The sequence below is a fragment of the Microtus oregoni genome, unplaced genomic scaffold, assembly GCF_018167655.1.
Source record: "Microtus oregoni isolate MIOR12 unplaced genomic scaffold, Mior012 000028F_ref0000031, whole genome shotgun sequence".
Taxonomy (NCBI): Eukaryota; Metazoa; Chordata; class Mammalia; order Rodentia; family Cricetidae; genus Microtus; species Microtus oregoni.
Genome location: NW_024543087.1, coordinates 1,145,001 through 1,422,993, shown reverse-complemented (window position 1 = coordinate 1,422,993; position 277,993 = coordinate 1,145,001). Strand labels below are relative to the sequence as shown.

General features: G+C 46.4%; 10 protein-coding genes across 16 annotated transcripts in view; 7 read left to right on the top strand and 3 right to left on the bottom strand.

Annotated features, from left to right (window-relative positions):
* The first annotated feature begins 3,125 nt into the window (after positions 1-3,125).
* Positions 3,126-22,521, top strand: LOC121464574 (zinc finger protein with KRAB and SCAN domains 7-like). The gene is given in 8 exon segments (XM_041677619.1): positions 3,126-3,244; positions 4,513-5,049; positions 8,554-8,719; positions 11,277-11,368; positions 11,627-11,741; positions 14,168-15,507; positions 21,295-21,492; positions 21,494-22,521. Coding segments are annotated over 7 exon segments (3,084 nt in total). The 5' UTR covers positions 3,126-3,244; positions 4,513-4,626; the 3' UTR covers positions 22,244-22,521.
* Positions 22,522-37,092: 14,571 nt separating this feature from the next.
* Znf35 (zinc finger protein 35) lies at positions 37,093-45,707 on the top strand. Its single transcript, XM_041677223.1, has 4 exons — positions 37,093-37,233; positions 39,369-39,658; positions 40,764-40,905; positions 43,917-45,707. Exons 2-4 carry the CDS (start codon positions 39,473-39,475, stop codon positions 45,158-45,160), a joined length of 1,572 nt encoding a protein of 523 aa, XP_041533157.1. The 5' UTR covers positions 37,093-37,233; positions 39,369-39,472; the 3' UTR covers positions 45,161-45,707.
* Positions 45,708-49,915: 4,208 nt separating this feature from the next.
* Positions 49,916-53,016, bottom strand: Kiaa1143 (KIAA1143 ortholog). Its single transcript, XM_041677270.1, has 3 exons — positions 52,839-53,016; positions 51,148-51,292; positions 49,916-50,404 (listed from the first exon to the last, which is right to left on the bottom strand). Exons 1-3 carry the CDS (start codon positions 52,944-52,946, stop codon positions 50,190-50,192), a joined length of 468 nt encoding a protein of 155 aa, XP_041533204.1. The 5' UTR covers positions 52,947-53,016; the 3' UTR covers positions 49,916-50,189.
* An 85-nt stretch (positions 53,017-53,101) lies between these two features.
* Positions 53,102-107,437, top strand: Kif15 (kinesin family member 15). Of its 3 annotated transcripts, none has more exons than XM_041677149.1 (35): positions 53,102-53,172; positions 57,884-57,926; positions 58,394-58,577; positions 60,301-60,377; positions 62,896-62,933; positions 67,459-67,556; positions 69,794-69,973; positions 71,303-71,512; positions 72,716-72,841; positions 72,982-73,104; positions 75,705-75,828; positions 77,275-77,351; positions 77,554-77,763; positions 78,563-78,740; positions 80,274-80,415; positions 81,296-81,437; positions 82,148-82,345; positions 84,035-84,142; positions 84,564-84,669; positions 85,917-86,082; positions 87,380-87,530; positions 87,689-87,774; positions 88,882-88,951; positions 90,170-90,256; positions 91,840-91,944; positions 92,765-92,887; positions 93,611-93,757; positions 96,088-96,189; positions 96,513-96,677; positions 97,900-98,009; positions 101,688-101,760; positions 102,247-102,284; positions 106,215-106,380; positions 106,551-106,682; positions 106,923-107,437. In XM_041677149.1, exons 1-35 carry the CDS (start codon positions 53,154-53,156, stop codon positions 106,983-106,985), a joined length of 4,167 nt encoding a protein of 1,388 aa, XP_041533083.1. In that variant the 5' UTR covers positions 53,102-53,153; the 3' UTR covers positions 106,986-107,437. The 3 variants fall into 3 exon arrangements, with proteins under 3 accessions (XP_041533083.1, XP_041533082.1, XP_041533084.1); XM_041677148.1 differs by having other exon boundaries at positions 101,685-101,760; XM_041677150.1 differs by lacking the exon at positions 72,982-73,104 and having other exon boundaries at positions 101,685-101,760.
* A 2,246-nt stretch (positions 107,438-109,683) lies between these two features.
* On the top strand, positions 109,684-112,803 carry Tmem42 (transmembrane protein 42). 2 transcript variants are annotated; one of them, XM_041676740.1, is made up of 3 exons: positions 109,684-109,946; positions 110,618-110,764; positions 112,102-112,803. In XM_041676740.1, exons 1-3 carry the CDS (start codon positions 109,755-109,757, stop codon positions 112,210-112,212), a joined length of 450 nt encoding a protein of 149 aa, XP_041532674.1. In that variant the 5' UTR covers positions 109,684-109,754; the 3' UTR covers positions 112,213-112,803. The 2 variants fall into 2 exon arrangements, with proteins under 2 accessions (XP_041532674.1, XP_041532673.1); XM_041676739.1 differs by lacking the exon at positions 112,102-112,803 and adding an exon at positions 111,343-111,915 and having other exon boundaries at positions 109,687-109,946.
* A 9,109-nt stretch (positions 112,804-121,912) lies between these two features.
* On the top strand, positions 121,913-152,012 carry Tgm4 (transglutaminase 4). The gene is made up of 14 exons (XM_041677512.1): positions 121,913-121,997; positions 126,262-126,435; positions 127,349-127,443; positions 129,687-129,798; positions 130,801-130,919; positions 133,727-133,828; positions 135,469-135,640; positions 135,712-135,850; positions 136,791-136,894; positions 138,839-139,090; positions 146,417-146,695; positions 147,354-147,523; positions 149,756-149,892; positions 151,862-152,012. Exons 1-14 carry the CDS (start codon positions 121,982-121,984, stop codon positions 152,001-152,003), a joined length of 2,013 nt encoding a protein of 670 aa, XP_041533446.1. The 5' UTR covers positions 121,913-121,981; the 3' UTR covers positions 152,004-152,012.
* Positions 151,912-204,104, bottom strand: Zdhhc3 (zinc finger DHHC-type palmitoyltransferase 3). Of its 3 annotated transcripts, none has more exons than XM_041677515.1 (7): positions 203,925-204,104; positions 186,871-187,200; positions 173,153-173,277; positions 168,747-168,843; positions 168,092-168,173; positions 165,790-165,920; positions 151,912-156,409 (listed from the first exon to the last, which is right to left on the bottom strand). In XM_041677515.1, exons 2-7 carry the CDS (start codon positions 187,174-187,176, stop codon positions 156,152-156,154), a joined length of 999 nt encoding a protein of 332 aa, XP_041533449.1. In that variant the 5' UTR covers positions 187,177-187,200; positions 203,925-204,104; the 3' UTR covers positions 151,912-156,151. The 3 variants fall into 3 exon arrangements, with proteins under 3 accessions (XP_041533449.1, XP_041533447.1, XP_041533448.1); XM_041677513.1 differs by lacking the exon at positions 151,912-156,409 and adding an exon at positions 162,688-164,245 and having other exon boundaries at positions 203,925-204,093; XM_041677514.1 differs by lacking the exons at positions 151,912-156,409; positions 203,925-204,104 and adding an exon at positions 162,688-164,245 and having other exon boundaries at positions 186,867-186,975.
* Positions 204,105-204,114: 10 nt separating this feature from the next.
* Exosc7 (exosome component 7) lies at positions 204,115-231,503 on the top strand. Its single transcript, XM_041677516.1, has 8 exons — positions 204,115-204,257; positions 210,706-210,807; positions 211,051-211,145; positions 219,786-219,951; positions 222,078-222,148; positions 224,098-224,221; positions 225,536-225,691; positions 231,268-231,503. Exons 1-8 carry the CDS (start codon positions 204,201-204,203, stop codon positions 231,370-231,372), a joined length of 876 nt encoding a protein of 291 aa, XP_041533450.1. The 5' UTR covers positions 204,115-204,200; the 3' UTR covers positions 231,373-231,503.
* An 8,911-nt stretch (positions 231,504-240,414) lies between these two features.
* Clec3b (C-type lectin domain family 3 member B) lies at positions 240,415-246,893 on the top strand. Its single transcript, XM_041677414.1, has 3 exons — positions 240,415-240,643; positions 243,643-243,741; positions 246,178-246,893. The coding sequence occupies exons 1-3, from the start codon at positions 240,535-240,537 to the stop codon at positions 246,576-246,578; spliced, it is 609 nt and encodes a 202-aa protein (XP_041533348.1). The 5' UTR covers positions 240,415-240,534; the 3' UTR covers positions 246,579-246,893.
* Positions 246,894-268,662: 21,769 nt separating this feature from the next.
* Cdcp1 (CUB domain containing protein 1) overlaps positions 268,663-277,993 on the bottom strand; it is a 41,454-nt gene continuing 32,123 nt past the window's right edge. For both annotated transcript variants that reach the window (XM_041676736.1, XM_041676737.1), the window contains exons 6-9: positions 277,942-277,993; positions 276,845-277,210; positions 274,049-274,133; positions 268,663-271,023 (exon numbers count right to left, since the gene is read on the bottom strand). The exon at positions 277,942-277,993 is cut by the window's right edge and continues 329 nt beyond it. In XM_041676736.1, coding sequence (XP_041532670.1) covers positions 270,600-271,023; positions 274,049-274,133; positions 276,845-277,210; positions 277,942-277,993 — 927 coding nt within the window. In that variant the 3' untranslated portion in view covers positions 268,663-270,599. The remainder of the gene's footprint in view (positions 271,024-274,048; positions 274,134-276,844; positions 277,211-277,941) is intronic.

Below are 277,993 nucleotides of genomic sequence, written 5' to 3'. Positions count from 1 at the left end.
TGAGAGACTGTCCTTGCTGTAATCACACGAGGTTTATTGACAGGAACCAGTGCGCTGGGGCTGAGACTCATATCCCACGCAGGGGTAGAGGAGTTCGACCCGAGTAGCTGGGAGAAGGGTTATTTAAGGGAAGAAACCACAACCCAAAGGGGGTAAGGAGGGCATCATTGGAAAATTCCAAAAACACCAGCAATAATCACAAAGGGGATAACTTCCCGTTTCTCAAGATTGTTCTTCAAGATTATAATCTAACTTTGTGGTCAGCCAGTTCCTGGAATAAAGTCACTGAACCAACCAACCTAGATTTTTGGCTCTACTCTTCCTGCTAGGGGAGAGGGTCTGGATTTATCCTGGTCTTTCAGTGGTTTACTCTGGGCCCAGGGGCATTCACTTATAGTAATCACCACTTGGAAGGTTGCCATGAGGCAGGACAATTAATTAGTGAGTAGAGGAGCCTGAAGCACGATCTAGTAAAACCCAGAGAAAAAAATTGGGGTTCAGTCTGAAGATCTGAAAAGCAAAGCGGCCAGCCACTGGCTGTTACCTCTACCTCGGTCCAAAACGGCGATCCTGCCTCCATGAATCTCATAATGAGACTGTGTCTGAGGGCTGCTTCCTCCCATCTTATATTCCTCTCTAGGACTGAGATTAAAGGTGTGCACCACTGGGATTAAAGTCATGCACTGCCCGGTTTCTACTGCAACTAGTGTGGCTTCTGGGATAAAAGGTGCGTGTCATTGCTGGCTGGCCGGTGTGGCTATTTTACTTTCCTGATTTCCAGGCAAGCTTTATTTATTAAAATACAGGTGGAATGCCTCTATAGGAGTCATGAGAAGGGAAAGGGTTCTTTCATTCTCCTACTTCTAAGACCCAGAACCTTTGACAGAACTGTTAAGAGTGGCTAATGAAGGGATGACGAGAGGATCACTCAGCAGGTCAGTGTGTCTATGTGGGGACATGCACATTTAATCTCAGCACTCAGCAGGTCAGTGTGTCTGTGTGGGGACATGCACCTTTAATCTCAGTACTCAGCAGGTCAGTGTGTCTGTGTGGGGACATGCACCTTTAATCTCAGTACTCAGCAGGTCAGTGTGTCTGTGTGGGGACATGCACCTTTAATCTCAGTACTCAGCAGGTCAGTATGTCTATGTGGGGACATGCACATTTAATCTCAGTACTCAGGAGGCTCTTTGCTTGAGTCCAAGGCCAGTCTGGTCTACATAGTGGGTTCTAGGCTAGCTATTTACACAGTGAGATCCTGTCTCAAAACAACTGGAAGAAGAGGAGGAGGAATTACTATAACACCAATGACTACTTAGGCTGGCCCCAAATATAGCTATTCCCTGCCGAGACTGTGAGGGGACTCCTCAGGCTGCACTGCAGGGACAGCAGAGTAAGCTTTCCCACGGTAATTTAGGTCATATACTTATCACGCAGAACTCTATTCTGGGCCCCTGGCTGGAAGGAGTGACTTTTCAAGTGCACTGTATCTAATCTCAGTGCTGTTCACTGAAGAGTTCCAGCTACTCAGGAGCCCAAGACATGAGACTCATCCAAGCCCAGGAGTTCAAGCCAGTTTGGGCAACCATCTTAGGCAGGGTTCTTTAGAGGGACAGAATGGCTAGAAGGGATATATATTACTAAGGGGATTTATATGCATTGTTTGGGTTGGCTACTCCAACAACAGCCACTTGCATGTTGGAAAACGGAAAACCCAGAACCTGCTCATTCCACATAGCTGGATGCCTCTGCAGTCCTGGTCTAAATATGAAGGCCTGCGAAATTCCTGGAGAGCCTCAGGTCTTCAGTGCCTTAGTTGGAAGGCTGAAAACAGTGTTCCAATGTGGGCAAGTTCCAACGGCAGCAGTGCCAGCGGCCAGAGTAGTCATTCACTAGGAAGCGCAAAGGCAGGCAAATACAAAACCTTTTTATTTTTTTATTTAATTAAATTAATTAATTAATTTATTTATTTATTTTTTGGTTTTTCGAGACAGGGTTTCTCTGTGGTTTTGGAGCCTGTCCTGGAACTAGCTCTTGTAGACCAGGCTGGTCTCGAACTCACAGAGATCTGCCTGCCTCTGCCTCCCAAGTGCTGGGATTAAAGGCGTGTGCCACCACCGCCCGGCTCAAAACCTTTTTAAAGCCCCCTGTAGCTCTGGGCTTCTGCCTGAAGGTGCCATTCACTCTATCCCAGAAGGGCATCTCAGTTGATTCTGGCAGTAATCACGTTGGGCATGCACTCACTCTACAGCTCTGCGGTACATCTTAATCGGTTTTCCATCTGAAAAATGCAAACTGCAGAACTGATGGGTCTGTGAGCTATGACTGTTAACATAGACACTACTAAGTTAAGACCTGGTGCATTACATCATGTGTAATGACCAGCCTGTGAGTCAGAAAAGCAAGCAGGAGGCAGCCCACCTGCCCGAGTACAAAAAAAGCGACCCACGAATGGCGGTATTTGGACCCGTAACTGTGGATTTGATAAACCCAAAGCACGGGAGCAAAACTGTTACGCAAGCTATAATAGTTAAAGGATTTCAATAAAGACTGTATGCTGTGGGGCTGATAGAATCGCAACAATTTGAGTTCTAGGACGGCCGCCCTTTGGGAGGGACCCAGAGGGACCCACCCTTTTCCCACCCTTTTATAGTAGATGAGGTTCGCCCTCTTGCTAATTAGTCAACTTTGTAACACCATTTATACTTCCTGAGACTAGCAGTCCGAGGCGAGGCGCCAGGGATAATTAGGAAGTGGGTTCTAACTGTATAGGGCCGCATCGGGTCAGGCTCCAAGCTGTCAAAGTCTGATTGTTGGAAAGTATGGATTTAGTCTTGTATGGATTTTGCATTTTTTTTTATTTGGCCTTTTTGTGTCCATAGTGTGAGGTCCCTGGATGCTGAATGGCCTGATGTCAATCGTGATGCCCGCTTGCACCGCAGATGTGCCCTGGACAAAGTCCTAGCGTCCAACAGCTTGCTCACCTTGGCAACCGACACTTCCGGAATCCAGAAGATACCGGAAATGACGCCCTTAACACTTCCGCTGCCGACATCGCAGCCCTTTTTTAGGGTCCTGTCGGTGTGGGGCCCGGTGAACCGTCACGTATGCAGGTCGCGGCGGGGAGGGAGGTGCGGCCGGCACTCGGGGCGCGACACCGGCGGGTCTCGGGGTGCCTTGCCCAAGGCGGAGTCGGCTCGGGTTGGCGCCTGTGCGTCAGTGCTGCGCGGGCCAGACCCGCCAGGTGAGCGGCGCCACCAGAGTTCGCACCGCGGACGCGCAGCGAGGTCTCCTGCTGAGCATTCGGGACAGTAAGGACACTAGGAGAGTGTCCTGCGTTTCCCGCGCGCTCTCAGAGAGTTCACAGATTAGTCTTTAAAAAACAAAACAGGTTTAGCCGGGCAGTGGCGGCTAACTCCTTTAATCCCAGCACTCGGGAGTCAGAGGCAGGACAGCCTAGGCTACACACAGAAACCCCGTCTTGCAAAAACAAAAACAAACAAACAAGGCTCAGAGGAAAATGTCGAACCCTGGTCTCCAGTGCCTGGTATCTGGAACCACAGCACACATCCTAGGTACTCCTGAGTAGCTGGTTTTCAAATGGCATGCATAAATGGGAAAAGGTTCCCCCCAAACTTTGTCAGCCAAGTTAGCCACATTGGCTTACCGTATCTCTCTGTCCCTGTGTGACATATATATACCCGTGCACTTCTGACAGTCAGTCCTGCCATTTGAGTCTGTGTACACTGCAGAGTTGGAAGAGTAAGAGAAGTGATCCAGAAGAGGTTTGGGTAGGAAATGGTCCGTGAGATTACTGAAGCGATACCACTGGTATGCCTGGAGAGACCAGAAAGGCTTAAGTAGAAAAGATCTCCAGGGTTTTTATTCCGTCTAGTGCCTCCCTTTTGGGAGCAGTTTGGAGACCACGACTAGTGAGCTCTGCATAAACCAGCTCAAGTACACGGTCCCAGAATGAGATGCAGCAAGCAAAACAAGCCTGCCATTTTCCATCCGGGGCAACCAGGAAGACTGTCTTCGGAAGAAGTGACAGAGATGCAGAAAAAGGAGGGGAAAAGTTCAAACAGGGAAAGTGTGTGTGTGTTCATATCATGTAGCGTGTTAGTCCCAAACTTGTACATCTTTTCTAGTTTATTCAAGAATTAATGATACATACTATTTGGTTTCAGTACACAGTACAGAGCATATGAAATAGAAGTTAAGTAATTCTGTGTTTTCTTTAATGTTCTATTTTCTTGCATACCCTGCATTGGAGGCCGTTGCTATTCTTTTAATTTGGGTACTTGGGAGACCGGTTGGAGGTGTGTAAAAAGCTGTCAAGGCTAAGCGTGGACAGTTAATTTTACCCTGGAGCCACTGTAAGTTTGAGAAGGGAAGTCACTTGGAGCGATTTCTCTGTTTGTACTCCTCTTTCCCCTAAAGATTTGTTTTTAGCTGCCAGTATCGCACCAGCTGAGTACTCCAGGACCATGATTGTTCTTTCTGTTTCTGTAGGTAACACTTCTGCTCTTCCTTTTTGACTCTGAAAAACAGCTCCTGCCATTTGAAGCAGAGACTCATTTTCAGTGTACCTGCTGTAGGTGGAACCAGCTTCTCTTTGGGATCGCAATGACCATGGAAGGCAGGGGAACATTAGGTCTCATCCCCAGGACGTCTGTGCATCAGCAGCAGGAGGGGAGATTGACTGTGAAGCAGGAACCAGGAAGCCAGACATGGGGACAGAGCTGCGGTCTCCAGAAGAACTACCCCCCTGTCTGTGAAATCTTCCGGCTGCACTTCAGGCAGCTGTGTTACCACGAGACGTCTGGGCCCCAGGAGGCCCTGAGCCGGCTCAGGGAGCTCTGCCACTGGTGGCTGATGCCAGAGGTCCACACCAAGGAGCAGATCCTGGAGCTGCTGGTGCTGGAGCAGTTCCTGAGCATCCTGCCCAGGGAGCTCCAGACCTGGGTGCAGCTCCGTCGTCCTGAAACTGGCGAGGAGGCTGTGGCTGTGGTAGAGGATTTCCAGAGACACCTTAGTGGGTCAGAGGAGGTAAGCAGTCAAGTTTCCAGTGTTACTGTAGATGTTCCAGATGCTTCTAGAACCATTCCCTAGGCTTGGACTAGCCTGGGAAGAAGTGTTCTTCATTCCCCACACTTTAGGATTCCCAAATCTGCGCCACTGATAAATGGGAAATAGTTCCGTGCTGCAGGCTATAAGCGGAAACATAAATTCCAACTGTCTTAGTTGCTGTTCTGTTGCACTGAAGAGACACCATGACCAAAGCAATTCTTATAAAGGCATTTAATTGTGGGCTTGCTTATAGTTTCAGAGATTCGTCCATTAGCATGTCGGGGAACATGGCAGCACACGGGCCTATATCATGGTGGAGAAGTAGCTGAGAGCTCTACAGTCTGAGCTTGGAGAGGCAGAGGGAAATTGGGAAACCTCAAAGCCCATCCCCGGTGGTATTTTCTCTAACAAGGCCACACCTTCTAATCCTTTTAATAGTACCACTCTGATGACTAAACAAAATCTCTTAACCTGTGGGGGCCATTCTTACTCAGACCACCATGTTCCACTCCTTGCCCCCAATGGGCTTGTAGCCATATCATAGTGCAAAATGCATTTAGTCCAACTTTGAAAGTCCCCATAGCCTATCACAGTCTCAACAATGTTAAAAGTTCAAAATCTCTTCTGAGATTCATGGCAATCTCTTAACTATAACCCAAAACCCCCTGTATAATCAAAATCAAAAAGCAGATCACACTTCCAACATATGTCAGGGGATATGCACTGCAATTCCAAAAGGAGGGAAGGGAGCATAGTGAGGAAATACTGAACTAAAGACCAAAACCAGCTGGGCAAATGCCAAATTCTGCATCTCCTCGTCTAATGTCAAAGATCTCCACTTCTTTCAGCTTTGCTGGCTGAAACACACTTGTTTCTGAAATTTCTTGGGTGGGGCCCTGCAGTTAAAATTGCCCTCAGCACTGTCTTCCATGCTCCTACTAGGATGGCCCAGTAAGCCCTGTGTATGCAGAGACTGCTCATTCATTTCCTGGCCACCAGACCCAAATAATCACACAAAAGCTATATTAATTACAACACTGGCCTGATAGCTCTTAAATTAACCCGTTTCTATTAATCTGTGTATCAGCATGAGGCTGTGGCCTATCAGTAAAGGGCCCAGCATCTGTGTGTTTCGGAGGTTACATGGTGTCTCCTTGACTCCACCTACTCCCTCTCTAGATCTCCTCCAGCCTGGCTATGTTCTGCCCTGCCATAGGCCAAAGTAGCTTTATTCATTAGCCAATAAAAGCAGCACATATACAGGAGAACATCCCACATCAGCCTCCATTAAAGCATCCAATTGCTTTTCTAGTTCAGAGTCATAAAATCTTCATATTCCTCCCACAGACAGCATGGTCAGGTCTCTGAGAGCAATACCCGAGTCACTGGTACCAACTCTGTCTTAGACACTGTTCTGTTGCCATGAAGAGACACCATGATGAAGACAACATCTGAATCTATAGCAGAGAGAGACATAGACAGGGCCTGGCATGGTCTTTTGAAATCTCAAAGCCCATTTCCTATGACACACTTTCTCTAAAAAGGTGGTACCTCCTAATTCTTCTCATCCTTTCAAATGGTGCCACTCCCTCGTGACTAGGCTTTCAAATCTATGAGCCTGTGTGGTCCATTTTTATTCAAACCACCATGCCAGCCAAGCTCTGAATCAGGTTTGTGTATGTGTGTTTATGTGGATGGGAGGTGCATGTGAGGTTATGTACATACACACCTGTGTTTATGTGGAGAAGAGGTGCATGTGAGGTTATGTACATACACACCTGTGTTTATGTGGAGGGGAGGTGCAGGTTTGTGTGTGTGTGTGTGTGTGTGTGTGTGTGTAGCCTTAGGTGTTGTTCTTCAGTACTGGTCACCTTGGTTTTTGAGGTAGGATCTCCCTGACCTGGGACTCAATGGTTAGCCTAAGTTCCTGGCCTATGGGGTGAGACTGTATATGCCTCTCCCGGGCTGGGGTTAAAGCATGTCCTATCATGTCTGTTTTTTATACACCGTTTTCAGGAAATCCCAGCCTAGGCTGTCATGAGTGCGTGGAAAGCCCTGTGTTGACTGAACCATCTCCCCAGGCCTGGGTGGTTCTGTTTTGTTTTTTTTCTGAGACAGGGTTTCTCTATGTTTTTTTTGGAGCCTGTCCTGGAACTAGCTCTTGTAGACCAGGCTGGTCTCGAACTCACAGAGATCCGCCTGCCTCTATCTCCCGAGTGCTGGGATTAAAGGTGTGCACCACCACCGCCCAGCATGAATGGTTCTTTTAAGTGCAGATGAAGACTCTTCAGTACAGTAGTTGTGGGTAGGGGCAGAAGATGTAGTTTAATATACTGTAATAGCCCAACTGTGATTCACTGGCGGTAAATCCTGCAATCTAGTACTTTACCCAGATCTCGGGATACATGGGTCTCCTCTCCTTCAGACACCACATTGACTATTTGCAGGCAGTAAACCTCATCAGAGACACATGTAATCTCCTGCTGCTTCTGCGTTCCTGCCTGAACATGGAAGTGTATGGCCATATTGGCTTTTGAGACAGGATTTCCCTGACCTGGAAATCAGTGGCCAGGCTAGGTGTCTTAGGGTTTCTAGTGCTGTGAAGAGACACCATGACCTTGTCAACTCTTATAAAAGAAAATATTTAATTGTAGTGACTTGCTTACAGTTTTAGACGTTTAGTCTATTGTCATCATGGTGGAAAGCAAGGCAGCATGCAGGCAGACATGGTGCTGGAGAAGGAACTGAGGGTCCTTACATCTTCACTCTCAGGCAACAGGAAGTGGTCTGAGCATATATGAGACTTCACAGTCTGCCTCCACAGTGACACACTTCCTCCAACAAGGCCACACCCACTCCCACAAAGCTACACCTTCTAATAGTGCCACTCCCTTTGAGGGCCATTTCCTTTCAAACCTCCACACTAGTTTCCTGGTCTATGAGCCCATGGGAGTCTGAAGTAGGCCTAAGAAGGTCTAAGTGGGCCACTTAGCTCTATGATTCTTAGAAGGCAGGTTTTACAACGTGTCATAATTCTTATACATGAACATGTGCACACACATACGTAAAAGTGGGTGGTGCTTGAGCAGAAGAGGCAGCTGAAGCCATTTAGTTTCTGTACATGTGCACATGTACCCGCACACACAGTGCACACCCACATGAAGACACAAAGGTCTGTCTAGTGGACAGATTGGAAACTGGTCTTCTCTCAGACCCTCAGGCTTAGCAGTACTTACCAGCTCTGACAACTGTGGAACTGGCTGTAGAATCTGTTCTTCAAGCTCCTGCCAGGAGGGATAAGACAGGGATGGCAGGGAAGATCACAAGCTTTGTGGTTAGCCAGCCGACTTTATTGGTAGCGCTGGAAAGATAGCCTAGCCCTTCATTTCTTTGGCTTTTTTCCTGTGTGGGGTGTCTTAGAGGTTTGGGTTCTCTACCTTCAAGAATGCACTTCTGAATCCAGTTCTGCTTCCTTATTTCTAGGTTTTGTCTCCAGTACAAGAGCAGGATGTGCATTTAAAGAAGACGATATCTCTGGATGGAATAGAACAATCTCCTACCTCAGCCTCCAGTCAAGGCTCAGCTCCTGAAGCCCACCTGGACCCTCCTTGTGACCCAAGAGCCCACCAACTCCCTCACAGATGCTGCGGTACTTATCCCCCAGTTCTGTTCTCAAGTCCTTCTTCCTTCTGTCCCCCTGGAGTCAGTTTCTTTCATCAGCTCAACTTGTATCCCACGGAATCCCCACACTGCCCTGACAGCTGCCCTCCTTCCTCGGTGGCTTTATCTGACCCTTTGTCTGTTCTTCTATCACACATGTATTTATTAGGTTTTCCTCAAACATGTCATTAGAAACACCACTGGATACCAGAGACATACAATATACTCTGATTTTTTTTTTTAAGAGTTCTTATCTAGGTGGCAGGGAGCTGGTCACATAGATAAAAAGAAGCATCCTCCTAAGATGCATTTGGGTAAAGCTGAGCATGGTGGATCATGCCTGTCATTCCATAAAAGAGAATTTCTAAGCACTTAAGGCCAGCCTGGACTACTGAGTAAGTTTTGGGCTAGCCTGTTCTTCAGATTAATACCCTGGGTCAAACAAAACCCCGAAAACCAACTACCACAAACAAAAGATACACATGGGTGGCATCTGTTCCCAGGCATGAGACTGGCATTGTAAAGGGGATTATGGGATAAAGTGCGTTAGGAGGCAGAGTAGGTGTGGGCACTGGAGGGACTCGCAAGGATGGAGGATGGGTACAGTGGTGCAAGCCTTTAATCCCAGCACTTGGGAGGCAGAAACAGGGAGATCTCTGTCAGTTTGAAGCCAACCTGGTTTGCATAGTAAGCTCCAGGCTGACCAGGGCTACATAGTGAAATTCTGTCTTAAAAAAACAAGTGAAACATGGGGCTGGAGAGATGGCTGTTCTTCTAGATGACTTGGGTTCAGTTCCCAGGATCCACACGGCAGCTCGCACCTGTCTGTAGCTCCAGTTCTAGGGATTCTGACAATATCACACAGACATACATGTGGGCAAACACCAATGCACATAAGATAAATTATTAAAAGAGAAAACGAAGGAAACTGAACTTGCTATTTCAAGGAACCCTGTCCAGCATGTGGCTGTGTGGTGGGTCTGAGAAGGCAGCAAAGACTCCAAGCATGGTTAAAGCCATGAATGTAGACGGAGCACTGAAGGAGGGAGGAGGAGCACTGACAGAGGAAAGAGGATCACTGACTGATGTGGGAGTGTCATATATCAATCTGTTGATTTCATTGGTTAAGTAATAAAGAAACTGATTGGCCCTGATAGGTTAAAACATAGGTGGGAGGAGTAAACCGAACAGAATGCTGGGAGGAAGAGGAAGTGAGCTCAGAGGCTATGCTCCCCTCTCCCGGGCAGATGCGATGAAGTAAGCCGCCAGGTCAGTCATGCTGAATCTTTCCTAGTAAGACTGGTGTTACACAGATTACTAAAAATGGGTTAGGCAAAATATGAGAATTAGCCCGTAAGAGGCTAGAGCTAGTGGGCCAAGCAGTGTTTAAAAGAATACAGTTTCCGTGTAATTATTTTGGGTAGAGCTAGCCATGCGGAGCCAGGTGGAGGGAAGCGGCCTGCCACTTCTTATTACTACAGAATGGCGCCCCATGTTGGGCGCCAGATGAAGGCGTAAGTCATAAACAATCCCACACCAGTTTGGAATTATGATTAATAGGGTGGTATTTATTTAAAGAGGAAAAAACTTACAGATCACTGTCCCAGACAACAGTCCTCTGCGCAATCAGGAAGAAGTCTTGTTGTCGGAACCGGAGCAGGAAGTAAAGAGAGAGAGAAGGGAAGTAGCCGCTTTTTTAAAGGGAGAGAGACCACGCCCCAATGGGCTGGTATCTCAGTGGCTATTGGCTGGAGGAGCGGAAGGACCTCCCGCAACAACTGACAGAGGGAGAGGAGCACTGACGGAGGGAGAAGGATCACTGACAGAGGCAGAAGGAAGGATCACTGTCGGAGGGGGAAGGAAGGATCACTGTCGGAGGGGGAAGGAAGGATCACTGTCGGAGGGAGAAGGAAGGATCACTGACAGAGGGAGAAGGAAGGATCACTGACAGAGGGAGAAGGAAGGATCACTGACAGAGGGAGAAGGATCACTGATGGAGGCAGAAGGCTCACTAACGGAAGGAGCACTGACGGAGGGAGAAGGAAGGAGCATTGACAGAGGGAGAAGGAGCATTGATTTGGGAAGAAGGAAATAATTCCAGATGGCAGAGGCTGCCTGGAAACTTCCATTTCCAACCTCAATCTCCAGCACATACACGGTGGATCATCACCACTTCTAACTCCTGTTCCATGGGATCCAACACCTCTGGTCTCCACATCAAGCACACAGGTGGGGCACAGACAAAACACCCGTACATATAGATTAAATAAGATTTTTTTTAAGCAGGAGGGTAAATCAATCTTGGGAGTGGAAATTGAGGCAGAGAGAATAATCAGAGTTTCAGACAGATGTGAGAGGGAACTGAAAGGAACCTGGCTGTGCCCTCTGAAGAACATTCCCAGCACACTTGGGATAAGGTCTCTGGAAGAAGCTAAGAATCAGTGTATGTGGGGCTTCCTGGACACCCACAAATCCACTTCTCTGGCACATGGACCTTAGGGAGCTGAGAGCAGGGCTTGACCCACTGTGTTCACCTTTCACCCCAGGTCCTGCTTGTCTTGAAGTGGGGAGTGCCAGAGCCCAGGCTACTGTGGGGAACTCCACAGCGGCTACTGAGCTTAGGATGGTCAGGCCTCAGGTGAGTGTGGCTCTCTCTCTCTTTTGATTCCATGTCTGGGGTGTGGGGGAGTGGGTGGAACTCACTTCCTGCCCGGTGCTTCCCCTGGAACTAGGTCCCTGCCCCTGGCTGTAATGGGTCCATTCAGCCCAGTTTTGTTCTTTTTGATTGTCGACCCGGCTCTTTCCACTGCCATTTTGTTCTTTGTGATGTCTGTACTTCTGAGAACTCTGCTCTTCTGGCTGAGACTTTATGAACAATAGAAGCTTGTCATTCCAGGAGATTACAGTGAATAAGGACTCGATGCAGAGAAGGTGGAAAAGCCTGGCACTCAATCAGAACGCCCTGAGCCGGAACATGAAGGAGGAAAACGAGCACAGCGTGGCCGCTCTGGGTAATGATTCCCATGTCTGTAACTGTAGCCCGTCCTCTGGGTTCTTTTGATTTGTTTTAACTTTTATTATGAATATCTGCAAACATAAATTGGATGTATATAATGGGTCTCTCTGCACCCATCGCCCAGTTTAACAGTGGTCATTTTCTTTATTTAATGACTGATCAACAGTAGAGAGCTAACTTGGATTTTCTTAGCCATAAGTAAGAGTTCTGTGGGTTTTGGAAGTAAATGTCTTTGTGTTTGAGGGATTACAAGAATGGGGACCCAGAACAAAGCAGTCAGAATAGACAGTGGGAAGCGGAGGTCTGAGGGTGTCCCATGTGACTAGTGCAGCTGCTCTCGGGGTTGTGCCTGCTGCGCGTTCCTTCCACTGATCTCAGATCTTTCAGCCCTCTCATTCTTCCTGCTCTCTGTGACTTCTCCTGGCTCTGTGGACCGTCCAGCTTTAGACTGTACTCATAATTCTGCCTGGTGATGAGCTACAGATAAGCTAGACCTGGGTCTTTCTGGTCCCTGGCCAGCTCTAATCACCTGTCATCCTTGGGGCTTGTTCAGGGTCACTTGACCTGAGACCCATCTGTAATTAGCAACCCAGGACAATAGACAACTTAACAGAGAGTGCACATGAAAGTTACTGGCCTAAATATTTTAAAATTTCATTTGCTAAAGATTTGCTGACCTGGGCCTCATGGCAAAGTGGTTTAAAGGAACCAGCATTTTGGTATTTGTTGATAACCATGAATTTTTCTCCAGATTTTACATCTGAATCTCCAAAACTGCAGACCAATATTTAACTATTTAATTTCCTTATTACTTTAGAGACAAGATCACAAGGGCATGCATTAATTTATATTTTAAACCACTGGTGCTTCTTTTAATTTTTATAGGAATATAGAACTAGCTTTGCCCAGTCCCTAGGCCTGCCATCTCCTTCAACACTGTTCTGAGTGCGTGCGTGTTCCCATAGACACGTTGCACAGGAGATGAATTTGAACTCTTGTCACAATGTCACAGTGGAGATTCTCATCAGCTCACTGCCATCTTTTCTTTCTTTCTTGTCAAGGTTCCCTCCCTCCCTAAACCAACTGCTACCACTCTCTCCATAGGTCTTACTGTAGCTCTGTCTGGCTTCAACTCTATGTAGACCAAGCTGACCTTGATCTCACAGAGATCTACCTGCCTCTACCTCCTAAGAGGTGAGGTTAAAGGAACCACCAACACATGGCCCAGCATATTTTTGGAGACATGTGGAATTGTAAACAGAGGCTGCTCTTTTGTTTTCTGGCCACCCAGACCCAAAATAATCACACAGAAACTGTATTACTACAACATTGCTTGGCCTATTAGCTCACACTTCATATTGGCTAGCTCTTATATCTTAAATTAGCCCATTTCTATTATTTTATATTTTACCACAGGCTCATGGTTTACTGGTAAGGTTCCAGCGCATCTGTCCCCTGCGTAAACTACATGGCTTCTCTCTGACTCCGCCTACTCTCTCTATATCTATGTTCAGATTTTCCAACTGGCTTTGCTCTGCTAAGCCATTGACCCAAAGCAGCTTCTTTGTTAACCAATAAAACATATTCACAGTATACAGAGGGGAATCCCACCTCATAGAGCTGTACAATGTCAGGGTGGAGAGGAACCTACTTTAGCCACAACCCAGCGCTTACTTTCCAGGCTTCCTCCTGCACAGGCTGTGCTAGCTCAGGTTCCTCCATCCTTGCCCTTCTCCTCTCTGGACTATTGTTTCTCTTTTCTCTCTACTTCTCAATATGTGGTTGTTGTTATAAGAGCAGCGGGGCTGTGTCCCCGGCACCCGGCCGCCCGCACGGCTAGCTTTACCCTAAATAATTACACGGAAACTGTATTCTTTTAAACACCCCTTGGCCCATTATATCTAGCCTTTTCTCAGCTAACTCTCACACCTGGACTAGCCCATTTCTTATAATCTGTGTAGCCCACATTACCAGGAATGATCTTAACCTGCGTGTGCCTGGAGTGGGAGAATCATGGCAACTCTCTGACTCAGCTTCTTTCTCCCAGCCTTCCGTTCTGTTTACTCCTCCCACCTATGTTTTAACCTATGAGGGCCAAGCAGTTTCTCTATTGCTTAACCAATGAAATCAACAGATTGATATATGACACTCCCACATCATGTGGTCTCATTCCTTTTTTTTTCTTAAAAGATTTATTTATTTATTATATATACTGTATTCTGTAACAGATCTCATTACAGATGGTTATGAGCCACCATGTGGTTGCTGGGAATTGAACTCAGGACCTTCTGAAGAACAGGCAGTGCTCATAACCTCTGAGCCATCTCTCCAGCCCCTGTTGTCTCATTCCTTAATGATAATATTATTTTTTTCGGTTACAAAGCAAAAAAAAAGTAAAAATTGTCTTTTTCTTTCTTTTAGCAACAGGTAAGAACAGGATGGAAAGTTCTGAGTGCACTCCAAAGCACGACGTTTCTGAAGGATCCGATTCACTTGACATATCCTCAGCGGGACTCTCTGGAATGGCATTGGTAGAACCAGAGTCTGGAGATATCTGTGAAGATCCTGTAGCACAGGCAGAAGGGCAGCCCCCAGATGATGAAGAGAGTGAACGAGAAAGTGACTTCTTGGAAAAGAAAGCTAAGAAAAATTCCACAGAACACAGAAATGAGGAGTGTAAAGATGGAGGGGAACATGCAGATCTTCCCTCTAGTTCTGCTGAGTTCCAGCGAGAAGCAAAGAGACAGAAGCTCTATCAGTGTGAGGAGTGTGACAGAGTTTGTAACCGGAGCTCCCACCTCCTTGGACACCAGAGAACCCAGACTAGAGAGAAACCCTGTGAGTGTAGTGAGTGCGGGAAGACCTTCCGACAGACATCTCAGCCAACTGTTCACCTCAGAACACACGCAGCGGGGAGGCCTTATGGATGTAGTGAGTGCGGGAAGACGTACCAGCTCTGTTCCCATCTTAGTCAGCACCAGAGACTCCACGATGGGGAGACACTGTCTAAATGCCATGAGTGTGCCAAAGCCTTCACTCAGAGTTCCCAGCTCCTGGACCACAGGAGAACCCACACTGGGGAGAAGCCTCATGAGTGCAGTGAGTGTGGAAAAACCTTCTGCTCCAACAGAAATCTTATGGACCACCAGAGAACCCACACGGGGGAGAAGCCTTACGAATGTAGTGTGTGTGGCAAGGCCTTTAGTCGGAGTAAGTGTCTTATTCGACATCAAAGTCTCCACAGTGGGGAGAAACCGTACAAATGTAGTGACTGTGGGAAAGCCTTCAACCAGAACTCTCAGCTCATTGACCACGAACGGATTCATACCGGGGAAAAGCCTTTTGAATGTAGTGAGTGTGGCAAGAAATTCAGTTTAAGTAAATGCCTTATTCGGCACCAGAGACTTCACACTGGAGAAAAGCCCTATAAGTGCAGCGAGTGTGGGAAATGTTTCAGTCAGAACTCTCACCTCATCATCCACCAGAGGATCCACACTGGGGAGAAACCGTACGCGTGCAATGAGTGCGGGAAGGTCTTCAGCTACAGCTCTAGCCTCATGGTTCACCAGAGAACCCACACTGGGGAGAAGCCCTACAAATGTAAAGATTGCGTGAAAGCCTTCAGTGACAGCTCACAGCTGATTGTGCACCAGAGAGTTCACACTGGCGAGAAGCCTTACGAGTGTATCGACTGTGGGAAAGCCTTCAGTCAGCGCTCCACATTTAACCACCACCAGCGGACGCACAGTGTGGAGAAGCCCGCAAGCCTGCTTCGGACAGACAACGTGGAATTCTGAGTCAGCTTTGTTTATAAGGAGGGTATTTACCATACTCTCTTGGAAGCATTATTCAAATGACCATTGCTTAGTGCTCTTTCCTTTGGGCCACTCAGGTAGGGGAGCAGTAATAACTTAGTGCAGTCTTTTCTCCTCACTGTTGGAAAAGTAAGAGCCATGTCTTCTGTTTACTTATAGCTTTTTATTTTTTAAACTATTTTAAAATATACCTCATTTTTTAGTTTTCCATCCCAGGATTTGTGACCTTCAACACAGAGATACTATCTCTACTTCATCCTAACTTCTTTGACCGCTGACTGACTCGGAGGCGCACGACGCGACTCTCATCGCTCCATTTTGTGGCTGTAGCTCTTCGTTTACTTTGCCCCTCACATTTTTTTACATATATGGGTGTTCTGCCTGCATATATGTCTGTGTACCACTCAGTACACATACATGTCTGGTGCCTACAGAGGCCAGAATAGGCCATCAGACCCCCTGGAACTGGAGTTAGAGATACTTGTCAGCCATCATGTGGATGGTGGGGATCAAACCTGAGTCCTTTGGCCGAGCAGCCCATGCTCTTAACCACTGGATCATTGCTCCAGCCTTCACACCTGTTCTTAAAGTTAGTTCAATGTGTAGCTTTTGTCATTTAAGCTCCCTAGAAATTTTTTCCTTTACTTGTTAATTTAGTATATGTATGTATGGTTGTTAGTTTATGCATATTTATGTGCGATTGTACAGTGAGTGCAGTGCTTTTAGAGAACAGAGGAGGGCGGAGCCTTTAGAACTGGTGGTTGTCAGGCTCTGGGAGCTGAACTTGCATCCTCTGCAAGAACAGTATATACTCCTAACCACTGGGCCATCTCTCCAGCCCCTGAGGTTTGTTTTATTTATTTTTTTACATGTTTTCCCTCTTAAACCTCTGTTGATCTGATCTCAACTTGCTTTGAGTTAGTTGATGCTATATGGTACAACTGTTAATTTCTCTTGTATTTATATACTTTCATACCAACATGAGGGCTCTTTGTGGGTATATATTTTTCATATATAGATAATTATATTAATTGATAAATAAATAATTTTTAAAATCTCCCTCGATCCTTAAATTATGTCCCCTCTCCCCAAAGTCTTTAAGGTGTGAGTGCACCTCCAGTGTCACATACACTATATTAATTACAGTATCGTAACTACTAGGGTATTGTTCTTAGAAAGCTAATTATATGTGAGACAGAGGGAGACGGACAGCACATTTTATTGCGTATTCAGTTGTGCAGGCAGGCCCCACCTCATGTGCACTGTATACAAGGACTCCATTCTGGCTCTTGTGTGAGCAGGCTGAGAAAGATAGAAAACTAGAAAGGCTTGTTGATGACTCCAGTGGCTGCACTAGGTGACGGACAGATTCACAATATGCAGAGTTATCCTGCATATTGAAACCACTGAATTTATATCAGACGACACAGAGTTGACTTCATTGTTTATCCAGGTACAAGACATAATCAGGAACAGGCTTTGTCCGATGTACATAACACACATCCGGTCCAATACAGGTCTGCCTGGTCCTCTAGCCCAAGGCAATGCTGAGATTGATCAATTATTGATTGGAAGTGTGTTGCAGGCCTCAGAATTTCATAAGAAGCATCATGTCAATAGTAAAAGCCTAAAGAAAGAATTTTCCATTACTTGGTAACAAGCTAAGGACATTATAAAGAGATGTCCTACTTGTTCTTTCTATAATCAAACACCATTGCCTGCAGGGAGTAACCCAAAGGGTACTAAGAGAAATGAAATCTGGCAGATGGATGTGTTCCACTTTATGGAATTTGGTAAATTAAAATATGTACACCACACCATAGACACATATTCAGGTTTTCAATGGGCTACTGGCCTGAGCTCAGAAAAGGCTGATTCAGTAATCACACATTTATTGGAAGTTATGGCCATCATGGGTATACCTGCACAAATAAAGACAGATAATGGTCTAGCATATGTATCTAAGAAAATGAAACAATTTTTTGATTATTATAATATAAAACACATTACAGGTATACCAAATAATCCTACAGGTCAGGCAGTTATAGAAAGATCAAATCATACTATAAAGGATATGCTGAACAAACAGAAAGGGACCGAAAATACCCCCAGAAATAGATTACATAATGCTTTATTAACCTTGAATTTTCTTAAGGCTAATGAGAAAGGAACGACAGCAGCAGAAAGACATTGGGTAATGGAAAAGTCTGCTGAACTAAATCAACCGATTTATTTCAAAGATGTGCTGACCTCTCAATGGAAGCCAGGAGATGTGCTACGTTGGGGAAGGGGTTTTGCTCTTGTTTCCACAGGAGAAGAAAAATTGTGGATACCATCAAAATTAATAAAGTTTCGATTTGAAGAGGAGAAACCTCTTGGAAAGGAGAAATGACAACTCATCCACAATGATGATATTCATACAGGTGGTAAGAAAAACATATAGAATGGGGGCAGGGTTCTGTTCTTATCTCCACAGGAAAACACTCATCTTTGAGAAATTCAAGGGACCCTGGATGTTTGGATACTGACAGATGGAAAAATACCTGCCCAATAGGAAATATCAAGAAAACTGAAAGGGTTGTGTAAGTAATATTAAACCATATTTCTAAATTTATAAAGCTGGTTTTGAAGTTGGACTCTGGCTCAGTCCCTCTCCAATTCCAAGCCTGTTAGTAAGAGAAAAACCCAGAGTTTCTGGAGTTTCTGTCTCATGTCAAGAGCCATGATATGGGACAGAAAGAAATATGAGTTTAGAAAACATCTTTGCTTTTCTTCATAGCTATCATACTTTTCATTGAATATATCTATCATGCCTTTCATTGAATATATATATATATATATATATATATATATATGATTAATGTTTAAGTTTTTCACAATGAACAATGAGTTTTTCCTGAAGTGACATTTGAAGTTTCCAGGAAGAAGATGGGGCTCCATAACAACAACTCCAACTGGTTGATATGACGTCATGATACTGATAGCGCTACTACAAGACCTGCTTTGGGTACCAGCTGCACAAGACAGTTCCAACTTGGTTAGCTGAAATGGTGCACATCTTATACAACATTTTGGCCAGACCTGCACAAAATACTCAGAGACTATTTGCAATTTTAAAAGACATTGATCTTGAAATTTAACCATCATTTTACTTTCACAGGATCCCCCAGAAAGAACGTCGCCCCCATGACAGCTGGAAGTAATTCTAGAGGATGACGTCCCCTCTCCCAGTAAAGTTTGCCCTTGGGTTTAGGGACATCATTTAGGGGTTGATTATAATTAGTATATGATTGAGGGTTGGGGGAGGAATTTTATAAGGTCAGGGATCATTTTGAAAAAAAAAAGAGGGATGATGGGATAATAGATTTATAATTGTGAGTTACTGTTTTTAGACAAATATATTGGTATTGATTCTTGTATATTGATACAAAGTTAAATTATATTGACTATTGTATCCATGCATGTTTCTACCTCTGTTTAAAACATTTTTTATGTATTGACATATATTGTATTGATATATATCGTATATATTTACCATATTGCTGTGTACATTTCTACCTCTGATTAAGATACTTATATAATGTTTGTGTATTGATATATATTTACCTACTGCAATGTATATTTGTACATTGTTTATATTTGGAGGTCATTGTCCTCATTTGTTTCACAGTCGTTTATTTTCTTAGTCTTTAAGTTAGATAGATATTGAGAATTATATAGATTAATAGTCATCTAAGTTTGTCATTTATAATTAGACTAATCAGGTTCTTTAGATATATAGAGATTATACTCAGTATAGATAGATAATCTTCAACTTCTTCAAAGAGCTGTAGAAAATGGCCTTTAATCTAACTCAGAGTTTTGTGGTAGTGAGACACAATTGCTCCTGGCAACACCGCTCTATTCCCGAGAGAATGTTGAGCACCAAAGACACTCCACCTGGAGCCTTTCTTTTTGGCAGAACTAGCCTTTGGGCAAAGAAATGCCCATACCTCAACCACTGACACAGACACAGAGCGTGCATCAATGGATAAAATAGGACTGTCATATCCTGCCGAGACAGGGTAAGATAGTTTTGAAAAGTTGATTGCCTTTGAAAATGGTATGTCAGTTATGTTAGGCCTTAGCCAAAGTTGGTTGCTTCAACGCTGCTAACGTGACTTTGGGTGATTGTCCAGGTAGCTAGTTGTCTCTGTGATTTGTTGCATGTTTTGGAAGTTGTTTTACTGAACTTCCTAATTACCCAGGTAACATTATTTCCCTTCTCAGATCTTCGATGGGGTTGAAGACTATATGAATGTAGTTACTTTCTCTCATGACTTGGCCAAGTTATTTATTATATAAGACCTAAGCTAGTTAGAATAGGATATTTGTCCTTATTGTATATAATTTCATAGTAGGTTTAGAACTCTCTTATTTAAACAAAAGGGGGAGGTGTTGCAGGAGGTCCTCCCACTCCTCCAGCCTATAGCTGCTGAGATACCAGGCCATTGGGGTGTGGTCTCTCTCCCTTTAAAAAAGCGGCCACTTCCCTCTCCTCTTTCTCTTCACTTCCTGCTCTGCCGGTGACTAGACTCCCTTCCTGGTTGTGTAGAGGGCTGTTGCCTGGGACAGTGATCTGTAAGTTTTTTTCCCCTTTAAATAAATACCACCCTATTAATCATAATTCCAAACTGGTGTGGCATTGTTTGTGACTTACGCCTTCAGGTGGTGGTGTGACCAGTCACCGAGCACTTTAGATACAGAGGTGATAGTACCAGTCATCGAGGGCCTTAGGTACAGAGATGGTGGTGTGACCAGTGACTGAGCAGCTTAGATACAGAGGTGGGGGTGTGACCAGTCACTGAGGACCTTAGGTACAGAGGTGATGGTGTGACCAGTCACCGAGCAGCTTAGAGATACAGAGATGTGGACTGAGGCCTGGGGCCCAGATCTCAAGAAAAAGAGGAAACCTTAGTCATACCCTGAAACCATCTTAGTTGCTGTCTGTGGTTCTGCGTGTTGCTGTGTGCCAGCTGCTGTGTCTCTGTTACACAGGAAGCAGCTCAGCAAGAACAGCTGACTGAGCCAGGGGACCTTCCATATCCCTGTTCTCAGTGCTAGATTACACCTGATCCTGCCTTTGGGTTACTCTGCTCCCATTTTAGAAAGTTGAGCAAGAAGAGAGCAGGGTGGGTTTTATGAGGTTCTTTGCATGTTCTGAGACTGGACCTGCTGTGTTCCACTTCACCTCTATCTGTCTCTATCTTTTTATTGTCTGTTTCCTAACTTCACTTTTCTCATCGTTTTGAACAGCTCTCTGCCTTTGAACACTTGCCCTCCTATGTGAGACATATGATCTACTACATCTTGTCTTCCTTGAGTAATTCTTACTCTAGTACAGAGAAACTGTGACATGTACACTTTCTCTTCCTCCTGTCAGATGGTGAAATAGACTGAGGAGAGATTGATTCTAAAGCGTCGTTTCTTGAAAAATCAGAATCACATTTTACCCTGGAGAATTCCACATAAGTGTTGCCAAGGAAGTAAAGAATTTAAAAGGAAAAGATAAGATCGGAACAGCCACTAGAATGCCCCTAGAAGAAGATGAAGCAAAAGACGAGAAAGTTCAAACACAAGGTGTTTGAAGGTAGTAAATCACCCACAGAAGGGAGTGACCAGGAGTGTGAAAATGGTGGTAGTCAGCCCTGTGACTCTCCATCACACGAGCGAGGTTGTGGTGGAAAGAGACAGTACATGTGCCCTGAGTGTGGAAAAGCCTTTAGTCAGAGGGCCAACCTCACGGTGCTTGAGCGAACCCACGCAGGAGAGAAGCCGTATAAGTGTAAGGAATGTGGCAAAGCTTTTAGTCATAGATCCAACCTTGTGGTCCATCAGAGAATCCACACCGGAGTGAAGCTGTACTTGTGTAGTGGGTGTTGGAAATCTTTTGGGGGGTAAGTCTCATCTCATCCGGCACCAGGGAATCCACAGTGGAGAGAAAACATACGCTTGTAAAGAGTGTGGGAAAGCCTTCAGTTGGAGCTCGGGACTTATTTTCCATCACAGAGTTCACACTGGCGAGAAGCCCTACACTTGTGTGTGTGGGAAAACATTTGGCAGGAGTTCAAAACTTACTCAGCATCAGAGGACGCACAGAGGAAAAAAGATTTACAAATGTAGAGAGTGTGGGAAAATACGTGGTTCCAATACAAAGATTATGGACCATCAGAGAATTCACAGCAGAGAGAAGCCCTACCAGTGCTCCAAGTGTGGGAAAGCCTTCACCTTAAGGAAGGCTCTTAGTGAGCACCAGAGACTCCATCGTAGAGAGAAGCCTTATAAATGCAACGAGTGTGGCAAAGCTTTCACTTCTAACGGAAACCTTGCTGATCATCAGAGAGTTCACACTGGAGAGAAGTCTTACGAACGTAACGAGTGTGGGAAGACCTTCAGGCAGACATCTCAAGTGATTCTGCATTTGAGAACCCACACTAAAGAGAAACCCTACAAATGCAGCGTGTGTGGGAAAGCCTACCGTTATAGCTCACAGCTTATTCAACATCGAAGAAAACATAACAAGGAGGAAGAAACCTTATTTTTGTGGGCCAGGTGTGATGGCTCATGCTGTTTATTCCAGCATTTAGGAGGCAGAGACAGGGAGATCTCTGTGAGTTCTAGACCATCTAGAGCCATACGGTGAGACCCTGACTTAGAAAAAAAGAAAAATTGGCTATTAGGCTGATTGCTACTTTTCTGAAAACTAGATTTTTATTAGTAACATTTGACTAAATTCTGCTTCTAAGAATCCACACAGGGAAAATAGTAAATGGCTAAAGTAAAACAAAAGGCATATTCACGCCAGCATTATATATAACTGAAAGGGGAAAACACACCATAGATGTTTGCATGTGCAGGCAGAAACAATGATAGAATATTCAGATTATGCTTCTGAAGACAGTCTGTTTTTAAAAGATTTTTAATGTGTGTGCCACGGAGAAAATTTTGAATAAAATGGAAAATAAAAGAATTTTCCTTTTTTATTTTTTTTTAAATTTTACTTTTTTATGCTTTCTAGATTTTCTACAACGAGAGTGTTACTTTTATATTTAAGAAAAAGTATATTTTAAATATGGTGATTATGTCATCATTTTTATTCAGTGGTGGTAGGAAAAGGACCTGGTGTGTAGTCTTAAAAAGCTCGGATTCACCCTCATACTGGCACCCCACTTTCTACCAGTAAACCAGTGTTGCCTTTTGTTCTTTGTAGTTTTAAGATGAGTTGACTTGCAGAGGAGATTAGTGCACCTTCTCTTCCTCTGTAGTAGAATCTGAATCATTCATGATAGACAGCTACCCGAGCTCCCTCCTTCCAGGGAATGTCTAGACAATAAGGGAAAAAATGTCTCTTAATGAGCTGGAGAAATTGCAGGCTCAAAAACTAGAACGCAGAGAAGTTCACCTTCATCGCGTTATTTGAGGCTGAGTGGGTGAAACGCAGTTAGGCTGAGAGACCTGTGTCCTGATCCTCTTGCTGAGACTTCCGGTTTACGTCAGGGTTGCTGTGAGGATTGAGATCTTGCTAGCAACGCCAAGACTGGCACATGGCAGAGACAAACAGGCCCACTGAAGGTTATCGGGCCATGTTTCTAAACACTTCAGAAAATAACAAGAGATCAGGTGTGATGAACAGGATTCCAAGTAATGACAGCATAAATCTTTAAAATGTTGTTTCTGAAGAGGTAGTCTAGAGTCAAGCAGCTCATACTTGGTTTTGTAACTCAGCAGTTCATCAGACTTGCAATAATTCCCTAATATTGCCTTTATTTTTTTATTGTCTCGCGGTTGCAAGTCACTGGCCACAGCTGCATGCTTCTTCACACAGTTCCTCCTAAGATAGAACAGGAGGAAAGGAACAGAACATTCTATAGTTTATCATTATTGAAAAAAATGTTTCCTCAAAGTGGGGACAGAATGCTGAATAATTCATGTGACAAATGCGTCTGGATTCCCAGCCTCTGGGAGTGGACCTGGGACCTCACATGCTGGCCAAACACTGTTGTGCTTGTTTATGGAGATCTTCGCAGCAAGCTTTTAGGAGGGTATTGGCCTATCTTTAGACACAATCAAAACTTTTAATCCCTTAGTTCAAAATCCATCTAACTGTATGTAGACTCTCTCCATTACTTATTCCTCTTGTATACAATAAATGCCTTATGTTAATGTAGGAAGAAGGCTGCTAGTTAGTTCCCGGCCACTTGGCCCCGAAATAATCACACAGAAACTGTATTAATTAAAGAAATTAAATTCTGATTGGTTGACCTAGAGCCTGTCCAAATTATAGAACCCCCATAGGCTGAAAGTGTGTCACCATGGAAACTCCCCAACAGTTTCTCCCCGTATTACATAGTGATTCGATGGGACTCGGGAGCTATCTCTTTGTGGTTTTCCCTAATATATCAGTTTTTCCTAAATAAATTCTTGGCTTGCTCGAACTCGATCTTTTGTGGATTATTCCCGGATTCTCGGATCCTAGCAGCGTGACTTGTCCAAGGCCTGTTTGCTGATAAGCCTTCGCAACAGGAAGAGAAGATCTCCTCTGATCAGGTCCTGTCCCCACCAGCCCTCTTTCTCCCGGAGTCTGACCTGAGTCCTAAGTGATCTGCTTCTGCGAGGATAAAAGCTGATGTAGACAAAAGCTCACTTGCCTTGGATTTCAAAGCCTTGCTAGTTAGTTAGAAAAAGTCCTCAAGTTTATTAATCCTTAGTCTCCAGTATTAGGACAATATCGTCTGTCTTAGAGGACTCTTGTAAGGAGCAAAGTAAGCATGTGAAAAAGGCAGACATGGAATGAGTGGTTTTATATTCTAGTTTTTGTTTGTTTTGATGCCCTAGATGTTCTGGTTTGAAAGATAGCTTTATCTAAATATGCAGTTCCCAGCCTGGGAACAGCATTGTCTCTGAGCCCGCTAGTCATGGAGATGCAGCTTCCTAGAGAGTCAGGATTGGTGAGGTATGTGTATGGGGGAGTAGAGGTAGGGGGGAGGGGAAGGGGAAGCCCCCCTCCCCTTATGAGCAACCGGAAGTCGCAGGAACTGGCTGAGCCATTATTCCAGGCCTTGTCATCTACTTCCTGCGTTGTCTGCTGGCTGCCAGACTCAGGCTGGACACCGCCCCCCACCACACACACACACACACACACACACACCCGGGTCGGAGAGAGCAGGAAGTGAACACCGAGGACTAGGAGAGGGGGAGAGGCCTCCAGCTGCCGTCACGCTACTTTGGGCTTGTGCTCTGAGAACCCCTGTCATCTCAGCACTAGGGATGCTGAGGCAGGAGGATCAAGAGTTCCAGATCGGACTTGGCCGCTTGTGTCAGGGTGGCGGGGAGAAAGCAAGAGTGAGCGCCGTAGTCGGGTTGTCCGCATCAGTCCAATCTCCGCCTTTCCGGTGTTCTTGAGGCTGGCAATGCTTTAAATGTTTGACATGTCCCTAGGATAGTGGTTCCCAGTCTTCTGGAGATGGATTTGTTTCTATGTTTAGGGATGGGTCAGTTGTCCTCCAAATGTATAACTTAATGGAACTGAAAAAAGCAAACCATTGTCTCTACAGAGAAATCATTTTATCTCCTAAGTAGCAAGACTGGAAACTCAGAAAAATGTCAATTCTTTGCCAGTCTGGCGATGACGGTAGTCATTTCTCTTTTTTAGCCTAGCAGATGAAAGCTTTTATCTCGGCCTGGTTATTGGAAACAGGTGTCATGTGTCTCATCTTAAATGGCAGTATTTTGAACTCTTGGGCATAGGATCCTTGGATTCGTAGTTTGCTCCCATGCAGTAGCCAGGATGCTCATCTGTGAATTACGCAGCCTCCGGACCTTTTACTTTTGATTGCTGCCTCATAAACCGTTTTTGAAAAGCAAGAAAAGTGTGGGGTTTGTTCTGATCTGTGACGTATGGAACTCCAGGAAACAGATGAGATGGCTCAGGGTGTAAAGGCACCTGCCTAACCAACCTGAGTTCCATTCCAGAACCCACACAGAGGCGGGAGGAGAGGACCCCACAAAGACGTCTGCTGACCTCCCCACGCGTGCCACGGCGTGTGAGTGCCGCACACTCTCACACACCTGCACACATCTGGCACACACAATAACAGAAAAAAACTAAGTATGGAACTTAGAGAATTATTTTAAACACCTTCTTAAAAGTCCCATACCATCAAGCCAGGCATGGTGGCTCACTGGGGAGGAGGCAAAGGCAGGTGCATCTCTGAGTTTCAGGCCAACCTGGTCTACAGAGGGAGGGAGTTCCAGGACAGCCAGGACTACCCAGTGAAACATTGTCTTGAAAAACAAAACAAGCAAACAAACTAAAATTCCTTTCCATCACTTGTAAATGAGTTACCCAGAATGCCAGGTTGTCTTGTATGCACTACCTCTTTACTTAGAATATGATCATTTGATTAGACTGTTGGAAAGACGGAGCTGATCTCCTTGATACTGATTCATTATCCTTCCCTTATCTGTTCTTCAGCAATTCTAGACTTCCATCATGTTCAGAGTCTGAAATTTCTCTCTAGTCAAAGCCCCAAGCCCAGAAGCCATGAAGGAAAGGTTTATTACATGTCACCAACCGTGGAAACCACAAAGTCGCACATGTATAACAGACTGGGGTGCATATCTTTAATCCAAGCACTCAGGAAGCAGGTCTCTCTGAGTTAGAAGCAAGCCTGGTCTGCTTAGCCAGTTCCAGGCCCTGACTCAAACAACCCAACAAGGGAATAATTGCAGCTCCCATTGTCAGCAAAGTATTGACTTTCTTTTGATATGAGGATCAGATATGAGTTAGCATATCTGGCTGTTACCCTCTTCCTTTGAAAATACAATGTCTTCTTGAAATAGTGTTCCTGAGTGGACTTTGTATGTCTTGCCTTTAAGCACACTCCAAAGTCATCTCTCATGAATCCCTGTGCTTGTGTGTTTACGTGTTGTTAGGTGTGACCACATGTATTGAAATCTTTTAGATTTCTGTCTCCCCTGATTGGTTATTGTTAAAACAAGCCCAGGACAAATATCGGCAAGCTTGTATTCGACTGAATGAATTGATGAGGATGCCCATAAATCAGTGCTATAACTGGTAAACCTGACAACTTGTAAGATTTGTACCCTTTGCCCCGCAGTTTTTCTCCTAGAAATGTATCCTGGAGAAATGTGTAAGAGATAACCAAATTTTCTGGGTTTTTTTCAAGACAAGGTTCTTCTGTGTAGTTTTTGGCGCCTGTCCTGAAATGCACTCTGTAGACCAGGCTGACCTTGAACTCACAGAGATCCACCCGCCTCTGCCTTCCAAGTACTGGGATTAAAGGCATGCACCACCACCTGGTGATAACCACACATTTTTAACAATAACAATTAGTTTCTGGTTTGTGTGTGTTTAAAAATCTTACAAATTTTTTGTTTTGTACCCAAACAATGCTGTTTCTGTTGGTTGCTTGACTTCTGAGAACAGTCACAGCCTAAGATCTGCTTAGCAAAACTTTGTTCAAAGTTATCCAGATATTTCAGTTAACATAATGAACACATCTCAGAGAATATTGTGTAGGTCCTACGAAACCACATGATTTAACCTAGCCTTCCTTTGTTAACGGAGCACTGGGATCACCCCTTGCATGTTTCAGGATTAAGCTGAACTCGGAGAGGAGTGCAGTGACCCAAGAATAGGTAGCATTGGATCTGAGCTCCAGGCACTATACAGAAACTTGGATGGGAGTTTAGGGGTACAGTTCAGAGGCTGCACATTTATCTGGCATGTGCGCTCAGTGCCACAAAACAAACCACGATGGAAACCTTCAAGTATAGTTACACATCACAGTTTCACAGCCTTGTATGAATTGCTGTGGTCTCTGTCACAAGCTAAGAAACCAAGTCATAAGTGAGGTAGGCTGCTCTGGCTACAGCAGTATCCAGGAGGCCTCTTGGTCAGAGTGTTGGCTACGGTTTATTGTAAGCAAGTGGAAAACTTCTGAGAATAAAGCCTAATTCCTAAACCATGTGTATGGTTCCATTGTCTGCAGGGCAAGGGACTTTTGCCAAAGGAAGTAGTCTACAGAGCCTTGCATTCCAGAAGATTCTGTTTGTTACTGAAGCTGGCTGGGCTCTATAAATCTTGGCTTTGGGGGCTGGAGAGACAGCTCAGAGGTTAAGAACATTTACTGCTCTCCCAGAGGTCCTGAGTTCAATTCCCAGCAACCACATGGTGGCTTACAACTGTCTATAATGAGATCTGATGCTCTCTTCTGGCCTGCAAGCAAACATGCAGACAGACCACTGTATACATAATATTAAAATAAATCTTTAAAAAATCAGTTTTGGCTTTTCTTTACTCTCAATTGAAGAGTTGTCTTGATCAGAGGGGCTTATGGCCACATCTGAGAGAGACTGTCTTAATTGATAATTATGGGGGAGGGCCCAAAACCAATTCCTAGGCCGGTGTGTCTGGGTTGTATGAAAAGCTACCTCAGTGTGGGCCTGAGAGCCAGCCAGCAGCATTCTTCTGAGCTCTGGCCCTGACTCTGAACAATTGGCTGTTGCCTAGAAGTATAAGCCAAGTGAACCCTTTTGTAAGAGACTGGTATTGGCTCAGGATCCCCAAGACCAAGTTCTCAGCACAAAGGAGATTTATTTGCCCCATGGGGACAAAGGGCAGGGAACGGGAGACAAAGACAGGAGACAGAGGACTAGGAAGAAGGAGAAGGGAGCAAGGGTGAGGGGTCGGTAGTGTTTGTCCCAGTGGGGACCACAGGACTGCCTCTGGTTAGAGAGGAGTCATATGGATAGAGAGGAAAATGGCGGTTTATAAACAAAAGGGTTTAATTTGAATTTATAATTTAGTTATGTTACAAGCTGGGGGACTTCAGCTTCAGGTTCTATTCGAGTAATATCTATGAGGACTCTGTGCCCTTCTCCCCAGAGAGTGATGAGTAACCAGACCAAGCAAGAGAATTGTTTTTATGTTGATTCTTTACTAGCAACTTCAATATCCAGTGCATCAATGGGGGTTACAATCTCAAAAGGCATGGGGGATTGATAATGGGCAACACACAGGCAATTCAATATCACAGTTATTAATCCTACTAAACCTAATACATAAAACCAATTCATAACCTTAATCTAACTTATCACTTATTCATAAAACACTTCTTAACCTTACTACAACTTATCCATTACTTATCTATAACCTTACTACAACTTATCCATTGCTTATCTATAACCTTAATACAACTTATCCATTAATTATCTATAAAACACTCCTTAACCTTAGCTTATCCATTAATTATCTATAAAACGCTTCTTAACCTTAAGTTATCCATTAATATTTCCTAATCTTATCAATTATCCATAAAATATCTCTTAACATTTCACACACTAAACTTATATATTAACATGTCTATGCTTTTCTCTTAACCCCTCATACACACATGAAATAGCATCATACGACCTGGTATTCCCTGGCTTAAAAAGGGCTTTTTGAATTTCTTCAGGCTGGGCTCTTGTCCGCACTGGGGGCTGGGTAGCGACTCTTGACCCCGTAGTTTGTGCTCGGGAGATAAGATCCTGATGTTCCAGGCTAGTATCTGGTAGGGCCTTGGACTCGGCTTTCGGATGACCCACTCTCGGGAAACAAGGCTTTTAGTTCTCTACTCTCGAAGATGAGGCTTTGCTCTCGGGATGGCAAAGCGTTCTGTCTGCTCAAAAGACGAAGCTTTGCTTTCGGGATGGCAAAGCATTCTGAAAGGCAGAGTATCTAGTCTGTTCTCGGGAGACAGACCTTCAATGTCCACTCTCAGGGAATGAGGATTTGCATTCAGGATGCGAGGCGTTAAATGTCTGTTTCCGGGAGACAGGCTAGGAGGATCTCTCTTTCCACGGAGGCCTGGTGCCAGAGCCATTGTGAGAAGTGAGATAACCGTCCTGCTTCAGCCACCTCTTTTAAGTCAGTTCAAAATTGTCCCTCGTTTGATCCTTCTGATAACCAGATGTCCTAGGTTATCAGTATCTACTGGCCACAGAAGGGTGGGGGTCCCTCTTGTGTGGCAAGATTATTTCGTTACCTCGGTTGCTGGGTGCAGCCCCCACATCTGGCAGGGCCAGATGGGTGTGGCAGCCTTCAAGAGGGCAAATGTTCTCTTAATATTTCACCTTAGTAATTTTCCATACCACACACAAGAAGAAATGCTTTTACATTACACCAAGTTACATTCATTTTTATTCTATAAATTTCCTGCTCTATCTACACTACAGATTCCCCTTTATTTATTCATTCAGAGGAATCTGCTTCCATGCTCATTACAAGTTACAAATAAGAGGTGTTTCATTTTAATTGGGCATGTTATTAGGTGAGCCAAAGGGAGCTTTTGATTGTTGGACTTCAATACTTGGATAGTTGGATGATGGAGGAAGGTCATTGGCTAATAAAGGAACTGCCTTGGCCCATTTTATTGGTTAGAAGATAGGTGGGAGGTGTAGACAGGACAGAACGCCGGGAGGAAGAGGAAGTGAGGTCAGACTCCACAGCTCTGCTCTCCGGAGCAGATGCCTCAGCAGAGACGCCATGCCCTGCTCCCTGGCAGACACACGCGATGAAGGTCCGACCCAGGATGGACATAGGCTAGAATCTTCCTGGTAAGTGCACCTTGGGGTGCCATACACAGATGATTAGAAATGGGCTAAATTAATATGTGAGAATTAGCCTAGAAGAGAATGGGCCAAGCAGTGATTAAAAGAATACAGTGTCCGTGTAATTATTTTGGGGCATAAGCTAGCCGGGCAGGCGGCTGGGGTGTTGGGGCGCCGCCCTTTTTACTACAGTTGGACCTTGGTAGTCAGCCTCAGGAGGAGAAAGTGGCCAAATAAGGAAAAAGACGTTGGTGGCTAGCTTTAGGAATGTAATCTAATGGTTTTCAACAAGGCAGAGGGAATGGGTGAGAAGGGCAAGGCCTGCCAGAGCCATGCTTTTCATGCTTGAGCTGGCCAGAGTCTCTTTACCTTTTCTCCCAAAAGTCACTTTTGGTTGTGGTGTTTATCACAGTAACAGAAAACAAACAAGGATGCTAACTTTAATGTTTTCTTGAGGTCTTACAGGTGGTGTTCTTCATGCTCTAAGGAAGATTCAAGCCCAGATCAAGGGGAGTGGAAAGGGGCCTTTCTTAACAAACAATAATAAGAGAAAGTTGGTCCCACAATGTTCTAAGACAAGAGAATCTTGTGAAAGGGAAGGATGATGCCTGGAAACAGGGAAGCTGCTTCCAGGGAGGCAGCTCTTCTATTTTGGAAACCTCCCATCTGCATTTTAGACAGCTACACTACCATGAGACATCTGGACCCCAGGCGGCACTGAGCCGGCTCAGGGAACTCTGCCACAGGTGGCTGTGGCTGGAGCACACACCAAGGATCAGATGTGGAGCTGCTGGTGCTGGGGCAATTCCTGGGCATCCTGCCTTGTGAGCTCTAAGCCTGAGTGCAGCTCCATTGCCCTGGGAATGGCAAGGAGGCTGTGGCTCTGGTAAAAGAGCTGCAGAAAGATCCAGATGGACCACACCCCCAAAGGAAGTGAGGTGGCCAGGTAGTGGGGGAAGGGATGAATTAAGATCAGACTGGTTGGTGATCCTGTGATTTTCCTTAATCTTGGCACACTGGCAGCCTGATGAAAATTAAAGCAGGTTTGTGTTCAGAACAGAGTGTATGCGCTAGTTTAGGGGTTGATGGTTAAGGTCTTTGAGGCCAGTTGAGAATCCTCACACAAGCACAGATTCCTCTCTGTCCTCCAGGATGAGGATGGCCATGCTGAGTGTGGTTCCATACCTTGGAGGTGATGGTTACAAGCATTCCCGTAAGCCAGCGGTTCTCAATCTGTGGGTCTTGGCCCCAACAGGGGTTGCATATCAGATATTTACATTACAATTCCTAACAGTAGCAAAATTACGGTTATGAAGTAGCAATGGAATAATTTTATGGTTGGAGGTTACCACAGCATGAGGAACTGTACTAAAGGTCACAGCAGTAGGAAGGCTGAGAACCACTGCCCTAAGCAAAGCATATCTGTTGTTTCTGTGAGTCTGGTTGGAGCAGTGATGTGGGACTGGGGTGCAAAAGGGAGTGGCACAGAAAGAATGATGCTTTCCAAACCAAGTGTGGTGTCTCAAGATTGTTGGGCGGTGGTGGTGCAGGCCTTTAATTCCAGCACTCGGGAGGCAAAGGCAGGCAGATCTCTGTGAGTTCGAGGCCAGCCTGGTCTTCAGAGACGGTTTCAGAACAGCCATAGCTGTTACTCAGAGAAACCCTGTCTGGAAAAAAAATCACTTAGGATACTGAGGAAGGAAGCTCACTGAAAGGTTTGAACTATTGTGGAATACTTAAGGGGTTCCTGAGCTCCTGTCCAAAACGGAAGGATGGAAGGAAAGGGAGAAGGTGAGGGAGGGATGGATGGAGGGAGGGAGAGAGAGAGAGAGAGGAGAGAGAGAGTAAAGAAAAGAGAATGCCATTTTCCAGATCCAGTGGGAGCTCCGCTGTGCTCCTCACTGGGGATTTGTAACACAAGTGTATAGTTGAGATATGTGCTTCTGGTAAAACTTTGAATCCTTGGCCTGTAGGCTGGAACCTTGGCATTGTTTCTTATATTTTTTATTAGATTCATTTTTTCCTAAATGTGTGTATATGTGTGTCTGTGTGAATATATACCACATGTGTTCAGGTGCCAATGGAGGCCAGAAGGGGCCATTGGATCCTTTGAAGCTGTAGATGCAGGCATCTGTAAGCCATCCGATGTGGGTGTTGAGAACCAAACTTATGTCCTCTAGAAGAGCACTGAGCCATCCCTACGGGTTTCTTTTAAAGATCAGCCTATTTATTATGTAAAAAATTCATTATGACATTCTCTTGCATATGTATCTTGTACTTCAACCTTACTCTGATTATTTTCCTTCAATCTGTCACTCATGAAAAAATACTTGTATGCAGGCAGTCTGAACCATAACTCAGTCTGGGCAATGGTATCAGGTATCAAGGATGGACTTGTTATTTTTATTTATTTATTTTTTTATTTTTTTATTGAGAAAATGAGAAAAAAAAAACAAGTTTCCACCTCCTCCCAGCCTCCCATTTCCCTCCCCCTCCTCCCACCCTTCTCCCCCTCCTCCCACTCTTCTCCCCCTCCCCCCACTCCTTTCTCCCTCCCTCTCCAGTCCAAAGAGCAGTCAGGGTTCCCTGCCCTGTGGTAAGTCCTAGGTCCTCGCCCCTCCGTCCATATCTAGGAAGGTGAATATCCGACTTGTTATTTTATTAAAAGCAAACAATTAGCCGAGCATTGGTGGTGCACACCTTTAATCCCAGCACTTGGGAGGCAGAGTCAGGCATGTGGTGCACAGACATGCATGCAGGCAAAACACCCATTCACATAAAATAAATAAGAACAGTTTTAAAGTATATTCTTCCAGAAGCCAAAAATAAAAATAGCTCACTGATAGGTCACTGGCCTAGCATGTGCAAAACCCTGGATTCCACCCCTGCACTGCAAAAATGAGTAAGTTAACACATGTTGCGTGTATCCTTGTGGCATGTTTTTAAGTCATTTAATGATTTTGTTCTCAAACGAGGTGTCATAGCACACACCTATAATATTTGCCTTTGGGAAGCCAAAGCCGGAAAACTGGGCATTCAGCACCAAGCTGGGCTACATAACAAGATGGAAGAGGGAAACCGAGAGACAGACAGACTGTCATGGTGGTGCTACCCTGTTGTTCCAGTGCTTATGAGACAGACGGACGGGGAACTCATGACTTTGAGGCTATCCTGACCTACACAGTAAGTTCAAGGCCATTTAAGCTACATAGTGAGACCCTGTCTCAAAGGAAGTATGGACTGAGGCCATGCCTCAGTTGTAGAATACTTGCTTAGCTAATGCAAAACCCTGGGTTCCATCTCTAGCACCAGAATAACCAAGAAAAAATTGATAACAATTTGATAGCTTTGTATTTAGTTCATTTTACCAGAATGGGATACTATTGCCAAGAATGAGGAGGTGATGTCAAAATGGAGCATTTTCTGAAGAGCAGACTATATAAAAGGAACATCAAAAAGATTCTAAGAACATATTTCTTTGATTTTGAAGAAGAGTATGAATGGCAAGTTTTGACAAGTCAGTCAGAAAACGAACAGGGAAAGAGTATATATAGTAAAGAAGAGGTCCCTTTGCGGATGTGAACAGAGGAAGAAGAAAAGGACTCTACCAGAAAAACGAGGCCAGACACGGTGGGAATTTGAAGAAAGCTTGACCTTGGATTCAACTACTTGTGAACGTTTCATAGGTACTGAAGGAAAGAAGTTTTATAACGTGATATATGTTGTAAACATTTTAGTAAAATGCCCCATCTTATGAACCATCAGAGAATCCATACTGATAGAAATCTCATACATGTAAGGAGGGAGTGTGGACAAGACTCTGTTGGGCGCTCAAGCCTTCTAATGCTCTCAGAACCATCCTGGGGAGAGACTTTCCAAAGGCCAGGACTGTGGGAGAGCATTCTCTCAGAGTGCTTATCTTCTTTTTTTTTTAATTTTTTTTTAAAGATTTTATTTATTATGTATACAACATTCTGCCTCCATGTATGCCTGCAGGCCAGAAGAGGGCACCAGACTTCATTACAGATGGTTGTGAGCCACCATGTGGTTGCTGGGAATTGAGCTCAGGACCTCTGGAAGAGCAGGCAATGCTCTTAACCTCTGAGCCATCTCTCCAGCCCCAGAGTGCTTATCTTCTAAACCACCAGGGAATCCACACGGGGAGAAATCTTACAAATGTGAGGAGTGTCTGAGACACCATTCTGGGGAGAGACAGTATAAATGTGATAATGTGGCAAGGTGTTTTCCAAGAATGCTTAACTTACTGACGTTCCAATGCAACGATTATGGCAAAGCCTTTCCTCAGAGTGCTTATCCCTTGGACCATCAGAGACTCCACGATGGAGAAAAGCCCTATGGCTGTAGTGAATGTGGGGAGTGCTCATTCTGAAGAAGAGCCTTATTTTGCTCTCCACACTGGAGAGAGTCTCCATGAAGGCAAAGACTGTGGTAAAGTCTTTGGTTCCAACAGAAACCTTCTTGAATGTGAGAGACTCCACAATGGAAGAAGCCATATGAACGTGGAGAGCATGGGCAAACCCTTATGATGAGCAAAACTTTTATGGCCCATCAGAAACTCCATACCCACAAGAGTGAAGACTATGGGAAGGATTTCAGTTATAATTCAGGAATGTTTGTTCACCAGAGAATCCACACTGGAGAAAAGCCCTTTGAATGTAGTTCAGTCTGGGAACGCTTTTAGTTCAAACAGGAACCTCATCAAACATAAGAGAACCCACAGCTGTGAAAAGCCCTATGCGGGTAATGAGTGTGGAAATTGCTTCTTTCTGAAGAAAAGCCTCATTGGGCATCAGAGGATTCGCATGGGCAGAATCCTACAAGGGCAATGGCTGTGGGAATCTTCAGTTACCGCTCAAACCTGATAGCCCATTAGAGGATCCACACTGGGGAGAAGCCCTGTGAGTGGAATGAGTGTGGTAAAGGCTCTGCCTACAACAGAAATTAACAGAATTAACAATGGGTAAAGAACACTTACGAATGTTATATATGCAGAAAAGTCTTTACCGCTAGTAGAAAGCTTATGGTACATCAAAGAAATCACAGTGGAGACAAACTTCACAAATGTGGGGAGCGTGGGAAAGATTTTAGTCAGAATAAAAACCTCGTGGTGCATCGGAGAATGCACACTGGGGACAAACCTTATGAGTGGGAGAAATACTGGAAATCCTTGAGCTCTGAGAGGAATTTAATTGGTCACCAGAGAATCCACACAGGGGAGAAACCCTAAGGCTGTAATGATTATAGCAAAGCTTTTAGACAAAGGAAAAATACTTGCTGTACACCAGAAAGTTAACACAGATGAAAAACACCGTTAATGTGTGGGGTCCACAAAGGAATTCTTGCCACTTCAAGACGTCACCTATAACAAAAAGAAATCACACTATGGAAGAATTTCTTTTTGCTGTAAATATGAGTCACCGAGAGATCAGAAAATCTAGGTAGTGCTGGGCATATGCCTTGGTGTAAAGGTGTTTACCAGAACCCCAGAACAGTAAAAAGGAAAAATGCAGTCATTTGTAAAATAAAATACAATCACACTGAAGTGACTGCTGCAGTTTGAAGGAAAATGGCCCCAAAGGGACTGATACTGTTAGGTGTGACTTGTTGGAGGAAGTGGGTTGCTGCAGAGTAGGCTCTGAGGTCTCTCTTGCTCAAGCTTCCCTCCGTGTAACAGTTGACTTCCTGCTGCCTTCTGATGAGATGTAGCCAGCATCATGTCTCCCTTAACAGAGCTATGCTTCCCACCATGGTGATAATGGACTGGACCTCTGAAACTGTAAGCCACCACCTCAATTAAATGTTTTGTTAGTATTGCCTGGGGCCCAGCCTTCAGCAGAGGGGTGCATACTACGACTATTTATCTGAGGGAGTTAAGGGAGAAAACACTCATACACTCTCTTGATGGTTTCCTTCAGACCTTTTCTTTATTCTTCTTCATATTATATATTCTTTATTTTCCTGGTGATTTCTTTCTCTGATTCTTGATGTTTTCCTTCTAACTCTATCTTTACTCTTGATGTTTTTTTTTTCCTTCTAATTCCCTCATTCTTGATGCTTCCCTTCTAACTCATTTTGATTCTATCTTTATTCTTGCCCTTACAGTTTATATACCCCAGCAAAATCTTTCAGGCAGTATAAAAATTATAATGTGGTTACATTCTGTTTTTCAAGTGAATGATCACAATGACTATAAGTAAAAAACCAGCATGTTCTCTGTATCCCTTACAAGATTAAACATTTTACATATTACAGGTGAAAAACGAATTATTCCAGGAACCCACGGACATTCATGTCCAAACAATTTGCTATAGATTAACAGTGAGTAAGCAAGTAAGGTATTCTTTTACTGGCAGGCTGCCTTTTACAGTTGCAAAGAAAGGACCAAATACTCCATTAATTTAAATCTTTACGGTATATACCCACTCATAAATAGTTGTTTTTGTTTTGTTTAAGCAGGAGATTGAAAGCAAAAATGGGCACAAGGAATTAATCATCACCTTTGGTCATTATCAAAATCCTAGAAAGAAAAGTGCAGACTGCTTTGGTCTTGTCCAGATGAAGGATAGTGGTATTCACGGCATCATTTCTTCAATTTTTCTGTACTGTTTGATAATTTGAAAATAATTTTTTTTTCCTGCAATCTATCAGGATTTTCTACAGTTTGGCAGCTCTGGGTAGGTGCGCGCCTTGCAAAAATTGCTCCTGCCCTGCCCGCCAATACCCGGCTCTCCCTAATCTCAGGACTCTTAGGAAATGCACAGAGGAGGACGACTTCCTAAATTCCTAGAGAGGTCGGCCTGTGACTGTGGAGCCGGAAGCCCTTCCCGAGGCACTTCCTGTCCGGTCATTGTTCTTCCAGTTAATGCAGAGAGGCTCTGTAGTCTCAGTCCTGAAATTGGCGCTGGCGGGCTGGGCCTCCGTGGTGAGCGGGTGTCGCCGGGCGGGAGAGGAGCAGGATCGCCCTGCACCGACCCATCCTTCTTGCGGAGCCACGAGGTAGTGGGACGGGCCGGGGCCGGGCGGCGAGGGGCTGCGGGCTCTGGAGGACGGAGGCCTGTGCTGTGGCTCCGGGCCTGCGGGGGCGCGAAGCCCACGGAGTCTTCGGAAGACTCAGAGTAGAGAGCTTAGCGTGTGCACATAGGGGAACGAGTCTCAAAGGCTTTCCTGCCAGGGGGACTCAGCCCCACACCACGGGGAGGATAACCCTCCAGAATTGTGATTTGGTTCAGTGGGGAAAAGCGTGGTATTCCTTGAAAATTCAGTGTGTACAATAAAGTTAACGTTGGAAAAATGAGAATGATTACTCCAAAAGCTGCAAAGGTGGATTTGGTAAAAATTGGCAGAGTTTTTATTAACAGAACCAAAGAGGAATAGAAACAAACAAACAAAAAAAAAAAACAACCCAATATTCTTATATCCAGCTAAAATAATAGTCAGATTATTTGACTTAGTTAAAATAAAAAAAAACACCTGTCGGCTTATCCGAGATAAAAAGGTTTTTAATTAGTAGTTGTGCGCCTGACTTTATGTGGTGTTTTAGGAAGCAATTTGAAACATATAAGCTTTTAAGCTAGTGACCTCACAGTTCTTTCTAAAGGAATAACGCCATAGGACTAAAGGGTGATTTGTACTGAAACAACTGTTACCAAACTGAGGAGTGAAGTCCACGTTTGTTAAAGAAAAGGTTGTAAACAGTACGGTGAAGTGAGTGTAGAATCCTCCGCCAGAGTGAGGTGTGTATGCGTTATTTACTTTACATAGTGGAAGACCGCTATGGCTGTTGTGGAACAGAAGTGGCTGTGGCTGAGGGTGTACCTCAGCGGTAGAGTGTCTGTCTAATAGCATCAGGCCTTTGGATGGCTTCCCAGCAAAACCACAGCAAACCCCACCACACTGTAGTGGCATTTCATTTGTATTTTAGTAAATAAAACTTGCCTGAAGGTCAGAAAAGCAAAACAGCCAGTCACTAACTCTTACCTCGACCTCAGTACAAAATGGCGATCCTGCCTCCAGGAATCCCAGAATGAGACTGTGTATTATATTCCTCTCTAGAGCTGGGATTAAAGGTGTGTATCACCACTGCCTGGTCTGTAAGGCTGACCAGTGGGGCTGTTTTACTTTTCTGACCCTCAGGCAAATTTTATTTATTAAAATACAAATGAAACACTATTACACAGTACAGAGTGGTGAACTATGTCCAAGTGTGGTCCAGAAGTACACACACAGGGGATTAGCGACATCCAGTCTAGTCACTAATTACTCTGTTTATATAAGTATATGTATAGAATACATTTGATTTTATGTGTTTATATAACCTCTTCAGAAAGACTGAGAATTATAGGTTATTGTGCAACAATTAAAAAATAAAGATAGGCCGGGCAGTGGTGATGCTCGGGAGGCAGAGGCAGGTGGATCTCTGAGTTTGAGGCCAGCCTGGTCTACAAGAGCTAGTTCCAGGACAGGCTCCAAAGCTACAGAGAAACCCTGTCTTGAAAAAAAAAAAAGGATAAACAATGATGTTTACATGAATACTTTTTAAGACCAAAAAAAGAAAGACCCTCAAAAATGCTTGTAATTATAACCTTTGAGATAATCATTCTTTTCTCTTTAGAAAACCTTTGTAATGTTCCCTCTTTAAAGCTTTAGTCTAGGGGTTGGGGATATAGTTCAGTGGTAGACTATTTGAGGCCTTGGGTTTGGTCCTCATTTCTGAAAGAAAAAAAAATTAGTCTAATTCTGAAAATAAGTGTCCCCATAGTAAAAAAATTAAGCTACTAAGTAAAATTGTTATTATCACTGGATTGGAGATTTTCCCTAATATTTTTCTATATTCTTAAAGTTTTTACAGTTAAAATACTAATACTTCCTCCTTTTTTTCCTTTTCTTTCTTTTTTTTAATTTGAGATACCATCTCACTATGCAGCCTGGGATGGCCTATGTAGACAAGGCCTCTGCTTCCCCAAGTGCTGGGATTAAAGGTGTGTACACGAGTGTACCCCTGAAATTTGAAGGAGAACAGACTGCTATTGTCCTACCATGCCACTAGCCAGAGCAGGAAGCACCAACCAATGGGCACAGTGCTATCCAAACAAAGCTACATTTGGTGTTAACTGTGTTTTCTGGTTTTGCAGGGAACAGTACTCCTCTTGGCACTGGGAAGAGACTCAGAGCTCTGGTGACTTGGAGATTAGATGGGGCATGACCAGTGCTGGGCATCCCCCGCTGAACAGAGAGGATGGCTGCAGAATTGAAGAGGACCATGGCCCGAGCCTCCTGGGGCCCAGTGAAGGTGGAAAAGGATGGGGAAGATGGTGAAAGTGTGAGCACATCCAGTCGACAAGTGTACTCTGAGAACTTCAAGGTCTGGGCCCCAGGGGAAGGTCCTTATTTAAGCGTTGATGTATCTGAAGAGGAGGGAAAGGTAAGTGGTGATCTGGAGGGGAAGAAGAGAATGCGGAGCTCAGATAGTTTCAGGGGCACTCCACTGCCAAACCCAGGCTTTTTCTCTCCTGGTGAGGGTTCTTTTTATTCCTGTGGAGCACAGTGAGATGGTCCCATTGATTGATCTGTAATTCTGTTGTTCACAACCATTGCTGCATAGAACCTGGGGGGCTTTACAACATCTTGTTACCCACGTTATATTCTGTTCTAACCAGAACAGACTCTGGGGAATAATACCTAGGTTTTTGGGTTTGTTTTTGGTTGTCGTTGTTGGTTTTTGTTTTTCGGAGCAGGGTTTCTCTGTGTAACAGCCCTGGCTATCCTGGAACTAGCACTTGTAGATCAGGCTGGCTCCGAACTCACAGAGATTTGCCTGCCTCTGCCTCCCGAGTAGTGGGAATGAAATGCGTGCACCACCACCGCCAGCTCACCCTGGCTTCTTAAAGCCATGCTCTCTACTTGTCTAAGCTAGGGCTCATTAACAGATGAGAATGTATATTATAGAATTCTGTGAGTTAAAAATCCAAGTGGTAGACCGGGATGTGTGTGTGTGTCACCCACCTTTAATCCCAGCACTCGAGGCAGAGGCGGGTGGATCTCTCTGAGTTCCAGGACAGCCAGGGCTACACAGAGAAACACTGTCTTGAAAAACTTAAAATAAAATAAAATAAAATAATCAAAGTGGTAGCCTAACTTCTCCACGCAGGTGTCCCGGGGAGGTAGGGGGACTCCACCCAGTGTTGGTGACTCCAGGAGTGTGTTCCGTCTGCAAAGCTGTATCACACGCAGGTGTCCCGGGGAGGTAGGGGGACTCCTGCCCAGTGTTGGTGACTCCAGGAGTGTGTTCCATCTGCAAAGCTGTATCACACGCAGGTGTCCCGGGGAGGTAGGGGGACTCCGCCCAGTGTTGGTGACTCCAGGAGTGTGTTCCGTCTGCAAAGCTGTATCATACGCAGGTGTCCCGGGGAGGTAGGGGGACTCCTGCCCAGTGTTGGTGACTCCAGGAGTGTGTTCCATCTGCAAAGCTGTATCACAATGCTTCAGTCTTCATTTCCCTCAAACAAACTATGCCCACTTGTTTCTAGGGTCAGAAAATGTTCTGGGACATGGCACTGGTCCTAAAAGCAACACAGGAGGCTGCTGCTGCACCCCTTGAGGGCTACTCATTACCAGGGACTCTGGCCAAGAGTGAGGTCCTGCAGCCTCATGGGATCCCAACCCCGCCAGGTAAAGTTCAGCTCCCTGATCTTAGTCACATTAAAATGCGTGGGTGGGTGTCTGGTTTTCCTTCTTAAATACACAGTGTGGAGAGAGCAGCCCGTATGGTTGCCACAGTGAGTGATGGGTTTTGTTTTTGTTTTTTTAATATAAACTAAAGAGCAAACAGATAAATTCTAAATTTCACTGTTTAATCATGCTCATTCCTCAGGACTTTTAACATCTCTGCGCACGTGTAAACCTGAGTCATCATGGATATTTATATGTTGCAAGTAAAAGACAGTAGACTCTGCTTTTTTGTTTTCTTTTTTTTTTCTTTTCTTTTTTCTTTTTGACATGGTCTCATACCCCTGCCTGACCCTAAACTCACTATTCAGCCATGACTGACCTTGAATTTTTAATTTCTAATCCTCCCGCTTTCATTTCCCAAGTGCTGTGATTACAGGATGTGCCTGGTGCATGTGTGCTGGAAGTTAACCCAAGGCTTTGTACATGCTAGGCAAGCAGTTTACAAATTGAATTATATCCTCAGTCTTAAATGTCTGGGTTTTTTTTTTTTTTTGTTGTTGTTGTTGTTTTAATATTTAAAGGAAAAAAAAATACCTTGGGCTGGAGAGATGGTTCAGCAGTTAATAACACTGGTTACTCTTCCAGGAGACCAGGGTTCAATTCCCAGCACCCACACGGCAGCGCACAACTATGTGCAAGTCCAGTTTCAGTGTATCAGATATACGTGCAGGCAAAACACCAATGCACATAAAATAAAAAGAAGTAAATTATTAAAAAAATACCTTTAGGGCTAGTGATACAGCACAAAAGGTAAACATGCCCGATGACCTCATTCCATCCCTCAGACCCACGTATTGGAAAAGAAAAACACTATTTTGACTCCCAAAAGTTGATCTCTGACCTCCACACGTGCACTTTGGCATGCTACTTCCCTCTCCCAATAAATGTAATTTAAAAATTCTTAAAAGATACCTTTATCTTTGTATCATGGCCTTTAATCCCAGCACTCTGGAGGCAGAGGCAGTTGGATCTGTTTGAGGCCAGCCTGGTCTACATAGCTGGTCTGGACTAGCCAGGGCTATACAGTATTTGAGGTGTTACTACAGATCATTAATATGATAAGTGATTTAAAGGCTTAAAAAGTTAATTCACGGCTACCAGATAGCTTACTGGTAAAGGCAGTTGTTGCCAGGCTTGTTGACCTGAGTTCACTCCCAAGGGATCACATGGTAGCAGGGGAGAACCAGCTCTTAACGTTGTCCTCCGACCTCCACATGCACACTGTGGTGTGTGTGCTCATACACACAAACAGAAGTGGTTGTAAGGGGGTAAGTCAAAGGTACAGAAATAAAAGAAAAAAATCCAAGAAGCAGATGAGGTGTTGAGCCTTGCTGATTGTAAGAGCATCACAGACTGAAAACAGTAGGATGTTAACCTTACTTAATTAAATCATTTAGTATTTTTGCTCATTTGTTTTGGTTTTTGTTGTTTTGAGACAGGGTCTCTCTACATAGCCCTGGCTGTCCTGGAACTCATTCTGTAGACCAGGCTGGCCTTGAACTCACAGAGATCTACTTGCCTCTGCCTCCTAAGTGCTGAGACTAAAGGTTTGTGCCACTACACCTTGGCCTGTGAAATCAGTCCTGATTGTCTATGGCAGAATCCGGTTTGTGCAGGAATAACCCATAAGTGAGGGTCAGGAATGTGTTTAGATCTTTGTTCGGTAGGATTATATGCTTCATAGCTAAAGAGTACAAAACCCAGTTTAGAGGCCCAACAACATAGATTTCAAATCTTTTTTTATTTGTTGGTTTGAGTATTTTTTTTTTTTTTCAGCCAGTGTCTCATGTAGGCCAGACTGGCTTGAATTTAGGAACTTCATGTTTCTACGTCCTAGATGTTGGGATCACAGGTATATACTGTCATGCCCACGTGAGGTTTTTTTCTGATTAAATTTTATTTACTCTGTGTGCATGTGTGTTCACACCCACACCACAGAGGTTAGAGGAAGATTTGTGGAGTCAGTCCTGCCCTTCCACTTTCTCATGGGTACAGGGTTGGGTAGCAAGGACTTTGAAATGGTTACATTTACAGTTCAAAATGTAGGTTTACAAATGTGAGGATTTACATTTAATCCTCTGCACCAAGAAGAAAAAAGTAAAATAAAGAAAGATATTGTTATAAAAACTTTGTGGGGTCTGATTGTAGTTTGGTGATAGAATGTTTGCTTGGCATTGTAAGTCCTAAGACCTTTGGAAACGTAGTGTTCTTAACTTCTGAGCCAGTCTCTCTGTTTAACCCTGACTGTCCTTCAACTTGCTGTGGTCGAGGCTGGGCTCAGACTCAATCAATAGCAACCTTCCTTCCTCTGTTACCCAAGTGCTGGGATTACAGGTGTATGTTACCATGCCCAGATTTTATCCTTCCTTTGCTGTCTGTCTAGCATTTGCACACACAAAAAAGCCTAAATTTGTGGCCTTTTGTTTATGGATAGGGATTTTCCATAATTAACTGGTCAGTTTGCTAATCCATGCTAGCAGGTCAAGAAAAAAAGTTGAGGCAGAGCTGGTATCCTTCATAACTGGTCTTCAGGTTACCAGGAGTCTTGTCTAGAGCTTGGGCCTGTTACTCTGGGCTAAGAGTCCGTTGTTGCCGACTGATGTAAGGAGGGAAAGTTTCTTTTAGCTTACAATAACAGATAACAATAGAAGATGAGTTTGTTTACTTTATGATAAGCAGGGACCAGGGCCTCAAGTGTTCATAACTTCCTGAAAAACACCACTAGCTAGGGGCTAGTCATTCAGCCCCTGACCTTTTAGGTGACACTCATACTGGAACGTAACAGAATCTGGGGAAGGTAAGTGCATAGAAGGGCACAGAGGGTGTGGTATTTATTCCCTTCTTTCATGAGGTCAGTTTGCAAAGGTGGAGTTCTTTATTCTGATCTTGATACCTGTTCTTTTTCTAGGCCAGAGGAATCTTAACATTTTCATTTCTGTTTCCTGGTACAGGTATTGAAGCCAAGAACCTACAGCTATTGGTTCCTAAAACAGAGGTTTGTGGTGAAGCAGAAGAACCCCCTGTGGTTTTAGGAAGAATCCAGAAAGGTGACCTTCAAGGACCTGAGCTAGGAGAATCTTACGAAAAGGGAAATGTGTTAAAAAGACAGAAAATAAAGAGGGAAAAACAAGATATAAGAAAAGTAACAGTGAAAGACTCTCCATTGTCTGAGAGCTTCCAAGAGGATGAAGACCAGAAATCTAAGTCCAGGAGGAAATACTGCCTTAGCTCTGACTCAGCCAAAAGTCAGAAAATACAGCCTGGGCCGAAGCCTTTTACATGTAGTGAGTGTGGGAAAGGCTTTAGTCAGAGTGCAAATCTTGTTGTGCACCAGCGAATCCACACTGGGGAGAAACCCTTTGAGTGCCACGAGTGTGGGAAGGCCTTCATCCAGAGTGCAAACCTTGTTGTGCACCAGAGGATCCACACTGGGCAGAAACCTTATGTTTGTGCAAAATGTGGGAAGGCTTTCACTCAGAGCTCAAATCTGACTGTACATCAGAAAATCCACTCCTTAGAAAAAACCTTTAAGTGTGGTGAATGTGAGAAAGCCTTCAGTTACAGCTCGCAGCTTGCTCGGCACCAGAAGGTCCATATAACCGAGAAATGCTACGAATGCAACGAATGTGGGAAGACATTCACTAGAAGCTCCAACCTGATTGTCCATCAGAGGATCCACACTGGGGAGAAGCCTTTCGCCTGTAACGAGTGTGGCAAAGCCTTTACCCAGAGTGCAAACCTTATTGTGCATCAGCGAAGCCATACTGGGGAGAAGCCATATGAGTGTAAAGACTGTGGGAAAGCCTTCAGTTGTTTCTCTCACCTCATTGTCCATCAGAGAATCCACACTGCAGAGAAACCGTACGACTGCAGTGAATGTGGAAAGGCCTTCAGTCAACTCTCTTGCCTTATTGTCCACCAGAGAATTCACAGTGGAGACCTCCCTTATGTGTGTAATGAGTGTGGCAAGGCCTTCACTTGTAGCTCATACCTGCTTATTCATCAGAGAATCCACAATGGGGAGAAACCTTACACATGTAACGAATGTGGGAAGGCCTTCAGACAGAGGTCGAGCCTCACTGTCCACCAGCGAACCCACACGGGGGAAAAGCCCTATGAATGCGCCAAGTGTGGCGCAGCTTTCATTTCTAACTCGCACCTCATGCGACACCACAGAACCCATCTTGTGGAGTAGCGAGGAGGAGGATGTTTCTCTGCTGTTGGTCATAGCCTACTGCTCCTAATAGTAGGCACCTCTGTTCAGCTTTATTCTTCCTTTGTTAAAACAAAGCCTATACCCTTTAAAGTTATTTTTCTGGAAGGGAAAGTAAACACAAGCATTTCAGAGGCTAATTTAAAGAAAATAAAACTTAAACATCTAAGAGCCAAGGACTTCGTTTTAACTGTACCCTAAGCAGTTATGCTTCCTGAAATGGAATGTGGGTCTGTTTTTTTCTCTGTGCCTGTGCTCACTGGTCCCAATCCTGCTAAGCTGAGGTCAGATGAAATCAAGCGTTGTGGGTGGGTATGGGAACAGATGGGTGTGGCTTTATAGAGATGGGTCCTGATGGGTCCTGATGAGCATACATAGGATGAGATTGTTCAGGGAAAAGTTGTTGCTCAGTACTCCTTTTTTAAAATTATGAATCAATTGAGCAATAAGCAAGTTGTCCTGACTGAATTCTGAAGCTTTGAACTTTATGTCTGTCTAGTATTGAGTGAAGCAACAAGTTATCACCTGACATAGCACTCGGCAACTCCACTGTAAACATTTATACACTTTCCCATTCCTGAAGTTTTAAAAAAAAAGAAAGAAAAGAAACCAAGCCCAAGCCCTTAACAACCTGTTCCTTTGAAGTGACAGGAAGTAGAAAACAGCCTTTTCCCTTACTGTCATTACCTCCCAGACCTAACATTGCAAAGCTCTGGGCACCTCTGACATGTCTGTCCTAAATAGCCAGGTGGTCAGGGGCTGATGGAGACAGCGAATTCCAGCTACTTTGATTTACTAAGATTGAGGACTGTCCCTAAAATTCCTATAATACTCATTTGGGTGAGGTGCTGCTAACATTCCCCAGTAAGGAGTCAGTACTGCTTGTTGAGAGACATGCCCAGGTTGTCTCTGATCTCCTCCCCAGGCTGAGCAAGTTTCAATGGGTTTCATTCTCACATTCTGGATGGTATTTAGAAAAAGTAGAAAATTCCAGTTTCGAGAACTACAAAACAGAGGAGGCACAGTGGAATTCCTATGATTTTAATTTAGTCTTTGAGGACTTCAAAGATTATTTGAAAGGGAAGACTCAGATGAAGAAACTGGCTGGAACTAGAGCTCATGGATGGAGCACTTGCCTAGCATGTGTGCAGACCTTGGTTGTGTTCCACAGCACTGAGAAAAGAAAGTGTTCTGAAATGAGGTGACAGCTGGTATTTGTAAATATTCCAACTTTTTTGTTTTTTTGAGACAGGGTTTCTTCTCTGTAGCTTTGGTTCCTGTCTTGGAACTAGCCCCTGTAGAGGCTGGCCTTGAACTCACAGAGATCCGCCTGCCTCTGCCTCTTGAGTGCTGGGATTAAAGGTGTGCACCACCACCGCCTGGCAACTATTAAGACCCTTAGTGCCTTGACTTCATAACATGTACTTATGTTGGTTTGTTATGCATGATTGTGTTGTGGCTGTTCAAATCCCTATGTTAAGAAAAGATACAGAGATAATTCTAATACATAGTTACCTAGACTAAAAGTAAAGTCAAGGGGTTATGATAATCTAGGTTACTTTCAAATTTTCTATTGTCAGGACCTCAGAATTTTTTTATACTCTGGAAGAAATTAAAATGTACAGTCAAAATTATAAGATTGTAGTCAGATAAAGCCTGTACGTCAAAGTGGATGTCATTAGAGGTGACAGATGACAAGTGCTCAGTAAAATGACTTTCATCGGCCGCACTAGATGACCTAATTTACTTTACCAAGTTTTACATAATAACATTTTTATGTTTGTAGTGTGACTTTATATTTCAGCTTGTATTTTAATTCCAAATCTGAGTTTTTTAGAAACTCCAGGTTCAGGACCTTTCTTTGATCCTGACCAAATCACATGAGCTAGTGAATTCCTATGTGTTCACTGTGCAGCTAATAACAACTCTTCCCAGTTCAGTTACTGCCCTCAAGTCATAGTCTGTTTTCCTTAGTGTTTAGTAGGGAAGAAGGGCTGGCCTTGTCAAAGCTGGCATGGGTATTCCTGTTCCATTGGGTCATGGCCCTCTCCCTTGGCTAGTTCTGGGGAAAGTGGTTGAAAACGCCAAGATCAGCACTTGGGAGGCAGAGGCAGGCGGATTCCTGTGAATTCAAGGCCAGCCTGGTCTCCAAGAGCTAGTTCCAGGACAGGATCCAAAGCTACAGAGAGACCCTGTCTCAAAACAAAACAACAACAAAAAAACCGCCAAGATCCCATTTCCACAGTTGCTGGGATATGAAAGAACTTTCTGCCAGGCCTGGCGATTAGCTTAGCTTTAAGAGTAAAGCCAGGTGGAGGCTGCAGAGAGAGATGGCTTAGTTGGTAAAGTGCTGTCTGCAAGCCTGGGAACCTTAGATTCAATTACAAGTGGGGCTGGAGTCCGGAGGTGCTGGTGCATACCTTTAATCTCAGCAGAGGCAGACGAATCTCTGAGTTCGAGGCCAGCATAGTCTACAGGGTGAGTTCCAGGACAGCCAGGGCTACACAGAGAACCCTGTCTTGGGGGAGGAAAAGAAAGTGGAGCTAGAGAAACCACTCAATGCTGTTGTGCAGGACCTAGGTTTAGCTCCCAGCACCTACATTTGGCTCAGTCACCTTTATCTCCAGCTTCAGAAAAGAAACTTAAGAAATGTAAAAGAAAATGTTTTGAGGTCCAAAAACAAAATCAGTTTTGGGTTGGTAATACAAGTTAGGATAGAAAGTGAACTAGGTACCCCAAGATAGGGTAAGTTAATACCTTTCCTGTCTATGTAGACAGTACCTGATAACTGTTCTCATTGTTCACAGCTTTACTGTGTTAGAGTTAAAAACCTTGCCTTTTTCTTTGGACAAAAAGGGAAATGTTTTGGAACACTCTGAAGATGTGTCACTCGGATTGGTTTAATAAAAAGCTGAATGGCCAATACCTAGGCAGGATTTTCGGGGCAGAGAGGATGCTGGAAAGAAGGGTGAAGTCAGAAGACATCCAGGAGATGAGGTAACAAGCCACGAGCCATGTGGCAGCACATACATAGGAATGGGTTGATTTAAATTCTAAGAGCTAGTTAGAAACAAGACTAAGCTATTGGCCATTCAGCCTCTTATTAACTAGTTTGAATGACTCATCTTCAGACTGTACAAAAAGATTACAACATTTTAACACTAAGATTTCCACCCTAGCATCTCAAGATTATTATAAAGTGGGTTTTATGTGCTAGTTTGCTTGTTTGTCTTATGATGGGATATTCCTGTGTAGTTTAGGGTGATCTGGTAATCCCTGTGTCAGTCTAGCCTTCAACTGCGATAAATCTCCCTACTCAGCCACCGGAGTCCCTGGCGTCCAGGCATATATCATCCCATCCAGCTAAGAATGGAAATTTAGTCTGACCTTTCCTTCCTGTAATAAGGTGGATCCCTTGACTAGGCCAACACCCATCTTAGTTGTGTTCAGTGTTCTTTGGCTCCCCATTCTACCACTAATTTTCTGCCACACTGAAAGAAATTCATCCTGAGCTGGGAATGGTGGGCCACACTTTTGATCCCAGCATTTAGGATTTACAGATCTCTGAGCTCAAGGTCAGCCTAGTCTACAGGGTGAGTTCCAGGACTACACAGAGAAACCCAGTCTTGAAAAAAGCCAACCCCTCAAAAGATACCACAAAATGCAGACTGTTATTCCCTTTAGTAGCACTTCTTTATATAAGGCTTGTGTCTCACTGTGTTACCCTGGCTTGCCTGGAACTCACTAGACCAGGTGGGCCTTGAAATTCCTCATGTGCATGTTGGACCATTTCTGGAGCTGGGACACCTGACTTGGGAAGGTATTTTCAGCCAGGCACATATCCATGCCTTCATCTGAAGTAGGGTTTTACTAATGAAAAAAATCACAAAAAAGGCTCATATATTTGAGTTCTCAATCACCAGGAAATAACTTGAAAGGATCACAAAGATTAGGAGATACGGCTTTATTGGAGGAAGTGTGTCACTGGGGGGTGGGTTTTAAGGTTTCAAAAGCCCATGCCAGTGGGCCATGGTGTAGCACACCTTTAATCCCAGCGTTTGGGAGGCAGAGGCAGACAGATCTCTGAGTCTGAGACCAGCTTGGTCTACAAAGTTCCAGGACAGTCAGAGCTACTCAGACAAACCCTGTTTCAAAAAACAAAAAAAGCCCATGCCAGTCTGTCTCTCTCAGTGTTGTCCCACCCCTCCCCCATAACCCCTTGTGGTTCAGGATGGACCTTCAGGACTTCTTCAGCCTCATGTCTCCCGCATAACCCCCTGTGGTTCAGGATGTACCTTCAGGACTTCAGCCTCATGTCTGTCCTGCCACCATGCTTCCTGCCAGGATGACTAAGCTCAAACTACAAGCAAGCCCTCAATTAAATGCTTTCTTTTATAATAGTTGCCTTGGGTATGGTGTCTCTTTATATCAACAGCACACTGATTAAGACATCTATTTATTATAACATTCTTTTTTTTTTTTTTTTGGTTTTTTTCGAGACAGGGTTTCACTGCAGCTTTGGTGCCTGTCCTGGAACTAGCTCTTGTAGACCAGGCTGGCCTCGAACTCCCAGAGATCCGCCTGCCTCTGCCTCCCGAGTGCTGGGATTAAAGGCATGCGCCACCACCGCCCGGCTAGTATAACATTCTTTATGAGCTATTAATGTTAGATTTTTAAGATATGCAACAAAATTCTAATGCTGTAATTATAAGTAAGAAGCAGGACACAACATATACGACGACAATCTCAGTTTTATTTAGAAATATAATTTACATATATACATACCCACAGGTGGGAGGTAATAAAATGTTAACAGTGGTGAATGTCTAACATTTCCAGTAAAGGGGCATTACTGGATGGGTTTTATTTCAAGTTTGTCTTCTGTGTTTTTGAGGCTTTCTGCAATGAACCTGAAGTACTTGGGGAAAATGTCATTTTAAGACATAGGAAAATTAATGTTTTAAAAAATACCTCATTGCTTTCAAAGGAAACCAAGTCCACATGTTTATACTTACTCATTTTCATCTTCATTGTCAAAAGAAAGGAGACTACTATTTCTTATTTGCTTCTGTGAGTTCTTTCTAACTGGGCCCTGCCTATCCACGCCATCTTCATTTGTTTTCTTTCTCTTGGAGCTTGCTGTCAAACCTGAACACTTTTCATCCGAGGAACGCTTAACCGGTTTTCGATACACGATTCTCCCATCAGCTGGAGGTGGATCTTCCTCTGTGACAAAAAAGAAAAGAAAAGCTGGAGAAGTTTCTTCTCATTATTTAGCTGCTAACCAAGAGTCAACTGGCAAGAAAGCCGTACAGTGTACTTAAGGAGAAAGCCGTACAGTGTACTTAAGAAAGCCATGCAGTGTACTTAAGAAGAAAGCCACAGTGTACTTAAGGACGCCCTTGACTAAATTCAGTCTGCTCTACTGCTTCTGGTTATACCGTACCCAACATAAGCCACCACTCAGTAAAACGTCACTAACATGTCCCATAATATTATTAGTCCCCAGCTGATGACAGAAAAGATTAGTGTGACACCCGAACTTAGGGTCTTGTATGCTAAGAAGGCAATCTACCACCGAGCTGTTTTCCAGGTCCTCAGGGTGTATTCTGAAATGTGTTTGGAACAATATTTCTCCCTAAAACAATGTGACACCTGTTTAGGAACAATATAAGTGTACTATATAACAACTACACTTCAGCACTAATGAATTACACAAATCTTGCTGACTGGTTGACCTATGTTGTTAAATGGCTACTTTAAACAGTACACTAAGGCAGGACCATTGTCTCTATTTCACTGATGGGGAACTTGCCCAAGGTTACACATCTGGCACCATAGCCAATGCTTGAAACAAAGGCCACATTCTTCAAACATCATCCTATTCAATTGAAATAAAAAAAAAAAAACCAACCTATTTTATGTCATTAAAGTGCCAAAAAAAAAATCAGATAACTTTTGGATATTACCTGCTTTGGCAGCCTTTATTTCTGCTTTAATTTTCATGACTTCTTCAGCTGTTAGGTCTCCCTTTTTTAAAACCACTACTTGAGGCTGCTCATCTTCTTTGTCACTGCGGTCCTCATCATCATCTGGGAGCTGTGGCTGGATTTTCTACAGAAAATCAAGTGTAATGTGTAGGTTGCTGACCTTTAACATAACCACTGCCACTGTGACAATAATTATTAAAGTGAAATGGGTATCCATGAAATGAATATAAAGTGGATTAACTCCAAAGAGCCTAACTTACCACACAGAACACAGGTCTACCTACCAGTCACCCTGGCATGCCCAGTGGCACTCACTTCTATCTAGCCCACTCAAGGGAGTGCCGAACTATTCTGGTTCTTTGTTTATAATCAATATTTTTCACTTCCGTCTTGTCTGAATTGGACAAAAAACAAAACTGCAGACAAACATAACTCAGCCTCACCAGATAAGCCATCAAAGGAAGGAAAACAACAGGCACAACTTACTTTCTCCTACCTCTGCTCATCTAATATCCTAACCGCTTCAGTTTAGTAGATACCTTACAACTGCTCTTCAAAGACACACAAATCATATGAGATTTTCTTTTTTCCGATGTCATGTTGACATTTTTTTAAATTAAAAATTTCCACCTCCACCCCTTTCCACTTCCCTCCCCTCCCCCTGTAAAAAGTTTTATACATAAACAATGCTATACGTATTGTTTAAGTTCTGAAATTTCTCAAGCAGTACCCTGTCTCATTGTACACGTGTAACAAATGTAGCATTTTGTCAGCTAAATCATATTTTTCAAAAGCTAGGCACCATATATATTTAAACTAAAAAAGTTTTTGTATAATACACTGAGATAAATATAGAATCATCTTTTTTTTCTTTTCTTTTTTTTTTTTTTTGAGACAGGGTGCCTGTCCTGGAACTCGCTCTTGTAGACCAGACTAGCCTTGAACTCACAGAGATATACCTGCCTCTGCCTCCCGAGTGCTGGGATTAAAGGTGTGCGCCACCACCGCCCTCCTCATTTTTCAAATTACTGCCCAGTACTTCATTTTGTAATGTGAACACCCTGCGTGAGTTTGCCTTAGACCATTCCACCCTTCGGACTCCAAACTTGAGTACTTAACAGTCCGTGACCATCTCCACTCCTCTGCCTCCTTTGTCTCTCACATTGTGTCTAGGACACGCCGCTGTTCCACGCCAACCCTTACTTATGTTGCTTTCAAGACTAAAGAGCCTCTAGAAGACACACAGGTGATGTGTGCATCGCTTCTAGGCAACAGGAACGACACTGTGTTTACGGTCTTTTTTGGACAGACTCCTTTGATGAGTACTGTTTCATCGCCCTATCCTGAGACACGCAGCCTGGACGACAGCAGAGATTCTGCTTCTAATCCTGGATGGTTCCCCCAAAGACTTCAGATTCGAATCATTTAAACAAGTGGCCTCCGTTTCCTTCTCTGAAAAAGGGAACGGTGCTGTCATCATCTTGCTCACGTAAAGTGAGATCCGGAAGTGAGAAAGAAAAGGACGGGGAAGCCGTCTTAAGTTACTGAGGGGTCATCTCCAGGGGTCCGAGGCCCGGCCGGCTTGGTCCGGTCGCGAGTGGGGGGGACCCGAGGAGCCGGAAGTGGCGTGGGCACGCGGGTCCGACGCGGCGCGACTCCGGCTGGCTCACCTTGGTCTCGACGGTGGGCCCCTCCTGGTAGCCGACTCGTTCCTTGAAGCGGGACAGGAAGGCGGGCTCGGCGGGCCGCACGTACGACACCAGGTTCCGCTTGCTCATGGCGGCTCCGACGGGAAGCGCCCACCGCACCCGGCAGGGCAGAGGCGCCGTCGCCCGCGCGCACTTCTGACGTCTGCGCACGCTGGCGTCACCCAACCACGCCCTCGGGGGGCGTGGCGCGTGGGCGGCGCCAAATTCAAATCCGTGGCCATCTTGGCGGGAGGATCCTAGCGGCCACGGCGGTCGCGAATCCGCGCGGAGGTCGCCATGGCCCCTGGCTGCAAAGGTAAGTCGTGAGCTCATGGCCGCTGGCCAACCCCGGTGTCAGCGGACGGCAGCTCCTAGGGCGCCCCGCTGGAGTGACGGCGGCGCGCACGGGGGGAACCCGAGTTCCACGCAGAGCGCAGGCGCCCGGGTTCAGCCCCTGCTCACTTGCGCGCCCTTCCCAGCGCTGCTCACTCTGCTGTGTCCCTGCTGGCTTCTTCTTGTGTCAGTGTCCCGAGGGCGGACCCTCGCGCTCTCCACCTGCTGCATGCTCCCACGTTTCCGACTTTCTCGAAGGGAAGAGAATCCCGCCCTCAGAGGAGGGATTTTTAAAGCGAATTGCAACCCATCTGTTTCCAATAGTTCCCACTTCATCCGGCAAGACTTCCTGAATTCATGAGGCCAGAATTGCATCCTAGCACAGAACCCTATAGGCAGATAACTGTGTTCTGTAAATCTAGTATACTCAGAGATAAGCTGATAATAAAATACAGCAGCTGTGGTAATATACAATAGTAAGTTATGTGAAAGGGTTTCTTAGAGCCATCTTTCCTTTTGTCATGAGGCGCTATGGTGAGAGAATTGCTTGTGTGACAGAGTTTCCAAAAGTCACTTGCACGCAAGCATTGTCAGTTAGCTAGTTGCTCCCTTAACAGAATATTAGGAGAGCGGTATATAGCTTGGCCAAGACCCTGGCTAAACAGAGTTGTGTAGCAGGACGAGCTACTGAGAATAGGCTGTTTCAGGCCAGCCTTCATATTGAGAGCTTGTCTCAAGATAATAAATAAAAGACTTATGATTTGTTTAGTTCTGAATTTTCTAGTTAGTGGTTTTGGATTCTAGATGGTGGCTGGGATAAAAACCATGGAGAAGGGACCTGCAGTTTATGGTTAGACTGATCCACATTCTCAATCTCTTTTCGTTTGGAAGAGACTGATTTAATCCCCCAACTCCACTGTATGTAAGTGCCACCTCTTGTGTTGCGGAATTCTGTAGGCTGTCTTTCTTAAATTCTTTATTTTTAATTTTGGTGTATGTGTCGAGGTGCCTGCCCTTGGGAGGGTGGTTGGAGACCACGAGCTGGCATTCTGAGTGGTCATGAACTGCTGTGTACGGGTGCTGTCATCTGTTTTTTTAAGGCTGATTTTAAGATTTGAGAGTGGAATGAGGAGAGGCTTGAGAAAATTGTGAAATTGTAGTTTGAATTTTACAGTAGTGTTCATGTTTGTACCTCTTTGTCAAATTGTAATTGTTTCCTGATTAGTTGCTTGATTAGCTCTAAGTCTATTACACCATTATCTGAACAAGTCAGTGTGATCTTTTTCTTAGTTTAAAGCAGTCTTTTTCCTCTGCCACTTTTAGTGTTACGGGAATTTAAGCATACGAATGGGTACGTTGTGGATCTTAAATGCTCATCCTATTTTCTGTATCATCACAGTATTTATTATAATCCTTTTTAAAAGCAGATATCACATAAACCAGACTGGTCTTAAGATTTGTGTGAAGCCGGAGATGGTCTTGGGCTTCTGATCCTCCTGCCTCCGCTCCCATAGAATAGAATAGAGCTGTCCCTGTAGTCCGTAACCCCTCACCCTCGCCAGTATTCTGCTTCTTATCACCACTCAGCAGTCCTATCTGTTCTTGAAGCTCATGTGGTTGGTACATATGTTCTTTCTTCTCGTAATGGCTTTTGTGAAATTTTGTGTCTGTTGGCATTCGTGGTAGGCAGCGGCAGCTAAGTCTTTTTCATTGCTCTCTGGTGTTCTGTTAGGTGAGCATATTACAATTTGTTCTGTTTTTGAGGGGCTTTCTCTCTCTTTGAATTTGGGTTTCTAGGTTGAATTAACATGAATAAATTATCTGTGAATAGTCTTTAGCATGTTTTTAGGCAGCCACATCAATGACCTCAAAATTGAAAAAAATTTACAGTAAATGTATCCAGAGAATGGTGACCTGGTAAGGCTATATACTTCCGCTAACCTTGAGTCAAGAGGGAGCACAACGAAGTGGCTGAGAACATGAAAGATGAACTCAGAACATCCCGTCAGGCTTCAGTTGGGAATCGTGCATAGCTGCCTACTTCTCTGCAGTTTGTTTGTCGAGATGGGATCTCTCCGCATTGTTCTAGCTGTTTGGTGCTTGATGTAGAAACCGGACTGGCCTGTAGCTCAGAGCTCCTCCTGCATCTGGAGCGACGGGATTTAAGTTGTGCACCCCTGGCCTCCTCTCTGAAATTCTTCATTTTATCTCATTGTTCAGGTAGCTTTGCTTTTGGGGGTGAGCTGGGAATGGGTAAAAATTTTCTTTTGGGATACACTTGACTTACTGAAAACTTGCACATACATGCCTGTTGATGTCTGGGTACTTAGGAGATCTCTGGAGAGCCAGAGCTTGCTCTCTATGTGAACTTCTGTCCCACAGAGTCCATCTGCATTTACTTTCCCAAGCCAAACCATTTCTCCTCAGCTCAGCCAGATCAGCGAGCTCTGCTTGGATTCTCCCGCTGCCTTTGTTTCCTCCTCTCAGGATGGCTTTTCTATGCTGCCTGTTGTCCAGTGTCTCAGAACTTGCTGCAGATTTTTTTTGTTCAGTTTCCTAGTCACTTAACACAAGTACATTGCGTCCTTGCTACTCTGTCATGGCTGACAGATTGAAAAGCTGTGTTCTGTTCATAAGGATAAGCCAAAGTGTGGTCTCAGAGTTCAGCTTTTGAAACATGAAAGCCTTCTTTTTGTATCCTGGTCTGTCTTTCTTTTCACTTTTGCTCCAGGTACAGAAATGCTGTTTCTTTGTCACCAGCGTTTGAGAGAACTGTGAACAGAGGTGTGGTGGGTTGGTCGGTCGCCTTGTCTGTTTCCTGCTTCACAGGTGTCGATTTGAGGGATAATCTCCAGAAATAAAGTTCTGTGATAACGTTTTGCTTTCAGTTCTTGTATGTGTAGAACTTATTATTGTTCTGGTCTCATTCATTCAGAGATACTGTGTGTTACTGTGGATCAGGCACTCCTTTGAAGTATGCTTTATAAGGTGGAAGAATAATATGTGTTACGATAGTAATAATAACAACAGGTTCTTTGAAGCTGAACAGAGCCAAGAAAGGTATGGGAATTTTGTCTGTGTTGTGCTCTGACATTCAGTGGAGTCAAATGTTGGTCCGACAGGTGGTGGGAGAAGTGGCGTTCACATTCAGCTGGTTGGAATGGATCATAGAGTGTGTGTGTCCACACGCTCCTCCCACCCCCATGGGCTCTAGAAAGGCTCCTGAGAAGAGTAGGCTGGCTGGAAGGTTGTGTGCTTTTTTTGAGTGGGGGAAGTAAATGGTAGTGGTGTGTTTCGCGGTCTCTTGTGATTGTCTTAGATTGTATTCTTCAATATTTGTCTGTGAGTTTCATTCTTTAATAGCCAGTAAAAGAAATTGCAATATCTGGCACCCATGTAGGGGGCCATTTATAGGCCGAGTTTATCATCGGGACCACCGGTCACCTCTGTCCCACCAGCCTGCTCCCAAATGACCACACAGAGACTCATTATTAGTTATAAATGCTTGGCTGATAGCTTATTCTTGTTACTAACAGTCCCTGTCTCTAATTAATTATTAATTTGAAAATCATCAATATATACCTAGCATTTAAACTCATGAGACTGGATGTGGTTACCAGTATAATGGACCAGGATAGCATGGGGAGGAGAAATGAGGCCAGGATTTGGTTGTGGATATAAGGGATCTGAGAAAGTCGAGGAATATCAATTTCTGAAGAAAATATTTCCATAATTAATTTTTTGTCCTTTGTTGGTCACCCAGCCTAGGCTTTGCAGTTAGTATATAAATGCAATTATAATTACCTTTAATGGTTTTGTTATATGAAATGACATATAACCATTTATATGCCATGAAAAATGATGATTCAGATGGTAAAGAATTTACCCAGTTCACAAAAGCATGCAGAGAAGTTCTTTAGATACGCTGTAAGAAGACAACAGACTGGGGGCTGGAGAGATGGCTCAGCAGTTAAGAGCATTGCCTGCTCTTCCAGAGGTCCTGAGTTCAATTCCCAGCAACCACATGGTGGCTCACAACCATCTGTAATGGGGTCTGGTACCCTCTTCTGGCCTGTAGGCATACACACAGACAGAACATTGTATACATAATAAATAAATAAATATTTAAAAAAAAAAAGAAGACAACAGACTGGAGAGATGGCTCAGAGGTTAAGAGCACTGGCTGTTCTTCCAGAGGACCCAGGTTCAATTCCCAGCACCCACATGGCACCTAACGACTGTCTCTAACTCCAAGATCTGACACCCTCACACAGACATACATGCAGGCAAAATACCAATGCAAATGAAATAAAAGTAAATAAATTATTAAAAAACAAAAAAAGAAGACAGCATGTCAGTTCCCTAGGCCAGCTTTGGAGGGGAGACCAGGGCAGAGAGAGGGTAGAAGTTTTATAGTAGTTGAGGAGAAAGTTACTTAGTCTCATGAGCCATTTGTGTGGGGTCCAGACTGGGATAGATAGGCAGGGATGCAGGCTTCTCACTGTCTTGTTAGCTAGGAAAGTTTAAAGTGTGGATCATTTTTTTATTAGGACTTAAGTACCATGATGTCTACATAAGACATGTTAAGTTACTGAGGTCAGTCTCCAAGGAGTTGTGGCCTAATTCCTGAGGTAAGAGTTTTAGTTTTATTTTTGTGCTTTTATCCTTACAGATCTCTTATCTTCTTTTTCTAGCTGAGTTACGAAATGGGACGAATTCTCATTCCACCCAGCCAAGGTAAGAAATAGTCTTGATGATAAGGAAAATGAAGGGTATAGTAGATCACTGTTTAGTATACTCAGAGATGCTTAGTTCAAAATTTAGCTCGTCTTCAACCAGCTGGAAGTAGAGGACAATCGCGTGCTTCCCAATGCCTTCCTGGTTCCCCACAAAAATATGGAGTGAATGATGTGCTGATTCCTTGGGAAGGAATAATTTATTAATAGGTACTAGTAGGTGGGCAATAGCAGAAAAGTGATGCTGAGCTCCTTGAAGCAGCTGCCTTTGATTTTATTTTCAGTAACGGTGTGTGAGGGTATCTGCTGGGAAATAAATCTGGGTATGAGTTATGTGAGAATTTAAAAGGAGTAAATTTTAGTGGCGTAGGCCTAAGACTTGGACTCATTGCAGTGATGTGACAGTTCTTTATTTATAGCCTCCTTTCCCCAGCAAACTCACCTGTTCCCTTCTGTTTGGGTCCTCAGTAATGAAGGTGATGCCATCAAAGTTTTTGTGAGAATCCGTCCTCCTGCGGAGGGCCCAGGACCTTCGGATGGAGAGCACAGCTTGTGCTTGTCTGTGCTCTCCCCGACGACGCTCCGGCTGCAGTCCAACCCAGACCCCAAGACCTTTGTGTTTGATTATGTTGCAGGCATGGACACCACTCAGGTAGTGGCCATTGGAAACTTACCCTTTTGTTAGGAAGATATGAGGCTTTGATTGTTGGAATTCAATTCCTGGTTGCTTTTTAGCTGTGTAGATTTCAGATAAGAAAGCTAAAACTTCCATAAATGTTTTAATCTAATTTTATTAAGCAGTTGTCTTCTTTAGTCTTCAAGCTTTGTCCAAGAATCACACAAAGCTGCTTTATGTTTCTTTTTATACATACTGATGAGGATAAATGAAGATTTCAGAGCTACTTAAACAATCCCTCGATACAGTTCATTTTCTAGCTTCAGGGTTTAAGATGACTGTGAGCTTGTGAAAATGACTCCGTAGGTAAAATCGCTGCCTCAAAGGTCTCGCTAGCTGAGTTCAAACCCCAGAACCCCAAAGAAGGGTACTGTTGTGTGAGCAACTGCTTTGCTTTGCTTTCTTTCCTTCCATCCCTTTTTTTGTTTTCCTTCTCCCCTTTGAGACAGGGCTTCTCAGTGTAGTCCTGGCTGTCCTGGAACTCACTCAGTAGACCAGACTGGCCTTGAACTTACAGAGATCTGCCACCTCTGCCCCTAGAGTACTGGTGTTAAAGGCCTGTGCCACTACTGCAGTTTGATAGCTGCTTTTCTAATTAAATCCAATTTAATTAAAACCTAATACCACTGTCTAACCGAACTTTCTGCAGTGGTGGAAATGTTTGATATTTGACCTGCTACAGTAACTTCTGGCCATGTAGTGAATTAAATTTAATTAAAACTAAATAAAATTTAAAATTTGATTACTTGTGTGCATTAGCCATACATGACTCTTAACACTTGAAATATGGCTAGTATGTTAGATAATTCAAGTTAGTCACTTGTAACTAATGGTTACTGTATCAGACATCACAGGTCTTTATTTTTTTGTTTTGTCCTGAGATCCCATGCATGAGCAAAGGCAGAACTGGTGGTCTACACTTGTAATCCACGTGGTGGCAGAAACATGGATCCCTGGGACTCACTGGTCAGAACTGGTGGTCTACACTTGTAATCCACATGGTGGCAGAAACATGGATCCCTGGGACTCACTGGTCAGAACTGGTGGTCTACACTTGTAATCCACGTGGTGGCAGAAACATGGATCCCTGGGACTCACTGGTCGGCCTGCCTAGTCAACTTGTTGAGTTGACTTTGTCTCAAAATTAAACAAAAAACTACAGTGGGTAGCACACGAGGAACAACAGCCACAGTGTCATTTGCACCCCAACGTATGCATACACACATCTGTACATAAATATGTGTGTAAACCCAAAGAATTGAAATGCATTTGTAAACAATATCAACACTTTAAAAATAGTAAAACAGTGTTTCAGAAATTGATAAGGCTGAAACCATAAAGTTGACACTGTTAGGTTTCTCAGAACCTTTCCCTGGTCGTGTTGACACTGTTAGGTTTCTCAGAACCTTTCCCTGGTCGTGTTGACACTGTTAGGTTTCTCAGAACCTTTCCCTGGTCGTGTTGCTCCAAAGCCTTAGATGCACTTTCAGTGTATCACGCTGTATTGTAGGTAAACGGACCTAACAATATCTGTAGTTGTACCTTTTATCATCTTTTATGGTTTACCCAGTTTTTCCTAAGTAGATGCAACCTTCAAGTAATCATAGGTCTTAAAGTCCAAGCTCTCAGTTTTTATTATATCATGAGATGTAGATTAGAAGTATTTTTATTTAACATGTTTGGTGCTTATTGTTTGTAGGAGTCTGTGTTCTCAACAGTGGCTAAAAGCATTGTGGCGTCTTGCATGAGCGGTTATAACGGGACCATCTTTGCATAGTAAGTTGTTGTCTGTCTACATACAAAGGTATGATAGTGCTTGTAGTAGTTCCTACTTGTTGCTGCATTAATAAGTCACCCCAAACTTTAGTGGCATAAAATAACCGATTTATTTTACTTAAGTCAAAAGTTCAACATGGATCTTACTGGACTATGATTAAGCTGTTACTGGAGCTTCCTTCCTCCGGGCAGCTGTACAGAATATTTTCTCCTTTCCCAGTTTAGAGACCATTCACCTTATGTGGCTCAGAGCCACCAGCAGTGCAGTGTCCCTTTCTGACTTTTACTCTGTCCCTGACAAAGGCTCTGGGTTTGTAGAGATGTCTGTTGTAGGTCAGCCTGACCTGGGCAATAAGGTGAGTGGGTTGAGCTCTGTCACTTGGAGAGAAGAGTGATATTTGAAATTTTTCTGAAAGGTTTGTCTGTTTTGTTTATTCGTCCATTTATGTGATCTATAGTCATGTATATTTATATTATACTTTGGGTTGTAATTATGTGTCTTATGTTGCTCGTCTTGTTCCATCCTTGGTCACTGGGAGCGTTTTGAAGTTTCTGTACCCCCTTGACATATTCTGTCCCTTGATTTTTGAGTACTTTTCTTGCTTTATCTCGCTACCTGACTTTCCATGCTCTTATATTTTCCCTAAACTCATTCCAGAACCATTCAAACCCTGGTTCCTTTTGTTGGAAAATAGTAATGAGAAACCAAGATCTGGCCCCTGAGATGTATTTATTGCTATTGGGCAGAGACTTCTTTGTGGCTTTCTCAGCAGACAAGGCTAGAAAATCTATGTACGTACCCTTGTGTCAGCAGAGAGATCTGGAATTGTTTCTGTATCATCTGCTCGTGTAGATACCATGCTAAACATGGGTTTATACTGATGTCTGGCTCTGACCCAGTAAGCACAGGGTTTATTCTAGCCTTTCTTGTTTACTACCCTTGCCGTCGGTGATAAACCTTTTCCTGTCATCCCTTTACTAACCTATTCAGCCTTAGGATACATGTAAAATAGTTTCAGAATTAATAGGTATCACTGTGAGAAACAAATTAGCTGTAAAGTGTTAATGTACAGTTCCCTTTCTGTGTGCCCTCCAGCACCATGAGAACCCATCTGCAAGGAGGAGATCTCTGGGCCTGTTCTCAAGTGCATGGTGTCTTCAGCAATAGGGAATGACCTTCCATCTCTAGGAGGGTAACCAAGGGCAACAGCAATAGGTTGTATGTTCTGGGGGGTCTCTTGGACACTCCTGCCCAACAACTCAAAAGAGGGCTTCTCATGTCTAGTATTGGGGTTTTTGGTTTTTGTTAGGTAATCTAATTATACATACGTACATATATAATATATTATATAAAATTATATATATGGCATTTCATGTATTCTAGTCTTTTTTAAGTAGATAATTAATAGTATGATTCCTTATGGCTTTTTCAGAATCCATATTGTTATTTTACTGTCCTCCCTCCTTCTATCTTTACCTCCACCCTGCTCCCCAAAGAGCCTGCCCTTTTTCCATTTCCCGGGTCAGACCATTTGTAACCTGCTGTTCCCCTCTTGCTCCCTAACCCCTCTGTCCTGGCAGTGGTTCTGTTTTATTTTCCTGGTTTCTGTAGACTGTGCACTCACTCCCATCTGGAGATTTGGAGCTAGGATCCTTTCAATGTTTCTCTTTAAGACACGAGATAGAAAGCTAGTCTCTCGTGCCTTCCCATAGCAGCGAGGATTTTTCCACAGATTATTTTGAATGATCAAATTCAAAATGACTTTGAGATAGCCACAGTTGCAACAGATTGCCTGTCTTCAGAACTGTTTTGGTTGGAGACTCTGGAGGCTGGCTTGCTTGCTTGTTTATTTATGTGTTTATTTATTTAGAGGAAGGGTTTCTCTGTGCAGCTCTGGCTATCCTGGAACTTAACATATAGACCTTGAACTCAGAAAGCTCTGCTTGCCTCTGCCTCCTGAGTACTGGGATTAAAGGCGTGCACCATTATGTCCAGCTCTGTGGGAATATTTATGCTAAGATTCACTCATTAATATATTCAAATTCTTTTTTATATTTGTGGGTAGAACTTGGAGATAAACAAGTGATTTATTGGTTGGGTGATCATACAGATCTCAGAGATCTGCCTGCCTCTGCCTCATACTGGGATTAAACGCATTTTCACCAGGTGCAGTCCTTAAACTTAAATTAAAATAGATATCTAAATGTCTTTTCAAGGTAGAGAACTTCAAAATGCTACATTATTTAGCGAAAATTAGAAACAGAAGTCTACTTGGTTCTGATTGAATAACTTATGCTAGAAGATTCTGTCTCCATAACATACTCTTATAGCTATTTATAAAAAATGAGGGAGGCATCTGTTTTCTGGCTGAGATATCTGAGGTACAGTTAATTAAGGGAAAAGAAGGTTGCAGAGCAGTTTGGAAAGGATCATCCCATTCCACCTTAATAGACCATTCTAAATAGGAGGATAGTCGGAATTTTATGTGTGAAAATAACACAAAATTTTATCTTTCAGCGGACAGACTGGCTCAGGAAAGACATTTACTATGATGGGTGAGTAACGACCACTGTTTGCTGCCAATACACTTCCTGTGGTGACTACTTGGGGCATGTTTTAGGAGAAGGCATTATTTCTTTGTGTGATGTTGCTTTTGTAAAAATATGGATGTTTCCCATATTCCCATATGTCTACCAGGTTGTGGATTCCTAGATAATTTATTTGTTAATCCTGATTATAGCTATGTTTCTTAGCTCAATGCTTGGCATAGACTAGGTATAGATTGGGTGCTAGACACAATTTTATGTTTGTGTGTCTATTCATATATATACATACATATGTGTGTGTGTGTGTAAAATCATATACATATGTGTATGTGTTTATCTGCTTTCTAAACATCGCTTCATTAGCATCATGCAATTTTGAGTGGATTTGTTGTAATAGTCTTTCTCCTTCGTTGCTCTAAACTGTCCTGTGGCTGCTTCAGGAGTAAGGGACACAGGCAGAAGTTCTTGAGAAAAGGATATGCTTATCAACCTACTCACTTAGGAATAACAAGGGATACAGAACTTGTCAGCTAGGAGCTGTTGAGGTACATCAGAGTATAAATACCACATCACAAACTTAAGTTAGTATTCCTTACAACTCTTACACATCTGTCCTTCCCCAGTTGTAACAAAACAGAAAAAACACTCTGCATTAATGTCTGTTAGTAACTGGGGAACTTGTCATTAGTGTGAACCTTCCTACTAGAGTTTTTTTTTTTTTTAACTGCCCAATTTAAAAAAAATGATAGCAAATCCTAATTTTTAGCATTTAATGTGCTCGATGCCCAAGTGTAATTTATTTGCAAACTTGCAAACCTTTCAACAGCTCTTTGGTTATTGACATCATTACCCCTATTTTGTAGTTGAAAATTATGATGCTTAGGACACAGTGTGGGTTCGTGGCTTAGAGGACAGACCAGTCTGCGTCTTGGTTTCTTTTCTCTGGCTGTGGCAGAACATCGTGACCAAGGCAACTTACAGAAAAAGCGTTTATCACAACTTACAGTTTAAGAGGGTGGGCCCATGACTATCATGGCAAGGAACATGTCAGCAGGCAGACAGTAGCTGAGAGCTTATGTCTGATCCACAAGCAGGAGGCCTAGAGAGTTAACTAAGAATGGTGGTCGCCTTTGGAACTTCAAAGCCCATCACCAGTGACACACCTCCTCCAATAAGGCCACACCTCCTAACCCTTTCCAAACAGATCTACTAACTGCAAATCCAGCATGCAAATATAGGTGCCTATGGGGACTATTACCATTCAAGCCATCAATCTGTCTGTCAACACACAGGTCACCTGTGTAAATAGAGTACAGTCACTCAGCCCTGACACTTGGAAGTCACCTGTGTAAATAGAGTACAGTCACTCAGTCCCTGACACTGGAAGTCACCTGTGTAAATAGAGTACAGTCACTCAGTCCCTGACACTGGAAGTCACCTGCGGAAATAGAGTACAGTCACTCAGTCCCTGACACTTGGAGGATGTGAAGCTTAGCATGGGGATAGATCATACACTTTTTAGAATTGGTTGGTTGAAGGCGTAAGTCACAAACAATGCCACACCAATTCGGGGTTATGATTATTAGGGTGGTATTTATTTAAAGGGGAAAAAACTTACAGATCACTGTCCCAGGCAACAGCCCTCTTCGCAACCAGGAAAGGAGTCTAGTCGCAGGCGGAGCAGGAAGTGAAGAGAGAGAGGAGAGGGAAGTGGCTGCTTTTTTAAAGGGAGAGAAACCACGCCCCAATGAGCTGGTACCTCAGCGGTGATAGGCTGGAGGAGTGGGAGGACCTCCCGCAACACCTCCCCCTTTTGTTTAAATAAGAGAGTTCTAAACCTACTATGAAATTATATACAATAAGTACAAATATCCTATTCTAACTAGCTTAGGTCTTGTATAATAAATAACTTGGCCAAGTCATGAGAGAAAGTAACTATATTTATATAGTCTTCAACCCCATCGAAGATCTGAGAAGGGAAATAATGTTACCTGGGTAATTAGGAAGTTCAGTAAAACAACTTCCAAAACATGCAACAAATTACAGAGACAACTAGCTACCTGGGCAATCACCCAAAGTCACATTAGCAGCGTTGAAGCAACCAACTTTGGCTAAGGCCTAACATAACTGACATACCATTTTCTAAGGCAAGCAACTTTTCAAAACTATCTTACCCTGTCTTGGCAGGATATGACAGTCCTGTTTTATCCATTGATGCATGCTCTGTATCTTTGTCAGTTGTTGAGGTATGGGCATTTCTTTGCCCAAACGCCAGTTCTGCCAAAAAGAAAGGCTCCAGGTGGAGTGTCTTTGGTGCTCAACATTCTCTCGGGAATAGAGTGGTGTTGCCAGGAGCAATTGTGTCTCACTACCATAAAACTCTGAGTTAGATTAAAGGCCATTTTCTACAGCTCTTTGAAGAAGTTGAAGATTATCTATCTATACTGAGTATAATCTCTATATATCTAAAGAACCTGATTAGTCTATTATAAATGACAAACTTAGATGACTATTAGTCTATATAATTCTCAATATCTATATAACTTAAAGACTAAGACAATAAACGACTGTGAAACAAATGAGGACAATGACCTCCAAATATAAACAATGTACAAATATACATTGTAGTAGGCAAATATATATCAATACACAATCATTATATAAGTATCTTAATCAGAGGTAGAAATGTACACTGCAATATGGTAAATATATATATATATATATCAATACAATATATGTCAATACATAAAAAATGTTTTAAACAGAGGTAGAAACATGCATGCGTACAATAGTCAATATAATTTAACTTTGTATCAATATACAAGAATCTATACCAATGTATTTGTCTAAAAACAGTAACTCACAATTACAAATCTATTATCCCATCATCCCTCTTTTTTTTTTTTTTAAAATGATCCCTGAGCGTATAAAATTCCTCCCCCAACTCTCAATCGTATACTAATTATAATCAACCCCTAAATGATGTCCCTAAAGCCAAGGGCAAAATTTACTGGGAGAGGGGACGTCGTCCTCTAGAATTATTTCCAGCTGTCATGGGGGCGACGTTCTTTCTGGGGGATCCTGTGAAAGTAAAATGATGGTTAAATTTCAAGATCAATGTCTTTTAAAATTGCCAATAGTCTCTGAGTATTTTGTGCAGGTCTGGCCAAAATGTTGTATAAGATGTGTACCATTTCAGCTAACCAAGTTGGAACTGTCTTGTGCAGCTGGTACCAAAAGCAGGTCTTGTAGTAGCGCTATCAGTATCATGACGTCATATCAACCAGGTGGAGTTGTTGTTATGGGGCCCCATCTTCTTCCTGGAAACTTCAAATGTCACTTCAGGAAAAACTCATTGTTCATTATGAAAAACTTAAACATTAATCATATAGACATATATAGACATATATATATATATATATTCAATGAAAGACATGATAGATATATTTAATGAAAAGTATGATAGATATGAAGAAAAGCAAAGATGTTTTTTAAACTCATATTTCTTTCTGTCCCATATCATGGCTCTTGACATGAGACAGAAATTCCAGAAACTCTGGGTTTTTCTCTTACTAACAGGCTTGGAATTGGAGAGGGACTGAGCCAGAGTCCAACTTCAAAACCAGCTTTATAAATTTAGAAATATGGTTTAATATTTCTAAATTTGTTCCGTCAGCTGAGACGGAACAAAATATTTCTAAATTTGTTCCGTCAGCTGAGACGGAACAAGTCACCCTGAGGGGTTGTAGCTTTCAGCAACCACGTGCTCTGGTTCGTGCCACTTAAGAGCTGTATTTGCAAGGGAGATTTAAAAATGACTCAGAAAAGAGCAAACCACGCGGCCAGAGACTACGCGGGCCTGTGGAGTTTAAATCCACGTGGGGAGTCCAAGGCCGCTGGCGGCTGAGGAAGGGGAGGGCTCCCGCCAAGCCGAACTAGAGCCCGCCAAGCCCGCGGCCGCCAAGCTGAACTTGCGCCCGCCAAGCCCGCAGCCGCCAAGCCGAACTTGGGGCCGCCAAGCCGAAATCGCGGCTGCGAGTGGGGAAAGGAGAGGTTCTAAAACCAAATGTTGGGCGCCAAAATGAAGGCGTAAGTCACAAACAATGCCACACCAATTCGGGGTTATGATTATTAGGGTGGTATTTATTTAAAGGGGAAAAAACTTACAGATCACTGTCCCAGGCAACAGCCCTCTACGCAACCAGGAAAGGAGTCTAGTCGCAGGCGGAGCAGGAAGTGAAGAGAGAGAGGAGAGGGAAGTGGCCGCTTTTTTAAAGGGAGAGAAACCACGCCCCAATGAGCTGGTACCTCAGCGGTGATAGGCTGGAGGAGTGGGAGGACCTCCCGCAACAGTTGGTGGCTACTGTGGGCCTTCCCTTCAGTCTCACCAAGGGGCAGTTTTATTATTTAGTCTGTCACAGATGTAAATGTAACTTGCTTGAACCAGAACTAGGAAATTGGTTATACTGAGTATCATTTTATTTCTGTATAAACCGCCTTCTGATATTGCCATTGTTTTATTCTTTTTTCTCAGGACCATCAGACTCCGATAATTTTTCTCATAATCTGAGAGGAGTAATCCCACGAAGTTTTGAATATTTGTTTTCCTTAATTGATCGTGAAAAAGAAAAGGTAAAGCTTACTGTAAAGATTAAATGTTGGGAGGCTGGAGAGATAACTCAGCCATAAAGAGCCACTGGCTGCTCTCCTAGAGGACCCGCATTCAATTCCCAGCACCCACATGGCAGTTCACACCTCTGTAACGCCAGGGGATCTGATGCCTTCTTCTAGCCTCTGTGGGTACCGGGCATACACATGGTGCACAGACATACCAATAATTTTAAAACAAAAAAATTGAAATGAAAAAATAAAATGCGGATAGAGAGCTTGCCTAGAATGCAGTAGGCCCTGGGTTTGATTCCCAATACTGAAAAAGCTGAGTGCGTTGGTGGACACCTGTAATCCCATCCTTCTGGAGGTAGAAACAGGAGGATCAGAATTTCAGGGTCATCAGAAGTTCAAAGCCATCCTAATCGATATAGAGTGTTCAAGGCTAGCCTGACTGACAGCACACACAAAAGAGCTGATTGCTTCTGGCGCTCTCAAGGCTTCTATGGGAGAAAAGTATATAGAAGATCTCAGTTGAGGAAAATAAAGTGCAGTGATTTAAATGAGAAACACCCCCCATAGTCTCAAGCATTTAAATTCTTGGTCTCTACTTGGTTGGGCTTTTTATGGAGTCCAGGGAAGTATGGCCTTGTTAAGGAGTATGTCATTGGAGCTGGGATTTGAAGAAAGTCTCGACACCATTTTAAGTTCACTCTCTCTGCTTCTTGCTTGTGTTTTGAGATTTGAGTCCTTAGCTTCTGGTTCCTCTGCCAGTTGTTCCTCACAGCTGCTCCCTTCTTTCTGCCGTCAAGGACTCTGTCCCCGTGGAAGCTCTAATTTCTGTAAGCTGTCTCATGGTATACATTAATGGTGGACACGTCCTGTAAGTCCTCATGGTGTACATTAATGGTGAACCCCTCCTGTAAGTCCTCATGATGTACATTAATGGTGGACCCCTCCTTTAAGTCCTCATGATGTACATTAATGGTGGACCCATCCTCCTTTATTGGCAGTTCTTGCTTGCACCTCACTGTCGTCTTGTTCTTTGTGGATTAGAACCCCATCATCTGAGAATATCGTCTTTTCCCCCTTATTGGTTCCTCGGTCGGACCATTCTCATGGTTGCAAGTACTTAGCTTGGTAGATTCCAGAGTTAAGAATCCTTGGTATTGAGTACTTTAAATATTTGTGTACCAAGGAAATTGGTAAGTAGCATTGGTTTACTATTTATTCCTTTGCAAAAATATCCCTAACATTGCAATTAAACATATAAATTGCATGACAGTAAAATAATTGAATTTAACACCATGTGTTTCTGTGGTTACATTTAAAAAAACTTATTTATTTTTATGAATATCGCATGTCTTGTTGGTATGTGTGTCTTGTGTACCACAGGCAAGCCTGGTGCCTGAGACCAGAAGAGCAGGTTGGGTCCCCTGGAACTGGAGTTACTGATAATTGTGAGCCTCCGTGTGTGCTGAGAATCTAGTGGGGGTCTTCTGGAAAAGCAGCCAAGTGCTCTTAACCAATAAGCGATCTCTGCAGCCCCTAGTTGGTATTTGTTTTCTGTTTTAAGTATATAGAGTATTTACCAGCACGTACGTGCACCACATGTATAAAGTGCTTGTAGAGGCCAGAAGGCAACAGATACGGAATTGATGTTGTGCAAAAATACCTGTGGGTGCTGGAACTCTAGCCCAAGTCTTGTATAAGAGCTGCAAGTGCTTTTAACCAGTTACTGAGCCATCTCTCCAACCCCAAAATTTTTCAGGATGAATTAATTTCAATCTTTTAAAGAACATAAATCTTACTTCAAGTAAAGCTTTATCTGGGGCTGATGATACGGTCCAGTAAAAGGCAGTTGTCACCAATACTGATGGCTCAGGTTTGGTCCCCGGGACCAGAAGTTATCCTCTGATCTACACGTACATGCCTACACATACAAACACAATAAATACATGTTAATAGACAAAACTAGGAGGAAGTTCACTATGGAAGACAGTGGAACCCATTTGAGAGGCTCAGTTCCCGTGTCCACGAGCAGGCTCCATGCTACCTTTCCAAACTGGACCTCTGGGACAGCAGTGATGATGCTTAAAGTTAACTAATGTTTTGAAATTAGTTTTCCAGATTATTTTCACACAGCTCTCAATGCTTTACTTTATATATTAAAGGACAATAGGAGAGCATACCTGCGGTAGCTCATGGAAACTGAGGGTGAATGTGTGAAGCGTGTGCTGATTGAGCTTTGATTTTTACAGGCTGGCGCTGGGAAGACGTTCCTGTGTAAGTGCTCCTTTATTGAGGTCTACAATGAGCAGATCTATGACCTGCTGGACTCGGCGTCAGCCGGACTGTACTTGAGGGAGCACATAAAGAAGGGCGTCTTTGTGGTTGGTGCCGTGGAGCAGGTGGTGACCTCAGCTGCTGAGGCCTATCAGGTACCCTGCCCTGAGGAGGACGTGCTTGATGCCCTGAAAGTGCCTTCATCTTCAAAGAATCAAGAATTGAATTTCCTAAGGGCATGGCACAAACTCTTCTGAGAAGTAAAGAGAAAAGAATGTGTAGTCAGAGACTGTTCTTTTGTTTCCCGGCCGCCCAGACCCAAATAATCACACAGAAACTATATTAATTACAGTACTGTTTGGCTGGCCTATTAGCTCAAGCTTCTTATTAACTAACTCGTATATCTCAAATTAACCCACTTCGATTAATCTGTGTATTACCACTCTTCCTGGATGTGTTGTGGAGATCCTGTAGCCCTGGCCCATAGGGCCGCCCCACCACCCCCACCTGGCCCACCACCTGTGCTCCAGCAGATCACAGGTGGGGTGGATGTTGAGATGGTCCCACACTTAACCCTGGTTCTGGGCCTGTATGTCTAATTTTTAAAATTAACATAAAAAAGTCAACATATAGTACATTAGGTACTATAATTTTTTTTTAAAGTTAAGTATTCAAGCAAATGTGCTTCTGTTGCTTTTGGGATCTGTCCCGTGTTTAAGAGATGTCTTTTTTGTTTGTTTGTTTTGCTTTGGTTTTTTTGTTGTTGTTGTTGTTGTTGTTGTTGTTTTTTTGAGACAATTCTGTGTAATTGCCCTGACTGTCCTTCCTCACTCTATAGGCTGGCCTCTTAACTCAAAGAGATCCATCTGCCTCTGCTTCCTGAGTACTAGGATTAAAGGCAAAGCATCTTTTTTTAAAGCTCTGCAAATATATAGTTGACCTATTATTAAATATATTTATTTAATTCTATGAGAAGGGAGCATAAAGTACTGAAGAATTATGAAAGCTACAAATAATTTCAGTTTTGTACTGTGTTTTGTTAATAGTTTTTTAATAACTAGCATTTATTGTATTTTATGCCAAGTACTGTGTTAATCTTTATATATATAGTGTTTATATATATATATAAATAAACATGTATTATATAAATACACATATATAGAGTCGTGTGTATGTGTGTGTATATAATATATAATGTATAACGGTGATGGGCAGTAGTCTTCTCGCCATTCCTACAGCTCTCCTACCGATCTTCGTGTTAAGTATATGCTACTTAGAACTTGTGATAATATGAATTCTGACAAAACTAGATAACCGTGCAAAGTCTGTGAGTGCTCCCACTCCTGTTCCAAAGGGAAATTACTATGTTGTGAATGAGGAAAATTACTTATGTGTTATGATTTTTTCATATTACAATGAGATTATTAAGTGCTTATTTTGTATTTTGAGTTCGTCTTGGGTCGTATATTTTCCTTCTTCCCTAGGTCTTATCTAGAGGATGGAGGAACAGGCGTGTAGCGTCGACATCCATGAACAGAGAATCCTCTAGGTCTCATGCAGTCTTTACAATCACAATAGAATCAATGGAGAAAAGCAATGAAACTGTGAACATTCGAACCTCCCTCCTCAACCTGGTGGATCTAGCAGGATCTGAGAGACAGAAAGAGACCCATGCAGAAGGGATGAGGTTGAAGGTGGGAATGAAATTACAGCCTTCATATTTAACTGTGAATTCTTACTAAAAAGCAGTGCTACACAAAGTATAGTGAAGACCTCAGAAGAAATAAGAATTGTCCCCGTTCACAGGAGCAACGGTTTTATGAGGTCATGACAGTAAACTAAAATGAGATTGGGCAGGTCTGTCAGGACAAGAGTGACTGCTTCTGGCCAGAGGGGGACAGGGGAAGGATGGTGGGAGTGACTACTGGGAGGACATCTGGAAAAGAAGTGGCTTCTGGGTAGCTGTCTCATAGAAACCAGGGTTCAGTTTGGGAAGGAGGAGCAGGGAACACCTGCCCTGCAGAGTGATGTCTCGAGGTTTGCTGGGCCTTGCAGAGTAAATGTGCATTGGGTATTTCAGTGTGTATCGGTGAACAGATCAATTATGGAGCAGGAAAGCCCAGGTCCGTTAGGACCGGGAGTACCAGGCCAAGTGTATACTCCTCCTTCTAAACCCTGGAAAACATTTTAACAGTTTAGAGCGAATGCATAGGTAGCTTTATGTAGAAAGCCTGCTTTATAACCACTTAGATCCATTTTTAAGTCTTTACTGCCGGAATCAAGGGGAGAGCAGTCATCTATAATCTTTGAGGTGGGAACGTACCTAGCCTGAGCTGTTTGGCAGTGGGACAGAAATTTAGTATGACATGTATTGTGAGTGTGATGTAGTTTAGGAATGGGATCTAAGAAATCTGAGCCTACTGAGCTTGCAGTGAGCAAAAGGCTTATGTTTCTGTCAAGAAAGGAACATGTTTGTAGAGGTACTTCTAGACTTATAGTGATATTACCTCCAAAGAAACTTGGTTAAGATGAAATATCCTAAATGAGAAGTATATTCAACAAATCTAACCTGCTAAACATCCCAACTCAGCAATGTCTCACGTGGTCTGGAGCTGCAGCTCGCTGCTGCAGAAAAGTAATGAGAGAATGTTTTATCACATTTGATTCGCTGGAAGAAATAAAAATCAAATCCCAAGTCTAGTGCATTTATAAATTGTAGCCTTCTGCAGTTACGGTGTGCATGAAATAGGAAATGGGGATAGCTGAGTATATTGTTTTAGTTTAGAACTTGTTTTTCTTTTGTCCCTCTTTTTTGTCGCCTTGCTCCTTAGATATTAGCTCAGAGCGCTGAAGAGTGACATTGCACCTGTATTTTTGCTTTTCCCCTACTTCCTCAGGAAGCAAGTAACATAAACCGATCGCTGAGCTGCCTGGGCCAGGTCATCACTGCACTTGTTGACGTGGGCAATGGAAAACAGAGGCATGTCTGCTACAGAGACTCCAAACTTACCTTCTTACTTCGGGTAAAGCCGATCACTGGCTCCTGCCACCAGCATTATGCCTAGTGGGACTGATAGGGGAGATTTTCTTAGCCTTTATTATTTTTTGAAAAAGACCTTAGGATTTACAATCTAAAACATACACCATTGATGTCATTAAACAGGATTCGCTTGGTGGTAATGCCAAAACATTCATAATTGCAAATGTTCATCCAGGATCCAGGTGTTTTGGGGAAACACTGTCAACACTTAATTTTGCTCAAAGGGCCAAGCTGATTAAAAACAAGGTAAATTACTGGAGTATTTAATATATCAAGTAAATTGGAAAAATATTTGCATATACTTTTTTTTGTGCTTATCCTAATGTTACCACTAATCCTACTTCTGTAGAAGTTCATCTTGGTTGTACAAGTTTGCTCTTCTTCCTTCCCTCCCTTCTTTTCCTTTTTTCTTGATGCAGTTTTCCTTTTGTTGTTGGGATGGAGAGTAATTACGCTAGCAGAGTTGGTGCATGTGATGGTGCATGCACACGGGTTTGCATCCATGTGCCTGCCCTGTGCCCACGTGTGATGTATATGGTAGCTAGCAAAGAGTAATGTATGATAATAATGACATTTGCCTCTTACGTTGTGTACATCTCCACATATGCTTGTACACACACACACACACACACACACACGAGTGTCTTTAGTGATGGCTCATTGGTTAAGAATGCTGGCTGTTCTTATAAAGAGGAACCGGACCCGGGTTCAATTCCCAGCACCCACATGGCAGCTCAAAACTGTCTTAACTCCAAGATCTGACACTCTCACCCAGACATACATGCAGACAAAACAACAAGGCACATAAAACTATATATATAAAAAAGGCCTTTTAATATTGGTATATTCCTCAGTCAGAAAGCTTATCTTGTAAACTACTAGGTGATAAACTTCTCACGCTTCTTGTACCAACTACTCAGCTCTGCCTTTGCAGTGAGAAAGCAGCCACAGACAGTACGTAAACACAGCAGTTGCTGTGTCCCACCACAGCTTGGCACACAAAGACGCAACAGTCCATATCTTGCCTGTGGATAGCACTTTACCAATACTTAGTCCAAACTGTCAAAAGACCAATAGGACACCTAATTATTTTGGAGAGTTGAACACTCCTTTGGTTTCAGACAAAACAACTGTGCCATGAATTGGTACGTTTAATTCCTTCCTTTTCCAAGGAGATAACTGGGCATCATATCCCCAGGTCATCTAGCAGAGTGAAGTAGACCATGTTGCTCCTTCCCCTGGGTAAGAGAGAAGAGCACAGGTCTTGTCTTTTACTTTATTTCTTTGAGCATCATCCCGTTTAATGTGAATGTTAGCAATATGAAGAGAAAACATCAGCAGAACTTCCTGACTCTGTCTTGGCTTACCAGAAGTCTTATAAGAGTAGAACTGTGTTGATTAAATTTATATCAATAAAGCAAAAAAAAAAAAGAGTAGAATCGTGTTAATGATTGTAGTTATGATGTCACTGATACAATAGTGATGTCATAATGCCTCATAATGAGGCTGGCTATATGAATCAGAAGCATTTGGAAATGACTTTTAAGCATGAACACCAAGACCAGCAGCTTTCTAGTAGTTGCTCCCAATGGTGAGTCCTTCAGCCTGTCAGTGGGAAGTGCTAAGGTGGCTGGAGCTTGTTTAATGATGAAATGTTTCCATCTTTCCAGGTGGGCAGGGTGAACTTAAGACAAGAACACGGGTGATCTGGGCTGTTACAAGGTGGTTTTCCTTGCTGACATAGTTGGCTGTTTCATAGCTAGGGCTCTGCTCTGTCTGGCAGTTAGCTGATGGCATTTGTTATTACCCTTCAGTTTTATAAATCTTTTTTAAAAATTTATCTAATTAATAAGATTTACTATGTTTGTACTATGTTTGTTTGCTTGGTTTTTAAGACAGAGTTTCTCTGTGTAACAGCCACGTCTGTCCTGGAACTCACTTTGTAGTGAGTTTGTAGTTTGGCTAGCCTCAAACTCAGGGATCCATCCGCCTTACCTCCTGAGTGCTGGGACAAACTTGTGCGCCACAACTGCCTGGCTCTACACTTTACTTTTGACGAAGCTTTAGGTTTACAGCAGAACTGAACAGAAAGCACAGAACAATGCTGTCTTTTTCCCCATCCCCACACATGTGACCTCCCCACGACTGACATCCCACACCAGAGTGATGCATTTGCTGGAAGCTTTTTTTTTTAATTTATTTTTTCTGTAACTTTTTTAGAGGTTGTCATAAGCAAGACTTCTTTAAGAAGTTGAAGATGCCATTTAGTCACCACGGTGATAACATTGGATTATAACTGTTTTTGACCTTTCAGAGGCCATTTAAAACAGGACATTACTGTACGAAAGTGAAAGTGACATTGGAATGAACTGTGAAACCAGTCCTTGTTCCTACCCATGCCAGCTTTAGAAACAAAGTAGCTCGCTCTGGAGAGGGCAGTTTCTACTCAAGTTAGTCCTGTTGGTGATCATGCCCTTGTAGGCCAGACTCTCACCAAAGGCTTCCGGAGAGATTTTTGATTCTGTTGTTTAAAAGGGAAGGCAGGGTTCTTAAGTCAGGGCAATACAATCAAATCCGAAGGTGACCTGCCTAAGATGGCCGAGGACTGCTGAGACTGACAGGATCATTGGGAGCCTGGAGAGGAAGAGGGCCCAGCTGTGCTCCTTGGGCTACACAGAGAGAACTTCCCATTTTAACATACTATTTTGGTGGCCTTTTGACTGTTGGCAAGACAGATGTGCAGTTTTGTTTGGTCTTCCTAACTCCAACTCATACTAAACAAACACACAAACAGGATTGTACAACTTGGAACATGGTCTTTCAATGCTTTGCTAATTTTTTTCCAGGCTGTGGTGAATGAAGACACCCAAGGAAATGTCAGCCAGCTGCAAGCTGAAGTGAAGAGGCTCAAGGAACAGCTATCTCAATTTACTTCTGGGCAGATCATGCCAGAAAGCTTACTGACCAGAGGTAGGATGAGCTCATTGCCTTTTACCCTGGGAAGGACTTGATGGGAATGTTAGGTCAAGAACTTGTGCTGTTGGACAGGTGGTCAGAGTATAGTGAGGCTTTCCTGATTTTTTCACATACTCTCCTCCGTATTTTACCCATGTAGGATGGTTCTTTGAATTAGATGTTTTGTGAGGTCCAGTAAGAAGGGGAATCAATGATTTTGAGTAATTCATCCCTAATAAGTACTGGAAAGAGATGCGCTTAGATTATGAGAATTTAGGAAAACTGAATTATTTTTCCTGTTTAACTGATTTCATTCGATTACTCCCAAGATTCTGTCTGAGTATATACAACATACGTATATTGATTGGGACAGGAAATGTTTCTTTAAAGAATAGCTAGTAGTGGCCAGGTGGTTGTGGTGGTGCACGCCTTTAATCCCAGCACTCAGGAGGCAGAGGCAGGAGGATCTCTGTGAGTTCCAGCACAGCCAAAGCTGCACACAGACCCTGTCTTGAAAAAACAGAAGACATAACAACCAAAAATAATAGCTAGTAGAATTAACTTGAGATCTATAAAACTGTAAGAAAAAATATCTGGGACTGGGAATATGTTTTGATAGTAGAACACTTGCTAGGCATGTGTGAGGCCTAGGCTTGATTTCCAGTACTTTATAAGACGAAACCAGCAAGCAAAAAATAAAGAGCATGCATTCTTATAATAATATAGAGTATGCGTTGGTATAATAATATGGAGTACGCGTTGGTATAATAATATAGAGTACGCATTGGTATAATAATATAGAGTACGCATTGGTAAAATAATATAGAGTACGCGTTGATATAATAATATAGAGTACGTGTTGGTATAATAATATAGAGTATGCGTTGGTATAATAATATAGAGTACGCGTTGCTATAATAATATAGGGTGTGCGTTGGTATAATATAGAGTATACGTTGGTATAATAATATAGAGTACGCATTGGAATAATAATATAAGCATAGTCTGTGTACCTGATTCCCAGAACTCAGGGAGCTGAGGCAAGGTGGTTAGATTTAGACTAGCCTAGGCTACAGAATGAGTTTTTTAGGCCAGCCCCTACTACAGAGCTATAGACAAAGACAATAAATAAATAAGAGTTTGCATTAGGCTGGAGGGACTGTGTTCTCCTCCAGGTGCTGTACGAGCTCCGGTGGCTCATGCCTCTAAGTCCAGCATTTGAGAGGCTAAGGCAGGATTGCCAGGCGTTCAAGACCAACCTGGGCTACAGTTTTTAAAACAACGCACTTCCAATTCTTTCAGCACATGTATTTATGCTAAGTAAATAATGAGAAACGTGTTTTCTTTGTAGAACAGCCTGTTTGCTGAGAGAGTTAGCATGAAATTGGTCACCAGTGAGAGTTGGCAGAAATAAAGTCTTAGTTTTGACAAATGGACATGTTTCTTATTTTCCCTTTTTAGACAAAGAGAAGACTAACTACATAGAACATTTCCTGGAAGCAATGCTATTCTTTAAGAAATCTGAGCAGGAAAAGAAGGTAGGAGACAGAAAGAGATCCGGGACATTTTGGACTTTGCTGTCGTGTTGGTTTTCATCATTTCAGGGAGTGACACAAAGCACCAGATGTGAAGGAAAGGGCTTCGTGCCTTTGAGTTTGGAGTTGGTGCTCCCTGCCGGGTTCATGAGAATAGGAAAGCTAAATTAATTTTCATATTTAACTGAATCATTATTTTTTTAAGTCTCTGGCAGAAAAAATTACCCAACTAGAAGACCTCACGCTCAAAAAGGAAAAGTTTATTCAGTCTAATAAAATGATCGTGAAATTCCGCGAGGACCAGATAATGCGTCTAGAGAGGCTGCAGAAGGAGGCCCGGGGACTCTTCCTGCCTGAGGAGCAGGACCGTCTGTTGTCGGAGCTGAGGGACGAGATCCAGACTCTGCGAGAACAAGTGAGTGCAAGCTGCTGCTGCATCCCTAGGGAGGAGCTCTAGGGCATGTGTGCAGTCTTCTCCAGCAGCTTGTTCTGTTGTACCGTGAGCTTAACTGGCAGTGTGAGCTGCATGATTTCCTCTCCCTTTTCCAAGTCTGCAGCTGAAGACAGAAGGAAAGGCAGTGCCTTGGGCTCTGCAGCAGCGGTCCTTACCCCAGCCTCCGCAGAGCTGAGCTTTTCAGGGGGCTCCTTTTCTCTAGATAGGATGAGTTTCACGAGGCACCCAATTTGAAAACCAAAATAAATTTTTTGTGTCCAATATATTTAATACATGTCCAATCAATGGATAAATATTTTTACTTCCATTTTTTTATATGCTTTTCTGCACTTTGCTAGTTAATGTATTTTGGAGGGCAAATTTAATCTTAATAGACATGAATTTTCCTTATTCTCCCACCTCTTTTTAAAGATTTATTTATTGTATTTTCTGTGTATGGGTGTTTTGCTTGCATATATGTCTATGTACCATGTGCTTCCGTGGTACCTGAGGAAGCCAGCAGAGGGTGTTGCCTATCCTGGAACTGGAATTACAGCCGTGTGGGTGCTGCAAGTTAAACCCAGGTTCTCTGAAAAAGCAGTCAGTGTTTTTAACTGCTGAGACATCTCTCTACCCCCTTACTCCTTTTATTTATTTATTTTTCTGTGCTGGAGATCAACCCAGAGCCTTTCGCATGCTAGGCTCTGAATGGCTTTTAGAGAGACCAGTTCCTTAGGACATTTTGTGAACACACGATGTGTGTGATTTCTCAATGTCACAGGTGGAGCACCACCCCAGAGTTGCAAAGTATGCTATGGAAAATCATTCCCTCCGGGAAGAGAACAGAAGACTGAAGTTATTAGAGCCTGTGAGAAGAGCCCACGAAATGGATGCCCAGTCTATTGCGAGACTAGAACAGGCTTTCTCTGAAGTGTCTAGCAAAGAGAACAACGACAGAGGTAAGAAGCGATGTGAGAAGGGGCTGTGGAGCACTGGCTGCTCCTCCAGAGGACCCAAGTTCAATTCCAAGTACCCATGTGGGAGCTTAGACTGTCTATATCTTCATTCTTACAGAGAATGATGCTCTCTTCTGGCTTCCATGGGCACCAGGCATACATGTGGTGCACAGACACACATAAAGAAAAACACACATGCACATAGGATAAAAAAAAAAAACCTGAAGAATCTATGGGATTGGAAAGATAATGTCAGTAAGGTGTTTGCTGTATTAACACGAGGAGAGAACTGGGATTCTCTGGTTAGCCAGCCTAGCCTATTAGGAAAACTGTTAAGCCATTTAGAGACCTCTTTTTTGGTGAATGGCTCCTGAGGGAAAAGACTTGAGGCTGCTTTCTGGTCTGCACATGGCTCACACACACAGACAGAGAAAGAGGAAAGAACATTTATAGCAGGATGTGCAGGTGATACACACCTGGAATCCAAGCACTCAGGAGGCTGAGGCTGGGGGATAGGAAGTTCTAGGCTAACCTGGGCTATGAAGTAAGACCTACTCCCACCACAGAAAACAAAAAATGCCGCTGACGGAGCTCTATCCCTAGTCGCTTCTCTTGTTTTTCATTTTATCTATCATCTGTCTCTTTATCTACTTTAGACTTACTGAGACAGGGTTTCTCTGTGTGTCTGTAGCTGTCCTGGAACTCACTCTATAGATCAGGCTAGCCTTGAACTCAGAGATCTGCCTTCCTCTGCGTCTGAGTGCTGGGTGTAAATGTGTGTGCTCCCGCTGCCCAGCTCTTTTGCTTGTTTGGTTTTTTTCTTCTTGCTTTTTCCATTTCCCTTGTCTAAGTCTTTTGTTACTCAGTTATGACTTAGTCAAAGAATATTCACAATTATTTGCCTGTGGAGAAACTCAAGATTTTATATGCAAAATAAGGATTATCCTTGTTATCATTTTCTCTTCTAAATAATTGATTGCCTGGGGGCTGGAGAGATGGCTCAGTGATTAAGAGCATTGCCTGCTCTTCCAAAGGTCCTGAGTTCAATTCCCGGCAACCACATGGTGGCTCACAACCATCTGTAATGAGGCCTGGTGCCCTCTTCTGACCTGCAAACATACACACAGACAGAGTATTGTATAAATAATAAATAAACAAATTTTAATAACAAAAAAATAATTGATTGCCTGTTCACAGTGGCCAATAGCACCGATTTTTACAAGTTCAGCTGTGCTAGTGTTTCTCTGTCTAGCACAAACATGTTTTTCTTTAGTCTCCTAGGGAATAGCTTGTCGCCTTCATTACACTTCTCCATCCTGTGGTTTCTGAATCTCGCACATAACTTGTAGTGCCCTTGTGGTACACTGCCGCATCCTGTGCCTCCTGCTGACATCTGTGTTCTCACATTTCTAGGACACACCTTCCGATCCATTTCTTATTTATCCTCGTGCCTCAAAACAAACCTGGAAGAGAGCGTAGAAAAATGTTTTCTCATTTTTTGTCTTTCAAAGATTGAAGTGGTTTCCTTCTTAACAGGTCTGCAAGGATTTTCTCCCAAAGCACTGAAAGAACCAAATTTCTTCGTAAACACTGAGAAGTTAAAAGCACAGCTCCTGCAAATTCAGACAGAGCTAAATAACTCAAAGCAAGAATATGAAGAGTTCAAAGAGCTAACTCGGTAAAGTGCAAGCACACATGCTCATCCCCCATTTTCTTAATACTTTCTATTAATAACCAATAATTTGGCATGTTACTTTACATATGAGACTTTTAGCAACTAATTTGAAGAAGCGCTTTTTCTTGTAGCTCTTTGCTATGTGTTGATAGTCGGTCATGCAAGTGTTTTGAGCAGTGCTCACCTGGAATGTCAGTTGAACTTTAGAGTAAGTTCATCTCATTACCAAATTTAAATCACAGCTACACACTAAATTGAGATTCCTTTTAGAAATTATAGATTTAGGGGCTGGAGAGATGGCTCAGAGGTTAAGAGCACTGGCTGCTCTTCCAGAGGATCCAGGTTCAATTCCCAGCACCCACATGGCAGCTCACAACTGTCTGTAATTCCAGTTGCAGGGAATCTGACATTCTCACAGACGTGTATGCAGGCAAAACACCAATGAACATAAAATAAAAATAAGTTTTAAAAAAAGAAAAAGAAATTATAGATTTATTAATACTCTTATTTGATTCACATTGTATAAAAGGATAAACTATGTTGATATTATAATCAAAGTTAATACTAGCCTAAAATATAGAAAAGTGTTAATTTTGAAAGTAACAGTATCCTGACATGAACGTGAGATCTACGAGAGCATAAACTGCAATGTACTTAAGAATGTCTGTCACTGGGCAGGGGTGGCGCACGCCTTTAACCCCAGCACTCGGGAGGCAAGAGGCAGGTCGATCTCAGTGAGTTGGAGGCCAGCCTGGTCTACAGAGTAGTTCCAGGACAGCCAGGACTGTTACATAGAGAAACCCTGTCTCAAAAAATCATTAAAAAAGAAATGTTTGACATTATTGATTATCTGAAGCAACTAAGTCTTAACAACTTCTATTAGGAAAAAGCAGGTAGAACTGGAATCTGAGCTTCAGTCTTTGCAAAAAGCAAACCTCAATCTTGAAAACCTTTTGGAAGCAACGAAAGCCTGCAAGCGCCAGGAAGTTTCCCAGCTGAATAGAATTCATGCCGAAACACTTAAGGTGAGTCATTGGTGCTTCTGTTTACACTAGACACGTCTCTTTTATTAATAAGGGTTATTTCTAAACACAGATTGCAGAACACCCTAGTGTTAGACTCCAGTGACAAGGTCAAGGAGGAAGAATAAAACATTTGAGATCAAATTCGACTTTAGACTTGTTTCCTGACATCTGCACACACACCTCTCTCTTTCTGTGTCTTTCTTTCTTTCTGTCTGTCTGTCTTTCTTCCTATTTTTGTTCTTTTTGAGGCAGGATCTCATGATAGCTTAGACTGTCTTCAAACTCACTCTGTAACCTGGGTTGGCCTTGAACTTTTGATTTTCCTGTCTCTACCCCTATGAGTAATTGTCTTACAGGCATGTGCCATCATGTCCACTTTGCAATTTAATTTGCTTTTTGTAAAAAGATGTGTCTTAGGCCAGGCGTGGCAGCGCAGGCCTTTAGTAGGATGCAGAGGCAACCATCACAAATCCTGATATTACAGTCATACATAACCATGCCCAGCTTCAAGTTCCATTTTTTAAACTTTATTTACATGCAACTATATTGACTGATGGGTTTATTTCCAGTTGGTCATTTCTACCCAGTGCTTCAAGAACGCATCTTTTTTTGATTAATTGATTAATAAAACTTGAATTTTTTTCTAGTCGTAAAGTCTCTAGATATTTTCCTTCATATTAGTGATTCTTTCCATAATGATTGTTCTGTAGACAATTACCACTCCAACAAAAGCTTATTTACACTGTTCAAAACTGGCCACAAAGTCAAGCCCTGAGGTGGGGAACTTCGGCTTCCTGTACACACAGAATTCCAGCAGTTCAGACAACGATATATTAAATGAGCCAGTGCCACCTGAAATGAGTGAACAAGCTTTGGAGGCGCTCTCTGAAGAGCTTCGAACTGTGCAGGTAATACTTTAATTTTAGGAAAAATTAACTGAATGTTCATTTAAATAAACTCCCTATAATTTTTTCGATTAGCTTTTCGAGACAGGTTTCCATGTATAGCACTCCTGGCTGTCCTCAAACTCGCTCTGTAGGCCAGGCTGTCCTCAAACACACAGAGCTCCTCCTGCCTCTGCCTTCCGAGTGCTGGGATTGAAGGTGTGCACACCACTGCTCAGCTGTTCCTTTTCATTTTTATGTTTGCATATAGAAAAGTTTCTGTTCTGATTTCTTTTTAAGTTCTATTTTATTTATTTATTTTTTCCTTCTTCTTTTTCTTTTTGGTTTTTCAAGACAGGATTTATCTGTAGCTTTGGAGCCTGTCCTGGAACTTGCTCTTTAGACCAGGTTGGCCTCAAACTCACAGAGATCCTCCTGCCTCTGCCTCTTGAGTGCTGGGATTAAAGGTGTGCTCCACCACGGCTCGGCTTATTTCTTATTCTTGAGCAAATTGTTATATAGATCAAATTTTAGGGAGGTTTTAATGTACTTTTTAATGTACTTGAAATAATGTGAGATTTGATTACATTGGGATCCTACTAATTTGTTAATTAAATTATACCCCTTTGTCCAGGAAAACTTGAAATAGATATCCCAAATCTGAATTTTTTTTTTTCCTGTTGCAGGCCAGAGAGGCCTTTGTGATGAAATAAGCCCGAGGAAGCATCTTAAAAGACTCTAGAGGGGGGCTGGAGAGATGGCTCAGTGGGTAAGAGCACTGACTTCTCTTCCAGCCTACCTGGACTCTGTTCCCAGCACCCACATGACAGGTCACTGTTATTTCAGTTCTGGGAACCCTATGCCCTTTCTTAGACAAACATGTAAGCAAAACACCAATTCACATAAAATTAAAATAAATTGGTTTTCATAAAAGAATTATTAAAAAGTCTCTAGAGGGTTCATTGATTATGTCTGAAGTTTAAAAAGTTATGTAGAGGCCTTTATAATTTATTTCATACATTTTTATATACATATATGTGTGTATATAGAATACATATATAATTACCAACCAAGCCATCTATCCAACGCTTTTATTTATTTGTTTATTTATATATTTTCGGGGGGGAGTGTTTCCAGACATGGTTTCCCTGTTCAGACTGGCCTTGAACTCAGAGATCTGACTGCCTCTGCCTCCCTAGTACTGCGATTAAATACATACTCTGCCATACTAGCTAGGGCTCTGTAATTTAATTCTGGGTTGAATATTAGCCACTTTTCTTTGTGTTTGAATTTATCCATTTTGATCATTCACAGACATAACTTTGAACATGTGTATAATCAGAACAGCCTTGAAGTTTCCTGCCTCCAGCAGTCCTTTGCTATGTTTGCTTCTGCAAGGGTTTGAGTTTATTTTGCTTTGGTTTTTTTGTCTCTTTAATCAAAAAGAAATCAGGCAGGAGAGTTCTCTCAGCAGTTAGGCTGCTTTTTAGAGTACCTAGGTTCAATTCCCAGCACCCACCCAGTGGCTTACAACTTCCTGATATTCGAGCTGCAGATGCTCCAGCCCCCTCTTCTGCACCTGTGGGCACTGGGCATGCACTTGGTACTCAGATGTGCATTCACGCAAAACCCCCGTCCCTAAAACTTTTATAAAATTAATAGTTTTGAAGTTCTATGAAAGGCCTTTTTGATGACTGCAGTGTATTGATGCAGGAACAACTGAGCGCTCTTCAAGTCAAGCTGGACGAAGAAGAGCACAAAAACCTGAAACTTCAGCAGACTGTTGACAAATTGGAGCACCACTCTACACAGATGCAGGAGGTGAGGGTCTGAGCGCAGCCACAGGAGGCTGAGAGAGTGCTGTGAGATGGGGCATCCCATCCCTACCTTAGGAGTTCTTTTCATTTTTCCTTAGTAAATTTATAGTCAGACCCATTGCCCTCCAAAACACTGCCAGATAAAAATTCCCTTACCGAGCACTAGTGAACATTCTGAACCCTCTGCTAGTGAGACAGACATTCATTGTCTTTGAATCACTTAGTACACAAGTGGACGGTTTGTTTAAAGACATCAGAATGGGTCTGTCCACATCTTACGCTGATCTTGGATTGTGTCGGTCATTTCATTATCGTTCGTCTTGTTTTGTCTTGTCATTGCCTTTAAAGCTAGACATTAAATACAGAAACGCATGACTTGCATTGCTTTAGCATACTTTTCTAGGATGTTCACTTTTTTCCCAAAGCTTTTTTCATCAGAAAGAAGTGATTGGACCAAACAGCAACAAGACTATCTTGCACAGTTGAATGACCTTGAAAAACAGCTTCAGGATACTCACACTAAGAACGACTGTAAGTCTGGACAGTGAGGACACTAGCTCAGTATTTTTTTTTGATCATTTAAATGAACTTTTTTTTCTATTATAAGGGGTTGCTTATTTTGTTGTTAGATAATTGATATTGAATTTTCATGGTAAAGGTATAATAAATAAAATAGGTTATAAGACAATTTTCTTCAAGATTACTTACAAATAAACATTACGAGTGTTTACTAAAGTTTATCTAAGAGCTGGGAGATGGCTCCATTGCCTCATGAGTTTGAGGACCTGAAATCAGAACCTAGAACCCACATGAAAAGCTGGGCATCTGTTATCCCAGTGATGTCAAGATGGAGGGCAAGACGAGCAGATCTCAGCTCTCTGGGCAGCTAACCTGGCCCACGTCGGGAAGCTCTAGGCCAGTGAAAGACTCTGTCCAACAAAAGGGGGAAAGTGCCCGAGCACTGATGTCCACATCTGTGAAGTGTCTCCTTTGAAAGCTGGGTTGCGCTAATGTTGACAAAGTAAAGCAGAAATTATTTATATACATTTCTAGGTGTGGGTGTCACTCCTACTTTTTTCAGTTTATTTTTCTCTTTATCAAAACATTTTCAGATAAGCCAGAAAATCCAGGACTTAGGTGAATTCAGGAGATTCAGAAGTTCAAAGTCATCCTTGGCTGCACAGCAAATTGGAGATTGGCCTGGGATGCATGAGACCCTGTCTCCAAAATATTTTCGGTAGTTTGCAGTAGCTCTAGTTTTAAGTTGGAGTTTCCCTTTGAGACTAGAAGTGTCTAACCCATGTTGAAAAACTCTGGTATATTACTAAGCATTTTCAACAGCTAAGAGTACATTGGTTCAGATAGTTAAATATCATGAGTTTTTCTTACACTAATAGTATTGTTGCATGTTCTACAAGAAAAAAGTTCTTAAAATGTCAAGTGACCTAAAAACGAGGAACAGATGTTAAGCTTTTCTGTTTGAGCAGCAGTGTCGGAACAGCTGGGTGGTATCCCATGCCTGTAATTCCAGCACTCAGGAAGTAGAAGCAGGAAGGCGAGGAGCTCAGGGCTATCCTTGCTACACAGTAAAAGTAAGGCCAGCTTGGGGCAAAAGAAATGGAGGTGCAGCCATGAACTAAGGTGAGGAGGAAAGTGAGATCTTAGTGTTTAGTGCTCATTTGTCGATGCTTGTCTTGGCGATGGTGAGGTCATATTTATTTGCCTGCTTTATACAAGGTAAAGGAACCTGTTGAGAGCTTGATTTCTTTGATTTCCAGTTTTGAAATGTGAGGTCCATGACCTACGAATCGTTCTTCACTCCGCTGACAAAGAACTTTCTGTAGTGAAACTGGAGTACAGCGCGCTCAAAGAGAGCCAAGAAAAAGAACTAAACCAGCTTTCTGAAAGACACGTGCAGGCTCAGCTTCAGCTGGACAACACCAGGTAGACCTGTTCTCTTTGTTGTTATCAACACTACTTGAAGTATTAGAAGCCCAACACACACTGCATAAGCCAGTAGCATTGTAATTTATTAATAATTTATTACAAGTTCACTGTGTTTTTTATATCCAGTTGACTTCATTATAAACTGGCTTTGAGATTTTTTTTTTAATTTAGTTGGGGGGTGGTGCAGGGGCGGGTTGTTCAAGACAGGGTTTCTCTGCGTAACAGCCCTGGCTGTCCTGAAACTCACTCTGTAGACCAGGCTGTCCTTGTTTTTCCGAGACAAGCTCTCACTATGTAGCTTTGGCTAGTCTGGAACTCATTCTGCTTCCTGAGTGCTGGTATTAAAGGCATATGCCACCACGTCTGACCTAACCTCATTAAATCTTAATTTCCTTTGTTTATTTGAGGCTAGAACTAGATCAGAAATGTAAAGGATCTACCGAGCTATGTATGCATTTTGTGCTAAATTAAAAGCAGTGATTATCCCAGTGATACTGGTCAAAATGTAGTTGTTCTGAGTGTCTGTTTCTACAGTGAGCCAAACCAGGCTGCTTATTCCCCGACACTCAGTGACTGCTCGTGCTTCTGGATGGTAGAGCACAGCACTGCCTCCTTGTCAGCATTGTCTGTACCGTGAAATACATGCACAGGTCCTCTCTCAGCCTACTTCTTCATTCTCTTTGTAAGGTGCTGCTTCTGCCCTCCTTCATTGCACAGGAGAGGGTTCTGCATCTGGATAGCTCTGTGTCGGCCAGGACATCTATCTTGCATAGTTCAGAGATGAGATTATTGGTTCTCTTTTGGATGACTGCTGGATGCTGCATAAGAAGCAGTGTGTTGGGAAAGGAGCAAGGGGGTGTAACTGAACAAGCAACAAGTAGTTCTTCTCTGGGGTTATAATCTCTCTTGGTTAGGAAGAAGCCACAGATTCTATTATAACATCTTCCTAGACTTTGTCATAAATGGCTGGGGTTGAATTTTTGACAAATCATGAAAATTAATAAGTGGCTAGTGCATAACTAGAAGCACTCAAGTGAACCTCGATTGTCAGCTAACTAATAAATCTCCAGCCAGTTAGCCACATGAGCAAGGATGTGGAGGAGATGCTTCAGGGTGACACTCCCTTTCCATCATGTCTTCTGCTAGTGGTGCTCACATGAGTACCGAGGGCATTCCACACCAGACCGACAGCTCTCTGTTAAATGCCAATGGTTCTGATAGACAAACCTGAACTTGAGAAAATCTGACTCTTAGAAGCAGATGTTCATACTTTCCGTTTATCTTGCTGGTAAAGATTAGAAAATGAAAAGCTGCTCAAGAGCCAAGCCTGCCTGCAGGATTCCTACGATAACTTACAAGAAGTAATGAAATTTGAAATTGACCAACTTTCAAAAAAACTCCAGAGCTGCAAACAAGAAAATGAAACTTTGAAGTCTGATCTTCATGTAAGTGATGGGCATTGTTGTAACTGGTGGCTGTCTCCTGCATCTGTGGTTCCTGTCCATGTCCTCTAACTTCCTGTACCAATCGCAGTGCTTGATGTTTGATAGCCGCCTGATGCTCATAGCTGCCGCTTCAAGCCTAATCTACAATTGTCTTTTAGAATTTGATGGAACTTTTGGATGCAGAAAAAGAACGCAACAACAAATTATCATTACAGTTTGAAGAAGATAAAGAGAATAGCTCCAAGTGAGTGCTGTTGATTCTTCCCATTGATGAGAAGATTGTTCAATACTGCATTCTTTATCTCGCTTTGGGGGACTTTAGGGTCTCACTGTTAGCGTAGGCTGGCCTTAAACCTGCAGTCCTCCTGCCTGGGTCTCCCGTGTGCTGGAAATACAGACTTGCACCACTGTGCACAGCTTTCAACTTGTGGTTTTCTCATTACCACCCTATGGAGAGTTATTTTCAGTTGGGGCTGTAGCTAACTGGGGGTGATGCTTCTACGCTAGTAGCTGATGGTGATCGGAGTCAGGCCATCTGTAAGTAAGTCACAGTATGAGCTAAATGACTAATTATCCTTTTGTTTGTTTTGTTGTTTTGGGGTGAGTTGGTTGGTTAGTTGCTTTTTTTGTTTTGGATTTTTGAGACAGGGTCTCCCTATGTAGTCATGCATTACCTGGAACTCATAGAGATTCACCTGCCTGCCTCTGCTTCCTGAGTGCTGGGATTAATATACACCACACCAGGCTTCTGACTATCCTTTTATTTCTGGGGGGTAGGGGGTGACTTTTACTTTTTTCCCCCAGACTCTCATTAGGTCTCTCCCTCTCTCCAAGTTCTTTTTCTTTCTATTTCAGTGAGTCTGTCAGTAATCTCATGATCACACTAGGGAGAATAGCTATTTTTCAATTTCTATTTATAGTGTTAGTTATGACTATTCTTGGTCCTGATACACAGTGAAGGCAGAACATGCCACCTAGCAGGGATATAGTAGGGATATGCTAGCATTTAGACAGAGCCAGTAAACCAGGTCTGTGCCGTAGGTGCTCGAATGCACAGAGTGAACCAGTAAAGGAGACATCCCCTGTGGTCATGGACCTCACGTTCTCTCTCAGAGAGGTGGCAGTAAATACTGTGTGCTGTGTTTGGGTTATCACACTGAAGAGAAGTAAAGAACTGTGGTACAAAAATAATTCCTTATTAAACATTGTTACCAAATACATTCGGCTTTCTGCCCTCCTTGGGGATATGCTCTCTAACCCAGGATTTGCTGGTAAACTTCATTTGCGTGGTATTTATCTCTTCTGGGCATGCACACTCAGTTCATGTTTCCTTAATTTTTTTTTTCTCTAGAGAAATCTTAAAAGTTCTAGAGGCTGTGCGTCAGGAGAAACAGAAAGAGATGGCCAAATGTGAGCAGCAGGTGAGATTTTATTCTTACTTAATTATCCTAGAATTTGGAATTTGTAAATTTTATTTCTGAACTCTAAAGAAGAAAGTGTTTCTGCTTTCAGTGTTAGAAATCACTAATAAAAATTTTGACTAGGGTGTTTTGTTTTGTTTTTTGTTAAGATTTAGACTTAGGGGGCTGGAGAGATGGCTCAGCGGTTAAGAGCATTGCCTGCTCTTCCAAAGGTCCTGAGTTCAATTCCCGGCAACCACATGGTGGCTCACAACTCACCTGTAATGAGGTCTGGTGCCCTCTTCTGGCCTGCAGGCATATACGCGGACAGACTATTGTATACATAATAAATAAATAAATAAATATTAAAAATAATAATTAAAATAATATTATTTTTAAAAAAAAAAAAAAAAAAAGATTTAGACTTAGACTTCTGCCACTGAGGTGCATCCCTAGACCTTATTTGTTTCGTTTGTTGTTTGTTCCTGAGACAGGGCATCTCTGTAACCCTGGCTGGCCTGGAACTAGCTATGTGGATCACACTGGTCTTCAGCGCAGAGTGCTGCAATTAAAGGCACGTGTCGCCACACTTGGCCACCCTTGGTTTTTGAGACAGGGTCACACTGTGGCTACCCTGAAATGCATGTTACAACCCACGTTTTCCCTGAACTCAGACCCTCCTAGCCCTGCCTTCCAAGCACTTGGATTTGTGCATGCAGTAGGAATCTGTTTCTGTTAGTATTTTTAATTTTCCTTTATTATTGCTGTGCACCCCGTCGTGTGTGTGTGTGTGTGTGTGTGTGTGTGTGTGTCTATCTGTCTGTCTGTGTAGCTCAGAGGACAACTACTCCCAATCTCACCAACTCTTTCTGACTCTCAGGTGGCTATAATGAGAGCTGCTGGGCTCACTTAGTAGAAACCACAAAACCACTCCAGGCCTTGTTAGTGCAGACTCTGTAATGTGCAAAGTAATTATCAGCCTGTTTTGTTGTTTTTAAATGTGTGTGATTGAATTATTTTCTTTTTTTTTTTTTCTTTTTTTTTTTTTTTTTTGGTTTTTCGAGACAGGGTTTCTCTGTGGTTTTGGAGCCTGTCCTGGAACTAGCTCTTGTAGACCAGGCTGGTCTCGAACTCACAGAGATTTGCCTGCCTCTGCCTCCCAAGTGCTGGGATTAAAGGCGTGCGCCACCACCGCCCGGCAATTGAATTATTTTCTAAGACTGTTTGTTTTCCCCACAGATGGCAAAAGTACAGAAATTAGAAGAAAGCTTGCTTGCTACTGAAAACGTGATCAGTTCTCTGGAAAAGTCTAGAGATTCGGACAAGGTAGATAAAGTTTGAGTTTTATACTTCTACATTTTGTTTATTTTGGGTGTTGTATGTTTAGTTTTAGAGCCCTGATCTCTCTGTGTAGCCCTTCCTGACTTTGAAATCACAATCCTTTTACCTGAGTATCTGGGATACAGGTGCATCATTCCTGTCTCCTGAACTATTTCTTACCTCAGGATGACTTACAGACTGGTCCATGTACATTTGAGGCACTTTTTTTTTCGTTAAAACAAAGTCTCACTGTATAATCCTGAATGGCTTGGAACTTACGATATAGACCAGACTGGCCTCAGACTCACAGAGATCCCCCTGTCTTTGCCTCCTTCGCACTGAGACTGCGTGTACACCAGCATGTCAGCGTACACTGTTCCTCTACACACGCCAGCATGTCAGCGTACACTGTTCCTCTACACACGCCGGCATGTCAGCGTACACTGTTCCTCTACACACGCCGGCATGTCAGCGTACACTGTCCCTCTACACACGCCGGCATGTCAGCGTACACTGTCCCTCTACACACGCCAGCATGTCAGCGTACACTGTCCCTCTACACACGCCGGCATGTCAGCGTACACTGTTCCTCTACACACGCCGGCATGTCAGCGTACACTGTTCCTCTACACACGCCGGCATGTCAGCGTACACTGTTTCTCTACACACGCCAGCATGTCAGCGTACACTGTTCCTCTACACACGCCGGCATGTCAGTGTACACTGTTCCTCTACACACGCCGGCATGTCAGCGTACACTGTTCCTCTACACACGCCAGCATGTCAGCGTACACTGTTCCTCTAGAGGCTTATGAAACACCTCGTTCTTTCAGCTAGAATTCCGCTTTGACGCTGACACATTTTTACTGACAATAAGCTCATGACACACAGTCTCAGTCCTATTGTTGGCTTCATCAGAATAATAAAAGTGGTATGTCTGTCCAAATATAAAAATGAACATAACAGTCTACACCTAGCATATCAGGTCTTAGGAGATAGAGGCAAGAAGGGTAGTAGTTAAGAGGCCAGCCTGAGCTACATAAAGATTTGGAAGCTAACCTGAGCTACATGGTGAAACCCTGCCTTAAAAAGAAATAAATAAAAATTTAAAAGAAAAAAAGGTTGTGGAAGGTAGAGTATTAATTATATAATATTTTGCTAAAGTAAATTGGCTTTCTTGCCATTAGGAAACAGAAATGGTTTGTGTGTTAGCTACTTTTCTTATTTATTTTTTTCTTTTTCTTTTTTTTTGGTTTTTCGAGACAGGGTTTCTCTGTAGCTTACTTTTCTTATTTATGTGACCAAACAATTCCCCAAAAAACTTTATAGTAGGAAAGATTTATACTTACTCATAGGAGCTCCTTGTAGCTGCTGATTGCATGGCACCTGATAGGGAGAACAGAGGCCGTGGGCAGGAATTAGGGCTGTAACCCTAGTACCCACTTCCTCCAGCTCAGCCTTACCTCTGTGAGCTCCCAGAACAGCGCCACCAGCTGGCAGTCAGGTGCTCAGACAAGACTGCAATAGTTCATCGTTTAAAATGATCTCCATGTCACTGGTTTTGAAGATAATGTTTTTGTCCTTCTCAGGAACTTGTCACTAATCTCATGAACCAAATCCAGGAGTTAAGAACATCAGTTGGTGAAAAATCAGAAACCATAGACACCCTGAGACAAGAACTGCAAGACATCAATGTAAGTTAAGTCACAGTCTGTGGTACAGTAAGCTCGATTGCAGAAGTGAACACCCAGAGGACTTGTGAGATTGCAGTGGACACACTTCGGGATAGCACATTTGTGTGCCGGGAACCACTGATTAGAAACAAACGGTATTGCCGGTAACAGTTAAGGCTAAGGTGGGGCTCCTTATTCGCCTCAAGAAAGGAAGTTACGTTTTAGTTAAATTTGCAGTGCTTGTCATATGGAACTATGTCCCTGATCTGAGACCCAATAATACCGTTTCCTGAAGTAGCTTCTCCCTTTGCTTGGCTCAGGGTGAAGGTTTTCATCTGCATCTGTTCTGCTCCAAAGGAACTTGCTTAGCTCCACATTTATCTTCACAAGCAGTCTCTGATGAGCTGGCAAAGCCGGCTGGTTTTCTTTAACACCTTTAGAACTGTCCTGTTTCTCCTTGCCATGTACACTAGTTCTTATTCAATTAACATGGTTTGTCTGGCTGGAAAGACGGCTTAGTGGTAAGAGCAACTGCTGCTCTTCCAGAAGATCTAGCCTGTCCTCCACATTGGGCATCTCACAACCTCCTGTCACTGCAGCCGCGTGGATTTGATACCCTCTGTGGGCACCTGCACATACCTGGCATGCAAGTGCACTTGCATACACACACATAAAAATAATGAAACCCAAAACAATAACAAAAACAGCCGCCAGGAGTTGTTGGCTTAGCTTGTTAGTCTGGTCCTCACCTCGGAACTAGGATCACTTCTCAGTTGCTGTGATGTATAGATGAGCAGACGTCCTGCTCAAAGCTCTTGTGCCCTGACTTTATTTTCTGCAGTGTAAGTACAATGTTGCTGTGGCTGAGAAAGAAGAGAGCAAAGAGTTGATCAGGAGACAGGAAGTGGATATTCTGGAACTAAAAGAAACTCTCAGGCTGAGAATCCTCTCAGAGGACATTGAGGTGGGTATTATTATCGTGGCACTTCCCTTTTTTCTTTTTCCATCCATTTACCTTCTAGAATATGAAGCCCAGAATCAGGCTAAGGATATGGCTCTGTGGATAAGGTGCTTGCGGCATAAGCATAAAGACCCATGTTTGGATCCTCAGCCAATGTAAAAACTGGGCTTAGCAGCTAAATTTGTAACCATAGAATATAGCGCTAGTGGGCAGAGTCAGACAGATCCAGGGTGCTTGCTGGCCAACCAGTCTAGCCAAGTGAGAGATCTTGTCACACACAAGATAAGGTGTAGAATAATAAAGGTGCCTGACATGACCTCTGACACCTGTACACGTCATATACACATTTACACACCCAAGTGCATGCATTGTGCAAATATACACATATAAGCCCATAAAACTCAATTAATGGGATATTAAGTAAGCTTTGCATCTTGAGAGTTCTCCATGAAAAGATCAACTCTAAATCTCTGAGTAGAAAGAGCCTACTACCTAGCCTTACACAGAAGCCTGAATCTGCTGAAATCACGCCTAGGCCTGTTCATTTATGTATCAACTGCCTGGGTTGTCCTGGAATAGTTTAGCCCATAAACTGGAGGGGGGCTGGATTTTAAAGATTTTTATATGCAACTTTTCAAACTTTAAAAAATTTATAAGAATGCAATGATTTATGAAACAAACACGATAGATATGAACTATTTCCTTTGGGACATTGTTTCCTAACAGAAGGACATGCTGTGTGAAGATCTGGCCCATGTCACTGAGCAGCTGAACACGCTCACAGAGGCCTCAAAAAAGCACTCTGGGCTCCTGCAGTCTGCCCAGGAAGAGCTGACCAAGAAGGAGGCGCTGATCCAGGAGCTTCAGCACAAGGTGAGGGGCACACTGAGACACCAGGGTGTCCTGACTGTCCTGCTGTGGCTGAGTTCTCTGTGCACAGAAAGTCGGCAAATGGGTTGATTAGACAGAGGCTGTCATTCCACCACGGACTTCCCTCCCTGCCCTGGGTCTTTGACACATGACAGCAATATCTGCGATAAGGTTGTGGTTATGAACAGTAAGATATTAAAACTTTAGCCTTCAAAGTAATGAATTGAACATACGTATAACACTTAAGAAACATCTGTTTTTGCTGTTGTTTGAGACTGGGTCTCACTGTTTATCCTAGGTTGGCTTTGAGCTCATCATTTTCTTGCCTCCACCTCTGTTGTGGGGAGCCACTTGTTGGTTCCCAGCTGCTCAGTCCCGAAATAATCACACAGAAACTGTATTAATTAAAACACTGCTTGACCCATTAGCTCTAGCTTTGGCTAACTCTTATATCTTAAATTTAACCCATTTCTTGTAATCTGTGTATTGCCACATGGCTGTGGCTTACCAGGTGAAGTGCAGGTGTCTGTGTCCAGTAGAAGCTGCATGGCTTCTCCTTGACTCCGCCTTCCTCCTCCTAGCATTCTCAGTCGTGCCCCCCCCCCCCCCGCCCCACAACTAAGTTCTGCCTTGCTATAGGTCCAAAGCAGTTTCTTTATTCATTAATGGTAATCACAGCATTCAGAGGGGAATCCCACATAATACCTCCCAGAGGGCTGAGAGTACAGGCACACGCTACTACACCCAGAATAAAATATCTTTTTTGCGTAATAAATAATTAGATATATTTGTGAGGTTCATATTAATAGGTTTTGCTGGACTTTGTTGAAACAGGCTTTCTTTGTAGCTCTGACTTGCCTGATATTCTATAATTCAGGCTGTCCTCAAACTCATGATAATCTTCCTAATCTCCACCCTCTGAATTCTGGGATTACAGGTGCCAGGCATCTCACTTGCCACACTGTGTTGCCTTGATATGTGTATGCATTATACTATGATTAAATCAGATAGGTTAATATATCCATTACCTTCATATGTGTATACATTATATTATGATTAAATAAGATTGGTTGGTATATCCATTACCTTCATATGTGTATGTATTATACTATGATTAAATCAGATTGGTTAATATATCCATTACCTTCATATGCGTATACATTATACTATGATTAAATCAGATTGGTTAGTATATCCATTACCTTCATATGCGTATACATTATATTATGATTAAATCAGATTGGTTAATATATCCATTACCTTCATATGCATATACATTATATTATGATTAAATCAGATTGGTTAGTATATCCATTACCTCACTTATTGTTTTGTTTGTGATACAGTTTTAAAACTACTTTTTCCTGTTTTGAACTATACGTTATGCATTATTTTTGCCTGTGCTCAAGATATATTAGGTCTCAAAAACTCTCCTGTCTGAACTTGATAGACTTTGATGGACACCTCCCATCCAGGGCTCTTTAACTACCCAATCTCTCATAACTACTATTCCTCTCAACTCTTCTGAGTGACGCTGTTGTGGGTTCCACATAGAAGCTAGTTTATTGTGTTTCTGCCCTGGCTTCTGACAGTTTTGTGGTATCTTCTAGGTTCATGCATTTTATTGCGGATGACAGAGTTTGCCTTGTCCTACAGGCTGGCTAGTGCTCTTTTGTATCTAGGTACTCCTTGTTTTCTTTCCATCTGCCCGTGGATAATCAGATTTACTGTGTGCTTTGGCTGTTGTGAACAAGGGTGTGGTTAACACAGGGATGCAGCCGTCTCCTCAAGTATCATAAACTGGGGAGGATGGTTCAGTAGATAGAGCAGTTACCAGGCAAACATACGTCCTGCAGTGTAGATGTGCAAAACTCACAATAGCTAGGTAGACGTGGTGGCCCACTGATGATCTAGTGTGCAGGGAGCAGAGCCAGGGAGTCCCCTGAGCACACTGACTAGCGGTTGGGCCTCCACAGGTCACAACCATGCTTCTGCATGTGATCCCACACATATGTAAGCACACACATACACCATGTCATTTCCTGCAAATAAAGACCCAGAACTGAGATTGCTGACCACGTGGGAGTTCTAGTTTGTTTTAGGGGTGACCTTCCCCCTTTCCCATGGGTTTGTACTAATTGGCATACCAATAGCAATACAGACTGTCTCCAGGTCCTCAACTAGTACAGCTCTCACCTTGACAGGGACAGGACACTGACTGTGATGTGCTTTTCTCTGGTGGTTGGCACTGGGGAAACTTGTCTTTTCTAATTGGACTGTGTGTCCTGAATTATTTTCTAAACTGTAACCTGTTATCTGTTCAATTTGCCCAGTTAAACCAAGAGAAAGAGGAAGTAGAGCAGAAGAAGAATGAATATAACTTCAAAATGAGACAGCTGGGGCATGTGATGGATTTTGCTACCGAGTATCCACAGGTACTTTTCCAAAAAAGTGCATTTCAGAATAATCAGTTTTTCAAATGAGAAAAATGTGTAAATCGTTATTCCTTATAATTTTTGAGAAAAAAAAATCTCTTCATTAACACCCCGTCTGCTTTCTACCTGGTAAATTCTTTTGTTTTGCTTGGATGGGAATTAAAATAATAAGCTAAGTGGCCTTTCTCAGCGTGCCCTGTGTTCTAGGGGCGAGGCATACGCATGAAAACACGCATGTTATCCGTGCTGTGTGTGGACTGCAACCGAACTCTTCATGGTATTGTGTAAGCGAGCATTTGGATGCAGTATGATTTTCGTTTCAGAGTCCCAAAACACCACCTCCTCTTCAGCCTCATTTGGCAAAACTCTTGGAAACACAAGAACAAGAGATAGAAGATGGACGGGCCTCTCAGAATTTTTTGCAGCACCTTGTTACGAAACTAAATGAAGAAAGAGAAGTCAGAAACGCTGAAATCCTCAGGATGAAGGTGCATGGCGTTTCCTTCTGCAGCTTCCTTCCAGCTGCTGCTGTTCCACGTTCAGAGTCTTCCTCCCACTCTTGACCCCTGGTCATCTACTTTGTTGTCCTGGGAAGCTGCCTCTTTCTTTTTCTTCCTTTTTAAAACTGTTCAGTACAGGGGGCTGGAGAGACGGCTCAGTGGTTAAGAGCATTGCCTGCTCTTCCAAAGGTCCTGAGTTCAATTCCCAGCAACCACATGGTGGCTCACAACCATCTGTAAAGAGGTCTGGCGCCCTCTTCTGGCCTTCAGGCATACACACAGACAGAATATTGTATACATAATAAATAAATATTTAAAAAAAAAAAGAAAAGAAAAAAAAAACTGTTCAGTACATACTCACTAAGTCTGTAAGCTCCCTCTCCCTGCCATGTGGGGTTTTTAGTATCATAGTCTCTACCAACCAAAGTTACGAGCAGTGAATAAGAGGCCTGATTCCTTGAACTTCACCTCAGTGCTGTCCAACTTCTGAATCTTTGCCAAATTAATAGCATATTACCTCAGCTCAGATTTAAATGTGGCATGCATGTCTTAGGTGCATGTGCTCATGGAGGCCAGCAGTCAACATCACATGGGTTTCTCTATCACTTTTCACCTTAGTTTTTGAGGCAAGGTCTCAGAGCAGGCACTATATTGACTGCACCATCTTCCCAGCCCCTCGGTGTAGTTTCCTTTTCTCTCCTCTCTTAGACTTTTTAAGACACTGAACATGTTCATGAGTCACAGTTCTAAGTCTCCAAGAACCCATCACCAACTGTTTAATCCAATAACACTCAGTGCTGTACTTTAAGAATAATATCGCCAGGCAGTGGTGGCGCATGCCTTTAATCCCAGCACTTGGGAAGCAGAGGCAGGATCTCTGTGAGTTCAAGGCCAGCCTGGTCTACAGAATGAGTTCCAGAGTAGCCAGGGCTGCACAGTTAAACACTGTCTCGAAAAACAAAAAAAAGAAAGGAGTTCCTGTCTCAGTCCCAACCTTTACTTTGGGGACGTGGAGGGTGACACACAGTGTCACCTCACAGACCTTGCTGTCCTTATGTCTAGCAAACTCAGAGTGTTGCCCACCTCTGCCTCTCAAGTTTTGGAATTAAAGGTGTGTGCCACCACACCCAGCTTCAGTCACAACCTTGGGAAGAAAATAGCACCCAGTCTGATATTTCTTCTGAAAAGAAGCTATTTGGTGTGTTCTCAGGATCAGCTGTGTGAAATGGAGAATCTGCGCCTGGAGTCTCAGCAATTAAGAGAGAAAAACTGGCTCCTGCAAAGTCAGCTGGATGATGTTAAAAGGCAGAAGGACAGTGGGTGAGTAAGAGCAGAAGTCCTCTCTCTGGATTTGGTCTGCCTGTTCGTCCTTATGTAGATGAGGTCAGTGCACGCTTCCCCTGACCCGGGCAGTGCTTGTTTGGCTTGAGTTCTGTGGAGGGTGTGGCTCTTTCTAGCATCTGCCTACCAGCTCTGTGGACTAAACATTTGGAATATATTCAGAAGATGTGGAATATTTGAACCAAATCAGAAGCGTTATATCAATAAAAACCTAGAGTCAGAGATTGAGTAAAACCTGAAGGATCAGAGAAGCAGTGGACAGCGGAGTGGCCACTAGTGACTTCTTGCTTCCCCGGTTCCTCCAACCAAATGAGCTTAGATCCTCTCTCGCCCTACCTTAGCACTTCCTGTCCCCTCTCTGTACAGACCTCCAGACCTCTATGGTTGACTAGTGGCTGGCTTCACCCTCTGACTCCAAGCAAGCTTTATTTGTCAGAACACAAACAGAATGTCACACAGCACAAACTGCTTCCGTTTAAAAGGGTTTTTGTTTTTGATTTTTGGGGTTTTTTTGGGGGGGGGTTGTTTTTGTTTTTATTAGGGTGGGGGTTTTTGAGACTATGTCTCACTATTGCTCTGGCTGTCCCAGAATTCACTAGACCAGGCTGGCCATGAATGAATTCACAGAAATCCTCCTGCCTTTGCCTCCTGAGTGCTTGCATTAAAGGTGTGCACCACTAGACCTTGCTTTTTGGTTTTTGTTTTGATTTTCCGAGACAGGGTTTCTCTGGGTAGCCTTGGCTTTGTAGACCAGGCTGGCCTGGAACTCACAGAGCCACCTGCCTCTGCTAGGCACTTACATACTAGCCATGTGCTCCACCGCTGAGCCACAGTCTGAAACCTAGCATCTGTATTTGTTAAGTAGCTGTCGTAGGGTTTCTATTGCTGGGAAGAGACAGCATGGCGACTCTTACTAGGGAAGATATTTAGTTGGGTGGCTACGTTTTCAGAGATTTGGTCTGTTACTATCATGATGGGACACGGAGGCATGCAGGCAGACAGGTGCTGGGGAAGGGTCGGAGAGTTCTAGCTACAGTTTGCAGGCAACAGGAAGTGAACTGAGATGTGGCTTGAGCATTCATGAGTCCTCAAAGTCTGCCTCTATGGTGACACACTTCCTCCAACAAGATCACACCCACTCAGCAAAGCCACACCTCCTGATAGTATCATTCCCTCTGGGGGGTCATTTTCTTTTAAACACCACATTCTACTCCCTGGATCCCAAAGTCTTATCACCATATAATAAATGCAATCAATCCAACTTCAAAATCCTCACAACCTATCACAGTCTATGCAGTGGTTAAAAGTCTAAAGTTCAAAGTCTCTTCTGAGATTCAAGCAGTCTCTTAATTGTAATATCCTATAAAACCAAACTTAAAAAAAAAATCACATACTCCCATCATATAATGGCTCAGGATATACATTGTCATTCCCAAGCATAGGCAAGGGATCATAGCAAGGAAATACTGGACCAAAGCCAGACCAAAGACATCTGGTCATCTCCAGACTCTGCATTTCCGTGCAATAGTTTGACCTGCATTCAGATCTCCAGCTTCTATCAGCTCCGTTGACTGCAGCACACTTCTTTCTCTTGGGCTGGTTCCGCTCCCTGTCAGCAGCTCTTCTTGGCTGTTGTCACACAACTCTGGCCTCCCTGTCAGCAGCTCTTCTTGGCAGGTATCCCACAACTCTGGCATCTCCGACATCTTGGAGTCTCCAAGACAATCCAGGCTTCAGCTTCAACAGCTTCACATAATGTCCTCTCTAGACCCTCAACAGGGACACCCCTGCCATATGCCAGGCCTCAACTGGCTTTCCTTAGTCACAGAGGGAGATTCCATAACCCATTTCTTCTAGTCTAACTCTAAACTCAACCATGTGGCCGAAGCTGCCAAGTTGTGCTGCTTGCTGGGGCTGGAACACGGGCCCCTCATTCAATTACATCTTCACCAGCTTTCTGTTTTCAATTGTTTCCTTGCTCTGTAGACCAGACTGGCCTCAAACTCAGATCCGTCAGCTTCTGCCTTCCGAGTGCTGGGATTAAAGGTGTGTGCCACTACATCTAGCTCTAAGCTTTTTTTAAATTTCTTTTCACAAGATGGAAATTTAGCTGGGTAGAATCTTACCCTGAGGTCACCACTCCCTTTATCCCATTTTAAAAATGTATCTATCTCCTTGAACACAGGATTTTGCTCCATTCTACTTCCTAGTGCCCCCTTTCTCCTCAAGTTTTACGTTTTGTAATTTATCCTGCTCAGCTTGCTCCTTTTCATTATAAATCTTCACTAGAGTTACCACTAATAACTAAACAGCAGAATCTATACTAGGCTGTTTTGAGATTTCTTCTGCTGGCAAAATTAATCCAAAACTCTTCCCTTTAGCCTTAGACACCCCTTTTGGACAAGGGCAAAAGGCTAATCTACAGTTCCAGCCTGTCTCCACTCTGGGTCTGCACTTGCCTGTGAACCACATTCTTCACCAAAATATTTCAAGAATGGTCTCGAGGCTATATATTAATATTCTTCTCCTATTTTGAATCCTCTTGAGCCCGGGTTCACAGCACCACTGTCTTCCATGTTCCAACTGGTACGGCACATTAAGCAATGCTTAAAGCATTCCACTGCTTTCCTACCCCAAAGTAACACAGTCCAAATCTCTCCTAACAAAAACATCATCAGGCTGTCACAGCAATACCTCACTCCTCGCACTAAGTTTTGTCTTAATTAGGGTTTCTGTTGTTTTGAAGAGACACTATGACCATGGTAATATTTAATTGGGTGGCTTACATTTTCAGAGGTTCAGTCCATTATCATCATGGTGGACATGACAGCATGCAGGCGGACGTGGTGCTGGAGGAGCTGAGAGTCTACCTCTTGCAGGAAACAGGAAGTGAACTGAAACACTGAGTGTGCCCAAAGCCCACCCCCACAATGACACACCTCCTCCAACAAGACCATGCCCACTCTAACAAGACCATGTCTAATAGTGCCCACTCCCTTTGGGAGCCATTTTCTTTACCACCACACTTTCTAGGTAAATAAGGGACAAGATGCAGAAAAGGGGAGCGTTTCCCACCAATCAACTCTGCTTTTCAATATGGTTCAGGCAGACAAAGGCATCTTCAGCATCCTGCTAAGCATGCCCAAGGTCCTAGGTTTGATATCCAATACCACAAACAAAACCAAACTAGATGTCAAGTGTATGGGGCAGAATTGTTGCCTATTAACTTTCTACAAGAGGACTAGCAATAGGAGGGCTACTTATAAACCTGGTGTCGTCATCCATGCCTGCCTGTAGCCCTACTCAAAATGTGCAGGCAAGGGGAGAAGTTCACGGTCATCTTCAGCTACACATCAAACTCATGCCCGCTTTAATTCAGAGTTGATCTTCATGTTGCTACTTTTAGCAAAATTTCTGCACTAACTTTTCCTTTAAGCCTTGGTTCAATTTCTGCACTCTGATGGTCTTGCTTTTATAGTGATAAAGTTCATTCCTGAATTCTGGGGCCCTCTTTATCCCATCTGTGATCACACTGGTTAACTGTACTAACTTAATCAGCACAGGTAGCTTTACTATAGTTAGATATAATAAACGGTAAATTAATCCTTGAATGTACCTGACAGTGTTTCCCTGTCCGTTCCCTCATCTGTGCAGCAGTCAGAGTCACCCAGACGGTCAACCGCTGAAGAAGGAACATGAAGAGGAGATTGTCAAAGAAAGACTTGCTAAAGTATGGCTTTGTTTACACAGTTTCTTCTGTGAGAACTGCTTTTATACATAACATTCACAGTTATTTATTTTAGAAACCATTTTGCTTTTGAAATTATTGCCTTTGCTGTGTTCCCACTGATGATCGGGATATTTACCATAAGTATTAATATGTAACCGAGAAGTAAAGGTGTCTGTCAGCCAGGCACGATGCTGCACAGCCGGTGCAGTTCCAGTACTTGGGAGACTGGAAGACGGTGTCTGCCCTTGTGTTTCTACACAAGCACTACATTTCCCACGCACGGTTATCTGCGTAGAACCGAGTGTGACGTCTTTAGTGCACAGTGCAGGAATGCTGGGAACCAGTGTCCTTTGCATAGCCATATGGGATTGTGGGAGTGGACATTGGCTTGATTTTATTAGCACAAAGGAAAACGGACTTGTTCCTCTAAATCTTTTTAGTAAAGGTATTAAAGAACCTAACCATCTTTACTTTTTTTAATTATAGAATAAACTTATTGAAGAAATGCTGAAGATGAGAACAGAGTAAGTGTGCTCTTTTGTAATTCAAATCTTTCTTATGGGGGAGTGCATACACGCTGTGCCATGTGTGTGGAGGTTTGAGGACAAATGTTGGTTCTTTTCTTCCACATAGGTCATCAGGCCTGTACACAAAGTGTTCTACCTGCTGAGCCGTCCTGCCAGGCCTAGTTCTTTGTTGTTGTTTTTAATTTCGTATGTATGGATTTTTTTTGCTGTTGTAATAGGCGGCGGGCTGTGTCCCGCCACCCGGCTAGCTTTACACCCGAAATAATTACACGGAAACTGTATTCTTTTAAACACTGCCTGGCCCATTAGTTCCAGTTTCTTATTGGCTAGCTCTTACATATCCATCTAACCCATTTCTAATAATCTGTGTAGCTCCACTAGCTGGCTTACCAGGAAAGATCTTAACCTGCATCTGTCTGGAGTGGGAGAATCATGGTGACTCCTTGAGTCAGCTTCTTTCTCCCAGCATTCTGTTCTGTTTGCTCCGCCTACCTAATTTTATGTCCTATTAAAGGGCCAAGGCAGTCTCTTTATTTAACCAATGAAATTAACACAATTTCATCTCCCCCATCATTTTGCTTTGCCTTGTGTATGATGTGTGTGTGTGTGTGCGTGTGTGCCTGGTACCTGCAGAGGCCAGAAGGGGGCAGCAGATCCCTTAGAACTGGGATTACAGGGTTGTAAACTGTCCTGTGGGTGAAATTCTTCTCTAAAGGGAAAGATACATACATAAGATAACTTATTCCCTTCTGTGGTATATGTGAATATAATTGGTGTTTATCAGTCTTTTTTTTTCCCCCTGAGACAGGGTTTCTCTGTGTAGCTATGGAGCTTGTCCTAGAACTTGCTCTGTAGACCAGGCTGGTCCTGAACTCACAGAGATCCTCCTGCCTCTGCCTCCCAAGTGCTGGGATTAAAGGCATGCACCACCACTGCCCTGCTCAAAGTCTTTTTTTTAATAAGATTTTATTTTACATGCATGTGTTTGTGTATGTGTATGCACACATGCATGCAGACGCCTGCAGAGACCAGAAGAGAATATCGGATTCCCTACAGCTAGTTAGAGGCAGATGTGACCTGCCCTTTATGGTGTTTGGAGCTGAACTGCAGGTCTCTTCCAGAATGAGTGCTCTTAACTGCTAGCTGTGTCTCTAACCTCAGTATTTGCTCAATAGGCTTTTCATGTAAAGCCACTTTTAACAGCAACAGTCTTTAGTTTTCTTGAGTTTTTCATGGACAGTTAAGAGCAGTTTAACAGGTTTCCAGCTAGTAGTGGTTAACCTGGCATACAGGATAGTGAATATTCTAGGTAAGTTTATGAGGGAAGAGAACACTGGCCCATCCGTTTCCCAGCAGAGGACGATGCTGACCTAAGCTGAACATAGTGAACTCTGTCTTCTTGTTGGACACTGGTTTGTTTTCAAACCCCTGAGGATGTCTGGCCTACAAAATGAATTCCAGGACAGCAAGGGCTAAAAGATGAGACCTCGCTAAAAAAGAAAAAAAAGAAGCAGCAGCCGCCAAGTAAGAACTACAGCCAATTTAAATATATCCTTTGGGACCTTGTCACTGTGTGGCATGTATTTCTTGCGGTGACAGCAGTCCTCAGGGATATGGCCTTTGAAGCACACAGAGCACACACTGTAGTGTGGGCATCCACACAACACATTCTCTTAAGATCTCAAACTGTGGTGGCATGAGCAGGAAATATGTGATTTCATGTGGTTGGGACTTGGTGATACCATCAGGAACTGAGACTTGGTACTACTGGCTACAATATACCCTACTGCAGTTCCAACATCCTGTCTTCATAGGGTGGTGGCGGCTGCTGCTTCTTTTTTTTTTTTCTTTTTAGCGAGGTCTCATCTTTTAGCCCTTGCTGTCCTGGAATTGATTTTGTAGGCCAGGCATCCTCAGGGGTTTGAAAACAAACCAGTGTCCAACAAGAAGACAGAGTTCACTATGCTCAGCTTAGGCCAGCATCGTCCTCTGCTGGGAAACGGATGGGCCAGTGTTCTCTTCCCTCATAAACAAGCCAGATGTCTCCATGTATTTCGATACATTACTGACAAAGGGAAGAAACAAGGCTTTATTTTGATTTATGGTTCCAGAGGGATCCAGACCATCTTGGTGGGGAATGGCATGGAGGCAAGGGTAGGAAGCCAGTGTCACACCGCGTAGTCAGGAGTCGGGAAAAACGGGAAAGAGTAGGAAGCCAACGTCATACCACATCGGTAGTCAGGAGTCGGGGGAAAACAGGAAAGAGTAGGAAGCCAGCGTCATACCGCATTGGTAGTCAGGAATCAGGGGGAAAACAGGAAGTATGGCTGGGCGGTAAAACCTGATGGTGCACACCTTTAATCCTGGCACTCAAGGCAGAGGCAGGTAGGTCTCAAGTTCAAGACATCATAAGTTCCATGACAACCAGGGCTACATAGAGAGGCCCTGTCTCAAACAAAACAAAAACCCTCAAGACATGGGCCTTAGAGGGATGTACTTCCTCCAGAAAGTCTCCACTGCCTTCCAAAATAGCGCCAATCCGCTAGGAACCCGGTATTAAAATAGCGCCAGTCCGCCAGGAACCCGGTATTAAAATAGCGCCAGTCCGCCAGGAACCCGGTATTAAAATAGCGCCAGTCCGCCAGGAACCCGGTATTAAAATAGCGCCAGTCCGCTAGGAACCCGGTATTAAAATAGCGCCAGTCCGCCAGGAACCCGGTATTAAAATAGCGCCAGTCCGCTAGGAACCCGGTATTAAAATAGCGCCAGTCCGCCAGGAACCCGGTATTAAAATAGCGCCAGTCCGCCAGGAACCCGGTATTAAAATAGCGCCAGTCCGCTATTAAAAATGCATGGGCCCTAGGGAACTTTTCGCATTCAAGCCACAAAACCTGACTGACAGAAAGGTGGGCGGGAGCAGCATCTGAGCTTTTCATTCAACCAGAGCAGAGGCGGAGCTCTTCCTGCATGGTCTCTGAGGGTACGGCTGAACATGCTCTGCAAACACATTGCCTAGATTGAGCCGGCCTATGGAGAGGTTTGGATCCTGTGTATCACCTCATCCATCAGTCCGTATTACATTCCACATGCATTGTAGCAAACAGTGTTTCCAACAGAAAGTTTACAAGACTGAAATGCTCTTATAAAGTGGGTGAAATCCTATCCTTTTTCACTGAAATGGGTAAGGTACACACCCCTGATGCCAGAACTAATGTTCCATTGTCTGGGGCTTGGTTTTTAAATCAGAGATCATTATTCTGAGATTGGAGACACTTAAAGCCTACGGACAGTAATGATACCTCATTTCCATCTCCATGTGGTCAAGCAAAGTTTCACACTAAATTTTTATGATTAAAAATGTGAAGCCTGTCATTGTGGAATATGCCTATAATCCCAGCACTTGGCTAAGGGAAGTAGGTCATCCTCAGCTACATAGTGACTTTGAGGACAACCTGGGCTACACAACAGTGTGACTCCAAATAATAAATAACATGGTTTGAAGAGTTTTTCTCAGGATTAAAACATTGACCTAACAAAGCAATCACATCTCCCTACTGTGTTGAGGAAGGTGGAGCCTTGGGCCTGAGCCGTTGTCAGCAAAGCCTTCACCACCTAAGTCCACCCCAGTTCTAGCCTTTTTGTTTGTTTGTTTGTTTCAAGAGAGGGTTTTCTCTGTGTAATCTTGGCTGTCCTGGAACTTGCTCTGTAGACCAGGCTGGCCTTGTATTCAGGGGTCTACTTTCTGCCTCTGGAGTGCTCGGATTTAAAGATGTGCACCACCATCCAGCAAGCCTGTCTTCTTTTGCCAGCTCTACAGGAGTCCTGAAGAAATCAAATTCTGAACTTAGAAGGAAAAACCTAGTTTGAGTCCTGTTTTATAACTATATTTTCTTGCAGTACTGTTAGTAATGCTATTTATTCTTTCAGGCTAGAAGAAGTCCAAAGTGCTCTTCAGAGTAAGGAAAAGGTCTGCCACAGAATGGGTGAGGAGATTGAGCGAACCAGAATTTTGGAGTCCAGAGCATTTCAGGAGAAGGAGCAGCTGCGGTCAAAACTGGAAGAAATGTATGAAGAAAGAGAGAGAACTTTCCAGGTGTGTCGGGTTGTCTACGCTACGTAGAATACTTGAGTAAATAGAATTAACAAAACACATCCGTGATTCAGTTTCTGTGGTGTGCAGAAGGCCCACAGAAGCTTGGCCAGCGCTCCGTTGGTGCTGGTGAGGGTGTGCATAGAGTGATCTTCCCGTCCTTGGGTTGACAGGAAATGGAGATGCTGAGAAAGCAGCTCGAGTACCTTGCTGAGGAAAACGGAAAATTGATAGGTCATCGAAACCTCCATCAGAAGATCCAGTACGTAGTGCGTCTCAAGAAGGAAAACGTCAGGCTTGCTGAGGTAAGCTGGAAACTGCTCTAAGTAAATTTATGGTGGTTTAAAAGTGATTATTTTAGTAAAATAAATTGGTCATTGCTATTTTACTTTTTTGTGTTTTGAGACAGGGTCACACTCTAATCTCACAGGTGCCAGATTTTTACTTAATATTCACAAACTAAATATTGTAGCTTTAATTTGAATATATAGAAAATAGCTTCTATAACAATTAGAAACTTAATTTTTCTTTTTTTTTAATTACAGGAGACAGAAAAGTTGCGTGCTGAAAATGTGTTTTTGAAAGAAAAGAAAAAGAATGAGTTCTAAAGCTCCTAGCCAGCTCCCTAAACATCACGTTGTTTACATTGGTTCTTTAAAAGTGAGATTGCCCAAGCCCAATTAATAGAGCCAAACTAAAAGACCTTAATCATTAACCATGGTGTGCAGTGACCCTCAGTATTCTGATGGAATTCTGCATGCAAACAGCAGACTGTCAAGTGGGTAACAATGCACTTCCAGGTTTCCAGTCACTTGTAAGTTCTGGAAGACCCTTTAAAATAACCTACAGCTGAGGCCTCTGGTGAATGTTGACCAAGCCCTTTTCTCCTTAGATTCACCATTGATAAACTTGGTGTGAATTTGATGGCTGGCTGATTTTGTAGCAAACTTGTTCCTATACGTTTGTTTCTTTCTTTCTTTGTTTGTTTGTTTTTTATAACTATTGTCATGAGCATTTTATACATGTCTAATTTTTTCTACAGTCAAATAAATTTTTTCAAAAACAAGTTTTAAAAAATTGTGTATAAATATTTTGCCTACGTGTATGTACCTGTACCACATGTGTGGTATCCTTGGAGGTCAGAAGAAGGTACTGTTATTCCCCAGAAGGCCCCTGAGAGTAGCTCGCCTGGGGAACTACATTTCCTAGGAGCCCCTAGCGGGCCACGCAAAGGCTGCGCAGGCGCAGAACGTGGCGTTTGACGCACGTGTGTGGGGAACCCTTTAAAAGGCTGGAAAGCCGTCTGTTCTCTCTCTTTCCCCCTTGATAACTGTGAGCCACCTGTGGGTGCTGGGAACTAAACCCAGGCTCTCTGCAAGAGCAAGTGCTCTTAACCTCTGGGCTAACTCTCAAGCCCTAGTTGTGAGTCTTTTGACCAGGATCATAGGGTCTCGTGTAATCCAGGTTTACCTTGATCTCACTCTGTAGGCAAAGATGCCCGTGAATTCCTGATCCTCCTGCTTCTACTCCAAAGTTTGAGGATTTTAGGTGTGCACCATCACACCCAGATTGTTAGTTAGGTTTTGACACTGGATACACAAATAATAACCAAGTCACCCCACTAGCTTTACCTGGGCTTAGTTTGCTCTGAAATCACTGATTCTGTTGGCCACACGGCTAGACAACACACTGCTTCCCACTATATCTCTACACCTCGTACATCAGATGCCAACAGCTGTCTGCATTACTCTGCTAAAACAGGAAGACCATTTCTGCTAAAAGCACAGTGTTACTTTACTAATCTTGGGATGAAAACCATGACAGAAGCAGCTTAGATCGGTTTTAGCTTCGCTTGCCCGTTGCCACAGCGTTAAGATCTCTCCACTGTCAAGAGAAGCAGTACGACGAGGCCTCTGCGTGTCAACTTCCTTCACTGCACATGAAATCATTTATACCACATACAACTACCTGGGATAATCGGTGCTTTTTATTTAAGATTTGTTTTTATATGTGTATCTGTGTTCAGGTATGTGCACACGAGTTCAGGTATGTGCCCGTGGAGGCCAGGAAGAGGTACTGGATCTCCTGGAGCTCTGACGTTGTGGGGAGCTGTGAGGTCGTGAGCTGCCTAGACTGGTGGCTGGGATCCGAACTGCTAAGCCATTTCTCCAGCCCCCAAAACTCCATCCCCTTATTTCCGCACAAAACTACCTGCATGTGGAACAATGGGACATGTTAAGAATGTCCACGGAAATAGTGTGCTGAACAAGAAATGAAATGTGTAGCCCAGGCTGCTCTCTCTCACAGAGATCCATTCGCCCCTGCCCCTAGCCTGGCCGCACCACTTTATACCCTTCTAAAGCACTTTGGGGTTTTGTTTGTTTTAATTTTTTTTAAGGAAATGTACTCACAATATACACTGTCATGGATTGAACTCAGGATTATCCATGTGTTCGGGAAACACTAACTTAGGTCTCCAACCTCCCCCCCCCCCTTTAAAAAAAAACAAACCTCTTTTTGAGATAGTCTCAAAAAGTCTTTGGCTAGCCTAGTACTTGCTATGTTGTCCAGGCTGGCCTCAAGCTCACGATAATCCTGCCTCGGCCTCTGTAGTGTTGGATTTCAGGCCTGTGCCACCAACCATGCCAGGCTGCCCCATCCCTCTTATGTGAGATGTGTTGTCCAGGATTGCCATTAACTTGTAATATTGCTGACAGTAGGTGATGCGTTTTAGTTTTTTGGATAACTTTACATGAATTTTGAAGTGATTGTGGTTCTGGTGGTTAACAAACCAATGCGATTAACAAACGACACTTTTCTTGGCACTTGCCCCAAACTCTTGTCCCAAGCTGCGCGCCTCCAGATCTGTCCCCTGCATCCACGAGGGGGCAAGAGCTGGAAACATTTTGTTTGGTTTGGTTTTGGTTTTGCTCTGTGTATCCTGTCCTGGAACTCATTCTGTAGACCAGGCTGGCCTCGAACTCACAGAGATCCGCCTGCCTCTGCCTCCCGAGTTCTGGGATTAAATAAAGGCGTGCACCACCAAACATCTTTAGGGTGCACATTGACTTCAGGACCTGCGGAGCCCCGAATCAGCATTTTGAGGTGCTCATCCATGCCAAGAAGAAGGTATGGAACTGCAAATCACCCCGTCCTTCCCCTGGGCTGCAGGGTTTTTTCAGGATCTAGGTCACTTCAGCACTGTGACAGATTCGCCTCCACAGCAGATTCGTCTCACAGCAGCAGGTTCCCCTTTGTGGCGCACGGTGCTCACTGGCAGATTCGCCTCGCTCCGCCTCCTCCATGCTCGGCCTTGGCTCCGCCCTCGCCGGGCTCACGGAGGCTCGGCTGTGGCTGTGGCGGCTACTGCGGGCCTCATGGCGGCCGGGCCGGCGACCTCAGGTTTCGCCGTGTCGGCAGCCGCCTACCCCGACAACCCCGTGGAGTTCCCCGCTCGCCTTCGGGCCGGCGCCATGCGGAGCCGCTTCTGGGGCGTGCTCAACTGTCTGTGCGCCGGCGCGTTCGGGGCCCTGGCGGCCGCTGCCGCCAAGCTGGCCTTCGGCGGGCAGGTGTGGGCCGGGGCTCGGACGGCGGTCGGGGCCGGGGAGGAGGGCGAGGAGGGGATGGGCGGGGGAGGACGTCCGCACCACCTCTCCCTGCAAGCCCCGTGCACCCCTGTGCCCAGCCCGACCCGGCACGGGACTCCTAGGGTGAGGTAGCCGGTTGCCCACCTCGTCCAGCCTCTGGCCGGAGCCCTGACGGGGCCCCTAGCGGGGTGGGCGTCTCCTCTGTCCCGACCTCAATAGGGGACCGCTTGTTTTAAGATTCCTGGCGATTTAAAACCAACCGAGTTGCAGTTGCCAGGCTTGAAACGCACCTCCCTTTGGGTGTGCAGATGTGCCCAAGTGGTCCAGAGTGCAGTGAAGGGCTCTAGACTGTGGAAGTTCTTCTTACTCTTTTCCAGTAGCGATCAGACTTTGGTTACCCACTGTGCAAGCAGGTTGCCCTTGGCTCTGACGATGATGCACTTTTGTAAGTCATCTCTTTCCAAGAGACTACTAGGCTGCCAGAAATTTGAGGTCCACAGGAAAGAAAACGATGCCCCTTTCCTAGAGACAGGTACCTCTCACTCTCTGTCCACAAGGTCTACATATCCTTTGCAGGAGACATCTAAAGATCCCCCGGGCCTTTAAGATTCTGCCCTTGGTGGTTGTAGCTGCAGTGACCCTCTCTCCTGCAGGTGAATATTGGCTTGTGTGTCTTAGGCATTATTGCCATGGCAAGCACCAATTCTCTGATGTGGACCTTCTTCAGCCGGGGCCTCAGTTTCTCTATGTCTTCAGCCATTGCATCTGTCACAGTGACGTGTTCAAACATACTCAGCTCGGTGAGTAGCCTGCTGACCTTGTTCTCACTCATATTCTGGCTGAGTTGTCCTTGGGGAAACCCCCTGCTTGCTCGGGCTCAAGAAAGGACAGGAAGTCAAGCAGAGGTTGGGCTCGCCAGTCGAGGAACAGCTAAACCTGGAGAGCTTAGGTAGGGATGAAATCTGAGTGTCATTCTGGGATCGCACCCGGCATGTGAAGTCCCTTGGCGTGTCTCTCGTAAGTATGGAATGAAAACATTAGCTGTGGGCATAGAGGAGACTGGTCAAGGTTCCCTGTAGAAGCCCAAGGCAAACAAGGTAGAGCAGACACGTTAGTCCTGAAGTGGAAGGAACGTGGCCTAGCTGGCTTTTATGATTATTGGCCCCACCTGCTGGCCTGTTGGGCCCCGTTGCTCAGTTGGGGTAGCCCCTGCCTTCCACAGAGGAGACAGAAGAACATGGATTGATGTGGTGAAGGTGGTAGTTGGATGTGAAGCAGCAGACTTTGGTGTCTGGCCTCCTCAGGAAGAAGTCAGCCGCTGAGGAATGGTAGAGCCCACCGGAGGAGGCCAGGTCCCTTACACCTGTCTCTCCCACAGGCCATCTTAGGCTACGTGCTGTACGGAGAGTGCCAGGAGGTCTTGTGGTGGGGAGGGGTGTTCCTCATCCTCTGTGGGCTCACCCTGATCCACAGGACACTCCCACCCACCTGGGAGGCAAGCAAGCAGCAGTGATAGACCCACTGTAAAGGTGACCGTGATGCCCAGCCATGGGTTGGCAAATAGGACTGCTTCCAGGGTGGCCTGGGAGTGCAGCCTTTGGCTATCGGCCGCAAGGAGATGCCCGACCAACCTCAGGTCTCTGGCCAGCTCACAGCCTGGAGTGTTGAAGCATTAGCTCCTGTCAGATGACGATAACCACCACAGCATGAGGCCCAAGCCCTTCAGTGTTGGTACAGGGCTTGCCCTGATGCGCCCTGGAAGAGTCTGTTGGTTATGATCCTCCTACCTGACCATGACCCTTCATAGACCCCCGGAGTCGGCAGCTGGCGGGACGTCCTGATGGGAAAAAAGCAAACAAACTTACAATGTGTCAGGTAGTCTGTCAACGCCTGTGAATCCACAGCAAAGAAAGGAAACTTTCTGCTAATAAATCCTACTTTGTACGATAAAGGTCCTGGGTGTGGAATCTTAATTCTTTCCAATTGTAGCCAGGTAGCGGAGTTCTCAGAATTGGAGTCGTGGAGTAGTACTCATGGAGATTGTGTGCCCCTGCCTCCATGTCCAGCTCCACCCTTGTGGTTCCTCCCTAAGCCAGGACCCAGCAAATGAGGTTCTCTCCCCTGCTTGTGTGCGCAGGTGACAAAAACTTGGTCTGCCAGCGGGGACCCGGCCTCAGCGCTCACACAACGGTTTCTCTCAGCTTCTGTTCTGTCCTTCACACTGGACTCCCCAGTGGCTGGACTCTAATATAGAAAGGTTTGCAAGTCCACGACGTCCAGTTTCGGTTTGTGCTTCTGTGTCTGCTCACTTGCCGCACTCCTGGCAACAACCTCTGCCAAACCCAGTTCCAGACTCCTTTAAACCCTCCCGGGAGCCAAGGCAAAGCTGTTGGTTACTTAGCTCACTTTGACATAGTAAAACCACCTGACCACTCCATGAGGAACACAGGAGCCCGTGGAGAGACTCGTCCAACATCACACAGCTAATGAGGACTAGAAAGACTGTCAGCCCCGTCTTTCTCTAAGTCTAAGGAGGCTTAATCCTCAGCACAATCTTGTCTCCTCAGTAAATCAAGAGCAGAGAGACCGGTGGCAAACTGTACCGAGTCTCAGAACCTTGTCACTAACCACTTCCTTGTTTATGAGGGTTTCATGACGGTCATTCTACCAGTGAGAAAGCCATTCAAGGTCCCCTTAGGTGTGTTCCTGTTGGGGGGCCGTGGACCCCCAGACCCTGAATTTCTTGTAAACAACTTGTTTTCCTGTGTTTGCAGCTGCTCTGAGCACGAGGCCCTCAGGAGTTCCTGATGGCAGGGGAGTGGTTTCTGATGGGTTTGGCTGGGGCTTGGCTCTCAGTTAAGGATCCCTATATAAGCTGCCCCTGAACACAATAAAGGGGGCATTCTTGGCATTCTCGTATCTCCGTGTCTCTGTGTGTGTTTTTAAATCTCCAGCCTAGTTCCCAGCTTGCATACCGTCCTGTAGTGCAGGCACCAATCAAGAGCAAGCATGAGGGCTGGAGAAATTGCTGTTTTTGCAGAGGTCCTGGATTTCTGTCCCCCACGTGATGGCTTACATAGTTCTTGCACATTTGCCCTCTTCTGACCTCTGCTGGCAACAGGCACACATATGTCATGCAAGCATGTGCAGACCAAACAGTTACACACATAAGTATTTAAAAAACAAACAAGTATTGAAGGTTGCTGAGAGCCACTGGTAGGGTCCCTCTGGGCGACGTCCATCTTGTCCCAGGCACTGCTAAAGGAACTCTGCCTCCAATCTAGACAGCCCCCGAATGCACAGAGATGCTTGATGCTGGCTAGTCCACAGATACTTTTTTCTACAGGGAGGATGAATTGTTCTCCGGGAAGCAGACATGTTTGCCTCTGGAATCACCTGAGCAGACTGGCAGCATTCACGTCTTTGTTGCACTGGTTCTTTTGCAAGAAGAATAAACCACAAGACAATATTTGTGTTTCTGATGTGTGTCCTGGATTGTGGCTTGTTTTGTTTGCTTCCGGGCTGGAGATTTGGCATCAGGTTCTGTGTAGCCTGTGGCCTTGATAGGACAGTTACCATTTTCTGTTCTTGCTTTTTATTTATAGTTATCTCAGCAGTTTTTATATCCTCAGGATTTTCAACCATCATTAATTCCAGGAAATCTTTCACTAGCAGTGAAAGTCCTACCCATCAGTCATTGCTCTGTCCCAACCTCATTGCACTCCCTGCTATCATAGGTACTTCTGTTTCTATGAATCTCCTAATCTGGATATTTCATATAGTGGGTCTTTTCCCAAGAAAAGTGTGTCTGGATTTTTTTTTTCAGTTAAAATAGTGTTTCTCAGGCTCGTTATTAATGTAACACATTTTAATACTTCATTCCTTTTTTTTTTTTTTTTTTTTTTTGGTTTTTCGAGACAGGGTTTCTCTGTAGCTTTGGTATCTGTCCCAGAATTAGCTCTTGTAGACCAGGCTGGCCTCAAACTCCCAGAGATTCGCCTGCCTCTGCCTCCTGAGTGCTGGGATTAAAGGCATGCGCCAGCACCGCCTGGCTACTTCATTCCTTTCTATGGTGCAGTCTCCTTCTACCTTGCAGGGAGACCATTTGACCTTTTGTTAGATAGGTTGTTTCCACGTTGGGGTTATCATAATACTGTTATTAGTATTCAGGATGTCTTGTGGAAATGTGATTTCAACTCTACTGAATACATGCCCAGAAATGGAATTACTGGGACACATCATAAACCACTTTAACTTGGTCTTTGTGTTTTGTTGCTATTTTTGAGATAGGGTTTCCATATGTAGTTCATGCTTGCTTGGAACTTACTCTATAGACCTGGGTGACCTCAGACTCACAGGGATCCACCTGTCCCTTCCTCCTGAACAACCACACCACTTTATAGTTTAGCCATCCGAGTATGAGTTTCCAGTCTCACCACTTAATAACAAAGGTGATTATTAACCATCCTTTTCAGTTTTTATGTTAATTGTACATTGTATTAGCATGTGTTAATAGTACATTAGTCATAACGTTTTATACATATAAAATACTTGGTTTATACTCAGCCCCCACCTTTGTTCATCTTTTATTATAGCTGTTGTTTTAGTTTCTTTTCCTGTCATTAAAATACTGACAAAGTCAACTTGAGAAAGGGTTGACCCCGGCTCACGTTTCAAGGACACAGCCCATCACTCTGGGGAAGTCACAGCCACGCGGGAGCAGTTGGTCACATTGCATCCACAGCTAGGAAGAAAGTGGCAAATGCTTGCTGTTCATCACCTATAATGAATAACCGTGCCAAGCATCTTTTCTGTGCTTAAGAGTCATTTGTGTATCTTCTTTGGGAAAAATGGCTTTTGGGGGACTTTGGACAGTTTAAAAGATCAGACTTGCAGGGGTCTTGCTTTTGGTTTTGATTTTTATGATGAATTTATTATGTAGGTCAGACTGATCTCAAAGTCACACAGTCCTGCCTCAGCCTTCCAAGGGCTGGGGTTACGGGAATGAGCCTCCACGCTTGCCTGTGCTTGATCTATAATAAATGATGCTTTAATATCAGTCTCTGCAAGGGACTGGGGTTAGGAACAACCCCGACTCTTGCCCAGTTTTCCCAGATGCTGTCTTAGAAGAAAAACTGGCAGCTTGGCACTTAAAAGGCGGACACTGCAGTGGGGTGAGAGAGAGGACAGCAGAACTGAGGTCCTCAAATCCAACCTATGACAGTTTCTGCCTGAGCGGAGTGGCTCAGGCAGTCCTGGCCAGAGCCTCCCACACTTAGCCCAGCCTGGTAACCGTTCACTGCCGAGACCTATTTATGATCTCACTGTCACGTCCAAAACTCAGCCCACACCTAGACCCCACCCTGTTCTGGATAGTTTAAGTCAACCTGACACAAGCGGGAGTCATCAGAGAGGATGGAGCCTCATCTGAGATTATCTCCTTGCCTAGAGGTGGTGGCACAAACCTTTAATCCCAACACTCGGCAAGGCAGAGACCAGCAGATCTCTGTGAGTTCGAGGCCGCCCTGGTCTACAAAGGGAGTTCCAGGACAGGCTCCAAAGAAACAGAGAAACCCTGCCTCGGTGGGGGGCCGAGGGGGAGGTTGAAAAATGTCTTCTTGAGAGGAACCAGGCAGTGGCACACACCTTTACTACAGAGCAAGTTCCGGGAAGGGTCTGCAAAGAGAAACCCTGTCTTGAAAAACAAACAAGCAAAACAAAGAAAAAGCTCAGTGGAAAGAACAGGCTGGAAGCGGAAGCAAGCCTGCAGGACATTTTCTTAGTGATTGGTGGGGGAGAGCCCAGCCCATTGTGGGTGGGGCCATCTCTGGGCGGCCAGCCTAGCAAGCCAGTAAGCAATGCCCTTCCGTGACCCCTGTATCAGCTCCGTTCTCCAGTTCCTGCCTTGTTTGAGTTTCTGTCCTGACTTCCTTGATGATGATAGTGATACTGAAGTGTAAACCAGCTAAACCCTGTCCTCTCCAAAGTGCTTTGGTTATGGTGTTTCACTGCAGCAACAGCAGCCCTGACTGGAAAAGCCCTTAATCCTAGTTAGACAAAAGGAAGGACCAGGGCCCCCTGCCTGAGCACCTTCCCAAGACCTTCTTCATTCTATTGAAAGCTAGTCTCTCTTTAGCCCTCCCTAAAGGGTAAGGGAGGGTCACCTCAGTTTATACCCCAAGTTCTTTTACCAGAACCCCCCACCCTGTGCAAGCTCAGCAACCAAGAGCTTTGATTGGGTGTTTCTCTCTCTCTCTCTCTCTCTCTCTCTCTCTCTCTCTCTCTCTCTCTCTCTGTGTGTGTGTGTGTGTGTCTGTGTGTTTGTGTCTGTCTGTCTGTCTGTCTTGGCCTCCCCTCTCACTGTAGGAGCACTGGGATTACAGATGTTTGTCATTCTCAACTTTACATGGGTTCTGGGATTGGTGTTAATAACTAAAAAATTCTGAGGTAATAATATCATTGGGAGAAAATAGGAGAGAGAGACTGGACCCTAGACAGCCGTGAAAACAAGGCATGGGTCGTGTGGGTGAATAAATCTCAAAACTCTAATGTAGGTGCTGAGGAGATGACTCGGGGGGGGGGGGGGGGTAAAGTATTTGCTGTCCAAATATGAGGGCCTGAGTTCAGATCCCCAGAACACATAGAAGCCAGGCATGCCAGTACATCTGTAATTCCAGCAATTCTATGGCAAGGGGGGAAACAGAGGCAGGAGAATGCCTGGAGGTTTGCAACCCAGCTACCCTGTCACATGTAGCACTGTGCCAAACACTACTTCAGACATGGTGGAAGATGAGGACCCATACCCAAGACTATCGTCTGACTCTGACACACACACACAGTGGCATGAGTGTACCCACACACATCATACATACATGCATCATGCACACACCATAATATGGAGAAAAAAGACAAGGACACTTTCAATATACTAAAACAGAAGGAGGAGGAAGAAGAAGAGGAGGAGGAGGAAGAGGAGGAGGAGGAGGAGGAGGAAGAGGAGGAAGAGAAGGAGGAGGAAAAGGAGGAGGAAGAGAAGGAGGAGGAAGAGGAGGAAGAAGAGGAGGAGGAGGACGAGAAAGAGGAGGAAAAAGGAGGAGGAAGAAGAGGAGGAAGAAGAGGAGGAGGAGGAGGAGGAAGAAGAAGAAGAAGAAGAAGAAGAAGAAGAAGAAGAAGAAGAAAGCCCTAAATAGTGCCACTTTTTAAAAATATTCACATGAATGGTGTTTTTAAACCAGTAAGGGGGCTGAGGATGTAGCTCAGTAGTAGAGTGATTGACTGCTGGCCTGAGGGTTTGCATTCAATTTCCAGCTCTTAGACAGATGATAGACAAATAGATAGGTAGATGAGTAGATAAATGATGGATTAGATAGATGATAAATAGATAGACAGACAGGCAGGCGGGCAGACAGATAGGCAGATATAGATAAATTATGGGCGGGTGGGTGATACGTGAAAGAAGCCCTAACTCAGAGTAGTGTTTAATTTTGACAAGACAGTGGTGCAGGAGGGGACACAGGCTGGGGCAACACTGGGTAACCACAGTGTTTTAGTTCCTGACCTTGAGAAGGAGGTAGAGATTTTTATTCCTTTTTCTTTTTATAGGTCTTATGAGTCTTTAAGGACAATGGCTTGTTGCTATATTGGAATGATGATTTTTAAGATTATAAAACATGAAGTTACAGTTGCTGTGGTGGTCAGCTAGGAAATAAACATTATTCCTACTAGCCTAGCTGTGTCCTGGGTTCTCTGGACCTAGACAAGGAAAACGCGTTTGGAGGCACACAACGGACGCCACTGGAATTGGCTCCAGGAATAGGCTAGACAGAGAATGGTCCCTCACAATCCTCTTCTCATGTTACTGACTTTTTTAAAAAAAATATCTATTTATTATTATGTATACAATATTCTATCTGTGTGTATGCCTGCAGGCCAGAAGAGGGCACCAGACCTCATTACAGATGGTTGTGAGCCACCATGTGGTTGCTAGGAATTGAACTCATGACCTTTGGAAGAGCAGACAATGCTCTTAACCTCTGAGCCATCTCTCTAGCCCTGTTACTGACTTTTTGAGATAGAGCCATGTAACTCAGGCTAGTCTCAAACTCACTGTATAGCTGAGGATGACTCCTGGTCTTTCTGCCCCTACCTTCTTCTAATTGCTGGGGTTATGGGTGTGCTTCACAATGGCTGTGCAGATCCTACATCCTAGGACACAGGCTCAGAGAGCTCATGTTTCCCTGCATCTGCTCCCTGGACATAGAGGGGCCAGGAGCCATCAGCTGCACTTCCTTGTCCCCTAACTGACCTCCCACAGCATCCGGAAGGGTCTTTCTACTTGGTCCAGATCACCCTTTGCACGGTTTACCCCAGATGACAGATCTTAAGTCAAGAAGTCAAGCCTTGAACCCACAGCAGGCACAGCAGAGGAAAGCACAGTTCATCACTGCATGGCGGTGACCCCCAGCAGGGCTGATGGTGAACCAACCTGGGCTGTGAGCTGAGGTAACTGAATCAGCATGGCCCCGGCACTGGGTGGCTTGGTGAGTAGCGATTTCCTGGGTTATTGGAATCTTTCATTTTATCTTGTAAAGTTGTTTATATACATATGAATCAGAACAGAGATAAGCAGAGGTTCAGATACCAGAAGAAAAGATGTTCCTAGAGGTCTCTGGGTGCTGTTTACCAACCCCTCCCTGTCTCCACAGGCAGCGAGGCCAGAGGCCAGACGTACAAGAGGACATCTTTATGCTTCAGAGCCAGTGTGTGGCGCCAGGGCAGCTCCTGTGGCACCGGGATGGCTGCCAGGCCTAGGATTGCTCCTTTCTCAGAACTGGGACAGGAGTGTAGAGGTTGGATAGCAGAGCTGGCATGAAAACCCGCAAGCATCCCTTCCCAGGCTTTCCTTCTGGGAGGAGAGAACCTGGCTTAGAAGCTGTCACTCAGGTGTCCCCAGGATCCCTCCCCTGCAACCATCTGGTGGCTCTGAGACACATCTTCACACATTATCTAAGTTGGCTCTGTCTCCTCACATACTCAGCCCTGAGCAAGATCTTTCAACATGAGCCCAGCCATGGGGCAGAGGCAAAAGGTAGACAAATCCAATCCTGGCTGGCAGTTTCATGTCTAAGTGTGTTTCCATCTCCAGTGTCTCACCTGCAAGTTTCTAGTACTTTCCTGCCAGTTCTCTCTGTCTCTCTCTCTCTTCCTCGCTCCTCTCTCCCCGCTCTCCTCCAAGACCCTACCATCTCTGGATTGAGGTCAGTGGTACCTGTTTCCCAGGTAGTTGCCTTCAAAGCCTTTGTCCCCTGGTGGGACAAGTGCCTGATCACCTGATCACCCCTATGAGAAGAACAAAGAGTGTGGGATAGGCTGACAGCTCCAAGCTCTACCAGCAGGCCCTGGTACAGCTGGAACAGCAGTTCTGGAAGGTGACAGCTTCTGTGCATAACCAGCCGCTGTTCCCTGTGGAACAGACCGGGAAGATGAGAACAGGTGGCACCTAGCACCACCTAATAGAGAAAACAAAACAAAAGCCAGCGCAGTGGAGGCGAGGGAGGGAAGCTGGCGGGGCTCCTTAGATAACACCTGTAAAACTAAGGCAGCATCCTATCTGGAGCCTGCCTTCTAGTTTAGGTACCAGGAGCCTGTGGGACAACATAACCTTGAAGGCCTCCTCACAACCTGGAGCGCGGGGATTCATCACCTCCCAGTTCTAGAGTTTGAGGACAAAAGCACAAAGAGGTGAAGCGGCTTGGTCAAGGCACACAGTCTGTTCTCTGTGGTAATGGCTGCTCTAGCCCTGGTGCCCTGGAGACAGCTTGTGCTTTTCAGGTGACCCCCGTGATCCCTGGGCCGGGACTCTGCAGAGGCTTCGCTCCTTTCCACTTCATAGGATGAGCAGCTTTAGTTTTACATAATCCATGCACACGGTCCTAATTCTGATGCTACGAGAAGAAATAGAAAAATAAGTCTCTCGCTAGTATACTTGACTTGAAAGCGGGGTGTAGAACCCTGCAGAGCTGCAGAGCGAGCCTGCCCGGGCTGTAGAGGCCCGGAAGGAATTCAGTCCCTCAGACAACTTCCCAAGGACACAGTTACTGAATGCTGGGACTCGGGCCATACTCCTGCTCTGGGGCTTTTGTTGTCTCAAACTAGCTCTTTCACAAGAATCAGCCTCGCTGAAAAGGTTCCAGGTATGGGATTAAGAAGATAGTTCAGGGGGCTGGAGAGATGGCTCAGAGGTTAAGAGCATTGCCTGCTCTTCCAAAGGTCCTGAGTTCAATTCCCAGCAACCACATGGTGGCTCACAACCATCTGTAATGAGATCTGGCACCCTCTTCTGATGTGTGGGTATACATGGAGGCAGAATGTTGTATACTTAATAAATAAATCTTTAAAAAAAAAAAAGAAGATAGTTCAGTGGATAGCGTGCTCAGCAGACGAGAGGACCTGCGTTCAGATCTCTAGAAACCATCTGAAAGCTGGCACGGCAGAGCATGTCCGCATCCCAGTGCGGGGGAGAACGGAGACATTAGACCGCTGACATTTGCTGGTCAGCTAGCCTCGGTGAAACAGTGAGCCCCAGGTCAGCGAGGAGCCTTGTCTCCAAACAGTAGCTGCTCAGCAGTTAATAACACGTGCTGTTCTTGCAGAGGATCTGAGTTCGGTTCCTCCCACCCACTGGCAGCTCACAACCACCTATAATTCCAGCTCCACAGAATCCAGCACCCTTTTTTGACCTCCATGGTCACCTGCACACATGTGTACATGCACATACACGTATATTCACATAAAATAAAAAATTTAAAAGATATATAATTTTATAAGGCAACACCTGATGTTAACCCCTGGTCTCCAGACATATGTGCACAAACAGCTGTAACCTGCACATAACATGTACAGGTAAGTGTACCTACATACATGAACACACATAAATACACCCCCGTCAAGCAAAAGACCTTATAGGTACCCCTAATGGAAGCAGAGAACGGATGTCCACAAGACACGCATCTGGGCATGCATGGGCCAGTGTTTCCACAAGGCTGTGGTTCTTCCTATAGACACAGCGTAAGGAGGAGTGACCTGTGTGAAGTCCTTTCCCTGCAGCACTGAAAGGGAGGAACTGCTGCTTATCCGTGGGAAGAACTGTGGGATGTAGCCACATGTGACAGCAAAGTCTCCAACACCCCCAAGGTCTCGCTGCGGATTCAGAACACAGTGGTACGTATGTTTCGCGTAATGTGTGCGCATGCTCTTCTCGGTGGACAGCGTGTCTGCTGGGGTCTAAAAGAGAGGAGGAATTGGTGGCTGGGGACACTGGAAAAATCCTGAATCGTGTGTGCATTACATGTTAGAAATATAAACAAAAATAAAGGGGGCTGGAGAGATGGCTCAGTGGTTAAGAACATTGCCTGCTCTTCCACAGGTCCTGAGTTCAATTCCCAGCAACCACATGGTGGCTCACAACCATCTGTAATGAAGTCTGGTGCCCTCTTCTGGCCTGCAGGCATACATGTAGGCAGAATATTGTATACATAATAAATAAATAAATAAATATTTAAAAAGAAAATTAAAAAAATTATTAGGCATCCCTTATTTAAAAACAATAAAGCTATGTACTAAGATTTTCCCAGTGTCCCTGGAGATCACAGGACCCTGACTTTTGGGGACTTGTTCCTGGGGTCACAGGACCCTGGTTTTGGGGACTTGTTCCTGGGGTCACAGGACGCTGGCCTTCGGGGACTTGTTCCTGGGGTCACAGAAGACACAGGGCGCCGTTCTCTGTGCCCCCTCCTTTGAAGCCAGCTCATCTTGTCTCCTGACTTCCTCCTGGGGCTGATATGGAAGATGGTTAAAGTTTTATTGTTTCTGATCGATATGGTCCTAAGCCTTGCCCCTTGGCAGCCACTACAAAGCCACATCTACCCCAGGGCCACATAAAAAGGGACCACACCTGCTCTGAGACTCACTCTGGCAGTGCCGTTGGCGGCAGGGCTGCAGAGAGAGGCTGCGGGACCATGGACAGCAGGAGTGGTGAGTGGGTACAATCTGCACTCTGGCAGCTTGGCTTTCTGGGCACCTGCTGCTGTCCAGCCCTCTGAGCCAACCACTTGCCTCAAGGCGGGGTGCCTGGGCCACTGTCCTCCTACCTCATCCATGGCTTGCTGTCTTATTCATGGAAGAAAGCCAAATTTTCAGATACACAGAAATTTCAGATTCCCCAAACAATGACCGCATTAGTTTTCCATGCAAGTCTCTCAGGGCCTCTGTGAGCTGGCATTGAGCATTGTGCAGCCTCTTTCTGGATGCAGAGCCATGGGCCAGGCAAGGAATGAGTACTTTGGAGCTCTGCGAAGGGATGTGATTTGAGTGACATTGGATGACAACATGATTCTCCTTAGCCCCCAGGCCACCTCGATTCTTCAGATGGCCGAATGCTCATCCACATTCAGAGGAGGAGGACAGCAGGGCCAGGGGCTTGGTAAAGGCCATGTATGCTGGGAGGGCCTGCTGGTCAGAGAGATGGTTCAGGCTGAAGTCTGCTATACACTGGTTAGCAATGTGGCTTTGGTTTTTCTCAGCCACAATAAAGGACAAGTCTGTGAAAGTGTTTGTGAATGGCTAGGGACAACCGTGGAGCCTTGTTGATGTTACTTTGACACAGACTGGAGATACTAGGACAGCCGTACAGGCTGATAAAATGTTTGCATCAAATCAGGCTGTAGTCAGGCCTGTAAGGCATTTTCTGAATTGATGATTGATAGGGGAGGGCCCAACCTATTGTGCACGGTGCCTCCCCTGGTCAGGTGGTCTTGGGTTCTATAAGAAGGTGGGTTGAACAAGCCATGAGGAGCAAGCCAGTAAATAGCACTTCTGCATGGCCTCTGCATCAGCTTCTACCTACACCGGTTCCCCGGTTTAAGTTCCTGCCTTGGCTTCCCTCAATGGACTATGACTGGGGATACATAAGCCAAAGAAACCCTTTCCTCCCCAAGTTGCTTTGGTCATGGTCTTTCATTACAGCAACAGAAACCCACTAAGGGGCTGGAGAGATGATTCAGTGGTTGAGAGCATTGGTCACTCTTCTGGATGACCTGGGTTCAATCCCCACCACCCACACGGCAGCTCAAATTGTTTATAACCCAAGTTCCAGGGGATCCAATACCCTCACACGCAGGCAAAACACCAATGCACATAAAATAAAAACAAGTAAACCATTTTTTAAAAAAAAAGAAAGAAAAGAGAAATCCTAGCTAAGACCACAGCTTGAAAAAAAGATGTAGTTTCCTGACCCAGCCAGTGTGTTGAGGGGAGAAGCACTCAGGAAACTGGCCAAGGACTGCAAGTCCAGGGTCCCCAATGACAGAGCATCGTGAGGGGGGCCTAATGCACTTGAGAGGTCCTCTCTGATGACGGCGGACTTTTCAGAATGGGTGAGAGAATGAATCGTTTCTTCAGGAACAAAAAAATCACAAACAAAACAAGTAATAACTGGTCATTGCAAAACTTAAACCAGACCCCCCCCCCCCGCCACCCCCGCCCCCGCCCATGACTCCAGTTCCCTCGCCAGAGGTGGTCACAGTGTCTGCCGCAGCTTTTGTTTCTGCTTTGATGGATGCTTGTTTGGTACAGGAGCAGGTTTCTCAGGGGGTATTTTTAATCTCAAAGCTGACACCCACTTTCTCACCACCCCAGTAGTCTTGTCTTGGTGGGTGGTACACTCCCTGCTGTTGGCAGCTCTCTTCCTAGAGCTCTTGCATCTAGGGCCCCGTCAAACCCACTTCCATGTTCCCAGTGTGCTCCCTAGGTCACAGTTCTCCTAGTTATGATTTTTAAATTTGTTTGCTGGATTTTTAAAGGAGAGAGAAAGAGGGAGGGAGAGAGAGAGAGAGAAGGAGAGGGCTATTACACACATGTGGAAGTCAGAGGCAACTGTCTGTAAGTCTGTAAGTCTTTCCATCATGGGGGTTCTGAGGTGGGAAGTCAGGTTATCAGGCTTGGAAGCAGCACCTTTACGCACAGAGCCACCTTGGGAGCCTTTCAATATTTTTTGAAAATTATATTAATTTGTGTGTGTGTGCCTGGTGCCCATGGAAGGCAGAAGAGTATGTTGAATCCCCTGGAACTGGAGTTATAGACAGTTGTGAGTATTGGGAATTGAGCTGTGGTCTTCTGCAAGAGCAGTCAGAACTCTTAGCTGCTGAGCCATCTCTCCAGCTCACCCTCCCACAACCGTTCTGAATTCCTTGTGTCCCAACTGTTTTTTACATATTTATTTTATAGTACAAAGCATCTAATTTGTTTTCTTTGGGGGTAGAAGTCGGGATGAGACAGACTTGAGAAACTCACTCTGGCAGCCCAGGCTGGCCTCACTCTTGTGAGATTACTGGAGGAGCTGCTGCCTGTTGTAAGCTTTTGTTTCTTTGGGAAGAATATTTGTATAGTTTTTGTACAGTGCCATTTTTAAATCTGTGACTTCATTTGTGGAAATCCTGTAAAACCCCGACTGCAAATGAGTTCCTTTGATGAGGATTGCCGTGTGTTCTCTAAATCAGCGACAACTCTTTGGCATATGTGCCTAGGGCAACCATTTACACTCCCAATTCGGAGGGGCCCCAGCCCTCTGCAGGAAGAGGTAAGGTTCCAGCAAGCTTCTGCAGCCATCTTTCTACTTCGGCAGCTACATGGCATCTCTTCGACTCCACCTACTTTCTCTCTACATCTCTGTTCGGAATTCCTGCCTTGCTCTATTCTACCCTGTCTGTAGGCCCGAAGTAGATTCTTTCTTAACCAACGGCAATAAAACATTCACAACATACAGGTGGGTATCCCACAACACCAACTTAGGAAGAAAGTATTTCAGCCAACAGCTCTTGGGTCACCCTCTTGTCACTGAGGGAAGTCAGGGCAGAAACTGAGACAAGAGCTAACACAGGCATGGAGGTGTGCTACTTGCTGGCTTGCCTCATGGCTTGCTTATCCGGCCTTCTTATAGCAACCCAAGACTACCAGCCTAGAGGCGCCACTGCCCACAGTCAGCTGGGACCTCCCACATCAAACATCAATCAAGAAAATGCAGGCTTGTCCACAGGCCAGTCTAGTGGGAGCATTTCTTATTGAGGTTCAGTCTTCCAAAATGACTTTAACGTCTGCCAAATTGGCATAAAACCAGCCAGCACACACAGATTGACATGTAGTATTCTCATGGCTGTGCCTTCTTGTGGCACAAGGTGCAGCAGTCACCAAAGGGAGAGACTTGGTCAGTGGGGTCACACAGTGTGTGCCCCTTGACTCCCTTAACAAGTGATAAGTTATCTGCTAGAACAAGGGACTCGGTGCCGTAAGGGTTTACTGTAGTCAGCCATGTAGCCCAAATCTTAGACCTCTAGGAAGAAGTCATCTGTGTTTGTACAAACTAGGTAGTGTGCACCCTGGGGCACTCTAGAGGAACAGGACCGATACTATGAATGTGTTTTAAAAGGGTATTTATTATATTAGCTTACGTAGATAGTTCAACAATAGCAATTTTCACAGTGGAGAGGTTGAAAGGCCAATGTATTTATTATATTGGCTTATGCAGATAGTTCAACAACAACAATTTTCACATTGGAGAGGTTGAAAGCCAATAGCTGCTCAGGCCGGGACTAGGTGTCTCAGCATCCAGGCTAGCGTTCGAGGCCTGGAGGATTCATCTTCAGTCCATGTCAGAAAGCCAAAGAAGCTGTGTTCTCTTGTCAGCCCAGAGGGGTGGCGGCAGCAGCTTGAAAAATGCCAACAGAGCAGATAAGTTTGCCAGCAAGACCTGAGAGTAAGCAGTTTCCCTCAGACCTGCTTCTATCAGGCTGGCGCTGGGAGGTGCCATCCACCTCAAACAATATGATTAAAAACAAACAAACAAACATCAACAAAACAAAAACAAAAAAACAATGTCAGGCAGCAGTGGCACACGCCTTTAATCTCAGCACTTGGGAGGCAGAGACAAGCAGATCTCTGTGAGTTGGAGGCCAGCCTGGTCTACATGGGCTGGCAGGAATGGGGAGCAGTTGAGGACTGCCCCCCAGAATCCATGTACCAGTTTACAAAGCTGGGAGGATGGGCAGTGGGGGTGACCTCACAGCTACTAGTAGAAGTGTTGGTCAAGGCTTTCTATGACTTGTATCTGGGCTCTACCCCCTGAATCCTGTGTGGCCAGTGTGCACACACCCATTTTATAGGCAGGAAACCAAATCTCAGATTATCATGGCCTGTCAGAGTCAAGAGTCAGCCCTGTGTCCTCCCACATCCTGTGTGCTAACAGCGCTGGTGGTTTACTCTGTGAACTTGGAGAAAAAGGAGAATGCCGCTGCCCACCACACGTCGGAGTTCCAGACCCAGAAGCTGGTGCTCAGACGCGGACAGATTTTCAACATAAAGGTGGTGCTAAACAGACCTCTCCAACCTCAGGACGAACTGAAGCTGGTATTTTCTACTGGTGAGGCCTCAGCCCCGGGAGTGGGATGAAGGGTGGGGACACAAGGCTGATGAGTGTGCAATGGCCAAGGGTGACTTTACCCCCTAAGCCTTAGCTTCCCCATGCTGACAGTGGACTGGGAACTGGGTTAATCACTCTGGCACAGTTGATGTGGCGATGGCCAGGGAAGGGGCAGAGCAAACAGAGGCCAGTCAGTGAGGCAGCTGTTCTAAAGGGATCAGAAACACCTTCTAGAGATACGTCACGAAACTGCTGACACTGTAGTTCTGTTATCAAAAGTCCCACACTTGGGGGCCCAAGGAGATAGTCCAGTCAGTGAAGTGTCTGTCACACGAGCAGGAGGACCCGAGTTAAGTCCCCAGCACCTATATAAAGCCAAGCAGTAGGTGAATATTTGGTGGAGCTTACACAGGCTGATCCCTGAAACTTACTGATTGGCCAGTTTAGACAAATTGGTGAGCTCCAGATTGAGGAAGGCATTCAGTGTTGACCTATGGCATACACACACATACACGCATACATATACACACACACATACAAATACACACACACACACACACACTGCATTTTTGGCAGGAAGATCATTAGTTTAATGCATGTTGTAGTGACTGTATTGGCCAGGACTAAACAATTTAACAAAGCAGAGAGAGACATGGAAGAGAGGACTGGGCTCTGGAGTTATAGGCGAGGGTATAGAAAGAGATGGGGTAGCCTTGCCTAATTTGAGCAGACAGGGCAACCTAGCTAGCCAAGGTGGAGGAAGACCATGAGCCCTGTCAGGCAGAGGGACCAACTATCATCAATTGAGGGCTGCACTCCAGGAACTAGGAAGGAGCAGTGGGGCTTGGTGAGTGGACAAAGATGGCCGTCCTGGGGTTGACGTCCAGACTCACTTCCCTGTCGATGTTTCCAGGAGAGAGAATATCGCACTTCGTGGAGCTTGATCCAATGACATCCTTCCGTTCTAAGGGTTGGCAGGTGAAAATTACCAAACAGTCCGGCGGCGAGGTGAGGGCCATAGTGTCGGGTTACTGGGTGGTGGCTTCTGTCCCCACTGAGCAGTTCCCATTCATCCCTTCCTTGCTTCCCAGTGTACAATGCTGCTAACCACTGTAGCCTTGACTCTGGGTACCGCAGCGTCTTGCTTACCCATAGCGCACAGTAGCTCTGACTAGCCAGATGTTACGTAACTCTTGTTCCGTATTTATGTTCGCTGGAGGAAATGAACAGAGGAAAATGAGTAAGAATAACCCATCAGGGCCAGGTGTGGTGGTGCACGCCTTTATTCCCAGCACTCTTGGGAGACAGAGGCAGGTGATCGTCCTGCCAGCCTGGGCTATATAGTGAGTTCCAGGACAGCCAAGGCTATGGAGAGAGACCCTGACTCAGAGAGAGGGAGGGAGGGAGACGGGATGGGGGAGGAGAGAAGATCATAACAACCCTTCTTCCTGCAGATGCTGTGTCCACTCCTCCCTCCAGGCCTTTTGTTTAAATTCAAAAGCAGTTGAAGGAGCTTTTTGCTTCTCACCCCCCTTCTCTTAGCAGAATGTGACATCATCATCAGTGTCCTTTTGTTTAGGTTGCCAGCACAGCAGCCTCCACAGGTGGGAGGGCTTAGGTGGCTTCTCTGGCGTCTTTTGTGACTTTCTATCCTCCCGGTGTTGGACAGTCACCACCAGCTGTCCCCCCCTCCTAGCTGGACCCCTGAACTAGTCTACGACTTCTTCCTCAGGCACAGCCTACAGATTCCACTGCTAAGTTAATGCCAAGATTTAGAGGGCCCTGGTCTTCAGCACCACCACCCCCCCCCCCCCCCACCAGCCTCTTTTCCTTCCTTCCCTTCAGGCCGGAACCAGGGCTTCAGTTTCCTCTCTGCAGCAGCATTTTGTGCTTTTCAGGAACTCATGATGGCCTCTCTAGGGGAGGTCTAAGCTTAGTCTCCTTCGCTAGGAACCGCAGTCTGGGTCATGGAGCTGGTGGGAATGGGAGGGGGATGAGCTAAGTTTCTTCACTCAAAAGATATTGTTTAATATTTTTTCTTTAAAATTGCTTATTTTTATAGCACCCATGAAGGAAGTAAATTTTTTTAAAAAATGGGATTTAAAAAAAAAAGTATATATATTTTCTTTATTTTTAATCAAGTGTGTGTGTGTGTGTGTGTGTGCCTGTGATATTTATATGTGAGTCAGTCACCCAAGGCACTGAATACCCTAGAGTTGGAGTTAAAGGCAGTGTGAGCTGCCTGACATGGGTCCTGGGAATTGAACTTGGGTCCTCTGCAAGAGCAGTACAAGTCTTTAACCGATGAGCCATCTCTCCAGCCTTTCTTTAAAATTTTAAACATGTGAACATGTATGTAAGACCCTGTATAGATCAGGGTGTCTGACATTACTGGTACCATGGAAGGCTGGGCTTCCTGTGTTGCTTGGTAAGGAACGATGGTGAGGGTTCCAGTCTGTGCTGGGATCCAACAGGAAAGACTTTCCTCAGGAGCTGAGAGCTCTGTCCGCTGAGGACCTTGTCCCACCTGTGCTGCTGGTGCTCAGGAACACTTTCTCACAGAACGGCCCCTAATCAAGGCAGCCATATGCCACTGGGGGTTGAGAGAGAGGACATCCTACCTTCCAGAAGGCTCACTCTCCTTCTTACTGCCTTGGTTTGTGTTGCTTGTTTAAGTCCCACAACCACCTCCAGGAGAGGGAGGAGTCAGCAAACTTTCAAGCAAGGAAACTTATGCACAGGAGAAATTGAGCAAGTAGTCAATGCCATTCAGCTAGTGGAAGACAGGGCCTTTGCTCCTAGAAGGTACCTCTCATAGGTTTAGAAGCCCCTGGGTTGTGTGTAGTGATGGTTAATAAAATTCTTAGTGCAGCTGTAGGTACAGTGATGTCTATGTCTTAGTTCTCTACCCAGTCACTACCTACCCTAAAGCACTGGAAGGCAGTCTGGGTGCCCTTGAAGATGCGTCAGGCCCTGCAGGGTTGAATGTGACCTAGGGCTTCCAGCATGCTAGGCAAGTGTTCTACTGCTGAGCAGCACCCATGCCCCGCAGAGAGCAGGAGCTGACATTTGCTTTGCCTCTTGGAGGCCTGGGTGCTAGATCAGACTCCTGACGTCACAGCCACAGGATCTGCCTTATGATCTGGGAGGTGGCCCTGTCTGCATGCAGGAGCGAAAGGGGTGGGGGGGGCTCCCAGGATTCAGAGCTGAGTCGGGGAAGAACGCGTCTGCACGTCTCACGTTCCATGCAGGTCACACTGGCTGTCATCAGCGCTGCCGACGCCATGGTGGGGAAGTATTACCTGAAGGTGAATGAGAGTAAAGGTGGAATATTCTTCCTTCTCTTCAATCCATGGTGTGCAGGTAACTCAGGAGTTCGGCTGTGCTGTGGAGTGTGTGCCCCCCCCTCACAGACCTCACGTGACACAACCAGGAGTACCCGTGCTCGCACCCGGTGCCGAGCCCCCAAGCTGTTGTTTGCTCTCGGGGCCCTCTCAGACTCGCTGACCGGCATGAGCCAGGCACAGTTGCTGCTTGCCTAGAAGATTCTCTGGTGGCCAAGCTCACGAACGCATGTTTTTTCTGCCATTTCAGCTCATCCTAACTGCTTTGCCAAACCCAGCCAGCTCCTGCTACAGCCCTGCCCAGAGGCTGCTGGGAGCCACAGGGACTCCTCTGTCTTCACACCTGGCTCTTCTCAGATCATCTCTTCCTGGCTACCCTTGAGCCTTTATACAAATGTTACTCATTTTTATTTTAAATTTTTATTTTTTAATTTTAACTTTATCTTTCTCTCTCTTTGGTTTTTTGTTTTTGTTTTTCAAGACAGAATTTCTCTGTGTAACAGCCCTGGCTCTCCTGGAACTAGCTCTGTAGACCAGGCTGGTCTCGAACTCACAGATATCTGCCTGCCTCTGCCTCCCGAGTGCTGGGATTAAAGGCGTGCGCCACCACCCGGTTTATGAATTATACTTCATCATAATTTCCTTATGTTCAAATTTACTCACATTTTTCCATTGAAAGAGCCGTGCACCTGGCTCAGGATGTCCTTTTGGAAGTTCTTCACTTTTTAAATTTTGCTTTTGTTTTTGCTTTGAGACAGAGTCTCCCTATGTAGCTCTGGCTGTCTTAGGACTCTCAGTGTAGCCTAGTCTGGCCTCAAATTCATAGAGACCCCCTGCCTCCCAAGTGCTTATGTCAAAGGCCACTACGCCTGGCTGTTTGTATTTCCAGTGCACAGTGCATCGCTTGACCCTTCCTGCTTCCTGTACCCACTCCCACAATAGTTGTTGTCTCAGCCCTATGGGAAACCTGCCCCTATCTCACGGGTGGTCAGTAACCCACATGTGTGTTGTCTTGCTTCAGATGATAACGTTTACATGCCTAGTGAGGCGGAGCGGGCAGAGTACATCCTTAATGATACCGGCTATATTTACATGGGTTTCGCCAAACAAATCAAAGAGAAGCCCTGGACCTTTGGTCAGGTAATGGATTGTCTTCTTCTGGCGGCACCATGCATGTTTTTCTTGGGTGATATCAAACAAAGGCTGTGGAGCAAAGTGGATTCCCTTCAGCTGAAAAACTGGCCCCCCAAGTGTGAAACTTGCCTGAGAGGACTAAGATCCACAGACCCCACAGGAGAAGTGGTTTGAGCCAGAGGCCCCTTGTTCAGAGCCCACCAGGGCCTTTCTTATCCTTGGCTCTTTCCGACCTCCTATATTCCAGGGAATTTATCCAGGAACCATTCAGCAAGTCCTTATATCGGTGCCAGGTGACAGTGTGACAAGAAGCTCAAACCAGGAGGCATTTGGAAGACTTGGGTGCAGAAGGTTCTGCTGCATAGATGGATGGGTGTCTTGGCGCAGCTGTAGGAAGAGTGGCAACATGGGTGGACAGAGGTTTGGTGGCTAACAGGTCCACTGTGTCAGCTTCATGGCATCAGAAGATGCCAGTCTTCCACATTTCACAGAGCAAAACACTCTGGAAAATGCCAGCCCTTCAAACCTGCCTCCTGTCCCTGGTCTCTGCACAGAGGATAGGACAGAGGACAGTGGAGGAGGGACTACCAGTCAGTAGGGAGTCTGCTTTGTGGGCAGCATGGTGTCAGGTTGTCCTGTGGCTGGAAGGCCAAGAGAGCGGTAGAAAAGGGGTAGGAATCGCTTGACAGAAAAGGGGAACTTCCTGGGAGACTTTGCTGGAATCCTAGGTGAGTCGCTCCTGTCAGGAACTCGCTCAACTCTGCTGCTTTCTGAACCACAGCTGTTGCCTGCTCCTTCTGCTTTGCTGTGTTTCCCATTGGACTGCAGCATAACCAGCACATATTACATTCACGGACAGACTCTGACCACGCTACCTATGGGATGTTCTTTGTATCCTAGTAAAACTGCTTAAACAGGATTTAAAAAGTAACTTAGGCCTGCACTGAGCTGGGCACTGCTTGTGTGAGGCCCTGGTTCTATCCCTAGTAGTGCTTATCACAAAAGACTTAGAAATACACGGGGCAGGTTTGGTCGCACATGCCTGTGATATAAACACAAGAGAGGGTGACTCTGAAGCCGGTGTAGGGTAAGTAGGAAGCTACCGTCTCAGTACACCAGTGTGAACCAGGCATAGTAGCCAAAGCCTGTAATCCCAGCACTCAGGAAGCAGAGGCAGGCGGATCTCCATGAGAATGGAGCTAGTCTGTTCTATATAGCAGGTTTCAGAAGAGCCAAGGCTACGCAGACCCTGGCACAATAAAACAACAGAAACAAAAAGACCTTCAACAATAGGCAGGTGGGGAGGAGGAAGAACAAAGAAGAAACTACAGTACATAAAACAAAATGTCAGCCTTCCGTGGTGACGGTGCTGCAGTTTAGAGCACTTTATTCTCTTAAACACTTGTTTACATTTATTGTGTGTGAGGCACTCTAAGTGTTGCAGTTCGGGGGGGAAAGGCTTCCCCAGCGCAGGTGTTGCAGCTCTGTGTGTGTGTGTGTGTGCGTGTATGTGTGCGGGGTTCCAATGCAAGTGTGTGTGTATGTGTGCGCGGGTTCCAATGCAAGTGTGTGTGTGTGTGTGTGTGTGTGTGTGTGCGTGTATGTGTGCGGGGTTCCAATGCAAGTGTGTGTGTATGTGTGCGCGGGTTCCAATGCAAGTGTGTGTGTGTGTGTGTGTGTGTGTGCGCGCGCGGGTTCCAATGCAAGTGTGTGTGTGTGTGTGTGTGTGTGTGTTCCAATGCAAGTGTTGCAGCTCTGAAGGGAAAGGCATCCTGGCGGTCGGGAGCCAGGAAATATCACAAAGTCACAGTGCACAACAAACTTCACACAGGAGATTTATCGGGCGAGACACAAGCAGGTGACTGCGTTTGCTTGGGCGAGAAGCAGCAGGACACCAAGGACACAGACTTATATGGGGTTTCCTGGGGTTGGAGTTTTCCAAGGTGGGGATTTCCAGGGTGAAGATTTGTGAGATTTCAAGCCAAGCCCAGGGACTGGTGGGTTTTGAGGCTCAGGCATTGGTGGGATTTGGTAGGTTTTCAAGCCTGGAAGTGGGCTTGGACCCGTGACCCTACATGCACACATGCAGCCCCGTGTGTGGAGGTCAGGACCTACTCTCAAGAGTCGGCTCTCTCCATGGGTAGATCTTGAGGATCAAACACAGGTGCTTTTCCCACGAAATCAAACTGCCTACCCTAGTCTATTTTTAAGATATTTATTTATCTTATGTTATTTTGCCTGTGTATGTCTGTGCGCTGTGTACTTGCCTGGTGCCCGTGGAGGCCAGAAGAGGACATTGGCTCTCCTGGAACTGGCTATGAGCCACCATGTGGGTGCAGGAATTAAACCCAGGTCCTCTGCAAGAGCAACGAGTGCTCTCAGCCACGGAATCATGTCCATCACCACCCTCGTCCACTTTTTATGACCAATGCTAACCAAGTTGAGATGACATTTCTCGTGCACAGTTTGGCAACTTGTTTCATGATTTAACTAGATTACCAAAGGATTTCCCTCGGTTCTAAAACCTCTTTGTGTCCTTTATATATGTGTGCACTTACCCAATGTGCCATCTTCCCAGCCCCGTGTTCGTCTTTTCAATAGTTGTGCCCTGTGAGCTTTTGGATGTACTAACTGTTGTCATGTGTCTGACTGCTTAGTGGCTTCTACTGCAGAGTGTGGAGGATCTTTGGGAGACCGTGGGCAATTTCCCTTACTTTGGAGATGAGTTATCCTGCAAAGAAATACAAGTCAGATGGGGTTGGTTAGTGTCTGCCACAGGACAGAATCCTGACGCCTCTCTCTCTCCACGACAGTTTGAGAAGCACATCCTGAAATGCTGCTTCTCCCTGCTGACCCATCTGGAGCCCAGTGAACTGCAGAGCCCGGTGATTGTGTCCAGGACCATCTGCACCATGGTATGTGGAGAAGCCAGACTCCACCTCCAGGCTCCCAGAAGTCTACACAGTAAATGCTGTTGTGGTCCGTCAACACCCGCTCAGCCAAGTTGGGTTTTCCTGCAGACACTAAGCTGCTCTCCATGAAGCTCATAGGGAGCTGTGGCTGAGCAGTTAAAACTGTCAAGGGATATGTTGTCTGCCATTGTCCTTCTGAGGACAGGTTCTCAAATTTGAGTTCAGAAGGCCAACTTTGCTACTTCTAAGTTGATCGTAGGAAATAGCTTTTCCAGTCTACAAGATGGTGTAAATATTCGAGGGTCTCGCCCTCCCTGTAAACCTGGGTGCAGCTGGGATGAACACATGCTATGTTGTGTTGCTATGCTTTGCTAACTTTCTTAGCAGCAGTGTACCGAGTAATCCTGATTTGTCAGCAGAGGCAAACATAGGTTCTTTTATTTCAGTCTTACTAATATTCACTCTTGGATAACACATCACATAGTAAATATACCTACATGTGTGTATGCATGTGTGAATGAATGTATGTATGTACAGATGTAAGTTATAGAATGGTCACAAAAGGATCACAGAAACTGCAGCAGAATCCAAGGAGTTCAAAGAGGCAGAGAAGCTGATAGGGATGCAAGAAGCATCTCTGCTCTGTGTGTGTATGTGTGTGTGTGTGTGTGTGTGAGAGAGAGAGAGAGAGACAGAGACAGAGAGAGAGACAGAGAGAGAGAGAGAGAGGTGTGCTTGAGAGAGAGAGAGCTGTGTGTGTGTGTGAGAGAGAGAGAGGTGTGTGTGTGCGTGAGAGAGAGGTGTGTGCTTGAGAGAGAGAGGTGTGTGTGTGTGTGCGTGAGAGAGAGGTGTGTGCTTGAGAGAGAGAGGTGTGTGTGTGTGTGTGTGTGTGTGTGAGAGAGAGAGAGAGAGAGAGAGAGGAAGGGAGAGAGAGAGAGAGCGAGCTGTGGGATTACAGGACTGAGCCAAGCCTCAGGGTCAAGCGAGGCTGCAGAAATGAGGTGTGGGACACTGGAAGCAGCCAGGGAAAAGCAGGACAGGGTCCAGACTGACAGCGATTTAAGTAGACCATATTGGCAGTAGGAGCAGAGCTGAGCAGAGATGCCTGGGACAGGCAATTCCCTTGTCCGTACCAGATGCTCAGGTGACAGATCACCACTACGACATTAGCTGTCCTTCACCTCGGGGTCCAGATGAAGGTGTGTGGTACGGTGCTGGGCCTGATTGTCCCGTTAGGATTTAAGATGCCCGTGTGCCCTTATGTTTCTAATTACCTTGCTACATTTACAGCCTGATTTCCTTTTGCCGTTAGATATGTCATGTGTCAGTCTGTACTCACAGGTGTCCTGACAAGCAGAGTCTATGTGCCGGAAAGTCACCCTGCCTCTGCATTTGCACCCTGAAGTCTCACGTGGGCATCACGGCCTTTCCATGTTATGAGAGATGCTCTTCTCTGACTTTTTACCCTTGCTCAGTGAGGGATGGTTTCTCTGAAGGAGTACAGAAGGAGAGACTAAGTCTCCCTATGTAGTCAAGGCTAGTCTTAAACGTGTCCCTTGTTCCTCCTGTGTGCTCTGCTTGTCCTGACAGACTCTGGGGTGTGGGGAAGGCACACATGTTAACACCGCTCTGTCCCGTGTCAGATGTGTGCCGTGAATAATGGCGTGCTGGTGGGGAACTGGTCGGGAGACTACAGCAAAGGCACCGCCCCCTACGTGTGGACCAGCAGCGTGCCCATCCTGCAGCAGCACTTCATCACCAAGGAGCCTGTGTGCTTTGGCCAGTGCTGGGTTTTCTCTGGGATCCTGACCACAGGTAGGCGGCAGCAGGGGCAGGGGCCGCTCAGCCCCCGCAGAAGCTGACCATTCTGTCTGGGCTCGTTTCAGCACTGAGAGCAGTGGGCATCCCGGCTCGCAGCGTGACTAATTTTGAGTCAGCCCACGATACGGGGAAGAACCTCATAGTAGACATCTACCTGGATGAATCGGGCAAGACAATTACACATCTCACCAAAGACTCTGTCTGGTAGGCTCCCTCCTGGCTGGCTGGGTTCCTCCTCTGTTCTCCTGTGGGCTTTCAGCCTCCTCTGTCGACTGGTTCAGGTTGGGAGCAGTGTCAACTCCAGACCCACTTTGTAGAGTCAACCTCATTGTGTGAAGATCCCTGGGCTGCAGCCTCTGCCCCCATGGAGGCAAAGACTGAGAACTGGTCTTTACTTCTGGCCTCCAGCCCTGGAGACTGAGACAGGTGCTGTCTGCTACACTGATGTAACTGGCACTTCTAGTCAACCAGGGGCACTGTCTCCTCTGCTCTCTGACCCAGTGCGCAGCACCTTGCAGGCTAAAAGCACAGGGATTTTAAGGGAGGTAGGATGTCTGGAGGCCTGGGTGGGGTCATGTCTCCTACAGCTGGATGTGCCAAGTCTTTCACTTTGGCACAAGTGTTGGAGGCACCAAGCTCTATTAATCCATATGGTGTAACTGTCTTAAAAATAGCAAGAATAGCTGGACAGTGGAGGCTCACACCTTTAATCCCAGCACTGGGGAGTCAGAGGCAGGTGGATCTCTGAGTTCAAGACCAGTCTGGTCTACAGAATATGAGTTCCAGAACAGCCAGGGCTACACAGAGAAACCATGTCTCAAAAACAAATAAACAAAAAGGCAAGAATATGGAATACTGTCCAGCTACAAAGCTATAAAATTATTCATCAATAAAATCAGAATCCCTTTGAGTGGAGAAAAGGTTTACAGTTGTTTGCCCATTCATTCAGCAGAGGCTAGTGATTGGGGGGTCTTTGTGTCTCAGGGGCTTCTCCTCCACTGCCTGTCTGCCCTAAGCTCCGCTCTCCATACGGCTCTCCCCACTGTCCTAGCCTTTGTTGACAAAGGTCCCCCTCTCCAGAACCTTAGAGGGCTGTGGTGACAGTTTCTCTAACTGCATGGCTGGCTCATTTCCACTGCCACAGGAATTTCCACGTGTGGACAGACGCCTGGATGAAAAGACAGGATCTACCCCAGGGCCATGATGGCTGGCAGGTCCTGGATGCTACACCACAGGAGATCAGCGAGGGTGAGTTTGTATGGGGCTCAGGAGGAGCTGGGGATGGAGGCCGTGTCTGGGGTCTTGGGTGGCGACACTCACACTGAACAAGGCCTTATAAAGAGGACACAAGTGACAGTCACATGATATAACAGTAAGTGCAGGCGCTTCCTGGGTGTACAGCCCATAACTTACCTTTTCATGTGTTTGTGTGTGCACACACATGCATCATGGTACACACGTGAAGGCCAGAGGACAGGTTGTGAGAGTCGGTTCTCTCCTTCCATCACATGGGTACGAGGGGTTGGATTAAGGCTGCCAGGCTTAGCAAGTGCTGTTGGCTACTTCGTATCTCACTAGCCCACAGCTCATCTTTAAAGTGAGTTTGGTCACTGTCTGCGTTTGGCAAACCCAGGCTCAGGAAGGTACGGTGAATGGGACTCTTAGCAGCTGACCACAAAGTCCCAGATGGAGTGGGAGCGTCCCAGCTGGCTGGTTACCTGTATCTGGTCCTGGGTGGGAAGGAGCTCGGGGAGTGTCTGGGCAGATGAAGTCTGGTCTGAGGTTACACGGGAAATCTTGTGGATTTGTTACAGGGTTAATATGCCTTACCAGTGAGAAACTGACCTGCACGCTTAAAAGATTAATAAAGGAGAAAGCCCTTTAAGAGTGTGCGACTGTTTCTGGCTAATGCTCAAAGGGAACCAGCCTCCAACAGAAGACATTTCCAGCTTGTTTTATGCAGCCTTAGGCTTATACATTTCATCTACACTGTCATCCTTAAATCTCTTTCATATCCCAGTGGGACCCTGACCTCCACAGGACATAGGCCCTTGCAGGGGACTTCTTTAGCCGTTCCAGGAGCAAGGTCATCACCCAGATGGAGGGAATAGTGTGGATAGAGGAGGGGTACCCAGAGGCAGAGGCTCAGTCCCCAAAGGCATTCAGATTACAATGTAAAGTATTTTGGTGCCTGTATTATTCCAACCAGCGTGTCCCAAAGGCTCCCTAAGGCAGGGTCACAGCCTCACAGCTCCTGATGGCACCAGCCAGGGGCCTCCAGAGTTCTGCTGTTCCTCACCTCCCCACACCGCCTGTGCTGAAAGGTGCTCAGCAAGGGGTCCTTTCTCTGGGGTCCCAGTTGTCTCTGCCAGGGTGGGGACGGTAGCCTTGCAACTGGGCTGTGTGCAGGTTATAGTCGCCTGCAACTGAGCTGCGAGCAGCCCACAGTCGCCACCTACCTGGGAGGTAGCAGAAGCCTTGTGCCCAGGTGGAAAGGGCTTTAGAAGACCACCTATCCATTCCCACTGTAGATAAGGTGATGGCAGAGTGTGAATGCCCTCTGCATATTAGAAGCAAGAGTGTTAGATAGAAGCGCTGTTCTGAGTCTTAGCTCACTACACTGAATTGCAGGGTTGGCTGCTTTTGAGAGGCTAGGGGAGGAGTCGTGTGCATTGAAGGTTTAAATAAAACAAGGAAACGGCAAGACCAGTGTTGAGAGTAACAGTGCAAAATCAAACCAATCTGTACAATGAAAAGCTGAAAGACTAATGCTTCCTAAGTTGTTAGTGATGGTCAAGGAGACTTCTCTGCTCCTATGTCAGAGCTAGAAGGCAGCATTATCAGTTCAGGTCAGTAGTGACGGCTGGTGAGGGGAAGTGCCTTTGTATACTGCTTTGTTTGATTTTTGATGTTTGATGACTTTATGAGGTCAGTACTACCTTTATACCCAATATCCAGGAAATGAAGGTACAGGGGCCATACAGAAACAGGCAATGTTCTGGGATGAATGGAAATAGAGACATGGCTCCCTCCCTCTGGACCTGGGAATTCCTGGACATTCTTAGTGGTAGATAGCAGTCAGGCTGCCTGGGAAGCCCCTGTCTCCTCCCTGAGTGGGTGGGATTTCTTACTCTTGCTGTGATGGACTTAGGGGACAGACCCCAGCAACCACCCTCTCTTCCTTCCCCTCAGGAGGCTTCCGCACTGGGCCATCTCCGCTGAGCGCCATCCGCCAGGGGAAGGTCGAAATCCAGTACGACACCAAGTTTGTCTTCACCGAGGTCAACGGTGACAAGTTCATCTGGCTGGTGAAGCAGCACCAAGGCAGGGAGAAGAACGTCCTTATCGCCGTGGAGACTGCGAGCATCGGCAAGAACATCAGCACCAAGATGGTGGGCGAGAACAAGCGCGAAGATATCACCTTGCAGTACAAGTTCCCGGAAGGTAGCTGCGCAGGGACTTGAGGGGAGAAATCTAGGGCATCGTTGGCCATAGGGTTCCTGTCACAACAGCCCGACCATGTGCGCTTTGGCAAGAATGTGACGGTACCCCAAGCTGGGTGAGATGAGGGTGACTGTGTCCTGGGGCAGGCTTGGCATGACACACAGTTTGTCCAGTCCAGGGCAGGATATAGCCCGGTATGGTGGCACACACCTGGAGGTTCGGGTAAGGGAACTGTACTGCTGTCTGGGGGGTCAGCCTCCAGCAGCACAGGACTTTGAAAGGAATCCAACCAGTCAGCCTAAGCTAAGCTTGTCTGTCTGAGGGGTCTTAGTGAAGGAAACACTCTTACACAATCTCGATGGCTTTCTTCCTTGTTCTCTTGTGTTCTTTCTATGTTCTTTCTGCTGTATACTTTTTCTACAGCTTATATATCCCAACAAAGTCTTTCAGGCAATGTAGGAATTACAATGTGGTTTTCTGCCTTTCAAGTGAATGATTACAATGAATACAAAACACACAGGAAAAAAACAGCATGTTTTCCATATCCCTCACACTACAGATGAGAAATAAACTATCCCAAGAACCCATGCACATTTATTTGTTGCAGATTTGTTTTTAGCACTTTGTTATAGATTAACTGTGTGGGCAGGCAAGCTAATCATGTCAGGGCTTTTACTGGCCGGCTGCATTTGCCATTACAAAGAAAGGGCCAATTACTTTATTACTTATCTTGAAAGGTAATCTTATAAGGAGTCTTTTTTGGTGGTGATGGGGGAGTTCAAGACAGGGTTTCTCTGTAGCTTTGGAGCCTGTCCTGGAACTTGCTCTGTAGACCAGGCTGACCTCGAACTCACAGAGATCTGCCTGCCTCTGCCTCCTGAGTGCTGGTATTAAAAGGCCTGTGCCACCACCACACAGTTTATAAGGAATCTTAAAGGAATCACAATCCTAAACTTTTATTATTGAAAAGGAATCAGTCAGTTCTACTTTAAATCTTTAGGGTACATACCCACTCATCAATAATTTTTCGTGTCAGGAGAGTGAGGGCAAAAACGAGTATAAGGAATTCACCCTCACCTTTGGTCATCACCCAGACTGAGCAAGAGGAGCTAGTAGCAATCGATCTACCCCTGCCTAATGAGTCAGGCAGCTCACTATGTGTCCTTGTGAGCTCCGGCTTGTTTTCTGGGTTATTTATCTTAAAACTATTAGCAAGGCATCTGGTCTACCCTGATGATGGAGGAAGGTCATTGGTTAATTAATAAAGAAACTGCTTGGCCTGATAGGTTAGAACATAGGTGGGTGGAGTAAACAGAATAGAATTCTGGGAGGAAGAGGAAGTGAGCTCAGATGTCAGGCCGATCCTCTCCAGGGCCGACCCAGGATGGACGTAGGCTAGAATCTTCCTGGTAAGTGCACCTCGTGGTGCTACACACATTTATAGAAATGGGCCAAGCAGTGTTAAAAGAATACAATTTGTGTGTTGTTATTTTGGGGCATAAGCTAGCCAGGCGGCCGGGAGCTGGGTGGCAGGAACGCAGCCCGCAGTCCCTTCAACACCCTGAAGCTTTGTTTTAGCTAGAGGCACGTGACTGCCTCTTTTCAGCATTAAGAGAATTAGAGCCAGCCTGGCTCCTGGACTCAGGTGCTTTCCTTTTACCCGTTAGCCTGAGCAGCTCCTCAGGTGGAGCTCCTTGGTTAGCTGTGAAGCACATCCTTGTATTTGTTTTTATTCATCAAAACTATGTATAGGCTATCATTATTACTATCAAATTAGACAGTACAGCTTAGAGAGGGGCCATCTTCTTGACAATCCACGGGTAAAAATGCCCAGGACATGGAATTCAGAGATGTTCTCATATTCTTATTGGCTTCGATTCACCTATCTTCAAAGCGCTGAGTCAGGACTTTGTTTTCCTTTGGAGACAGTCACACTATGTAGCTCTGGCTGGTCTGGAACCTACTGTGAGAACCAGACTGGCCTTGAACTCACAGAGAGCCACCTGCCTCTGCCTCTTGAGTGCTGGATTAAAGGTGTGGGCCATCATCCCTGGTCCAGGGCTTTGTTTTTTAGAGTAGTAGAGCCGGAAACCAGGGTTTTATGTACACTAGGCAAGCACTCTGCCAGAACTGTACCCCAGGCTCAAGTCAGTCTCGGCCTCCTGTGTCTGGATCTATCCCACGGTGCAGTAGATCTACCCAGATTCCACCAAGCCAGGCTGCCTGGAGAATTATAGCCTGCATGCCATGGGGTTTCTGATGCTGGACATGCAGTTTCTGTTCCTCAGCCACCAATAGTGGGAACAGGTGGTCTCGAGGAAGAGGCTCCAGATATGGTGAGGTGTTCCCTAGAGCACAGCCTGAGGGAGGTGAGAAGAGATGGGGCTTCAGAGGTTGTCCCGAGACAGTAGCTCCTCCTGTGTCTGGCCTTGCTGGGCTCACATAGGGCCTGTTTGCATGTCCATGACGGCTGTGGCGGCAGGGTGCTTGTGGGCAGCGAGACAGCCATCCACACCTGTGGGCAGCCCCGCCCCGATTCCCTGCAGGATGCATGCGGCTCAGATGGTGATGTGGTTCTATGAAAACAAGGTGCACTAACGCATGCCGTAGTCCCAGCCATGAAGAGGTCAAGGCAGTGGTAGCAGAAGTTTAAGGTCATCATTCGCAGCACAGTGAGTGTGAGGCCTCAGAGAGGGTGGCGGGCAGGCAAGAAGAAAGAGGGGAAGGGTGGTCGGTGTAAAGAAGGCAGGAGCAGCTCACTGTAGTGTGACAGGAGGGAGGAGTCTGCAGGACGCCAGGTCTTCCTGTCCATCCCAGACCCAGGACAGTGTCTGCCCTCTGTAAACAGGCTGTCAGGCTTGGAGGCAAGTGCCCTTGTCCTCCGAGCCTTCTCACTGTCCTAGTAGGAGATTTAAGAAAGAAACAATCAGAGCGAGGGCTGCCTCGGAGAGGGAGAGAGAGAGTTCAGTGTACTGTTGCTTTTTCCTTGTACCTTTTCCTTCTGCCTTGAAGCCTGGATAATTACATGACCCTAACCTCAACTCTGATGGTTTCCTGTGTAGCCTCTAAGCTGTTAGTGACTTAGACTATTACATGTTCTGTATTGATAGTCTCTGCTTGGTGAGCTACTGCTGTACTCTCTGTCCCTTCAGTTCCTTGAATATATCTACAATGGTTTTGCACTTATTTAACTTTGTGTATGTGGTGTGCATGTGTGTGTGAGCACACCACAGTGTGCCTGTGGAAGTCAGAGGACATTCCGCCATGTGAGTCCTGAGGATTGAACTCAGGTCACCAAACTTGGAGTAGCCCCCCTGACTATATTTAAAATAGAGAAATAGTTTTTCTCTAGTAAGTTCCAAATCAGGCTTCTGCAGGGCCTGGTTTTCCTTTGGGTGGAGGGCATTTCTTGCTAAAAGTGATAAGCTTGGAGGATACACCATGGCAGTCTGGAGACCAGATCTTGTTTGCCGTCCCTATGTGTGCTGTGCATTGTCTCCCTGAAGACCTCTTTCATCTTGGGAAGCCTCTGACTTCTCCTCCTATTCACCTCATGAGCAGCTGGGGATCAGTGTGCTACAGCCTTGGTCGTCTGGGATACCTACACAAACTCGCCTTGGCTGCGGAGCTGTGTCCACGCAGGGGCTGTGCCCACTTGGGGGCTGTGCCCTTCTGCAGGACTTGGTGCTGTGCCCACTTGGGGGCTGTGCCCACTCGGGGGCTGTGCCCGCTCAGGCTGTGTCCACTTGGGGGCTGTGCCCACTCAGGCTGTGCCCACTCAGGTTGTGCCCACGCAGGGGCTGTGCCCACTCAGGTTGTGCCCACACAGGGGCTGTGCCCACTTGGGGACTGTGCCCACTCAGGTTGTGCCCACGCAGGGGCTGTGCCCACTCAGGTTGTGCCCACGCAGGGGCTGTGTCCACTTGGGGGGCTGTGCCCACTCAGGTTGTGCCCACGCAGGGGCTGTGCCCACTCAGGTTGTGCCCACACAGGGGCTGTGTCCACTTGGGGACTGTGCCCACTCGGGGACTGTGCCCACTCGGGCTGTGCCCACTTGGGGGCTGTACCCACTCAGGGGCCATGCCCACTCAGGTTGTGTCCACTCGGGGGCTATGCCCACGCAGGTGCTGTGCCCACTCGGGGGCTGTGCCCGCTCAGGCTGTGCCCACGCAGGGGCTGTGCCCACTCAGGTTGTGCCCACACAGGGACTGTGCCCACTCGGGGACTGTGTCCACTCGGGGGCTGTGCCCACTTGGGGGCTGTGCCCATCTGCAGGACTTGGTGCTGCTCTTCAGCCTCACTTGCACAGATCCTCAAGATGAGAGGCACAGCTTGCTTGTCTTTTCCCTTCCCTAGCTTCTCTTCAGGTTTGTAAAACTGTCTTTCAAATAAGCACACCAGGAAAGAGTCTGTTGGTTGTGAGCCGAGTCTGCTCAAGTAACGGTGAGCTCTATGAGTGGACATTTCCAGGGAGCTGTCATGGAAGTCAGAGGAGCATAAAGTCCATGTGATGAGGTTGTAGGTATGCTCCAGACCGAAAGAGGCTTCTGACTTCACTGTGACCAGCACTGCTGGTTTTCCAGGTGACCAAGGGTCTGGGAAGAGGGGGAGGCAATAGGATCACCTCATGCCTTCTGAATTCCTCCAACTCACTCTGTTGTCCAGGCTGGCTTGAAGTCATGGCAATTCTCCTGCCTCAGTTTTCCAAGTGCTGCTGGGATTACAGGTATGAGTCACTATGCCTGGCTCAGTGTGTTATTGTGATTAAATTATCCTTAGTTTGATGTCAAGATTCCTAGGTAGGTTGGAGGAGGAGTAACTCGTTGTTTGTGTTCCCACAGCTTTTGAGGAGACTAGGGTGCTCTGGTCTTCCTGCTGCCAACCACTTAAGACAAGTCCCCAGCATGCGGCCTTGGGTAGTTCTCAGTGTGAATCCGTAGCTTCTGGGAGCCTCCATAGTCCTAGTCAGTGGGTGTCTTAGTTTGGTTTCTGTTGATGTGATAAAGACCATGATGGAAAGCAGCTTGGGCCAGGCAGTGGTGGCGCACACCTTTAATTCCAGCACTGGGAAGGCAGAGGCAGGCAGAGCTCTGTGAGTTCGAAGCCAGTATGGTCTACAAGAGCTAGTTCCAGGACAGCCCGGGCTGTTACACAGAGAAACCCTGTTTTGAAAAACAAACAAACAAAAAAAAAAAAAAAAGAAAGAAAAAAAACTTGCAAAGGAAAGGGTTTATTTGGCTTGCTCATCCCAGGTCATAGTCCATTGAAGGAACCCAAAGCAGGAATTCAAGGCAGGAACTGAGTCAGAAGCCACAGAGGAAGACTGCTGACTGTTCCTCACGTCTTACTCAACCTGCTTTCTTATACAACCCAGACACACCTGCTGGGGTGTCAGATCCACAGTGGTACAGGCCCCTCCCACATTGATCATTATCAAGAAAATGCCTATGTAGCCGGGCGGTGGTGGCGCACGCCTTTAATCCCAGCACTCGGGAGGCAGAGGCAGGCGGATCTCTGTGAGTTCGAGGCCAGCCTGGTCTACAAGAGCTAGTTCCAGGACAGGCTCCAAAACCACAGAGAAACCCTGTCTCGAAAAACCAAAAAAAAAAAAAAAAATGCCTATGGGCTGATCAAATGGAAGCATTTTCTCAACTGAAGTTCTCTCTTCGCAGATGAACCTGCTTTGTGTCAAGTTTACAAAAATATCTAACCAGGACAACTGACTCCTTGTCAACTTGACACAGAAATACAAGAGTATGAAACAATACCCTTTCCTGTCTTGCTTATCCCTAAGATCTTATATTAATATCAATATCACAATATAAAAACATTCTAAAAGTCCCAAAGTCTTTTAAAATTCAGTCTCTTTAAGATATCCAAAGTCTCTTAACTGTGGGCTCCTGTAAAATAAAAACATGAGTTACATATTTCTTATTCCAAGAGGGGAGACCCAGAGCATAGTTACAGTCAAATCCAATCAAACACAAAATTAAACATTCAGTGCGAAATGCCCAGTGCTTTACATCTGAGACCGACTCCCGGTCCTCTGGACTCCCAAGGGGCCCCCGGCTCCGCTTTTGGGGTTCTGCCACCTGCAGCACAAATATCTCGTCTCCTAAGCTCAAGTTAGGTCCATGCCACACCTGCCTCTGCCCTTGGTGGTCATTCCATGGTCTTTATATTTCCGATATGCTGGGTCTCACAGTGCCATGCTTCAGGTGACACCCATGATATCTTCATGCCTTTAAAACCAGCACCACCTGGGAAGCATACACTACCAAGTTAAGCAGCTAGCATGAGGTTGCAGCCTTAGCCCTTTCTAAACCACAGTTCCTGGGTGCTGACGAGGAGGAAATTCTCCCAGAAGATTTTACCTTAGTGATGCTGGTCTCTTCATGAAATCTGATTCCTCAACACTCTAGTGGTGCTGGTTTCTTGATTATCAGCTGCCCTTTCTTTTGGGTGTGTGAAACAGGGTCTGGGCTAGAACTTTCTGTATACACCAGGCTACCCTCAAAGAGATCTGCCTGCCTTTTCCTCTCAAGTGCACAGCTGATTCTTCAACTCCAGCTGGCCAGATACCACAGAGTCTTAGTTCAAATGTATCATACAGATGGCGCTCATAGATTCTTTAAGGGACTCTCAAGATTCTCTTGAAACTTTTCAAGCCAGGATTCCATTGTCTCCACTGCTCTCAACATTTGTATTTTCCCAGCTCCCACAGAACAGTACCCACTGGCCTTTGAACACTCAACAGCTTTTCCAGACCAATGTCCCAAGTCCTCCCATAACCTTCCCCAAAACGACATGGTCATGATTGTCACAGTAATACCCCACTCCTGGTACCAAATTCTGTTTCTATTGCTGTGATAAAGATCATAGCAATCTAAAGAACTTAGAAAGGAAAGGGTTTATTTTGGTTTATATATGCTGCATAGCAGTCCACTGAGAGAAGCCAAGGCAGGGACTCGAGGCACCTACTGACACAGAAGTCACGGAGGAACACATCTTACTGGTTCGCTTCTCGTGTCTTACTCAACTTTTCTTATACAACCCAGGTCTGTTTTCCCAGAGGTTTTAAACCTACAGTGGAATAGATCTTTCTAAATCAGTCATTAATTAATAAAATGCCTCACAGACTTGTCCATGGGCCAATGAGATGGAGCCATTGTCTCAACTGAAGTCCCCTCTTGACTCTGGCTTGTGTCAAGTTGATAAAACAATTCAAACCGGAACAAGGGAAAGCTCTCTCAGCCCCCAAGGGTGTGCTCAGACATTCGGTTCCCTTAGAGAGGTGTCCTCAGGAAATGTTCCGTGTCTCTGCAGGCTCCCCAGAAGAGAGGAAGGCCATGGAAAAGGCCGCCCGTAAGCACCCGGATGAGGACAAACCCGGCCGTCGGCCAGTGAACAGCATGCTTCAGATCCATGTCCTCCAGAATTCGGTGGAGCTAGGCTATCCTGTCACTTTGACCCTAGTGTTGAAAAGGAAAACGGCCATACCACAGAATGTCAACATTTCGTGCTCCCTCGACCTACAGACATATACAGGCAGCCAGAAGACAAACCTGGGAATCATCCAGAGGACGGTGCAGATCCAAGGTCAAGGTACCAGAGCCTCGGGCCCCAGAGAGACCAGGATCCCCGTCATCTCATGTCTCTTTCTTCTCTGTGATTACTCCCATACTCTTATGTTTGAACAGACACAGCATCTATTGAGCACTACATTTGGTGGTGATAAGGAATCCTGCCATAGTAGAAAAAATGGGCCACATAGATCAGAGTGAGCGCCGGGAGTCTGGGGTCTAGCACACATAGGTCAGAGCGCCAGGAGTCTGGGGTCTAGCACACATAGATCAGAGTGAGCGCTGGGAGTCTAGGGTCTAGCACACATAGATCAGAGTGAGCGCCAGGAGTCTGGGGCTAGCACACATAGATCAGAGCGCCAGGAGTCTGGGGCTAGCACACAGCCACACGTTAAGGGTGCTAATGGTGTCACCAAGTCTCTGCAACAGTAGAGTTTTTTTTGGAATTACTATTCTATCAGTGGGCTGTGGTAACCTCAGTGTGAACAGACTATCCTGACAATGGGGGCCCAGAATGGGCCTGGAGATCTCAGTAAATCATCAAGTCCATTTGATCCCTAGATGCAGGCTCTCCAAAGAGAGGTCAGGACTCCTCTAAGGCCAAGCGGCTCTGTCCTGAGTTAATCTAACCCTATGTTTGCCAAGAACTCACCTCTCCTCTCTTCCCTGCTCTTTCACAGAATCAGAGGTGGTTCTCAGCATGGATGCTAACTCCTACATCTACAAACTGGGCATGGTTGATGATGAGGTGGTCATCAAAGGGTTCATCATCACAGAAATAGTGGAGACTGGCGACAAGGTGGCCACCGACACGACCCTGTCGTTCCTGTACCCCGCCTTCTCTGTTGAGGTGAGTTGCCTGCAGGCCAGGGAAGGGGCAGAGCTCAGGGCCTTTGTGGTCCCGATTGACTGACCACTGCGCCAACTGCATCCCTAAGGAAAACGGTACATCGTTTTCCACACAGGCATTTCTGAGAAGGGATGTGTCAAGCAACTTCTTTTCTCTGTTTTTGGCTAACTGGATTTAAACTTTTTAAAAATGAGGACTACCTGTTAACAGCACAAAATTCTAAAGATGCAGTTGGCACGATAAAAATTTCTTCCCGTCCTCCTCAGATGCTCAGCTCCTTTACCAGAAGCGATCCCTGCCATCAGCTTCTTGCGTGTCTAAGTGAAGTACAAGTCTTGCCATGGGCCCACCCCCAGTGTGGGGTGCGATAAAGCTGGTGCCAGACCAACTCCCAGGCAAGTGGGAGTCAAAGGCAGTTTACATAAGAGGCTCTCCATAGTGATATTTTATTTGTATTTAATAAATAAAGCTTGCCTGAAGACCAAAAAGCAAAACCGCCAACCACTGGCTCTTACCTCTACCTCAGTCCAAACTGCCTCCAGGAATCCTCCTCAGAACAAGACTATCTGAGAGCTGTCTCCTCCTGTTTTATACTCCTCTCTAGCGCTAGGATTAAAGGCATGCACCACAACCACCTGGTTTCTATGGCAAACTAATATGGCTACTGGGATTGAAGGTGTGTGTCACCACTTCCTGGTCTGTAAGGCTGACCAGTGGGACTGTTTTACTCTCTGGTCTTCAGGCAAGCTTTATCTATTAAAACACAGATGAAATCCCATCATCCCAGAGTGATTCCCTGGTGGCCCTGGCCTCTCCTAGGATTCATCATGTTTATAGCTCAGCAGGGTACCTCCCTTGGGATTTCTCAGGCCGAGGATGTGGCCACCTCTGGAGACTGTTTTGACATTTCTGTGGCAGTGTGGTTGAGTCAGAGACTCATCCTTGGCCGCGGTGGGGCTCAGGCCTGGCCCCCGCTCAGTGAAGCAGAACCGCATGCTTCCCGGGATCCACTCTGCTTGGAAGCAGGTTCAGCCCATTCACCATGGCCCAATCATCCAGAATTTCTAGCTGGGCGGTGGTGGCGCACACCTTTAATTGCAGCACTCGGGAGGCAGAGGCAGGTGGATCTCTGTTTGAGGCCAGCCTGGTCTACAGAGCAAGTTCCAGGACAGCCAGGGCTACATAGAGAAACCCTGTCTCAAACCCTCCCCCGAAATGAGGGGCTGGAGCAATGACTCAGGTTAAGAGCATTGTTACAGAGGAACCAGGTTCAGTTTCCATCACATACATAATGGTTCACAGCCACCTTTAACTGCAGTCTAAGGGAATCTGATGCCTTCTTCTGACTTCTGTGGGTACTAGGTATGCATATGGTGCAATACATACATGTAACCAAAACATTCATACAGATAACATAATTAAAATAGGTTTTTCTTGGGGGTCTCACTCCCATCCTCCTCCAGAGGTGGCTCCACAGGTATCTGTAGGCATCAGAGAACACTTGTCTCTGGAGCCAGGCATGTGTGGTCGGAGCTTCAGATGTCCTAGAAGTGGGCACTCTACTTTCCTTTACTAAAATTCTAGTTAGTACATCTATACTGTGATAGGAGGAACTAAAATTCTAGTTAGTACATCTATACTGTGATTGGATGTAGCTAGCACATGGTTTGAGTGGGGAGCAGGCACTGCTTCTGGAACCCTGGGCATCTGAAGGAGACCAAACCCTGGGCAGGGGAGATGGGGCTCTGAGGGAGAGGGTCCAGCCAGAACAGTATGGCAGGACACGCGTGAGTTCCAAGTGTTCTGGCTTTGGACAAATGAGGGGCGGAACAGATTCTGAAGGATGAACACAGCCTGTTTTAGGATGTGTTTCTCCGGGCTGTCCTGTGAGGCAACTTGGAATTTTGGGTCACTGGCGAGGGAGGACCAATGTCCATGCCATAGCTTGGGGCTCTAGCAGCTGTTCAGCCCCTGAGCCTGGGCAAAGGGGCTTCCTGATTAGCTGGATGAGATCAGGATGTAGCTCACACCAGGACCTCTGGCTACCATGAACTATGTACCTCGAGTTCCTTCAAAACTAAAGAGGTAAACATATGCAAATACATGGAATCTCAGAGGTTCTCCACAAGAGCCTTCCAAGGGAGCACAGACCTACTGACACTCTAGCTGCCATCTAAGCTCTCATCTGCAGCTCGTCACGCCTGCCTTTCCTCCACTCCCCACTCTTAACAGATGCCGGACACGGGCAAGGTCAACTGGCCACTTCTCATCACCTGCACCTTCAAGAACACCCTGCCCATCCCTCTGACTAACATCAGGTTCTCCGTGGAAAGCCTGGCCCTCTCGAACATGCAGTCCTGGGATCAAGGGTGAGTCCACCCAAATTGTTCTCATGGTACAGACGCTGTACATGGGTCTCTCACATGTACCATCCTCCGGAGACATAAACTTTCAGCATGAGATTCAGTAAAAATGCAGACACACATTGCTGGTACCAAATCACAGAAAAGACCACACTAGTGTTCTGCCAGTGGTAGGCCCTTCTGCTTCTTGTCAATCTGAATGTTCTACAGAAATGTCAAAGCATCCCCTTGTCTTAAGTCTCTGCTGTAATTTATTTGTTTCCTTTGCCTGTTTACCCCTAGGGAGTCATTACTTTTCTTATTAACCCGAGTGCAGCCTTTACTCAGGAGGAATAGCGATGTAATTAGCTTGTAGGAGGTTATTTATCTTGAGACAGTCTCACTCTATGGCCCTAGCTAGCTTAAAATTCACTATATTGGCCAAGCTGGCCTTGAACCCACAGAGATGCATTTGCCTCTGCCTCCTGTGCTGGGATTAAAGGCATGCACCACCTCTGCACGGTCTTGTTTGCTAAGGTGCTGTCCTGGAAACTGAGCGTAGGCCTTGTGCATGAAAGACAAGTGCTCTCCTGTAGAACTATATTCCCCAGCCTAGGCTGTTTAAAGTTCTAACATGCCTTTGTTAATCCTCTCTGTGGATACTGAATTTCATGTCATAAACAAGAATATAGGAATAGTTGCAGGTGGTGGTGGTGCACACCTTTAATCCCAGCACTCAGGAGGCAGAGGCAGGCAGATCTCTGTGTTTGAGGCCAGCCAGGTCTATGGAGCTAATTCCAGGATAGCCAGGGTTACACAGAGAAACTCTGTCTCAAAAAAAAAAAAAATCGGGGAGGGGGAGGGAAATGGGAGGAGAGGAGGAGGTGGAAATTTTTAAGTAAAAATAAATAAAAAAAAGTGAAAAAATCAACCAAACAAAAAAGAGAAATAGTATAAATTTCCTGCAATTTATGGCTCTATTTACATAATTATTACTGTGAATATTAATTTTGGGAATTTTGGGGTAGAATAATCCAGAGCCCCAATTTTGCCAAATAATTTATCAATGAAATGTCAACAACACAGGTAATCCCCACATATACCTCAGTTTCTGGATTGCGTCAGGTGTCTGTCAGTGATGCTGTGCTGTTTGAATGGCTGTACTGGGAAGTGTGCAGTGCTGTATGGAAGGCAGCTTTCTTCTGTTTCTCTAACATAGGACATTTGAATCACCTTGATTTGGGATTTAAACCGGAACCGTGCTGTGCCAAACAAACGGCCTTGCCGGGATGTAGGCTAAGTTCCCACGCATCCACGTGTCCTCTTTGTAAGGGGCACACTCCTAGTTGGAGCCTTTGTTGCCTGGTGCAGGGGATGCTTCTCACTGTTTTCTGTCTGAGGAACTAGATATTGTTCTTGGTTTGCCGACATACCCAGTACAGGATTTTAACTCAAAGATTCCTCTGGTCTGTTTCTCACCAAGTGTCTAGATCTCCCAGGTAAATCCCAGCAGTCTCCTGTTATTCTGAGACTAGGGTTTCCTAACCCTTCACAGACACACAGATCACCCGGGAACATTGTTATTCTGAGACGAGGGTTTCCTAACCTTTCACAGACACACAGATCACCCGGAAACGTTGTTAAAGAACAGATCAGTTCAGCAGTTCGGGTGAGGGGGGGCTCTGAGTCCAACACACTCTCAGGTAATGCCATCTTGAGTCCCTAGGGTTAGAGAACACCTTGTAGATCCACCAGGAACTGTGTTCCTGAGGACGCCCAGGAGGGTTTGTGACTGGAGAGCAGCCATTCCAGCCAGCCGTCTGTCTGGCAGCTGAGACAAATGGCTACACTCCAGGTGGAGGCCTGCTTTACTGGGCTCCGGAGCATCACTGTGCTTTTCCAAGAGCTGTCCCGGAACCAGATGCCTGGTTTTTCATGCAATGCACTTTTCTTCTGTGGCAACTTTGCTGATTCTGTGTGCATTTGAATTTTCTAGGACAGTGCCACCTGGACAGTCCATCACTTTCCAAATGAAGTGCACCCCAGTGAAAAGTGGACCCAAGAAATTTATTGTCAAGTTTACTTCCAGACAAGTGAAGGAGGTTCATGCCGAGAAGATCATTCTCATCACCAAGTAGCCCAGCTGAGACCATGGAGATGGAGGCAAGAGCCCTGATTGGCTCTGAGCCTCTGCTAAGCATGTTACCATTTCCTAAATTGTACTTAGTGTTCAGGTCAGGGATGATTGGATTTAATTACTCAGGAGGGCAGATTCAAGAGCCAGCCCAGCAAAAGACAGAGCTCAAGGGCCAGTGTAACCTCAGGCAGTAGCTCCATGGGACCAGGGCACCTCTCTGCAGCTCTGAGTATACATCACAGACATCTCAAACACACATTGAGGAGTCACGGCCTCAGAAGACAGCAACTGTCGTCTGGGTTTAGACCCATAGACAGAACCCAGAGCTGCTATTCAGTGCGGCTGAAGTGCTGGAGGCATCTTCCATTTGGGCATCGGATTCTGTCAGGTCCAGGGGTGCCTAGAGGTGAGCTGAGACCCCTGCAGGAAAGCATCCTGGAGCTGGTCCTGGCACAACATGCTCATCCCAAGGCTCTGTCCTCTCAGAAGCAGGCCCACGCTGGCGTGAGGCCCTCTTGCCTCTGGGTGGGACAGGGGAGGAGACCCCACAGCCTGCATCCCCTCCGAGGAGGAGTCTATGACCACTGGTAACATCTGCTCTGCTCACTGGAGTCTGTGTTCTGCTCTGCCCTCCAGGGATCTTCTCAATGATCACTATGCTTTGAATTAAACTGCTGACTTTAAGATGGCTGTGTTCTCCTGAGTGAATTTTCCTGTTATGTCAGCATGCTGCTTAACAAACCTGGGGGAGTCACTGCCTCTGAACTTCACATTGACCTCCTTGGTCTGGGCTGTCTTCACGATGGCCAGCCTCGGTCAAGGGCTACAGTTTCTAAGTGGACATATACTCCAGAGAGGCACAGTAGACCGAATGAGGGGTATTTGTGTATTCCGAGGACACTTTGTCTGATAAAACACGGTGACCAAATGCAACCTGGGGAGGAGAGAGCTGATGCCATCTAACTTCAGGGAGCGTTCAGTTTCTGAGGGCAGAGTCAGGGCAGGAGCCTGGAGGCCAGAACAGTGCTGCTTACTGGCTTGCTCCTCAAGGTTTGCCCATCTGTTGTTTCATACACCAGCCCAGGGGTGGTGTAGTGAATTCTAGTTGGTCTTAATAATAAAAACCCAGGGTCAGATACGGGGGTATATGTTGAAAGATCAGAGAGACAAAGGAGCAAGCCGGAGACAGCCACGTCATACCCAAAGGGGCTGAGCATCTCTCTCTAAGCAGCCATATCACTTCCTGTTTCCTCCACCCTGGTGCTGGGAGTAAAGTCGTGTGCCTCCACTGCCTGGCCTCTATGGTTAACTAGCGGCTGGCTCGGCATTCTGATCTCCAGGCGAGCTTTATTTGTTAGAGCACAAACAAAATATCACCAGAGTGGCAGCACTCACAACGGGCCAGGCCTCCTACATCAGTCATCAATCAAGAAAATAAATTACATACTTGCTTACAGGTCATTTTGTTTGAGAGGGTTTCTCTGTTTAACAGTCCTAGCTGTCCTGGAACTCGCTTTGTAGACCAAACTGGTCTCGGTCTCACTGAGATCACCCTGCCTCTTCCTCCCAAGTGCTGGGATGAGAAAAAAAAACCGCGCATCACCACCGCACTTATAGGCCAATCTTACGGAGGCATTTCCTCAATTGACTTTAGCCTGTGCCAAGCTGACAGAAAACTAGCCAGAGCACTGTCAGCATCTCACCTTCATTTGTTCAGAACTAGAAAACCTCAGTCCTGATTCCTTCTGCTTATCTGTCCACCTCCCTGGGATGCAGCAGGTGTCTGGCATGTACTTGTGGGGTGACCAGTTAGTAACCCCATGAAGCCACTGTTAATGTCTGTATGACACTTGTTGAGCCTGAGAGGAAGGATGCTGTCTAGGGCTTTAGGTTGCTAAAAACAGGCACCTCTAACTACAGAGGTAGATCAGGGAGCTTTTATTCAGACGAGAGGCAGGTGTGTAGCCCGTCTCCCTCCCAGAAACACTGGGCCTCTTCTTCTCAGCTGCACTACTGAGCAGACTCTCAGGAATCACCAAGGAGAGAAGGCCACTGTGTCTGTCCTAGTGGGAAGGCACAAGACTCAAGACTGAGCAGACTGCTGCCTACATGATCCTGGCTGTCCATCTCTCCTGAGAGAGATGCAGCTGAGGCCCTAACACGATAGTGGGTTTGCTGAGGAAGGAGGAGGAGCTAGCTCTAAACCTGTGGGAGCAGATGCCTGCCCACCTCAACTCTTCTAGGGGAGTACTCTGGAAACCGATGGCTGTGGGGCTGGGAGGAAGCTGTGCTGCTAGTCAAGCTGGCTTTAGCCCCAGTGTGCATGGACATCCTTGAGGTCCTGGACTCAGCACAGACACTGACTCTAAAGCTCCTTCCTTTTTAAAACTGCTGCTTATTGGGGACCCAGTCATTAGCCCTTCTTTCTCCTTGGTGTGGAGTCTCTGATAGGTCATCCAGGGGCTAGGGCTCCTGCAGCCAGAGGACCACTCTCTTCAAACAGTATCAGCAGTAAAGCCAACTTGGGCTAGGATGTTAGTACAGATAAACGTTAAAACACATCTGCTCAGAAGAGATGCACCTGCAGCGGGGTGGGGTAGGGCACAGTTGTTAATGCTGGATCCCTGCTGCTACTCTGTGGGGTGAACCGTAGGATCTGACAGAACTCCACCCTCCAGGGACTACCCTCGGCCTCCCACAGCCTTTCTTTCTCAGTGTCCTCAAATAAAACTGACTCTGTCAGGCAGTGGTGGCGCTTGCCTTTAATCCCAGCACTGGGGAGGCAGAGGCAGGCAAATGTCTGTGATTTCGAGGCCGGCCTGGTCTACAAGAGCTAGTTTCAGGACAGCCTCCAAAGCTACAGAAAAACGCTGTCTCAAAACAAAACAAAACAAAACAAAACAACTGAAAAACCTGACTCATGCATAAGGCCACAGGTTCCTTTGGTCTAGGACATGGAAGAAGGGATGTAATACAGAATCCTCCGCCGGGGTTGGAGCAGGCAACACTTGGGAATGGTTCAAGGTCAGAGTCGGGGAGCTGGTGTGCTTCTTGAAACTATCTGTTTAGATGCAAAAGCTGCTGCTTCCACAACCATGACAAGAGACTGGGGAGTGCAGGGGGCCCAGACCCAGGCAGCCAGCAGTCTGCATGCCCTAGCCACCATGCAGTTTTCTGTTTGTTTTTCCCGAGACAGGGTTTCTCTGTGGCTTTGGAGCCTGTCCTGGAACTAGCTCTGTAGACCAGGCTGGTCTCGAACTCACAGAGATCCACCTGCCTCTGCCTCCCGAGTGCTGGGATTAAAGGTGTGCGCCACCATCGCCCGGCGTTTTCTGTTGTTTTTAACATGGGGTTTCTCTATGTAGCCTGGAGCTCTGCAGCCTAGGCTAAGCTGCCTGCCCCAAACGCTGGAATAAAGGCATGTGCCTCATGTCCAGCCATACAGCTGTCGGAGGCACCATCCTGGGAACTATTCTAAAACGCAGGGGTAACCATTTCTGGGTGTACCTGTCCCCGTGTCTTACTAGACTTTCTCCAGAAGCCCAATACATGAATGCAAACTTGTGGCCACAGAAAGACTGGCTCCATTGTTGTCTCAGAGAGGAGTCTAGTTATCTATAGGATGGGAACTACTTTTGGGTGACTGTCATAACTCAGGCTCATTTCCTTCTGCACAGGTTCTGCACATGTGCATGCATGCAAGTGGGTGGGGTGCTCTTTCAACCAAGCCCAAGCTCAAGCCCCAAGGGGCAGGTTCAGTAGCCAGACAAGGAATCCCTTCCCCAGGAATGGCTAGTCTCTCTGGCCTTTCAGATTGGTCATCCCTGATGTCAGTATCCTTTCCCAAGGCCCTCGGCGTCCCCAAGACAGCCCTTAAGAAGAAGTGGCTCCCCCGCCCTCAGGACATTCTGGTCATCATTTCCCTTGCTGGGCAGAGACTAGGCAGTCTTCCCAGGCCTGGAGAATGGTCCCTAACCACCCCTTTTGGCACACGCTGCTAAGAGGAACTCAGAGAAAGTCCCTACTCTTCTCTACTCACACCCCACCCTGAGAGAGTTGGTAACCCCACGGGAATGCCTGAACGAGCCCTGGGAGCTGGGGGTGCAATCGGGCCAGCAGCTGCTGTTGGTGTATTATTCTTGGCAGCCTCTATTCATCCAGCACCTCCACAGAGTCCCTGTCTTTTGTCTCCTCCAATTGGCTCTCAGAGGTCTCCATATTGTCCATGTCTGATAGAGACGACACTTGCCGGACCAAGCCCTTGTCAATGGGTATCACGGGTTGACAAGGTCTGGTGAAAGGGTTGAACCAGTTCAGGGAGAAGTCCCCACCAAAAGCCTCCTGGACCGACTTCCAGCTGCCCGAGTGCTCCCTGGGCTGCGTCTTGCGTTGGAGGCGTTCAATACCCTGGAGGGGAATGGGGCGAGAGGTCAGTGTGGTGTGACTTGTCTTGGCAGAGCAGGGCATGGGGCGTCTGATATGCCACAGCTTGCTGTGGCCCAGGCCACCCTGGAAGCCCCATAGGGCTGCAGGGCAGAGTAGAAGCTGTGGAGCCACCCACTGACTCCCTGACCCCTTCCTCCAAAGGCAGAGGTCGGCTGCTGGACACCAAGTGACCAAGGATACCCTGGCTCCTGTTCGTCTGACGAAACCACTAAGATAGGACCAGCAAGCTTGACACCAGGAAGGCTGAGGGCTGAGGACACGGCACAGGACACAAACATGCAAGGGGAAGCAGTAGATGCCACATGCAGCGGGCACCGGAAGGTGCAAAGGCCACTGTAGGTTGTGAGGGTTTGTCAGGCCTGCTCATGCAGTGGGCTCCCCATGGCTTCTCCCGGGCTGACTACTCACCTGCTGAGGATGCTGGCTGTAACTCGGCCACCAGGCCACAGAAAGAGGGTGACGGGTAGGAAAAAGCCCAGAATTGTTACAGATACAGCCAGAACAAGTCTCTAGACCCATAACATCCCTACAGAGGCTCTGAGACCCCAGTGTAGCCTCTGCTGGAAAACAAGGGAGTTCACTGAGTTTTCCCGACAGACATGATGTGCTCATTCATATGACTCAAGACCCTCTTCCTCCATCCAAGACCTCTATGTTCCTAGTTCTACATCTTCTCTTCCATGCAATCTTCCCCCATAACTGGCATATTGGACACCACCTTTGTTATGCGGACATCTGACCCTATCCTATACCAACCCTGCCACTCTTCCCACAGACACCGTCTTTGTTATGCGGACATCTGACCGTATCCTATACCAACTCTCCCCATGCCACCTCAGATTAGTTCCAGAATCTGATCTCAGCAGGTGTGGTGCCACACACCCTTAACCCTAGCACTTGGGAGGAAGAGGACAGATGATAGGAATCTGAGCTCATTCTCTCTTCATGAGACATCCATCACCAGAGGAGCTAACGGGCGTTTTGCAGCAGTGGATATTACAGAGACGGATTTAGCACAATGATCAAAGTCAGAACTGCCAAGACTGAAGTGGATCAGTGGCAAGTGTCCCCAGTTACAGAGAACCACAGATAAAACACCCCAGTGCCATTCCTGCCCCAAACCACAGCCCAACCAAAGCTTCTGCAGAGCACCTGGTCCAGCCTGCACTGGTTTATTCTGAATTCGATGTCACAGGATCACTACACACTTAAAATGATTCATATTACATTATATGAATTTATCCTCAATTAAAACAATGTAGATCATGACAAATTTAAGAGTGAGGAACTGCTGGAAATGGGGTGCAGAGACAAACAATAGAATGTGGGGTCCACGAAGGCAAAGGGGGCAAGGAGAGGAACCTCAAGAGAGCCCCTGAAGCAGAGGGCAGTATGTCTCAATAGTTTTGTCTTTAAAAGAGAAAATGGGTTTCATCTGCTGTTGTGTGTAGGCTGGTCTCAAACTCCTAGGCTCAAGTGATCTTCCCACGGTGGCCTCCTGACTACAGGCATGTGCCGCCATGCAGACTTCAAGATTTTACTTTCTCCTTTTTACTTTTTATGTATGCATTTATTTATTTATTTATTTTTTAAGGAGACAGGGTTTCTCTGTAGCTTTTGGAGCCCGTCCTTGTAGACTAGGTTGGCCTTGAACTCAGAGATCCGCCTGCCTCTGCCTCCAGAGTGCTGGGACTAAAGGCGTGCCCCACCACTGCTCAGCTGTTTCTTTCAAAATTATTATTTTTTAAGAAAGACTTATTTATTTTGTTTACAGTGTTCTGTCTGCATGTATGCCTGCAGGCCAGAAGAGGACACAAGATTTCATTACAGATGGTTGTGAGCCACCATGTGGTTGCTGGGAATTTAACTCAGGACTTCTGGAAGAACAGTCACTGCTCTTAACCTCTGAGCCATCTCTCCAGCCCCCTAAAATTATTTTCTTAAAAGAGAAACATTTTGTTGATGTTAGTTGATGTTATGGTTATAAGATGCTTATCTTTGGCACTGAATGTCATAGAGAAGATACATAATTTTGCTGGATCTTAAAAAATTATTTATTATACAGTTCTGCCTGCATATATTCCTACAGGCCAGAAGAGGGCACCAGATCTCATTATAGATGGCTGTGAGCCACCATGTGGTTGCTGGGAATTGAACTCAGGACCTCTGGAAGAGTAGCCAGTACTCTTAACCTCTGAGCCATCTCTCCAGCCCTTGCTGGTTTTTTATAAGTGAAATTATTTCACAATGAAAAGTTTAAACAAATGTCAAAAAATTCATGGCAGATTTTGTTCTCTCACCTGGAACACTGAATTAATAATGAAAAGTTGAGGGCTGGAGTGTACAGTAATGCAGGCTGATTTTAGAAATCAGAACCATGTGGACTGGCAGCTTTACGTGACCCCTCGGCCACCCAGCGACCTGTGTGCTAATCACAGGGGAGCCGTTTGCACAGGAACCCCCCATGGAACTGTTTCCCTAGCAAATGGTGTCTGTTTCTGTGGATTTGTCCACATTTCATGTTTTCACCACGGAGAAAACATTAGTTTTATAGAATCAGGTCATACCCTTGCAAATCGTGCCCACAGGCACAGGCTACCTTCCTGCAGACAGCAGCGACAATTCATTTTCAGGGACCCTGCATCCCCTGCCTGGTGATCACCTGCAGTCAAGAAGGGTTGAGTCAGCAGCCCAAGCTTGACACCCACCTGGTAAGGAAGGTGTCAGGACTGATTCTCATTAGAGGCCAGAGAGGCTGAGCCAGCAGCTCAAGCTTGGCTGGAAGGCTATGCAGAAATAGGACCAAGGTTTTTTCTATCCACCAGGTATTTTCCCCATTCTCTGACAAGGCCTCACTTTGCCCACGTGGACAAGCAGGGTTGCCACTGTCCAAGGGTGTGTTAGGATAACTGGCCTGTGAGCTGACATTCCTTAGCAGCTAAGAGAACAGACATCAGGAGTGCCGGTTGAGTCCAGAGAGGAAATGGCCTGAATAAAAGAATGCATAAAGCAGACCCGAGGCTCTCTTTCTAGGAGTCACGGAGTCCAGAAGGCTCACGGGTGTGGACCCACGTCTCAGGCTCAAGAGAAGACTGATTCACGCAGTCCCCTGCACATATGGGGAGTGTGATCTGTGAACTCACCAACACCCCAGCATGAAAAGAGGAGGCCAAAGACTACCAAGGGAGGCAGAGACCCCAAGGCTTGTGACTCCTGGAGTAAGACTCCAGTGTCAGGAGATGAGCTGGCCGGATGATACGAGCTCACATCCCCTTACTGTAGCCCACAGTAGTACACATCTTCCTGTTGTGACCCATAACACACATTCACAATCAAAAGCCTTTCAAACACCATCCAGCAGGCAATGTATTTAAAAATGGGGTTTTCTGGGCATGGCGGTGCATCCTGGCACTCAGGAGGCAGAGGCAGGTGGATCTGGGTAGGTCTGAGACTAACAGAGACACCTTGTCTCAAACTACCCCTCAACAAGACAAGTTGAACATGGATGACCCAGACTGGACAAGCCCGGCTCCAGAGAAGCTGTTACATACCCAGAAACCAAGCCCCGGACCACTCTACCTTCTGCATTTTCATCCAGTGCTCGCAGAGACCATGAGAAACTAAGGCTCTGGGAGACTGTCCACGCCCGTCCTTTGGTGTGGGTTGGACAAGTGCTGCCACTGAGTCCGGTCACCTCAGCTGAAGAATTCCAGGCATCCTTCATTCCACTTTCCCCAGAGGGTTTATGGGCTGCCACCCCTGCAGTACTCATTATTCTTCCTGGTTTTCGTTGTCCAAGTAAGAGGAGAGTAAAGGATCTGGGGCCTCTGCTTCACGTGTATTAAAAGTGAAGGACAGACAGGGATCCGGGCCTCTCTTCTTTAAGCGGTAACTTTCTTCTGAGGGAGAAAGGAGGTTGAAGGTCCTGGTTTTGTGGAGTGTGCTGCTCAGTGGCTTCTTTCCTTTTCTCTGGAATAGGGTTTCACTGTGCCTCCTAGGTTGGTCTTGAACTTGACTCAAGCCACATTCCCATCCTAACCTTCTGAGTGTTGGGACTACAGACGCACACCACTATACCTGGCTCTTTACGAATTCTTTTGAGATCCAGGGTCTCATATACCACAGGCTAACCTTGAGCTCTGCATATACCCAAGAATGACCGTGAAAAGGACCCTCTTGCTACTACTTCTGAACCTGTGGAGATTAACAGCTGTGTGCCTCCAAGCTTGCCTTCATATAGTCAAGAATCAGCCCCACAAGAGTGAAGCCACAGTGGAAAATGAAAACCTGCCCATGGCGGGGCTACTCAAACATTGTGGGTCTGGAGAACTCTCTAGACACTCCTCATGGGAAGGTTGGTTCCTTGGTTTTATCCTTCTTCTGCTGGCTCTTCAGTAAAGGTGCCTTGGTCAAGACAGGCTTGCATGGAATGTTTAAGGATCACCAGAGACTGTTTTATAGATCTCAGGTTTCCTTGGCATTCATTTGTAGGAGAGGCCACACATAACAGAGTGGAAGTCGCCAGTCAGTGGTTGATCGGTGTGAGCACACCCCACACAGCGGGCAACAACAGCAACCCATCACCACCAGCAGCACAGCTAACCTGAAGCCCCATCCCTGCAACTCTGAATCATTTGCGTCCCTTGGGTAGTTCAACCTTTGAAGCTGATACGCTGCTTAGAAAAAGAGGAACTGAAATCTTATTAGTCTGGTTTGAGAACTCCAGCCCATCCTCCTGGAGTGGGACAGTCCGTGATGCCAATCTTGCATGGGCATCCCTTAATAAACGTTTGGTAGTTTGTCTCATTTGGAAGGTTTCTCATCAGGATATGAAGTGGCTGAGCAGACTGAGCAAGGGCTGGCTATCCGTTAGCTCTTTTAAGGTTCGAGGGTCACAGAGATGATGGCATCGAGGAGAGGCCCAGCACACATATCTTCTTTTGTACCCTGCACACATGTCACCAAGCCCGTGTAAACACATAGATATGACATCAGAGATGGACAAGAACATGGTAGGTATCACCCAGCCCAACTGGGTCTTCTTCACTCCTACTCTCCAGAGTTCCCATTCTGAAATACAGGATACGTAGGCTCCCTTACCAGTGGGGACCACTGAGAAAGATACTCTTACTACATCTGAAGAAGCTGACACACATGTGGTCACTGTACACTCGCTCAGAGAATGTGAACTAGGACAGACACAGGCCACCCTGGGCTAGTCCTACCTTGAGTCCCCTTTGCTTTAGTGTGAGCATTGGGACTTGTACTAATTCAGAGGCAAACTCAAATGAGACTTGGGATGTGAGCTGGGAGCAACCTTGTTTAGAGGGTGAGCTTGTTTCAGGATCCAAACTCCTGTAGTGCCACCTACTGCATTCCCTAGGAACTCCACAGGAAAAGCAATGAGCCACCTACAAAAAATGTCCTTGAAGGAGATTTCCTGAGTTCCAGTCTTGAGAGGGAACCTGTGTGTGTGTGTGTGTGTGTGTGTGTGTGTATGTGAGAGAGAGACAGACAGACAGACAGACAGACAATGACAACAGAAACCACAGCTGTAGTGCTGTTGCCCGCTGCCCAGTGGGTCCATCCTGAGTATCTGAGCAAGGCTAGAGCATTCTAACCTACTGAACCTGGAATAGGCCACACCTCTTTCATATATATCTAGAAAACTATAAAATTTAAAAGGCCTGGAGAACAAATGATATGAACTTGACCTAAAAAAAGCCTATATATGTAAATATATACAATTATGTGCAAAATTAAACACATACACACACGCACGCATGCACGCACGTATGTGCAAAATTAAACACATACACGCACGCACGCACGCACATCCAACCCCCAGGATCTCCACCTAAGCAGCACAGCAGATACAAGTCAAAGCCAAATGAGGTAGGGAAGGTGGCCAAGCCCTCGCTTAAATGCCCAGGGTGGTCTCATCATCTGTCAACACTTGAGGCCATCATCAAGAATCCCACAGCAGCACGCTAGAACTGTGGGCAGGGACGCTAGGCACTTTCGGTTGGCTCAGTTTTGCTCTCTGCTGGGCAGGCTCTGGCCCAGACTCTGGAGAGCTTGGCGTCCTGGAGTCACAGAGCACCCACCCAACACACACACAGCACTGACCTCAGAAAGGTCAGCATACCCTTTACAAACCAAACGGAACTCCCTCACCTTGCAGCCCGACGCCACCTACCCTTCTGCACAGACCCTGGGGAGACAGTGGAGCAGAAACAGAGGTTTGGAAAAGGTTTATTGCATTGTTTCCATGTGGAAGCACTGGCAGAGTTGGGAAGAGGCAGCATGTCCCGCTGACTTCTGAAAAAATCACAGGGCTATGTCGACTTTCCTCCTACCCAGGACTAGAGTGAAAAACCTTAACCCACCCCCACCCCAAGCAAAAGCTACAAAGGGAGTTCTGTGGTGAGTGCTTTAAAACCACTAGTGTGGAGGACTTCACGGTGCTCGTGGTCTAAGTGGGATGTAGTGTTCAAGAGGGGTTTCTCCCAGCACCTCCTGCATCCCCTGGTCCTTCCCCAGCTCAGGACCAGCTCAGTCCTGTGAGACTGCGCAGGAACTGCCTCCGGATGGGAAAGCTAGTCTGTGCGGTGGGCTGAGGAGCAGGTGTGGGGGAGGCTACCTGGCAACTCTAAGAACGTTGCCTAACATCTACAAACCATCTCCCAGGAGAAACACAAGATTCAGGTCTGTGCACATCTAGAGGGCTTCAAACTCCAGAAAATATATGCTCGTGGCAGACTAAAAATGAGATGATCCTGATAGCTGGCCTGTCTGTTTCCCTCAGAATGAACATAGCTGGATTGACAACTTGCTGGGAAAGGGCGGGAACTGGGGTAGGAAGTAGTTGTAACACAGACAAGTGTAGCTTGCCTGAAACTGTTTTTCCTCTTGTGATTGTATAAGGCATTTTTGAACTGGAAAACAGCTCTCCTTCATAGTCTTCCAAAAAGTCAGAGGGACACAACTGCTAATTCAGAATACAGAGACCCCCTTACCTCTCCCACCTCATCCAAATCATTTTGCACATCCATACCCATCAAGTACAAGGCTGGCAATTACTTTTGAAACTGAGGTGAACTGTGTTCACTTGGGCGCAGGAAGCCGCTTCAGAAGGGCCCTTCTGAAGGCTCCAGCCCCAATCTTGACATTCTTAGGCCTCTAGGGGCTAGTATCATCTTCAGTGAGGTTCTGAGTCCCACGGGTGCCAGTGCTGCCCGGTGGGCAGGAGGCAATCAAGGCCCTCTTGGCTTCCCTACTGGACCAGTTCATCCACACACAGCATCAGGGGTCAATTAGTAGAAGGGGCAGGGCCTGGACAGCACCCTCGACGTTAGCCGTGCTCACAGACAGCAGAGAGGAGACAGAGGCCAGAGAAGTGATTTCAAAAGGAAAAGAGCAGCTTCATTCGTCAAAAAATTGAAAAGATGATATTTTTTTTTAAAAAAAAAACCAAAACACGGGGACTTTTTTTTCTCTGCAATGCTCAGCCATTTTTCTGGAGACATAAAAAAGTTTTAAGAGTAGTCACTTTGTTTTGCTTTTGGCCTAAACATTCACGAGAGCGATGGGACGGTGCCATGACGTGGCCTGAGTGGCAATGCCGGTCAGGGTCCTTCAGACCACGTACTGGTACGGGTCTGCCTTCCCTTGGTCTGGTGTGGCAAAGGGGCTGGCCCAGCCTAGAGAGAAAGGGTGGCCAAAAACAGCTTTCATGTTCATCCACTTTGTTTTTTTAGCCCATCTTCTCTCTTCCTTTTTCAATTGTTCTATTCCCTGAAAACAAGAACAATCACACTTTCAGTCAGGCGCCCCAGGGCTGTGGCTTCAGGGGAGACGTCCACTTGCCCGCGATGACCAGAGTGAACACTTCTTTGTCAAAGCCGTGAAGCTACCTACATAACACAGCTTTCTTCTCTCTCTCGTAAGAAGCATCACACACTTACAAGCTCCCAAGGAGGAAGGGGCAATGAGCTCTCAGCAGGCACCCGGGCCACTGCCGCCAACAAGACTGACACCGGCTAGTCAAAGGGTTTACATGCCAGACCCGAGTCCTTGCTGCATCAGGAAGAGCTCCGAGGCACCTGTGTATGCAAAGGCTTTGGTGCAGGAGCCCGAAATTCTGACAACCAACGGTGGCTGTTGGTGCGGGAAAGATGAACAGGAGAGCTGAAGCTACCATGGCCACTTTGCAGAAAAAAAAAGGAGAAGAAGAAGAAAAGAAAGACGAGCAGCAGCTAAAGAGACCGCTCTGGTGCAGTCTCACCAGCCCAGAGGTCCAGGAAGTGGCCACTGGGCAGTCTGGGGAGAGGGGAGATACTAAGAGGCAGGTGGTGAGGAAAACAATCACCCCAAGAGGAAGGAGGAATTAGCGCAGGTTAGAGGGAAAGGGGTCACAGTGGGGAGGAAGGAAGTCTTTCCAGTGGGGAGGCCAAGGCAATTCTCACAGCCTGTGCCACTTTCCCTGCTAAGTCTCAGGGAAAAAATACAAGATAAAACAAAAACCAGGGAAGGGGAAGAGAGTTTTCTTTCCCTCCTTCAAACAGCTGTTGAGATGCCGGAAGGACAGAGAGCAGGGGCTGTTGTCTGTCTGCTGTCTGTCAAGAGGGGATGGGGCAGCCCATGTGCTCACAGCCTAGGGACCTGGGGAGACAGCAGTTAAAGAGGTTGATGCTCTCCCCATGAGCTGCAGGCCTTTTGTTTCTTTTCAACGCATTCTCTTTGGGGACAGTCTTGATGAACAACAGCTAGGACCAGGCTGTCAGTGTGCCTTTGCTCCCACAACATGCTCTGGGCACCTGAAGCCGTGAAGAAGCCGCTCTTCATCTAGTAATGGCTACAGGAGAGCACGGGGCCCCTAGACCAAGCTGGAGGTTTCTATCTGGGGAGGTGGGGGGCAGCGCTCATGAAGCCAGGAGCAAGCAAGAGACCGAACGCAAGTCCCCACGATTCTTCTGCATACTCAACTAAGGTGCTGCCCGTCTCACCCTCTAGAACCCAAAGCACAAAAGTCAAGAAACGCTACCTTACAGCCACTTCAGAGCTCCTGTACTTCTCTGTAAGGCCAGGAGCTGACTGCAGGACATGAAGCGGGTGGGCAGATCCGTCCCCTGGATCCAATCATGACACCAGCTCTAGAAGCTGATACCTAAAGCCCTGCTGGGAAGTGCAGACCCTGGCAGAATGCCCAAAGGGGCACAATATGTGATAAAGAAGGCAACCTTCTGGCTAGGGCTACAGACAGGACCAGTCCCATGTGACCCTGCACCCTGAGCCCTCAGGCCCGGCACCTGGCCAGGTCCCCAAAGCCCCCTGCTTACCGTCTCATCTGTGCAGATGGAGTGCACTTGGGTCCCGAACATCACTGAAGTGAAAATGAGGAAGAGCAGCGCCTCAAAGCACAGCAGGATGAGCAGGATGACCGTGGTGGGAGGCGAGAAGGAGCTGCACTCTGCAAGGGAAGTGGTACGGGGATAGGGATGGCTACGCGGCTCTCTGCTCCACCCCACCAAGCTCCCACCCTGCCTCTGGGTCCTACTTTTTGACCTCTTACTCCTTCAAGGAGTCCCCAAGAGACTTGGCAGCCCGCTAGATGGAGGAGCTGGCTGTGGGTTACTACCTGCCTGGCCCTGAGTGCTGAGGGGTTCTGGGAAGAAGTAAGGCTCTCAAGTCTGACAGTCATGGGTAGGGGACAAACCTGACCATGAGCTCCATGATGGCCCTAACACTCTGCACTGGCTGGCCTTTCCTACCCCTTCCATGGGGAAATGAAATCGCATCCTTTCTTCCTTACCTGACATCTACCTCTCCCACTACACCTACGTTGGACTCCAGGCAGCAAGTAACTGTTCTCTCACTGCCGTACAATCAGTTTTGAATGCTGCCCAACCACAGATATCTGAGCATGAAGCTCAGGCATCCTGAGATATACGTTCCCCTGGTACAGGTAAATGGATAAGAAGTGAAAACAGAACATCTGTATAGCTTACTTCAGCTGTGGGGTGTGTGTGAGTGTGTGCCAGCGTGCACACACATAAAAGACAGTGGTCACTCCCTTCTCAGCTGCACTGTTATGGGGCAAAGCCAGGGAGGTCCACCATTCCCTTCCTTTCTTGCCCCAGACTCTGAAAATTCCAATTAGGATTTGGAATGGTAGGATCCAGGCCCCAGGAGTGTAGAACTCCCCAACTCAGAGTACCCATCCTAGGACACAGCTCCCTGAGCCCTCTTATACAAAATCTATTATGGCTCAACAGCTTAACCAGAGCCAAGCAAGGATGACATTAACTATTAACCATGGGCAATTTTCCCAGTCTTACTGCCCTGGGAATGGGTGTCTGGAGTCCACTCCACTAGGAACCTGGCTGGGAGGACCTTGTGCACTGGAGGCAGCAGACAAGGTTTGAACTGTAGGCCCTCTTTTCAGGTGAGAGGTCTCAGGACTATTTCATACTCTGACCCCAGCTTTTGTCATATATAAAGGAGGAGCACTCTACTATCCTGGGGCTCGTAGGGTCTAAACAAAACAATGCTCAAAATACTCCCTGCATGTTGCCTGGCTCCTAGCAGTCTCTACCTGTCCTGTTAGCACCACTACAACGTCGTCGCCTCTGTGACAGTCTGGGTTATACAATAATTGCTCACAATTAGCCTGACACAGGCAGGAGATTTGTGATGATAAAATGACCTCACTGGATACCCTCTATCAAGTTGCCAAGGCCATACCTGAATTGGCCTGGATTGCCAGAGCTGGCAGAATACAAGCACTTACAGAATGTTCACTGAGTGAGCAGAAATGGGTTGGGTTCACTTGGTTCTGCAGATGGTATCTTGCTGTTCCTGCCCCCCTCTCAAAACTGTGGTGGACACGGAGAGGGCCAAAGAGTGGAGACGTGGAAAGAGGAGGGCACTCACCAAGGGCAGAACTGGAGAGCAGTTCCTGCTTGGGACATCTGACTTGCAGATTCTGAGTGTGAAAGCTCTAGCCCAGCATGTAGCTGCTTGTTACTTTCTGCTCTCCCACCCCCGTTTCTCCTGCAGTCTCTGGCTAAGCTCCCTTCCTCAGCATCTGCACATTTAGATGGGATACGTGTGAAACAGGGAGACACTGTCTACAATCTTAATCTAAATATCAAGACAAGCAATCTGAAAATAACAACAACAACAACAACACACACACACACACACAAAGAAAAACAAACACAAATCCTCTATGCCCTAGGCAAAAAGTTAAAACTGATCTCTGGGAGACTGGGGTAAAATGTCCTTGGTTACAGTGCCCTGTTTAGAGCTGGGGTGTTGCCCAGGAGAAGAGTGCTTGCCTGCTGCGGCCCTGGGTTTCTATCCTAGCAGGGACAAGAGTGAAACAAGTCCCTGCAGACCCAGACAAAGCTGTCTCTCCCCTGCCTCCTTAGGAGCCTGGCCTCTGCTCACTTACGCCTGTGAGCATCTCTGGGACACACACAGTCTGCTGCCTCTCTTACAACCTGATCAGTCTGTAGGCTTTCGGAAGATCTAATAAAATAAGGCTGGGCCTGGTACTGCACAGGGAATAGAGGCCCCCACGCCACTCAGTTTCTACACCTTCTCTACAGCAGGAAGAAAAACCCCAGCAATACTTACTTGTCCAGTCTTCTTCAAAGCAATGCAGGAAGTGGAATCCCACCATGATGAGGGCGTGCAAGGAAATGAGAGCTATGTACATCTGAAACAGGAAAGCAGGGCTGAGCCATTGTTGGGAGAACGGCCTAACTGTGCAGTCTCCTTGAACATGTGCTACGGGAACATTTTGCTAGGCTAAGGCCAGAAGAGTGTCTGTGATTCCTCCAGCCCACAGACCCCCTACTTTCCTGTTTGGAGTGGGAAGGCATCAGCCGTTTGTTAGGAATCTGTGGAACCAGAACAGACGTACAGCCTAAACACAGGACTCGGGCTGTGTGGGGCACATACGACCTGCTGCTCCTTCTAACTGAAAGGGTCAGAGCGCCAACCATCTGCACCTACCTGGGCTCCGAGCTCGAGGTCACCAGCAACACTGCCTTCTTTAGGGACTAATGCCTGAGCGATACCCAGAACAGAACGCTTGCCCCAGGTACGCAAACCAAACTTGCTTTCTACACACACAAGCGAAGGGCACTTGTGGAGCCGGGGAGATCCGGCCACGTGGGCAGGCAGTGTTCTCAACAGCAGCAAAGACCGCACAGAGTGCCGACATTTTCCAAAGAATAAGAGTCCCATTGCCTCGTGGAGACAGGGCAGAACTCAGAAGCCGACTTACTGTAAACAGGACAAAGTACTTCTGGTTGTTCTCGCCGACACAGTTGTTGACCCAAGGACAGTGGTGGTCCATCTTGCGAATGCACCGTTTACAGACACTGAAAGGACCATATTCAGACTCTCAGCAGGAATTATCACCATATAGGGTCTGAAACAAGTACTGCACAGTGACAAACCAGCAGGTGCTGGGCAATACCAGACTCCAGCTCCCACCTCTGGGCACCAGGAGAAATACGTCTGGAGGGCAGAATGAGGACCTCCAGGGTCAAGTCATTCCTCCAAGGCATCTGCACACATTAACAGGCTAGAACTGACCCAGGTAAGAGGTTGTCCGCAGCCTCACGGAACTTAGCTGGGTTTCCTGAGGAGGCCAAGTACGATGAGTTTGGATAATGTTACTGTAGGACAGAATATTGGGGGGGGGGGGGGTGAGTTCTAGAAGCTCTACCAAGCACTAGCAGAGATGGAATGTACTTTTTTAGGCTATAGGAACTGTAGCAGCTTGGCGGACTTCGTAGCCACACTAGTGGGTTCCTATCAGCTTGCCTTACACCAGAGGCTTCCCACTGCTCTCGCTCTTCTCCATCTCCAAGGGCCTCTCATGACACAGGCAACATTCAGAAATGCTAGCCTGGTTCCATGATCTCTGGGAGCAGGAAGGCAAGGGAGGAAAAGGAGGCCCTACACGGATGCAGAAGGCAGTAACTGTACCACTGGTCTGTCTGCTCTGCCTCTTCTGTTACACATGGGAATTATGTACATGATACATTGGTGAACACTTCCTCCCCACAGAACAAGGTTTCTCTGTGTACTTCTGGAACCTGCTCGTAGACCAGGTTGGCCTCAAACACAGAGACCCACGTGCCTTTGCCTCTCGAGTGCTGGGATTAAAGCTGTGTGTCACCATACCTGGCCTTCTCATGCTCCATTTTAAAGCAGATCCCATGGATGGAGTCACCAACTACAACCTACTTCTCATCTTACAGGCATGTCTTCCCAATAAAGAGAGCTCTAGGGTCCTTACTGCTCTTTTCACCTGGGAAACGAACTCCTGAGAGCATCTCTCCTTGTCTAGGCTCCTGAACAGGTCGTCTCCCACCCTACTTCTTTCTAGGGAGGCTTTCAAGTACATGCTTGAGTCAGTGAGAGAACAGGTGTGGACGGGCAGGAGGCTAGGTTTCACAAGGGGCTAAGGGGCACCGGGCAACCAGGTCAGACAAACACATGCTTGAGGGACAGGAAGTGACTGTAGCACTTGAAAGTTGCATAAGCGGGCGGGTCCAATGTTTCCTGCTCTCAAGGGCATGAAGTGCCAAAGCAGCACTTCTCTTCTTGGGCTAGAAGGCTTCATACAGGGCAGGCAGGGCTTTGGGGCCCAAGCTATGGAGGCTGAGGGTGAAGCAACAGTCACCGAAAACATCAAATGCACTCTACGGAGGTATTTCCCGGTGCCGTGGCCTCTAGATTTCCTATCTTTTACACCACTGCTTGAAAAACCAATGGTTCTCGTCCCTTCTTTCTACCACTCCCTTGCCACTTTTCAACACCCAACTCTGAGGAGACATTCACAAGCTCTTTGGCTTCTATGCATTAACACGTCTACTCGGGGGTCGTGTTCCGTCTCCGGGAGGCATAAGGACCCATCTTCGCTGTGCAGCCTTTAAGCAGCCAACATAAGTTCTCTGATCCCTCCTGGGTGCTGACCAACATTAGACACAACCACGTCACCCAGAACTACCTCCCCTTGTAGCACCCCTACCACACTGTCATAGGTACACCTGCCCTGCACGGGCTTAGAGCTACTTCTCGCCCACCACAAGCTAGGGTTAGCCTGGCTGGGTCTGAGCATGAAGGCTTAGAGCTCAGACAAGATAAGCAGACCTAGAAAATGGGCGAAACCACAGTGGAGCAGGTGAGAGACCTTGGGAGTCCTGGTTTCATTTACAGGTTTTCATTACCCACCTCACTGACTGACAAAATTGTAGGCAAACAAACAGCATCCTACACTCTAGACCAAAACAGTTCTGAAGAGACAGCGTGGGCAAGGGAAGAACAGAACACCAATCTCCATTTTGTGTGTGGGTGAAGAAACAGGCCGTCCAAATAAATCCAGATCATCACCCTGTTCCTCAGGTGAACACCAGGTCACATGAAGATATGTTTGGTGACTAAGGACTGGAAGAATAAGTAGCAGGAGTCCATTCAGGGTTCTAGGAAGCTGATGAGGGTTCAGCCTTAGTGTATGTGTATCAAGGGAGCCCAGGGTGTGTGGCCCAACCAAGGCCAGGCTTGGCCTCCCCTGGGAACCTATCACATAAGCCTTGGCTCTACATAAACCCACACAGGGTTTTCACCTGCTTCCCTAGTCCTTACAAACGGGAGGACTCAAACGGAATAAAGTCGCCTGGGGCTATAGGGCTGCTCCTGGAGGGAAAGGCCCACCTACAGAAGCAGGGCTAGGAGGCAGACTCTAGATCAGTGGTTTTCATCTCTTGGAGGGGTGTCGTCCCTTGGAGGGGTGTCGAAGGACCCTTTCACAGGGGCTGCACACCAGCTACTTACGTTAAGATTCATTATGAGCAAAATTACAGTTATAAAATAGCAATGAAAATAATTTTCGGTTGGGTGTCACCACAACATGAGGAACTGTATTAAAGGGCTGTAATCTGGAAGGATGAGAACCATCACTCCAGGCAGAAGGTTTGTGTGTAGCTATAACCCCACCAGAGCTCTGGGAATAGAGACTATATTATCAACCTCTATAGACTCCACCAGGAGCAGAATGCAGAAACAGGTGTATGTGTGGCCCTCTTCCCAAGGACAAGACAAACACAGCTCTCTCTAACCGTGACCAGGCAGCAGTCTCTGGCTAACAGACCATCAAAAACCCCAATCTATCTCACGTTTCAGGACCTGCTTACCCTAACCAGGGTTCTGGGAAAGCCTGGGCCTCCACGCACCATCACGAAAGAGCAGTGCACATCTTCTGAGGCAGACACGGGTTCCCCTAAACCAGGAGCCCTTGCTTTGCTCCAGCTATTTGCCAGCACTTGGGTGCCCACTTTGGGTCACTTTGGGGAGGAGGTGAAGAGGCGTGGTAGCTGCAGTGAAGAAAAAGAACACCAGGTGCTGGGCCATAGGGAGGAAAGAGAAAAGAACCACTGTGTGGCAGGAAAGCTGTTTCCTAACAAGGTTAATCCTCTGGTTTCTGGCCTAGTCTTTAGAAACTGTGCATATCTCTAACCCCACACATGGTTCCATTCACGGGGAGCTTTCACTTCCTGCTGGCCACTCCATAGCTATTTACATTAAATCCTTAAAATGAGGAAGGAACCAGTCACCCCTGTTTAGAAAGGGAAAAGTGTGCCCCAGAGAGACTTTGCACGGGCTTAAAACACAACCTCTCCAGCTTCAGAGTCAGGCCTTCAGGGTGGCCAAGGGTAATCATCTTACGAACGTATAAGGGTGGCCATCTTACGTACAAGAAGCAAACCTCAACAGACCTCAGAGGCAATCCAAGACAAAGTCCTCCGGAAAAGCAAAGCTTCTCAGTCAAACACTCACACAGCTGCCATTGTATGAATCACTTTCATACTGGAGTTCTAAGTAAAGCTAGAGCCCCACAAGGACCCAGAACCACACCTGTCTCAAGTATCCGCTTGCTCCGTGACCTTAAAGTAGTCAGCCCACGCGAGGCTAGCGTCCCCATCAGGGGCACTGCCTGTGCAACAATACCGGATCTCCAGGGGTGGCCATGAAGGCAGAAATAGAGGTAACAGAGACCGAGATTCCTGGAACACAGCAGGGCTGGGGAGCTGTCCGGTCTGGGTGACAGAAACAGATCGTTTCGTAGGGCAGCACAGGAAACCACTCCACAATCTGTTGCTCAGGTACAATCTCTCTCCCAGTATCTCAGCTAGCAAAGCTCATCCTCCAAGCCCTCCTCACTCCAAACATACAGAATGTTGTAAAGGGGCCAAATGACATTGGAGGTCTCTGTAATTGGCCGCTTATAGATCCCGTGTAATGAGAAAAATGCAATTTTGAGCAAGATGTTTTCTCAACAAGAAGACTCAAAGAACCCTGATGATACAAAGGGATGCCTGTAACAGCTCAGAGGGAAAAGAGACTTCTGCTTAGAGGCTGCTCCTGTCACAAGCTCCACAAGTGTTGCTTCAAGGAAAGTCTGAGAGATGTCTGTCTCAAGCACTGCACCTCACAGGTTTGCCAGAGCTATGGGGTTACCATGAAATCAGGAGTCCCTCAGCCTTACAGACACGAAAACAGAGGCTACATCAGGCGTCCCTCGCTGTCAAATGCCTTTTCCACCCTAGCAGTCACTCCTTGACTGGGTGGGACACTCAGCAGTCCTGGTGCTGGCCTGGAGCTGAGGAGGGTCCACGGTACCTGCAGTGGTGGGCCCTGTCGGGCTTGATGCTGCAGCACTTGGGGCACTTGTACACCACCTGCCCAGGCTTCAGCTGGAGGCTCTCGATGAACTCTTTAGTGGCATTTCCTTTGGGCACTGCCCCCTAAGAGAAGAGGGAAGGCATCAGGGTCAGCTGTCACTCTACTGGAGGCACACACATGGGCTCTGTGGTCCAAATCACCTCAATACACGGAATTTTCCCAAGAAACTGCACCTAGGTCACACTGACCCCATGATTAATTTCTTACTTTCATTAGCCAACACTGTTTTTTATTGATCTGATGGAGGAAGGTCATTGGCTAATAAAGGCACTGCCCTGGCCCATTTTATTGGTTAGAGGATAGGTGGGAGGAGAAAACAGAACAAAATGCTGGGAGGAAGAGGAAGTGAGCTCAGAGACTCACAGCTCTCCTCTCGGGAGCAGACGCCTCAGAGAGAGATGCCATGCCCTGCTCCCGGGATGAAGCTCCGACCCAGGATGGACTAGGCTAGAATCTTCCCGGTAAGACCGGTTCTCACAGATTATTAGAGATGGGTTGATCGGGATGTGAGAATTAGCCAGTAAGGGCTAGGGCTAAAGGGCCAAGCAGTGATTAAAAGAATACAGTGTCCGTGTAATTATTTTGGGGCATAAGCTAGCTGAGCAGGCAGCCGGGGTGCTGGGAATGCAGCCGCAGCCACCCTTATTACTTCATATGGCGCCCACGTGGACAACTGCTTCCACATAAAGCCTGAGACAGCTTGGGAAGTAATTCTAGAACAAAATGAAAGCATTGTGCCTGGTTTCTTGGTAGCAGCAATTTCTCGGTTCTACTCTGCTTGCTGAAGGCAAGCAAGCGCCTCATCTAAGAGAGGCTTCCTGACTCAGCTTTAGCTGCAAAGCCTGCAGCTCATTAAGAGGTCCTGCCACGAAACACTTAAATGGTGTTGACGAAAAGCTGAACACATGCTTTTCGGTTTTCAGCCGTAGCAGGAAAAAAGCTGCGCCGTTTAAAAATGCCGGCTTTCTGGGCCATCCTGCCAGGGCAAACTCTGACTGTTTGAGGCAGGAGGGCCGGCTACCGAGAAAGGACTTGAGTGTTGTCTATTGTAGCTCACTTGCTGGCAGGGACCTTGAAATGCCATAGAGTTGTTGCAGTAAACATGGCTACAGCCAGTACCTCAGCCATGAGGCTGGAAAGCTAAGGAATGGACTACATCTAGCCGGCAAAGCCACGCCTTTAGTCCTACTGAGATCGCTTGGTAAATTAAAGATTCATGTGGTCAGAAAAAGAGAGATATACAGTAAAGAGAGATTCAAAGACAGAGAAAATTTCTAAATGGTTTGAAGTGTGTTAAAAATATATGCAGACTAAAAGTTGAAGTTCTTAAAGTAAAAAACAAAAAAAAAAAAAAAGAAAGAGAATTGTTATGTGTGGTAGCACACGCCTTTAATCCCAGTGCCTAGAAGGCAGAGACAAACAGATCTCTGTGAGTTCAAGGTGTAGTAGTGTACACCTTTAATCCCAATGCCTGGGAGGCAGAGACAGGCGGATCTCTGACAGTTCAAAGACAGCCTGGTCTACAGAGTTACTTCAGGTCAAAGATACAGAGAACCTGTCTCAAAAAGCAAAGAGTTAAAAGTAAAAATAAACAAAATAGAGGTTAAAATAAAACGAACAAAGATGGAAAATACACAGAGAATTTTGATACTGTATGCTATTATGCTCTCTTTGAATTGTTTGAATGCTGAGGAAAGAGCAAAAGCTACTAAAAGATATTTATTTATAAATGCTGCTGAACCAATCCAACATAGATATTTTGATGCCTTGAATTTGAAATTTGGATCTAAGGACATGATGCTTTGGAAAGGAGTTTCTTATTTTGTTTTAACAGAGGATGAGACGCTGTTCATTTCTTCTATTCCGATTTGGTATGATGGACCACGTCCTCCTGAATGGTTCCTGTGCACGCCTTCAAAAAATTGCTTCGCTCAACTGCCAACTGAGATGAAACTAGCACACAGGTTATACCGTGAAAGACCTAATTAACGACGCCCCCATTCAGCAGGAAGCAGTTTGGAGAGAAATAACTGCGCCCATATTCCCAAAAAAATGTTTATAAATGTTCTTTTACATTTAAAGGGGGATATGATATAGATATGAATAATTTGCATTAGTATAGATTTTGCTTTATTGATAGAGATTTAAGGTCAATTTTGTTATATGTATAAGTGTTTCTGATTTTGATTAAGGTATTGTGATTGTGTAGTTCATTTAAATATGTACTGTATAATTAAGAAATATAGGTTGTTAATGGATAATCATCGATAATAGTAAAGCTTGTAGTCATGTTAGTTAGATTTTCTAGATATATAGAGATATATTTTAGATAGACATTCTTCATGTCTTTCAAAGATGACAGAATAGGACATTTAATGTTTTAATAACTGAGGACTTTTCATGACAATGAGACACTCTGCTCCTGGCAGCACCAATGTACTTCAAGAGGAAGATGGGCATCGAGGAGGCTCGTTATGGAGTTTGATAGCCATTTGGGCAAGAAACTGCTCTTGCCTGGACTATTGCATAAACTGGACACAGAGAACCCGCAGAGAGAGGACTACTGAACTTGCCTAAGGTGAGATGATCTTTCGGGGTTCCTGATTCATTTTGAAAGAGTCTGCGAGACATTCTGCAGGACACAACAGATAGTGACTGAACTGACTTTGAATTTTCCTGCTTTATGGAAATGTCTGCTGGATACCATGGGCCTGAAGGCTGAAGATGGATGCCCCAACGGTACAAAAGAACTTTGGGTGACTGTCCAGGCAGTGAGATGTCTTTGTCATTTCTAGAGTTTGAAGTTTCTTAGTTCTTGTTTACTTAGGTAATATATCTTTCTGGAGTCTTTGATGGAGTTAAGAATAGTTAGTTATAGTTATAGTTTTCCTTAGTTATGATAAAGATTATTGTAACTTTTACTTGATAACTGTTTTGTTATATGTAATTTTGCTATGTTAAAGTTAAAGCCTTTTTTTTTTTTTTTTGTTTAAACCGAAAAAGGGGAAATGATGGAGGAAGGTCATTGGCTAATAAAGGCACTGCCCTGGCCCATTTTATTGGTTAGAGGATAGGTGGGAGGAGAAAACAGAACAAAATGCTGGGAGGAAGAGGAAGTGAGCTCAGAGACTCACAGCTCTCCTCTCGGGAGCAGACGCCTCAGAGAGAGATGCCATGCCCTGCTCCCGGGATGAAGCTCCGACCCAGGATGGACTAGGCTAGAATCTTCCCGGTAAGACCGGTTCTCACAGATTATTAGAGATGGGTTGATCGGGATGTGAGAATTAGCCAGTAAGGGCTAGGGCTAAAGGGCCAAGCAGTGATTAAAAGAATACAGTGTCCGTGTAATTATTTTGGGGCATAAGCTAGCTGAGCAGGCAGCCGGGGTGCTGGGAATGCAGCCGCAGCCACCCTTATTACTTCATTGATCTGTTCTTTCCCCCCTGGGAATATCACGGTAGTAGTTTGGTTCACTGACGATTCTGATTTCTGGGAAGAGCTCTGACCTTGGGAGGGTCAACTGGTGAGTGCCATATCCCATAGCTCACCTCTCCCATGCCAAAATGTGCTGCTTGACATTCACTGGGTTGTTTTGCTTTTTTCTTTCTTTCTATCTATCTATCTATCTATCTATCTATCTATCTATCTAATTTTACCTGTGTGACTATTCTGAAGGATGGGCACTCTGTATTCAGTAATAGAAGCCATGCTTGGCCCCTGGGTATCTGACATGTTACTCCATGCTGGCAATACACAAATCCTTGGTACTCTGGTTCTAGAGTCTGTTTGGACTCTGCACCAATCTGGACAGAAGGACAGACAGAATACCAACTTGAACAGGATCTCAATAGCCAGTACCACCAAGTACCTACCTGGAGCTAAGCCCTGGGCTCAACACTCATCACTATGGACTCCTCCCATGTGTCTCCCTCCTGCTTACCTCCCCAACAGGTGCAAGGGTTTGTGTGCTGTAGAAGTTACTATGTTAAGAGATCAGAGGAAGCTGGGCTGTGGTGGCACACACCTTTGATCCCAGCACTCGGGAAGCAGAGGGAGATGGATCTCTTGACTTCAAGGCCAACCTGGTCTACAGAGTGAGTTCTAGGACAGCCATGGCTACCCAGAGAAACCCTGTCTCAAAAAACCCAAAGAGAGAGAGGGAGATCAGAGGAAGCAGCAGCCAATAACTCATGACCAGAGGACAGACGCTTTAAGACGCTAATGTCTAGGGCTGCTCCAGATGGAGCCATAGGAAAGGGGAACTGTGAGCCCGTGCAGGCCACAACAGAGGCTTAGGCCCCTGAGCTCTGTGAGACAGATAAGGAAATGGACGGACAGAGTGACGATAGATGGTTCTCTAAGGACACCACAGAAGTGGACGGGAAACTCCTACCAGACATGACAAAGCATACATACGGAGTAGAGCGAGCTGCAACAGTGGTTGGGCGAGCACAGGAGGAGAGGAGAGAGGCACAAATAAATGAACTCCCAGCTGCTGGTAAACTTGGGAACCATGCGGAGCCAGAGAGGCTACCAGGCCTGCTTTAGGCCGAAGTTCCACCACTGTGCCTTTGCTTCCTAACAGGGAGCCAGGATCCACTTCCAATGCCTGGAATGATGGTAAGGGTTGCAGCACACAGGAAGCTTACGGGAGGCCCTTGGGTGCACTTTCCACAGCTGGGTACTCACATTCAGAGTCCAGTACTGCACCGAAGCTGTGGAGCTCTACGGTACGCCCTGACTCTAAGCTGTGGCACTCTACAGTATGCCCAGACTCTAAGCTGTGCACCAAAGCTGTGGAGCTCTACAGTATGTCCAGACTCTAAGCTGTGCAAAGACAGCAAGGAGCAAAGCCTGGACATCCGTGCTGCACAACAACTCCCACAGTGTCCAAGAAGGTGGAGGACGGGGCTTCACATAGCACCCTTCACCCCCTCCCTGCCCCCCACGGCTGACAAACTTCAACTAGCCAGTGGGGCAGAAGGGAAAAGAACTGGTTATCAGGATCTGTCCCGTGAGAGAACAGAACGTCAGGAAGGGAATAACCACTTAAATGCCAAGATGCATGCAATTGTCATTTGCTTTTGCAGAGAAGGTATTTCACAGGGGACAGACTTGGGCTAAAGGGACTGCAGACACTGGGTAAGCAATAGTTCTGTGCTGAGAACAGAGGCTATGATGGGAGCTGTAGGGCATAGACACACAGGCAGTGAGGCAGCCCAGGGGAGTACCTAGTGAAGGTTCCAGCCCCCAGAATTTGCTATAAACCCTAGAGAGCCCACACAGGGCTGCCAGAGGAAGTCACTTTGCAAGGGTAATGGGAGCCTTATGTACTATTCTCATTATTGTTTATTAGCCAGCTGGTAATTAGAGCCTTCCTGAAAGTGTGCCTCTCTGGTATGCTTCCAATTGCACAAACCTCCCAGAAGACTTGTTCCCATCAGGGCAAGACCCCAGCTGTCCAGCCACCTGAGCCAGTCCCAACCAAGGACCAGCTGCTGGCCCCTGGTGAGGACCCCTCCCCACCCCTGTCACCCCAGAATTGGCTATTCCACACTTGTTGGCTTCAGTCTCAGAACTGGAAACTGTTACTCCCTCATGGAGAGGAGTTTTTGTGGTTGTTGTTGTTGTTGAGTGTAGTCCCTGTTAGTGCAGGGCATGGGTGGGAACTCGGTGTCTGAGACACTCACCCTCTCTTATCTTTATCTATCTCATGGGAATGTCCTGAAACTTGCAGATCCCTGCAGCCTGCCTATCCAAATACACTGAGTTTTCCTCTCTTTTCCAAAGAGATAAATACTTGTTTATGGTTTTGAAAAAAGGACATATAGATAAGAAAAGGGAAAACCTCACTTGGTCACCCAAGAGAAGTATTACCTACACTGTGAAGCATATACTAAGAGTCTTTTCTCTTGGTACACAGTAAGCTGTAAACGCTTAAAGCCACAGTTGCAAAATATGCATCAGGCTCATCACAAAGTCAGATAAAACATGGCTGACTCAGCCCATAGGAAGCATAGAGAAGCTGCTGGAGGTTTCCTGGCCTGGGCACACGTAGCACTTTACCCTCTTGCTCAGTGGTATCCTGGATGCCACGTTATCGAGGCTAGAAACCTAGTGGCCACCTTCCGGTGTTCTCACCCTGCCTCCCCTCTGCTGTGCTATTTCCATCTAAATCTAAACCCTAAAACTGCCCTCAATCCCATGCTCCCCTCCATATCACCGTCACAGGCTTTCTTAGCCCTTACTGCCTCTGATTATTTCCAGGACAAACATTCTACATTATAAATGGCCACATGACTCCGGACACAAAGCCTCCAATAGCTCCCTGGTGACCATGGATCAGAATCTGAACTCCTGGCCTGGGAACACAAGGCCACACCTAACCTTGTCCCCACTCTCGTGCTGGGACCCCTCCTGACTGTGCTGCCCTGTTTATGCCTGGGCCTGCAAGAGCACTGCATACACCTCAGGCTTCTCCTCTGCCCCACGACACGTGAGCACCACCTGAAGCCCTCTAGGAAGCTTGGCAGCCAGTATTTGAAGTCCTCTGTACCCATTTCAAAGCCACTGGAGCTCCTTGACGTCTTCCTGACGGCCTGAAAGCATGGCATCGCCCACAGCAGGACACACACCATGAGATTACACACTGACTCTCCAGCATGACTGTGAATTCCCAAGAGGACAGAGACAATGTCTTCCAACCTAGCCAATTGCTCAGAGCCTGGCATCAGGCCTACATTCAACATACCCAAGCCAGATAATAATGATACAACAGACATTTATTGAGGCTTATACAGTTCCGGCACAGTTCCAAATGCTTTGTGACTGAAAGCATTTTGCCAGTTAATTCTGACAATAAATCTGTGAGACAGAGACTGTGAGCTCCCTCATTTTACAACATAAGTGAGTGAATCAGAGTCAGACATCGCCTAAGACAATGTGGTTCAGGGGCAGCAGACTGCGGATCCAGGCCCAGGCAACAGTCAAGACACAAACATAGTTTTCAGGTAGTTCTACTAAGAGACTTGGACAAGTGTTCTTTTTCTTTATTGCTTTGATGCTATCTATCACACTCTACTGCCAAAGACTGTATCAACAGTACATGAATAGGAAGGTTAAAACAAGAAGGCTTGACTCAATGTCTAGATTAGGGCACACAGAAAGAAAGCAGTGGAGATAAGAAACCGTCAACAAGAGATTGAACTTGAAGAGGAGGAGGAGAAAGAGCAGCAGCAGCAGCACAAGAGGATGGATCTCTACGCCTTCAAGGGGGCTAACAAGTGGCTGGGCCCAGGGAAAGAGAGGCAGAAATGAACCAACCACAAGGAGTCACGCAACTGTGGCAACTGTGCAATGTGGGGCGTTGAACTTCCTGGGTGGGGACTGCGCCTCAGTGTTCAGTGTCTTCTGGGAAAGACACTGTCCCAAAATGCAGAACCAGAATGTAACTGGAGCTGGAAAGGAAGTGGTGGGGAAAGCAAGGTGATGGGCAGGAAGGATGGACTCCAAGATAGGAAGGGTTCCCAAGTTCAGGCTGTCTTCAGGAGCGCCTCCTCTAGAAACCATAGGCATATAGGCAACTTGCTTGTGCTCCAGGACCTGCTTGGGCCTGATCACACATATGCCAATCCATCTGATAACGGAGTGCGGCTGTGCAGTACAACTTCATGACTTGGTGCGGCAGAGAACACCCAGCTCACGATAGGCAGCTCAGGTTGCATAACAGACTTAGGGCTTCTATTGCTGTGGAGACACCATAACCACAGCAACTCTTATGAAGGAAAACATTTAATTAGGGTGGCTTGCTTACAGTTCAGAGGTTCAGTCCATTATCATCATGGTGGGACATGGAGGCACGCACGCAGACATGGCCCTGGAGAAGGAGCTAAGAGTCCTACATCTTGCAGGTAACAGAAAATGGTCTAAAACACAGGGTGGTACCTTGAGCATATATGAGATCTCAAAGCCTGCCTCAAAGTGACAGACTTCTTCCAACAAGACCATACATGCCTACTCCAACAAAGTCACACCTCCTAATAGTGCCTCTCAAACTACCACACCCATTGTAGTGGAAACAACATTCAGTTTCCACTAAGGTTCAAAAACAGGCCAAGAGCCATCTCTCAAAAGGAGAATTGTCTGCAGATGATGGCAGAGCCTTGCTCCAAATCCCAGAGGTCTCTCCTGTGGTTCACATACAGAGGTCTGCCAAAGGCTCCAACAAAACATCCCTGCCGCTGCCACTTCAGTTACCATAGGCACACGAGGCACAGCACAGGAGCTTTCTCCTACTTTGGGCCCCACTCCAAGTTAGCAACTTTCCGAGTCACTTAGTACACGTCTCTAGTACCACACCAGTAGGGGAATGTGCTGTCTCCAGAACCAAGCAGGCACACTGGGGGTCACACTTGCTTCCTGTGGTAGGAGAAGCCAGGTGCAGTAAATTATCCTTTACCCTAGAAGGAATATCTCTACATGCTTGCACCACTGGTTTACTAGGAATTTCACCAATGTAGAAGGCCCTTGAATTCTGGCTGGATTTATTTCCTATCCTTTGATGTTCATATATGCTGCCAACAATTCCAGAGTAGTTCTTATAGACAGGTACTGAGAAGGCATGGCTAGACCAAAGCTGCATACCACACACACACACACACACTCTCTCTCTCTCTCTCTCTCTCTCTCTCTCTCTCTCACACACACACACACACTCACACACTCTCTCTCTCTCTCTCACACACACACACACACTCTCTCTCTCTCTCTCTCACACACACACTCTCTCTCACACACACGCACACACACACTTTCTCTCTCTCACACACACACTCTCTCTCACACACACACACACACACTCACACACACACACACTCTCTCTCTCTCTCTCACACACACACACACACACACACACATCACGTGTGTTACTGGTTCAAGTGAGGAAGCCACATGTGGTACAGCAGCTGCAATCAGAACCATTACTTGACCGAGTCTGTGATAGTCAACTGTCATTCTCCACAACCTGTCTTCTGCACAGGCCCAATAGGAGCACAAAGGACAACGTGGTGGGAACCACCACTCCTGTATCTCTCATGTCCTTGATGGTGGCGCTAATTTCTGCAGTTCCTCCAGAGATGTAATACTGGTTTTGGTTCACTATTTTCTGTTAGAAGTGAATCCAATGGCTTCCACTTGGCCTTTCCAACCCTAACAGCCCTCACTCCACAGGTGAGAGAACCGATGTGTGAACTCTGTCAGCTTTAGTCCATCTACACCAGCGATACACTCTGGAGCTGGGGAGATACCTCAGGGTGAGTTCATGTGGATTTCCAGGACACAGGAAAGTACTGTGGGTGACATTACAACCTCAGAACGGGCAATAACAGCCCACGGCGAGACCAACCACCAACACGGCCTGCTCTCACCGCACACTTCCAGTCCTCGTGCCTCTTGGTCTAGCTGTCCTTTCTCTCTGTTGAAAAGCATCTCTCCTCCCCAACTGCAAATGGTACCATTTCTGCTTCTCATACACTTAGAAGCAGTTTCTCTCTTCCCTGGCTGTGTGGACTCAACTACTGCTGTGCCAGAGTCAACTAACTGATGAACGGTCCAGAGAGCACCATGGCTGAACTGCTCTCCTGTTACATATGGAGTGAAAGGGTCCAAGTTAGAAGGGTGCAGTATTATCTAGTGGGAGACCACGACATTTTTTTTCTTCTGTCTCCTCTTCTTTCCCCCTTTCTTCCCACCCTCTCAGTGCTAACCTAAATGACATACAAAGCAAATAGCCGGGCGGTGGTGGCGCACGCCTTTAATCCCAGCACTCGGGAGGTAGAGGCAGGCGGATCTCTGGGAGTTTGAGGCCAGCCTGGTCTACAAGAGCTAGTTCTGGGGCGGGAACCAAAAGCTACGGAGAAACCCTGTCTCAAAAAACCAAAACCAAAAAAAAAAAAAAAAAAAAAAAGCAGGATATAGACTGTTCCCCCCCGAATTATAGATAATATGCATTCCTGAGATATAAATCATCATCCCTCCATTAGGAAAACTCCCGAGAACTCCATTTGCTAATTAACAAGAAGCCCCCAGTTGATCTGCGTTTGACCCGAGTTCTGATTCCAGACGACGCTCCTAGGAGCCAGGTGCCCAGGTGGTACCCTCTAGGCCCCATTTCTACAGCTCCACCTCACCGTTACACACATGAGTTTTCATTAAGTCATCATGTGCTTCAGGCAGAGGCATGAGGATCCTGCAACGGGGCTTGTACACAGCACATGCTTTGAAACATTTGTCTCACGTATGGCAGTTACAGGACCGATTCTCCATTTACATCTATGGGGCGACTTGGGGCTCTGGACTGTGGCTCTTGCCTACTGTGATGGGCAATTTCAAATGCCAGTCTAGAATCACCTGAAAGAGAGTCTCAATTTGGGACAGTCTGTATATGATTGGCCTTTTAACATGTCTGGGGGAGGGGATAACTTTTGATTGCATTAATTGACAGGGAAAGACCTCGTCCAAAGCAGACAACATTGTTCCCTGGGTTTGAGTCTTGAACTGTGCGAGAGTGGAGAAAGTGAGCTCAGCACAGCATACACACAGTCACTTATTGCTCTCTGCTTCTGACTGAGGATGGATGCTTCAAGAGTCTCCTGCATTGACTTTCCTGCTATGATGAGCGTAGCCTGAACTTTGAGCTACAATAAATTCTTCCCCAAATTGCTTTTGTCAGGGCATTTGATCACAGCAACAGGAAAAAAAAAAAAACTGAGGCTGCTACTTAGAATTGGAAACTGAGCCACAAAGCAAGGTAAAAATCAGGAAAAATTCTGCTGCAAGGCTGCCTGAGGAGGTCCCTGGAGAGGCTTCTATGCAGTAAGGAGGAAAGCGTAGGTTTGTGAGAGCAGCCCAAGTGCCAGCAGGAGGTTCCTGGTGACATCCAGCTCCTCAGCCCTCTAAGCCTTCTAGACAACAGTGAGTCCATCTTCCACCCTCCGATCCTGCCTGGCTCACCTAACGTCTCTGCTTGCACCTAATAATACATGGTGGTTTTGCCACAAAGAAGCTTTGGTTTGGCCTCTGTTCCTCACTAGTCTTCCTCAAGCCACAAGTGCCACTAGCATCCACAGTTGTTCCTTCCTAGGCTGAAGGTTTTCTTTGTGGCCCATCTCCATTTGTTAGCTTCTCTCAGCCCTGGTAATTCATGGGGAGCAGGGGCATTTAAGTGTGTCAACACCTAGAGCTCTGCCCCTAACCTGATTAAAGCAGAACCCCTGAGGGCAGGAGGCAGGCACCAGTACTTTAAAAACTCTCTAAGGAGTTCTTACTGTGTAGCCAGACTTCAGAATCAATCAGTGACTCTAATAAACAGCAAATCCAATAGCTTTTCTGCTTCTATAATGATCCGAGCTAGCGCCGTGTCAATGCCCCTGTCTTATCTTTTTGTGGCTCCTACCTGAACCTCACCCACAAGCACACTGCTATTACACCTATCTCATCAAGGTTCTGAGAACTACAAGGTCCGGCATGATCCTGCCTCTGTGGACCGTTTCACTCTCCCTGTTCACCATGCTGTAGTCTCACTCCAGGCTCAGATCTAGGTACCCTTTTCTCTTCTGCCTGGATATGCCTGCAGACCTCTGCATGCTCTGGCCTGCAGCTTCAGCCACTCAGGTCAGCTCCAACGGCAGCACCACGGAGAGGCCTAATGGGTGCCCCTAAAGCCCGCCACACCTCCTGTTGCTGTCCTGCTGTCCTTACACAATTAGGGATTTTGGTCAGCACTTAATTTATCACTGAAATATGAGGTTCCAGAAGGCAGGGGTTCTGTTTGTCTTATTCTCAGCTATACCTGCTGCTCATGGAAGAATCTTCTGCAGGGTTGGCACCCAGTCAACACAACTGTTCATCTGCCCAGCAGTGCCCAGCAGGGCCCTGCCCATCTTGCTACAGCCGTCCTTGTCCAGTGACTCTGGCCTTGTCATTGTTAAAAATTCCTACAGCCAGACACAGTGGCCACACCTTCAATCTCAGCACTCGGGAGGCAGAGGCAGATGGATCTCTGTGAGTTTGAGACCAACCTGGTCTACACAATGAGTTCTAGAGCTACATAATGAGGCCCTGTCTCGAAAAAATAACTTCTTGGGGCTTTAGACTCTTTACTGTCCTGTTTCTTCTTTCATAACCACAGACACCAAAGGTAAATCCATATTCTGAGTGGTCTTCCCATCCCAACAACCAAATGCTGAGGAGCCACTGCATGTTTTTCTGAACAGGAGGCTCCCGACTCTATTCTCCACCTCCCACCACCAACCTTATTGACTGATAGATACCCTTCCCTGCTTGTCCACAGCAAGCTACACTTCCTCTGCCAGGGCTGCCTTCACTTGTCTTCTCAACAGAGGCATCTTGATGGGAGAGCTGGTACTGGACTGTGCGCTGAGCAGAAGACGTAATTTCTTCCACTGTCTCCAATACAGGGGCATCACACAAACTTCTGAACAAATCCTTAGTTCTTTTAAACTTTTTTATACCTTTGTGTTTGTGGCATTTAAGAACCTAAGCACTTCAGCTCCTCAGGTGCTGATGTTGCACTGTCCTGTAACATCTGTACCAGTCCATGGGCCCCAGCACACAGAGCCTCAGGCTCCGTTCCCTCTGGAGCAGCCACACAGGTAACTGAGCCAGGAAACTACCTTTCCTTGGGAGGGATTAACAATTACTTTCAAGAAGGGGACTGGCTCAGCCCTATGGTCTGTGCTTTGCTTTTCTGGGGCTCACAGAAACTGTGTGTGGCTACTAACAGAAGTTTTTCTTTCCCAATGTAATGGCTACCACCTACATAGCAAGGTTAACACACAGGAGGGATTTACCAAGTTACCTGTATGGTTGTTTCCCATACGACACAATGAGAACAGAAGGGCTTGATATCGGGGTATGAAAACATTCAGGGGCCTCTGCCTCACCTGATATATTTATCTAAGTCACTAAATGGAACAAGTTTTACCCACAATACCCAAAGGTGTCTACCGTCGTGCCAAACAGGCCCGGCCAGTTTTCCATGAAAAGAGGACTCTTTCTTCTCCCTGACTACAAGGTGTCTCATTATGTAGCCCTGGCTGGCCTCGAACTCACAGGCGTCTGCCTGCTTCTGCCTCCCCAGGACAAAAGGTGTGTGTCACCCTACCTAACCTAGAAAAAGAGGAATCTCGTGCAAGCTAAATAAAGGCTAAATGCATGCAGACCCTGAAACTGGCTGGGCTGTCGATCAAGTCGACCCACTTCCATTCTCTCTCTGTCCTCTCTTCCCCTAGAATGCTTTCTGCTCTGACCATCTGGCCAGTCTTTTGGGTTATCTGAATGCATTTCCCAAACAGAGGCTGGGTTTAGCTGGACCCTTGACACAGCAGGCTCAACAAATACATACAGCAGTGTGCAGACAGTGCCATTGAACTTACCCTATACGCTTTAATACAGGTGTTGCCCCCTTCCCAGGTCAGAGTACCAAAAACTCTAACAAGAGGTAGCTCACTTTTCCACCCAGGCCTGGCTGTCCTTCTTTCACATTCCCAAGATCCACAGGAGTTTGCGGGTTATGGCCATGCCAGGGCCAGAGGGACAGAATGTAGGCTGGTCAAAACAAGCCCAGACATACTCACGGGGTCCGTCAGCATGGCCCGGCAGTGTGAGGCCAGGGCCAAGAAGGCCAGCAGGTTGAACACAATTCCGTTGATGATGCTGTACGCGTAGTCTCTGGATGGAATCAGCATGACAAAGAGGACTACAAACTCTGCGTAGAGGACCAGGAACCAGGTAACAATGGCGCAGGCGATGCCACAGCCATCACGGATAAACCACATGGTTCCCGCAGGACCAGGGAAGGGAGGTGGGGCGCACTTCTCTGGCTGGAGGTATTCTGGTTTCCGCTCAATGTCTCGGAAGTGATGGTTGGGGGTCAGCATCATAAGCTATTCTGTCCATACTGGCATCTGAAAGGAAATGTGGTGTTAGCTCAGCAATAAGGAGACCTCCCAAGTGAGCCATGGTGTGTGTGCACAGATCACAAACGCTGCCAAGGGGTGGGAACGAAAAGAGACCACACCCAAGGGCAGCCAGATCAGACAGCAGCACAGCGACAGGAGGTGGGGCTAGAGCCTAAGTCCCCTCGGCTATGAGGGCACCTCTGGGCAAATAGCCCATTCAGTTAAATCTGGGACAGCAAGTGCTGGGGACAATCTCCTGTAAAACAGAGGAGCACTGAACTGGAATGGCTTGTGAGTGACAGGGCAAAGAGGAGAGATGGTGACAGTGTATTCAATGGTTCCTAGTACAAGACACCATTTCCTCACCTGTGAGGCACTGCCCACCAGGGCTGTTGTTTCCAGAGCTAGAGGGCTTTGGGGAGGGGCTCGTGTTGAACATCCTGCATAGCTCACGGCCACGCACAAGCATTCTCTTAGTAAGACATTCTTTCCATTTGAAAAATGATGGGTAAGCAACTTTCTTCCTAAGAGCTACAACACTGACCTTTGGAGATGAAAACTAAGAACTGGGAGATGAACCAGAACAAACAGAACAAAGTATAAGTGTGAGAATGCTAGAAGGAAACCCACTATTTTTATGATTGTTTTGCTTTTTGAGACAGGGTTTCTGTGTATAATAGACCTGGCTGTTCTGGAACTTGCTATGTAAACCAGGTTGATCTCAAATTCATAGACCTACCTGCCTCTGCCTCCAGAGTGCTGGGACTAAAGGCGTGCACTAAGAGACGTAACTAAGAATCAATATTGCACACCTATTCATCCATAATGGACTGCAGGACAGAGAGAGAAGATCTCCTCTGTTCATCTCAGCTGCTAGCTTGTCGTAATACCAACCAGAACCCTCAGTGGGAAACTGATGGCTCAGTCCATTCCTGGGTATAGAAACCATGGAAAGTCACGCGTAGCACAGGTGATGGGCAGGGGAGAGTAAGTCACTCTACAGCAGAAGAAATGACCCTGGCCCCAGTATCTTCTGAAGGCTGTTAGCCCATCCTAACTAACCTCTCTAATTCTCCTTCTATGAGAAAGAGCATCTGGACGGAACAGAGTATGGCCACGTAGAGTGAAATGTTGCTCAGGCTGATCATGCACATAGTTCAGCTCTGCTCCAAATGTAGCACAAAGCTGAAGACAGGTGGGCAGCTCGGTGTGCACCACGTGCCTGTCTAAAGGATCATGGGAGTAACAAGTCAGAGACACTGCTCTCCAGCAGGTACCCAGTGCTGGGGACAGAGTTATGACATACAGAGTAACACAATGTTTTGGTCATCAGCCAGGATTTTCTAGATCAATCTTGTGCTTGCTCTCCAGAGGAGAGTGGCAGGCAGTTCAGTGGTGTTTGAAAAACATACAATCATTAAAAGACGTAAGTTCACTTTCTGAAAACTGAACAGGACTCTATGAAACTACAGACCAAGAGTGTCTGGGGACTGACCTGTGCTCCGCAAATTCTAAAACTCTGAATTCCATCAACTACAACCCACACTCAATAAATAGGACATACGGCACAAGAAGTCAGAAGGCCAACAGAAGAGAAGCTCTCCAGGGACACGCTTATCACCTGTGCTCCACTACGTTCAAGCTCACCCTACAGATGGCCTCTGGTAGCTTTGCATGGCGATGGAGAGTTGCCCAGCAAGGCAGGTGCTGTATCAACATGCAAGCCTCAAGTATTTACTCTGAGTCTTTACAGGAAAGTTGCTGAACTCTAACTGTCAACCACTAAGTAGGAAGCAGACCACCATGACTCAGGTTCCCCTGCACCAGAGACAGTTGGTTACAAAACTCATCAGCCCTCTGACAGCACATCCTCCTGTCATAGATGGGAGGCCACTAAAAAAGAAGTTTCCAGTGACACAGGCAGTTCATTTCATTCTCTTCGGCAGCTGTGCGTTCTCGGTCCTATATGCAACAATGGTGTCAAGGGACACTAAAATTTTGCACGTTGTTTTACTAAGGAATAAGCCCTTCTACACAAGAAAAGTTTCCCAGGCAACTAGGGCTTCTTTCTTCCATTTTTTGCAGGGTAGGGATGGGGAGGGTTGAGACAGGGTCTTGCTATGTAGCCTTGGGTAGCCTGAAACTCACAGAGATCCACTTGCCTCTGGATAGAAAGCATATACCACCATGCCTGGCTAACTGGGACTTCTTTCGAAGCACCTGTCAATCATTTCAATCGTTAGATGGAAATCTGAAAACAAAATGTGAAAAAAGAAACAGCAGAGATCGAGTGCACACTAGATGGGAATCCTGCTCCTGCCTCAGCACAAGAGCGACTCACTTTCCCCAGGACGACTGAGTTAGTCCCAGCCACCAGCAACCTGTGCAGGCCCCACAATCCCAGCATCTCTTTTGCACGGCCTCTTCCTCTTCTGTAACTAGCCACTGTCACTTCTGTGTCTACACAGCACTCTGGTTATTTCAGCAAGCGGGCAAGGCTAGTAAAGATATTACTAGAGGTCTCTGTAAAGGAAGGGTGCTCCTCTGGGGTGTAAGTTTCCTTCAAGGACTCCCCTGGCACCAAACAGCCCCTCGGTACATGTCCTTACTTGTCAACGAAGAACTTTGTAATCCCAGGGCCACATCTAGGAGGCCTAGTCTGCTTCTTTTCAGGTGAAAAGGATAGATCAAGTAGGATCATGAAACTAGAATGTTCTAACTGAGACCGATCTGGGATCAAACAGTGTATAGGGGGAACTATTTTCTAGCCTTTGCTGGGAACAAGAAGCTGCTGGATGTGGAAGATCAGGAAAAGGCCCTCCTGGCAAAGTCAGGGGCCAGTGCTATGCTGAGGGTAGCTTTCCTACCCACACCCAAGAGTGCAAGCAAGATTACAGTTCTAATAACGACCCTTTTTGTATGGTATTTTGTTTGTATTCTGACAAAGTTAGCCTGGAGATCAGAGAGCAGAGCTAGCCACTAGTTAACCACAGAGGCCAGGCAGTGGTGGCACATACCTTTAATCTCACTTGGGAGGAGGAAGCAGGAAGATCAGGAGTTCAAGGCCACTCTGGGCTGCACAAGATTGAACCAGTCTAAAAGAGAAACAGACAACGAGGTAGAGGCTCACACTTTTGATTCCAGCACTTGGGATCTCAAGCCTTTGCTCCCAAGTACTTGGGAGGGACATGCCTCCTTTAAGCCCAGCACTAGGGAGGTGGGATAGGAATATAAGGCTGGCAAAAACAGGATCTCGGGTCCTTCAGTCTGAGGATTCATGGAGATATGATCTCCCCCATTCGGTCTGAGATTTCACATAGGAAAGAGCTAGTGATGGTTGCTCTGCTTCTCTGATCTTTCAGCTTTCACTCCCTAATATCTGATTCCAGGTTCCTATTTAATAAGACTAATTAGATTTGTGCTTCAGACCCTCCCTTTAACTAGATAAATGAACTGCGGCAAACCCCCTGCTTCTGCTTCAAAGGGGCTTAATGTAAAAAAGGTACGCGTGTCCCCTTCTGCTTCTTCCAATACCAAAGGCAGATGAAGACCCTTCTCTCTTACTGCAGTTAACCTTACAGCTCAACAGAAACTGACAAGGACCTACCTCCCCTTACTTGTCCTTGCTTCTAAGGAGCCTGCAGAACTGGTGCTCAGGTTGGAGAGGCTCTGGAGGACCACCCCCAACACCACTCCTTGCAGGCCAATGAGACCTTCAGAGGAATTACCTCCTCTGGGGTCCCCTCCTAGTCCCTTTATCCTTCTCCTTGCCTCAAGTCTCCTCTCTTCAACTCAACTCAGCATTATCTTGAAGGAGTAGCCACTGTACTGTACAGCATCCGCCTGCCAACTCCCCTGGGATGTGAGGGCAGGAATGTGGAGACCTGTTAAAGAACGTTTATAAACCATATTTGGGAACATGGGCGCAGTTTTTTATGATAAAGATTAAAATAAACAGAGAATTTTGATACTGTATGCTATTATGCTCTCTTTGAATTATTTGAATGCTGAGGAAGGAGCAACAGATGCCAAAAGATATTTGTTTATAAATGCTGCTGAACTAATCCAACATAGATATTTTGAAAATGCCTTGAATTTGAAATTTGGATCTAAGGACATGATGCTTTGGAAAGGAGTTTCTTATTTTGTTTTCACAGAATGAGACCCTGTTCATTTCTTCTATTCTGATTTGGTATGATGGACCACGCCCTTCTGAAGGGTTGGTGTGAACACCTTCAGAAAATTGCTGCTTCGCTCAACTGCCAACTGAGATGAAACTAGCACACAGGTTATACCATGAAAGACCTAATTAACGACGCCCCCATTCAGCAGGAAGCAGTTTGGAGAGAAAAAACTGCGCCCATGTTCCCAAATATGGTTTATAAACGTTCTTTAACATTTAAAGGGGGATATGATATAGATATGAATAATTTGTATTAGTATAGATTTTGCTTTATTGATAGGGATTTAAGGTCAATTTTGTTATATGTATATGCATATTTTTGCTATTGATTAAGATATCGTGATTGTGTAGTTCATTAAAAAATGTAATGTATAATTAAGAAATAGGTTAATGGATAATCATCAGTAATGGTCAAGCTTGTAGTCATGTTAGTTAGATTTTCTAGATATATAGAGATACATTTCAGTTAGATAGACATTCTTCATATCTTTCAAAGACTGCAGAATATGGCATTTAATGTTTTAATAACTTAGGACTTTTCATGACAATGAGACACTCTGCTCCTGGCAGCACCAATCTACTTCAAGAGGAAAATGGGCATCAAAGAGGATCCTTATGGAGTTTGATAGCCATTTGGGCAAGAAACTGTTCTTGCCTGGACTATTGCATAAACTGGACACAGAGAACCCACAGAGAGAGGACTACTGAACTTGCCTAAAGGTGAGATGATCTTTCGGGGTTCCTGATTCATGAAGGAGTCTGCAAGACATTCTGCAGGACACAACAGATAGTGACTGAACTGACTTTGAAGTGTCCTGCTTCATGGAAATGTCTCTGGATACCATGGGCCTGTAGGCCGAAGATGGATGCCCCAACGGTACAGAGGAACTTTGGGTGACTGTCCAGGCAGCGAGATGTCTCTGTCATTTCTAGAGTTTAAAAGTTGCTTTTTTCTTGTTTGCTTAGGTAATATTGTATCTTTCTGGAGTCTTTGATGGAGTTAAGAATAGTTAGTTATAGTTTTCCTTAGTTATGATAAAGATTATTGTAACTTTTACTTGATAACTGTTTTGCTATATGTAATTTTGCTATGTTAAAGTTAAAGCCTTCCTTTTTTTGTTTAAACAGAAAAAGGGGAAGTGATGTGGGAGTGTCATATATCAATCTGTTGATTTCATTGGCTAAGTAATAAACAAACTGCTTGGGCTCACAGCTTAGAACATAGGTGGGTGGAGTAAACAGAACAGAATGCTGGGAGGAAGAGGAAGTGAGCTCAGAGACGCCATCCTCTCCGCTCCTGGGCAGACACACGCGATGAAGCTCCGATGGATGTAGGCTAGAATCTTCCCGGTAAGACCGGTGCTCACAGATTATTAGAGATGGGTTGATCGGGATATCAGAATTAGCCAGTAAGGGCTAGAGCTAAAGGGCCAAGCAGTGTTTAAATGAATACAATTTGTGTGTTGTTATTTCGGGGCATAAGCTAGCCAGGCTGCCAGGGTGCTGGGGACACAGCCCCGCCGCTCCTATTACTACAGGTACCACTCTGCTCAGCTCCTCCTCCCCAATCAGGGAAGACTGGGTCATTTATGTTCTTTTGCTGACTTACAAGTACCATTTTGTTGAGTTCTGCAGCCTGGCTTGTAGTAGACATGAGATTTGTGCTCAAATTCAAAGTTTTTGAGTGAGTGAAGATGTCAAACAGTTGACTAACAAATAGCAAACACAACAGAGGGCAAGCAGTATTAAAACAGCAGCAAAGCAAAACCCCCACACAGAGTGAGATGAACAGACTTGCTAAGAGTAAGGGCTCATGAAGGCAGAATGTGAGGAGACAGAGGTGAGGAGGACCTGGCGATCTGTCGGAAAAGGCTGGCACACATAGACTATGTTGGGGTGGAGACGGAGGAGTTGTGAGGGACCACGGCACCCCATGGCAAGGCCACGCTGGCTGCTGACAGATAAGGCAGAGGAGTTCTGAAGCCAAGGAGGCCCACTAGGGCAACAGGTGCTAGCTAGTCCTATCTGGTGATACTATCTAGTCCTATCTGGTGATATTAGCTAGTCCTATCTGGTGATATTAGCTAGTCCTATCTGGTGATACTAGGTTTTCAGTTCCTCTAAGTAGCTATCAGCTTTTCATTGAAGGACTGAGAAAAATGACCTTTTTCCTAATCTTAATTAGAGTGACCTATACTGCACTTTCTGAGCTGTTATATAGCATCAAAGGGAGCTCCCCCTCCATGGTGAATTTATTCTCACCCAGCAGAACAATGCCTAAGGCCCAAAGAGGCAACAGAACAACGTCTGTGGGAAGGAAATCATAAATCAGGGACTCAGAGAGTGCAGGAGGGTGTTCAGGAGGCTGAGTCTAAGTATAGTACAGACATGTACATGCAGTGCCTGAAGTGTAGGTACAGACATGTACATGCAGTGCCTGAAGAGGCCAGAGAGGGCGTCAGATCTCCTGGGGTTGAAGTTACAGGAGATCATGAGACACCTGATATGGACGATGGGAAAAAAAACTCAAGATCTCTAGAACAGACAGTCTTTCAGTCCCAAGACAGGATGCAGTCTTTGATGACACAAACTTTGAGATTTTATGTGTGTGTGTGTGTGTGTGTGTGTGAGAGAGAGAGAGAGAGAGAGAGAGAGAGAGAGAGAGAATGAATAAGAGAAAGACTGTAAGGAAATTAAGTAAAAATATTCTTCTAAAGTCTTATAAACCAAAGCTTAAAGTGTTTGAAATTGGTGCTAACTTTCTAAGAAACCCAACCCAAACCACCTCCTTCTGGTCCAGAGCCATGTACACAGCACAGGCTCCACTGCAACTGACAGCAAGCGTGCCCCTCTATCACAGACTGGTAGACAGACAGACAGACAGACAGACACAAGGCACGTGTGACAGCAAGCATGCCCCTCTATCACAGACTGGTAGACAGACAGACAGACAGACAGATACAAGGCATGTGTGATAGCAAGTGTGCCCCTCTATCACAGACTGGTAGACAGACAGACAGACAGACAGATACAAGGCATGTGTGATAGCAAGCGTGCTCCTCTATCACAGACTGGTAGACAGAGAGACAGACAGACAGACAGACACAAGGCATGTGTGATAGCAAGCGTGCTCCTCTATCACAGACTGGTAGACAGACAGACAGACAGACAGACACAAGGCATGTGTGATAGCAAGCGTGCTCCTCTATCACAGACTGGTAGACAGACAGACAGACAGACAGACACAAGGCATGTGTGATAGCAAGCGTGCTCCTCTATCACAGACTGGTAGACAGACAGACAGACAGACACACAGATACAAGGCATGTGTGATAGCAAGCGTGCTCCTCTATCACAGACTGGTAGACAGACAGACAGACAGACAGACACAAGGCATGTGTGATAGCAAGCGTGCTCCTCTATCACAGACTGGTAGACAGACAGACAGACAGACAGACACAAGGCATGTGTGATAGCAAGCGTGCTCCTCTATCACAGACTGGTAGACAGACAGACAGACACAAGGCATGTATGGAGCAGAGCCTGCAGCCCAGAGCTCCTGGGGCTTGATGCTGCTTGCTTCCTGAGGTGAGCTGTTCATCTATGAACAGATGAGCAGCTCCAGGGCTGAGAACGGCTGTGTGAAGGCCTGGCCCACAGGCCCTGCCTTCTGTGACCCACACTCAGGCTTGGCTGGACTCACAGTCAGAGTCCAGCTACCATGGCTGTGGTTACTGGATGAGGGCAAACCCCTTTCAGTCTACCACTTGGCAGCCCATGCTTTAGGAACAGGAGTCAAAGGCATAAAACAATATTCTCAAAGTACACTGTAAGCATGTATGACAATTTCAAGGTATTAATAAAAATGTTATATTTAGGGGCTGGAGAGATGGCTCAGTGGTTAAGAGCATTGCCTGCTCTTCCAAAGGTCCTGAGTTCAATTCCCAGCAACCACATGGTGGCTCACAACCATCTGTCTGGCGCCCTCTTCTGGCCTTCAGGCATACAGACAGAATATTGTATACATAATAAATAAATAAATAAATATTTAAAAAAAAATGTTATATTTAAATAGCAACAACAACAACAAAAACAAAACAAAAAACCAACCACATGCCACAGTTTTCATTCCAGCAAATACTCCCGATCCTTTTCTACTTCATCTGCTGTCCTAGGACAAGATGCAGTCGTGAAGTGATGGAGGAAGGTCATTGGTTAAATAAAAAGAAACTGCTTGGCCCTCATTGGTTAGAAGATAGGTGGGAGGAGTAAACAGAACAGAACGCTGGGAGGAAAAGGAAGTGAGCTCAGACTCCACAGCTCTCCTCTCGGGAGCAGACACCTCAGAGAGACGCCATGTTCCCAGCTCCCAGGCAGATGCACGCGATGAAGCTCCGACCCAGGATGAACATAGGCTAGAATCTTCCCGGTAAGCGCACCTAGGGGCGCTACACAGATGATTAGAAATGGGCTAAATTAATATGTGAGAATTAGCCTACAAGAGGCTAGATAGAAATGGGCCAAGCAGTGATTAAATGAATACAGTTTGTGTGTTGTTATTTCGGGCATAAGCTAGCCAGGCAGCCGGGGTGCTGGGGACGCAGCCCCGCCGCCCCTTATTACTACAGCCGCCCCTTATTACTACAGTGAAGTCATGAAATGCTTCAGACAGGTCTGATACCAAATCCTTAGAATCCCTTTTAAAGCACTGTGGAAAGATTTTGTTTCTCAAACATTACACCCACTCTTCTCCACTCACAAGTGCATTCCTCAACAGCATGAAGTGGATCTGTGTAAAGTAACACTTGGTAGCAAAGGACAATGAGCCAAGCTGGTACGGCCACCTCAAACCTTTTGCAATTCTTTTTCCTAGTCTCAGACAAGGATCACCTAAATATACATGCAATAACAACAAAACAAATATCACGATTAAACCATTTGGGTCTCTACAGGTAGAAACTGTATAGATAACTCTGTTCCATCCACCTATGCATATCAGCAAGGTACAGGACTCCTAAACAGGAAGCTCTCGGCTAGTTCCAACGCTGAACATTTAATTCCTGTTAAAACGAGTTTCTCCCAGAGTTAAGTGACTGTCTATCATCACAGTCATTCAGAACGTCATCTCAAACACTGTGGCATCTTTTCATAACTCCTGAGATGTACTTAGAGAATTAACATCAGCCTCTGTCGTTTAATGGAACTGTTTTAAGAATGTGGTATCGGACTCTTGATGGCCACTTTAGAGTCAATCATCAATTTCTTATATTTTTGGTTGTGAGCCTGGGCTTTAACGGCTGAGCCATCTTTCCAGCCCTCAATCATTGATTTCTACAAAAGCATTTATTCACAAGCAAGCCGAGCAGCTTCAAAGGTAGGTGAACGGCCTAGGTCCTAGATGCTTTAGAAGCAAATGGGAGTTGGGGGGACGGTTCAGTGGTTAAGGTACTTGTTGCTCTCGCAGAGAAGCTGGGTTAGATTGCCAGCACCTGTATCAGGTGCAAACATATACACATGCATAAATAAATTTATATAAGTATACCAAATGTTGTGAAATGTATGTTCATTTTCTGATGAGACTCCAAAATTCCAGTAATGAACAATGAATTACTATGCTTAAAACATTTCATTAACATAACAGAATGACTCACTGAACTTTCCACAAAGGTAAGGGTGTGGCCACAGCCTGCCGGAGCAGAGGCATCTTATCTGCCAGAGAAGGTGTCCGGGCAGGCCGGCCTGGCTGTCTTGCCTTATGGGAACTCCACACAATCAGCATTGCTGCCCCTCTGCCTGCCACACTCAACCCTCAATTAACGTAAAAACAAAAGTGGAGGAGGTGTGGAAACACCACACCTGTGCCCCAAAAACTAAAATTAAAGTCCACCAAAACCAGAAAATGGTAAGCCAAGTTTCCTGTCTTGCCTCACAACTAGCCGTCTTCTTTGTTTCTGAGACAAGGTCTCACTCTACGTTTCTGGCTGGCTCTTCCTCTGAGTGCTAAAACTGAAGGTGTACCACACACTCCGCCTTAATTCCTAGCCAGAGTTTCTTTCCACTTAACTGACCACTGAAAATGTCCAACAGACCACAGAAGATACTTCTTTAAGCTGAGGTCAGCCTGGGCCTCAACACCTGCCTTCACTCAACAATAACAAAAATAAAAGCAAAAAAAAACAAAACAATAATAAATGATTCCCTCTCCCAGAAGCCATTTCACAAGCCCATTGAAACACAGCCTCCTGGAAACCCACGGAGACGAGCTAGCCCCTTCCAAACTTGGGCCAGCTTGTTCAGAGCTCAGAAACGAAGCTCAAGGAGTTGTTGGGGTGTCTGTGAAACGACTCACTCTCTACAGTGGCCGACAGTACCTGTTGCAATCTGCTGGACTGGCTGTTAGGGCAATTGCCTTGAATTAATCCCTTGTAGGCAGTCTAATGCAGAAAGAAATGCTTCCTATTGGCAGCAATAAATAGTCACTGATCTAGTTACATAAGAATATATACCAATGGGTAAGACAACCTCACAGTCTGAAAAGCCCTTCATAAACAAGTGTATAATCTACTTGATAAGGAACTGTCTTCTGCCTCTCAGGGTAGTTTCCAAAAGGCTAAACTACCTGGGGTGGGGTTGGGGGCTGATGAAGGTAAGATGGGGCTAGGACTCTTCCCAACTGACACTAAACGTTTATTAACTGGCAGGCACCAGTGCTGCCCCATCCTCAAGTGCATTCCGTCCCATAGGCTCTATGCCCACTTTCCTCCTTCCCTGAGAGATGAGGAAGCTGAAGCATGGAGATTCTGGCTAAGTTCACAGCTCCGGGAAGCAGCAGAGATGGGGTCCATCTCCACAGCTGGCTTTCAGCTGCTCACCACAACCACTGAATAAAACAGAAAAGGGGAGGGACGTCAAAACTGGCACCAAGGCCCTGGGTTACTTACAGCTTTGCCATCTTGCCCTCACATGGTATGAAGAACAGGTGCTATTGTGTGGGCTAGCCCCCCGCAGAAGAGTTTGAAGCCACGGGACTGAACAAAAACATTCTGGACTGATGCAGGGTCCAACATCTAGAAGACCGATCCTGCTCTAACCTAGGACGTGGGAAGGCCATGACACTTAAATCAGTAGTCAGGCTAAGACTGAATCCCTACAGTCTGCTGGGAATTACTTCCCAAGGAGCCAGTATCTGTACACAGCTTTTTCTGAGAAAGCCCAAACAAGCAAAGGTTCCCACCTGAGGGTGCTGAGCAAGGCCCCTGGCCTCACACTGTGCCCTGTGCAGACACACAGCTACTGTGACATCATCCAAGCAAAGCCTGACTTTTGTTAAGTACTAAAAGCAGAAGCTTGCAAGGATCACTAGCCTCCAACTAAAAAGCAAAGGGGGTTCAGCTTTCCAGTCTTTGATGCCCACTTTATACCAGGCATCTGTAAGAAAACATAAGGAACAGCTTCAGGGGGGAACCAGAGAAATTGAGGTTGGCTTCAAACTTCTGCAGTCCTCCTGCCTCAGCCTCACCAGTTCTAGGGACACAAAAAGAAGCGGGGGGGGGGGGAGCAAAGATGAAGCTAACTTAAAGGTCCTTGCAGGGATTCGGTTCTGAAATCTTCTTGTCAGGGTCAAATTGAACATGTTCTTGATTTTTTTTTTTTGAACCAAAAGTTTAACCCTCCTTCCCTATCCTTCACTAATATTCAAAAGAAAGCCACTAGTAATTGTTACACTTTCCCAAGCAGTTTTAGTTTTTACAGGTATAAACAGCATTACCAAACTACATTAAACAGGGGTTGGAGCTCCGTTGCTAGAGTGTTTGTTTAGCATCCAGAAAGGCCTGGGTTCAATCCCAAGTACCAAAAACCCATGTGTGGCGGCTGTTAATCCCGGCATTTGAGAGGTAGAGGCAGGAAAATCATCCTAGGCTACTTAGTGAGTTCCAGAACAGCCTGGGCTGCACCTGACTGCCTCAAACACCTTAACAAACAATAGCAGCAAAATAACCATCAAATATTACAAAATGATAAATGTGAGAAGCCTTTAAGTACCCAAAATTAGGCTGGGTGTAGTGGCAATGCCTTTAATCTCAGTCCCCAGGAGGCAGAAGCAGGCAAATCTCTGAGTTCTAGGGCACTTTGGTCCACAGAGAGTTCCAGGACAGCCAGGGCTACAAACAAACAAACAAGCACTCTAAATTAAATACCATTTTGAGCCATTTTTCGGTATTTATTATTTTTAAGATAGGGTCTCACTATCTCTGCCTGACCTGTAACTCACTATGAACATCAGATTGGCCTTGAACTCACAGAGGTCTGTCTACTCAGAGTTTACTTTTTAATTCATTTATTAATTTATGTGTGTGTGCATGTATGTACACACATATCACACATGACGCATGGAAAGGTAAGAGGACAACTCGTAGAAGTCATTTCTCTCCTTCTACCATGTGGGTTCTGGAGGTCAGACTCAAGTTGTTAGGCTTGTGGCTGGCACTGCTACCCTGAGCTATCTAGATGATATTTAAATCTTTGTACATCCAGGATCTAGACTGAGCTTTACAAGCTAGCAAGAAACTAGCTTGGGAGTAAAGTGATGCTAAAAAATTACAGAAACAAAGCAAGTCAGCAGCGAACCCAGTCAACACCACTAAAGCAGCCCAGGAGTCTGTTCACCAGATCTGTATTTTCTAACCAACTTGTCTTTCTGGATTCTGCTACTGACTTGGTCTAGAAAGAGACTTCATATGCCAAGGTCAAGACTTACGACAGCAGGACTGTGGCCAGGTGGGCACTAGCCTTACTTTGTTAAGGTGAGGGATGGATCCCACACAAAGGTATCCCAGCAGCCTCCTTGCCCCGAATGTGAGACAATGTCCTCAGGCAAAAAAAAAAAAAAAAAAATCCAGACTTCAATCAAGTGTTTGTGCATCCTGAAGGCTACAGTTTGGAGACTATGAAAAACATGATTTCCTAGCTTTTCTCAAGTGCAGGGATGATGAAAGCAAGGATATTTGCCCCTGGCTCTCACCTGACCTGGCTAAGAGTATCAGGAAATTTCCCAAGAGGAAAGCAAACCATCTTCAAAGGTGTAACTACCAGAAGCATGGTGCCAGCCTCTTCCCTTCTAGGTCAACACTGAAGTATTACCCTCAGTTTAGACCTCAGACTCTGAGCACAGACTCTTTTTTTTAAAGATTTATTTATTGTGTATCATACTCTGCCTCCATGTGTGCCTGCAGGCCAGAAGAGAGCACCCAATCTCATTACAGATGGTTGTGAGCCACTATATGGTTGCTGGGAATTGAATTCAGAACTTGTGGACGATCAGTCAGTGCTCTCAACCTCTGAGCCATCTCTCCAGCCCGAGCACAGCTCTTATGTGTATATTCTACACCTGGAAATTGGTATGTGTGACTCATTTTCTCACATATGACTTCATGAGACTCCAACAGTCAGCCCAGTTTCTTAAAATTAAACACGGCAGACCCTTCCTCTAATGGGGAATATGTGTGCTCATGTACAATTTTTCTATCACTATAATCCTAAATCACAAAATCTAGGACAAGATTATGAAAGACTGTTTATATCTAATATTCACACAAGGCCAGGCGGGACAAATGCAAAGTATGCAAAGCAAGCAGACCTTTAGGAAAAGCAGCAGCTCACTTTGTGTTCTTCTGTGAGGCTGAAGGTACAAAGGAAAAGACCTAAAATCTGGCCTTGGTCTGCCTAGGACTGGGCATAAAATACGCCCCCCCCCCCACACACACACTCCCTGGCTGACTTTCTTAAGAGTTCACAGCAGTGATCCAGGCTCTTTTATAGCTTTAATGAACCGGGTGGGTGGGACGTATTTACTTCTGCTTTACATAATGTTATTGCTGTTAGCAGCAGCTCTTTCTCTCTTGTACCTGGTACTTGGCCTGCACAATTAGCACCTTATTACAGCCTTAATTACTAACTGGCTCAATTAAGTATTTCATTTTACCATCTGGTTCATGCACTAGCTCAAGGGCCTAAACACCTCAGCTACAATAAATCCCAAACTTCTTTTAAGCAAGTGCCTGATTTTTCACGTCTTTAGGTCCATGAGGCTGTCAGGCATTCAAAGGCACTAGAACACTTGCTGAATGTTCTGGAGGGCTCTTGTCTTAGCTGCTTGTGGAGTTTAGCCTTACTCTGTTTGCATATAACCTTTCCCTTTATCTCAAGAGGTGGGCTAAAGCAGGCACAGGACTTATCAACATCACATTCCATGTTTCTCTAAAGAGGATTCAAGAGAAGTGAGTTCATGTTAGAATATCCATCCTTGCTTTAGAAATTAAACCTGTGGCCTGGGGATATAACTCAATGATAGACAAACATGGGCTTTCTGCATTAAGTTTCCTGATGGATGACAGAGGCTGTGAGGGGCTATAGAAGCTGACACTTAGGACTGCAGGTTTGGGAGCCACAAAGCCTCCCCTCAAATCCTGCCTCTGTTACTTACTAGTTCTGTGATCTGTGACTTTGCCTGTTTCCCAAACTGTAAAATCGTCCTCATAAGGCTCTTTGGAGAGGTGAATCTTTGTAAAGTTTTTGACACACAAAAAGCATCACACAGCGCCATAGAAAATAAATAGAGCACAGGGTTTTATAAAAGACACAGCAACAAAACACTATGAAACAAACCAAAAAACCAAACCAAAAAACCTGCCATCCTTGGCTCTTTTTTTTTTTTTTTTTTTTCGGTTCTAACATGTTCTTTGAATTGCTTCAGTAAAAAAGAGCTATGGGTTGATAAGCGTTAAAGACGTCTAATGAGCTTGACAAGTATGATGAAAATGACCTGGCGGCACTGAGGAGTAACTGAAGAGAGCACCAGTGTTCTACCAGAGATTATAAATGCCACTTCTTATGTCACCAAATCAGTAATGCTGACCCTTCCCCACAAAGAACCTGCTGTTGATTGTGAGGGTACGGTGTGTGTGTGTGTGTGTGGTACTGGTGAGGGAACTTAGGGCCTTTTGCACACAATAGTGTTCTATCACTATTATGTATTTTTAAAGATATGATGAAATATTTTTCTTCCAGGAAAATGACTCCATGGTAGTCTCCGATGTCTTTCTTTTCTGACTTTTCAACTTCTCTCTCTCATCTTCCCAACCTTCAGCTCGCCTCCCACCAAATGGCCTGTCTTCCCAATAATCTCCGGCACAGGGTACCGTAACAGGAGTCCTTGTTATTTCGCCAGTTCCTCACACGGAATCTAGATGTCCAATCAAACACACACAGAGAGATAGGGTATAGGTGCTGTATTAAGTGTGGCACCTATTCCTCCACAAAAGGAAGAAAACCTTTCCGGTTTCGCCTTTCCCAGTTACCCTGGAGGGCAAAGTTCAACCCTGCAGGAAGTCTTCTCTCGGAGCACCTGCAGTACTACGTGTGCACACAGGAAATTCATGTCCAGTCTATCAGTGGGAAAGACCATCCATTGGAGGGCTCCATTAAGAGTACCTAGGAATACAGTCAGGCACTTCCTGCTGCGTTCCTCACCCACTATAGCCGCTAATCCTGTTACATCTCTAATCACCGTGTTCTGAGGCTATGCTTACAGTAGCCTTTCCCTCTGCCCTGGAAGAGTCTTTGATTAGAAGTTCCGTTTATTTGCTCAGTCAGTTGTGAGGCCAAAGAGAAGAAAAGCCTCTCTATTTTTGTTGCTGTTCTTTGAAACAGTGTCTCACTACGCAGCTCTGGCTGTCCTGGAACTCACTATGTAACGCAGACTGGCTTTGAACTCAAAGAGATCTGCCTACTACTGCCTCCCAAGCACTGGGATTAAAGACGTGTGTGGCCCGCACCTTTTATTTCTTGATGATTAAGGTGTGAAGGGTCACTTTCCTCAAAAGTAGAGCATCTGGTAAGTGAAGTGTCAACCAACTCCCCCCATTTCCCCACATCGCTCCTTTCAAACTCGGTTCATATACTATCGCTCTTCCTTAAAGGGCTCCCACGATGACCCCAGCTTCACCTTGCAGGCATTTCTTTCTGGATATCCAATTCCCGTATCCTCCCAGGGTCGGTTGTCTTTCAGGCAGTTGCTCATACGCCTCCCCCAGCTATCTCCTCCATCCAGGCCTTTCGAAGCGCAAGACACTCTCCCAACTCTCTCTGGGACAATACTCCAGCAACTAACTTACAAAGCCCTGGGTCACTATCTGATGACGGGCAGCATGGGAGGAAGAGATAAGGGAGGAGAGGACAGAGAAAGATCGATCCCTGGAGTGGGGCGCGGAGTGAGCAAACTGAGAAGCCGGCGCCCCGCTCCTGGCTTCCGGACTAGAGTGACCTAACGAGGGATCCATGGTCTCTTCAGCCATCCTAAGGACCAACTAAGGGACTTTAGGAGATGGTCCCTCACGGGCAACACGACTTCCGCCTTCCCGAGGCGTCTCACGTGCGCGAGCTCGGCTACTTCGACTCCGGCCCCAGCGCGCAAGAGTGCGCGCTTCTTGCCGAGTCCCGGCTGGGGCCCCGCGTCTCCCTCCTCCCGGGGCTTCCTCTCCGCACTGACCGTCAATCTGAAGGCAGCTCGCAGTCCCACGCCGCCAGCCGCTGCCCCTACCCCGGGTCCCAGCCTCCAGCGTCCACGATGGCTCGGGCACCGGGTTGCGCGGCTTGCCGGACTCGGCCTCACACCGGACGGCGCACAGGAGAGGCCCATGGAGCTCCAGGCGGTGGCGGCAGCCGCGGCTGCGGGAGCGGCCGCCGCGCGGGCTGATGACGCGCGGGCACCGTGGGGAAGGGCGCAGGCTGATGACGCGCCAGCGCGCACGGTGAGCGGAGCGGCATGGCGTCGGTGTCGCTGAGCGAGGCTGAGAAGGTCTACATCGTTCATGGAGTGCAGGTAGCGGTAGCGGCCGTGGGTGCAGGCCGTAGCGCTCAGGGAGGAGGTGCGGGGTGGCTGCGTGGCCGAGACCGACGCACCGAGGCCTCTGTGGTCCGCGGCGAGAGTGCATCCCGCATGCCTCAATTTCCACAGCTCTCGGGATGGAGATTCATTCCTAGCTTTTCAGGGAGCGGTGGGCCTCTCTTGAGGCTGCTGCTCAATGGAGAAATGTCCTTATGGCCTCCACGCGCTGAAGGGCCTGCGCCTGAGATCCAGTAACCGGAATCCCGGCCCGTGGATGGACATCTTCAGGCTTCGCACCGAGAGAGATGGAGGCCATGCATCCGAGGGGAAAGGCCTTCAAAACATAAACTCACAGCAACCCTCCCACTCCCCCACTCCCAAAAGGGAGTGGCGGGGGGTGAGGGGGTGAAGGGACCGGAGCTCAGTAGTGGAGAGCTTGTCCTACCATGCAGAAGGTTTTGGTGGCTGGCTCCTGTAATCCCAGCACTTGGGAAGTGGAGACAAGAGATTCAGGAATTTAAGGCCAGCTGAGCTATCAAGACCCAGTCTCAAGAAAAGTCGCACTGACCCGAGTGTATTGCTGACAAGTAGGGAAGAGTGGGGAAGTGATTTGTTCTTCTTTTGGCGGTGCTGGGGGTTTATCGTCGTGGTCTTGTACGTGCTATGTAGGCGTTCTACACCGAGCCCCATTCCCAGCCCTTCTTTTCTCGTTTTTTTGGAGGGAGCGAAATGGGGGACGCGTCTTTGTATTCCAGGCTGTTGTGGGACTCACGTCGCGTTGTGGGACTCACGTCGCCCTTCTGCCTTGACAGAAGGCATGCCCCATCACCACCTGGCTGAGACTGGTAGACAGTGGTGTAGTCTTTTTGGCTTAGATTCCTGGGAAGCTATAATGAATACATGATGTGTACCCAGTCTTGCTTTTGGACATTCAAGAGGAAGAGGTGAAGAGGGTTAACCTGGCAACCATCTCTCTGGTATCATGCAAGCCTCCTCCCTGCAGTTGATCTTGCGATGTAGCCGGCAGATTAAAGCAACGTGTCGCCATTTAAACTCCGTAATACAAGTGACGGCCATGGTCTTTTAAAAAATCCTATGACGTTCTGTTCTCTTCTGTGCTCCTTATAGGGTAGAAATGCCAATATTTAGTCAATAGGTTGCATATTAAACCTGATTGATAAAATCCAAGCCCACACTCCTTAGCTTTTCGGTTCAAGATTAGGAACAGCGGGGTATATGCAGAATGGTGTTGTGAGGGGGATGTAAAAATAAGGTGGTCAGCCCTGGGGGGAAATGGTGCTTCCCTTTCAGGTTTGTTTTTGTTTGTTTGTTTGTTTTTTTCTGTCAGAAATGTGGCTTTGTCCTAAACATTCACGCCACGGTGACTGCACTAAAAGCTGCTGGGATTTAAATCCTTCAAATTGACAGGAACTGTTAAATGACCTGAAGAAAAAGGCTCCTTGTAAGAGTTGGAAAGCTTCCATCCAGCTGCAGAACACCCTCTTTGGTAATAACCATAACAAGCAGTGATTGGCCCTGGTGATTCATCTGCTTTTCTTTCCCAAGCTGTGTCCTTCTTAGCGGCCACTTATGCCCAGCTTCCCTTCCATCTTGGTGAAATCTGCCGCCCCCCCATCCCTGTACCTTTAATTTCACGTGGCTTCTCCATTCCCTGTATCACGTTATGGCCTAACAACTCTTTACTTTTTTTGAGGCAGGGTATCACTATGTACCCTTGGCTCTCCTGGAACTTATAGAGATCCACCTGCCTCTGCCTCCTAAGTGCTGGGACTAAAGGTGTGTGCCACCATGTTGGGCTAGCCTGACAACTCTAGAGATCCAGTTCCACTGAAAGAATTGGTCTGTGCTGCTAGTGGTTCGTTACCCTCTGTGTGGCGTGCTTTGGATTACACACCTACCGCTGCTGGCCCTGTTGAGGATGGGTAGTAACTCAGGTGGCCACTCCAGAGCTCTAAGCCCCGTGGGATATTCGTTGTCTGTCCCACTGAGTGGTTTAACTGTAACCTCATAGCCAAACTAGGTCGTGACTGTTGATTGGGCTTTCAAAGACTTTCCTCTTGGGGCTCTGTCTGAGCTGTTTCACTGCTTTGTTCTTGGCTATTGGAGGAGGACAGCTTGGCTGATGTTTTCTGTATTTCTGCTCCTTTTCTATGGCTTTACCTTTTAGCTTATGTCTGAGTCTGGTCTTCAAGGATAAGAAGTAGCTACTTATCCTTGTAACTTGTATAAGAAGTAGTCTGACCATTCAGAACTGAAACCAGTCCCTAGCACATTTCCTGTTTAGCCCTTTGGCCTTTCTATTCGCAAACCCGTGGCACAGAAAGCCCTTGACCTTATTGGGCCACATCTTTCAAAGGGATGCAGAGCTGCTCAGGAGAATCGGAGAGTGAAGCAACAGTTGCTGTCTAGTTTTACTTGGCATTTCTTGGGCCTGGTCCCGCAAAGCCGGGCCAGATGAGGTTATTTTCTACTAAGAAGACACTTAAATCTCAGTTCTCCGTTAAGAATTGATGAGGTACTGGACATGTCAAAACAAGATGAAGGGGTCGCCTTTGAGTATGCAGTCATCCTGATTATGTTGAAGTAGTAACACCAATTGCCTTGTACCACATCCAGGTAGCAGAGTTGTTAAAATGACAAATGTAATAGCTATGCAAGTCTCCAGGAGCTAGCCCAGCAGCCAAAACCCCCCAGTCTAAGGTGCTTCAGTCCCTGCTGAGAAGGGCAGGGTCCATGCCATCATGATGCCCAGAAGCTGTTTCCTTCCCTGTTGACTGGAGCCTTCAGTCTTGGGTGACTTGTCTTAAGTATTCAGTATATAGATTGATCCTTTTGCTTCTCAGACTGCAAATAAATAAATAAAATGCATGGTAAGGCTTCAGGTGCTGAACCAAGCCAGACAGATCCAGACACTTCCCTCAGAATTTTATAAGGAAAAGTCATTTTTTTTAAAGTGCTCTTAGTTGAGTGATGCATGGACAGGTTGTTTTCTCTCATTCTGTTGTTTTCATTTTGCGTTACTTTGGAGAGACTGGAACGTCCATTAAACATGAAAGGAAAACGTGTAAGTTTTCATTCAGCTCACTCGTCCACTTGGCCTTCCCTAGAAGGCTGAGGGTTATTAGAGGATGGAGAGGCACGGTCCGATGAGGTCCCGTTTTCTGATGACCACGCCGCCCCACGTGGAATCAAGTCACAGGATGACATTTTAAAGGCAGCCCTTGAAACCCTGCGATTGATGGCATGGCCTGCTGCATTCAGAGTCAGCCCCATCCTGATCAGGGCCACCTCATAGAGCTGGCCACCTCATCTCTGAAGGTTGTCTGTGCTGACTGTTACGTGGAGAGACCCTTTGAGAAGGTACAGGCTGCGTAGAGTGGTGGGTACGAACTCTGGCCTTGAGTTCAAAGGCTGCTCACTGGCTGGGGGATTTAAGACACTAAGTTAGTAGATATGGCAGTAAAGAGCTAGACATTAAATTCTGCTGCTCTCCAAACACGTCTCCCGATGCAAGAGTGAGTTGAGCAGGGGGCTGCGCGTGGACTTGATGTGATTTAGGTGTTTAATTCCTCTCAGAAGTTGCCGAGAGGGTTAACACGCTGAAGCAGATATGACGGATGGATGGTCAGTGTAGTATTGTGTGGTGGGAGCATGCAGCAATGTTTTGTTTTTTTCTGTTTGTTTAACCTCTCAAAATAAAGTCAGATACATAGGCAGTTAGCCTGACAGTTTAAAGATAAGAATTGATAATCATATATTTAAGAGCAATAGTCTTTCTTTGTTTTCCCCTCTATTTTTGAGAGAATCAACCCTTTGAGGACCTGGTGAAGTTTATTGTTATTTTTAATTATATGTGTGGTTATATACACAAGTGAGTGCAGGTGCCAGCAGAAGCCAGAAGCGTTGGATTCCCTGTGAGCCACCCGATGTGGGTACTGGGAACCCTACTCAGTCTAGAGAGGCAGTATGTGCTCTTAATCACCAGGCCATCTCTCCAGCCCCTTGTTAACTATTTTTCTTTTCTTTTTTTTAAAAGTGGGCTAGAGGAATGTCTCAGTGATTAAGATCACCTGTTTTTCTTGCAGAGTTCTCTTCCCAGCACCTACATGGCAGTTCACAGTCATCCATCACTCTAACTCCAGGATCTGATGCCCTCTTCTGACCTCCTCTGGCACCAAGCACACACATGGCTCACATACTGACATACATGGCAGGCAGAAGACTCAGATATAAAGTGAATGAATCTAATTTTTAAAAATTCAGAATAAAAAATACTTTCAAGGGTATTTATGAAAAATGAGGACGATCTCGATGAGATGGTTTGGGGCATTTTATTGTATGCAATGTGTGTTTGAAAAAAGAGAAGTATAAAAAGAACATTAAAGGACTAGAAAGATGACTCAGAGGTTAAGAGTACTTGCAACTCTTGGAGAGAGCTCACACAGCTGCTTACAACCGTATTTAACTACTTCCCAGAATTCAGTGCTGCCTTCTCTAACATCCCTGGGCACCAGGCTTGCATGTGGTACACAGGTAAAACACTCATACACGTAAAGTAACAATAAATTTTTAAAAAAAAATAACATGTAAAATGATTACTACCCTTCATATATGAAAAGGGAATTATTGCCCAAAAGTAGATCATTATCACAAGAAAGCCAAGTTGTTTCTATAGCGGGGTCCAAATTCCAGACTTACACAAGTATGCTTTTTGTAATAATGCTTAATTTTAAAAGAAAGCAGTTAAAAAATATTTATCTGCTCATTTGAATAGAAAAACACAAGATAACGCCGGGTAGTGGTGGCACACACCTTTAATCTCAGCACTCAGGAGGCAGAGGCAGGAGGATCTCTGTGAGTTCAAGACCAGCCTGCTCTACAGAGCAAGTTCCAGGACTGGCTCCATAGCTACTAAGAAACCCTGTCTCGAAAAAAGAAAGAAGAAAGGAGGGAGGGAGGAGGGAGGAAGGGAGGGAGAAAGAGAGAGAGAGAAACAAGATAAACCAGATCTAAATGAGAGACCAAGGGTGGATGGGAAAGGTGAGAAGAGGTGTCTGTGGCGGACATAGTGCAGATAAAACAAAGGATGTTTACACTGGTATTCCATACACATGGAAGAGTAAATAAGTAATTAAGAGAAGCCAGCCTTCAGTGAACCCAAACTGAAATATAAATAGTGACAAATGAGTGTGAGTTACAAATGAAAACTAACAGTAGACATAGACAGGTAAGAGCAAAAGAAACATGGTATCTAACTGTACTCTACTGCAAAGTTGATTCCTATGGGGAGAATGGTTAGCAGCCCTGAAACAGTGTATATACTGAGAGAATATATGGAGGTTGGGGGTAGATAATGACAGCCAGGTTGCAGCCTACCTCCACCTCTAGGGATTTCGTAGTGGAACTCAGAAGAGACTTACAAAGAAGAAAAATGAAGTCTGGAATGAACTATGAACATTAGGTGGAAGTGAGCTATTGATTTGAACTCCTAGCTTCTTGATAGGTAGTGAACTAAATGACGATGTGTTATTTAGTGTGTGTGTGTGTGTGTGTGTGTGTGTGTTTTCCAGTTCTGTTTGCGATGAAGGTTTAGAAACAGCGAGCTTAGCACCCAGATCCCGCTGTTTGAGTTCTTTATGCCAGTAAGAGGATCCAGGGCTCCTTGGGGAAGGGGAAAGGAAAGCTAACCAATTGCCACAACGTGTTGTGTTGTCAGAAATATGGAAGAGTTGAGAGCACAGAGCCAGCCTAAAGGGACCAACATGCATTGAGTGAGAAACATTAGATTAGAATTCGACATGAGATGGACATCTATGAGTTGTGCTGTTGTAGACAATGGGAAACAAATAGTTGGACAGAGGGACAGGCAGCACATAGCCACTCTGGTGCCGTCTGGTGCTGCAGGGTTAATGGAGCGCTACTATAGAGGACCCGAGTAGGAGTTCCCCTCAGCTAATGCTGGGAGAGCATTCAGAGTGCCCGTGGGAACGGGCTGTGTTGTGACCTAATCACAGAAACAAGCTCACCTGCATTAGTGTGTTGACCCTGTTTTAGAAGGTTAAGTATTCAGGGTGTGCATAACAGGTCTTGTAAACTGAATTTGGGGTGAATAGCCTTGAGGATTTGGAGAGGGGTGGGTGACTTTTTGTTGTTTTGTCCATTTTGCTTGCTTTTATGCATGTGTTGTGTACATCCAATGTGGCAGGCCTTTGTGGTCAGACACATCTGACATGAAACCATTGCTTTGTCAAAATTAAGTGAAGGATAAGTCACTTGAGTCTCTTTCTTATATTAACCTGGTAGTATTATTAGTAATAGTGAGGGCAGAATTTGGGGTGACAATTGACTGTATTTCTCTAGGGGAGGAGGGAGTCTAGTCTGTCTGAGATGGGATCACAACCGAAAGCTGCTGTTCCCTTAGGAAGACCTTCGGGTGGACGGCCGTGGCTGTGAGGACTACCGATGTGTGGAGGTGGAGACGGATGTGGTGTCCAACACCAGTGGGTCTGCCAGAGTCAAGCTGGTAAGTGCTGTGGGCATTGTTCATACCCAGGTGGAGAGGTGGGTAAGCCTTAAGGGTTGGTTACAGGCCCTGCTGACATTGGTCCTGGGGAGACCCAGTCCTTAAGCCATACTGGGAGAACACATCTCTCCAGATCCAAAGCACCCCTCATCTCAGACTCCCGTAGCCCAAGCCACAACACCGTGCTTGTCTGGAAGAGGAGTGTGGTCGTTTCTGAGCAAGGACTCTTGTATGTGTCTACAGGGTCATACAGACATCTTGGTGGGAGTGAAAGCAGAAATGGGGACACCGAAGCTGGAGAAGCCAAATGAAGGCTACCTGGAGTTCTTTGTTGACTGGTCAGTACCGTGCAGGTGGTTTGAGAGGACGAGGAGTGCGGGGGATGCATAACACGTGGGAGGCATTGGGTTCAACCTCTGCCTCCCATTGGAAAAGCAAAGATTGAAAGATGAAGATTCAGGGCGTGACGGTCAGGTTTGTTCAGCCATTCATTTACCTAGGAAGGATTTACTCACTTGTAAAGTGCCAGGCAGTAGAAGTACCTGACCTTGTTCTAATCCCCTGGCTCTTGCTGAGGGTTAAGTGAAGTTGTAAATGGTAAGGTGCTTTGGAAAGCACCAAGCAAAGGTAAATATGAATCATCTGATCCACAATACCCTGCGAGTGTGCTGGGAAGAACCAGGGCTCTGTGGTATCTGCGTCCAGCCCTGGGCCAGAATGTGTGACCTCAGTCTATACCTGAATCTCTTCCTCTGAAAGGGCGAGGCCTACACGTGGTGATAAGTGAAAACAGAGCAGCTCCTAGGCGGTGACCAACACTCGTGAGATTCAGAAACCTTATTTCTTTTCCCTTTCCAGAATTGGGACTTGGGAATTTTTTATTTTGTTTTATGTGTATGGGTGGTTTGCCCACATGTATGTATCTAAGCACCACTTGGATGCCTGATGCCATTGGAGACCAGAAGAGAACAGTAGACCCCTGGAGCCGACGTTACAAACGGTTGTAGATGCTGGGACTCGAACTTGGGTCCTGCAACAGCAACAAGTGCTCTTAACCACTGGGCCAACTCTGTAGCCCCAAGGACTGGGACTTTCTATTGTATGGCCCCTGCTTTGGTTCTAGGAACTAGTGTTGACCAAAGCAGGCCTTTGTCGGAACACAGCCCAAGAATGAAGTCCTGTGAGAAAACTCTAAGAAAACTAGACAAGAGTCTTGTGACCTCAGTTTCTTCAAAAACACAAAATTGTTCTTGAAATGTGTGTCAGTGCCTCCCAGGTGTAGTGGACGGGAGTGAGTTCACTTCAGATTATTCATTACCATTGACTGTTATTTGTTTATATGACTTTATGGAAAAACGTGTTCTTGCCACGTGCAACTTGTCCTTGTGATTATACACAGCTTGAACTCCCAAGAGCTTTACTCGTGTGGCCTTCTTAACCCTCAGGGTAGAAATTTTCTCATGTTCTGAATAAAGTTAGCTATTGCGTATTTAGGCTCCATTCTCCCCGTTTCTACTGCCTCTGGAGCAGCATTCTTACGATCGCCTCTTGGCTTCTGCTAGGTCTCGGTGTGTGTATATCCTGTGATCCTAAGACCTCCTCCACATGTGGAGGCTGATTAGAGGGACCATAGGACTTAGCATATAGTTGTGAGCATGGCTGGAATTTGTCCTAGCTTTGCAGATGCAGCAGCTGACTTAGGACATTTCTCCCACTCAGATTTTTCACCTAGGATTTTTAGTAGGTGCAGTCACATAGGCTCAGCCTCCTAGAAGGAAAGCATGGAACCAATTAGCAAAGTCTAGGCACAGTGGCCACGTAGGGGGGCCCATCTTGGTATGGTAGTTAATTTTCCTGTCTTCATTTCCAAACACAAAAATTGGTCCTCGCTGGACCCCTGTGAGAAAAAGACAAATGACGTGTTTAGAGAGGAGGTGCCTGCCCAGGGTCCGGTGGCCAGAAATGTGACTCTGTTTCTTGCTCTTTCTGCTCCTACAGTAGAGGCCAGGTTAAGGATGTTGAGCTTGGGAGGAATACTGTCCGTTCCTCTTTCTGGCCAGTTTTCTTCAGCTCTTCCTCCACCCCCAGCTCCAGCCGTCTCCAGTCGGTTATCGTGGGGCTGACTCATCCTGCAGTGAGGTGGACGGTGGTGCCATCGCCTGCTTTGCTGCTGCAGGAAGCAGAATGGCTTCCCGGCCTCATCTGCAAATCCCATTATTTACAGACAGGAGCTGTAATTGCTTTCCTTTCCTCCCGTGTTTTCTGCCCTCCTCGTCCTGGGCGACATGCTAGCTGCATCATAAGGAGTGCTGTACTCCCATGCTGGGGTGCAGCGAAGGAAGGGTTTCACTGGACTCTCGGTTTGCGGCTTTTTCCAGGAGATGTAAGCTGATCTGTTCCTCGTCACCCCTGGGATGCACAGCGACAGCCCAGAGAACGGCTTGTGCATGTTCATCCTAGTAAAGTGAGTTAGTGGTGCTTGCCTCGGGAGTGGAAGGATGTGGATGACTGCATTTTCCCCGAGTCACTAGCCCTGTTCTTGCCTAGATCCTGTTTTATCTCTACTGAAGTCTGTGACAACACCGATACAAGCCTGAGTCCAGAGAGATGCCTGACGTTGAGGTGACCGTGGATTCACACAGCCTAGATACAGAACGAAACAGTTATGTCTGTGTGTGCACCATCCTTGCTCTTAGCAGAGATTCTGCTGGTCTCAGGAAACACTGTCTAGCATGGGAATCACAGTGTTCTCCCCAAAGTATGACGTGCAAAAATGCCATGGCTTGCTGCAAAGTGGAATCCCTCTGGCAGAATTCAGAAAACTCGTCTCACTGCGTGCTGTGAGTCTGAATATGAGGAAGGGGCTCCGCTTAGCCGCTGTGCTGGCCCCTTCCTTATCCTAGGTGTCAAAGCAGGGTGACTCCCATGTTTGAGCTGCTTCCTCTCAGGATTTAGTTTATGAAGCAGCCTCACTGGCTGGCTGTGAAGGCTGCCTGCTGGTCTATTTTCCTCCTTTCTGAGTCTCGGAGGACCTCACTCGGAGCTCCACTTCCCGGGGAGTTGTGAAGCCTGTCAGGACGGTAGTGGATCCTAGCTCATTTGCGCGGCTCCACTGGCGTGGTTGGCCCTGGAGGCAGTCACACCCATGCTCTTGGGTGTGCCTTCCTTTCCTCTCAGTCTTTTCCCCTGATCCCCATGATTAAGCCTATATTGAAATATCTTTAATAAAACTTCCAACTCTACTATCAATAAAAATAAAGTAAAAAGAGGGTTGGGGGCATAGCTCAGTGGTAGAGGGCCTGCCTAGACTCTACAGTGAGGAGCTGAGGTTTGTAGGTCAGTAAGTAACAGAACTCTTGCCTATATGGGAGGTACTAGGTTCCTTCCCTAGTCACTCAAAATAGATAAATAAATAAAAAAAATTCTCAGAGGAGACAAGACAGAAACAGAGAAGGGTCAGTAACACAAGTAAGTTCGTTCCTTGTTTCCCCTTATCAGTGCTGGGCTCCTTAAGAGTCACAAAACCATTTGATGCAGAAGTGGAGTGTGCCAGGCCCTGCGGCTGCCATCTGTTCTAGAACTCACGTGAGACTCTGGAGGCCAGTCCCTTTCTTGCTGCCTAGAAAACAGAAACGGCTCTCGGGTGCCTGTGGACGTGCCCAGCAGTATGTATTCCTCACACTGAAGAGCTCTGCTGGAGAGCTCCTGTCTGCAGCCTGTAGCAGTTGCTCCCCACGGGGAGGAAAGAGTTATAATTGGTGTTGGCATGGAGTCCCTCCTGCCACTCTGGGCCCAGCTTGATTTAATTCCTTATCAGCAGCTTCCAGGTTTTTATTGTTTTAGTTCTCAGTTGTCCTGGTCTCTCAAAGCAGATTGCTTTTCTGCTAACTCACTCTCTTCAGGTTTATCTCTTTGGGATGATAGTATGGACCCGGGTAGGTAATGCTCCTTCCTGCCATGGTGAAAGACCGCGGTCCATCTCAGCTCACTGGAAAGGCACCAGCTACCCTGACCCAACCTGACTGCAGCAATGCCAGGCTGCTCTGACACTAATCTGGAAACAAAATAGACCTCAGACCTTTTCGTGGGCCTTTGCCTTGTTTGTAGTAACTGAGAAAGGTCCATTTCAAGTGAGAACTCTTAAACTTTAAGAAAAGTTGGTTTGCCAGGCGGTGGTGGCGCACGCCTTTAATCCTAGCACTTGGGAGGCAGAGGCAGGCGGATCTCTGTGAGTTCGAGACCAGCCTGGTCTACAAGAGCTCGTTCCAGGACAGGCTCCAAAACCACAGAGAAACCCTGTCTCGAAAAAAACCAAAAAAAAAAAAAAAAAAAAAGAAAAGAAAAGTTGGTTTCCAGGATGAAAGAATTCAGTAGGCTGCATGTCAGTCTGAGCTGCCACTAGGTGGCAGCCCATTGAGACACACTGCTCAGCTGACTTTGATCTGAGCTTTTGGACCTGGGAAAGGCTTGGGTTTTGTTTGAGGAATCCAGGAGAATGTTTGTCATGCCTGGGTTCAGCATGCCAAGTGTCTGTTATTTCCCTTTGGGGTCGTAACTGAGTTTTGGTATGACCGTGTGTATTTTTCCCAAGCACAGAACCAGTCTTAGAAACCTGGTGGGTAGAACTGTGTATCTGTTCTTTGCCTGTCAGGGGAGCCCCATTCTTGGCTAAGGGCTGGGGGCGGTGACAAAGCAGAGAATTGGCTTAGAACGCCATTGAGTTGGCCGTTCTCGGTCTCTGGGGCTGATGGCATCATCGGCAGAAACAGATTTTAAGGCAACCTTGAGAATGTGCTGCTGTTCCTGCCACCCCATGTATACGGGAGGTTCTGCAGTCTCAGAAATGAGTGTGCGCACACACAGGAGTCAGCCAGGGTCAGCCACTCTCCCAGTAGCCTGTCCTGTCCATAGGCTGCATAGATTTTCAGGCTATATTAGTGACAAGGGAGCGGTGTGGGCCCAGAGTCAGGAGTCTCACTGCAAGTAGACCTAGCTTCAATCTCACCCTACTCCAGTTAAGCAATAGATGTGCAGGCAGCAGGAACCGAGTGGAGGGGATGAGTCAGAGGGTGGAGAGCTGGGAGGACCCATGTTCTTCCAGCTGCTCTGGGAGAGGGACTGGCGCATGCTTTATGGAGGGTTTGAGTTGGTTTAGTAACTAATAGCATTTGATTTTATGATCTACTGTGATGATACATGTAAGCAGAGGCCTGGCATGACCAGCCTTTGTATGTATGTATTCTCTCTCACTCACTCTCTCTGTCTGTCTTAATTTAACAGAGGTTTTCATTAGACTTGCTTTCTTTGACTGTATCTGTGGTCTAATAATAGGTTTCATGACTAGAACACCCATTCGTTATCAGAGGCAAAATATAAGCCCCAGGCAAAGCCAATCTTAGATCATACTGGCAGCTGAGCCACAGTGACACATCAAGGTAAGGCCTACAGTGCCTGCCAGAGTTAGACCCTGAGCTCTTTCGGCTCTGTGTGACCTCCAGCAAGTTATGCAACCTGTCTGACGCTCATTATCTAAACTGTCAGAGGTTAAGGGTGTAGCTCAGTGGTAAAGAGCTTGCCTGGCATTTGTGAAACCCCAGTTTTATTTCTCAGTACCACAATTAAAAAAAAAAAAAAGATCAGCTAGTTGGCCCTGCCTGTGATTGCTGTGAGGATGAAATGGCCTGGTATAGCTGAAGTGCTCAGAGTGGCACATGGCACATGGTAACCACGTGTGAAGTTGTTTGTGTTTGCCTCCCTGTAAGATGAGAAATGCCTCCTGGGCCCTAGGTCACAGACACCTGAGAGGTTCTAGTTTCTTTTATGTGGTGCTGCTTTATTTTTCCAGAGGATTTTTTTTTTTAAAGATAAGGTCTTATCAGGAAGTGGTGGGGCACACCTTTGATCCAGCACTTGAGAGGCAGAGGCAGGCAGACCTCTGAGTTCAAGAACAGCCAGGGCTACACTGAGAAACTCTGTCTCGAAAAACCAGAAAAAAAGAAGAGGAAAAGACAAGGTCTTACTTACTGTGTGGCCCTGGTTGGTCTGGAAACCACTGGAAACCAGGCTGGCCTCAAATTCACAATCACTTGCCTCTACCTTCTTGAGTGCTGGTATTAAAGGTGTGTACCACCCTACTCCACTACCAGAGAATTAACATGCCTTTAATCAGACCTGGGAAATGCCAGTGTCTCTCTTGTGGAATGTGTTGCTCATATTGTGTGGGCCCTTTGTTTGGGTGTGTGCCGTTGTTCCCTAGCTAGTACCTGTGAGGCATTTGGTTTTTAGTCACTGGAGATGGTCTCTGTCGCCCTTTTCTCTCAGCTCAACTGTTGCAGAGGGTCTCTTGTGTGTTAGGAGCCCCAGTGATGGATAGAACCTTCATCTCTGCTCTGCCCGTCCTTCATTGCCAGAATGTAATCTGCCTCCACCCCCTTCATTTTTATTTTATGAGTATGCATCTTCCATGGAGACCAGAAGAGGTTGTCAGATCCCCTGAGACCGGAGTTACAGGTTTTTGTAAGCAGCTATGTGTGTGCTAGGAAAAGAACCTTCTGTTGGTTTTTTGTTGTTTGTTTGTTTTCGGAGATAGGGTTTCTCTCTATAGTCTTGGGTGTCCTAAAATTCTCAGTTTGTAGAAACATAGACCAGGTTAGCCTTGAACTTGGAGATTTGCCTGCCTCTGCCTTCCAAGTGCCAGGATTAAATGCATGTGTCACCATGCCTGGCTAAACCTGAGTCTTCTAGAAGAGCAGCCACTGCTCTTAACCATTGAACCATCTCCAGGCCCTCCCTGGCTTTTCTGTGCTACCCAAAGCATGTGCTGTGTTTCCCATGCTGAACACTTAACTCCCCCCCTCTCCCCCCCCCTCTCTTTCACTCACTTCCTGTTATCACCCTACAGCTAGGGGCCATGCAGATAGTACTGGACCATGGTTGCAGAATCTCTAATCTTCCTCTCTACCTGATTGTGAACTATGCTAAAAGAATGAAATGTTCGAAAATAAAAGGTTGCTTAAAATGGGTAAAGTTTTCTTTAAGTTAGCTTAGTCCTAAAGAAACAGTGGGGCCTGGCTTTGTGGGCAGATGAGTATAGGCAGTTGAACTGGGGGAGCTGTGAACGGCTCCCGGGGCTGTAGATTACTGCTTTACCCAGGGGGCTGGGAAGTTGGACATGTGCCTGCTGCATTTGGCAAACAAGCCCTGAGGACAAGCATCTCTGATTGGTTTATGCACATAGGGAACATGGGATTTGATATTGACTGCTTGGTGTTGAGATTAGAAACAGGATGGATGCTGCTGGCTGTGTAAAGGTGCCGTCCTTGTCTTGGCTGTTTCTCCTCAACAGAACTATTTTTTCACTGCTGTAGCTGAGGTTGACAAGAAGTTTTGGAAATCACTACGTTGTTATAGCAGTGTAGAAGGAGCTGCGGGCAGGCCTGCTTTTCGTCCCACCCAGCTCCCGCTCGGCTAGCTTAGCCCCAGAAATAACAACACACAAATTGTATTCATTTAAACACTGCTTGGCCCATTAACTCTAGTCTCTTACTGGCTAACTCTCATCTCTTGTTTTAACCCATATCTAATAATCTGTGTAGCACCACGAGGTGGTGGCTTACCAGGAAGATTCTAGTGTACGTCCATCTTGGGCTGGAGCTTCATTGCGGCTGCCCCAGAGAGGAGAGGCTTGGCGATTGCCTCACTTCCTCCCAGCATTCTGTTCTGTCCACCCACCTAAGGGCTGGCCTATCAAATGGGCCAAGGCAGTTTCTTTATTAACCAATGAAAGTAACTCCTCCATCATGGCAGCAGTGAAACTTCTCCACGTTTTTAAATTTGGCTACTGCTTGCTAATAGTAAAGGAAAGTGCAGGTAACCAAGTTCTGGGATTCTCTCTTAGACTGTATCACTAAGCAAGATTCCTTTCATCATTAAGTAGGTGCGTGGGCCCAGATTGGGCCACCATGCTGGTGTTGCTTTCCCAGAGCCCCGCTTTCCTCTTGCTGCTTTGATAGCTACTTTCCTGGGGTCTGAAACTTCTCGGCCCTCCAAGAATAAGAGATATTTATCCACATGTATCCCACTACCACCCCCACCCAACTTTCCCAGTCTGCAGTGTCCTGTGCTAGCGTGAGCTGATCCCTTCCAGCTGATTTCCAGGAGTCAGGAAACTTCTGCAGTTGACTTTGTCAAGTCTGTGCTGAAGCAGCTGCCCCTTACCTTTCCTATTGCATGGTGAGTAATGTTTACTTACCTCACAGACTTAATAGGCTGCTTTGTGTCGGTACAAGACTCTCAGAAAGTCCTATAATGCCTTTGAGTCGTGCCCAAGTGGTGCATGTGAACCCTTGTTGAGGTCACTGGGCGTAGTAAGTATCAAGAGTCCAAAAAGGAGTGTTTTCCCTCTTAAAAAATACCAGATGACGTCAAATACAGATACTTAACAGGTCAGCTGTGTTCTGCTTTTGTTCCTCTTCCTTCTCTGTCCTGCTGTCATATGTCCCTCCTAAGGCGTACCAGAGGGTTTGACACTGATGCTCCCCTGACAGCCAGGGTGTGGAGGGTGAGAGACCACTGAGCCACACGTCACAGTCGTGAGACTTCCCAACTCCACAGGCCAGCCTGAGCTGAGTGTTCATTTTACTCTGAAGATAAGAGTTCATTACCAGCTGAGGTTCACATTACCCCAGTCTCTTCCTCCTTGGCTGAAGAAGGCCTCTGCCTGAAAGCCTGTCACCCACTGACGGGTACAGGGCCCAGTACTGGGCTAGGTCACTGCACGTACCTGTAGGCCCAAGTAGCTAATACCTTCTCTCATCTCAGTGACTTCTTTTTTCTCTTTTGCCTTATGCAGGACAGGATAGCTCTCTGCCTTTTCCCCCTGGTGGTATTCTTTGTGCCGGCTCTCCAACCTTCCACGGAGAACAAGTTCCTTTTGTTGGTAGAGACTCACACAGCTTTTCTGTTGTTGTCTTGTGTAGTTCAGCCAATGCTACCCCAGAATTTGAAGGGCGAGGAGGTGATGACCTTGGCACCGAGATCGCTAACACCCTGTACCGGATATTCAACAACAAGAGTAGCATAGACCTGAGGTCCCTCTGCATCAGTCCTCAGGAGCACTGCTGGGTCCTCTACGTGGATGTGCTGGTGAGTCACCTGCTATCCCCGCCCGGCACCACCCTTGTTGAGGACCTGCTGGCTTCTTTCCTCCTCTTGGGGAAGTGTTTTCAGCCTCCACCGTAGGATTATTTGGGAAGAGGTAGTCTCCCATAATCTTCTATTTACAAGATAAATACAGAGCTTTAGTAAGTGGTACACATAATACAAGATAAATACAGAGCTTTAGTAAGTGGTACACATAACACCATTCTATAATAACATTGTAGTCATAGCAGGGTTATACCTAAGATTACTCAGAGGAGTTATCAGGTAATTGAAAACAAGGATCTTCTGGAAGGCACCAGACATGTCAGAGTTTAGCAAGTTGGCACTTTGTGTGGAATGATAAGTTAACCTCTGAGTAGACACTAGAGACCTAAAGAAGAAAGGAACCAGACTGTCGTCTCTGATAGTGGAAAAAAGAGACCTACAGAAGTAAAGACCTTGCCAGGCAGTGTTGGCCACACATTTAACCCCAGCACTCGCGAGACAGAGGCAGGTGGTCTCTGAGTTCCAGTATAACCTGGTCTACAGAGTGAATTTCAGGACAGCCAGGGCTACACAGAGAAACCCTGCCTTGAAAAAACAAAACCAAAAGAAGAAGGAGAAGGAGAAAAGAACTCAGCCAGTGTTAGTGCCTGTGCTTGGCCTCCCTGGGAGGACTGAGCCAGGATCTGGACTTCACCTAGAAAGAAGGTTTTTCCAAGGGAGGCTGGAACATACAATAGGATTTGAATACCCTGTTCCTGTTTTTCTGACTAGGACATAGATAATCACCTGAAATCACTGCTGCTTGGTACTTTTAGGTTCCAAGACTTGTTGGGGATTAGAAGCTGCTGTGCTGTATTGTCAGGAAGAACTGTGGGTTGCCCTTCAGTGTAGTCTGTTAGAACTCACCCAGGGCTTACGGGCAGGAGCTGACCCTTGGGAATGTATGCTGTGTGTTTTGCTCAAAAACCTGAGAAAGGGATCCAAATTTTTTATTTTATTTTTTTATTTTTTTTGGATTTTCGAGACAGGGTTTCTCCATAGCTTTTGGTTCTGTCCTGGAACTAGCTCTTGTAGACCAGGCTGGCCTCGAACTCACAGAGATCCACCTGCCTCTGCCTCCCGAGTGCTGGGATTAAAGGCGTGCGTCACCACCGCCTGGCGAAAGGGATCCAATTTTTAATTCCAGAATTTTATTTTCATCTGGGTCTTAAGTGTGTGGCCAGCAATGGGCATTTCTGTACAGCTGGATGTTGTTAAGGATTTTTCTCGGGAGGGATGATATTGCACAAATACATAAATATCACGCCCGTCAAAACCAGAAAGAGATTTGTGACTTCTCCATCTCCGTGAGGAGTCTGGCCGTCGGCTTTTTTCTCAGAAGCTCGGACAGAGGCCTCCCGGGAGGGCAGATTTGCTGCTTCCCTGTGAGGTGTGTGCTCTGCTCTCATCTGGGAGAGTCTACCTGGGCGCTCATAATCCTGTAGAACATGGAGTGGTACAGGTCTGAGCAGTGGGCATGTGTCTCGTTACTCACATGCTGGAGGAGTCCCTGCCCCGTACATGCGGTATCCTTTGTCAATCATCCGATAGTGAAGGCCGAAGTGAGGCGGGCGGTGCAGCTGGGAGTCGTCTGGGGCGAGATCAAGTCAGCCACTGCTGCGGTGCTGACCCTCCTGCTTGTGAGAACATTGGACCTTGCGTGTGTGTCTGTGTAACTGCAGCTGTGGACTAGCAGCACCGTAGTTAGGGGGCATTCACTCTCCTCATTGTTTGGGCTAGCCACGGAGAGTAGCCCACCTTCTTATTTTAGTTAATTGATAATTTATGGGTTTTGTTGTGGTGGTTTGTTTTTTGTTTTGTTTGTTTTGAGACAGAGGCTCATTGTGTAGTCCTGGCTATCCTGGGACTCACTTTGTAAACCAGGCTGGCCTCAAACTCACAGAGATCCCCCTGCCACTGCCTCCTGGGATTATAGATACGAACCGTCACACCTGGGTTCATGTCTTTTTTTTTTTTTTTTTTTTTAATATGCCTTCAGCATGACCTAGGAATCTGTTTCTTAGCTGGGTTAATGCTTCATGATAATTAATGCTGACTTTTTCTTTTCTTTCTGTGCCTCTCAGCTGCTGGAATGTGGTGGGAATTTGTTTGATGCTATTTCCATTGCTGTGAAGGCTGCTCTCTTCAATACAAGGTGAGTCTCCCTAAAGATCAGTCCTGTGGGCCTGCGGAGAACTTACAAGGAATCGTACTGTCTAAAATGTTAAGCTCCAGGAAAGAGATTTTGTAAGCTAAAACTAAGTAAGATATGAATATTTTTGTTTATTTATTTTTTTATTGATTTCATTGGTAAGCGTGTACCATGTAAACAGTATGAGGAAAACAGAGACGCATACACTGGCTTCAGGTCCTCTGCCTGTTACAGGATGGGCCCTCAGAGTTGCCTTTCAGTTTCTCATGTTACCCTTCTGCCCATAGCACCTAGCACAGAGCAGATGCTCACACATTCCTCGGGTGTGTATGGATGTTCTAGGAGGGGAGCAACTTGGTTTGTGTTACGGACAATGGTTCCCCCCCTCCCCGTGGTTACCTTCATAGATAAGACTGTGAACACACACACACACACACACACACGGAGCTAAGATTTGTGTTGACATTTCTTTATTATGTCTGAAGAGAGTCTGGCAGCTGAGGAAATGTGGGTGGGGTTCATTTCCTGAGGTATCCTGGGTAAAGTGATTGAGGCTGTCGGAGTAGCTGAGTTGGTAAAGGGCTGAGGAACCTTAGTTCAGTTCCCAGGGCACACACCTGTAATCCTGTGCTGGGAAGGCAGAGATGAGAGGATCCATAGCAGTCCCAGCCAGCCTGGCTAGCGGAGTCAGCAAGCTTAGGGTTCTGATGGGAGACGCTGTCAGGAAAATAAGGTAAGATCAAGGAAGATACCTGAAGTCCTCTGACCTCTGCACATGTGTAAACTTGTGCACACCATCTGCATAAGCCGCTAGAAAGAGAAAACTTTGAGTGAGTGAGCAAATATATTTATTCTGGAACATGGTTTTTTAATGGTGAAAGTCGAACAACCTGAGTCTTATAACATGGAGATTAAAATACACACAGCAGCATCTTCAGAGGCTTGTTAACAAGGAAAAGCACTCATTAAGTGCAGCTTTCACATCCCGTTAGATGGTTGTTCTAGTTTGATTTTGGCTATTGTGTCTGGTATGTCTGGGAAGACCTCAAATGGTCACTGTTTTTAGTTTTCAGTGCCTATGTTATGGACAGTATAACACAGATTTTATACCCTTTCTGTTGTAAGTGTCGACTACAGGACAAGTAAAAACATAGACTTACAGAAGAGCTTGCAAGGTGGAGTTCTGATAAGACCAGGAGCTGTAGTGCCCTCCACCCTGATGAGACTCTGTGTGCTAGATCCCACCAGCAGCAGCCAGCGCCTGGGCTTTGTCAAAAAAGGGAAGGAGCAAGGGGCTTGTCATCAGAAGCAGCTTAAAGTGGGATGAGTCTGCTTGACTAGCCAGTTCCTGTGGGTGCCAGGCATGGCATTGGGGAAGCTGTTTGCTGTGAGGGCGTCCTAGGAAAATTGATGCCAGCTTGTGAAGCCTAGGTACCCAGATACTGAATGGCTGTCAGTCTCACCCCCAAGCAACAAAGAGCAGTGACGCCATGATGCCCTTAGAGGATGGAAAGGCCTTTGTACATGGAGCCCTCTGAAAGAGCATTTGCCACTCAGCTGTCTTCCCCAACCCTTTGCCCCACTGTGTTGTCTTTCCATATACCTTCCCCCCTTTCCCTCCCTCCTTTCCCTTCTTTCTTCCCCTCCCCATCCCCCCAGTGTGTGTGTGTGTGTGTGTGCGTGTGTGTGTGCGCGTGTGTGCAGGCTTCTTTTTTGACATAGCAATCCCATTTCAAACGCTTACTGTCCAGGTCAGATAGGATATTACTTAGCACTCTGGGCCCCTGACATGGAAGCTCTAGCCTTATCCTTTGACAGGTGGGAAGGATGAAAACAAGATGGAGTTAGTGAAACTCCTGCTTGTAAGATGGGAATTTCAACTCCTGTTCTCAAAAAAGGTTATGCTTCCTCCTTCCAGTAGATGAACATTTTAATTGTGCCTCTGTTTCCAGGATACCAAGGGTTCGTGTTCTGGAGGATGAAGAGGGGGCAAAGGACATCGAACTGTCTGACGATCCTTATGACTGCATGCGACTGAGTGTAGATAATGTCCCCTGTATCGTCACCCTGTGCAAGGTGTGAGCTTATCTCTTAGCATTTTTGCCTTCTGTAGGGTGGTGGGCCTCCTCCAACCCTGGCCTGTTGAGATGCCTTCACAGGCTGAGAGGTTGTAGTTGTACAAACCATATAGATGTAGGTTTAACCCAGATCTCATAATTCCGTTCCATTAGAAGCATCATCTGAGGAGTCCCCAGAGAAGGCTGCTTCATCATCAGTGGGGCTGCCACGCTCCCTCTGCAGACCCTGCACGGAATCTTACTGCTAACTCATTTTCCCTAACTCCTCTGCCCGAGTCCAAGGCAGCTGAATGCTGTAGATTCTCAAACAGTATCCTCTGTGCACCCCGATGTCCACATACAGGAACTGGGGGCTTAGGGCCAGCCCTAGGTGTCACATGTCAGGTATGGTTCCCACAGAGCCCTGAGGTTTGCAGAACCTGACATCTACCATAGCCTCAGGCCTGTGTTGGCTGGGCTTGTGACTGATTCCACAAGAGACTCGTTATGTAAAAACGAAACTGAGCCGGGTGTGGTGGCTCAAGTTTATTAATTCCGGGACTCAGTAGGTGGGGACCAGAGGACTACTACCAGCTTGAGACCACCCTAGCCTATATAACAAGTACCTGGTCAGGGCTGCACAGCAAGACCTTGTTCCAAAACAAAACAAAGCAAAAGCCAAGTTTCAGTCATTTGATTCCACTGAAAGTTCTTTGAGAACTGGGACTGTAAAGAAATGTTCACAGAGTGTTGGGACTGAACCTAGCTCTGGAGGGTGGCATCATTTTGCCCGTCCCTTCGCGTGGCTCTCTGGATTCACTGTTGGAGTGAACAAGATGTAACGTGGCCTCATTTACGCATCTCTCACCTCTGTCCCCTGTTGGAAAGCCTCGTGGGCTCTGTCCTGATGACTGTGTTCCCACCTTCCTTGTTTCCATTTTGTCTTTTTATTATATTATTTACACAATGGACCACATTAACAGTTAACAATGTTCCAGCAATTTTCAGATGGGCAGAATTTAAAATAAGATCTGGAATGAGCCATGCATGTACAGTCTTTGTAGACTTTGTGTCAGGGGACTCTGGGATCTCTGATGTAGCATTCACACGTGTTTTGGTTTTGTTTGTTTTGTCCGTTTTTGGGGGGTTTTGATTTTTTGAGACGGGATTTCTCTGTACCTTTGGAACCTGTCCTGGAGCTAGCTCTTGTAGACTAGGCTGGTCTCGAACTCACAGAGATCTGCCTGCCTCTGCCTCCCGAGTGCTGGGACTAAAGGCGTGCGCCGCCACCACCTGGTGCTTACGTGTGTTCTAAGAAGCCCTGATCTTGCAGATTGGCTGTCGGCATGTGGTAGATGCCACACTTCAAGAGGAAGCCTGCTCCTTGGCCAGCTTGCTAGTGTCAGTGACCAGCAAGGGAGTCGTGACATGCATGAGGAAAGTGGGCAAGGGAAGCCTGGATCCTGAGAGCATCTTTGAAATGATGGAGGTAAGGCCATGGTGCTGGCCAAGCCTGGCTAGGGGAGCTCGCTGCTTCCCACTCTTCATTTTCCATGTGTCTTCCCCATTCACACCCAGGACCCCAGCCTGGACCTGGGAGAGCAGAGGGCCCTGCCAGTAACTGTTTTATCTTCAGCAAGTCTCTCCTCTAATCCCCAGTGGCTGCATTTTGGTCTGAGAATATTGACTTTGACCATGTAAAGAATCAACATAATTATCACAAGATAAGGAACTGAATTCCTGTCCCTTCCAAAAAGAGTGTAGATGAGAACAGCACTAAGGAGTGACCTCTCTCAGGTTCTCCACAGCCTGGAGGTGTTGGGGAAAGCTAGCAAGCGTCAGGTGCGACGCTCTGGGGATGGGTGAGAAGATGGCTCAGTGAGTGGAGCGGTTGCCTCTCAAGATGAGGACCTGAGTTCAGATCCCCAGACCCTCATCAGCTGGGCAGAGCGGTGCGTGCCTGTAATCCTAGTACTGGGAGGCAGAGACAGGTAGATCTGGGGGCTCATTGGCCAGCTCCTCTAACCAGTTAGGTGAGCTTCACCTTCAGTGAGAGGCCCTGTCTCAGAAACTAAGGGGAAGAGTGATGCTGACCTCTGGCTTCCACATGAAAGGACATATCGGGCAGTGTGCCTTGTCCCAGGCATAACCCGTCCCTTGGCCAGCAAGGCTGTCTCTGAGGAGCAAAGGATTTTCTAAAGACCTGCATGCCAGGACTCCAGGCATTTGGGCTCAAGAGTAGTATACACAGAGCACTTGTCTTTTGATATTAAAGCAAACAAAACATGATGTGACGTTTACAGTTAGCGTAAACAAACACCAGTACAAGGAGGGAATCCACCTTGTGAAAGAGCTGAGAATATTCCTCCCACAGAGACAGCGTGGGCGTGCCGGGGCTTTCCCTTCAGGCCTTGCTCTCACTTGCGTTCACTTATCATAGTTTATTCTTTATACAAGGCCTCCTGTGGGGGGACATTCTATGCTGTGCTCCATCCAGAGCTCTTAGCTTTCCTACACAGGCTTCTGCATCCAGGGGTCCCCCAGGCTGTGCGTGCCAGCTCAGGGCAGCAGGTGTCTCCTCCAGGGTGGGAAGGATGACTGCCTGAGCTGCTCTGAGGATATGAAGGGCCAGGGGAGAGCTGGTGTGTCCTCGCCTGACATGTTGTCTGTGCCCGTCAGCTCTTGTTCTCTGCTCTTCTCAGCAGCCTGGGTTCGGGTTTCTCTCCATGCTGTTAGGACCCCTCCCTCCAAAGGATCCCTTTAGACAAGAGGAGCTCACACCTTTCCTTAGAGGGCTCACTTCGTCTGGATGTCCTTAGTGTTCTTCCCGATCTGTTACCCTTCACAGTTCATACAGTTTGAGATGAAGAACCTGAGGCGTATGAAGGATAAGCAGATCTCTCTGGGGTGCTGTAGCTGTGCCTCCAGGACTGTCAACCTGTCTTTGCCATGAGCTTAGGGCCAGGGCTTCAAGGTGCTTGGGAAGTTAGCTCCATCAGTGAGCTGAGCATAGGTTTCCCTGACTGGGAGTGAGGCCTGCAAACTTGGCTCAGGGAGCCGTTGGCTGTGACTGTTCTGATTGCCAGGAGGTTCAGTGGGAACCTCTGAGGAGCACTGCAGACTGAGGCCTCTGCTCTCCACCCCTGTTGTCCTTGCCCCCACCTCTCCTCATCTTTCTCCCACCTTCACTTGCATGAGTAATCAGACCTCCTATTTCACAGAATTGGATATCGTTCTAGTTTGTGTTTGCATGTTGTGTGGGCACACATGTGGGGAGGTGCTTGTGCACATACGTGTGCATTCACGTGGCGACCAGAGATTGACAAAGGAGTCCTCAGCCATTCTCCACCACATGTATAGGGGCAGAATCTCTCACTCCAGCCCAGAGCTCATCAGTCCAAGCAGTCTAGCCATCCAGCTGTTCTAGGGATCCCTGTCCGGCTCCCTGTGAGCTGGGATCACAGGTGTGCTACACATCTGCCCATCCAGATGTTCTAGGGATCCCTGTCCGGCTCCCTGTGAGCTGAGATCACAGGTGTGCTACACATCTGCCCATCCAGCTGTTCTAGGGATCCCTGTCCGGCTCCCTGTGAGCTGAGATCACAGGTGTGCTACACATCTGCCCATCCAGCTGTTCTAGGGATCCCTGTCCGGCTCCCTGTGAGCTGGGATCACAGGTGTGCTACACATCTGCCCATCCAGCTGTTCTAGGGATCCCTGTCCGGCTCCCTGTGAGCTGGGATCACAGGTGTGCTACACATCTGCCCATCCAGATGTTCTAGGGATCCCTGTCCGGCTCCCTGTGAGCTGAGATCACAGGTGTGCTACACATCTGCCCATCCAGCTGTTCTAGGGATCCCTGTCCGGCTCCCTGTGAGCTGAGATCACAGGTGTGCTACACATCTGCCCATCCAGCTGTTCTAGGGATCCCTGTCCGGCTCCCTGTGAGCTGGGATCACAGGTGTGCTACACATCTGCCCATCCAGCTGTTCTAGGGATCCCTGTCCGGCTCCCTGTGAGCTGGGATCACAGGTGTGCTACACATCTGCCCATCCAGCTGTTCCAGGGATCCCTATCTGGCTCCCTGTGAGCTGGGATCGCAGGTGTGTGATACATCTGCCCATCCAGCTGTTCTAGGGATCCCTGTCCGGCTCCCTGTGAGCTGGGATCGCAGGTGTGCTACACATCTGCCCATCCAGCTGTTCTAGGGATCCCTGTCCGGCTCCCTGTGAGCTGGAATCACAGGTGTGTGATACATCTGCCCATCCAGATTCATGAACCTTAAGATAGGATAATAAAGATTTTGTTTGGGGGACCTTTGGTACATTCTATATGTATTCATTTAGTCTTTTTTTTTTTATTTTTATTTTAGGCTGCCTGTTGTGAGACTGCTAATTACTGAACTAGAAGGTAGTCTGACCTCACGTCAAACCCCTGAGCACCTGTGTGTAGCACCAATTCTAATTGTTCTTAATAATAAAATCCTGGAGTCAGATATCAGGGTAGATGCTGAAAGATCAGAGAAATAGAGCAGCCAGCCAGTAGTTGTTATCCGTACTGAATCCTCAGACCGAAGGGGTGATCCTGTCTCTATGAATTCTCAGACTGAATTCCCTGAGCTCCTGTCTCCTCCTGCCCTACTCCTCTCTCCGCCCAGCCATACTCGTTCCTGTCTCCACCTCCCTAGTGCTGAGGTGTGAGCCACTACTGATTGGCTAATCCTTATTTTTAAAAAATATTTATTGATTTATTATATATACAATATTCTGTCTGTATATATGCCTGAAGACCAGAAGAGGGCACCAGACCTCATTACAGATGGTTGTGAGCTACTGTGTGGTTGCTGGGAATTGAACCCAGGACCTTTGGAAGAGCAGGCAATGCTCTTAACCACTGAGCCATCTCTCCAGCCCCTGGCTAATCCTTTTTTAGACTGATTTAATCTCCTGTAGCCCAGGGTGGCCTTGAACTCATAGAGATCTGTCTCCTGATTGCTGCGTTAAAAGTGTATGCCACCACTGGGGCTGGAGCGATGGCTCAGTGGTTAAGAGCACTGACTGCTCTTCCATAGGTCCTGAGTTCAATTCCCAGCAACCACATGGTGGCTCACAACCACCTGGTAATGAGTTCTGGTGCCCTCTTTTGGCGTGTGTGCACACATGAAGGCAGAATGTTGTATACATAATAAATAAATAAATAAATAAATAAATAAAAAGAAAAAAGTGTGTGCCACCACTGACTGCCATTTATGGCTAACTAATGTGGCTAGCTCCACACTCTGATCTTCAGGCAAGCTTTATTTGTTAAAGCACAAGCAAGATATCACCACACTTGTGCCTGGGGGTCTGGTGCCAGGTGAGTTAGGAATGGCTTATTCAGATGGCCTGGTTGGTCTCTGCTCCTTCGTCAGCAGGAGAGTTCTTTGTGATCTCTATGCCTTATGATAAGGCAGTGTGCCTCAGCCAGGTTTGGTTGGCAGTGTAGCTGTTTATTGTGGCAGCAGGAACATTGACAGTTGGCAGTCTTTTTTGGCCCTCGGTGCTCTATTTGTGTGTGTAGAGGATCTCCAGATGTAACCATGATGCTATTGGGATTTATGGTTCATTTTTTTTTTTAAAAAATATTTTTTTATTATGTATACAATATTCTGTCTGTGTGTATGCCTGCAGGCCAGAAGAGGGCACCAGACCCCATTACAGATTGTAGTGAGCCACCATGTGGTTGCTGGGAATTGAACTCAGGACCTTTGGAAGAGCAGACAATGCTCTTAACCTCTGAGCCATCTCTCCAGCCCCTTATGGTTCATTTTGTATTCATTGAAAGTTCTTGGGTGAGCTAGGGTGTAGCTCAGTGGAATGTGTGCCTAACTTGTGGGGGAAATGAAAAGCTGCTCAAAAATGTCAGTGATACAGACAAGTGTGTGTGTTGGGCAGGCTGGCAAGCAGGGGAGCTGCTGGTCAGTGCGTGCCTCACCAGTGGGGACCTCTCTTACAGACTTTGTTTTGTTTTACTCTTTGGTTTTGGGGGGCCCATCACCAAGCTCCCGAATGAATACATGGAGTCTTCTTCTTACTTATGAATGCCTGGCCTTAGCTTGACTTGTTTCTAGTCAACTTTTCTTAAATTATTCTGTCTACCTTTTGCCTCTGGGTTTTACCTTTCTCTATTCTGTATGCCTCTCTTTACTGCTTACTCTTGCTGTGTAGCTGTGTGGCTGGGTGGCTGTGTAGTTGTGTAGCTGGGTGACTGTGTAGCTGTTTAGCTGTATAGCTGGGAGGCTGTGTGGCTGGGTGACTGTGTAGCTGTATAGCTGTGTAGCTGAGTGGCTGTGTAGCTGTGTAGCTGTATAGCTGTGTAGCTGTGTAGCTGGGTGGCTGTGTAGCTGTGTAGCTGTGTGGCTGTGTAGCTGTGTAGCTGTGTGTCTGTGTAGCTGGGTGGCTGTATAGCTGTGTAGCTGGGTGACTGTATAGCTGTGTAGCTGTGTAGCTGGGTGACTGTATAGCTGTGTAGCTGTGTGGCTGTGTAGCTGGGTGGCTGTATAGCTGTGTAGCTGTGTAGCTGTGTGGCTGTGTAGCTGTATAGCTGGGTGGCTGTGTAGCTGTGTGGCTGTATAGCTGTGTAGCTGGGTGGCTGTGTAGCTGTGTAGCTGGGTGACTGTGTAGCTGGGTGACTGTGTAGCTGGGTGGCTGGGTGACTGTGTAGCTGGGTGGCTGTGTAGCTGTGTGGCTGTGTAGCTGGGTGGCTGTGTAGTTGTGTAGCTGGGTGACCTGGTGGCTGGCCCCTGGTGTCTTCTCTTCGCACTCCCTGATCTTCTCTCTCATTTATTCTCTGTGCTCGCCAGCCCTGCCTATTTCTCTCTCCTGCCTAGCTATTGACTGTTCAACTCTTTGTTAGACTAACCAGGTGTTTTAGACAGGCAAAGCAACACAGCTTCACAGAGCTAAACAATGGACTATAAAAGAATGCAACACATCTTTGCATCATTAAATGTTCCACAGCATAAACAGACGTAACGCATCTTAGAATAATATTCTCCAACTCTCTGTCCATCCCTGTCATCTGCAGAGCAGCAAGCGAGTGGGCAAGGTGCTGCACATGTCCTTGCAGAGCGTTCTGCACAAGGAAGAAAGCCTGGGGCCCAAGAGGGCGAAGGTCGGGTTCCTGGGATGAGTTGTCACCACTCCGGCGGACTGTGGTTATTTCACTTTTGCATTGAGACTGGTTTGTATATATTTTTCTTAATTGTTAAAATTTAAGTCAACATTTGTACATGTAAAAATAAAGTCTATTTTCTGGTCTAATTTGGTATTACTAGCATCTCCAGCTTTATACTGTGACTTAGCAGTCTGCGGCTGAGAATGGAGGTGAAGAGGGTCTCTGTCCTCCAGGGAGCTGCCTGCTTCCCAGGTACAAGAGGATGATAGTAAAGGCCCTGTAGAAGCTAGGCATGGTGGCACACACTGGGGAGGAGTTCAAGCTTGAGCCTATTTAACAAGACCCAGGCTCCAAAACAGATTCTTTGCAGAAAGTGATTTAAGGCTTGTAAGTATTTTGTGAACAATTTTTTCTTCATAAAGCTTTCACAGTAAGAATTATAAGTCTAGGTACAGTGGAACACACTTAATCCCAGTACCTGGGAGGCAGAGGTAGATCGATTTCTATGAGTTTGAAGCCATCCTCGTCTGAGTAGTGTCTTCCAGCCCGGCCAAGGATATGTGGTGAGACCATGTCGAGAGAGGGAGGAGAGGGAGCGCCCAGACTCCTGCCTGTGTGTCCACCAGGTCCTGCCAGCCAAGAAATCCAGGAGACCCTCCCTTAGGTCAGGGGCTTAGTGGCCATTTGGGTCATTAGCCAGCCTTTCTTACCATTCTTAGATTTTTCTTAGTTTTACTTTAAGTCAGAGTCTTACATAGCCAGTGATGCCTTTGGCTTCCCAGTCTTCCTGCTTGGGAATAGGTTGCAGGCGTGTTCTAGTTTATCTGACTTCCTTTGTGTGTTATAACCCCTCCCAGATGTTTCGTAAGATGATCATGTTTTATCAGCACGATAACAGTTGTTTAAGGAATGGTGTCATCGGACATACCGGCCAGCTTTCATTCTCTGGGGGTGGTAAGAAAGATATTTTACTAACTGTGCAGCATGGTAGAATTAAGCCTTTATGGATAGAGAAGTGTGTGTGTGTGTGTGTGTGTGTGTGTGGTTTTTTGTTTTGTTTTTTTCCAGGAGAACCAAAGCTCCTAAGTCCATCTCATAGAGCCCTTGGGAGGCAGCAAGGTAGCTGGTTCACAGAGAATGTTCAGCTAGTGGTATCTGCATTCTTCGTAGGAATTTACCACGTAGTGGAAAAGACATAGTGTAAGCTGCAGCTGTCAGGCGTAAAGTTACCTTCAGCCGCCTGGGTGTAGGCGCCTCCCCTGGTGTGTGACCAGCTTCATCCATGCAAAGTAGCTGGACTTGTGTATCCCAGGGAAGCTGCCGACCTGTTGATAGCATAGTTGTTATATTTATAATGTGATATATCATAGTTATATTCTGGGCTGTTAGCTTATATTTTCCCAATGCATGTTACTTCGGATGCCATAATGTGGTATTCCCAATAGGGCAGGAGGCAGGTTTCATCCTCTGCCCTGTGCCTAGTGTACCCACAAGGAATGATTGGCAGTGGTGGTGCAGACATGTTCCTTCAGTTCCAAGGGTCACTTTGGGGTTTGTAGATGACAATCCATGTTTTGTGTTTGCCCGTGGGTAATAAAAGTGAACATTCAGGTTAGGCACAAGCATGGAACTGGTCACCCGGATTTTTACGCCACCTCCCTGTTTACACACACCTCACTCCTACATCTGACTCCATAGGAAAATAGTTGAAAGAAGAAAACCCAAGCCCGGTTAGTGGGTGAATCGGTTCTGTATGTTGGGACAGCAGTGAGGGAGCCAGAGCCATAGAACACGTGGTGGTTTGTTTTGCATGAAGGGAAAAGAGTACTTAGCTAGTAGAAACGTGTTTGGCTCACTAGACAATGTCCCCAAAGAGCAGAGTGTGGTCAGAGAGAAGGCGTGTTCTCTGGAAACAGAGATGGCGTGGCCTAAAATCCTGGGGCTTCTGCAGAAGCAGTCAGTGTCACCAGCTGGTCTTTTCCCCAGGGCGTTTGTAGACTTAGGATGTGGGCTATCTGTTATTCCCCAGAAAGCCCCTGTGCATAGCTCGCCTTGGGAACTACATTTCGCGGGAGCCCCTAGCGTTCCGTGCAAAGACTGCGCAGGGGCAGAACGTGGCGTTTGACGCACGTGCGTGGGGGACCCTTTAAAAGCTGGAACACCGTCCGTTAGTCCTCTTTTCCCTTCTCTCCCTTTTACCGGTATGCACGCTGCAATAAACCTCGCGCCACGTGGGTTTTGTTGTGTTTTGCGTCCTCCTTTTCGTCTCCGAGAAGAAGAAGAACACTCGGCCTCCAAGAAGAAGGAGGAGGAGGAGGAGAAGGAGGAGGAGGAGAAGGAGAAGGAAGGAGAAGGAGAAGAGGGAGAAGGAGGAGAAGAGGGAGAAGGAGGAGGAAGAAGAAGAAGAAGACGACGACGACTACCTTTGATGCTTGTGCAATGGTTTTCAGTCTGCAGACTCCGTAAACACTGCTGGGTTCACATCTGCCAAAGTCCAAGGGAATGCGTGGGGAAAGAGTGAGTTTAGACAGACCGGAGTCAGGGGAGGGGCACCTGGAGCACAGGACCGAGCTCTGCGTGCCTCTTTGCTTTTCTGGAACTTACAGTAAAGGAGAGCAGAGAAGACGTCTCGCTCCTCAGCGCTACCCTTGTTCCCTTAACCTTGCGGGTTGTCAGCTGTCTCCCATAGGTGCCTCCCATGTGCCCCTTGAAATGATCCCGTCCGTCTGTCCGTCCGTGTGTGTGTGTGTGTGTGTGTGTCTCCCCAGACAAAGCAGCCAGGTGTCTCTCTGGAATGTGGAGTTCCTGGTTTTCTTTCCATCCTCAAGTAGTATGAGACCAAGCCATGTAGCGTGCTGCTGTCCTCCCAAGGCCTACCACCGCAGGCCCCGAGGGACAGCCAGTGTCCAAGGGTGGGACCACTCTCTGAAAGCTCTGGCCTTTGAAGGGGTTTGGGAAGTCGGCCTCAGGCTAGGCCACGCTGCTACTGACACAGGGCCAGCAGGGCTGAAGAGAAACATCTGTGAGGGCTGGGCTAGGGCCAGTTCCTTGCTGGGCCAGAGTTTTCGTGTTCGGGCAGATATGGGTGGGGAGCCCAGATCTTGTTTGGTCTAATTCTTTACTTTTAAAAGTTTTCAAAGCTGGGGGTAGGTGGGTGATATGGTTAAATAAACAACAGAAAAACAAACCCCAGCCCTGGAAAGTTACTGTGCTCCTCACCCTCTTCACAGGTTTCTGCCCCTAAGCTTGGTAAAATTATTCTCTGCGCTAGACATTTAGCAAAAAAAAAAAAAAAAAGACTGCCTTGGGGGTGGAGGACTTAGCACACATTTCCTTGGAGAAACATTAATTTGTCTGTCCCAGCCGAAACCAGCCCTGCCTGCTCTCCCGTGACCCGTGAGGGGGTGGGGTTCCAGATGGCCTTCTGTAGTCGGCTGCAGCTGGTGCCCCACACCTGGGCAGGGAGAGGTGGACGTGAGGTATGAATGCTTTGCAGACCCAAGATCAGCTTGGTAATAAGTGAACCGGGGTTACTCTTATAACTTGTGCAAAGCCCATGGCTTTGTACAGAAGTTCAGGCTGCACATACGAGGCCTGATACATAGTCTCTGTTCTGATTGCTGTACCACCAAAGGTAGAAAACAATCTAGGAAATGGGGCTGGGGTGTAGAGTACTTGCCTAGAATGTACAAGGCCCCAGGTTTAAGCCCAATACCACAAAGGGTTGGACTGGGGGCGGGAAACTTAAAGGAATAATAGGAAGAAAAGAAAAGGACAGACGATGATGTCCAGTTGCTAGCCTCCTGAATGATCTCTCTCTCTCTCTCTCTCTCTCTCTCTCTCTCTCTCTCTCTCTCTTTCTGTATAGTCTGGCAGTCCTGGAACTTGGTCTGTAGACCAGGCTGGCCTCAAACTCAGAGATCCACCTGCCTCTCGAGTGTTGGGATTGAAGGAGTGTACCATCATTGCCTGGCTCTCAGCCTGTTCTTTAAGGCAGACTTGAGAAAGCGTGAACCATTTCACCTGTGAAATCCACTGAAGCAATTAAAGAATGACAAACTGCCAAATGGGCTGTCTTGTTAGGGTTTCTGTTGCTGTGAAGAGACACCATGACCATGGCAGCTCTTCTTTTTTTTTGAGGGGGTGTGGGGGTTCCAGACAGGGTTTCTCTGTACAACAGCCCTGACTGCTCTAGAACTCTATGTAGACCAGGCTGGCCTCGGACTCACAGAGATCTGCCCCTGCCTCCCAAGTGCTGGGATTGAAGGTGTGTGCTACCACTGCCCAGCCCATGACAACTCTTAGAAAGGAAAACATTTAACTGGGGTTGGGTTACAGTTCAAAAGTTCAGTCCATTGTCATCTTGGTGGGAAACATGGTGGCATGCAGTCAGACATGCTGGAGAGGTAGCTGAGAGTTCTACATCTGGATCCAAAGGCAGGCAGAACAGGGCAACACTGGGCCTGGCTTGAGCATCTGAAACCTGAAAGCCCACCCCCAGTGACATACTTCCTCCAGCAAGGCCACACCTCCTCCAGCAAGGTTATACCTAATAGTGCCACTCCCTATGAGCCTATGGAGGTCATCTTCATTGGAACCACTACAAGGGCTACCTAAGTAGTGACACATGCTTACATTTAACCATTTTGTTACAAATACACAGGGCTGTGTGCTATTCACAACATGGATTTTGTTTTTGTTTTTTTTTTTTTTTCCTTCTGGTTGTTAATTGTTCTGAGGTCTTTCCACTCTCCCAGAGGACCTGAGTTTAGTTTCCAGCACCTATCCCAGGCAACTTCCAACCACCTATAACTCCAATTCTAGGAGATCTAATGCCCTCTTCTGACCTCCATGGGCACATTTACAAACCCATACATATAATTCAAAATAAAAATATTGTAAAGATTGATATTTATGTACATATGTAGGTATACCTGCTGTGCTCATGTATGTATGTGTGTGTGTAAATATGAGGATATCCCAAGGAAGTTGGTCCTCTCCTTCCACCTTTTGGGTGCTGGAGGTCAGGTTCTCAGGCTTGGGGGCAACTACCTTTACCTGCTGAATCTTGCCATCCCCCAAAGACTGAAATTTTAAAACATTCTTGAGACAGGGTCTCTGCAGTCTAGGCTGGCCTTAAACTGGTGGCAGTCCTCCTGCTTCAGCTTCCTGAGCGTTGGGATTACAGACATAAGTCACCATTCCAGGCTTTGAAGCATTCTGAGGTTGACACACTTGCCACTGGTGGGCACAGGTTTAAAGCTGGGTGATAAATTGAGTTCCCTCAAAACAGCTGGAGTCTCCAGCTGTGCAGATGTTTCTGTAGAGACACAGCAGGTCTAAGCCTGGGGAAGCTGTAAGAGGAAGGCCACTTCTTTGTCCTGGCTGCCCAGAACCAAAATAATCACACAGAAACCATATTATTTAAATCACTGCTTGGCCCTTTAGCTCTAGCTTCTTATAGTCTAACTCTTATATTAATTTAACCCATTTCTATTAATCTGTATATTGTCACGTGGCTGTGGCTTACCTGGTAAAGTTCCCAGCGTCTGTCTCTGGCAGCTCCATGACTTCTCTCTGACTCTGCCTCCTTTCTCCCAGCATTCCATTTAGTTTTCTGTTGTGGGAGAGTCTTCTGTTTTGTGTTGATTTCACTGGTTAAATAAAGAGACTGCCTTGGCCCTTTAATAGGACAGAAAATTAGGTAGGCGGAGTAGACAGGACAGAATGCTGAGAGAAAGAAGCCGAGTCAGGCAGATGCTATAGCTCTCCTCTCCAAGATGGACGCAGATTAAGATCCTTTCCGGTAAGCCACCACCTCGTGGTGCTACACAGATTGTTAGAAATGGGTTAATCAAGATGTGAGAATTAGCCAGTAAGAGGCTAGAGCTAGTGGGCCAAGCAGCGTTTAAAAGAATACAATTTGTGTGTTATTTCGGGCATAAGCTAGCCAGGCGGCTGGGCGGCAGGAACACAGCCCCCCCCCCCCCCCCACTACAGTTTTCCCCACCTAGCTCTGTTCTACCCTATCAGGCCCATCCAGTTTCTTTATTCATTAGCCAATAAAAGCAACACATAGACTGGACCTCCTACACCAGGAAGCCCCTATCCAAGACACCCATGATCCTCGTTCTAGAGCAGGCATTTTAACAGCATAAATGGTGTACCAACCTTGTGCCTGCATGGAGCTCTATTGTATGTGTGCACACAGACACGCCCCTTTCAAAGTACTGCAGGTTAAATGACCAAGGACGTTGCCTGCTTCTTACTTTAACCCCCAGAAGTTGACCTTAAAGGTTCAGGGTTCACTTGCTAGATCAAGTAAAAAAGAGTCACCCTCAGGACAGGTGAAGCCAATGCTCGGAACTAATGTTTGACAGTCCCTGGTGTGTTTCTACTCACTGCTCATCCCTTCCCCCAAGTATGTTCTGATCACAGCCTCCCCATGTGACTTCCCCATGGCCTCCAGTCTTGCTATCTCCATCTATGTTGCTAGCTTTCTCTCAGGCTCCTCCCTGTGCCCACAGGAGCTCAAGGATCCAGGAAGTGCCTCTGTCACGAAGCTACAAATCTTTTTTCCTTCTTCCTTGATCCCCACGTGGACCACCATCCCGATTCCTTCCCTGGCCTGGCCATTGGTTCTCTTCCCTTCCTGCCTTCTCTAAGTGCCCAGTGATGCCCACTGCAAACCCCAGGGCACAGCATAGGTGCTTGCTGCGCATCCCTGGGCCCTGTATGGCTATGAAGCACCACAGGCTTGTACAGTTCCTGATGTTAAGGCTCTCCCATGTTTTACACGCATAGGACAACCTCCCCAATAAACCTAAGGCAGGGTCTTGATATTCAGACCCATTTTGGGAAACATCTTGGACTAACATATACTTAGATATTCCCCCACGTCTTATGCTGTTTGTAATGGAGTCAGACCAAGGTGAGGAGTTGGGGATCAAAGGAGTTTTTGTTTGTTTTGAAAAAGAATTATTAACTTACCCCTATATTTTCTACCCACCCAGTTTTCCTGGAAGCAAGAGTCTTCGTTAGGTTACGCAATCACTAGTCCCCAGATTACCTCACTGAGGTTCCAGCTGTGAGACAAACCCTCCCCCACTTAAGGAAGTGAGGGGTGGTGGCTCTTTCCATCATTTAAGGGGCCCTGCATATGCTCTGCTTCCAGCTGGATGCCCCACCCTTGACACCTCCACAGGTCACTGGCTGACCATCTAGGCTCCTTCTGAGCCTGGACAACATGCCCCTCCCCAGCCAGATGATCAGGGCTGGTCCAGAGAGCAGGGGAAGGTTGATGACATGGTATTGCATTTTTTTTTCTCCTTTTGTGGCTTTTAACTCCTGAACCTTCTGCTTCAGACTCTCAAATGCTATGACCACAGGTGTGCACAATACCCTGTTTATTTCATGCTAAGGATCAAACCCAGGGCTTCCTGCATGCTAGGCCAGGACTATACCAACTGAGCCACACCCCCAGCCCTGCATTTTATTTTTATGTGCATTGGTGTTTTGCCTGCTCGTATGTCTGTGTGAGGGTGCTGGGTTCACTGGAACTGTAGATACAGACAGTTGGGAGCTGCCATGTGGGTGCTGGGAATTGAACCTGGGTCCTCTGGAAGAGCAGTCAGTGCCTTGACCACTGAGCCATCTCTCCAGCCTTGCATCTTATTTTTTTAAAAGGTCAAATTCACCGAAAATTTCAACTACTCTACAAAGAACTTTATCCCCAGAAGCCAATTTTGAACAAGTGGTTCACCTGGGCTCCGTAAAGGTGAGAACATGCTCTACGTTGTTGGAGCTGGGGTAGAAACAGGAGCTCTACCATGGGTGCCTTACATCCCATCGGTTGTCAACTATGTCCTCCCGTGTCTAAGGGTCCAGTCCAGTTTTTGGTGTTGAATTGTGTGTTCATCTCCTCCAGCCTGATGCAATGCTTGTGTGATGGCTCTCAATCTACAGAATCCCGAAACACTGCTGGGCTCACACCAGAGGCAGCTCTCTCAGACGAGCTGTGCCCCACTGATGGGTCCACAGCATTCTTTAAGTATTTTGCTTCCTGGCGGTGTGACACGTTTGGGTTCATTTCTGGCCCCTCGGGTAGAATGCTGCATTCTGCACTTATGTGCCAAGAGGCTTTGCAGCTCCAAGGCCGCTCCAGGGACAGCTGGGAAACAGATGTGTCTGCTTGCTTATGTTAACTACACATCTGGATTTCTCTCAATGTGCTCATGTTCACAGGGACTCGTTGGGAGCTCTGCTTTTAATCATATACTGCAGGGTTCAACAACTTCCTCTTTCTACATGTTCATAGACCCCTTCTCTGAAAAGAAGCCTAGTTCCCACTGTCTTTAGTAGGGTCTGTGTATGTCATCTGTGTCCCCATGGTCTCTCCTGCTCACACAGTTCTCCCTCCCAGTGCTTGGGTTCTCACACTGACAACGCCTCCCTCTAGCCTGCAGAGCTTCGATGTCCTTTGCTGCACATCCAGGGGACACTGCCCCTGCTCCCTCCCTGACACTGCTGCTCCAAGACCCTCTGGTTCCTTTCTCTGCTCTGGTCCCCTCTTTTGCTCTGTCCCTCTTATGACTTCAGGACAGATTTTTGAGGGGAAAAATGTGAGGGAAGGATGGTCTATCTTGCATTATTTTTTAATGAAAAGAAGTAACAAAATTACAAAATAATCACAAGCATTCTGTACCACTAAGGCTGCTAGCCTGGTCACTGTCCCTTAGTGGCTGAGTAGTTTGTAGACACTCTTTACCCCACTGAGCCTCAATTTCCCCAACAAAATGGGAAAGGATATTTCTGTGGGTACCGAGACTCATTGAGCCAATGTCAGGCCCAACCTGGCTCTTGCCTGAAATGATCACTGGACGATTGAGCAATGACAGCTATTGGCTGTGTATTAGAATCTCCTGAAACTCTGACTTTCCGGGAGGCTAGCCAGGCTGCTGGGTGGTTGTCCACAGCACTGTAGCTACGGCTCCCAAGCCTTTCTCCTTTGGCAGGCTTGCATCACTTGTTTTTTTCTTTCCTGTTTTGTGTGTCCTCAGCCAAGTTTTCGGAGGGTTTCCAAGACAGAGGTCCTTGTTTCCACAGCCTTAAGACGTGCAGCCCAGGCTGCAGTGACCACTGCTTTCCGACCCAGGCATTGCAGCCAGAAGCAGCAGTATGGGATTTTGGAGTACCTACCTGCTTTTCTGCCTCTTCTCCATCTTGTCCCAGGTCACTGCAGAGTCACCCACCCCCAAGACCAAGAAAGCCACAAATGTCAAGAAAGGTAAGAAGGGGGCAGCTGCCCCTCCCTACCCTCTAGAGGCAGCCCTTCCTTCATGTTCAGGGGGAGCAGTCACCCTTCCCGACACTCCAGAGGCAGCTGCCCTGCTTTCGTTAACTCCTGTTCCTTCCCTTCATGTCTGATTCTGATGATTCTTCCTGGGACTTTGGTGAAAGAATCTGGTGGCTAGGATGTTCTCGCAGCAGGGATGGTTGTCAGAACTGCAAGAGTCCCTGACTCTTAGGATGGAGAAGAACCTTATAGATTTTCTAAACTGACATCTGCTCCCCCTCTAACACCCGATATGTCAAAGAAGTCGAACCTCCAGCCTGGAGCTGGTCAGTTCCCATCAGGGAGCACCAGCCTGGGTTTTCTCAACTGTGAGCCCAAGAGGGGTAGAATTCGCTCAAAGACTTGCAGCCAACGTTTAATAATATAAAATGTATAAAGTCCCCCTGGACAAACCTTTGCTTGGCACGCACAGGGGAAATGGGGGACAAGTGGACTCTGACCTTTATCCCAGAGTGAGCTCAGAGCATCTCTGCTCTCCTCTGAAATGCTGAGGGTGAGGTCATCCTGGGAGGGGTGGAGATGAAACTGCAGAGTGTTATGGTAATGGCTGAGGTTGTCACCCCTACAGGACGGGGAGGGTGACAGGAGTCAAGGGAAAGGGTGTGGAGAATATACAGGCCCTCTGTACCTGGATAGTGAAACACAAAAACCAGCACCTCGGAGCACAAGGCTACAGCAAAGAACATGCAGAACTCGGTTGATAGGGGGCTTGCCTAGCGTCTGCAAGGAACTGGATTGATCCCCAGCAACACACAAAACCCAGAGTGGTTCACACTAACCCCAGCACTAGGAAGTGAATGAAGAAGGGTTATAAATTCAAGGTTTCTTCAATTATATAGCAAATTTGAAGCCAGCCAAAATTACAGAACCCCTGACTCAAAAAACAACAAAACTCCAGGGGTTAGAGTTAACGTCTTCCTGTCTGAGTGCTTGCCTAGAATGTGTGACATCCAGGTTCCATGTTCAGCACTTCAAACAAACAAACAAACAAGCAAACAACAACAAACAAAACCGGGGGTGGTGGTGCATGTCTTAAATCTCAGTACTTTGGAGGCAGAGGCAGGCGGATCTCTGAGTCTGAGGCCAGCCTGGTCTACAGAGTGAGTTCCAGGCTGCACAAGAACACACAGGGAGACCCTGTCTCAAAAACAACCAAAAGTTAAGTTTACAATGTAAACAAAACAAAATTCAAAACAGAGCGGATACTTTATTAACATCACTTTGACAAAGAGATCTATCATGAGGCATATGTATATGGAGATGATCCCCATGAGGCTGAGCAATTGACATGTCAATAATTATTTAGAAAATTTGAATTGACTGAGCTAAAAGTAAATAAACATCTGTTGACTATGTATAGAACTGTTCCAGAAAAATCTACAAAGGTAGCAGAGACTGCTCCTGGAAGGAAAAGCAGGGAGCAGTCTGGATTGGGAAGATTATTTTTTGGATGGTTCTGATTTCTTCAATCAGATCAATATATAATAACTGTCTACAAAGTGTTCATGTTAAAGCAGGGGACTGAATACCTCACATGGTTCTGTCCTTGAACACCACCAACAATGCCGCCAAGGCATGTGGTGTGAGGGACGTAGATCAAAGACAAGCAGGATTTCTGGATATGGAAAATGATTGCTAGTTTCTCAGGTTTTTCCCGGTCTTGTAAATCATGTTGTGGGAAAGAAGAGGATCTGAGCAGGGCTGCTCCTGACTTCAGTAATGACCACACTCAAGCTCTGGCCATAGATGGCTCCCATGAGAGCTCAAACACCCTGGTTCAGTTTCCGACTCACGTTACCCACATGGTGCCCTGTGCTGGTGTTCCATGTGATTGCACACAGCGTCTGTGAACCCAGAGGTTGAGGCAGAGATATGGAGTGACCCTGGCTCCAACCCTGTCTGCTGTGCTCTTGTTCCGCTGGGTGTTATTTTCCCCACACTTGACAAGTTATATCACCGATTTTTGTCCATGCAAGTCCATGTCTTTTTTTGTTTGTTTGTTTGTTCGTTAATTGGTGTGTTTTCAAGGCAGGGTTTCTCTGTGTAGCCCTGGCTGTCCTGGAACTCCCTCTGTAGACTCCCTATCCTTTGCCTCAAGCCAAGCAGAGCTTTCCAAGTCCCACCCTGGGACTTCAGAAAGACAGGAGTCCATGCACAGCTCTCAGCTGACACACACGGTGTCCCTCACCTACACCTGCTTGTGCACATGCCAATCACCCTCGCAGGCAGTCCCTATCAGGGATGTCATGTACCATGGAGCAGACGGGAAGAGCATGGCTCTGTGGCTCAGGCCAGCTGCTCTACCATCCTAGGCAGGTTGTTTAAATCTGGCCTCGGTTTCCTTGTGAAATGGTGAGTACCCAGGATGGTACTTGCCCGTGCCTTAGGGCTGGCAATGAGCATGGCTGAGGAGGTGCACAGCAAGCCCAAGTCCTTCTGCAGGAGAGCACTACCAGAAATGGCTCCTCTGCTCTCCCTCAGCTGCACACAACGCACGCTGTGCTGTGCCATTTCCCCTGAGCTTCCTCAGTCATTCCAGGGTGCTGTTTTCCTCTCACACTGTGTGTGTGACGAGGTGGAGCTGTGCTGGTGAACGTGTGTCCCTGTCACCCTCAGCTCAGACTGGGGCTCTGTCCACGTCCTGAGGGAACTGACCTCATAAACTGGCCCATAAACGGAGCTGGTAAGGTGGCTGTTTCCCCAACTCCTGCTAATCCCTCCCTGACAAATGCAGGATAGGGAAGCCTGGAGAGGAACCAGGAACAGGCAAAAAGAGCCCACTGGAGTTCCTTAGGCAGGGGGCAAAGATGGAAGGAAAACCAAGCAGCCTAGGCTGGGAGAAGTAATTTCCCCTTTCCTCTTCGGGGCTGGCAGAAGAGAAGGGAGCTGCACGCCTCAGGTTTTCACGGCCTCATGCCTCTCTGTCCTAGATGTGGTGAGCCCAAAGATGTTTGAGGAGCTCAAGAACAGGCTGGACAGCCTGGCCCAGGAGGTGGCCCTGTTGAAGGAGCAGCAGGCCTTACAGACCGGTGAGTGTGGTATGTCTGTGTGGAGGGACACACCCAAGAAGGGCCAGGCTGGTAATGGGCAGAAGTGGGGAAGAAGGCTCAGTTTCCAGCCAGTGCCAAGCTCAGGAGCCTCTGTTTTCACATGGTTCCTTGCGGGAGGTTGCCTGACTTACATCTGTACAATCCAGCCAGTCAGGCACAGCTGGGTCTGGTCACAGCTAGAGGGTGTGGGGGGTCAGTGCTGCAGAGGCCATGGGGCACATGGCTCCCCTCCCCTGTACCCACCCTTCCTGTGAGTCTGTGCTAACCAGGCCAGCATTTGTCAGTCCCAATGTTAAACTATGCCAGCTGATGGGGCTGGAGAGATGGCACGGTAATTAAGAATGCTATTGCTTCCATAGAGGACAGGACAGAGTTTGATTCCCAGCACCACATCGGGTGTCTCGCAACTGCCTGTAACCCCAGTTCCAAAGGATATAATGCTTCTTGTCCTCCATGGGCACTGCACTCTTGTTCTCTCTCTCTCTCTCTCTCTCTCTCTCTCTCTCTCTCTCTCACACACACACACACACACACACACACACACCCCTTAAAAATAAAAATAAAGCCAAGCATGGTGGCATACACTTGGTAGGCCAGCCTGGTCTACAGAGTGAGTTTCAGGCTAGTCAGGGTTATATAGTGGGACTCTGTCTCAAAGACAAAACAAATAATAATATGATAAATACAATCTTGGAGCTGGAGAGATGACTCAGGCATTAAGAGACCTAGCTGCTCTTCCAGAGAGCCTGGGTTCAGTCCCCTGCACACACATGGCGACTGTATAATTCTAGCTCCAGGGGAGCCAATGCCTTCTTCTGCCCTGAGAGTAACCCCACATGGACATGGCGCACACACACAGACATACACGTAACATGCACATATAAAAATCTTTAATGAAAATAAGTATTTTTTTTTGTTTTTTCGAGACAGGGTTTCTCGAAAATAAGTATTTTTTAAAAAAATAAAAGCTGAGGGGCTGGAGAGATGGCTCAGTGGTTAAGAGCATTGCCTGCTCTTTCAAAGGTCCTGAGTTCAATTCCCAGCAACCACATGGTGGCTCACAACCATCTGTAATGGGGTCTGGTGCCCTCTTCTGGCCTGCAGGCACACACACACAGAATATTGTATACATAATAAATAAATAAATAAATATTAAAAAAAATAAAAGCTGGGCTAACTAAGGCAGAGGAAGGCCACAGTCACCCTGCTGGGCACTCCAAAGGCCAGGAGAGCCAGCCTTTGTTTTCAGACTGGCTAACTGCACAGAACTTTGGGGCCAGGCTGGTCCTTCAAGTTGGTTGTCCCTCTCCACCATGGTCCTCATGCAGTGTCTCTACTCTCACTCCCCCTGTGACCTTGCCTCAGATCCGTGGTGTGCAGAGAGCATACTGTGTGTGCACTTACCTTGATCTAGGTGCACGATGTACCCGAGAGTCTGTGAATACACACTTCCGTGAGTGGGGATGCTCCTCCTGACCACCCACTGAGTGGAAGGGCTAAGTGCATGGGGTAGGGGCCAATAGGTACTCCTGATGTATGTGACCCCACAAGTGACGCATACCCCATCTGCCTGATGGTTGTTAGAAATCAAGCTACGTCGGGTAGTGGTGGTGCATGCCTTTTATCCCAGCACTTAGGGGGCAGGGATTTTGTCTCAAAAAAACAAATAAAAAAGAAAGAAAGAAAGAAAGAAAGGAAGAAGGAAGGCAGGAAGGAGAGGAGGGAGGGAGGGAGGGAGGGAGGGAGGGAGGGAGGAAGTCAAGTTAAACACAAACTGCTACACCAAGCTCACCTCCTAACCTGGGACACCAGTGTTCCACTAAGCACTAGTTCAGAATGCCATTCGGAAAAGTCTGGCCTGGGCAGAGGTCCCCTCTGTGGATCCCCTGTGGTAAAGCTTGCTAGCCCTCAGACTGAGGTGGTAAGTACTAAGTATCTGGACTGTGGTCTCCATTTCTAGTAGGCAGATGCCTGGCACTGTGAACTAGCTAGTGGCTTGATCCTAGAGCGGAGCCTGGTGATGGAGCACAGCGTGGGAGGCTCTGGCTAGTTGGGGAAACTGAGGTTGCAGCCTGGGGAGGGTGAGGAAGGAAGCAGACCCAAGAGAGGTTAAGCTCAGAATAAGCCTGATGCCAGCCTCTATGGCCCTGGGCAGAGACCAGGTAGGTGGCTTTTGCACTCCGTCTCTGGAAGTCAGTGACCCTAGCTAAGGAGCCCTTTGTAGCAGAGGGGTGGCCATTCCCGGACCAGGACATCAATTCCTCGTGGACAGTAATCTGGCTTCTTCAGTGCCTGCCACGGCAGGGTCCTGAAGCGGAAGCAAGCAGGTTTCAAGCGATGGATGGGATAGGGTGGAGGCTGGGGACTGTCTGGCTTGGGGCGTCCGAAACTCATGACGGCTATTTCTCCTTTCAGTATGCCTAAAGGGCACCAAAGTAAACCTGAAGTGCTTCCTGGCCTTCCCCCAGCCGAAGACCTTCCATGAGGCGAGCGAGGACTGCATCTCCCGTGGGGGCACGCTGGGCACGCCGCAGTCGGGGCTGGAGAACGAGGCTCTGTTCGAGTACGCGCGCCAGAGCGTAGGCAGCGAGGTGGAGATCTGGATGGGCCTCAACGACATGGCCGCGGAAGGCGCCTGGGTGGACATGACCGGCGGCCGCCTGGCCTTCAAGAACTGGGAGACGGAGATCACGGCGCAGCCAGATGGCGGCAAAGCCGAGAACTGCGCCGCCCTGGCCGTAGCGGCCAACGGCAAGTGGTTCGACAAGCGATGCCGCGACCAATTGCCTTACGTCTGCCAGTTCGCCATCGTGTAGCCGGACCCCTGCGCTAAGGGGCGCGGCCTGGGCCAGGGAGGGGTGAGGACCACAAAGAGGCGGGTGCACTGGTGGGTGGGGCTTGTGGGTTGCTAAGAGGCGGGGCGTCGGTGGGTGGAGTCGCGCTCCGGAGAATGGAGCGTGCGAAGTGGTTCCTGGTGAGAGAAAAGCAGATGCAGGGTCCTCAGAGGGGCGGGAGAGACCTTTCTGTCTCGGGTTCCTCCTTGTCTGTTTTTTTTTTTTTGTTTTTTTTTGTTTGTTTTTTTGTTTTTTGTTTTTTTTTTTTTTTTTTTGCAAATAAAGCTGGTTCAGAATCCCTGAAGTTGGCTGGTCGCCATGTCAGAGTGGGGCGAAGATTTCCAGAGCCTGGCCCCAAACCCAAGAGAGCCTTAAGTCACGTTTCCAGCCTGCTTTTTTGTAGCGGCCACTCCCCTCTGTTAGAATACGACACACACTCCAATTCTGGCGGTTATGTTGGGGGCACTATCCTTTCTCTTGCTGGGGATCCATCTGGAGATGCCTGGGCATGCAGAGATCTACTGTGAGCTAAGGGATGAATGGTTGCCAAGGCTTCCCAGGGAGACCTGTCGCTATCCTCATCCCAGGAGGCTAGTCCAGGAGCCAAATATGACAGGTACTAGCACTGTCTGGGCCGGCCAGCCAACCAACCAGGGGTTCCAGATCAGCACAGAACATCACTGAGCCCACCATACTGCAGGGACTTTAAAGATATAGTCTGGTTTAGTTTTATTCACCCAGGACAATATGTGTTACTGTGTCTTACAATAAGGAAGTGCCAGCATAGGGAAGCTCGGTGGCTCTGGCTGATGAGCGCCTAGTGATTGTGTTTCTCCTGATCTCCGTAGCACAGCCATTCGTGCACTGGAGGGGGCTTTCCCAGCACCTTCTGCTTCTGGACAGGCCCACAGTTCCTCGTCAGCCATCAGTCCCACACTGAGGACAGCGCGATTTGATTGACTGGAACGGGAGGCCGCTTGCAGTGACTGTGTACTCCACTGCCAGGCTGCCTATCGTTGGCACTCATTGTATGGAATACAGAGTCACGGCAGGGTGGTGAGAGCCATAGCTGTCGGTGTGAGAACATTCAAGGGTGAGGCTTGTACTCATCAGCATGGTCAGCCCTCAGGGCAGCTGACCCCTCATAGTCCTGCTCTGATTTCCCGAGAAGCCATGGGTCTGGGCGGGCAATAAACATTACCGCCTTCCACCAGAAGATGGCAGTGTGGGAAAGAGAATGACTTCCTGTTCGTCATCTGCCAGGAATGGTCCTAGGTTTAGAGCACCTACACACTGCAAACTCGGTCCGCCTGTCCTCCCAGCTCTGTTTGCTCTTTAGAAAAAAAAAAAATCTTATTGTCTTATCCAGGTGGACTTTGAGCTCCAGGGCTCATTCACGAAATCCTCCTGCCTCGAAAGGCTAGGATGGAAATCAGAGGGATGCTTTGAAATAGGGGTTTGTTAATGACAGACTCACTCTGAGCCATTTTGCTAACTTAGTGCCTTTTTGTTTTGTTTTGGTTTTTCAAGACAGGGTTTCTCTGTGAAGCCTGGAACTTGCGCTATAGACCAGGCTGTCGTAGAACTCACAGAGATCCACCTGCCTTCAATCCCAGCACTTTGGAAGCAGAGGCAGGCAGATGTCTTTGAGTTCCCGAACAGCCAGGAATACATTGAAAGAAGGTCTCAAGTAAATACAACAACAAAAGGCCTCAAAAATCCTACTAAGAATCCCCTACCCCTTCGTCTGATTGGGAATATCATATTTGCTGGGGATGTAGTTCAGTGATGATTGCTTAGCATGCGTAAGATTTGGGTTTAATCTTCATCAGCACACATACACAATTAAAAAATTCACTGGGAGGTGGTGGCTCACGCCTTTAACCCCAGCACTAGGGAGGCAGAGGCAGGCGGATCTCTGTGAGTTCAAGGCCAACCTGGTCTACAAGAGCTAGTTCCAGGACAGGCTCCAAAACTACAGAGAAACCCTGTCTCGAAAAAAACCAAAGCAAATAAGTGAATAAATATAAAAAATTCAAAAGGGAGCGACAGTACTTGGTGCTGGCATGTGTTTGTGATTGGGAGTACATAACCGTGTAAAAACACCATTCCATTCAGAGTGTTTAGGGCTATTTCTGATGCCTGAAGTCAGATCCCTCCTCACCTGCTTTTTATGAGCCAGTGACTCACGCAAGAGCATGGTTTGTTAATTAAAGTGGAAATCCTGGCCCCACTCTCTGAACACCCCCTTCTCCAGTAAAAAGCACGGTTGTTTCAGGCACTGTGAACGCAATCTTCAATGAAGTTGCCACAGCGGAGGTCAAGCTAAGGTCTCACCGCTAGCTGGAGATGAACTGTGACAGTTTCTCTTCCCTGTAGAAAGCAGCTGGTGCAAAGAGCTAAGCTGGACTAGAGAGCTGGGTTAGTGGTTAGGAGCACCAAAGAAGACCCCTCATATACATAAATAAGTAAGTCTTTTTTAAAAAGAGCTGAGCTGTGTAGTAAGAAAGTGATCTTTGGATCATGACAGGTTTAAACACCAGGTCAATAGCAAGGGAAATTTGGGCCAGCTCTAAATGCGAGAGTTTTCTTTTTTCTTTCTTTTGTAATTTAAGTTAAAATTTATTTTTGGGTTTTTCAATACAGGGTTTCTTTTTACCCCTGACTGTCCTGTAACTTGCTCTGTAGACCAGGCTGGCCTCGTGTTGGGACCATTTGGAGTCCTGGCCTCCAGCTGCTCTTCCCTGCCAGAGATCTTTACTTTCCTTCTGATTTGAGTTACTAAAGGCTGTGTCAAAGTTGTTTACCAGCTCTGCTTCACGAGCACATTTTGCCTTGGCCTTGAGGATCAGAGGATAAGGTTTTCACCTGTTGATCCACCTGACTGTGTTGGGTATGTAAGCCTCCATGGTGCTATTTGAATAAGGGGCTTCTTACCAGTGACTAGAGGTTCATGTCTCTGTCTCTCTTTGTGTGTTTCAATCTCCAGCCCCTTGCTAGAAGTTCAAGAGCTGTATATTAGCACATAGAGCGCAGACAGGCCTGTGCGCTGCAGCCTCAAACTCACAGAGATCCACATATCTCTGCCTCCTGAGTACCAGGATTAAAGGTGTGTGCCACCACTGAGGGGCACTAGAGTTTTCTTTTTCTTCTTTAAGATTTATTTATTGTTATGTATGCAGTGTTCTGCCTGAATGTATCGCTGCAGGCCAGAAGAGGGCACCAAATCTCATTACAGATGCTTGTGAGCCACCATGTGGGTACTGGCAGTCAAACTCAGGACCTCTGGAAGAGCAGCCAGTGCTCTTAACCTCTGGTTCATCTCCCCAGCCCCACTAGAATTTTCTTAACTGGGTAAACGATGAACCAGAATTTCAGTTACTCCACAGTGGTTGCCCTGGGTAGGAAAGTACTCTTGACTTAGAGTCCAGCTGGACAACTTTCTCTCCCTAGTGCTGTGGCCTTGGGGAGACAACCACAAAACTGTGGTTTGTTTCTTGTGCACCATTTGCAGTAAAACACTGGCCGCTAGGGTCACGTTCAAAGGCAGGGCCAGCCAAAGTGAAAAGATTGTCCTCTGGGCTCTACACAGGCACGGAGTGGCCAGAGGGCAGAAAGACCAGGTGGAGATGGCACTACTGGGGCTGTGGAATGGACCCACATGTGAGATGCGTCTGAGTGCAGGACCAGCAACCACAGAACATACCAGATGGAGTACAGGGGCGAGGGGGGGGGGGGAGAAGGACATCTTCCTAACGCCCGTGTCCACCCACCCTTGTGATCCACCCCGACCTCACAGGAGATCCAGGCAATGCTGTCTCTCTGCCTGGGCAGTCTTCGGCATGTTGGATACCATCTGAGGACCAAGTGGACAGAGGCTTCCTCTGTCCGTGTAAGGCTCTGATGTTCACAGTGTGTAGTAATAAGAGCGGCGGGCCTGCGTCCCCAGCACCCCGGCAGCCTGGCTAGCTTATGCCCCAAAATAACAACACACAAATTGTATTCATCTAAACACTGCTTGGCCCTTTAGCTCTAGCCCTTATTGGATAATTCTGATATCCCGACCAACCCATCTCTAATAATCTGTGAACACCGGTCTTACTGGGAAGATTCTAGCCTACATCCATCCTGGGTTGGAGCTTCATCGCGTGCGTCTGCCCGGGAGCGGGGCATGGTGTCTCTCTGGGGCGTCTGCCCCCGAGAGGAGAGCTGTCAAGTCTGAGCTCACTTCCTCTTCCTCCCAGCATTCTGTTCTGTTTACTCCTCCCACCTATCTTCTAACCAATAAAATGGGCCAAGGCAGTTCCTTTATTAGCCAATGACCTTCCTCCATCATTTCCCCTTTTTCTGTTTAAACAAAAAAAAAAGGAAGGCTTTAACTTTAACATAGCAAAATTACATATAACAAAACAGTTATCAAGTAAAAATTACAATAATCTTTATCATAACTAAGGAAAACTATAACTAACTATTCTTAACTCCATCAAAGACTCCAGAAAGATACAATATTACCTAAGCAAACAAGAAAAAAGCAACTTTCAAACTCTAGAAATGACAGAGACATCTCGCTGCCTGGACAGTCATCCAAAGTTCCTCTGTACCGTTGGGGCATCCATCTTTGGCCTACAGGCCCATGGTATCCAGAGACATTTCCATGAAGCAGGACATTTCAAAGTCAGTTCAGTCACTATCTGTTGTGTCCTGCAGAATGTCTTGCAGACTCCTTCATGAATCAGGAACCCCGAAAGATCATCTCACCTTTAGGCAAGTTCAGTAGTCCTCTCTCTGTGGGTTCTCTGTGTCCAGTTTATGCAATAATCCAGGCAAGAACAGTTTCTTGCCCAAATGGCTATCAAACTCCATAAGGATCCTCTTCGATGCCCATCTTCTTCTTGAAGTAGATTGGTGCTGCCAGGAGCAGAGTGTCTCATTGTCATGAAAAGTCCTAAGTTATTAAAACATTAAATGCCATATTCTGCAGTCATTGAAAGATGTGAAGAGCCGGGCGGTGGTGGTGCACGCCTTTAATCCCAGCACTCGGGAGGCAGAGGCAGGCGGATCTCTGTGAGTTCGAGGCTAGCCTGGTCTACAAGAGCTAGTTCCAGGACAGGAACCAAAAGCTACGGAGAAACCCTGTCTCGAAAAATCAAAAAAAAAAAAAAAAAAAAAAGAAAGATATGAAGAATGTCTATCTAACTGAAATGTATCTCTATATATCTAGAAAATCTAACTAACATGACTACAAGCTTGACCATTACTGATGATTATCCATTAACCTATTTCTTAATTATACATTACATTTTTTAATGAACTACACAATCACAATATCTTAATCAGTAGCAGAAATATGCATATACATATAACAAAATTGTCCTTAAATCTCTATCAATAAAGCAAAATCTATACTAATACAAATTATTCATATCTATATCATAGCCCCCTTTAAATGTTAAAGAACATTTATAAACCATATTTGGGAACATTGGCGCAGCTTTTTCTCTCCAAACTGCTTCCTGCTGAATGGGGGCGTCGTTAATTAGGTCTTTCATGGTATAACCTGTGTGCTAGTTTCATCTCAGTTGGCAGTTGAGCGAAGCAGCAATTTTCTGAAGGTGTTCACACCAATCCTTCAGGAGGGCGTGGTCCATCATATCAAATCAGAATAGAAGAAATGAACAGGGTCTCATCCTCTGTGAAAACAAAATAAGAAGCTCCTTTCCAAAGCATCATGTCCTTAGATCCAAATTTCAAATTCAAGGCATTTTTAAAATATCTATGTTGGATTAGTTCAGCAGCATTTATAAACAAATATCTTTTGGCATCTGTTGCTCCTTCCTCAGCATTCAAACAATTCAAAGAGAGCATATTAGCATACAGTATCAAGAGTCTCTGTGTATTTTCCATCATTGTGCAGCTTTATTTTAATCTCTATTTCATTTCTTTTTACTTCTAGTTTATATTCTCTGTATATCTTTGACCTGGAATAACTCTGTAGACCAGGCTGTCCTTAAACTCTCAGAGATCCGCCTGTCTCTGCCTCACAGGCATTGGGATTAAAGGTGTAGGCTGCCAGACCTTGAACTCACAGAGATCTGTTTGTCCCTGCCTTCTAGGCACTGGGATTATAGGCCTGTGCTACCACACCTTGAAGTCACAGAGGTCAATCTCCCTCTGCCTCCCAAGTGTTGGGATTAAAGGTGTGTACTACCACACCCAACAACTCTCTTTCTTCCTTATTTTTTGTTTTTTACTTTAAGAACTTTAATGTTTAGCATGCATATATTTTTTAACACACTGTAAACCATTTAGAAATTTTCTTTGTCTTTGAATCTCTCTTTACTGTATATCTCTCTTTTTCTGACCACATGAGTCTTTAATTTACCAAGCAATCTCAGTAGGACTAAAGCCGTGGCTTTGCCAGCTAGATCCAGTCCATTCCTTAGCTTTCCAGCCTCATGGCTGAGGTACTGGCTGTAGCCATGTTTACTGCCACAACTCTATGGCATTTCAAGGTCCCTGCCAGCAAGCGAGCTTCAGCAGCCTGTGCTTGCAAACTGCACGAACTGCCTGCATAAAAGAGTCAGAGTTTGCCCTGGCAGGATAGCCCAGAAAGCTGGCATTTGTAAACGGAGCAGCTTTTTTCCTGCTACGGCTGAAAACCGAAAAACATGCGTTCAGCTTTTCATCAACACTGTTTAAGTATTTCGTGGCAGGACCTCTTAATGAGCTGCAGGGTTTTGCAGCTAAAGCTGAGTCAGGAAGCCGCTCCCAGATCGCTGCTATCAAGAAAACATGCTTTACTCTTTCCCAAGTTTTTCAGGCTTTCAGTGGATTCAGTTGTCCACACGTCTGGGCGCCATTCTGTAGTAATCAAAGCAGCGGGGCTGCGTCCCCAAGCACCCCAGCAGCCTGGCTAGCTTATGCCCCAAAATAACAACACACAAATTGTATTCATTTAAACACTGCTTGGCCCTTTAGCTCTAGCCCTTATTGGATAATTCTGATATTCCGATCAACCCATCTCTAATAATCTGTGAACACCGGTCTTACTGGGAAGATTCTAGCCTACATCCATCCTGGGTTGGAGCTTCATCTCGTGCGTCTGCCCGGGAGCGGGGCATGGTGTCTCTCTGGGGCGTCTGCCCCCGAGAGGAGAGCTGTCAAGTCTGAGCTCACTTCCTCTTCCTCCCAGCATTCTGTTCTGTTTACTCCACCCACCTATGTTCTAAGCTATGAGCCCAAGCAGTTTGTTTATTACTTAACCAATGAAATCAACAGATTGATATATGACACTCCCACAACAGTGTCCCCAGTTCTTTGAGAGCTGATGCTCTTGTGGACTGGGACACAACACACAAAAGTTGGAGGTGGCAGAGGTGGAGGTGCTGGGGGAGACAGGGAAGCAAACAAGGCTTTTTTCACCCTGGTCCCCAAAGTGTTTTGTTGTTTCAATATCAACTATATGTTTTTTCCCCCTGGAACTCGTTTTGTAGACCAAGCTGGCCTCAAACTCACGGAGATCTGCCTGCCTCTGCCTCCCGGGTGTGATTAATGGCGTGTGTATCACTGCCTGGCCAACCGTACTTTTTAAATGTCTCCAGGGCATACTTTAAAGGTAGAACAATTTTGTAGTATTAATACCCTAGAATGTTCTCTCAGTAGTTACGAGGAACAATTCTACTGACAGTTGGCAAAAGTCAAAAGATTCTAAGTCAAGAAAGTTCAGGTCACATTCTGAACTCGGCTGACAGGACGGCAGGACAGACGTGGGCTGCGTCTCCCTTGGAGTCAATGTGTGAACAGTATTTTGCTTGATGTCAGGGCTAAGAGTACAGTCCTTTTGACAATTGTTCCTGTGACTTTGCAAGGTGTGTGTTGGGGGTGGGGAGTGGGAGCTTGTCATTTAATAAAAAGAGGTTGTGATTCTGCAGGCACCAAGACTTCCCGGTTTTCGACAAAACTCTGAGTAGAAGCTGTTGCTCTTGAGGCAGCCTGACTCCAACTGCCCTGTGTTAGGTCAGGGCTGTCTGAGCTCTGCACGCTGGACTGGCTCAGTGCAGAGTTCATACCCAGCAGGTCTGTCTAGAATGTTCCTCACTTTTCCTGCTGCCCACTCAAGAAGCCTGTACCACTGGCTTCCTTGCGAGAGGTCCTAAAAAATGAGCAGGGAAGAGCTTCCTAGGATAACCAATCAGCACCCGTTGTTGGCTGAGTGGACACTTAGACACGGGTCATCCTATGCGTTGAAGGCTGTCGGCAGAGTCCCCAACCTCTATCGCCCAAGCTCCGGTTGGGACAGCTATATTGTTTGAAAGCATGGCCAATGTGACCTGTGGTCCCGAATCTCCCCTAATGAGAACCACTCAGGTTGAAGGACTCCTGAAGTGGACATGATTAAGATTCCAGTTCTGTCCTTAATGTTTGTTTTCAGGAAAACATGTTCCCACACTAAAACTCAGGGTGTCTAATGAAGGTTCTCATGGCTCTCTCCTATCAGCCGGGCAGTGGTAGCACATGCCTTTAATCCCAGAAACCTGGAGGCAAAGGCAGAGCTCCCCTGAGTTGGAGGGTGGTCTGCAAAGCAAGTGCTAGAGAAAACCTGCCTTGTACGATCTCTTATTCAGGAGCAGGAGACCCTGTCAACCCATCCCTTGGGAAGCAGACATAGGAGGACTGTAAGTTAAAGGCTACCATAGGTGACATAAAGAGTCTTGCCTTGAAAAAATAAAAATAAACAGTCCCATCCCCATAAATTCATTCATTGCTCATGATGCAGGCTTCCCCCCTCCCTCTTCACAGCCGCTTCCTTTCAGAAATCTCCCTCTCACCTGACCCCAGCTCAGCATCTGCCTCTAGCAGGTCCTGAACAGATTCAGTGATTAAAGAACCTTGTATCAGCTAGGTAGTGGTGGCCCACACCTTTAATCCCAGCACTCAGGATGCAGAGGCAGGTGGATCTCTGTGAGTTTAAGGCCAGCCTGGTCTACAAGAGCTAGTTCTAGGATAGGCTCTAAAGCTACAGAGAAACCCTGTCTCAAAAAACTAAGAAAAGGAAAAAAGAAGGAAGGAAGGAAGGAAGGAAGGAAGAAAGAACCTTGTACCAGGCGGGTTGGAGAGATGGCTCAGCAGTTAAGAGCAGGACTGCTCTTCTAGAGGACCTGGGTTTAATTCCCAGTACCTACCTAGCAACTCACAACTCTTTGTAACTCCAAGGTCTGATAGCATCACATAGACATACATGCTGGCAAAACACCAATGCAAATAATAAGTTATCATTAGAAAGAAAGTGTTATGGTTTTGGTCCCTTTAAGAGACAAGCCACACCCATTCCCCCTCCCCATCTGCTGAGGCAGGCTGATCTTCAGCTTCCAGCCTGAGCTCGTCCTCTTTTCCATCTTCCTCTGGGAGAGGCAGCTTCGCTTCTGCCTCTCTCCCCACTTCTCTGCTTCCCCCCTTCTCTGTCTCTTTCTCCTCTTCTCTCTCTCTCTCTCTCTCTCTCTCTCTCTCTCGTCTCCCCCTTCACCCTTCCTCCTCCATAACCCCCTGAATAAACATTCAACCTCATCCTGCATGTCGTGTCTATCCATGTTTCTGTCTTCTGCCCGCCCGCCATGTGTCTCCCTGCCTGGAACCAGCCATTGCTCGGGGACCAGCAGCCGTCTCTGCCTGGGGCCCACCGCCTGCTGCCACATGGCCCGCCACCACTGCTCTGGGACCAGCAGCTGTCTCTGCTTGGGACTGGCTGCTCCCAGGGCCTGCTGTCTGCCGCCACATGGCCCACCACCACCACTGCTCGGGCCGCCGCTCTGGGACCGGCAGCCATTTCTGCCTGGGACTGGCTGCTCCCAGGGCCCGCTGCCTGCCACCACATGGCCCGCTGCCACCATTTGGGACCTACAGCATTTCTGCTGCCTACTGCCGCGGGGATCTTGCAGCATTTTTAAAAAAAGAATAACAAATGGTGCCGTGACTCGGATGATTCATGTGCCCCGGACTTCTACCTGGGGCCAGAGTTCTGGCTTTAGGCGCCGTCCGGGACTCTGAGTTCCCTCCCGGGGCAGAATCAGGACCTGAGTACCTTCTCTATAATGACCCACGTGTTCCATCTGCCTGGATGCAGCTCCTCCAAACAACAAATCAACTAATCGTGAGTGTCCCCATCTCGGCCAGCTTAACCATCTCTTTTAACCCAAGGGATTGACCGTTGAGCTCCCGGCAACCCCTTGCAGTTTCTAGGGATGGGGGACCTCCAACCGCGGGCCTTCAGGGCCTCGGTTGTTCCCTTTGCTGGCATTCAATTTGGCTTGTCTCCTGTGCTAAGCCCGTGCCTGGCACGGCGTGTCCTTAGCCAGCCCCTCAGCTCACCTGTGCCTGGAGGCCCAGGGTCTCCAGTTCTTCCTCTTTTCTCTTTTCATTCCTTTTCTTCCTTCTTTTCGTCATAACTGCTGCTATGGTGCAGCCTGACCTTGGCTGAATCCCTCCTGCCCGGGAATCCCTCTCCCGTCGGAGGCTCGAGTCGATTCAGCCAGGTTATAGCACCCCCCCTGTGAGCTTGGACCCCTGTTCACAGGGCCTGGGTGTTCGTGCCATCTGCATCTCGCCTTAACGGGGAGCCGTTCTCGTTGTAGGCTTGAGGTGCCACGGTTTCTGCGGGTGTTTTCACGGCCTTGACCATGGGAGCCAAGCCATCCAGACCTATCACTCCGGCCTCATGCTTTAATGCCTTACACTTTTCCGTCTCTGTCCAAATAAATGGCCCCATTAAAACTATAGACAGCCGTTTTGGGTTCCAGCCTTTTGCCCTTCCCCGCTGCAGCTTCTGTTATGTCATGGCGGCTCTCCAACAGAGCAGACTACACGTGGCGGTCGCCATCTTGGCTGAGGGCCAGATGGGTCAGGTGACTTTTTCCGCCATCTTGGCTGAGGGCCAGATCACGTGACCACACTCTCCTGGTTTTACCCTGCCTCTTCACTCGGTTTTCACTAAACTCCTCATGCTAACTCTGTTAAATGTGTTTTGAGCAATGGTCAAATGCCTTTGATAGGGCCCGTCAGAGGTGTTCACGTTGCCCAATTCTTGTTCACTCTTTCTACATATAATAATTATTTATTACATCTCATTTCAGACTACAAAACGTGAGTCTTATATTTTAGACTGGTATGTACCTTTAAGTCTCTTAAGTTGTTCTCTACCATTGTCAGTTTTGCCACTAACCTTATATTATGAGCAGTTCTTTCCCTCTCTCTGCCTTTTTACAAATGTAAATCTTACCTGTTGAGAGCCAGTGTGGTCAAGCTCAAACCCAACTTTCCAAACAAATTCTATACTATAGTTATACCTGATAAACAGCCCTCAACTGCTCAGAGATCTGGGGAATGTGATATTTAAGTATTTAATTATTAAAAACTTTTCACAACAACAAAAAAGAGACAGGTTGGCTCTTAGCAGCAGCTCTCTGCTCCCTCCCAAAAAGACAGAAGACAGACACGCGCAGAACATCTTTCTGCATTTCGCTTCGACTGCAAAATGCTGACCATTGGGCAAACCTGCCTTTTGTCTAAAGTAAAGACCTCTAGACGTGGACAGAATCGCTGGACTCGACAGCCTAGCTGCTCAGGTCAAGGTAGGACTGTCTTCCTACAGATTTCTTAGCCCACAGGGTCTTCTGCAGCCTGGCAGGCCCTGCACTAAACAGTAAAGGTCAAGTGCAACCTTCCGCGACCATGGAGGACCCAAAAAAGAGTAGCTCTGGGTGCCAACCAAGTACATTCTCTGTCATTTTTTAATCAGTAACTCAAGTAAAATCTTATCCTTCTCAAAGATCTCTGACAGTTTGACAGCTGAAAGGTTTTGCAAGGTGACCCCATCAAACAAATTTCAACCAAATTTATCTCTTATGCTACAGTCATTATATGTCTAAAACTTCTGTTTTCACAAACCCAAGGAGTTCTTGTGAGTTCCAGGGAGCCGAATTAAGAATCCACCTTAAACAGGTCAGATACATCCCCCTCAATCCCCTGGTCCTAAAATTTTTTTTCCCTTAATTTAACTTTGTTCTTTGTTCTGCCAATACCTTAAACAGGATAAGAGATAGAACATTTCCATGCCACAGACATCGGTCAGAAACAAAGAGACCAGCAATGCCAGGATGTGACCAGCACCCAGCCTTCTCTCGCGCCCCCCCCAAAAGACGATGCCCACAATCAGCTGGAAGCAGTCTTGAGAGTTCGCCGTCCCAGTTCCTTTGGGCTGTGGTGCCTGGTCTCCTGCTTTTTATTATAAGGAAGACCTGGGAATGTTGTGCTTTCCTGTCGCTTTAAGGGACAAGCCACGCTCACTCCCATTACCTCTGGCCTGCCCGCTGCCATCTTGGGCCCTTCCTTTTCTGCTTCCTTGACGTGTGTGCTTTTTATTATAAGGAAGACCTGGGAATGTTATGGTTTTGGTCCCTTTAAGAGACAAGCCACACCCATTTCCCTCCCCATCCACTGAGGCAGGCTGATCTTCAGCTTCCGGCCTGAGCTCGTCCTCTTTTCCATCTTCCTCTGGGAGAGGCAGCTTTGCTTCTGCCTCTCTCCCCACTTCTCTGCTTCCCCCCTTCTCTGTCTCTTTCTCCTCTTCTCTCTCTCTCTCTCTCTCTCTCTCTCTCTCTCTCTGTCTCCCCCTTCACCCTTCCTCCTCCATAACCCCCTGAATAAACATTCAACCTCATCCTGCATGTCGTGTCTATCCATGTTTCTGTCTTCTGCCCGCCCGCCATGTGTCTCCCTGCCTGGAACCAGCCATTGCTCGGGGACCAGCAGCCGTCTCTGCCTGGGGCCCACTGCCTGCTGCCACATGGCCCGCCACCACTGCTCTGGGACCAGCAGCCGTCTCTGCCTGGGACTGGCTGCTCCCAGAGCCCGCTGCCTGCCGCCACATGGCCCACCACCACCATTTGGGACCTACAGCATTTCTGCTGCCTACTGCTGTGGGGATCTTGCAGCATTTTTTAAAAAAGAATAACAGAAAGAAAGAAAGAAAGAAAGAAAGAAAGAAAGAAACTTGTACCAGGATCAGCAAGATCTGCAGCTTAAGGCACTTGCTGCAAAGCCTGTGATTTGAGGACGATCCCTGGAAACACACATAGTGGACAAAGAGAATTGAGTCTAAAAGTTTGTCTTCTAATCTTCACATAGGTGCTGCGGTGCATGCTCACAGCCCCACACCTTCACATAGATTAATAATAAATTAAAAAAATTGATTAAAAAACAAAAACTTGTACCACTGACTCAAGAAACGTAAGTCCTTTGAGATTTCTGCAATAGCACCTAACACCTACGGCTGCCACCTCCAGGGCAGTGGAATATATTTGGGCTGCTTTTGGGCGGGGATTGAATACAGAAAGAAGGTTGACATGGCCCTTCCTGCCAGTGACCCAGCTAATTCTGTGGGGGTCACCTGATCAGAGTTGTTATCTGAGCCCATCGTAGTGTCCCCCCCCCCCCCCCCCCCCCGCCTTCTGTATTCCTAGCACATGGGAAGTGGAGGCAGGAGAAGCAGAAGTTCAAGACCATCCTGGAGTATTGCTAAATTCCAGGTCAGCCTGAGCTTTATGAAACCTTGTCTCAGGAAAAGAATTCAGCTAAGAGCCCTCATAACATTTTACAACTGTCCCTGCAACCACAGTCCCTATTCAGTTCCTTCCTCTGGAGCTAAGGTGGCCTCAGTGTTACCGGTAGCAGGACACAGCTCAGTGTGAAGGGCTGTGCTGCCCAGTTGTTTTCAGAGATCTCCACCTAGGTGAAGCTGTGGACTGCTTCAGGAGGCACTGGCACCAAGCAAATCTGGGGCTTACTAAGCCAAGCTCGAGTTTGCTGAGGGAAAACATCGTGGGGTCTACAAAGAAAAAGCACATCCGGATTTAAGCCCAGGAGTTGCTGAAGGACTGCCTCAGAAAAGGACAGCTGCACACACCCAAGGTTAGGGGCGGGAGTGGGCTTCTTCAGAGACTGCAGTCTTGAGCTTCTGGATAGCAAAACTGTGCAAAAAGAGGGGGTATTATTATTTACATGTTGAAGTGGGGAAGAAGTGATGAATTCTGGGAGTAGGATTTTCCCAGAAGAGGGTTTCCTCAACTTTTCTGTATTACGTGGTTTTCTGGATGTATCCTGGCATCAGATGCAGGATGGGAGCAGGTAGCTCAGCCAGACTAATGGTGTGGAGATCTATAAAGCAAAGAGCAGTGGTTGTGGTGCTTCGAATAAGAACGGCTCCCGTTGGCTTGTATATCTGAATGCTTAGTCACCAGGGAGTGGCCCTACTCAGAAGGGTTAGGGGGTGTGGCCTTGCTGGGGTAGGCGTGGCCTTGCTGGAGGCAGTGTGTTACTGAGAGTGGGCCTGGCCCAGTGGCTCTCTCTCGCTGCTGCCTATGTATCCAGATGTAGAACTTTCAGCTGTCTCTCCAGTACCGCATCCACCTGCTAACGATAAACTAAACCTCTGAAACTATAAGCAAGCCCCAGTTAAATGCTTTCTTTTGTAAGAGCCGCTGTGGTCACGGTGGCTCTTCACGGTCATGGAACACTGACTAAGGCTAAGACCGTGGTCTTCTGAGTGAGCTACATTGGTTCCAGCTGATTTGGGATGGTCTTTCTGTAACACGACTCTAACATTGCACAACCTGTTATACCGGGGAAGTAGCCCAGTTGGTAAAGTGTTTGCCAGGCTTTTATGAGGCTCTGGGTTCTCCCCACAGCCCTGCAAAAACAAAACAAGCAATGCCGATTTCTTCTTGTTCCTTACCAACCTCATTAACAGCTCAAGGAAAGTAGTTAGTGGAATGTAATCAGCCTTACCTGTGGGTCATTCTTGGCAAGTGCATGAGGAATTGTTACTACCTTGCTGGCGGTTTCCCTCCTGCCCACCCTGCGCCTGTATGCTGCCTCCACATCATGTTATATGGCAACTTCTCTGTCACTAGCCTATAGCTTGAGGGGCTGCACACCATGGGTATTCAAGAAGAGCGACTGGAAAAAACTGGATAGAATCAGATGCCTAGAAGAAAAATGCTTCTTGCTTTATTGCTACTAACAATAAAGCTCCTCACGCAAACCAAAGCAGCTGCGATGCCATGTTCAATTATGGCTCAGGCCTTGGCAAGAAGCTGAAGGTAAAGTTTGCTCAGGAAATCCATGCTGGCAGCAATTGTAGCAAAAGTGCAATTTTTCATCTTAAAAATCAATGTCCCTGGCTTGGAGGACGTAAATAAAACTTTCTTTAAACACACAAAAAAACAAAGCCTTTATTATCTCAGGGAGACTTTGTTATCGATCGATATCTCGGTTATTTAAAGTAACCTAATTGATACCAGAAGGGATTGGACTCTAGAGGCACAGGACAGTTTTATCTTCATTATTGGGAATTTCTGTTTGGCCATGCTTGTCAAAGAGGTGGTAATTACACAGTGTTACTGAGTTGCCATTGGAACAGATGTGAGGAGATGGGGAGGAATCTCCTCTACAGACCCCGCTTCCTAGCTCTCCCCTTCAGCAGGGCCTGAGAGACCATCAGTAAAACGGACAGTTTGGTCATGAGATAAATATTTAACATGCCTTTTGACTTTAGATGTTTACTCTTCCTTAAGTACATAAAATTAAAAGTAATGTTAGCTAATAGCAACATTGTGTTGTTTATTTATTTATTGATTGATTGATTGATTGATTTTTCGAGACAGGGTTTCTCTGTAGCTTTAGAACCTGTCCTGGAACTAGCTCTTGTGGACCAGGCTGACCTCAAACTCACAGACATCCGCCTGCCTCTACCTCCCGAATGCTGGGATTAAAAGCATGCGCCACCACCGCCCGGCTTTTTTCTTTCTTTAAGATTTTATTTTAAATTATGCATATATGTGTGTGTCTGCCTTTGATGGGTATGAGCATGTGGGTGCAGATGCTTGTGGAGGCCAGGAGAGGGCACCAGATCCCCTGGAGTCCCGGGCAGTTGTGAGCCACCAGACCAGGTGCTTCCAAAAACAGCTCTGGTCTTTTGCAAAGCAGCTGGTGCTCTTAATCACAGAGCCATCTCTTTCCACCTTTGTTTATTAACTGGGGGCTGAACGTAGAACTCGGCGTGTGGAAGGCAAGTGCTTTACCTCTGAGCTATGAGCCATGCTTTTGGTTTGAATTTGTGATCCTCCTGCCACATCTTACACACAAGTACCTGGGATTACAGACCTGTGGCAACAGGCCTGGGTACTGTTGGTATGCTTTTTGTTGCTTGTTTGTTTGATTTTTTTGTGGGGGAGGGGATATGTTCCAGATTGGCCTGGAATGTTCTATGTAGCCCAAGCTGGTCTTGAACTTTTAATGATCCTTTTGCCTCAGCCTCTCAAGTGCTGTGCACTTACAGATGTGAGCCATCAGAGTTGGTATTTGGTGCTTTTAAATTTTTTGGCCATCTGTGTACTCTCGCAGTGAGATGTCTGTTCTTATTTCTTATTTTTTATTTACTTACTTACTTTTGCCAACTTTTGCTATTTATTTTGAAGAATAGGGACCTCCTGTGTAATCCAAGCTGGCCTGGAACTCTCTATGTGTCCTAGGCTGGAATTTACAATCCTCTGTGTCAGATTCAAGAATGCTACATCTTTTCTACTGAGCTGGGCCCAGCTCCCTGCTTTGTTGTTTTCCTCTCAGGGTGCCCTGTGATTCTTGGCTCTCGGCAATCCGGGCTTGTTCCCTAGGGAACTGGACGCCATGCAGGTTTATTTGATTACCATTCCTCAGAGAGATTTTCCCAACTTTTCTCTCACCCCAGCTTCTGCTTTAAAACACTTACATAATACATTGCATTACCTATCAATTTGCTTTTTGTTACTGCTTCTTCCAATTTTCAGCTCTACCAGAAGCCTGAAGCAAGCTTACTGCTCTATCTCCAGGGCCCAGTTAGCACTCAGTAAATGATTCACTGCCTGACAGGATGAAGGGATAAATAACTGTGAGCTAAATGAGAAATTTACTTCTTGGTCAGGAGCTTGTTCTGACTTTGAATGCCCCCTCTTGGGAAGTCAAATTTGTTCAGGAACAAAGGTCATAAATCAAAACCTCGGGATGGCAAAAAAGACGGTGGCCACGAAGAGACTGAAGAAACCAGTACAGGTGGTGAAACACTGGAAACCTTCTCCCTGGAACATGAGCTTCCTGTGATTTCTGTGGGTTAGGGGAAAGAAATAATTTGCTCCTCATCCTTGTGAGTTCTTCCTTTTTCTAAAAATGGGGTTTTATATAACCTGACTGGATTTGAACTCCTTCCCTAACTCCCAAATCCTGGAATGACTGTCATGTACAACCTTACCTGGCTTCCCCGTGTGTTCTTCAATATCCACACAGCCACAGCACTTACCCTCAGCAAGGTCTGGATACCTTACAGCTCGGTAAAGTTAAGACAAAATTAGCCATCTTACAGTCTACCAGTTGTCTTCAAATAAACATTTACTCAGGGGCCCAAGCAAGAAGTCAGCCTGGTGTCATTCCTTCTGCAGCTCTCTGGTGTCTGGAGTGGAAATGAATTCTTACTTTTCTTTCTCCTTTTTTTGTGGTTTTTAGAGATGGGGTTTCTCTGCATCTGCCCTGGTTGTCCTGGAACTCACTCTGTAGACCAGGCTGGCCTCGAGCTCACAGAGATCCGCCTGCCTCTGCCTCCCGAGTCCTGGGATCAAAGACGTGTGTCTCCACACCTGGCCATGCCATATTTCTTTGACTACTTTATATTTTGCTTTGAACCCAGTAGTAATGTTATGTATAGTAAGCCATACAAGCAAAAGAAATGGGGCAGTCAGCTCTCAGTTTCATGGCTCTTGTTTCTAAGGCATCTGCTTAGCTCTACAGCTCTCAGAACTGAGGCCTCCAGGAGTGCTGAGTTACTGGGGTTGAGAGACAGGCAGCGCCGAAATGCTTTCTCACGGTACCTTGCAGTGATGTGTGGTATAGAGGAAGCCTTCACCATCACCAGGGTTGATGCAGCAAGTGGGCGGCTCCCATCAGCCTTCCACCTTCTGGTTGCAAGGATTTGGCCTGTGACCATCCCTCCCTTTCTCCACACCCTAAATTCCTGAGAAAAGCCAAACCTAAATGATTAAGATATTACCTGATAATCTTTTAAAATAACCAATAAAATCCAGTATCTTTGGTGATGTCCTGAAATTTGAAAAAATGAAATTTATGCCCTGGCAATGCTGGAGCATGCACGGGCAGCCCGCACAAGGTGGTTCTGTCGAACCTGTCCATGTTGGGTTTCATGGTCTAAGCTGAAGAGGACAACTGACCAGGTCTCTTCCTCAACAGAGCACCAGATCTCATGACAGATGGTTGTGAGCCACCGTGTGGGTGCTGGGACCTTTGGAAGAGCAGGCGGTTCTCTTAACTGCTCAGCCATCTCTCTAGTACCCTGGTGAGATCCAGCTAACATCAAAATGGATCTAGGTCTGAATCAGCTAACACAAATCAAACACTTGGTAATAGGTTGAACGTTTAGGAAAGCACCCCATGGAGTCACGGTCAACTGAAATGTTCCAGTCAGAGGGTGATAAAGATTTCGGTCATATGGTCTTCCTGCTCATTGCCCCCAGGCTCCTTTCTGTCCCTATAAAAATCCATTGTCCCTGACTTCCTCCGCCCACCCCGTTCTTACAGTGCAGACTCTTGAATATACTGGAATTCCTGCCCATCAACACGTGTCTCAGAGGGATTGTGCTGTGGGACAATGGTCTGTATTCTGTCAATTATATTTTAAATAAACTCTGATTGGTCAGTAGCCAGGCAGGAAGTATAGGCAGGACAACTAGACAGGAAGTAGAGGAGGGTCAATAAGAACAAGAGGATTCTGGGAAGAAGTCCTATTCTGCAGTCCTGACCTGGCCACAGGGCAAGCAAGATGTAACTGTCTCACTGAAAAAGGTACTAAGCCACAAGGATAACATAGACAAGAATAATGGGCTAATATAAGTTATAAGAGTTAATAAGAAGCCTGAGCAAATAGACCAATCAGTTTATAGTTAATGTAGACCTCTATGTGATTTCTTTGGGACTTAACTGCGGGAATGGGCAGGACAGAAAACTCAGTCAACAGGATTGGCTTTCAAGTGGTAAGCAGATGGACTTGGGTCTGAATACAATTTTGGGTAAAATTCTTTAGATTTCCTTATATTGCATGGAAAAAGATGGGAAGGAGAGCGGAAAGAGAGAAATCTAGCTGTTTTTACTTCCCTGAGTTGGCAGGTGATTCTAAGAACTTATTCAATTCTGAGTATATTGGAATTTTATGTGCTCAGGACTGAACATGAGACAAGAATGTTTTCCAATGTGCTTTGCAAACTAAAAGAAAAAGTATCAAACTTATACAGTCATGCCTTTGGTCTGACTAAAAGCAGGGACTAACTTATTCTCGAGCCCATTCTTTTCCCAAAACATGAACTATATGGCTGCCTGCTATCTACAGCCCTGCCTGAACTGACCTGGAAGGTCACACACCTACAGGGTCTTCTAATGTTTCTGAGCTAATTCTCTTTACCCTCCCTTCTGTTGCTACTGGTTTTTTACTCTTTTGGGGGACCCAACACCCAACTCCCAAATAAATCACACATGGAGGCTTATTCTTACTTATGAATGCCCAGTAGCTTGGCTTATTTCTTGCCAACTTTTCTTAAATTATCCTGACCACCTTCTTCCTCTGGGCTTTTTTTTTTCTTACTTCTTTATATCTTATTTTCCTTCTTACTCTGTGACTGGTTGACTCCTTGCCTTCTCCTTCTTGTTCCTCCTTCTCTTCCTCATTTCTCCTATTAATATTCTCTGCCTTCTAGATCTGCCTGTCCTTGCTCCTGCCTCACTATTGGCTGCTCCGCTCTTTATTAGACCATCAGGTGTTTTAGACAGGCAAAGACTCACAGCTTACAGAGGTAAACAAATGCAGCCTAAACAAAAGTCACACACCTTAAAATAACATTCCCCAACACCCTTTCACCTCAAGGAATGCCCCACTCCATGTGTCAATCAAGGCGGTCACTCCTCAGTCATTCCCAGTCGCCACGAGACCAGTCTGCAGGCTCAGTTTCACGGGAGCTTGAATTCAGTACACACACACACACACACACACACACACACACACACACACACGTGCGCGCGCACACACACACACGCACACACACACACACGCGCGCGCACCCGCGCGCACACACACACACACACACACACACCCCGCTATTGTGGGACACACTGCTGGGAACTCTAAGTTGCCTCTCAGCAATACTTAGGTCCTGTAACCCCAATACGAGGTTGGGTTGGGATAACTAAACCTATCTGCCTTAGTCTATTTTGTGGCTTTTAACAGAATGCCTGAGAATGGTTATTTTGTAAAGAAGGTTTGTTTGACTTGTGCTTTTAAAGGCTGGGGAGCCCTAGGTGATGGCATTGGCATCTGCTCAGTTTCTGGGGTATGTATATATGTATAGGTGCATATGCTCATGTATGTATGTGGAGACCAGAAGATAGTTCAGGTGGCTTTCCTCAGGGGTCCCCTATTTTTTGAGACAAGGTCTTAGGCTTGCCAGTGAGCTATAGGGACCCCCTGTCTACTCCTTCCCAGTGCTTGGATTATAGGCATGTGCCACCATGCTCAGCTTACAAATCTCTTCTTGACGGGGTTGGAGGACGGTTCAGCGTAAGAGCATTGCCTGTTCTTCCAGAGGAACTGAGTTCAATACCCTGGAAACCACATGGTGGCTCCCAAACATCTGTAATGGGACCTGACTCCCTCTTCTGGCCTGCAGGAACACATGCAGACAGAATACTATACATAATAAATAAATAAATCATTAAAAAAAAAATCTCTTCTTGGTAAATGCCAACTCTTGGGACTGGGAAGATGGCTCAGTTGGCAAAATTCTTGCTGTGTATTTTAAGGATCTGCGCTTGGATCCCTTGTACCTGAACGGAAGCTGGGCATGGGGGTTAGAGAGAGGTCTCAGTGTTAACCCACTTGCTGTTCTTGATGAGGACCCCAGTCCATCTTCCAGCACCCGCATGACAATTGGCAGCCACCTGTCAGTTACAGGGGATCTGACGCCCTCTTCTGACCTCCACGGACACCAGATATTCACACGGTACACACACATACATTTAGACAAAACACTCATACACATAACAATCTAAAAAGGAAAAGCCAGGCAAGTGACATGTGGCTATATATCTCGGCACTGTGGTGACCAGAGCATCCCTGAGGCTTACTGCCTGTTGGGGGCTGTGGACCCCCCCGACCCTGAATTTCCTGTAAACAACTTGTTATGCTTGCAGCTGCTCTGAGCAAAACAATTTGTTTTCCTGTGTTTGCAGCTGCTCTGAGCACGAGACCCTCAGGAGTTCCTGATGGCAGGGAAGTGGTTTCTGGTGGGTTTGGCTGGGGTGGCTATCAGTTAAGGATCCCTATATAAGCTGCCTTGGAACACAATAAAGGGAGCATTGTTGAGGAATTCAAGGGTGACCTGTGTCTTTATGAATTTCAATCTCCAGGTCCCTTTCCCGACTCGCAAACCGTCCTGTAGTACAGGCATAGTGTGTAGAGCACAGAGCAGACGTGACATTGCTTTACTAGTTTAGCCAAATTGGGAGTTCCATGTTCCGTGAGAGACCTTGCCTTTAAAAAATAAACTGCATCCCTGGCCTGACTCACGGCTACAGACCTCAAAATGGATGGCAGAATGTAAGACTTTTTTCCCTGCTCTGTAGCCCAGGCTAGCCTTAACTCACAATTCTCCCTCAGTCTCCTAGTGTGCGATTATACGTGTGCACTGGCATGCCTGGCTGGGACTCATTTTTATTTCAAACAAAAATATTTGCTTCCCCCAGGGCAAGGCATCAAATGAAGAGGGAAGAGATTATGGCACAAAGCCCAACTGCCTGCCCAGAAAATCCTCGGTGAACAATGGGCCAGGAAGCCACTTAGCCCACGTGGAGCCTGCCAAAAGGAACCGCAGCGAACCGGGGACCTCCATGGAAACGGCACAAACAGCAGCCGCATTAAACTACTGGATACACGTTCATTTTGTATATCTTTATTTAAAAAAAAAAGTATAGGAAACGAATAAGATGTTATCTAAAATGTCTCTACATTAAATAAATTATTTTCATGTATGCACTGCAGAGCTAACCTGCACTGAGGTTGCAGCTGATGGACTCTGGCTTGTCCCCAGGAAGAGCCAACCTTTTCTTTCCATATGTAGCCACAGGACCAGCCGATGGGTGCAAAGGCTGGATCAGCAGAGGAGCCAAGGTGGAAAGGCACTGGGCTGCACACAGTGAGAACCAACACATGAGCGTGATCTCCCCAAGGGGCACTTGAAAGGCAGAAGTCAGTGGAGAGCCACCTCCAGCATGGTGACTCCAAGAGAAGGAAGGGGCCACAGCTGCCCCTGCCCTTCCTGGAGGGTGGGTAGCACCTTGGGTAGCTGGGTAGGAGTTAGAGGAAAGATGCATGAGCAGCACCTGGAACATGATCAAAAAGTGAACCCTCCTTTCTGGAGAGAACTCAAGAGGTCCTGGAGTTCAAACCTTCCAGGAGATCCCCTGAGTGCACTGTCTCAGAGGCATCATGAGCCAGATGATGAGACGCTCTCCAAGGTCCATGTCCTGAGCGTTATGAAGCTCATTTATTTCTCGAAGGCTTGACAGAGATCATGAACTCTGTAGTGTGCTAAGCTACACTAGCATGGCTTTCTCTCTAGATCAAGGCAGGAGTGACTTTCGCTCTCTCCTTGCTCTGTGATGGGAGCTCTGCTCTTTGCCTTTCAGAGTCAGTTTACAGACAAAGCACATAGCCTCAGAGATGAGGTAACAGGGAAAGATGTATCTACATCTATAGATAGGCATATAGATCTATAGATATAGACATATATTTGTTTTTGTTTTTTTCGAGACAGGGTTTCTCTGAGTAGACAAGGCTGTCCTGGAACTAACAGAGATCCTCCCACCTCTGCCTCCTGAGTGCTGGGATTAAAGGTGTGCGCCACCACTGCCTGGCTTAATTATATATCTTTAAAGGATCAAATTATTCTCAAAATTTGTTTCAATTGCAAAGTATTGCTGCAGCTGAGAGAGCCACACACCACACAGCGCAGCTCATGGAAATTTCTCTTACTCCTAGGAGTAGGGGACAAGGGGGTCATTTCTGCAGGGGGCAGCTGTGCAGTGAAAGAGGACTGGGAAGTCTTTAATGAGTAAGAAATACACACATGCACACTCTTCTGGCTGGGTAGGTCTAGCGGTCTGCAGAAACCACAACGCAGACGTCCAAACCAGGCAGCAGGAGATCAAACCACTACACTACATCAAAGGAGCTGAGGGTCTGACGTGGACCAGCAGGGCCTCCTACTCACCACACACTGGGCAATGACCTTGAAATCAGATCCCCCTGCATCGACTTCCCTGGTGCTGGGACTGCAGGTGTGTGCCACCATGCCTGGGTCTATGCAGTGCTGGGGATGGAGCCCAGAGCCTGTGCATGTCAGGCAAGCATTCTGCCAACTGAGCTGTACCCCCAGCTCCACATCCAACTTTTTAAAACACAAAGGACAACCAAATAAATACTACTACGGTTACTACTACTAATAAAAAAGGCACTGTCTTTGTCATCCAGAGCACTCCAGTGAGAGCAGACCACAAGTACACCTTCTGGGAATCTGCCAAGTCTCTGCTGCTTAGCATTGAGAATCCAGGGGTCACTGTGGTTCCGTCTGGGTGGACAGCCCCAACACAACCTGAGTTCAGGAAACCTGAGCTGTTGCTGGCATCCCCATCAGAAGCCATGATTTTTTGCTCATCACTGGAAGGAGTCCACCAGGAAATCAGGAGTCGGTGGCATCTTGCAAAACCTACTCTTCCTTCAGTAGATTGCTCTGCCATCTGACTGCTGTTTAGGACTTTTCAATGCCTGGTGCCACATCTCAGCAAAGTCTTTGGAATGGGGCCCAATTATTCTTCTGTCTCCACTGGCCCCTGGGTGTTGAGTAAGGGGATGTCCGTCTCCCTGACACCTACCTCCCCCTTGCTGGGGTGTGAAAATGTGTATGGTTCACTCTCAGACTCAGGAGGGCTACTAGGGGCTGGCTCATCCGCAGTGAACTTTGCAGTTGGGGTCCTGGAGAATACTGGGGGTGGGGAGGGGGGACAGTCCCCCATGGGGCCCTGGAAGGGCCGGTAGGTGTCCACCTCCGGCTGGATGAAGGAACCACCGGAGTCTTGCAGCAGGTGGCCATACACCATGGTGTCATCGATGACGGCGTACACATGGGAGTCATTGTCCTTTCTTCTTTTCTGGAACTTTTGAGCCTGGGGCACCTGGGTATTGACATTGCCGTTGTAGATACCCACAGCAGGGCCCTTGTTGACCTTCTTCCTGTTTATAGAGGGCAAACAACAGAATGTGTCAGATGAGTTGACATCTCTCACCCAATCCCTGAAGCCTATCAGCAGTTGGAACTGAAAGTGTCTTAGGGACTTCTCGGAAGCAAATAGCCATTGTCTCAGGTTTCCAAGGCAGAAATTGAGGAATCATAAATGGAAGAGGTGGTTTAAATGATTGTGTTTGGACTCTGACAGACTCCAGGAGAACCAACAACGGAGATACCTTGTAATCCCCCTTCCTTCCCAGTAATAGGGATACACAAGCCTTTCTAAACCACATCAGCTCAGCATGCCCAGGTCAGCCTTCTAGAACACTCAGTACCAGCCTGTAACTAACGCAGCTGCTTCCCTCACACAGAGCGAAACTCATTAGCTAATTCCTGTTAATATCCACGACTCAGGGGGAGAGAAGGGTACAAACAGCCGATTTTCTGCTAGAGCTGAGGTCAGAACAGCTCATTACTGGCTGAGTGGCTCTGTCCCTGTCCCATCAACAGCAAAAAAAAAAAAAAAAGAGAGAGAGAGAAAAAAAGTACAGACAAAAATCCAGGATTTGGGTGTTTGGTGGTGCTCTCTGGTGTTCAGATGTGGACAGTTGTTGGCACATCTGCCTTGGGCAGACAGCTTTGCCTTCAGTGAACAAAGCAGCCAGGACTTAGACAATAGCTGACTCAAGGATGGTCAGTCCAGTTAGCATAATGTCTGGCAGGTCACTAATCCTGGGCTGTGCTTTCCTGAGGTAAGAATCCATCTGGCATTGCCCAGTTCCCCGGACTCGCATGAGGCCTCTGCAGATGTCCCTCCCACATGTTGTCACAGTGCCTGGCTTTTCCCTCGACCCATGAATCGTCTTGCTCCTGGTTTATCCCCAGTATGTTACATGCATGGGTCCTAGAGCCAAGGAGACCCACAGCAAGCACCCACAGCAGGAACAAGTTCAGCGTCACTAATTCCCCTTGTCCTTGCAGAACCTGCCCCGCACACATGCACACACATGCGCACACACACACAACTAAGGGGCACAGGCTTCACATAAGCCCATCAGACAGCAGCCTTGTGCAGCTGAGATCACAGAAAGACTTCCTGTACTGGCAAGAGTCAAGTCAATCGGGAAGAGTTTGGAGGAGGTATGATGGCTGGACTCTTCCTCTTAACCAAATCCCTCCTCTAACTAGGCACCTGGGGACTCAGGGTTAAAAGCATGTCTCCTACCTGAGTGGGACATGCTGTGTACTCCAGACCAGAAAGTTTCTTCCTTTCCTATGTAGTGATGTGCATTTCACAGGAAAAGGCTTCTCAGACCAGAAGCCCAGCATTCCTTAACATCTTTAAGACAGTTCCACTAGACATCAGGAAATTTCCCAGAGCCATAGTGAACTTGAAAACAAAGTTTGGGGACTGAGTAGATAGTTGGTAAAGTGCCTGCCATGCAAGCATGAGGGTTGAGGTCAGATCCCCAGTATTCGTGTAAAAAAGCTGGGTTTGATGTCATGCATGTAAAATCCCAGTGCCGGAGAGGAGGAGACAGGCAGGCTCACTGCTGAGCAGGCCTGGTGAGGGACGAGTTTGATTCCCAGGACTCACATGGTGGAAAGAGAGAACTGGTGTGGGATTCCCCTCTGTATGCTGTGAATATGTTAAGAAGCTGCTTTGGGCCTATGGTAGCACAGACTAGAACAAGGTGGGAATTCCAAGCAGAGATAGAGGAGAAAAGAAGGCGGAGTAAGGGAGACACCAGGTCTGGTGAAGGAGACAGACAATGGATGGAACTTTACCAGGAGGCCACAGCCACGTGGCGATACACAACTTAATAGAAGTGAGTTAATTTAAGATGTAAGAGTTACTTCATAAGAAGCCTAAGCTATTGGCCAGTGTTGTAATTAATATATAGTTTCTGTGTAATTATTTTGGGTCTAGGCGGTCAGAAAATGAACAAGCAGACTCCATCTACTGAGAACCAAGTCTCACATACTGTCCTCTGACCACCAAACATGGGTTGTGTCACGTGCCTGTGAGCATGCATGAGCACGTGCACACACACACGTACACAAATAATAAAATGTAATAAAAATTATAAAAAAAATTAAAAAACTTGATTTTGAAGAATGACACCTGATATTGTCCTCTGGCCTCCGCAATATGTCCAGGACACGCGTGTGTACCACACACACCTCATACTCAACACTCCCAAAACATTGTCTTTCTAGAAGTAAATGGAGATCTCTTCTCAGACCTTTGTCAGACGTAGGAGAGCTGGTGACATCTGATGTCAAAGTCGACTTTATTTAAAAGTCATTTACCTTTTCAGCAATGAAGCTGCTGTCCTGAGGGAAAGGAGAGGAGGCAGTTAACCAGGCCCTGCTTCCTCTTAACTCTAGGGCTACCTTTGGCACTGGTCTTCAGTCCCCAGAGGAACACAAAACAGACAGCTTGTTTAAGAAACAATAGCAGAACAAGCTAGGGCAAAAAGGCTTCTTTTCCCTCCAGGCAGCAGAGGGCAGTGGTTCCCACTAAGATCACTCTCACTACCATCACCTTAATAAGCAAACACAGGGGACTTGTACTGGAACCAGGATGTTACGTGGGAGCGCACGTGCATGTGCGTGTGTGCGTGCGCGTGTGCTTGTGTGTGTGCATGTGTGTGTGTTTTTTATTCCACCAGGTATGCCTCCCCACCCTCTGAAACCGTAATTCACCCTTGGTAAGAATATTTAACATTGATCTTTTCAGGGAACTAGGAAGCTTTTTGCTAACATCATCGACATGAACAAAGCTGGGTATGGTGACACATGCCTGTAATCTTATCTTAGTGCTCAAGGAGGTAGAAGTGGGTCAGGAATTCGAAGTCAGCCAGGGATATATAAGACCATGTCTAAATCCATGCACATATGCATACATCCATCATCCAGCCATCCGCCCATCCATCCATCCATCCATCCATCCATCCATCCATCATCTATCCAGTCAGTGTGTATGATCCAAGGAAGCATCAGAGCAGCTAGAGAGAGTTCACTTACTTCTTTTTCACACAGCAGACGATGAGTACGAGGGCAAACAATAACAGGGCTCCGCCTCCTACTGCACCAATGATGGCAGCCAAATCTGCGAGCAGAGACGGGAAGGCACAGGAAGAAACAAGAGGGTTAGCATAGGGAAGAGCTTGACAAATCTCCAGCCCCCAGCTTCTCCCCTTCTGAACAGAGAGGCTAGGAACTGAGGGTGACTAGGTCCATTCTGAGCCTGATCTTTTTTTGGGTGGTGGGGTTCCAAGACAAGATTTCTCTGTATATCCCTGGCTGTCCTGGAACTCCCTCAGTAGACCAGTTTGTCCTCAAACTCACAGAGATCTGCTTGTTTCTGCCTCCTGAGTGCTGGGATTAAAGGTGTGCACCACCACTGCCTGGCCAGAAACACTTTTTTTCCCCTTTGAGACAGGGTTTCTCGTATACTTACTCTGTAGAGCAGCTGGCTTCAAATTCACACAGGTCTGCCTGCCTCTGCCTCCTGAATGCTAGGATTAAAGGTGCTGAACCTGATCTTTGGAGAACTGCCAGCTAGCACACTTTCTATGGGAGGAAACCAGACAATGTATAAAACGTCTGCGTAGAGGCCACCCATACTAGTCATGCAGAGTCTCCATGGATATAAAACTCAAAGGCTCTGGATGTATGTCTGCAGTTGAACTACTCCATTTGAGCTGTTTGGTGCACGCTTATGAACCAGTATTGTCTGAGCTTCTGACCCACAGTTACGAACAAACAAAATAGTTAATGTCTAAGCCAGTGGTTCTAAACCCTCTTAATGTTGAACCTTTTAATACAGCTCTTCATGTTGTGGTGACCCCAACCATAAAATTATTTTGTTTCTACTTCATAACTGTAATTTTGCTACTGTTATAAATCATAATGTAAATATCTGATATGCAGGATATCTGATTATGTGATCCCTGTGGGGGTTGTGACCCACAGGTTGAGAACCACTGGCCTAAGCCAATATAATTTGAAGTAGTTTGGACATAGCACACGAAACAGATGAGAGTGTGTGTGGGGGTTGGGGGAGGTCACCTCCTATCCACCTATTGGCTACTCCTGGCTTCCACCAGGTGTGTTCCCTGGTAACCAGGCTGTCTTACAGAAGAAGAAGCAGAGGGGAGAGTGGGGACTCAAACGTCGAGAATGAAAAAAGCCATTTCCTCTGAGCTGTCCTTTCTCATACTGCACAATGGAAGAAGAGCACCGAACTGAGCAGGATCCACAGTAGACAGGAATTTAGGATTCCTGGCTTGCTCACCAAGAAACAAAGGCTGAGAGTCACAGGACACAGAAATAAGTGATACAGAAGGAAGGCAGGAGAGGAAGAAAGCCCAAGGGATGACCTCGGAGCTGGGATGATGGAGGAAGGTCATTGGTTAAAAAATAAAGAAACTGCCTTGGCCCATTTTATTGGTTAGAACATAGGTGGGTGGAGTAAACAGAACAGAATGCTGGGAGGAAGAGGAAGTGAGCTGAGAGACGCCATGCTCCCCTCTCCCGGGCAGACATGATAGCTCTGCTCTCTGAGCCAGACGCCATGAAGCAAGCTGCCAGGTCAGACATGCTGAATCTTTCCCAGTAAGACTGATGCTACACAGATTATTAGAGATGGGTTGATTGGGATATGAGAATTAGCCTGTAAAGGCTAGAGTTAATGGGCCAAGCAGTGTTTAAAAGAATACAGTGTCCGTGTAATTATTTCGGGGCATAAGCTAGCAGGCGGCCGGGGTGCTGGGGACGCAGCCCCGCCGCTCCTATTACAACACTGGGAGTTCTTAGTAGTGGCTTTTGGTGAGCTCTCTCTCTCTCTCCCTCTCTCTCTGATGTGGGATGTACTTGTGTATATGTGTTGTGTTTATTAGTTGATGAATAAAGCTTTTTAGGGTAATGGCTTATCAGAGTAAAGCCAGGTGGGAAATAAGAACAGAGAGAGAGAGAGAGAGAGAGAGAGAGAGAGAGAGAGAGAAGGCAGAGTCAAAGAGACACCATGTAGCCACAGAAGGAGAAAGATGCTCGCTGGAACCTCACTGGTAGGCCACGGCCTCGTGGTGATACACAAATGAGATTTAAGAGTTAGCCAAAAATAATGCCTGAGTCACTGGCCAAACAGTGTTGTAATTGATATAGTTTCTGTGTGATTATTCATGTCTGGGTGGCTGGGAAAAAATGAGCGGTCTCTTACTACAGCTCTCTCCCTCTCTCCTTTCCAGGTCCTCATCTCTTAGTCCTCATCACTGAATCCCTGATTCCTATTCCTTTACTCTACAGATGAAGAACAGAGGAGTGAGAATTCCCAAATATCATGGAGTCAAGAGAGAAGAATGGTAGCAAACTGACAAAAAGCATCCAGGTGAGTCAGGAGAACGTGGCAGGAGATGCGATGCGCATGTTCCTTCCATGCTTCCTCTGGCCTCTTGTGCGTCTGAGCAGGGCCAGCTGTGCAGCAGATAGTCAAGAACCTCAATTGCTTCTGATGATTTTGGCTGGGACTTTTGTGAATAACAGAACATAGCCAAGATCAGCAAAGTCTAGCAATCAACAGGTACTGCCTGCAGATCAATGACTGATTGAGTCTGAGAAGCCCAGATCAAAACACACTTGCTCAGTCAATGTATGAACAATAATAACAAATGCTATACCACAGCTGACTGATAAACCAATACTCAGGACTCAATTTGGTTTTGTTTTTTGTTTTGACTTGCCTCCAAAACTTGCTTCCTGCACCTCAAATGCCAATTGCCTTTCCTTCACCGTCTCTGGGAGACTCTGAAAAGTCCTTACCCACAGTCCTGGGGGTGAGAGTCACCCAGAAGAGCAAATCTAGCTGCTTGCCATTCATGGGGCTGCAGTTGGAGATGTTAACCCAGAAGCTGTGACGATGGAAACTTGGCTTAGGTAGCACTTCCTCCTCCAGGCTGAAGATCTCCTCTGCCCGGGTCTGCTGCTCCTGGATGATCATGTATGCACGTCCCGACTGGCAGACCACGCCAGAACGCTCTTTGAAGAAGGTCAGACAAGCCACCTGGTTGCTAGGCACACTGATGTTCCAAGACACAGAGGAGAGGGCAGGCAGGCCACGGTCCCAGTTGGGGGTCCTCAGGTAGACCTTGTTTTTGGGGTCTGGGGTCACCGTGAAAATGCCTTCCTCTGTAGGAAAGGGTAGAGATTCACACAGATGTTGTTAGGAAAAGGGGATAGTATGGGGGATGCTTAACAGTCCACCCTGCGCCATGCAACAGAATTTTCTGCCGTAAGTGGACATGTTCTATGTTGTTCAGTAGGCAGCCATTATCCATGTGCATCTGTTGAACACCTACTGTGTGCCCACTGTGACTGAGTACAGGCTCGGCCACCAGTACACAGCGCTACCTAGAGGACAGAACCTTTAAAGGGTCAAGTAGAAGTAAGTTAGGTCACTGGTGGTGGCACTTCTTTTGTTTTTCAAGACAGGGTTTCTCTGTGTAGCTCTGGCTGTCCTAGAACTCGCTCTGTAGACCAGGCTGGCCTCGAACTCACAGAGTTCTGCCTGTCTCTGCCTCCCAAGAGCTGGGATTAAAGACATGTGCTACCACAACTGGGTTGGTGGTCGAATCAACATAGTAACCAACATAACATAAAACAAGATGCATTGCCGGGCGGTGGTGGCGCATGCCTTTAATCCCAGCACTCGGGAGGCAGAGGCAGGTGGATCTCTGTGAGTTCGAGGCCAGCCTGGTCTACAAGAGCTAGTTCCAGGACAGGAACCAAAAAGCTACGGAGAAACCCTGTCTTGAAGATTAAAAAAAAAACAAAAAACCCCACCAAGATGCATTGAGTATCTAACAAGGATGCAAGGATGGCTAAGAGGGTCTCGCAATGGGTGAGCAAGGGACACCTACCTTTGAAATACGGTATGAAGGACACCGTCAGGCCATGTCTGGAGAACTCTTG

Excerpts from the sequence above, each read along its gene's own strand:
- Znf35 (XM_041677223.1), top strand. The coding sequence starts at position 39,473 with ATGGCTGCAGAATTGAAGAGGACCATGGCCCGAGCCTCCTGGGGCCCA. Across the intron at positions 39,659-40,763 it reads TATCTGAAGAGGAGGGAAAG|GGTCAGAAAATGTTCTGGGA; the intron begins GTAAGTGGTGAT and ends ACTTGTTTCTAG. Across the intron at positions 40,906-43,916 it reads TGGGATCCCAACCCCGCCAG|GTATTGAAGCCAAGAACCTA; the intron begins GTAAAGTTCAGC and ends TTCCTGGTACAG.
- Kiaa1143 (XM_041677270.1), bottom strand. The coding sequence starts at position 52,946 with ATGAGCAAGCGGAACCTGGTGTCGTACGTGCGGCCCGCCGAGCCCGCC. Across the intron at positions 51,293-52,838 it reads GGCCCACCGTCGAGACCAAG|AAAATCCAGCCACAGCTCCC; the intron begins GTGAGCCAGCCG and ends GATTTTCTGTAG. Across the intron at positions 50,405-51,147 it reads AATAAAGGCTGCCAAAGCAG|AGGAAGATCCACCTCCAGCT; the intron begins GTAATATCCAAA and ends TTTTTGTCACAG.
- Kif15 (XM_041677148.1), top strand. Across the intron at positions 98,010-101,684 it reads AAAAGGCAGAAGGACAGTGG|CAGTCAGAGTCACCCAGACG; the intron begins GTGAGTAAGAGC and ends TCATCTGTGCAG. Across the intron at positions 101,761-102,246 it reads TCAAAGAAAGACTTGCTAAA|AATAAACTTATTGAAGAAAT; the intron begins GTATGGCTTTGT and ends TTTTAATTATAG.
- Tmem42 (XM_041676739.1), top strand. The coding sequence starts at position 109,755 with ATGGCGGCCGGGCCGGCGACCTCAGGTTTCGCCGTGTCGGCAGCCGCC. Across the intron at positions 109,947-110,617 it reads AGCTGGCCTTCGGCGGGCAG|GTGAATATTGGCTTGTGTGT; the intron begins GTGTGGGCCGGG and ends TCTCTCCTGCAG. Across the intron at positions 110,765-111,342 it reads GTTCAAACATACTCAGCTCG|GCCATCTTAGGCTACGTGCT; the intron begins GTGAGTAGCCTG and ends TCTCTCCCACAG.
- Tgm4 (XM_041677512.1), top strand. Across the intron at positions 126,436-127,348 it reads GAAGCTGGTATTTTCTACTG|GAGAGAGAATATCGCACTTC; the intron begins GTGAGGCCTCAG and ends CGATGTTTCCAG. Across the intron at positions 139,091-146,416 it reads GCAGTACAAGTTCCCGGAAG|GCTCCCCAGAAGAGAGGAAG; the intron begins GTAGCTGCGCAG and ends GTGTCTCTGCAG.
- Zdhhc3 (XM_041677515.1), bottom strand. The coding sequence starts at position 187,176 with ATGATGCTGACCCCCAACCATCACTTCCGAGACATTGAGCGGAAACCA. Across the intron at positions 168,844-173,152 it reads GACAGGGCCCACCACTGCAG|TGTCTGTAAACGGTGCATTC; the intron begins GTACCGTGGACC and ends TGGTCCTTTCAG. Across the intron at positions 156,410-165,789 it reads CCATCTGCACAGATGAGACG|GGTATTGAACGCCTCCAACG; the intron begins GTAAGCAGGGGG and ends ATTCCCCTCCAG.
- Exosc7 (XM_041677516.1), top strand. The coding sequence starts at position 204,201 with ATGGCGTCGGTGTCGCTGAGCGAGGCTGAGAAGGTCTACATCGTTCAT. Across the intron at positions 219,952-222,077 it reads TCCTCTACGTGGATGTGCTG|CTGCTGGAATGTGGTGGGAA; the intron begins GTGAGTCACCTG and ends TGTGCCTCTCAG. Across the intron at positions 224,222-225,535 it reads GTATCGTCACCCTGTGCAAG|ATTGGCTGTCGGCATGTGGT; the intron begins GTGTGAGCTTAT and ends CTGATCTTGCAG.
- Clec3b (XM_041677414.1), top strand. The coding sequence starts at position 240,535 with ATGGGATTTTGGAGTACCTACCTGCTTTTCTGCCTCTTCTCCATCTTG. Across the intron at positions 240,644-243,642 it reads AGCCACAAATGTCAAGAAAG|ATGTGGTGAGCCCAAAGATG; the intron begins GTAAGAAGGGGG and ends TCTCTGTCCTAG. Across the intron at positions 243,742-246,177 it reads GCAGCAGGCCTTACAGACCG|TATGCCTAAAGGGCACCAAA; the intron begins GTGAGTGTGGTA and ends TTCTCCTTTCAG.